The 261,884-nt window shown below is 44.3% G+C and overlaps 3 protein-coding genes across 10 annotated transcripts; 2 read left to right on the top strand and 1 right to left on the bottom strand.

Annotated features, from left to right (window-relative positions):
* Positions 1 to 31,670: 31,670 nt before the first annotated feature.
* ZXDC (ZXD family zinc finger C) lies at positions 31,671 to 77,687 on the top strand. Of its 2 annotated transcripts, XM_081078537.1 has the most exons (10): positions 31,671 to 32,634; positions 35,005 to 35,157; positions 35,252 to 35,330; positions 36,256 to 36,386; positions 41,017 to 41,187; positions 44,905 to 45,605; positions 47,465 to 47,549; positions 65,385 to 65,551; positions 67,846 to 67,947; positions 76,053 to 77,687. In XM_081078537.1, exons 1-10 carry the CDS (start codon positions 31,686 to 31,688, stop codon positions 76,137 to 76,139), a joined length of 2,625 nt encoding a protein of 874 aa, XP_080934663.1. In that variant the 5' UTR covers positions 31,671 to 31,685; the 3' UTR covers positions 76,140 to 77,687. The 2 variants fall into 2 exon arrangements, with proteins under 2 accessions (XP_080934663.1, XP_080934664.1); XM_081078538.1 differs by lacking the exon at positions 67,846 to 67,947.
* Positions 77,688 to 77,980: 293 nt separating this feature from the next.
* Positions 77,981 to 147,930, bottom strand: CFAP100 (cilia and flagella associated protein 100). Of its 5 annotated transcripts, none has more exons than XM_081078533.1 (17): positions 147,858 to 147,930; positions 146,801 to 146,904; positions 144,580 to 144,642; positions 108,836 to 108,936; positions 106,406 to 106,598; positions 104,726 to 104,793; positions 104,482 to 104,645; positions 104,184 to 104,264; positions 103,534 to 103,715; positions 103,168 to 103,200; positions 102,965 to 103,091; positions 97,783 to 97,831; positions 97,496 to 97,647; positions 81,785 to 81,920; positions 80,404 to 80,609; positions 79,212 to 79,305; positions 77,981 to 78,242 (listed from the first exon to the last, which is right to left on the bottom strand). In XM_081078533.1, exons 2-17 carry the CDS (start codon positions 146,832 to 146,834, stop codon positions 78,129 to 78,131), a joined length of 1,797 nt encoding a protein of 598 aa, XP_080934659.1. In that variant the 5' UTR covers positions 146,835 to 146,904; positions 147,858 to 147,930; the 3' UTR covers positions 77,981 to 78,128. The 5 variants fall into 5 exon arrangements, with proteins under 5 accessions (XP_080934659.1, XP_080934658.1, XP_080934660.1 ...); XM_081078532.1 differs by lacking the exon at positions 144,580 to 144,642 and adding an exon at positions 121,536 to 121,610; XM_081078534.1 differs by lacking the exon at positions 144,580 to 144,642.
* A 55,918-nt stretch (positions 147,931 to 203,848) lies between these two features.
* KLF15 (KLF transcription factor 15) lies at positions 203,849 to 261,569 on the top strand. Of its 3 annotated transcripts, XM_081078634.1 has the most exons (4): positions 203,859 to 204,069; positions 208,403 to 209,500; positions 253,257 to 253,349; positions 259,166 to 260,165. In XM_081078634.1, exons 2-4 carry the CDS (start codon positions 208,428 to 208,430, stop codon positions 259,218 to 259,220), a joined length of 1,221 nt encoding a protein of 406 aa, XP_080934760.1. In that variant the 5' UTR covers positions 203,859 to 204,069; positions 208,403 to 208,427; the 3' UTR covers positions 259,221 to 260,165. The 3 variants fall into 3 exon arrangements, with proteins under 3 accessions (XP_080934761.1, XP_080934759.1, XP_080934760.1); XM_081078635.1 differs by lacking the exon at positions 253,257 to 253,349 and having other exon boundaries at positions 203,849 to 204,069; positions 259,166 to 261,569; XM_081078633.1 differs by lacking the exons at positions 253,257 to 253,349; positions 259,166 to 260,165 and adding an exon at positions 216,870 to 218,104 and having other exon boundaries at positions 203,857 to 204,069.
* Positions 261,570 to 261,884: the final 315 nt, after the last annotated feature.

The following is a 261,884-nucleotide window of genomic DNA, read 5'->3' as shown; positions in this document are numbered from 1 at the left end:
GCTTTTTTTTTTTTTTAATCCTTGAGGTGGCATTAAGTGTTAAGGGTTGAGATAAACCAGGTTAAGGACAAGAGTTAAGATAACTCAGGGACAGGAGAAAAAAATGGGCGGCTGGTTTTAATTTCGGCTTTTCAATTGGAATTGTTTACTGAGAGTCTGAAAAAAACTTTGCTGGATTAATGAGAGTCAGAACTTGTCCAACTCTGAAGATAAGGGGCGTTTACTCCCTCCAGCTCAAATCTTGGGTATTCTTAGGTGACTAAAAATATATATGGAGGTGTTTGAGGGTTCTCCTCAAAACATGCATTGGCCCCATAGGGATTTCCAACACAATTGTAATTAAATATTTGACTCGTCTGGGGACACGCACATAAAGGCTGGTTACCTAGCGCTCCGAGTGCTCACTGTTGTACTAGATAGCTGGGGACAGAAACTGAGGCACATAGAGGGTTGCAGCAACTCTGGAGGTTACAGCCCCTTGGAGCTCAGCCCATAAGCAGCACACTTCAGCCCACTGCACAATATCACTAGATATTTGTTCAGACTCTGCAGATCTCAAAAGAAAAATAAAAATTAACATGGGAAATCGTGCCTCAAAGGCTGACAAGCTCCCGGCCCCTAGTCCCACTAATACTCCTACAGATGTACAGCTCCTACGGAGCCTTTACTTGCAAGTACTTACAGACATGGAAAGATTTAACTAGAAGTGATATCAGCTTAAGATGGCCAAAATGGAGCTCTTTTGATATCTAAATTAATTTTTTTCTGTGCATAATTAGAAAAAGTTGTCCTAAAAATCAAACTGAATGAAATGGGAGGCTTATCTCAACTGGCAAACAGAAGCCTCTGACATGGTACAGAGAGACGTTCTTCTCTCCAGGAAGTTAGTAAGAAAATCTAGAGACTGTCTCTGAACTAAAGAAGGTTTCTGTAGCTGCTCAATGCCAACACCCCACTCTTCCCTCTTCTCCAACTGCCCCATTGTATGTATGCTTTCCTTTTTTGTCTGGACTTATTCTCCTTTCCTCTGCCTCTCTCTTCTCCACCTCTATTGCAGCTCCCTTTAGAGAAAAGCTGGTTTCAGGCAGAGGGGAATCAGCAAGTGTATACAAACAGGACTAAGAAATCCCCTAAAGATTCCCCCAACCCTCTCTAGGACCCTGATAAGTTTGCAAAGGAATTTGAATTAACCATTAGAACATATAATCCTGAATTTTCTGATTTATTTCAATTAACGCACTGGTTGCTGAGAGCAAAGCAGCAGATTATTGAAGGTTTGCTAGGGAAACTCTTGTAGAGGAATCTGTTTTTATTGTAAAAGACAAGTTACCTTAAGGATTGTAGAAATATAAAACAGGATTTAGAAAAACAAATAGAAGAAAGCATAGGGCTGCTCCAAGGTCTCTGAGGGCATTTCCCCTTCTTACTAACACTGGGGCTACTTTATCTGTTAACACCACCCGGCTAAGTTGTCCTTTCTCTTGAAGTAAAGCTACTATACTTGGTAGAGACATCTAATGTTGATGACATCGACTTGTCTAAATACCAACTCTCCAACATGATTGCTATGGATGAAACTGCAGTGTTTATGGACCAATGATCTCAAACAACAATTGATCAGAGGGATGCCTCCTCAATCTACATTCCCTTCACTGGTTACTGAAGTGCACGTTGTTACGTGTATTTTGGCAATTCGTCTGGATGGAAAGAAAGCTCCACCTCTAATCATCACTAAGGGCAAGAAAGACTCATTTGACATCTAATGGTAGGGACATCTAATCAACCAATGTCTGTTTAAATCACAATCTATTCTTTTCCAGCTAAGAAATGTAAAGGGTTAATATACCGTATTTCCCCCAAAATAAGACCAGATCTTATATTAATTTTCTCTCAAAAAGACACATTAGGGCTAATTTTCAGGAGATGTCTTATTTTTTCATGTATAACAATCTACATTTATTCATGTACAAAAATCTACATTTATTCAAATACAGTCATGTCATATTCTAAAACATCGTTATCTTTCCAAACCCTGAATTCTGGCTTGAATCTCTTGCAGCTCCATTTCCAGAAGAACCATTGGCCCCAATCTCTCATGTCCAGCAATAAAGCTCTCCTTAAATGAACACTTCTTGTCCAAGTAGCCTGCTCGTAGTGCATTGGCAACACAGATGTCCAGCTTCTTCTCTTTGCAGAAAATCATAAGATTCTTCCCCTGGGAGTCCTCCATAATTCCTTTCTTGTACTCAACAGAATAGCTCTTCCTTTTTATACTTATTTTGTCTGGGGGTCAAAATATTATTACCTTTAAGTCTACCATTAAATCAAGTGTTAATTGAAGACTTATGAGACAGGAGTGGCAACAAAATGATGACAGTTAAGAATGATGGTCCACACAAAAGCAATGAAAAATTGCAGGCACCAATATTCAGAAAACGTGTGTTTATTTCGCAAGAGTGCATTAAGTACGTCCATTATGACACACGACGTATTGAATTCTGAAGATTCATATCAGACACAACCAAGTCCGTTTGTTATCAGGTGCGCACGTTATTCGTGCCTTGTGTCTGTACTCTGATTGGTCATTTGGCAATAAGTCTAGGACTCATCTGTCTGCATAGGCATTTACCTCTCGTCTGAAGGTATTTACAAATACTTAATTATAATTTATAATGTCATTTATTTTAAGTATTAATGTCAATAATATTATTAGTTTTAATTATATATTAATATTATTATTTTATAATTCAATACATCCGTCATGTGTTACAATGGATGTACTAAATGCATCCAGCTGGCTGACGATCTTATCTGGGGCTTATTTTGGGGGTAGGTCTTATTTTTGTGGAAATACAGTATATTTTTACTACTCAGATCTGCCCCAATTCACCTGATAGTGTGAGACTTTCTTTTTTTTTTAATTTACTGGGGTGACAATTGATAATGAAATTACATAATTTCAGGTGTACAATTCGGTATTACATCATCTATAAATCCCATTGTGTGTTCACCACCCAGAGTCAGTTCTCCTTCCATCACCATATATTTGATCCCCCTTACCTTCATCTCCCACCCCCTAACCCCCTTACACTCTGGTACCACTAAACTATTATCTGTGTCTATGAGTTTTTGTTTTTTATTTCTTTGTCTTGTTCTTTTGCTGTTTTTGGTTTATATACCACATATCAGAGAAATCATAGGGTTCTATGCTTTTTCGGTCTGACTTATTTCGCTTAGAATTATACTCTCAAGATCTATCCATGTTGTCACAAATGTTCCTATATCATCTTTCCTTAACACCGAATAGTATTCCATTGTGTATATATACAACAACTTCTTTATCCATTCATCTATCGAAGGACATTTTGGTTGTTTCCATGTCTTGGCCACTGTAAACAAAGCTGCAATGAACACTGGAGCACTCGTGTCTTTATGTATAAATGATTTCAAATTTTGGGGGTAGATACCCAGGAGAGCGATTGCTGGGTCATATGGTAATTCGATTCATAATTTCTTCAGGAACCTCCACACTGCCTTCCATAATGGCTGCACCAGTCTGCATTCCCACCAACAGTGTATGAGGGTTCCTTTTTCTCCACAGCCTCTCCAACACTTGTTACAGTTTGCATTGTTGATGATAGCCATTCTGGCTAGGGTGAGGTGATATCTCATTGTGGTTTTTATTTGCATTTCTCTGATGATTAGTGATGTTGAGCATTTTTTCATGTCTATTTGCCATTTGTAAGTCCTCTTTGGAGAAATGTATCTTCAGATCTTCTGCCCATTTTTCAATTGGGTTGTTTGTTTTTTTGTTGTTGAGTTTCATGAGTTCCTTGTATATTTTGGATATTAGACCCTTATCGAAGGCACTGTTTGCAAAAATCTTCTCCCATTCAGTCGGTTGCCTCTTTATTTTGTCAATGGTTTCTTTTGCTGTGCAGAAACTTTTAAGTTTCATATAGTCCCATTTGTTTATTTTAGCTTTTACTTCCATTGCCTTTGCAGTCAAAATCATAAAATGCTCTTTGAACCCAAGGTCCATAAGTTTAGTATCTATGTTTTCTTCTATGCAGTTTATTGTGTCAGGTCTTATGCTTAATTCTTTGATCCATTTTGAATTAATTTTGGTACATGGTGACAGATAGCAGTCCAGCTTCATTCTTTTGCACGTGGCTATCCAATTCTCCCAGCACCATATATTGAAGAGGCTGTCTTTCTTCCATTGTATGTTTTTAGCTTCTTTGTCAAAAGTTATCTGTCCATATTTATGTGGTTTTATTTCTGGGTTCTCAATTCTATTCCATTGGTCTATGTGTCTGTTTTTCTAACAATACAATGCTGTTTTGATTATTGTAGCCCTGTAGTACAAGCTAAAGTCAGGCAGTGTGATTCCTCCAGCATTGTTCTTTTTTCTTAAGATTGCTTTGGCTATTCGGGGTCTTTTGTGGTTCCAAACAAATCTGATGATTTTTTGTTTTATTTCTTTAAAAAATGCCATTGGGATTTTGATGGGGATTGCATTAAATCTTTATATGGCTTTGGGTAATATGGCCATTTTAACTATGTTGATTCTTCCAATCCATGAGCACGGAATATCTTTCCATTTCTTTGTGTCATCTTCAATTTCTTTCAAAAATGTCTTATAGTTTTCAGCATAGAAATCCTTCACATCCTTGGTTAAGTTTATTCCTAGGTATTTTATTCTTTTTGGTGCTATTGCAAAGAAAATTGTTTTTTGTATTTCTTTTGATGAGATTTCATTGTTAGCATATAGGAATGCAATGGACTTTTGTACGTTGATTTTGTAGCCAGCAACTTTACTGTATTCGTTGATTGTTTCTAACAGCTTTTTGGTGGAGTCTTTAGGGTTTTCTATATATAGCATCATGTCATCTGCAAAGAGTGATACTTTAACTTCTTCATTCCCAATTTGGATGCCTTTTATTTCTTTCTCTTGCCTGATGGCTCTGCCAAAGACTTCCAACACTATGTTGAAAAGCAGAGGTGATAGGGGACAGCCCTGTCGTGTTCCAAAACGTAGAGCAAAGGGCTTCAGTTTTTCACCATTAATTATGAGATTAGCTGAGGGCTTGTCATAGATGGCCTTTATTATGTTAAGGTATTTTCCTTCTATACCTATTTTATTGAGTGTTTTAATCATAAATGAATGTTGTATCTTGTCAAATGCTTTTTCTGCATCAATTGATATAATCATATGATTTTTGTCCTTTATTTTGTTTATGTGATGTATCACATTGATGGATTTGCGGATGTTGAACCGTCCTTGTGCCCCAGGATGAACCCCACTTGGTCATGATGAATAATCTTTTTAATGCATTGTTGTATTCGATTTGCTAAAATTTTGTTTAGGATGTTTGCATCAGTATTCATCAGAGATATAGGTCTGTAGTTTTCTTTTTTTGTGTTGTGCTTACCAGGTTTTGGTATCAGGGTAATGTTGGCCTCATAAAATGAGTTAGGGAGTACTGACACTTCTTCAATTTTTTTGAAAGAGTTTGAGCAGGAATGGTATTAGATCCTGTTTGAAGATTTGGTAGAATTCACTACTGAAGCCATCTGGTCCCGGACTTTTGCTTTTGGGAAGGTTTTGGATGACTGATTCGATTTCTTTACTGGTGATCGGTCTGTTTAGATTTTCCAGTCTTCATGGTTCTGCCTTGGAAGGCTATATGTTTCTAATAAGTTGTCCATTTCTTCTAGGTTATTGAATTTGGTGGCATATAGTCCTTCATAGTATTCTTGCATGATCCTTTGTATTTCTGTGGTGTCAGTGATAACTTCTTCACTGAAGAAGTTGGGATGCGAATGTGTGTCTGCGGTCCACAGTTCTCAGAACAACAAATATCCTGTCCTTTCGATCTGACACTGCTACTTTATCGCTTCTAGCACCGAGCAGTTTGGGGTGGGGCGAGCTTTGGGAGGGTAGCGAGGGGGCAGTGAGTCTCAGTGCCTAAGGCTTCCGTTCTCCGCTTGGCAGTGAGGGCTTAAACCACCGTTTTCAGCCTTCTTCCCTCAGTCTTTGCTCCGAGGTCTCTGCTGTGAGTGTTGGGTTCAGCCGTGTTATATGCTGCCCCCTCAGCCCTGTGGGCCGTAAGCGGAGCCCTAGCAGTCCAAGTTCTTCCCTCTCCCGCAACTTTGGTAGTTCCGGGATGCAGCGAGCTCGGAGCAGTGAGCTAGGTCTGTGTCCTGTGCCCGCGCGGCTCCGCCCCCTCGCTTCTCCCTTATCTCCTCCCCCGCTCGTGCAATTTACCCACCTGGAGGTGAATTCAGTAGTGGACCTCTTCGTCTTGCCTGTCTGCAGTGCAGGGAGTCCTTTGTGGAGTTATTGTTGTCCAATTAGTTGTAAATTCCAGGGGAGCTTTACAGAGGCTCACCTCACGCCGCCATTTTGATGACGTCTTGTGAGACTTTCTAACCAATGATACTCATATATCTTCCCAGAAGGGTGAAATGTATTTAGGACTAAACTAACCAGATTGGGAAAATAATGACTTTAAAAGAAACTGTATGAGAGGAAACCAGTCTTGATACTGACGGAATGTTTGTTACAGATTGTTCCAATACAATTTTAGGCTTTTTCCCGTACAGATATGGATTGGCAATATTAAGCCAGTCACTCTTCTTAAAATAACTACTGATAATACTTTGCCTCTACCTAATATTTGCCAATATCCTTTGAAGCTTGAGGCACTAGTTGGAATTAGCTCATTATACAAGATTACCTTTAAAAGGGGGCTTATAATTCCATGTGTGAGCACCTGTAATTCTCCTATCCTTCCAGTAAAGAAACGCAATGGGAAAGAATGGAGATTTTCACAGGATCTCAGAGCTATAAATAGATATCCTGTGGTTCCAAATCTACATAACGTATTACCAGCTATTCCTGTGTGTATTGCCAATATTTTTCAGTGACATTTATGGAGTGCCTTTTTCAGCATTCCTGTAAAAAAAGAAAAAAAGAAAAGGACAGGAAATAACTCTTTGCTTTTCCACCTGTGGAAATCTGAGTTTACTGGACAGTAATGCCTCAGAGGTATAAAAATCTGTATTCACCTATTTCTCTCAGATACTAAGAGCTGATTTGAATAATGTTGAATTTCCCAGAAATTCTACTCCATTCCAATGTGTGGATGATATATTCTTATGCTATATGCAATAACTTTTGTGATAAACATAAATTACAGTTTCTTATTTACTTGAATAAGATCAGCCCAACAAACTGAATTAATTGCTCTAACAGGAGCTTGTAAATGAGCCAAAGATTAAATAACCAATATTTACACTGATAGTTGCTGTACTTTTGGTGTAGCTCACAACTTGTTGTGGAAGCAGTGAGGCTTCTTAACTTCCTCAGGGCAGCCCATAAGAATGGAAAACAGGTTGTAGAATTTAAATTAGATATCATACAGCAACCGAAACAATTGGCAATTATCAACATTCCAGGACATTCTAAGGCTGTCATCATAAAAGGAAAAGAAAATAATTTAGCTGGTACTGCAGCTAGACCAGCAGCAATAACAGCCAAATTATCCACACTTGAGAATGTCTCTTCTCCCTATTAAATCAATAAAAGACATTTACAGTTCCAATGAGCAGCTGCAGAAAAGAAAAAATGGCAACAAAAGAGGGAACTTTGACCGAAAAAGTTATAGTTTAGCATGTACATGAGCTAACACATTGGGGTCTTGGAAAGATGGTTTCATGGAGTAAAGAATATTATTAGAAGCCTCTTACTGTAGCTCATAAGGTGTATAGGAGATGTTCTATCTGTCTAAATTATAACCCTGCAAAATCACTCCATGGGTCCCAAGGATATTTTTCATTTCCTTTAGGTCCATTTGAGGTATGATAATTGGATTTTATCCAAATGCCAGCATCTCAAGGATACAAATATGTATAGTCATGATTTGTATGTTGTCTCACTGGGTTGAAGACATTCCCTTGCAGGACAGCAACAGCATAAATGGTAGGGAAGAAATTTAAAATAATAATAAATAATCCTCTATTAGAGAATTCCGTGTGAGCTACATAGTAACTGTGGGACTTATTTCACTGAGCCAATGATATCATAATATTTGGCTTATTTTACATCATTTTCATTGTACCTATTACCCCAGTCCTCTGGATTGGTAGAGTGTACAAATTGTAAATTAAAACTCAAATAGGTAAATTTTCAGAAGCTTTTCATCTCCATAGTCCAAAAGCTCTCCTTATAGTGCTTCTCAACCTGAGATAACCCTGTTGGTAAACACAGGCTTTCTCCTCATTAGTCATTGTTCACCCTATGTGAAGGGGCATATGAACCAACCTTACTGAAAGGAGACATTCTACATTATTATCAAAAACTTATCAATTATCTAAAGAAATTAAGAAATTAGTGACTGATTCACTTCAGTGTACTTCCGGGAGATGAAGACTTCAAAGACTATGACTCACAACCAAAAAATTGTGTCCACTGCACAACACGTCATTTAAAGACTCTCCAACCTTGTTGGAAGAGACCTGTCAGTGTACATCAAAGATACCTCAGGGATGAGAAGCCACCAACATCAGGGTTAGGCAGTTATTCCAAGACATTGAGAAGGCATATACCTACATAATTGATGTAGAACTTAAAACAACCAATTTGTTTGATTGTCTTTACCTGTTTGCTAATAATGTTAGTAATAATGATAATTATACTTGTTCTTTAGGCTTTTCTCAAATTCTGTATTTATATAGCCCAACTGTTAATAATTGTTAAAGGTATACAAGATAACTTCTTTATTATAAATAATATTCTTTTTATGGTTTTGAAATGTAGCAGGAATATTATTACAGAAGGAAGAAAATGGGTGTGTGTATTTTTGAGAGAAGTTAAAAGGAAGTAGTTTGTCCTGGTATGTTGATTATTTCTGAATGAGGAAAAGGAGACAAACTGAGAAGGATGGGTGAACTTGTAGAAGGTTAGTGGAAAAACCATATTAAGAAAGGAATTTTATATGTATAAATATTAGAACCCAGTTATACTTACCCCCAACTCAACATAGACTACTAACTATATTAATTCAGATAGAAGCTGAAGTGGATGTGTATATATATATATATTTCAAATGGCCCTCTATAATGACTGCTGAAGCACAGAAAATTTATTTATGAAACTCTTACTGTCCTTCTGGACTCCAGAAATTTTTAGGTAGTAGTTGTAATTTACACCATTATGTTCTCACAGCCTTGTCCCCTATTAAACCTTAAAGTTACAGTCCCCAGTTATACAAATAGCAGAAATCAGATTAATGAATGACACTTGTGTGCTTCCAATGTAAACTACATGGGCCATATTAAATAAAAAATGTGAATGGTTATGTGGAGTTCTGAATTTACCCAGTCCTGGCCTATTGTATCCACCCCAACAAATAACAATATATGGTATATGAGAAGGGGACTTTTTTATTGGGAAGGGTTAGAAAATTATTCTGTCATACTGATTTCTATTGTAATGACACCAGGTTTACAGTAAATGCTATGGGAATATGGTGTGATACTGAAATCATAGGCAAATTAACTTTGTCCAAGGTTAATAAAACCCATGATAATATTGATACTGAAAATCCAATGTACTGGGAAATTGAACTTAATCCTCTCAATGAACTCATTTCTATGGAAACTAATTGGCCAAAAGAAAAATTAGAACTTCTAGATCCTGAAGTAATTGTCTTCATTCATCTAGCCAAACTTATCATAAGATACAAATAGCAGTAAATGAGGGAGGAAAACATATTAGTTTAATAAAAAATTATGATACTGCATGTAAAGGGTTCTTTGGTTGGCTAGGATGTTTGCTCCCTTCAGACTCATACTTGCCTAATATTGGACAGTTTCTGCTCCAATCGGTGTTACTGGTTTCATGCTATTGCTCTTGGCCATAGTTTGTACATGTTACACTACATACAAAACACAACATAAGACAGACAGAGGAAAAAACTTGGATCATAATAGCTCAAAGATTAGAAATGATCCAGGATATATTTACGTTAGACATATAGCATCTATCTGCCTCCCATTTGCCCACATTTTCTTTTAAATATAAATAAATAACTTGCCCTTGACTGCCATCAAAGGTTATGGTCTTGCCCCATACCCAATGGTCCAACATTCAGCAAGACAAACGCTGACACTAAGACTTCCTAGTAATGAGCCCTCCTAACACCATGGGACTACACTATCCAACCAAAATGTTGGTCATAAATGCATCCTTTGGATTGATTTATGACCAAAAGGGGCAACTGGACAGAAAAGGGGCCACATATTAACCTTACAAGTTCAGGAGACTGAAAGTAACCACATAAGATGGCATAAGCATAAAAAAAAATTCATAACTAAGTGGGCCATGGTGGGAAGTCATATCTTTAGACAAAAGCTTCCTTCATAAAGTTAATCTGTGCCTTTAAGTTGGCCTGTCTATTGTCTTTTTAACCTAAAAGGACATCCTTGGAATGTCAGTAATCCCTTTTTCTGGACCAGAGCAGGAAAGTACAGAATCCCTCATTATTGTTCTTGTCCCTTGATTAACATCTCTACGTGAACTATTAACTACCCTGTACCCACCTATGTGAAAGAAGTACGTCTCTTCAATTTATTTTTATTAAATCCTAGAGATTTCCCCAATTTGCTTTTTCCCACCCCCTTAATCTACCACCAATGAATTTCATGTAACCCTCCTCCTTTGATTCTATGTATAAAATAAACTGCAAACCTCCGTTTCGTGGAGCATTTTCTCAATCCATTGAGGTTTTGCTTTCTGGCAATTGTCAGTTTGGCTTAAATAAATTTATAAGTTTTCTCTTAGGCTGGATGTTTTTCGTCAACCAAAGGATTAACTAGAGAACTGTGGAAGGTGGCTTGGGCAGGGTGGATGTAGGGAGGTAGGATCCTACCTAAGGACAGGCAGGGCTCTGTCCTTAAAGGACAGTGATACTTTGTTGGGGGAAAAAAGGAGAGAGGAGGGGTATTACCCATGGCTGATCGCTTATAACAGAAGTCTGTTCAGGAGCCCGGTTTGGGACCAGATATCCTCCAGGAGCTATGTGGGACCTGAGACTGGATTTTTGCACACACTCCAGATCCTAGAGCCCAGCCTCGACCGAATATGACCCAGACAAAAAGGATTATGTGGCCATGCTTTTCCAGTCTTTATTTTTAAACAGGTGCTTCTTTTTTTAAGGCGTGACGGTGATGGAGAAACTGACCTAAAATGGTGGCCCAAGCAAAGAGAGAAGTCCCCAGCCTAAGCCCCAGCCCACTTCCGCATAACCCCCTCCAAGCCACATCCCGAGCCAATCATCAGATGACACCTATCCCTTCCCCAACTCAAGGAAGTCCCCAACCTATAAAAACCTGCTCAAAACCTTGCTAGGGGCTCAGTCTTTGGGAAAGATCCTGCTGAGCCTGCCGGCGTAATAAAGCTGACCTTCTTAACTCTCTGAGTTGGGTTCTTTGCGGTCCTAGTATCCGTAACATTCTTGGTTCCCTGACCGGGAAACCCAACTGTGCTGGCCCCTTGAGCCACCGGTTTGGGCAAGAGCTGGCCGTAGGGTGGCGGGAGAGCCTGGACAGGGCTAGGCTCGCCCTGCTGATTTCACCACGCCCAGGACCAGTGACCTCCCACTGGCTTTGGCCCGTGACTCCCTGCGGGACTGCCAGCAGAGAGGAAGGACGAACAGTGAACCCGGACATCGGACACAGTAAGACCCTGGGGCCCGGACCCAGTTAGGCCTGCCTAAGGGCAGAAGGGGGCCTGATAACCTCCTGCTGAGTCCCACTTCAGACTCTAGTTAGGGCCATTCCGGGGGAGGGCGTCTTTCCTCCCTGAATGAATGTGTGTGTGCTTCGTCCCTAATGGGATTCTGTGTGGATCCATGGCCTGTTGACTACGTAGCCCAAGTGAGCCCCAACCTGCGTTCCGTGGTAGCATGGCGCCGGCATAACGGTGATTCGCACTCTCGGAGTGTGACTGGGTCTGGGGCTTATATGGGCACATCTTAGCCAAGACATACCCAAGTTCCCACAAGGGACACAGCCAGGTGGGTGCCTGATTGAGACCCTTCCCTTGTCTACGCAACACCGAACATCATGGGAGGGAGTCCTGGTAAGCCCATGGTTCTAGACTACATGTTAAAGAATTTCAGGAAGGGTTTCGGAGGCGAATACAGGGTCAAAATGACCCCCGGACATCTCCGCACTTTATGTGAACTGGAGTGGCCAAGTTTTGACGTGGGAGGGCCCTCTGAAGGCACTCTTGACTTCCCCACGATTTGCCAAGTCTGTATAGTTGTCACCAGGATCCCAGTACATCCTAACCAGTTCCCTTACATTGACTCGTGGTTGGAAATAGCCTGAACTTTTCTTCCTTGGGTACGGTTCTGCTCCAATAGTAAGGGACAGTCCAGGGTCCTTGTTGCACGGAACCCACGAGGCTGCGCCCAGAAAGACATGACTAAGACCCTTTACCAGGGAGACCTCAACGAAGAGTCACCACCACTTCCCTACACACCACAGTCAATGGCTGGCGTGGCCCCGCCACTTCCAGACACTCCGCTTCCAGCCTCAGCCTCCCTGTGATCCCAACCCAACCAGCCCAGAGCCCAACTTCATAGGATTAGCGGGTATTGAGTCGGACTGAAGAGGACTGGGCTCATTCGAACTTGGCCTCCATGAGCCCACAGTTGACTTAGATGTAGGGGGCCAAACAGTGACTTTTATGGTAGATACCGGAGCAGAACACTTGGTAGTCACCACGCCGGTGGCACCGCTCGGGGACCCTCACCATAATGGGAGCCACCGGGGATCAAGCTAAGAGCCAATCGTTCTGCCAGGCTCGGACTTGTAAATTAGGAGAACACACCATGTTACATGAGTTTCTCTACTTACCAGACTGTCCAATCCCACTCCTGGGATGCAACCTCCTTACCAAGTTAGGGGCGCAAATCTCCTTCGAACCATCAGGCCAAGCCACCATGTCACTGCAGCCCCCGTCAGAGCGACTTATTCTGTCTATCACCATCGCGAGGGAAGAAGAATGGAGGCTCTACGGGACCGGCAGTGTAGAACAGAATCCAGAAGCCTACAGGGCCAATTTTCTGGAGGTTTGGGCTGAAGATAACCCGCCTGGGCTAGCAAAACTTAAGGCCCCAGTTTTGGTGGAACTGAGACCCGGAGCTCAACCTCAACGGCTACGCCCATACCCCATCTCCAGGGAAGCTTGCCACATCTCAGAACAGCAGGGATACTTGTAGAGTGCCAGTCACCATGGAATACACCCCTCCTGCCGGTAAGGAAGCCTAATGGAGAATACCGGCCAGTACAAGATTTGAAAGCGATAAACCAAATCACAGTCTTCCTACGCCCCATAGTCCCAAATCCGTATATTCTCCTCAGTCACCTTCCCCCAGAGGCCAGATGGTTCACTTGCCTGGACCTGAAAGATGCATTCTTCTGCATTCGGTTGGCGCCCCAGAACCAATCACTGTTTGCCTTCGAATGAACTGATCCCAATATCAGCTGGCAGCTCCAGCTGACATGGACTCAGCTCCCACAGGGCTTCAAAACTCCCCAACCCTCTTTGGGGAAGCGCTAGCCTCAGATTTAGCCACCTTCCCTCAAGAAGAATACCGCTGCATTCTATTGCAATATGAGGATGATCTGATCTTAGCCTGTGCCACCGAGACCGAGTGCCAAACCGCGACGCGGGTACTCCTGTCCCACTTAGCCCAGACAGGGTATAAGTCTCCTGGAAGAAAGCCCAGTTCTGCAGAGAACAAATACAATACTTGGGCTTTGTCATCTCCAAAGGACAGCGGGCCCTCAGCACCGAGCGGAAGAAAGTCATCACTTCCCTCCTCCGCCCACCAACCAGAGAGTGCTCTGTGAGCTTCTCAGGGCCGCCGGCTTCTGCCGGATCTGGATTCCTGGCTTTTCGGCAATAACCCAGCCCTTATATGAGGCTCTAGCTGGTCAAGAAAAGTCCCCCATACTATGGGCAGAAGATCAAGGACACACCTTCCAGCAGCTCAAGAGCTCACTCAGAGAGGCCCCAGCCCTCGGGTTACCTGATGCTGAGAGGCCATTCCACTTATTCGTCCATGAAAGAGACAAAATAGCCTTACGACTGTTGGCCCAAACAGTTGGCTCATCGCTCTGTCCCATCGCCTACCTCTCAAAGAATCTAGACCCGGTAGCAGCGTGTTGGCCACCATGCCTGCGGGCCCTAGCAGCCACTGTGATTCTCATCAAAGAGGCAGATAAGCTCACCTTAGGCCAGAGACTCATAGTTAAAGTACCCCACTCGGTCACCACCTTAATGAACAGTCAAGGACCCCGATGGCTGTCAAATGTACGGCTGACTTAGTGTCAAGGGCTACTCCTGGAAAATCTCAGATCTCATTAGAAACTGTGCACACCTTGACCCCAGCTACTTTCCTGCGAACCGAGGAAGGGGATCCAGAACATGACTATATAGAAGTTATCAACGAGGTCTACGCCACCAGACCCGACCTCCAGGACAGCCCATATCCATAACCCAGACCTTACTCTGTATACTGGCAGCAGCCTCCTGACGGATGGAAAACATCACATGGGGTATGCGGTAACTACCACAGAAGAGGTACTCGAGGCAGGGGCACTTCCATCGAGATGGTCGGCCCAACGGGCAGAACTATGGGCACTAATAAGAGCCCTTACTCTATTTGAGGGCCAGAAAGTCAACATCTATACCAAATCTTGGTATGCTTTTGCAACTGTCCATATCCAACCTCTTTACAAAGAAAGAGGTCTTCTGACTGCAGAGGGAAAAACTATTAAAAATAATCAAGAAATTCTTAAGCTCCTACAAGCCTTTTGCCTTCCCCAGCAGATTGTGGTTATTCGTTTTCGGGGCCACAAGAGAGGCAACGAGCCCTCAACTGTCGGGAACAGGTTCGCCGACACCACGGCCAAATCAGCGGTGATGGGAAGCCCCAGCAAACTACTCTTGGTCACTAACACTACCACCACGTCCCTCCCACAGTACACAAAAGAAGAACTCAGATGGGCAAAGACAGAAGGGGCCACCAGATTGCCACAAGGGTGGTGGCAACTGCCCGACGGAAGACTCTTCTTCCCAGCCCTGCTATGTCCTCAAGTAACGGCTGAATATCACAAGTTAACTCACTTAGGAAAAACTGCTCTTGAAGGCCTCCTAGCCAAAAACTTCTACATTAGCTGGCTGTCAGCTCTTTGCAAGTCCATCAGAGAACGCTGCCTCACTTGTGCAAAGAACAATCCAAAGTCCAGCCCTAGCCCCATCCCTGGGATTCAGAGAAGCGGTACTCCACCGTTTGAGGACCTCAAAGTCGACTTCACTGACATGACCAACTGCCGCAGTACTAAGTACTTGCTGGTCCTGGTCTGTACCTACTTCGGGTGGGTGGAAGCCTTCCCCACTCGGACTGAGAAGAGCCGCGAAGTAGCCAAGGTCCTCCTCAAGGAGATTATTCCCCGCTACGGGATTCCACTTTCTATCCACAGTGACAACGAGCCAGCTTTCATAGCAGAACTCCTCCAGAGGGTAACCAGAGCCATAGGCATCAACTGGAGACTCTATATAGCATACCAATCACAAAGCTCAGGGAAAGTTGAACGCATGAACCGTATCCTCAAGGAGACACTAGCTAAACTCCACCAGGAGACCTCCCTAGGTTTCAGGCATTGCTCCGTGGATCCATCACACTCGGGTTAAAAGAGCCTAGCTGGAGGACGACGCCTGGATCACCCAATCTGACCCAGCCTGTCCACTCCGTCTGACCCTCAAGACAGAGCCCGGCTGAGCCTCACCTTCGTCTGCCCAGCCTCCGTCTTCGCTGTCATTGGACTTCCACTATTTCTAGCCTTTGCTAGTCCTCTTGGCTCCTACCCCTAGCCGGCCCACTCCTCATGATCCTCCTCCTTGCTACCATCGGGCCATGCATAGTTAACACTGTCATACGTTTCATAGAGACCTCCATCACCCATCGGGCTATAGTCCAGATCCTTGCCCTACGGGGTTATCGTCTTTTTAGCTAATATGTTGATCTCTAAGTTGTTACCACTTACAATCATCAACAGGGGGGACATGATGGAGAAACTGACCTAAAATGGTGGCCCAAGCGAAGAGAGAAGTCCCCAACCTAAGCCCCAGCCCACTTCCGAATAACCCCCTCCAAGCCACACCCCGAGCCAATCACCAGACGACACCTACCCCTTCCCTGACTCAAGGAAGTCCCCAACCCATAAAAACCTGCTCAAAACCTTGCTAGGGGCTCAGTCTTTGGGAAAGATCCCGCTGAGCCCGCCGGCCTAATAAAGTTGACCTTCCTAACTCTCTGAGTGCCGCTTGGGTTCTTTCTGATTTTGGTATTTGTAACAACGGTGGTTCTGCTTTATTCTTCCCCCCAGTTATAAAAAGGAGACAAGTGGAGAGATGAGTTCCTTGCCTCTCTTCCGCCCTTCATGCCCTACCAACAGCTATTGGGATATGCTCCTTTTCCATGTAAATATACAGGACCATGTAAGAATCAGACAGATGCTATCCCTGGAGCAAGCCCCCTCAGCAGCCCCACCATATTTGCTAGCTTTCCACGCTAGGCGACCCCCTGCCCCCATGACCTCACCATGCAAAGCAGAGTAGTTTTGACCATGTACCTCATTCTCCTTAGCCTGGTCTTAGCACAGCCTTCAGCTGGACCCCTGACAGACTTAGAAATGGCTCATCCCAAACGAAGAATTGAGAGAGATTTGGTGATGGGTCTCCAACAAGTCACAGAAAACTTGACACCCCTCCCCCTGCGTCCAGAGAGGGGGCAGTATAGCTGAATTCGGAGTCCTCAACCATTCAACATTCTTCGTCTCGTACTCAGTTGTCATCTCCCCTTTCCCATAGTTATGAAGCCCCAATTTTGTCTGGGCAGCAATGTACCCTGTAAAAATAAGTGATTTTCCAGCTTTCCTTGCAATTAGGAGTGGCCACTGGCCTAGTTCTGGCCCATGAGATGAGGTGGAAGTCTGCTGGGTAGGACTTCTGGGAAAGTTGTTGGTTTTCTAATAAAAATGGACAGATTTGGCTGGATTGCTGTTTGCCCTCGGCCCTTCTTTCTGTTAGAATCTCAGGTGTGATGCTGGAAGTACAGCAACCATGCTGCGACTCTAAGCACCAGAAGGGCACACACATTGAGGTGTAGACAAAAACCGTCCAGGCTAGGAGAGAGCTTATAAGAGTTTATTTGAGCCAAACTGATGGCAATTGCCCGGAAACAAAATCTCAACGGATTCAGAAAATGATCCACGAAATGGGGGTTTGCAGCTTATTTTATACATAGAATCAAAGGGGTAGTGTTACATGAAATTCATTGGTGGTAGATTAAGGGGTGGGAAAAAGCAAAGTGGGGAATTCTCTGGGATTGGATAAAAGTAAATTGGAAAGAAAGGTACTCTTTTACATAGGTGGGTGTAGGGTAGTTAATAGTTCATAGAGATGTTAATCAAGGGACAAGCATAATCATGAGGGATTCTGTACTTTCCTGCTCTGGTCCAGAAAAAGGGATTACTGACATTCCAAGGATGTTATCATAGGTGCAAAAAGACAATAGACAGGCTCATGTAAGGTGAAGATTGAGTTTATGAAGGAAGTTTCAGGCTAGAGATGTGACTTTCTGCCTTGGCCCATCTTAGTTATGATTTTTTTTATGTTCATGCCATCTTATGTGGTTATTTTCAGTCTCCTGACCTTGTGTACTCAGAGGGTATACATGGAAAAGCAGAGCTGCCTGGGCTCCTGGCAGCACATGGAGCTGCCATTCCAGCTCCAGTCTTCCCCTCTGCAGAGTCCTTGGTCCTCACCTGTTTAAGGCATCCCAGCAGGGCTTTTATTTTACACAGCCAGAGTCTAAATCATATCATCTGTCAACAAGTCTCCGTGGACAGCACCCTGGTGCATATAGCTGCATGAGCATTCCCTGTTTCAAGAGCGAAACTAAGAAGATATGTTCAATTTTAAGACTAGGCCCTCCCATCATCATTTTCCCATCCAGCAACTTCCTGTACTAAGAACAGGCAGGGCTCCAGGGCCAGCTTTGGGACAGGGTCTCAAGTAGCTACTATCCATATGCAAAGGCCTCAAACCCCCCACTCCCAGCTCTATACCAAACCATGCCAGGGAGCAGGCCACTTCACCAGGCCACAGCATACCAGCCTGTTGCCAGCTGCCAGCAGGGAGAAGGGATGGCTAACATCCAGAGTGGGGCTACCTCAGGGCTCAGGGGGGAGCTGGGGCAGCTGACCACAGACTCAGTACCGTGGGGTAGATGGAACAGCATAGCTGTACAGTGTGTCCAATTCAGTCTTATTTTTAAGAAAGCAGTGACAAGAAAAATTCTGAGATGTCCTAAATTTAATTATAGCTGATATAAAATGGGAGAAAAAAACAAGGCTAACTAACCAGTTAATAGCTGTGAGCCAACTAACAAAAGACTGCTCAAATCCAGGAATGTATGTTGGAGCATTGAATCACCTTCCAGGTGGCTATCTCAAAAGAGACCGCCCACCACCAGATACCACCGCATCCTGCTTATGCGTGGGTTTTCTGGATTGTTGCCCACAATAAAAAGTAGTAAATATTTCCTCCTTACGGACTGTGCACCTATCCTAGAACTGACCCTGCTTCACCTTTTCTTGCCCTCCTTATCTATAGCCAATGTAATTATTTCAAAACAACTAACACCTTTAAAATTGACCCATCAGCTCCAGGACAGTGGACATGTTCATCTCCCTCATCTAGCCCTGCTGCTGGTGATGTAGACTGCACACCCAGGGCCTGGTCCTTCTTCCAACTAGCATGTGGCTCAATACATCCTTTTTTTTCCGAAAAGCTTTTAGCTGCAAAAGTTTTTGTTTAACAGCGGAGATATGTAGTCCACTTAGAAATGCTTTCATCAAAATGATTAAAATAGAAACCAATTGGCTGTGATGGGTGTAGGCTCCAGTCGCCTTGAAAATTCAAGGTTTTGAATGTCTCAGGGCCCCTCCCTGGGCAGCTTCTGTTCTCTGTGAACCTCGATGCTTTCCTGGAAACCGGATGCTTTCCTTGCTGGCCAGCTCAGGCTGTTCAGGAGGGTTTGGCTGAGTGATGCTCCTTCTTGCCTTTGGCTTTCCAGAGTAGGTTCCTAACCTGGGGACTGGGGGCTGGTCTGGACCTGCAGTTGCATTTTATTTGGCCTGTCCTCTTTAAACATTTTTTTGTTTTCTTTTGTCACCAATTTTTACAGATTGGGAGATTTCACCTAAAACTCCAGACTTTGAGTTTACTTAAAGAAATCAAGAAATCAGGTGATACTTCCTGAGTGACAGCAATCAGCTTGAGTGCTTTAGGGGCTGGGCTTATTTCTTCCAATTTGCCACAGTCCCTGCCAATCCATATTGTCTCCATGGGCAAGGCCAAGAGTTTGTTCATTCTTAGGCATGAGCTGCTGATTTCTCACACATAGGTGTCACCTGTAAGGTCTCTGTTGGGACTTGAATCTGTGTCTGTATTAGGGTTCTTCAGAGAAGTAGAACAAATAGGAGATATATCTATAATATCTATACATATGTAATATATAGATATCTATAGATAGATAGATAGATAGATAGATAGATAGATAGATAGATAGGTAGGTAGGTAGATAGATAGATAGATAGATAGATAGATAGATAGATAGATAGATATGATGTATGAATCATAGCAGTCCCTTGATCTGCCATCTGCAAGTTGGAGACCTAGGAAAGCTGTGTGATTCAGTCTGAATCTGAAGGCCTGAGAACCAGGGAAACTAATGGTGTAAATCCCAGTTCCAGGGCAGGAAAAGATAAGATGTAGCTCAATCAGTTAAGCAGGAAAAAATGGGGTGAATTCCTCCCTCCTCTCTGCCTTTTGATCTATGCAGGCCCTCCAAGATTGCATAATGCCCACTTAGGAACTTTGCTAAGGACCATCTACTTTAAGAATCCACACATTCAAATGCTAATTTCATCTGGAAACGCCCTCACAGACATACCCAGAAATATGCTTAAAATGGCCCACTCAAATTGACAAATAAAATTAATCATCACTGGGATCTCTGATAGAGAAGTTTTGTTTTACTCTGTGACATTGTGACTTATAATAAGAAATATATATTTGGTCTTCATCCTCATTTCTGGCACAGGGCTTCTAAAACCCTTGGAATTTCCTAGGCAATAAGAGTGATAAAGGTGTTTTGATAGACATAACAAACTTATTTGAAGCACAACTAAATTTATGTTAATGAGGTGACTTTTGTAAAGCACCTACTGGATTGGTTGCTGGGGAACCAACCTGATTCGAGGATTGGAACTTTTCATCCCACCCCTGACCATGGGAGAAGACAGGGGCTGGGGTTTGGATCAGCGGCCAATGGCCAATGATTTGATCAATCGTGCGTGTGTAATGAAGTTTCAATAAAAAAACAAAAGGAGAGGTGGCCAGTTGGCTCAGTTGGTGAGAGCACAGTGCTCTTAACACCAGAATAACTGGTTTGATTCCCACACGGGCCAGTGAGCTGCGCCTTCCACAACTAGAGTAAAAACAACTTCGCTTGTAGCTGATGGGTGCTGGAAAAACACGCTATTCCCCAATAAAAAATTTTTTTAAATAATAAAAAAAAGGACTGGATTTGGAGAGCTTCTGGGTTGGTGAACACATGGAGATTCTGGAACATTCGGGGAGAGTGGCAGGCTTGAAGAGAGCACTGAAACTCCGAGCCCTTTCCCCATACCTTATCCTATGCACCTCTTCCATCTGGCTATTCCTGAGTTATGTCTCTTTATAATTGTAAGCCTAAAAATAAAAAGCCAAAGTAAGAAGAAACAAGCATTTATTTGAAATAAAAAAGAATTGCAATCTGAGGGGATAGATTCAGGTAGAAACCCAAATTATGTCTCGATTATGGGGGACAGGGCCAGGAGTGCAGTTTCCAGGCTCTCACCCTCACGTGGAAAGGTGCTCACTCGGGTAGTAAATGGCCATCAACTGTGATTGGATGGCCATCAGCTGTGGCTAGTTGGCTATCAGCTGTAACCCGTAAGCCATTGGCCACTAATAGAACTGCTGTGGCTACGCTAGCAGCAAATGGGGGCTAGCAAGATGATGGTGGCTGGCAAGAGCGGAGTGTGGATTGCGGATCGTGTGGCTCCTGCCTCCTGTGTCTCCAACCCAGCGCCAGTGAAACTATAGTGGTATGGCTTCCCTATCTATGGCTCGTGGGTGTTCCTTTTTGGCCTTACCATGTTCTGCGTTCTTACGTGGGGAGTAGGACCAGAGACCCCGCATGACACCCTGCATGACAGAAGGGAAATAATTACATGAATGGAAGGAAGGAATTCATATTGGTGTTAACAAACCAAGTTACCTTTTAGCTATACATGGCTGGTTACTGATTCTAAGGAATGTCCATAATCATCAGTCTCTGTGGTAAGGAGGTCTGCTTTCATGTTAGCTTTACAAACAGTTGCTTGTAAGATAATGTTGGTTTGGTCAAGTCCAATCATCCATACTCTCGTATTCCTAATTACTACGTATGTGCGGATGTGAATGGAGTCTTGAGCAATGAGGAAGACTGATAGGAAGAAAACAGATTTATTTTCAATATGGTATTGGAGGAGAGCTGTAAGGATACCCTGCTCTTTCAGAAAGATGAACAAGTGGGTCCTAGAGCAAATTAAGCCTGAAACATTGTTGGAGGCAAAAATGACAAAACGGAAGCTGTCCTACTTCCAGCACATCATGAGAATGCAGGGTTCTTAGAAAAGACAGTAATGCTGGGGAAAATGGAAGGCAGTAGGAACAGAGGAAAACCAAATATGAGATGGACTGACACCATAAAGGTAGCCATAGGCACAAGTCTACAGGAGCTGAGCAGAGCTGCTGAGATCGGGACATTGTGGATATCACTCATTCATAGAGTTGCTAGGAGCAAACTCAATGGTACATAACATACAAACAAAAGTTATTTTGCCAAGTTCAAATATTCCAAAGGTTTAAGGAGCAAAATATGCAAGGCAGTTCCTCTGGAATAGCTTTCTGACTCCATTTTAAAATGGATCCGCTTATGCCAACTTTTCACATAATAAACTAATAAGCAAAATCTAGTAAGTACAATGTTTCTCTGAGTTCTGTGAGCTGCTCTAACAATTTAATCAAACCTGAGGAGGGAGTCATGGGAACCTCCAGTCTATTGCCAGTCAGTCATATACACAGGTAACAACATGGACTTGCAACTGGCATCTGAAGCGGGGGTTGGGTGGAGACTTGTAGTACTGAGTCCTTAGGGGTCTGATGTTATCTCCAGGTAGACAGTGTCAGAATTGAATTAATTGGTTGGTGGTGTTAGGAAAAAAATGTACGTTGGAACACCCAACCCCAGCCCATCCTCACTCCTGCCACAACTTGGGAAGTTCTGTACACTTAGTTGGTAATGCTTAAAGTGAAAGTACCCTTTGTCTACCCCACTTCATAAGTAGTCACAGGGACTAGCAGTGTCTTGTGTATCTTTGTAGAAACTTTCCAAGGTTATACAAGCACATGAACATAGAGTTTTCCCTCCTATACAAACGGATTCTCCTAAATAATGCTCTGCACTGATTTTTCCTAACGATATATGTCATGCGGGGCGCCCTGCGGGGTCTCTGCTCCCGCTCCCCACTTAAGAATGCAGGATATGGCTAGGCTAAAAAGGAACACACACGGAGCCATACAAAGGGGAGTCATATCACTATAGTCTCACTAGAGGCTGGATCCTCATGACCTGCAACCTGCTATCCACTTCTCTGTCTGCCAACCCACCGACACACCAACCAACGCAGCCGCAGCAGTTATATCAGTGGCTAATTGGCTAACTGGTTACAGCTGACAGCCAACTAGCCACAATTGACGGCCATCTCCTACCCGAACCAGCACCTTTCCACGTGAGGCCAAAAGCCTGGAAACTGCTCTCTGGGACTCTGTCCCCACACTCTACTCCTACAGGGTCTCGCCTCAGAATTTACGTGACAAACGTTTTCCATGAGGGTCCCTGTGGGGACAAAACCCCAAAAAACAGTTTCCAGGCTCTCGGCCTCACATAGAAAGGTGCTGGCTCGGGTAGTAAATGGCCATCAACTGTGATCAGATGGCCAGCAGCTGTGGCTAGTTGGCCGTCAGCTGTAACCCGTAGGCCATGGGCCACTAATATAACGGCTGTGGCTACGCTAGAAGGAAAGGAATGGGGGCTAGCAAGAAGATGGTGGCTGGCAAGCGCGGACTGCTGTTAGGCAGATTATGTAGATCCTGCTTCCTGTGTCTCCAGCCCAGCCGCCAGCGAGAATATATTGGTTTGACTCCCCTATCTATGGCTCCGTGGGTGTTCCTTTTTGGCCTTACCGTGTCCTGCGTTCTTGGGCGGGGAGTGGGAGCTGAGACCCTGCACGACAAATGGCGCAGCGAGCAGGGTCCCCTGTGTGACAGTCCCTGTGCCACATTAGCCTACAGTCACCTATGGACGGAAAGAAACAGTAGTCTTGGGAACCAACAATGGCAAATCCCTTCCATCTGGGAGGATACATGCTAGCTTTTTGTCCTGGGAAAGGAGGGTCGCTGCCACAGGAACCTTTCCTGGTTTGTAGTACCAGACCTTTATGGCAGTGCTTGGGGTCTCTTGTGTAGTTTCAACATGTAACAGAACAGGAGACCCCATAATAGGCCATAGTGAGAGCACATAGGTACTCCGCAAAATCATCCCAATGTTGGGACCTCCATATACTACAGTCACTTGAGGTGGCCACTCAGCCACCACCCCTGGCATCACTTGCAAATCATGAGTCAAACTATGAGTCAAACCCCCCATGAGGCTAAACGGCCCAACCATCGACAGTGGGGGCTTTTGACCTGCGAGGGCCAAGTCCATTGCTGCTGTTCCCCTGCTTTCAAGCACATGGGTGCTGGCTGCAAAATGTTTCCATTTCTGCTATAGCCTGGCTTTAACAGAGTCTCACTAGTGGTAACTTGTAATTGAATGGGAGCGGCCATTCGATGTAGCAGAGCTTCTACAGGTGCGGGTTCTCCCTTCTGTGGTCTCTCATTCAGGATTCTCAAGGCGTCCCATAGATGTGAGGCCCAGTCACGCATCATGGGAGGGTGTTTTGACACCCGGAGGCCTTGCTTCAAAAGGCCGTTGTAGCGTTCAATCATGCCAGCTGCTCGTGCGTTATACTGTGTATGAAACAACCATCGCACATCCATCCTGGCAGCCAAGCACTACACTTCTTGCCCCGTAAAATAGGTACCCCTGTCACTTTCCATGACTTGGTGGTACCCATAGAGGGCGCACAGCCCTGTAAGAGCGACCACTGTATGCCGCTGATCCTCAGCTGGACATGGCTAAGCAAACATCAGCCCCGTAGCAGTGTCCGCTGCTGTGAACGCATACATAGCATTAGGCAGATGTCCAATGTAATCCACTTGCCAGCGAGTGAGGGGCACCCTCCCTCGTGTAATCTGCTGTGTCTCCCAGGGGAGCCTCCGTCTTTGGGGGCTGTCCTGGGCACAGACGGCACAGTCATAGCAGGCATCTGCTATCTCCTGCCATTTCAAAGGCAGACCCCAGCGTCTGCTCACCTGCCACATGGTTCAGCTTCCAGTGTGCTACAATTTCCTATGCAGCCAATGGGCCACATCAGTGGCAGGAGCCCGTTCTAACCATCGGACCCATGCTAGGGCGTCTGCTTCATCATTACCTGTGGACACTAAGGGAGAGTGACCTGTGACATGCATTAGGGTCACCATCTTTCTCTGCCCTAGGTCCCAGAGGTCCTGCCACATGGCTTGACCCCACAGTAGATGGTGTCCTACCAACCAGTTTTGGTGTTTCCACGTAGGGAGCCACAATGTCAGGCCCAGGAACACCACCCAGCTGTCAGTACAAATAACTAAGGGCCCAGGCTGGTGGCTTATTACCATCCACACAGCTCATAGCTCAGCCCACTGGCTACTCTGGCCCGTCCCAGTATCAAACCAAATGGTGTCTGTTTTGGGCTGCACACCAATAGCCGTCCAAACAGCTGCAGCCCCTCGGCTAGAACTATCGGTAAACCAGGCATCCTCAGGTACTGGGGGTTGTCCTTCTCTGTAGGGCGAGGGCTCCAAGTCCTCCCCCCAGGCAGAGTAATTGGCTCAGCCTGGGCTACAAGCTCCACAGGCCCCAGGACCTGTTGTAGTTCTGTGCTCAAAGGGCTTGAGCTAAGGGTGCTACGTTGCTCTAAATAAGCACCCCACTTGGGGAGGGTGGTGGTCTGTTCTACCCCCGTTTTGGGTTCCTGGGTCTACATACGGACCCACCCTTGGAAAGGATAGGTTGTTCAAACCAACACCCATGCCGTTCCTGTGATGGCTTCTGTGGCCACTACGGGCTGCGTACACAGCAGCCAGCTGTTTCTCTATTAGAAAGTAGCAGACTTCCACTCCTTTCCACAATTGGGACCAAAATCCCACTGGCAACCAAAGATGCTCCTGCCATTGCCAGAGGCCCCAACCGTACCCCTCTTGGGTTACATGAATGTCAAGTTCAAATGGGCAGCCAGGGTCTACTACTTGCAGAGCCTGTGCCGGCTGTACTGCCCTTTTTGTGGCAACAAAGACTCACTCTATAGCCTCTGTCCAATCCCATGAGGCCCCCTTTTTTATCATGTTATACAAGGGCCTTGCCATTTGTGTTAAATGGGGTAGAAAAACCTGCCAATACCCCAGCAGACCCAAATACATCTGTAGTTGGGAGACCTTGGTTGGCCGGGGAATGGCTTGTATTTTGTTAATAATCCCTCAGGTATGACATTTGTTTTACCCGACCATACAACTCGCAAAAACTTGACGGATAAGCCAGGGACTTGGACCTTTTCCTCATTCACCTCCCAGTCACATGACTTCAGGTGGCAGAGAAGAGAGGGAGCTGCTTGCTCTAAATCAGAAAGAGAATCTGATGTTAATAGAATATCATCGACATAATGAAACAAGGCCACAGAGGATGGGTGATCCCACTGTGCCAAATCCTGGGCCATGAGCCCGTGGCAGATAGTGGGGCTGTGCAAGTATCCTTGCGGAAGGACTTGAAAAGTCCACTGCCGCCCGTCCCAAGTAAAAGCAAACTGCTCTTGACACTTGGGTGCAATGTCAATGAAGAAAAAATCATTGGCCAAGTCCACTACATAGTGATATGTCCCCAGGTGGACAGTCAGACGATCCATTAAATCATGTACTGAAGGCACTGCAGCATGCAATGGTGGTGTCACCTTATTTAACTCCCTATAGTCCACAGTCATTCGCCAGGTCCCAACTGGCTTCTTGACAGGCCATGCCGGGGAGTTAAAGGGACCGTGCTTCGGCCTCACAATATGTGCCTTCTCCAATTCCAATATTGTACGACCAATCTCCTCCTGCCCTCCTGGCAGGCGGTACTGTCGCACTGTAACCACGCGCCAGGGCTGTGGCAACACTTGAGGAGGGTGGTGAGCATGCCCGCACGTCACTGCTTTCACCACCCGGATCCGGAGACGGAACTCTCCTACCGACGTCTGTAAGCTGAGGCCATGTAGCACGTCCACCCCTAGAATATACTCCGGAACAGGGGAGACATACATGTTGTAGGTACGAGGGGGAAGCCTTCCTATACCCAGTGGTAAGGAAACAGTGTTTACAGTCACAGTCATTCCCCCGTAGCCATCAATGTAGATTGCTGGTCGGGGAACAGTTCTGGGTTCCCATTAACAAGACTGCAGTCTGCGCCAGTGTCAACTAGGGCCAAAACCCTCTGCACATTAGAAGGGGACCAATGTATGGAGAATTCCATGTGGGGCCTCCAGTCCCCGCTCATCCCCTCTGATCCAGTACCTTGGCCCCACCCCTAATCAAGCTGAAAGGAATCCGCCTCAGGCAGCTGCAGGAAGTCCTGGAGGGACACCGGTCGCGCTTTCTCAGACTTCTCCTTTAGGCTTCTCCGGAATTGCTGTTCCAGACGCAACTGTTTCCAAAGTTCCAACAAGAGTGCATTGGGTTGTTGGTCTATTTTCTTCAGATCGACCCCTGCTGCCACGAGATCACTCCACATCTGTGCGCCTGTTACTCTCTGAGGCCCACCACCTTGCCCATTTACTTTTGATTTGGGGTTCCAGGTCTCGACTGTTCGGACCTCCTGTCTTAACTTCCTTTGCCTCTGGCTTTCAACATCCCCCAGGGTGGCCATGGCAGTTGTAACTTCATGGATCCGCCGCCCCACATAGGGTGTAAGAATGGCAACCAAGGATCCAAAAGTACTTGCAGGTGCAGCATCCAAAACCAGGTCTCTTGTGCTGGCTGTAAAAAGCTCGTCATCCGGCCTCCGCATATTAGGGTTGAAAATAGCATGTCTCATACCCATTTCTCGGATGATTTGAGTAAGTTCCATATATGACTGCCATTTACTCACAGTGTCTGACAGCGCACCAACCTGTCACCATACTGTGCGTACCGCAGCAGTGAGCCACTCCATTACAGTGTGGTTGCCTTGGTCTTGGGCCAACCTATGGCAGTTCTGTAACCTTTGTCGCAGGGACGGATGCACTGTCACAAAGGCTAGCTTTTCCATCTTGCCTGGGGAGCAGTGAATGTTGTCTGCTCCCTCATCCCAAAAACGTAATAGCCAAGCCAAGACTGGCTCTCCAGGGCGCTGTCTGTACCGCTGCCCACGCTCCTGCAACTCAGTGGGAGTGTAAGGGGTGCAGGTTGTGAACTCAGTCACAGCTGGGTTGCCTGTAACAACACCTGCGTGTACCAAAGGTTGCTCACGTTTTACCCTTTGCTTCAAGATTGGCCGGGCTTGGGGGTTGGGAGCTACATTGTCTCCACTCACTTCCTCCGCCTCTGCCTCAGAGTCTCCACTGTGGGGCCCCTCTTCTAACAGGCGGTGCCTCCAACCAGGACACCTGGTCTGGCACCGGGGCTCTTTCATTAGGCGCATTTTCCGTGTTGAGACTCAAGACCATGAGGAACATCCAGCCCACGCGGCTGGCTGTAGCATTCGCCTCCTCCGGCAACTGCTCAGCTAAAACCTGCAGGGCCCTCTCCACGCTGGCCGGAGAGCCGTCCATGTCCTCCCACCCCTCCTTGGGGGTCCAACTCATGAGAACAGTGGCCACTGGACACCACACACTGTGTGGGGACCACACGTCCTCTTGCCCAGAGTCAGACTCCATTCCTACCTGGTCGGAATCCTGCTCGCTGTGCCAGGTGTCTGAGTGGGTGGAGGCCTCTGTGTAAGATGTCCACAACTCCAGGAGCCCAGGGCAGCAGCAGACTACCAAAAGGAGGATGACACTTGCTTTGGCCAACAGAGTGGCGTGCCATCCCGAGGTTTGAGTCTCTCAGGCAGACGGTGCCTCCCATTCCCAGTGTCGCTCCTCACGGGCCTCCCGAGACTGAGTTTTCACATGCACAAACTGCTCCACCATCCTTCGGTAAGTTTTGACCAGCACCACACCCTGTTCACTAGGCCATTTGTCGTGTGAGGTGGCCTGCGGGGTCTCAGCTCCCACTCCCCACATAAGAACGCAGGATATGGCTAGGCCAAAAAGGAACACCCACGGAGCCATAGGTAGGGGAGTCATACCACTATAGTCTCACTGGCAGCACTATAGTCTCACTGGAGGCTGGATCCACATGACCTGCAACCTGCTGTCCACTCTCTGTCTGCCAACCAACTGACTCTTCCAACCAACACAGCCACAGTAGTTATATCAGTGGCTAATTGGCTAACTTGTTACAGCTGATCACCAACTAGGCACAGCTGATGGCCATCTACTACCTGAGCCAGCACCTTTCCACGTGAGGCTGAGAGCCTGGAAACTGCTCTCTGGGACTCTGTCCCACACTGGGTTACATGGAAATTCTATACTTAATTTTTTTAGGAACTGCCAAGCTTTTTCCCACAGTGGCATCACCATTTTGCTTTCGCACCAGAAATGTATGAGGGTTTCAATTTACCCACATCCTCACCAATACTTGTTCTTTTAAAAAAAAAATTATAGGTGAAAAAAGAATCATCGTGTAACCTGAAACAGATATAATAGATAGTAGGGGGTTTGGGGGCAGGGTGAAAAGGTGAAAGGATTAGGTACGAATTGGTAGTTACAAAAGTCATGGAGATGTAAAGCATATGCAATCTAGTCAATAATATGATAATAGCTATGTATAGTGCCAGATGAGTGCTAGTTAGGGGATCACTTCTTAAATTATACAAATGTCTAACCACTATGCTGTACACCTTAAGTTAATATAAAATAATATTGAACGTTAACTGTAATTGAAAAATTTAAAAAGGTGGGGAAATGGTGAAGGGGGATGAAAGGTTCAAATTTCCACATATAAAACAAGTAAGTCATGGGAATGTAATGTACAGCATGGGAAATATAGTCAATAATATTGTGATAGTGTGCTACAGTCAGATGGTTTCTGGACTTATTATGATGATCACTTCTTTAGGTATCTAGATGTTGAATAATTATGGTGTAACCTGAAACAGATATAATGTTGTATATTAGCTATATTTTTTAATAAAAATCTTTTAAAAAATTAAAAATTATAGATATCTTAGTGGGTGTGAAGTGGAATCTCCTTGTGGTTTTGATTTGCGTTTCCCTGATTGTTAATGATGTTTAGGATCTTTTCATGAGCTTCTTGACCATTTGTATTTTTTTATTTGGAGAAATGTCTATTTAAATTCTTTATCTTTTTTAAAATTTTCGTTGTAGAATTGTAGGATAGATCCATGATTTTAAAAATATATTCTGGATAGTAGATCCTTAGCAGATACATGATTTGCAAATTTCTCTCCCATTCTGTGGATTGTCTTTTCACTTTCTTGTTGGTGTTCTTTGACCCAAGAGTTTTTCATTTTGATGAAACCTAATTTGTTTCTTTCATTGCTTGTACCTTTGGTTTCATATTTAAGAAACCATTCCCTAATCCAAAATCACACAGATTTACACTTATGTTCTCTTTTAATAGTTTTAGAATTTTAGCTTTTACATTTACATCTCTGATCTATTTTAATTACTTTTTGTATATGGTTTGAGGTGGGGGGGGTCTACATTTTTAATATGTAAATATACAGTTGTCCCAGTATCATCTGTTGAAAAGATTATTCTTTCCTCCATTGAATGGTCTTTAGAACAATATATTTTTGGCATAAATACAGGTATTTTCTATTCTTTTCAATATTATTCTATTCAATATTATTGATGTACCTTATTTTTAAAGTTTGTTTCATAATAAAACTTTCATCTATTGCATAAATATTTACTGAGAGTCTTTGCTGCTAGCCTCTGGGCATACAGATGTGAGTGGTACTGACACAGTGGCTGTCCTCACGGAGTCTACATTCTAGAGGGGGGCACAGACAATGGATTAACAGAGAAAGGGACAAATAAAAACAATTGCAAGTGAGAGTGATAAGAGGAAAGAAAAGGGGGAGGTGGAGAATAAGGTGTACTTTGGATCTGAAGGCCAACTAAGTCTTTCCAGAGGAATTAGAGACCAGCTGTGCAAAGATTCTGAAGCTGTAAATAATTTCGCCTTTTGGAAAAACTGGGAAAAAGATGGGGGCAGTGAGATTGTAGAGTGAGGGCTAAAGTGGTGAGAAATGAGGGCACAGAGGGATGGGAAGGGAAGATCAGCAAGGCCATGAGAGAAATGGGGAGCACGGAGTAGAGGAGCATAATTAGATTTGCATGTTTGGAAGACTTGAGAGACTGCCCTGTAGATTGGGTGTAGGGAGTGGCGGGTGGAGGCTGAGGACCAGCCTATGGAGACATTTTCTTAAGAACTATGAGTGAAATAGGGGTTTGGATCTGGGTGGCTGTGGTATGAAAAGCGGAGGGACTCCAGATTAGGGGAGGGAGGCAGGGCAATGGCTGAATTGAGTCAGCAAGGAGTAACAGGGCTCTGGTGTGAGACTGTGTGCCGTTTACTGGGAAGCGCAGCTGGAAGTGTGCTTAGAAGTCCAGTCAAGGAGGCCCTGCTTGCCGGGAAAGGATGTGGGGACGCTGCAGGAGAGGTCGGTGGCCAGACGTCAGCAGTGGGATGGTTCGCAGTTTAGTCAGCTCCCTAAGGAAGTTGTCCGGCCCGGTCGTCAGCAACTAACCGTTCCACCCCTGGCTCTCCCAGTTCCTGGCTGTGCGATCTAGGGCAAGGGACTGGCGCTCGCTGCGCCTCAGTTTCCTCACACTCCTGTGAACGGCGCCAACTGCAGTCACTAAACGCGATGAAACACGACTGTCCTAAGTCGGGCTAGCCTCGTTCCCAGGGAGGGAACCGGCCCTCGGCTCTCCAGGACTGGGATTGGCCCACGTCCCGCGGCTTCACGGAGCGGCCCTGACGTCACGCGGCCCAGTAGGCCTCGCGCACCGCCCCGCGGGTCACGCGCACGCGCGGCTCCGGGTCGCGCTCCGCGCCGAGCTTTGGCGTCGATCCGTCGGGGCGGCCGCACGGCGTCGCGCACGCCGGGGCGGGGCACCGCTTGCTTCTTCCGAGCGGCGGCTGCGACGCCCCAGCTGGGCCCAACATGGACCTCCCCGCGCTGCTCGCCGCTCGGACCCCTCGCGGAGCCCAACATGGCGGCGGCGGCCCCGGCGGACTCTGCCGAGGCCCGGGGCCGCCGCCCAATCCGAGCCCCGCGCGCCGCCGCCTGCTGCTGCTGCGGGGTCCCGAAGATGGCGGGTCGGGGCCGCGCCGAGGGGAGGCCCGGGCGGCGGCCGCGGGCCCCGGGCCGAGCCCACCGCCGCTCGAGGACGGCGGTGACTCCTTCGTGGTGCTGCTGGAAGTGCCGCGCAGCGCCGCCGCCGAGGCCCCCGAGCGGCGGGAAGCTGAGTCCGGCCCCGGCGCGAGCCCCGCCGGCCGCCCCCAACAGGGCCCCGGCGGCCCGGCCGCCGCCCCGGGCCCCGGCGCGGCCCTCGCGGGCACCGTCACCCTCGGCAGTCAAGACTTGCTGGTTCGCCTCGACCGCGGCGTCTTCACGCTGGCCGCCGCGCCGCCGCCGCCCGGGCCCCCCGCGCCGCCGGGCGAGGAGGCCGCCAGCCCGGCCGACGGCCGCCGCGGGCCCCCGGGCCCCGGCCCCGGCGCCGCCGGCTACCGCTGCCCCGAGCCGCAGTGTCCGCTGTCCTTCGCCAAGAAGCACCAGCTGAAGGTGCACCTGCTGACGCACGGCGGCAGCCAGGGCCGGCGGCCCTTCAAGTGCCCGCTGGACGGCTGCGGCTGGGCCTTCACCACCTCCTACAAGCTCAAGCGGCACCTGCAGTCGCACGACAAGCTGCGGCCCTTCGGCTGCCCGGTGGGCGGCTGCGGCAAGAAGTTCACCACCGTGTACAACCTCAAGGCGCACATGAAGGGCCACGAGCAGGAGAACCTGTTCAAGTGCGAGGTGTGCGCCGAGCGCTTCCCCACGCAGGCCAAGCTCAGCTCCCACCAGCGCAGCCACTTCGAGCCCGAGCGGCCCTACAAGTGTGACTTCCCCGGTAACCGCGGGCAGCGGGCGGCTGCGGGCGGCCCCTGGGACCTCCGAGCGGGAGCGGCGGCGCCCTGCGTCCGGCTGTTGGGTTGGGCGGGGTGTACGCTCAGTGGGCCGAGTGTGCGGGGCGGGCGCCTTCCTCCCGGGCGCCGGAACCCTGCGTCCTGCGGGCGCTTGGGCGGCGGGTAGCGCGCGGAATCAGCCCGCACTTCCCCGTGGGGGCGGCGGCGGACGGGTCTGACGGTGCTTCCGTCAACGAAGGAAGGAACTGCACCTTCCCAGAGATTTGTTAGGAGGTTCTTATTTTCCTCGGTCCCGTCGCTTAAAAATACTCAGCAGATGCTTACGGGGCACGCGCTCGGTGCTAGAGGAACACATGAATAGCCAGGTGCAAGACCTCAGAGTGCTGCAGTACACTTTTTGTGCCCATTATGCTCTCCTTCGGACTTCACAGTTTCGTGAAGTTCTAGAAAGCATCCTCATTTTACAGGTGAAGTGTCTGAGGCCGAGCAATGTGGAAAAAACCCGGTGGTGGCTCCTCCTCCAGTGATTCCCTTCCATGGAGGGGAGATAAGGCTTCAACAGGGAACTCTTCAACAGAATGGGCGGGTTTAGGTGCCCTAAGAAAGACAGTGCCTCTCGGGAGGAAGAGAAGTTCGTACATGGGAAGGAGCAGGCTTGCGGGGACTAGGGTAGGAGGCAGAGCGGGTGGGTGAAACTGCAGAGCTGAGGCAGGGGGTGTGGGTTGTGGTAAGGAGGGGGCGGGCCACGCGGAAGGTGAAGGACCTGCCATGGCCTCTTCAGGAAGACAAACAGGCAAGCGTGCGCTTAGCGTGAGCCCCTGTGCGTATTGACATGCTGTGTGCACTCAGGGCTCTCCTAACGTGTGCGTTATAAACTATACTCGAGTACAGGGACTTTGAAAGAGTGAAATGAAAACTTCTAACGGGTTCCGGTATTTTCTTCCCATGTGCTGTGAATTGTCTCGTGGGTCCTTCTTTGTGGGGAACATAGCTGTAGGCCACTAATTGGAAACCTTTTTCAGTCATGTACTCCGGGGATCTGGCAGTGGCTTAAAAACTTCCCTAGTAAAATGCATAGAGAGGATGATTCTGAGAAGATCAGGAAGCCAGCCTGCTTTAGGGCATGAAGTCTTCCTGAGGATTTGGAGTTGGGTGATCAGTGTTCAAGACGGATAGAAGCAGGAGAGGGATCAGTGAAGCCCCATGAAATGTTCCAGATAAGTTTCCTGAGGACTGATCTAGGCAGTAGCAGTGGGAATGGTAAGGTGGCTCCATGTAGGAAAGATGCAGAGGCAGAACCAAAGGGTTGGGTTGTAGATGTGGGGAGGGTAGTTTTCCAGCATGCTCAGATTTACCTGACTACACCAAAGCCTAAAACAGGGAAACGGCCGGAGGAGGGGGGTGGGGGGCACATTTATGGCAAAGAGGATGATTTTAGGCCATTTAGGGAGATTAGCATTTCCCATTTCATGTTGCTGGGAAGAACAGGGTTCCTTGGGCCAGTCAGTACTTTTATGTGGTGCTGTGCAGTGTGTATCTGCTGGATGGTTTACAGTCACTATGGTAGCATGTTAAATGCTCTTGAGAAGAGCTGCAACAAAGGCACCTGATAAGCATCTTGCAGCTTGATATTTTCCAGTGTTCTTATTTGAACACTGAATGTTTTTGCCAAAGGAGAACCTACTGGTGTGGAAAGTATAGGAATTGCTCAGGTAGGCTCCTTTGGCTGGTGGCTCAACTGGGTGCTGAAGATGTTGGTGATATGAGTGAAGATGACCCTGGTAACTTCCTTTGACAGAGCAGGGAACCCTGAGGTAATGGGCAAAAGGAAAAAGAGAAGCCAGATGACAGAGATGGGGGCTGCCAGTTGCAGAGGATGTCAGGGAGGACATTTATAAGTATAGAGGTGGTGAAAAAGTCTCAAATATTACCATGTGGCCATTTCAAGCTCAACTCTAACAAAAGTCTTTTTCCTTGGTATATAATTTCTTTCATTGTGTTTTCTTGGGTCTCACATGGGTAGCATTGACATTGAGTTCAAATGTATGCAAGATCTGTGCTGCAGAGCTGGGAGCAGATGACTGTGACTGGAGGACTTTTCCTTTGATCGGGTCCTTCATCTCTAAGTCACATCAAAACAGGTGGCCCTTCTGTGCCTGTTGGCTGCCCTTAGCTACTCCTACTTTAGCTATTACAAAACCAGACATCAGTGGTCGTAACTTTCCATAGGTACTTCTGAATCATTTTCTTCCTTGTTTGCTTCAGTGTGAACAGTGTCTTGGGTGGTGACTTGTGTAGCTGTGTTCTGTGATTTTTGCCACACTAGTGAGCAGGTTTGTGTTTTCTCTGTTCAGGCTGCGAGAAGACCTTTATCACGGTGAGTGCTCTGTTTTCCCATAACCGTGCCCACTTCAGGGAACAGGAACTCTTTTCCTGCTCCTTTCCTGGCTGCAGCAAACAATACGACAAAGCCTGTCGCCTGAAAATTCATCTGAGAAGTCATACAGGTAATGAGCTAGAGAACGCAATGTCATTTGGTCCCAAGATGTTTCTTTGTATTAGCTTGCATTTGTAATATATGGTCTAACTTTCTTTTCTAAGGTGAAAGACCTTTTATTTGTGACTCTGACAGTTGTGGCTGGACCTTTACTAGCATGTCTAAACTCCTGAGGCACAAAAGGTAATCTTTACATTTTGGTTGAATTATCACTTTTGAAAATGATTTATTTGTCAGTAGCAGAAGCCTATGGATGAAATATCTGTAGATTTTTAAGAGAAAAGCCTAGTGTAGATAACTTGCAAAATTCAGAAAGCTGTAAGAAAACCACTGAGAATCAGATTCCCTAAAGTCAGTTTTTTTTCTGTGTATACTTGTTTTTAAACTTAATGGCACCCTTTATATACAGTTCGATATTTTCAAGAAAATTAATATGTGGAATAAGCTTTCCTCATGTTGATACAGACTTTTCCATGGTGATAATGGCAACCTTGGAGCGTTTAGCCTGCATGCAGTTGATATTCAGCACTTTGCGTGTACATCTCATTTAATCTTCATGACAGCTCTGACTCTGGTATTTTTATTCTCCCTGTGTTGCATTGGGACTCGAGGTTGAGTGGTTTGTCCATGCTTGCACAGCTGGGGTTTGAGGGATTTAATATAAAAATGTTACTCAGGAAAAGACAGTGTTTGTAAGTGGGCTTGAGAAGGTCCTTTTAGCATTGCAGTGGATTTTCTGTTTATACTCTGATTGCCCTCTGTGGGTTGGAAAGCTTGTTTATTATCGGGCTTCCTATACAGTAGACATGGCTTTGTCAATACATTGGGGCTCATACATTGGGACTGTTGCTAGATTGAAGCAGCAGTGATCATTCTGTGTCTGACGGTGGGCTCAGCTAGGTCATTAAAGTAGAATTCCTAATTACAGGGTGGCTAAATTGCAAATCTGCCCATGTGAGCTAGAGACACAATTAAGGTTTTCTGAAATGTGCAGATCATTTTTTTTAAATGCAAAGAGTTTGTAGTGTATTTTGAAGAATTTTAAACAAAGAATCAACCCTCCGGGTTGTGTGAATAATCCCAGTGCCCTGTTTTTCTGTTCTGGCAGGAAACATGATGATGACCGGAGATTTACCTGCCCTGTTGAAGGCTGTGGGAAGTCATTCACAAGAGCAGAGCATCTGAAAGGCCACAGCATCACCCACCTTGGCACAAAGCCATTCGAGTGTCCTGTGGAAGGTAGATTTTAACATTACTTTGAGCTGTAAACTAGCACCACATCCACATTGATGTAATTTTTAGTTGTTTAAAGGTAAGTTTTAGTTGCTTAAAGACAAGGTGAGTGTAAGTTGTAGCATTAGATTTACTTGGCTGGTTTGTGTTAATTGCTCTGTCGGGAACTGTGTATTGGAAAGAGAAGACTTCGTTATCAGCCTGAGTTTGACTCTTGCTTGGCTCTGCAATGCACTCACTAGATCTATGGCTCTAGTTTGTTACTTGTTTAATTTGGTGCTTGTGAGCATTAGATGAAATAGCATGTGAAAAATGCCAGTTTTGGCATCTGGCACATACCATAGACGAACTAAATGGATGCTACGCGTGCTGCGATTGGACAGCAGCAAAGCTGGGCTAGCTTTCTAAAAGGGGTATTAAGGAGATTTTGTCTTTAAAACCCCAAATGCATAGTTCATTCATCAAAAGTCTGCTGTGTGGCTTGGCTATGCTGGCCCTATTCTAGTGCTGCAGAGGCACTGGAGGTTGGCGGAGGCAGGTCAGGCTACAGCTATGAATTCAAATCCTGGCTCTACCTCTCCCTAACTTGGTGACCTCAGGCAAGCTTCTCTGGGCCTCAGTTTCCTTATCTGGAAAAGAGGTTAATAAAGCTGAGGTCAGTTCCTAGAAGATAATGAATGTAACACAGATGGTATAACCAAGACACAGTGCTCTCATCAGCACTTAGTTGGGGTATGGCAGGTTGACAGCTAACATTCAGGGTGCTGTGGCGGCCCAAAAGAGGTCACCTGAACTTTTCCTAGGGCATGGGGCATGGGAATGGCCTTCCAGTCAGCTGAAGAGTGAGGGATAGCTAGCCAGGGGTGGAGGTGGCAGAAAGACCAGTGTGGGAAAGTCTCCCAGAGCTGCAAGAGCAGCAGCCTTTTGAGTATTTGGGGTAGAGGAGCGATGGGATCATATTTTTGTTTAGGCTCATTCTGGTTTCCTGGGGAGATGGTCTGGTGTCTGGACTGGGGTTTGGCAGTGGAAGGGAGAGAAGGCATAGACGGAAGAGATAGGAGTTAGAACTCACAGTGCTTGGTGAGGGTTTTGGAAGGTGGGGCTTGTGGGAAAGGCAATCGTTGGGATCAGTATCTCAGTTTAGAGGGGGCCACAGGGCAGGTAGTGGGGAGGCAGAGGAGTTGGGTTTGGACATACTACATTAGGTACCGTGGGCTTTCCAAGTTCAGATACTCAGAGGGCAGGGGGCTATGCTGCTGGGGCTTGGTGAGTAGGTGGGCTGGAGTGAGGCAGGCAGCCCACCAGTAATCATGTAAGCCATGGAAATGGATGCAATTCTCAAAGAATAGTGTACAGTTGACTCTTAAACAATATGGGTTTGAACTGCGTGGGTTCACTTACATGCACATTTTTTTCAGTTGACCGTAGCTCAATTGGCCCACACAGTTCAAATCCATGTTGTTCAAGGGTCAACTCCGTGGTTGGGAATCTGCATACTCAGAGGGATGACTGTAGTCATAGATGTGGATTTTCAATGTTAAGTCAGTGTACCTAACCCCTGCATTGTTCAGGGGTCAACTATATATCGAAGAGAGGCAGGATCATGATTAAGAGTGTGAATGCTGGAGTCAGATTGCCTGGATTCAAATCCCAGACCTGCCACTTTAGTAGCTCTGTGAACTCGGACAAGCAGATTAAGCTCTCTGTGCCTCTTTTCCTCATCTGCAAAGTGGTAATAAATCCTCATAGGGTTGTTGTGAGGTTTCAATAAGTTGTTTAATTAAGGCATATAGAAACCATCAGAAAATGTCACCTACTGCTATTATTATGATCGCTGTTAAATAGCAAAAGAAGGCCTACGACAAAACCCACAAACTCAGGTAAAAAAGTAGAAAGGGACCCTGGGAGGGGCTTAAGAAGAAAAAGGGAGAATGGTAAAGTTGGTGGCACTGAGGCCAAGAGAAGAGGTTTAGGAAAGGAGGGTCCCGAGTGCTGAGGCACGACAGAATGATGAGGAATGTGTGGGGCTCCTCTGGCAGACAGGGTCATCTGGTCTTTCTGCTTATAGAGCAAGGTTCAAGGTTCAGTGGGGTAGCTGGGGGAGAGCTCTGCTCTGGTACATGAGGGGTGGGCTAAGGCAAGACTGAAGATGCTTGTGCCATCCCTCTTCTAGAGGTGTTTGAAGGAAAACGTAGGAGGGGTGTTTTGTTTTTTTTTTGATAACTATATCCTTGAGAACTTTGAGTAAGTTGAGTGTTGAGGCACCGGTAGAGGTAGAGAGAGATGCAGATAATGAGAGAGAGGGGTGATGGGGCAGTGGTTGGTTGAGAACTCTCTTCTCGGGGAGTGGCAGTGAAGGCAGGAGCTTGATGGAGGGGTCTCAGAGCCCTCTTTCGGATAGGGCGAGAGTTGATAATTCTTGAGTTCAGGTGATTATACCATTTTCTCTGTTTTAGTGGATGTTTGAAATGTTTCGTAAGAAAAAGTTAAAAACAACCACCGCTCTCCTTTTCCATGGTAACAGGAGGAGGAGGAGGAGGAGGAGAGGATAGGACCATTAACAGAGAGCATGTATGAGGGAGGGCAGGTGGAGGGCTGAGGACAGCGTATTTGAGATGGTAGCTCCTCCAGGGCATGTGTGATGGTGTCTCTGGTATGTCGCAGAGTGTCTCACATGGAGTTGAGGTTGGTAGATATTTGTGTGGTCACCATGTAAATGATGATGTGATCTGAGCAGGTGCCTGTGGAGCTGGGGGTTTGGAAAGAAGGTTGTCATTGATGGGCTGCTTCACCCCTCTCCAGGGTCGATTGACTTGGTATAAAGGTGGGTTGCTGTTTATTAATATCTTTGATTTGTAAAGAACTGGCGCAAATTTCACTAGATGATATTAAATTTAGAAAGAGCTGTTAACACATGAGAAAATGATCACACTCCTGGTCATCAAAGGAAATACAATTAAAATGAAATGTATTTTATTCCCTGTTGAATTAGCAAATATTTAAAAAAATGGAAACTCAGCTGCTGGCGAGAGTGTAGCGGGTATCCCCGTTGTGGTGACCCCTGCCCTTGGGAAAGCAGTTTGGTTGAAAAGTGTCTTCAGCACCTCTGCTCTGTGTGCTCCTTCTAGAAGTCTGTGCTGAGGACTCGCAGCTGCAAGGGGGATTAGGGATACGACAGGTAGAGGCACTGCCATTCACTGCACGGAGCGAAGCCGGAATCGTAGACAGTGCGCTGGGGCTGAGACCTACAGTATCTGTTCTGTTGTGTTTTCCAAATGTTCTTTCATGAGCCTGACCAGGAAACAAGTTTGAAGCTTTGTTTGAAAATGAAGTAAGTTCAAAACTACTCTTAGAGGCAGCTAAAGCCTTTACTTAATCTGGAATTATCCTACCTTTGTAGCCTCGTTTCCTAAAATAGCTCTCCTCTGGGTCCTGGACTCCAGCAACTCCTCCTTGCCACCCCAGGAGGTACCACAGTGTGACGATGCTCTTTGCCACTTTGTTAGGTGCTGCGTGAGTGCTCTGTGGGATGGTGATGGTTATGTAGTCTTCATAACCTTTGTGACGGAGGTGACATCCCTACTTTACAGAAAAGGAAAAGGACACCTGCAAGGATAAATCAGGCCACATACTAGCAGGGGGCTGAGCTGGAGTTGGGAATCCAGTCATGCTGAGCTCCAGAGCAGGCTCTGTCCTCCTGGCCCTGCTATCTTCATGGCTCCACGCCTTGGCTTGGTCTCCTGCGGCTGGCGCCTCCCACTTGTGGAGGCCCAGTCACCTCACATGCTACCTGCCTCCGGAGACCTTTTCTCTATCATCTCAAGAGGTGTACTGTTTCTTCTGCTTCCATCACACTTCACAGCCCTACGGCTGGTTTTATTCTGCCCTTTGTAATGACACTTGGTTGTTCACATGTCCCTACCAGGTCACAAGCTTGTAGCTGCCAAGAACCCCGCTTCCCCCTTCTGTCCCCATGGTGCAGAGCTCCAACAGTAGCAAATCAGGGCATGGATGAAGGTGGCTGTATTTTTTAATCTGTCTTGTGTACCCTCTGAACCATGTGCAGGTTTGTGGTCTTACTGACTGGCTAAGCAGTTGAGTAGTCAGCAAAACAGTGCCAACTCCAGGCTCTGCTCGTGTCCCTGACTTAGGGCCATTTGCTTGGTCCCTCTGGGCATCAGTTTTTCATTGGTAAAATGAAAAGATTTGGCCTTGGTGATTTATTGAGATAGCTTCTAACTAAATGTCCTCGGATTATGATCGTTTTTATAGTAAACTTAATAGAGATGATTTGTATAAATTTTTGGCAATTGAATGTTTAAGGCATTGTTTAACAATTTAACTTAATCTTTCCAGCATCCCTGTGTAATGGGTGAAAAAACAGGCTTAGAGTTAACTTGTCCAAGGTTACACGTTTTATACACTACTGGTGTGGGACTTCAAGTCTCCTTTTAAAAAGTTTGCTTTCAAATTTAATTTCTTGTGATGCTGCTCCAAGGGATATTAGGTGTATGTCCCTTGCCAGTGACCAAAGCATGGACATGCGTTATCTCATGATTCTGATGTGAGGAGGAAATGTCAACACTGGTTCGTTGGTAATCTGCAGGTTTAACACTCTTCATTCTTTTGGTTCCAGGGTGCTGTGCCAGATTCTCTGCTCGCAGCAGTCTCTATATTCACTCCAAGAAACACCTGCAGGATGTGGCCGCTCCAAAAAGCCGTTGCCCAGTCTCCAGCTGTAATAGACTCTTCACCTCCAAGCACAGCATGAAGGCGCATGTGGTTAGGCAGCACAGCCGGCACCCAGGTCTGCTTGATTTACGTCCCTCTTAGGGAGCTGTAACGATGTGTAAGCTCAACATGTATCACAGAAGTAAAACTGTGTTTCAGAAGTTTTCTGAGTCCTAGGTTAAGTTAATCTAGTGCAGTGAGGTCTTGGACCATGGCTGCCAAGCGTGATGGCCTCTTTTGGACTCTTCTGCCACTTCTTGCCTCTGCCTCACTGATCCTTCCTTGTCTGAAGTGCTTCCCTTGAAGAACACTCAGTCTTTCACTTTGTTGGCTTTTCCTAGCATGTGTCTCCTAAATCTGTGTCCTCCTGTGACCTTTGTCCAAAGTTCTGAGCCTGCCCCTCCACCATTTCCATCTTCTTCAGCTTTTCTTTCTAAGTCCCGTGCTTCTTTCTGAGCATTCCTTCCTGTCTCCTCTTCTCCACTCCGCTGCTGAGGAAAGTCCTTGAAGACAAGAACAGAGTTGTGTTTCAGGACATGGATTGGATTGGGGCATGAGGGCAGAGAGGGAACCACAACAGTCATCCAGAGGGGGAGTCTGGGCACATGAGGATCTACTCATCTGGCCACATGGTGGCATGGGACTTAGAAGCCTGCCTCTCGAGGCCACATGCATAGTCCTACAGGAAGGATGTTGAGGGCTCTGAGAGAGCATGTGGCTGCCTGTCCCCTAGAGTACTCACAGCACCCTGCTCTCTGGGGCGTGGTGGGGTTGCTGCACCTGGCAGAAGGATTTCCCTGGCAGGTCCTGGGCAGTGAAATCCTAGCTAGCTATAGAGTTACCTGAGTGTGTTGCTAACCAGGCCCTGCCCATTGCCATCTGTGTGACAGACAGCACCAGCCTTGGGGCTCGGCCACTTCCCAGCTGTGTGATCCTGGGCAGGGTACTGGTCTGCTAGCCTCAGTTTCCCCATTTTTTAAACATGGAAGATAATTTAAGTGGTTCTCGAATAAAATATCCTGTTAAAATGCCTGCAGCAGAGCTTCATAAGTTCAATGAATGTTTGTGTCCTTCCTTTGGCTTCTTCTGATCCTGTTTAGTGTGGTCACTTCTTCCCTTCTTTGGCTCTAACAGTGATTGCCATTCAGCTTTGTATTTAAAGAAGCTGCCCTTCCAAACACTGTGTGTCTTGAGGACTCATGAGAGGCTGTTACCTTGGCTCACAGAGGCCAGTCAAGCACCTTACGCTGGTGTTGAGACGCCCTCGGTGATCGTTTGGGTTCCTGCCTCTATCTCTAAAATTTCCTGCTCCTGCCCAGCTCTGAGCTGCTGCTCTGTGATACCATGCGCCTGGCCTCTCTGCTCCTTCCCCTTGCCTCGCCTGGCTCATTCAGAAGTCAACAACAGCACCATTTATTCTCTGGATGTGAGAGCCTCTCAGGTGCTCCTGTAGTGCCCGTGTTTCCCAGGCTCTGCATTTATGATGTGACATTGAGTTCTGTGTCATTCTTCCATGCCGTATGTTAGGTGTAGATGTCCAGGTGTTGACCCTGTGCTCACCTCATGAGAAATAGGTACTTGGGAACTTCATTTATTTGGACCAACTTTGCCAGGGGCTATGCCAGGCCTTGGATTGGCTGTTTGAGTTTTCCCTCATAGTTGTCCTAGATTGGGGGTCGGGGGGAAGGTCCTCACCACTATGTCACTGACAAAGAACTGAGGCGGAAAGGAGAAGGATTTGCCTGAAGGCTGGAGCAAGGTCATGATTATAACCTTATGTTAGATGCTCTATTAATTAATGTTTATTTAATGATTTTTTAATACCTGGCCTTTGCATTTAGCCTGTCTCCAGTAAATATCTGTGGAATTGATAAAGTGCTAAATAGGAAATTTGTGATCAAATTGGTATCTGTTTGCACTGAGATTATTATTATTTTGTTTTTTATAGGGAGCTGAGTCCTCAAGATTGTCAAGGGAATTTTTAGAAAGTTTTGAAAAAGAGGCAGTTTTTCATTTTTAATTATTCCAAAGAGTCACTGCCATTTTCTTTCAAAATGTTTTATTAGTACTAAGAAATACTTAATGAAGAAGCAATAATATGTGGATCCTATTTTTAAACTTTGAAGTAATACAACAACTAAAGAAGATATATTCTGAATTTGGTTATTTTTTCATTTTTTTTTGGGGGGGTGGTCTAAAGATTTTCGTATGTTTGCATGAGAAATATAGGCACTCTGACGTGGTGTCCACAACTAGAAAGTGTGAGTTTGAGATCAGCTAACAGTTGGTGTGGGAGGAATAGAGCCAGGCAACTGAGAGCCTTTCCCTCTGGCTGGGGACTAGCACATTCTAGAAGCTGCAGGTAAGAATTTCTTGAGAAAGAATAACGTCAGGTTCTCGTTTGGCTCCTTTGCCCAAATCCTTTGTGCTACTGTTGCTTGGTGCTTGAAGAGTCCTCAGATTTGGGATGATTGGGTGTACTTGTGTATAAACCCCCAACTTGAATATTTATTGAAATTTTTAAAAATTATGTTAATGTTCATTCTCTTTAGGCTGTTCTGATTTTAAGTTACATAATTGGATGACAAATAATCAAATGCTTGAAGAGTATTAGGACCAATAATTAAAACTGAATGAAGAGGGGGCGGCCTGATGGCTCAGTTGGTTTGAGTGCGAGCTCTGAACAACAGTGTTGCCGGTTCGATTCCCACATGGGCCAGTGAGCTGCGCCCTCCACAACTAGATTGAAGACAACAAGCTGCCGCTGAGCTTCTGGAGGGGTGGCTGGATGGCTCGGTTGGTTAGAGCGCTAGCTTTTAACAACAAGGTTGCTGGTTCAATTCCCACATGGGATGGTGGGCTGCGCCCCCTGCAGCTAAAGATTGAAAACGGTGACTGCACAACGACGTGGATCTGATGGGCCCTGGAGAAACACACTCTTCCCCAATTTTTTTGTTTTAAAAAAAGGATGTTTAAAAAAAAAACTGAATGAAGAGGGATCTACTAAAATCGTTTCTATATAATCATTAAATCTTACTTAAGAGCCGGGCACTGCCTGGTGCTGAAGGACAAAGATGATCCAACAGACTCTGCACCCTCGAGATGATGAGTCTGAGGAGAGGGGGAAGTATTAGAGGTTGGGAACACAGTGGTCGTTGGTGGAGGGTGGCCCATCTCTAGAGCACCTGGGGGGACCTTATCTCTTAAGTTCTCTGCAGCTCCCTAGAGCTGGGGTCCACAGGCCAATTTTTTCTCACTGACTCGCCCAGATGACTCAAATCTGTTTCAGAGTGGCAGCTTGTTGTGCAGTGGGACGTAGAGTTTGATGAGACATGAGTTGACATGAGCTGATTCCAAAAATACCCCAGAATGAGAGTTTAGCTTGTGTTGGACTTCTGAAGATTTACGTTCTTTGGAAAATTTTACAGTCTTCTCAGGGGTAGTTATTACATAGCAGAAAGAGTATAGGGTTTGTGTCCAGAATCACATGGATTCAAGGCCTGTTACCAATTAATATGATGTTAGAAATAACGTTATTTAGACTCTCGAGTCATTTTCCCCTGTCTGGAGAAATCCCTGTCAGCTCGAGGATTTGAGACAACATACGTAAAATGCCTGACGGCGTCACCCTGCCTTTGTTCAGTATGTGGCTACGTTTAGTGTGCAAGGCAGCAGGAGCAGAAAGAAGTTAGTTGAAGTTGCCTTAATGTGTCTCTTGCTAACATCTGGAACACAAACGAAACTTCTTTGTCTTCTCAAGGCATAAAATAACTAGTGTTCCTTTCTTTTTCAGATATCTTCCCTCAGCTAGGAGCTGCCAGTTCTCTTCCACTCAGCAGTGACCTTGGCAGCCCAGGACAAAGCGAGCTCAACAACATAGACCTGGCGGCGCTCTTCTCTGATGCACCTGCCGGTGGGGGTGGTGTGGCGGGGGCCTCAGATGAGGCGCTGACTTCTGGGATCCTGACTATTGATGTGACTTCTGTAAGCTCCTCCCTTGGAGGGAGCCTCCCTGCTAATAATACTGCCTTAGGGCCAGTGGACCCACTGGTCTTGGTGGCCCACAGTGACATTCCTCCAAGTTTGGACAGCCCTGTTGTTCTCGGGACAGCAGCCACGGTTCTTCAGCAAAACAACTTCAATATGGATGATGTGCAGACTGTAAGTGCAGGAGCGTTAGGCTGTCTTGTAGCTCTGCCTGTGAAGAACTTGAGTCAGGACCCACATGATTTGACCTCCAGCAGCAAGTTAGCGGTGAACACCACCACCACACTGACCTCTTCAAGCACCCCCCAGGGAAACACCTGTATCCCAGAACTGTTAGAACTGCCTGCTCCAATCAAAGTGGAACCAGACTCATCTCCTGGCCCTGATGCTATCAGGCAGCAAGAACGAAGCAGAGGGGTGTCCCGGCCTGTGTTCTCCAGCCCTCCAGAAAAGCACAGTCCTCAGAAAGACACAGGGCTCAGTGCAGGGACCGGCAACTTCTATTTGGTATGAAGTGCTATATTCAGTCACCACCAGATAGCTCACCTCTCTTATACTCAATTTTGAGGATGTTCTGGATTAATCATTTATGTGCAGACATTTCTTACTGGTTTGTGAAAGAATGGAGCCCTGGACTACAAGTCTGGAAATCTGAATTCTGATCATTGAGTCTGGAACTGACTAGTTTTTACAACCTTGAACAAATCACTTAACCTGTCTGAGCCTTAAATTCTCATTTATTTCTAAAATGAGGGGGTTTAGCTAGATGATTTCTAAGGTCCTTTTGAGTTCTGTTATTGCATGATAATGTGTCTTCTTGAAGAAAATTGGGAGTATTTCATAACGCTGAGATGTTCTGCTTTTGTGCTTTTCACGTCATAATAGAATTACTGATAACCAGAGGAAGAGGAATTGTGTCATCAGCTGTCTTTAATGATTTAATGGACACTTGAAAACCAGGCAAAACAATTTTTTAAAAAAATTAAGATTAAGAAAAAAAGGAAATGGTTTGTGAATCTTTATTTCTGGAGGGTTATGAGTATTCTAGTTTTGAGGATTGACAATATACTTTAATTATATTTATGTCAGGTATACATTTAATATAATTTAATTTAAAAATAATTTAAAGATTCTTGGGAGAGAGTCTGACTTTTTCCTCAGGCTCAGATGGGAATAATCAAATAGATTTTTTGCATTGTGGCACAGGTTAAGTTTGATGGTGGTATTATTCAAAATACTAAATCTTATTTTACCACAATTTCTTTTAAAAGTTCAATCCTTTGAATTAGGATCAATTGTGATGGATGTGGTAACCCATCTACGATAGAGCCAGCTTTTATGTCTTTCAGTCTGAGAGCTCAGCCTCTTGTTGAGCCTCTTCTGATGTTGCGTTTGTTGAGGGGGCATAGCCATGTGCTAACCTTACTCTGCTTGGGCGGCTGCAACGGTTGCCAGGTATGCAGGTGCTTGGTCCAGTAGGGGAGATGGCTGAGGATCAGAGATTAGTAGGGAAGCAGTGCCTGAGTGCAGGGCTTTGGTGCCTTGGGAAACAGTAGTTGGTTGGTGCCACTGCATTGTCAGAAGCCTAACTGGGTGAAGGCAGGAGGAGCCGCCATGACCTTGATCTTGACCCCTTGTTCATTTCCTCGCTAGCTGTGTGACGTTGGGCTGCCTCGAGTCTCTGAGCACAGGTGGTGTGTGGTGAATGGGTTACATGTATGCCATAAGCTGTTGAGGGTTCTTTTTCTTCTTGTAGTGATAAGTATTAAACTTTTTCATGTAAAAAACAAATTTGCAGTGGTTGATGTCTTGTTTAACTACTGTTTGGCTCTCTCAGTAAACTTCCTGAATTCAGTATCACAATTATTGTTTGGTCTGTAAGACTTGGAATCGAGCACTTGCTGCCAGAGTGGCTCTGCAGTGGGTACGTATGTGGAATAGGACATCCCCAGATCAGCCATACAAGCATTATGTGGCATAGTCTGCAAAGTGTTGGGAAGTGCTGCAGTAAATTAATCATGAATCACTGAGGGAAGACTGGTTATTTGTTTCAGACAGCAGAGAAGTATGTAATTTTTTTTATAACAGTTTCTGTATAAAATATTTTAATGTTTTAGACTTTGGAGGAATAAACTTTGCTTCTCTGGATAATAAAATTATGTATACTGTTCCAATTCTGATTTCTTTTAGCTATCACTATAATTCGATGTAGCATTTGATTCTCTGTGAGCCTTTGCTGGAAATTCTCAAAGAGTATTGGACTCCACTCTGTTCAGGAAACAGACTTACTACATTTCAGTAGTTCCCTTGCTACTCTACCTTTGCTGTTTGGGTCAAGTGACTGACACACTTTTCTTTGATCTCAGGAAAATGGGGGCTCAGCAAGAACTGATTCCCGAGCCATTCAACTAGCCAAGAAAAAAAAGCAGAAAGGAACTGGGAGCAACGCAGGTGAGGCTGTGTGTTCTGCAGTGCTGGGGGAGTAAGGTTTCTGAGAGTCACCCTGGGCTTAATTAAGGACAGAAGAAACACACAGAATAGGTGTTTCTGTGTTCTTTGTGTTACTTTTATGTTCAGAATGCCCTTTCATCAACTCCTTAGTGTTATGTGAATTTAAGGAAAAAAAGTTACTAGCAAAATCCCCAGTGTCAGTATGGATATTTTATTTACCTTAAAAAGCAGTGTCAAAATTAGTGGTTGCAAACTCCAGTGCCTGTTACAAGGTAAAGAGCAAAACAGAACGTGTCAGAAAAGTAGCGATGGAAACCTGATGCTAAATGGCCGCTGGTCCTTGACCTTGGCATTGGGAAGACTCGGGACGGGGCTGCTGCTGTCCCCAGAGCCAGCCCCTGGGTGGCATGTGGCCTTATGAATGCCCAGTTCAGAATTGTGTTGAAATCTTCTAAATTTAAAATGTCCGCAACATTTTGAATTTTTAAAAAACACTAAGTGGACCCAACAGGTCCTGCTAGTTTGTTGTCACATGCGTCTATACGTCTGTCCATCCTAAAAATGGAATAGTGGGACTGCAGTGCTTAAAGGAAACTACTGTAAATTTTTTTGTAAATGTAACAGCCAATTCTTTAATGCTGTTTTGTGTTTTCAATTGTGTTTTCATTTATATAAAATTTATTTTCAAAATAATCACGGGACATGTACGATTAGCAATATAATTTCATATCTTTCTCTTCTTAATAATATGGACTTTTCTTTAAAATAATAATAACCCCCTATTTTCTGTTGATCTTAAAGCAACTATTGCCCTATAAGGAATGTCGTACATGTCAATGTTCATTGTTACGGAGGAAGTGTTACCTCCACAGTTCACAAAGTGCCCAAATAGAACTTGCAGAGATCATAAAAGAAAGTGTGGTGGTGGTGATAATGGTGTGGAAAGAATGATAGAATTTAGCACATACACGTATTAGGCAAAGTTAATTAGGGAACCAAATGCCTTTATTAAACTGAATAGATAATCTCAGCTTGAAGGAAAAAAAATACTACGGACATTCAGGTGTATACTACATGTTATACCCATTGCATTGCTTTAGAGTAACATCTGTAGAGGTGGTTTTACATTATTTTTATAGTTCTTGTAAATATTTCAGCATTATCTTTAAAAAAAATGAGGACACTGAAAAAACAGTCACATACTAATCGTACTATTATTGGTTCATTAAAAATTTAACAGTATTTCCTTTATTAATATCTAGCAGTTGTTTAAATTTTAGTTGTCTCAAATCCCATAAATGGTTTTTATAACTGAATCAATCCACATAAGGCTCATATATTACTATTGGTTGACATGATAAGTCTATTTTATTTTACATCTACAGGTTTCTCCTTCCATCTCTCCCTCCCATATATTTGTTGAATATTCTGGCCAGTGTGAATTTTGCTGATTGCATCACTGTGGTGTAGTTTAGCAGGTCCTTCTGTTTTCTCTGTTTCCTATAAATTAGTAATTATGAGGTATGATCAAAACTATGGTGAATGTTTAAATAAAAAAAATTTATTACAATAAAAGACACATTGCCATTAATCCCCCTCAAAATACCCCCCTTCGCTTCAAACACACCCCATTGTTCTTGCCACTTTCTGAAGCAGTTCTGGAAGTCCTCTTTCGTGAGTGTCTTTAGTTGCGCTGTCGTGGCTGCCTCCATGTCCTGAATCATTTTGACTTTGGAGAAGAGCCAGAAGTCTCATGGTGCCAGATCCAGTGACTAAGGTGGATGAGGACACAATTTTTTTATTTGACAGAAATTACCACACCAGCAGTGACATGTACCACATGTTGTGATCACAAAATATGGTGAATGCTGCTGCTGAGTGCCATTCAGCGGAAAGGCAGGGATCTTCACTATGGGAAGCGGCACGTTGAACTTTAGTGTGTGACAAGTTTCAACTTGTTTGGCCTAGTCAATCAGGTGTGAGCTACAGTTGAGAGAAGGTATGTTTTAAAGTGTTCTGTAAATCTTCCTCCATCGTGACAACGCTCCGTGTCATACGTCGCTTCTTTTTATTTCTGTCAAATAAAAACATTACAGTGTGTCCTCATCCACCTTATTCATTGGATCTGGCACTGTGCGACTTATGACTTCGCCGAAGTCAAAATGATTTAGGACATCCAGGCAGCCATGACGTCGCAACTAAAGATACTCACTAAAGAGGACTTTCAGCAAGTGGCAAGAACGATGGGATAAGTGTGTTCGAAGCAAGGGGGAGTGTATTTTGATGGGGATTAATGGCAATGTGTCTTGCTCTAATAAATTTTTTAAATTTAAATATTCACCGTATTGTTTGATCACACCTCATACATCTATAGGCTTGGTCTGCTTGAAGTTTGATTCTTGGGGTTGGGGGTTAGCAAAACTCCTTTGCAGATAGTGGGAGGCTCTTCCAGGGGGCCCTGATGTCTGGTGGTCTGTCCTGTGTTGTTAGCAGCCATCGATGACCAGTGACTGGATCTATTACTTCCTTAGGGCTGGCAGAAAGGATATTCTGTCATTTCTTTCTTATTACTAGCTAGAATATTTCTATAAAGAGCGACTTCTCATCATTCCTTTACCCTGAAGTACAGTTCATATAGGAAAGTCAGGATAAATGTCCAAATCTTTCTGTTTATCACTCTTCAAAATAATGAGCTGGTTTCTTAATATCTTCCAATAGTGGTCAAAATGTTTTTACACATGTGTTGATTTAAACATTCGGTGGACTTGTGGGAAATGGAAATCTGGAACCTGCCAAGTATTTAGCCTTCATATATGAAAGCAGTAGAAGAATTTTCATGTAAGAGTGAAGGCTCACATTTTGCTGCTTGTAACATCCTTGAAAAGCCTTCTTGAAGTAAGGTAACCAGCAGAGAGACAGAGGAATATAAAAAGGTCCACAATCCCTTTTCTAAAATCTTTGGGGCTAACAGTGCTCCTCCTTCCCACTCCCTGACATTTTATTTTGCTAGAATTTTAGAGTTGCAGAAAAATGCTTCCCTCGTTGGCAGGATTCCATACGTATTGTCACCTATTTGTGTCCTCCAGTTGTGGTAACCCTTCACCCAGCCTCCCTTCATCTTATTTTCCCCCAATTATGGCACATTTACCGAAGTTAACTCAGTGATCATGGCCACCATCCTATTATTTAGATTTGACCAGTTTCCCACTGGTGTCTTTTCTGTTTCAGTGTCCCATCTGGGATCCCATGTTGCATTTGATTGTTGCAACTCCTTAGCTTCCTCTAGTCTGTCTGTTCCTCAGCCCTTCCTTGCCTTTCGTGATGCTTTTGAAGAGTGTAGGTCCCGTAGTCTGGAATGTTACTGTTTGGGTGTCTCTGATACTTTTTCTTGATTATACTGAGGTTATAGATCTTTTGGAGCCAGAGTGAGGTACCCTACTTGTATTGTATTGAGGCACATACAATCAACATACTACTGGTGATGCTGACCTTGATCACTGGGTTAAGGGATTGTCTGCCAGGTTTCTCCATTGTGACGTTTTATTTTTCCCTTTGTAATTAATAAATGTTTATTTTGAGATAGGTACTTTGAGATCGTGTGCAAATCTCAGGGGTCTGTGAGATCACCCTCACTTCTGATACCAAGCTGCAAGTTCGAGGTTCCCCAAGATCAGTCTTAGGTTCAATAATTTTCTAGAGGCCTCAGAACTCATGGTCATGGTTTATTGCAGTGAAAGGATACAGAATAAAGTCAGCCAAGGGAATAGAGGCATACTTCAGGGTCCAGGAGAGTTCTAGTGTGAAGCTTCCAGTTGGCCTCTCCCTGCAGTTGAGACAGTGCTAACTTCTCCCACTGTGTGACAACACACACAGTGTATTGGCAGACACAGGAGTTCACCCAAGTCTTGCTATCCAGACGTCAGGGCCATAAGGCCTCCGCCATAAATCACATTGTTATTTGGGGTGGCCCAGGGCCCCCAGGTAAACAGAAATACACCTATCAGGCAGGACATTCCAGGGACCTTAAGATTCCTTCCTAGGAGCCTGATGTAAAGGCCAGACCTCAGCTTGGCAAGGTTAGTCCATTCCTACCATGTTTCCCCGGTCTTATTTTACTATAATGTAAGACCCGGTTTATATTAATTTTTGCTCCAAAAGACGCATGAGAGCTGATTGTCCGGCTAGGTCTTATTTTTGGGGAAATACGGTACACACTGCAGATACCTTGTTCTTCCTTCAACCTCTCACAGCACTCAAGGGTGAATTTGCCTATGGTATTATTACTGTGGTGTTCTAAAGGTGATTTTCTGTTTCTCTCATTTCTTTTACATTTATTAATTAGAATTCTTCTGTAAGGAAGAGCTGTCCTTTCTCCCATTTATTTATTCCTTCAGTTATATCAGTATGGACTCAAAGATACTTATTTTATACTTCAGGTTATTATACTCCAGATTATATTATAATCAGTATTAATCAGTATTTATTTTGCTGGTCAAATTGTTCCATCTTTGGCCACTGAGAGCTGTTGGGTTGGATTCTTGTGCCCTTTCGTCATGCCCCCATCCTGGTGTTTTTGGGGCACACCTCCTTACTTTTTGGCACCAACAGGCTCTTCTTGTATTATCCCTGGCTAGTCGTGGAATCTGACACTTCTCCAGGAAGCCATGTTCCTTTTGTTGAAGAGTGGTTTCAGAAACTAAGGTCTGAGTGCTGCTCATGCTTGTTGATTGATCACTGCTACCCATTGTGTACAGGCTCTTGGCAGACGATGCTAGGAAATGTATTTATGTTTTATATTATTACATTGTATATCAATAGATACATTAACCCATGCTAGCTGTATTTGGAATTCAGCATATTTCACATTTTAGAATGGTAATAAGGTACATATGTTCTATATTTCTAACATGCCTATTTACTGCATTGGCACTTCCGTGAAATATATTCACTTAAATGGGATCAACTAAAACTATAAATAGCTTCACATGAGTCCAGGTCAGGTGTTACTGCTAAATTATTTTTGGCACCAAATTTGGAGAAAATGTGGGTTTTGGAGCTTTCTGGGTTTAGGGATTGTGATTAAGGAATTGTGATATAATAAGTCCAAGAACAGTGACATTGCAGGGTAACAGGACTGTTAGTAAAATTAAATAATTTAAACACAGTCTGGACTTCATATTGTCAGTGTAGTTAAGTGCAAAGTGCACTTGCCAATTCTTAGAAAATGTATAATCTGAATGAGTTGAAAAATACAATATGGGGGTCTGAAATCCAAGAACCTTCCCATTGAGTTACCTGTTGAATATAGAAAGTAAAATTATGCCCCCCGCCCCAATAAACCAGTAATATTTTCCGAACGTAAACAGTAAAGAGAAACTTATTCTTGAATCCATAGCAAAATAAACTTTAAAAATATGTATGTATTGTAACCAATTTCAGAAATGTAAATGGATGTGTGTTTTTCTGATCTCTGAGGGCAGGGAAAGGACAGAAAATAATAGTCCTTACTAGAAGAGATAGTAAACAGCCGAACGTACATGTCTGCGTGACAGTAAAGTGCAAATGAATGGGATTCCCTGCCTTTCTTTTTTTGAGTTCAAGAGCGAAATCTCAACTACGCGTTGTCTAGAAGAGGCGCATCCTTGAACTAAGTATTTAGGAAGGTTAAAATTAAGATAGAAAACACAAGTAAAACAAGGAAAAATCACAAAGCAGGGTTACTACTACTAGTATTAGATGCATGTAATTTTTTTTTTTTTTAAGATTTTATTGGGGAAGGGAAACAGGACTTTATTGGGGAATAGTGTGTTTTTCCCAGGACCCATCAGCTCCAAGTCAAGTTGTTGTCCTTTCAGTCGTAGTTGAGGAAGGCCCTGCTCAGCTCCAAGTCCAGTTGCCATTGTTCAATCTTAGTTGCAGGAGGCACAGCCCACCATCCCTTGTGGGAGTTGAACCAAGAACGTTGTGGTTGACAGCACAAGCTCCAACCAACTGAGCCATCTGGCTGCCCAGGAGCTCAGTGGCAGCTCGTTGTCTTCATTCTAGTTGCAGAGGGTGCAGCCCGCTGGCCCATGTGGGAATCGAACTGGCAACCGTGTTGCCCAGAGCTCATGCTCTAACCAACTGAGCCCCAAGGCACATGTAATTTAAAGAACAGTTGGGACAGAGAAGATTTTTCCGTTTTTGGTTGCTGTTTACATATTCTCAACAGAAGAACTATAAGACTTGTGACTGTTTATGTGAATATTTATATGAAGAGTCACAAAGCGAACAATAGAAAGTGAAAACTGGTGGAAATCTAGAAGTAGATAAAAAACCTAGCAATATTGAAAGTGGTTAATTTAACTCTGTATTTGTAGATTGAGCAGAACAAGATGTGAACGATGTTTACAGTGGGATTAAATTAATAAAGTTGTTTCAATAGATCTTATTCTATGACCATGGAATATTTATAGAAATCAAACTGAACAAATTAGGCCATCAGGAAAAGCATTACAAAGTGGTTAGGCAAAAAATCCCAGCCTGACAGTATATGTTTTTGACCATAATGTAAGATAGAAAGTAAAAATTACTTGGAAAAGAAAACCTGCCAAACTCTTGGGTAAAAGAAGAAATAAAAGCGAATGACAAATATTTACAGAAAAAATGGGTAGTCGTGTGGTTATAAATTTGAACTCTTGAGCAAGCAGCTTCTCTGTGCCTCCGTTTTCTCCTTGTTAAAATGGTAATAAAAGCACCTACATTGGATTCTTGGGTAAAGTGAAATAATACAGGTAAAGTGCTTACAAGCACTCTGAATCTAAGCTACTACTTTTATGGATGAAAGGTAGGGGATGTGGCTGAAGCCAGATGGGTTTATACTGTGCCTACCTTCCTATTAAATGAGACGAAGCTAAGTGGAATAAGCTATTATTTCAAGATGGAAAAAGAACAAACCTAAGACGACTCAGAAATCTGGATTTTGAATGCTTAAATATGACAAACCTATGCAGATTTAAAAATAACATTCTCTGTGGGCGAAACAAAACATCCTTAAGTGGATTTAGCCCCTAGCCTGTCCTTTTCTACCTCTATCTGAGCAATTTTACCAAGAAAAAAGAGAAAAATAAGTGAATTTCACAGATTCAATGGAAAAATAAATATCATGTAAAGTACATGTTAATAAATGGGAGTGCTTGCAAACAACAAAATGCACAATTTTCCAGGAAAACAAATCATTAAAAACTGATCAGCAGCTGTGGATGAAGTTAGTGTTTCAGTCTCATGCTTGCCCGTTGGTTATACAGATTCTACTTGTCCACGCAACATGCATAGTAAGCCGCTGTTCTAGAACTTTTGTGGAAAATAAGAAACTCGCATTATCTGGATACCAAAGCCTGATAGGGATACCCCCAAAAAGGAGATCTATAGATTGACAGTTATGAAAACTGATGGAAATGTTCTCAAAACACACATAGGATCTTGCAATAAATTTAATCTATGAGTAATAATCTGACCAAATGTGCTTTAGTCCCATAGCTTGAGGATGATTTAATGTTTGGCAGTCTGTTACTCGGTTTATCACAATAGGTTGGTTAAGAACTTTTGTTGTTTTCCCAACAGATTCTGTATTTATTTAAAAAAATGATATTTATTACTGATGGATATAAGAATATAATAAAGATTCTGTAACCTAAACCAAGAGCCAACATCATACTTAATGGTGAGTTACCAAGGGCATTCTTCATGCACGCAAGAATTACTTTTGTTACCATTATTACCCTTTAACATTGTTCTGGAGGTTTTTGCCATTGAAATAAAGCAAGAAAGGGAAATAAGATAGAACTATAGGGAGGAGACCAACAATACTTAGATACAATTTGATTGTTGGAAAACGTAAAAGAATCAACTAAATAATGGTTAGAACTTAAAAAAGATATTTAAGTGGCCACTTATAAAATAAATGTATAACCATCAGAAGTGTGCTGTGTGGTAGCAGTAGCTACTTAGGAAATACAATGGAGAAAATACCTCATTCACAATAGCAACAAAAATTACAAAATATCCAGGAGGAAATTTCACAAGTGAGCAGGACCAGAACTGAGGAGACACAGAACTTGACAGAGAAGACAGGGCATCTCGTTCCTTCTGATAACACATCCCTGCTGTATGCTGGAAACAATATAGGCACCACTGCTTGCTTTCTGATTGGGGGGTGGGGTTGGAACATTCGATGAAGAAAAACAGCAAACCAAATGGTAAATGTGAACAAAACAAGGAAAGGGGTCTGTGATGGTTTCCAGTTCTAAAAAGGTACATAGAGGCCTCGTGGAGAACATAACACGTGGAAGAGGTGAGGAAGGGAGCTACAAGACAGATCTGGGCAAAGGACTCCTGGTGAGCACCTGAGGTTGGAGGGTGCTGTCAGTGGAAAGGCCTTTGTTGCCAGAGCCACAGCCCAGGGTAGAGTTTTTAGGAAACAGAGCTGGTGGGACACCAGGCTGTTTATATCCTCATGGTCATTGTCACAACTTTGGCTTTCACTCAGAGTCAGATGGGAAAACGTTAGAGGCATAACTAGAAAAGTGACATATTTTTTAAGGAATCATTCTGAAAAAGAAAGGGCGCAAAGGACAGAGGGGTTTTTTGTGGCCCTCCAGCAAGAATGAGAGTAGCTGAGCTCAGAGTGGTGGCTGAGTAGTGTGCAGAGGTAAATAAATTCTGGGCCTGTCTTCAAGGTTGAGCCAGCAAGGTTTGCTGACAGCTGTGGGGGTATGCGAGAAGAAAGTCATGATACGTGTATACTTTTTAAAGATTTTATTGGGGAAGGAGAACAGAACTTTATTGGGGAACAGTGTGTAATTCCAGGATTTTTTCCAAGTCAAGTTGTCCTTTCAGTCTTAGTTGTGGAGGGCGCAGCTCAGCTCCAGGTCCAGTTGGTGTTATTAGTTGCGGGGGGCGCAGCCCACCATCCCTTACAGGAGTTGAACCGCCAATCTTGTGGTTGAGAGGACGCGCTCTAACCAACTGAGTCATCCTGGAGCTCAGCAGCAGCTCAGGGGCTGCTCAGCTCAAGGTGCCGTGTTCAATCTTAGTTGCAGGGGGCAGAGCCCACCATCCCTTGTGGGAGTCGAGGAGGTGAACCGGCAGCCTTGTCGTTGAGAGCCCACTGGCCCATGTGGGAATCGAACCGGCAGCCTTCGGCATTAGGAGCAGGGAACTTCTACCGCCTGAGCCACTGGGCCAGCCCGAGAGTCACGGTATTTTAATCCAATTCTATTTGAAGGTCCAGGGAGATTTCAGAGCAATTGTGTAAGAACCTGTGGGCAAGGATTCCTAAAGAAACATGGAAACACTAGCATAAAGGATTTGCGCTGTGCTTATTAGGACACCTCACAAGGTACAGTTAAAACTGGTGGTGCTGGTGGTGCCCCACAGGCAGGCCCAGATACCAGTGATGCACACTGAGACACCGACCTAAGACCACACTCCTCTGTGTGTATAAAGGTGTGAAATGAGTGATGACCTTTGGGAGATAAAAATCTGAAAATTCCCTACAGGATAAAGAATGAAGATGAGATGTTTAGGTTTCTTTAAAGCATAGAGAGGTGTAATAGCCAACACTTTGTTCTCTTGTCTGCTTTACATATGTTAGCTCATATTGAATCTTCACAATAATCTTCTAAGGTGCGGCTTATTCTTGGGCCCTTCTGCAACGGAGCCATGGTATTGCACTGAGGTCACTCTCCCCAGCTTGTTCACTGCTCGGAGGGTATGAATGTCCATAGTAGGGAAGCAGAAGCATGGGCCTGAAGATCACTTAACATTGAAAGGTTTCTAAATGAGCAGAAACAGCAATAATAAGAAAGATGACCACCCCTGTTGGAAAACAGATACAGGACATAAGCCAGTGCTGTGCAACAGGGGGTTGACAAACGAAGTGTCTCTTTTATGGTCAGAGTGCTCTTGACCTTCACAGGTGAGGGAGCTCAGAGCTACACAGGTGTGCAGGTAGAGCATTCTCTTTGTTGGTGACAGCCTCACTGGGAATGCAGTGACATTTCTGGAGGGTTGATAATGTCACTTGATGATGTTTCAAGAGCCCAAAAAATATGCATATTGTTGGAATAACATTTTTGGAATTTACCTCAAGGAAATACCAAGTAAAGGTACCATACATGCACCAGCTGCTACTCTGCAGGACTGTGCATTATTACCATGTTTAAATTAATAATGAGACCCGGTCTTATATTAATATTTGTTCCAAAAGACACATTAGAGTTGATGGTCCGGCTAGGTCTTCTTTTCAGGGAAACGGTAAATACAGTTCAAATGTCCACCAATAAAGCTGCCCTCTTTGTGTATTTTCTACTGAGTCTATGTAAGAAAAGCTGGGTGTGTTGATAGACACAGTGTGTATGCGTATAGAAACAAGAATTGTAGAACATACTGATGCACGGATAGTGATTTTTTTTCTGACTGTCAAGTTCATGGATTTTAAAATCATTTTCATCATTTTTTTGCACTTGAAAATACAGTAATTATATAATTTAAAAATGAATGTTAATCCCCTCATTTAAATAGAACTAGAGTAGCTGTACCTCCTGGATGGAGCATACCAGTGGAGGTTTCTTGGGTTGTACTTGGTGCACTTAGGAGGGCTTCCCAGATGTTGCGCCTGTAAACTGAGATGTGTGACCTAGAAATCAGTTTCCCTTCCCAAAAGGGGGCAGGGGTGGGGGGATGAGAGCAGTAGGGAACACGCAAGGGGGCCTGGCAGCATGGGGCAGGCGCCCTTCTGTGGCTCCTTGACTTTAGCACAGCCACTTGTCCAACACTGGAGGGCATGCAAGCAGAGGGCGAAGTGAGACGGCTGTGGCTGGTGCCATTGGTCATTCCACACAGCTGGAATGTTGGAATGAATAATTGGATTGAATTGAGCCCTGAAATTAAGTTAGTGATCTGGTTTTTATTACACACACAGACACACACACACACACACACACACACACACACGTGCACGCGCGCACGTGAGTATTCACATTAAAAAAATCTTTAGGCATCTAACTCACAAGGTTGATCCTATTTCTTCCCATTGCTGCCATGATGAGAGCAGAAGGGCCGCACTGAGTAGGAATGCCCAGGTGTGGCTGTCAGATAACTAGGTAGTTAAAACCAGCAGCTGTTGACTTTTTTCCTAGAAGGGAATTCTAGTAACCTTCATACGGACATTGGACCTGAAAGTGGTAGTTTGTGAACTTGAGTGTCATGAAGCCCCAGGTGGGTGTAGATGGGGAGTCTTGACTGCAGCTGGAGAAACACTGCCTTGGTGGTTTGGAGGAAAATGTGTTGTAATCACTCAGGGGACTTTTTGCACCCTGTGGGCCCCATCCTGTACCAAGGCAGTGTGTGTGTCAGGGCGCGGTGCAGATGTGGCCAGTGATGGGGAAGGAAGGTGGACTGCAGACTGACATAAGGGATCTCTTGTCTGGTCTTTGCTTTAGATGAGGGATGAGTTTGCTCTAGTTGTCCATGGTAGTTCTCTGCTGACCTTCACCTGCCCAGGCTTAGAGGCCTTCAGGTTAGCGTAAGCACAGTGTCTGCCTTGGTACACTCATGGGCAAGACCATCTTCTTCCCTGACCTCGGGCCCAAGGTTTGTTTCTATCCGTGGACTCAAGCTGTGGTTTTGAGGGCTAGCATAGCTGGAGATCTGAAGCAGGGTTTGGTGGCAGCGACCTTCCTGTTAGGGAGAATTGTGACCCTCACTCTGTGAATGCGCTGTGTGTTGAAGTGTGGACTGTGAGCAGGTGACAAGGATTCTCTTGGTCCTGGTCAGACAGGCCTGTCCTCTGCTGTCAACTGTCACTTAATTTTTGTTGCTGTTAACTTTATGCCTTTCTTGTGGTTTCTTATGCTGTTTTCTGCTTGAGTGCACGTCCAGGCTCCCTTTCTGTCTCCTTGGTAGGCACCTCTATTCCCTTTTGGTTCTCCTACTTTGCTGTGAAGTGACAGCATGGAAGTCTGAACCTTGCAGCCCAGATGAAGAACCTCTATGGCAGGTTTCTAACCCTTGTGAGGAGGGGGCCTCTGTTTAACAAAAAATATGTTTGGCTTTGCCACATAAAAGAGAGCTATGCTGTTCATGCTGATCTAATGAGATGACTCGTGACAGTGTCAGGGGGCAGTGCCTGGGGATTCAGAGCACCAGTTCCTGAGTCAGGAATGGAGGCTGAGGTCTGCTTCTCTGGTTGCAGTGGCCTTAAGGGGGCAAGTGTCCAGCTTCTAGCTGCAGCATACTTCTCTGAAAGAGGGACAATACGGGGACCTGTCCTTCTAGGTGGTTGTGAGAGTCACGTGCAAGGATTCTTGTGAAACACTCAGCCCAGGGCTGATGAAAATCCCAATGATAGGTTTAATTAAATATATGTTTTGCTTATCACATGTCTTTCTGTACATAAAACATTTTTGTTAGAGCAAAACAAGGAAGACAGTGGCACGGCTTTGTGTGTATGTGGTTTCAGGTCCCCAGTCCTGGGAGCTCAGCTGACAAAATTAGGCACTGCGCCTTTGGGCAGAATCCCCACTCTGTGTAGGCCTGTCCTCACATGCCTTGGAGCCTGTCCTGCTGTACCCTGCCAGACGTGTGCTGTGGTGGTCCTGAGCTGCAGAGAGTGCCCGGGGATGCACTCTGTCCTGCAGCCTGCCCCACTTTCTCTGTCACTCTTGGAGCTCCCGTTTAGCCTTTTTGGGTAGATCGTTAGATTTGCCCTTCCCAGCTGTGCCATTTGACTTTCCTGTCCTTGGAGGCACCTTCCCAGGGTCCCAGCCAGGGTTGGCTAGTGGGAGCATTGGCAGGAGATTAGGCGGAGAGATGAGGAAGGGAAACCAGGCCTTTATTTGCGCTCTGCTCTGGTAGGAGTTTTACGACCATGGTCATCTCTCCTGTGGTCCAAGTTCTTGCCGGGTAGCCCCTGAAGTAGTTGTCATTGCTGGGTGCTGTCCCTTTTTCTGGACTCAGAGGTCATTGCACCTTCCTCTATTCCCACCCAGCTATTTGCTCCTTAGTGCACCATCACTGGTGTATCCTATTATCTGCACGATGTCCCTCTGGGTGCAGTACTTAGAGTGTTCCTGAGGTCCCGATGGGACCCTGACAGTTTGTCAATGGCAGTGACTGTTATGGTGCTACAGTATCCCCAACCCTTGCTCAGGCCTCTTGGCAGTGGCCCCCTCAGGGTTCCCAGTATACCATGTACTCCTTCATCATTGCATTTTGATTAGAGGTTTGTCTGTATGTCCCTGAAAAAAAAACATACATATTTGCACTTAAAAAACGCTAGCCATCATAAGCTCCATGGTAAGGCTCACCATTAGCACGGTACCCAACGCAGTGAACTTGCAGTTAGTATTTGTGGAAAGAACTATGAAGCATTTCTAGATTGTTGATCACTGGACACATTCAAATAAAAGCAGTTCAGGTAGCACACCCCAGTGCGAAACCTGACCACTAATTAAAGCTCATTGTATCCAGCATTGTTCTGAGCTCCTTCTATCTGTTAGTGCCTGTAGTCCTTACAGCAACCCTATGAGATGTACCAGTACCCCACTTTCTGGATGAGGAACCTGAGGCACAGAAATTAACTTGATGGGGACTACATAGCTAGTGGCTGACCGGAACAGGAGTCGAACCCCAGGCAGACAGGCTCCAGAGTCCTCACTGAGCCTGTCAGCTACACAACACACAAGGCAACTCACCTTCAACAAGTGAAGTGGACGTTGAACTTCTAAGTAAAGACACTGGCACTTGGACTCAGATGGTCAGGGCTTTTCCAGGGTTTGGGTAGGTGGGGTTAGGCAGCTGTCAACATGATCTGCCACATCAGAAGATCAGAGGAGAACCACATTCTCTTCCCCAATGCCAAAAAAAGCAGCCGATAAGTCTCAAATCACTGCTGCTTTTTAAAAATTACAAACTTTAATCAACTAGGAACCAAAAAGATTTCCCTATAATGGAAAGCAAGTTAGACTAACAGCCTCGTTTTCGGTGGGGAGATATGTTCCCATTATAGTAAGAAGAAGAGGCAACCAAAGCAACAATGCAATAATATTGGACACTTTTCTAGAAAGTTTAGAGAAAAATAGGTAATCAAATACAAAGGAAGAAGTGATTATTAGTGACAGTGATCAGGCTTAGAAAACCCAAGGGAATCAACTCAAATAATTAGAAATAAGGATACATAGGTAGCTAATTGTATAATGAATATTTGCATATATCACATTAGTAGCTTTTCTGTTAAAAAAAATAATGAAAAATAGATCTCATAATGATAATAAAAATAATAAAGCATTTTGAGGTCACCAGAGGCAAATACTGGGGGTGCTAAAGAATGTATACTAATGGACACTTTGGTCAGTGTTGTTCAAACAGTAGCTTGCCGTAATCAGAAGTGTCTGGATGCTGATCGTAACCACTTTGAGCACCTCTTGTAACTGCAGAAGTCAAATGTGACTTGTACTCATCTTTTGTTATCTGCATATATTTAGTATTACAATTTTAATACAGTTTTCCTTTCTTAAAATGTGTGTACAATTTTTTGGCACCCTCTGTATACTGGGCCTGGATGAGGTCCTGCTTAAGGCCTACCGTGTACTTTGGATGGAAACACTCAGTTCTTGTTAATTTACGTCTTTGTTCAGTTCTTTTAAAATCCCTGCAAAACACCTGTCAGTTTTAAGTTCATGAAGAAAAACTTAGTGGTGAGAATCTCCATGCAGGCTTTGATAAAGAAACAGTGCTGGGGAGACCGCTGTGCTATGACCAGGAACGATGAGGAGTGTTGGTGATGAAAGCCTGGCCAGTGCCCTGCAGAAGAGCTGGTCAGCAGGACAAATGGGGATAGCTGGATTGTGGCACGCAAGTCGTTAAGCAAAGGACCAGTGTTCTGAAAATGGTCCTGATAACAGTTTACTGTTCAGAAAAAATACAGGTGGATTTTTTTGTGCACTTTGCCCTGCATCTCCACCACCCAGAGAAAACCACTTCCAATGTTTTAATGTTAATCATTTTCCTATGTGTGTAAACACCTGTTACTTAATTTTGAAGAAATGATACACAAGTTTTTATCTGCTTTTTGCTATTAACATGAATATTTTTCATTGTGAATAAATATATTTTTATAGTACATCTGTTCAGTAGCTGTGTAGGACTAAACACATGAGGAATTGAGAGAAGTAACCCCTAGTGCCCTCCACCATCCATAATACGTAATGAGTCAAATCTCCCATCCTCAGGAGAATTGGGGAAATAGTTACTCAGATAGTTTTGTTTTGTTTTTGAGTTTTTTTATTTTTTATTACAGGTATACAAAACAATGTAATAGACATTTATACCCGTCACAAAGTGATAACCCTCCTCCCGCAATCTACTACCCCTTTGACATCGTGTATAGCTGTTACAGTGCCACTGACTATTCCCTGTGCTGTACTTCACATCCTGTGACTATGTATATATTAAATTATAGTTGACATTCATTATTATTCAGCTTCAGGTGTCCACTACAGTGGTCAGGCATCTACACCGTGCATGAAGTGGTCTTCCTTATAAGACTAGTGTCCCTTGGATACTAATCCGGTAGTTTGCTGTGTTCTGTGGTTCAATGAGGAACCCCAGTAGGAAAGCCCACATAACCCCAAAGTTATCAGGACGCCCCCCTACATGCAAGATGTGGGAAAGGGAGGCATGTGAGCCAGTGGTGTGGAGGGTGGAGGGCTTACCGAGTGCCCTTGAACCCTTGAACCATGTTCAGAGCATCTCTCTCCCTGCGGGTGATGAGTACTTGAGTTGGCACTGAATTCTTACTGTCAGCGTAGGGGTATCTTCAGGTGCTCTTCACAGTGGTAGAGGCGGTGTCTTCAGCACTTCATCTGAGCCAGGCTCTGTGCCGCCGACCTCAGTTCTCATAGTGGTTCTAGGAGGTAATGTCCTGTTGATGAGTCTGGGAGCTCAGGGTTATGTGGCTGCATAGTCCAGGTCACTTTGCTATTTAATGCCCACAGGATTATCTTTTTAGGTCTACTTACCAGAAACTTCCTCACTGGTAGGATTTATACTTCTCTCCCCACTCTTTAAAGTTATCCAGCACAAATCACCGTTTTGGGTCGATGTTAAGAATGTTAAAGCAAAATTCAGTTCAGTATGACGATTACCTTGCTCTTCAGGGGCTTGGGGATTTCCCACCGTGAGAAAGAAATTTTTGATTTTTCTTGTGATTGGCTTATTACCTGGGTCATGTTGCATTTAGTGCCATGGCTTCTTTTACTGAGAACTCATCTGCAATGTCATCGTGGAGTTCCGTGTAGAAACCCTGCATTTGCTTAACACGCCTTCAAGCATCCATAGATAGATGGGCTTGCTTAACTAACTCGTTAAGTGTATAATTAATTTTTAGCCATCTTAAACGTTGATGACACATTACCAGATGGCAAGGTGTATCATTTGGGATCATGTAATAATATCCTGCCCCAATGACTCGAATACGTAAATGTGTTTTCATTTCTTGTGCAGGGAAACTAGAGGCTGCCTGTGGGGCAGGTGGACGCTTGGCGCACCGTGGGGGTCAGGTTCCCCCTCTCATGGCCCTGCTTTATTCCCTGGGAGCCTCTCACAGGTGCTAACGGGCAGTGTTCACTCTGGGTTCCAGGACCTTGGATGTATCAGAAGACTTTCAAGGGGGAGGCAGGCATGGATAGTTTTAAATGAATCAACTTTCAGATTGTCGTCTTCCATATGTAATCATACCTAAAAGTGAATTGCCTGGAAAAGTACATTTGAGCCCAGGAGTTCTGCAGGTTCTCCTGTCCACCTTTCCCTTCACAACATAGGGTGTGTATAATAATAAACAATAATTTTTCCAGAGCACCAAACCCAAGACACTTCAGAATGCTGGTTTTAGGGAAGCGGGTGTCTTGTATAGATTAATACAGGCATCAAAACTGCCATGAAGCCCTGTTGCCACCTTGCCCTTTCTCATGCAGAGATTTTTTTTTAGAGGTGAATACTGACATGTTCTGAACTGAGATATATTGTATACGAGGGGTCAGTCACTGGGGTAAAGGGGGGGCGTGGACCAGTTTTCATTGTAAGTCCTCACTGAGCATTCCAACCCTCTTTTGCTGTTGTCATGGAATGAACTGCTTTTTAAGGAGAGAGTCCCGTGAAAGCAATAGCATTCATATATAAGCATGAGCAGAAGAACTGAATTCAGTTATTCACATTTCATCCATATGGTGAGTTATTAACCGGAAATAAAAATAACCTGGTGGTAGAGCATTTCAAGTCAGTCGCAGTGACTCTTTTCGATGTAATTATGGTGTCTGCAGGATTACGAGCTTTTCAGATACTAGGTTAAAGATACAGACTGAAAAGAGAATTTCCATGATTTCTTTCAGGTTAAGTGTGTGCTAATATAGTAGTTAAAACAGTTTATGATATGTCATAAAATATTCTAGTTATAGTCAGTCTTATTTCCTTTTATAAAATTAATGCCTCTACATCCTCTTAACAAAAACAATCATATTCTAGTTACTGACTAGTTTTTTAGCATTGTTTGCTCTTGTCTTTCATTAAGTATAAAGGAAACAATCTGTCCAAAAGACACGTATGATAAGTTTGCTAAACTTTCTCCTGTTTTTTACACCTCTTACCTCATGACTCTTCCCATTCAGTAATTTTAATTTTGCAGGGCTGTGCAGAGTGAAATGTAATGGGAAGGCTGTCTCTCCCAGAGTGTGGTCTTTGTGAAGGCAGGCCTGAGCAGTACACTGTATATTGCATTGTTGGTTTGTTTCATTTTAGGAGCCTTGGGGTCAATTCAGAGGAAAATGAAAGACAACAAAGTCAGTCCTATTCACTTGCACGCGAGCCAGAGCGGTTGCTTGTGTGGGAACCTTGTGCTCAGCGGAGGTCTGCCAGGACCAGCTTCAGCAGCCTGGTTGCAGTGTGTTCAGGTCCAGTTACTAAAGGTAAGAGTCATTGAGCCAGGAGGTCACAGGCCATAGGGGTGGCTGGGTGAGAGCTGTGGGCAAGGCCTCAGTGCTTATGTCTTCCAGTGTTCCTTCCTTTCGTGAACGTCCTTTCCCCCACCCTCCTTCTAAATCATCCCAATCCTGTTTTATATCCTTAATGATCTCTCCATAACTCCAGCTTCTCCTTTCTTCCCATGTGTTGCACTACATTTGTCCGAGCTCCAAGCTTTTATCTTCATTAGGATTGACACATCAGCGTCAGAACTCTCTGCGTCTGATTTCCCCCATATGGTCTGTCTTCCGTACCTTGCTGAGGTATAGACACATGTTCACCCCTGCCTACGGCCTCCTTACAGTTGTCCTGTTGGGCTGCCCAAGGATCACCACCGACAGGCACTGTGCCCTGCTTCTGGCCATGTGGACTCCTTGTGGTGCTTGGCTCTTAACGCTGCTTGCCCCTTCCCAGACATTCTCTTTCCACAGCAGGAGTCAGGGGGCTTCGTCAGGCAGCATTGGTCACTCCCATCTCTGGGGACTGCTTGTGGCACACCAGACAACGTACCCTTTATATGTTAAACATGCTAGCTTCTTTTTTCTTCTCTATCAAACTGAGCCCCTCAATGGCAGGGCCAGCCACGTCTTAGACTGTGCCCAGGACCCAGCAGGTGTCTGCAGCCACTCCACGAACGCTCGTTGGACACATTCACCTCCATAGTTCTTGTGTATCGCTTTATTTACAGTCTCATTTTTGAGGAGCCAGAACAGGGAAGTAAAATAATTTGGGTTTTAGGAGTGAAGAGATTTGAAAGCTGAGGATATGTTCCTCTGACCTTGCCCAATTGCATACCACCTCTTCATTGAGCATCGTCTGTGTCTTTGGCACTCTGGGGCCAAAGAGCACCATGTGGCTGTGGAGGTCCAATTAAAAACATAGGACATTTGAGTCCTGAGCTGTTCTGATTGGGGAGGAGGGTAGTCCCGTCCGTGGGGTCTGTAGTACTGGGAGAGGCTCCTGAAGGAGATAGGACAGGTAGGGTTCTGATGGGTGAAAGGTGGGAATGGCCTGGGTGGAGCTCGGGGAGGTCCTGAAAGATGGGTTTAGTGAAGCTGTTAATAGCAAACCAGAGAAGCTGATGTGAGGGTTTTGTGGGGGTAGGACTTGTCTGCAGAGATAAGCAGGAAAACATGTCCCTTCCTTCCAGGTTTGGGGCCAGGGGTTTGGAGCAGGAAAGAGATGAAAGACTCTCCCAAGACAGAGGCAGTGGAGGTAGGGGAGACCTGGCCCAAGCTTCTGAACATGGTTACAGCTGGCTGGTCAGAAGTAGAGAAGGCAGGATTGGAGGATTTGAAATGGAAACTGCGGGGAAGCTGGTACCACTGGCAGAATAGGAACTAGTTGAAAAAGGAATGGTGGCTTTTTTCTAAGAGACATGCAATTAAAGATGTGAACTTTGAGGCAGAGAAACCCGGGTTTAATCCTTTATCTTCCCTTACTGGCTAGAATAGTCTTGAGGAAGTTACTTAAGCGCTCTGGACCCCTGTTTTATCGTATATAAAATGGGAAGGATAGTGCTCAGTGCTTGACACACAAGGTTCTTGAGGCTGTGGAAGGAACGAGAGATGGTAATGGTGGCAGTGGCACCAGGAGTTGAGCGGTGGGGGCTGTGGGCGGCCATGGCTGGATGTGCACATAGAAGACGGTGAAGTGTTAAGCATTGTACCTTTTCTGAATTGGACCATTAGGGGCTGGGTCGCCTCCCCCTCTTGCTAAGACTTGTGATCTCTCTCGTCCCTTCCAGCTTGACTGAGGGCTGGGGCCAGGACAGAGGTGAGTGTACTTGTGTGGTCTGAGAAGGCTGCTGGAGAGCAGTGAGGCCATGTGGGGAGGAACACTGGAAAGCTCGACCCGAGTTCAGAAATAACCCATGGGAGAGAAATTGGCACTTGGACTGAGGGGAGGTATATGAGTGTGGGAGAATGCAGGAGAGTTCCAGAAAGTGGGCCTACGAGGGAGGAGCAGCCAGACGACAGGTGGTTCAGGCCCAGCTTAGCCCAATGGGCCTTGGACTGGGATCAAGGGGAGAGAATGAGGACCAGGAGGAGCGGCAAAGCAGTCCCTGATGCCAAATAGTTCTGAGTCCTCAGGCCTCAACTGTGTCCAGGTGGTGCCTTACCTGGAATATAGTGGGTGGGACTGGTTTTACTGCGTATCACCATGACAGGACTCCTCAGGCTGAGGTAAAGAATGCTGCCATGCGCGGTTAATAAAACATGTGCTGTTGCCTCCCCAGGACGACCCTTCAGATGAAGGAGTCTTGCCGTTGGTGCTCAGCCCACAGCCTTCCACCTCCCACCCCCTGTTCGCCATCGGTTTGCCCGTCTATGTACTCCAGGTCTGATGCTTTACAACTCTTTGGGTTTGTTAGTAAGACTATCGTGAAGCTTCTAGCTTCTGAGGCTGGTCACTAAAGTGGGCCTCAGCTGGAGACTCATTGGGTTGGTTGCCAGGATGTGTTTGCTGTTTTCTAGGAAAGGTGGGTAAATGGCCAAGAAATAAAAGTCTAAGAATAAAGCTTAGATTTGCTCATCATTGTTCCTCCTACTTGTAAATAAGGTGAAATATACTCTCAAAATATTTTATATAGAGAAATTATAGTCACTTTCTCCAATGGGGAATAAGCTGGCCAGTTTTCAACCTGTGAGAAAATAGACTCAGACAAATTAGTTTGCTTATGAGTATAGGTGGCTGTGGATAATTCAGATTTGAATATAAAATAATGAAAGGAGCTTATCAAATTTCTAAAAATTAGGCTTAAATATATATATATATATATATATATTATCTTTTTGTTTTTTTTTAGTTTCAGGTGCACAAGACAAAGTAATACTTAGATGTTTATCATTTATATCCTTCACACTGTGTGAAACCCCCTCCCCCCATCCACTATCCCTCTGACATCGCACAGAGCCATTACGTTTCTTTTGAATCTATTTCTAATGCTATACTCGGCTTTTTGTAAGTATCTATCTATCTATATAAATATATATAAACTTGTAGCTGACATTCATTATTGTTCAGCTTCAGCTTCAGGTGTACAGTGCAGTGATCAGGCATCTACATCTTCCCTGAGGTGGTGTCATGCAGGGAGTCTGGCAGGGTCTCTGGTCCCGCTCCCCAGATAAGAACGCAGGATATGATGAGGCCAAAAAGGAACACCCACGGAGCCATAGGTACTGGAGTCATACCACTATAGTCTCACTGGAGGCTGGATTCACATGACGTGGGGCCTGCTGTCCGCTTTTCTGCCAACCAACTGACGACTCTCCTCGACTCCACTCCCCAGCGCAGTCGCGGCAGTTATATTAGTGGCTAATGGCTCAAGGGTTACAGCTGACGGCCAACTAGCCACAGCTGACGGCCATCTGCAACCCGAACCAGCACCTTTTCACGTGAGGCCGAAAGCCTGGAAACTGCTCTCTGGGGCTCTGTCCTCACAGGTGGTCTCCCCAATGAGACAAGTGTCCATCGGGTACCCTACAAAATCTTTACAACATTATCGATTACGTTCCCCAAACTAATTTTCAAAACCCCGTGGCCATCTTGTGGTTACTGACTGTTTTCTAATCCCCTCACCTTCCCCCTTATCCCCATCCCCCCTCCCATCTAGTAACCCTCAGTTTTTCCTCTGTGTCTCCAAAACTGTTTCTGATTAGTTTCATTCACTTACTCTTTTCTTTAGATTCCACATATAAGTGAGATCATATGGTATTTGTCTTTCTCTGTCTTAGTTAACATAATGTTCTCTAGGTCCATCTGTGTTGCAAATGGTAAGATTTCTTTCTTCTTTATGGCTGCGCAATACTCCATTGTATAAATGCACCACAGTTTCTTAATCCAGTCATCTACCGATGGGCATGTCGGTTGTTTCCATGTCTTAGCTATTGTGTATAGTGCTGCAATAAACATAGGAGTGCATAAAGTTTTTTGAATTAGAGTTTTGGATTTCTCCGGATACTTAGGAGTGGAATTGCTGGATCATAAGGTAGTTCCATTTTCAGATTTTTGAGATACCTCCATACTGTTTTCCATAGTGGCTGCACCAATCTGCAATTCCACCAACAGTGCACAAGGGTTCCCTTTTCTCCACATCCACGCCAGCACTTGTTGTTTCTTGATTTATTGATGATAGCCATTTTGACTGGGGTGAGGTGGTATCTCATTGTGGTTTTTATTTGCATTTCTCTGATGGTTAGTGAGGTTGAGCATTTCTTCAAAGGTTTGCCATCTGTATGTCCTTTTTAGGAAAATGTCTCTTCATGTCCTCTGCCCATTTTGTAATTGGGTTGTTTTTTTTTGGAGTTGAATTGAGTGAGTTTTTTTATAAATTTGTGATGTTAACCCCTTATTAGATATATCATTGGCAAATATCTTTTCCCATTCAGTAGGATCCCTTTATATTTTATTGATGGTTTCCTTTGCTGTGAAAAAACTTTTTAGTTTGATGTAATCCCACATGTCTGTTTTTTCTCTACTTCCCTTGTGCGAGGGGATATATCAGTAAAAATCTTACTCTGGGTAATGTCTGTGAAGTTTCTTCCTACATTTTCTTCTAGGAATTTTATGGTTTCAGGTCTTACGTTTAAGTCTTTAAGCCATTTTGAATTTGTTTGTTTTTTCTTTAAATTTAGTGATTTTTTTCTTTTTTTAATTGGGGAAGGGGAACAGGACTTTATTGGGGAACAGTCTGTACTTCTAGCACTTTTTTTTTCCAAGTCAAGTTGTTGTCCTTTCAGTCTTAGCTGTGGAGGGCGCAGCTCAGCTCCAGGTCCAGTTGCCGTTGCTAGTTGCAGGTGGCGCTGTCCACCATCCCTTGCGGGAGTCTAACCGGCAACCTTGTGATTGAGAGCCCACTGGCCCATGTGGGAATAGAACCGACAGCCTTCGGAGTTAGGAGCATGGAGCTCTAACCACCTGAGCCACCGGGCCAGCCCCTTGAATTTATTTTTGTATATGGTGTAAGGAGGTGGTCCAGCTTCATTTTTTTTGCATGTTGTCTGTCCAGGTTTCACGGCACCATTTATTGAACAGACTGTCTTTACCCCACCGTACATTCTTGCTTCCATTGTCGTAGATTAAATGGGCATATAGGCATGGATTTATTTCTGGATTCTCTATCCTGTTCCATTGATCTATGTGTCTGTTTTTATGCCAGTACCATGCTGTTTTGATTACTGTAGGCTTGTAGTATAATTTGAAGTCAGGTATCGTTATACCTCCCACTTTGTTCTTATTTCTCAAGATAGCTAAGGCTATCTGGGGTCTTTTATGGCCCCATATAAATTTTAGGGTTATATGTTCTATTTCTGTGAAAAATGTCGTTGGTAGTTTGATTGCGTTGAGTATGTATATTGCCTTAGGCAGTATGGACATTTTAACTATATTAATTCTTCCTATCCATGACCATAGGATGTGTTTCCATCTATTTGTATCTTCTTTCATTTCTTTCTTCAGTGTCTTATAATTTTCTGAGTACAGATCTTTTACTTCTTTGGTTAAATTTATTCCCAGGTATTTTATAGTCTTTGAAGCAATTGTAAATGGGATTTTTTTTTTTAATTTCTCCTTCTGATGTTCTATTATTGGTATATACAAATGCAACTGATTTCTGAATATTAATTTTGTATCCTGCTACTTTACTAAATTCATCTATCAGCTCTAGTAGTTTCTTGGTGGAGTCTTTAGGGTTCTCTCTATATAGTATCATGTCATCTGCATATAATGACAATTTTACTTCCTCCTTACCTATTTGGATGCCTTTTCTTTCTTTTTCTTGTCTGATTGCTGTGGCTAGAACTTCCAGCACTATGTTGATAGAAGTGGAGAAAGTGGGAAACCTTGCCTTGTTCCTGATCTTAGGGGGAATGGCTTTTGCTTTTCTCCACTGAGTATGATGTTAGCTGTGGGTTTATCATATATGGCCTTGATTATGTTGAGATATGATTTCTCCATTCCCACTTTCTTAAGGGTTTTTATCATAAATGGCTGCTGGATTTTATCAAATGCTTTTTCTGCATTATTGATATGATCATATGATTATTATTTTTCATTTTGTTAATGAGGTGTATCACATTAATTGATTTGTGGATGTTGAACCACCCTTGTATACCAGGGATGAATCCCACTTGATCATGGTGTATGATCTTTTTAATGTATTGCTGAATTCTGTTCGTTAATATTTTGTTGAGGATTTTTGCATCTATATTCATTAGAGATATCGGCCTGTATTTTCTTTTTTTGTGGTGTCTGTGTCTGATTTTGGCATCGGTGTGATAGTGGCTTCCTGAAAAATGTTTGGGAGGCTTCCCTCCTTCTGGAGTTTTTGGAAGAGCTTGAGGAGAATAGGTGATAATTGTTGAACGTTTTGTAAAATTCACCTGTAAAGCCATCTGGTCCTGGGCTTTTGTTTTTTGGAAGATTGTTGATTACTGATTCAATTTCCCTGGTGGTAATCAGTCCAGTGAGGTTTTCTGTTTCTTCTTGAGTTAGCCTTGGAAGGTTGTATGCCTCTAGAAAATGGTCCATTTTTTCCAGATTGTCAGATTTGTTGGCATATAGTTGCTTAGAGTAATTTCTTAAATTTTTTTGTATTTCTGAGGTGTCTGTTGTCACTTCTCTTTCATTTCTGATTTTATTAATTTGGGTCCTCTCTCTCTTTTTTTTAATGAGTCTGGCTAAAGGTTTGTCAATTTTGTTTATCTTCTCTAAGAACCAACTCTTGGATTCATTGATCTTTTGTATTATTTTTCTGGTTTCTATTTCATTTATTATCTCCTTCCTTTGATCTTTATTATCTCCTGATCTTTATTATCTCCTTCCTTGTACTCCCTTTGGGCTTATTTTGCTGTTCTTTTTCCAGATCCCTAAAGTGTGAAGATAAACTGTTGATTAGTGATGTTTCTTGTTTCTTTAGGTAGGCCTGCTATGCTATGAATTTCCCTCTTAGGACTGCTTTCGCGGCATCGCATAGATTTGGGGTTGTCGTATTTTCATTTTCGTTTGTCTCGAGATATCTTTTGATTTCTTCCTTGATCTCCTGGTTGACCCATTTATTATTTAGTAACATGTTATTCAGCCTCCATGAACTGGTGTGTCTTCCAGTTTTTTTTCTGTAGTTCATTTCTAATTTCATAGCACTGTGGTCAGAGAAGACAATTGGTATGATTTCAATTTTCTTAAATTTATCAAGACTTGTTTTGTGGCCTAACATATGGTCTGTCTTGGAAAATGTTCCATGTATGCTTGAGAAGAACGTGTATTTTGCAGTTTTGGGGTGAAATGCTCTGAAATCCAAGTGGTCCAATGTGTCATTTAAGGCCGTTGTTTCCATATTGATTTTCTGTCTGGAAGACCTGCCCCTTTTTGTCAGAGGTGTGTTGAAGTCCCCTACTATGATAGTGTTACTGTTGATCTCTGTCTTTATGACAGTCAATATCTGTTTTATATATTAGGTGCTCCTATGTTGGGTGCATAGATGTTTACTAGGGTTATGTCCTCTTGTCGAATCGATCCCATTATTATTATATAGTGCCCATCTTTGTCTTTTAATGTGTTCTTCATTTTAAAGTCTATTTTGTCAGATATAAGTATTGCAATTCCAGCTTTTTTCTCATTTCCATTTGCACGAAATATCTTACTCCAACCCTTCCCTTTCAGCCTGTGTGTGTCTTTTGATCTGAGGTGAGTCTCTTGTATACAGCATATACAAGGGTCTTGCTTCCTTATCCACTCAGCCACCCTATGTCTCTTGATTGGAGCATTTAATCTGTTTACATTTAAAGTGATTATTGATAGGTAGAGAGTTATTGCCATCTTAAAATTTGTAGTTAGATTGTTTTCATCTTTCTTCTATTTACAGAAGTCCTTTTAGTATTTCTTGCAATGCTCGCTTGGTGGTAATAAATTCCTTTAGCTTATTCTTTTCTGGGAAGCTCTTTATCTCTCCATCAATTTAAATGATAGCCTTGCTGGATAAAGCAATCTTATGTTGTAGGCCTTTGTTTTCCATCACTTTGAGTATCTCCTGCCACTCCCTCCTGGCTTTCAATGTTTCTGTGGAAAAGTCATTTGATAGTCTTATGGGAGTTCCCTTGTATGTAACCTTCTGCCTTTCTCTTGCTGCTTTCAAGATTCTCTCTTTGTCTTTAAGCTTTGCCATTTTAACTATAATGTGTCTTGGTGTGGACCTGTTTGGGTTTATCCTGTTGGAACTCTCTGCACTTCCTGGGCTTGTATGCTGGTTTCCTTCATCAGGTTAGGGAAGTTTTCGGACATTATTACTTCAAATGTGCTCTCAATCCCTTGCTTCCTCTCTTCACCTTCTGGTATTCTTATGATGTGCATGTTGTTGCACTTGATGTTGTCCCAGAGGTCTCTTAAACCATCTTCATTGCTTTTCATTCTTTTTTCTTTCTGTTGTTCTGTTTGGGTGATCTCTGCTAACTTGTCTTCTAAGTCGCTGATTTGATCCTCTGCTTCCTAACCTGCTGTTCCTTCAAGTGAGGTGGGGTTAACTCCTAGGCTGACTAGTTGTGAGACTTGGCTCTGCCCACCTCACGGTGTTCTGCTGTGTGAGGGTTGACTACTTAAATATGGTTTGGCCTCTATGGGCTCTTGTGCCTGTAGAGGATTCCCTCTGGGTGTGTCACTTGTAGGTCAAACATGGTAGTACTCTGGTTTGGTCTGGAGTTGGCCTCTGGCTGTGTTGACTCTTGTGCCTCTTAAGCTGGGCCCTGGTAGGGCAATTTCAGAACAAAGTAAATCACCAAGCACAACAACAACAACAACAGCAACAAGAAAGAAAAAATCAAATACATTCACATGTAAAAGCAACCGACTACCCACACTCAACACAGGCAAAGATATAAAGAGAAAACAAAACAAACGAAAAGCAGCACCAGTCTTGGCTTAAGCCCACCAAATAATCTCCAGGTTGTCCTGTGCTGTACCAAAGAGTCCTCTGTGTATTGTGCAGATAGAGATGGTCACCTGGTGCCCAGAGTGATGTTGGGACTGCAGATTTAGATGAATGGGGTTGAGGGGTCTGGATGGTAGTTTCTACAAAGTCAGTGCAGTTTCTGCCCTTGTCTGCACATATGCGCCCTGAGAGTAGCAGCACCTGTCCTGTGCCCAGTTCTCCTGAGTCTTAGGGCACTTCGTGTGTGTGTGCGCGCGCGCGCGCTTGTGTGTGTGTGTGGCGGGGGGGAGATTTCTGAGCTGCTGAAAGCTCAGAGCTTTGTCTGCCACCTACTGCTGATCCCTGGGAGTGCCTCTGCAGTTGTAATTACCCTGCCCTTGGCAGGCCATAAAAGGTGGGGGTTAGGGGTGGAGGAGTCTTCCCTCTCCCAGCCCAGGAAAAATCACACTCTTCCCAGCGTTTTCCCCGAGTCAGAGGTGCATGCTGGTCTTCCCAGAGCCTGAGCATTACAGCTCCTCTGTAATCTGACACTACTCTTCAGTTCAGGGGCCAGTCACTGGAAGGGCAGGGGTAGGATTGGGAGAGTGGGGGAGGAGCCCTGGTATGGAGTTTGTGTCCTTTGTCTGACCTAGGGTCCAGCTGGAGGTCTCAGCTGAGGTTATTGCCTCAAATGCTGGATATGCTGCCTCCTGGGTGGGAGAGATCAGCTGTGGGACGCAGGGAAAGAGCCCACCTCCTGGCTTTTGTGTTTTCTGTTCCCTCCTGGGATCCCCTGCCTTAAATATATTTTTAAAAAATCCATACAAATAGTAATTTTAGCTTTCTTGTATTCAAGTTTAACTGTTAAACATTTGCTTTAATGTCAAAAATAAATATTGAATGATGTGCTGGTGTGAGGAGGGGGTGGGGGGCTCAGGGCTCCCAGACTGCTGGAGTGGGGGTAAATTGGAAGGTGGTTTGGTACCACATATCCAGAAAGTCTCATCAGTGTCTACTGCATTCTGTCTGGTATTCCGCTCACGAGATCACTTCTAAAGAAATCAGGTAGGATATAAATAGCCAAAAGCTGGTCATCGTGGCCCCGAATCTAATGACGTAGGAATGTTTCTCTAGTAGGAGGAGATGGAATAGATGGGTGATGGTCCAGCCGTGTGGCTAGAAGCCTGGTCAGCCACTGGTAATGCAGATGGACACCTAGTAACTGGGAAAGGGGCTTCCCACATTAAAAAGTAGGGGAAAAAAGGGTTACAAGTTAAACAAGGACAGTCTCATTTTTGAGAAAACATACAACACAGTATTGAGTTTATTTTTCCTTATTTTTGTTTATACTTAAATTTTTTTTTCAAGAAACATATGTTTAAAATAAGGGGGAAACAAGTTCTTTTTAATTGAGAAAGGTCAGAAGCACCCTACTGGCTGGCCCTTCAGTTGGTGAGTGGCTGCAAGGCTGCCTTCTGTGAAGTGGTCCTGCACCGCCTCAGCATGTCGCTCTGCCCCCCTCACTACTCTGCTTTGTTTTGCAGGAGGTGCTTCCTGCAGCTGAAGGGGCTGCTGGGCCTGAGAACATGCACCGCGCAGGCAGCACTATCAACCTGCGGAACCTGCAGTGAAAGCAGGCCTCTGCCCGGGAGACCTGAGGGCGATGCTTCTAGTCTGTGTCCCCACGAGATTCTGTTACGTGGTCTTTCAAACCACTTGATTTCTGCTCAGAAGGCCTGCCTAGTTCTTCAGAGACTTTTGGGTACATTTATTGACAGTGTTTTTCTTACATTCTATCAGGAACCAGTTTGGGGCTGTATTATTTGAAACTGCATTGTCCGAGCAAAGTGCTTCGGGTGAGGCAGGGAATGCCTTCCAAGCAAAGCACACACCTCTTCTGTACTTGCCTGTGTGCATATATCCTTTGTCCTATTAGATCTGAGCCATGAAGCACTTGTTGCATTTAAAAGATAGACTTGGGCAGGAAATAGAGTACAGATTCCCTAGTCAAATACAACTTCATCTGTAGTAAAACCAGCTTTGGTGTTTTCAGCATTTGCCCTGAGAGAGATCTAGAAATTCTGTTTTCCTTTTTTGGGAGCTGTGTAACAGGTCATTTCCAAACCCTTGGGTGGTGGTCATGGTGGGGTTGATTTTGTCACATTGTGAAGCAGAAGTGGGCCTGTTGTCACAGAAAGCCAAATTCTAATCCATGTTCTGGCAGAACAGGTGGGTAATTGCTGTGAGAGGAAAATACTGGGGGTGAAGTGGGCATATCGGGGGCCCTGTTAGCAAGCCCTCTGTGTAGACCAAATTTCAACCATATAGTTTGGGGATGGTTGATTTCAAACTTTCAGAATAATTTTTCTAATTTCTGTATTTGGGTATTAACATTTAATAGTAATTTGACAGTGTTTTATAAAGTAACGTTCTGAAACTAAACTATGCACAGGACTACAATGATGGCATGTCTATGTTTTTGTGGAGGTTGAAGATGTACATATCCTATTACTGTATATTTTTATAGAGTAAGGTCTGTCTTGCAAAAGGAGACAAGTTGATAACCTTGCACATATTTATTTGTTAGTTAACAGACTGGACACGGTCACTCAGAAATGCTGTGTTTTCCTTGTGCCTTTTGAAGTGTGTGTTTATTCAGATGCTATTTTGGTTCTTAGACTTGGAATCATCTAAATTCTGCCTATCTGTTTCGTTTCTTGAATTTTTGGACTTGGGCTTTTGGGAGTGACCCCAGCATTGCATTGTGACTCCTCTCTGTGTCCTGTTTTAAGGTGCCATCTACTTCAGAGTGCTTCTCTACCCAAAGGAATTCAGGCCCCATTTATAAGTGTTCTTACAGAACTCTGTGCTGCGTCACAGACTACAGTTCTGTGCCTACCTGGCACTTCAGCTTCCAGGTCCTCCAGAAGCCCCCTCCCTCCACAAGGAGCCAGGTCAGTCTGCCAGTGTGGCCTTGGAAGCTGGGTGGCCTGGTAGCCACACTGCACTGGCTTCTGAATGAGGATGTGTCACTGGACCTTTTTCCTGCATGTCCCCCAGTGAATGTCCACCTCCAAGTGATTGGTACTGGCTGTTAGTTTTCTGGGCACTGAGGTTCCTTCCTGGCAATAGCCCCAACTCCTAGTGCAAATAAATAAAAGTTTTTGTATAGTCACGCACTGAAGATTTTGCTTGGCTTAATTTAAGGAACTGTGAGTAGTGTTGACGTCATTTTTTCCTTCAGTTAGTAGTATTAACCATTCTATATGCTCAGCTTGCTGCTTACTTTTGTCTTTTCATTGGGGCTAAGCCCCATACCACACCCCATGGTGGAATTGGCTTTTGTCACTCCAAGCAGTCATTTAGATGGGAGTCAAGATGGGCTCCTTCCCCCAAGAATTTGCTTATGGTTAAATGATTCAGGAGGGGTGCTAGCATTTGGTAACAGGGTCTGTCTCCTTAAACAGGCATTAGACACCAAAGAGTCATGGGGTTTATTTCACGAGTAAGGAAATGCACAGCATGAGACCATGAGGGGCATGGGGATGCAGCCCTGACGCAGCCACGTGAGCTTCCTGCTGCCCTCTGTCCCGTGCCGTCAGCCAGACCAGCGGCTGCAGTTAGGTGAAGAAGAACAGCTGCTCCTGCTTGTCCTTGTCTAGGGACTTGTGCTCAGGCTCCTCCGTGGTTTTCAGGGCCGGGGGCTGGGAGCGCCATACCAGCCTTCTGCCTCTCTGCAGAGGAAGCGGACTCTGAGCCTCTGCCGGTGGCCTCGGTGCACCAAAGGTGCCACCTAGATGCCGAGGTTATGCCTCTGCCCCCAGCATACTAGGAGGAGGCAGCATTCTGGAGGAAGGGGGGGGGGGAGCTGGGGCTGTGGGGCCCCGTGGACTGTCTCAGCCTCTGGTCGCTCCTGGTCAGCCACAGGCTGAGGGCTGGAGTTGCTGAGTCCTGACTGAGTCTGTCCAGCACTAAAGCCTGTGCCCTGCGGTGCCAGCTCCTACATGTGTGAGGGGCAGTGGCAGGGGGAACACCTGGAAACACAGATGGGAAGTACTGGACTAAACAGAGGGAACCCATTTCTTGCTGTGGGAGTTCTTGGGGGACCCTTCAGTGTCTGTCATTCCCCACAGGACAGTGTGGAAAGTGCTGGTCTGTTCCTTGGGGCCATGGCAATCAGCTTCGTTTGTTGGGGGCCATGTTCAGGCACGGTCCTGCTTTAGAGACCACACCGCCTGTTGCCAGGGCCAGAAGGCACGTGGCTGCTCCTGCCTGTTTGCTGTGGGGTGGAGGTCTTGGGACACAGCAGTCAGGGGGACATCTAGTGACGAAATGAACTTGACCTGGGGTATAGGTTGTGTGGTGGGACCCTGGGGATTCTGATCTGTTCGTGCCAGCTCTCTGAGCTGAGGGCCTGTACCTGGGAGGGCTAGGAGGGCATGGCTAGGCCAGTCACTGACTAGGAGTGTGTATAGAAGGGCTTCTGGAGGAAGGGGATGGCAGCCCTTGGGTAGCAGGGGCAGTGGATCCAGGCACAGGAGACCCTGCTCCACACTCGTCTTGCTCTCCTGGCCCTAGAACCCTTGTAATAGCACTTGCAAAGGCAGCCAGGCTGGCTGGAAGCCCCCTGCTGCTCCCAGCCCCGCAGTGCTTGGTCGTGGGTCCCTTCCCAGGCAGTGACTCCCCAGGGCCACCCTACCCACCTTCTTTTTGATCTCTGCCTGGGCCCGGGCTTGGGCCCGTTGCAGACGCTCCTCCTGCAGCTGCCTCTGCCTCTTGGCCTTCTCTTCTCGGATTCTGGGTGGCAGTGGCAGCGAAAGATGGATTAAGGACTGGAGGGGCCAAGAGAGGCTGCCAGCTCCTCTTCCCAGCTCTTTCCTACACAGTCCTCAGGCCATGGCCTACCCTCTTCTGAGAAAATGCCCCACTCCTCTCCACCCTTCCCTGCTAGGGCAGGGCCTTGGTTCTGACCCTGCTCCTTGGAAGTGGGGGGGTGTCCCAGTTCTGGGCTCTTCTGGGAGATCATTTAAGGGTCATCATCTCATACACTCAGGAGGTCCAGGTTCCTGGAACCCCATCCATGGTCACTGATATCCACGTACCCATGGCTTCCCCATTGTCACCCTTGAAGGCCTAGCCCCAGCAAGGTTAGTAGTCTTGTTTCCTTCCTTTCTGTATTTCTGGTCCTCAAACCTTTGCCCAGTGTTTGCTCTAAGTAGGGTACCAGCAACACAGGAAGAACCCCTGTGCTTATGGGAGAGACACATGACTGCAGATGGTTGTGTCTCAAGGCTCTGCACAGAAGTAAATGAATGAAGCAGTCCACAGGCCAGGGGAATCATAGCCCCTGGAAGTCACCTGCACCCCACTGGGCCTGTGGGGAGTTCCCGGGCCTCCTCTTGGAGGACGGGCCAACACCACCTGTGTCCAGTCTTCTGACACTGCCAGCTTTGCCTTTATGCCCTGCCACTAAACCCTGGGCTCCCCCCAGCTGCTTCCCAAGTCTCTGCACTCCCTACCCTGGGCTCTGGCAGTGCCAGCCTCTCTCCCTCCAATCCAGCCAGGAAAATGGCCATTGCTATCCCTTGTCCTTGGGGGTGAGGCTGTGCTGGCCACACCTCCCTTTTGCTCCTGGGTTCCCTGACTCCCCAACATCCCCCTCTCCACAAGAGGGGCTTCTGTCACGGGCTGCGTTAGGTGTCCCCTCCAGATTCCCCCTGACCCCTGGCTTCTGGCTCTCCCAGCATGGGGCACAAGGGTCCTGTCTCCTGGTTCAGGAGCTCTTGGAGGGCAGGGCACCCGGGCCAGCCTGGAGTGGGAGAAGGGGTGTGGAGGGTGGCCTTGGCCTCAGGTCCCTCTCTGTGTGAGGCTGCTGGGCGGAGTCTGGGCCCTCACCTCTGGCGCCGCTCCTTCTCCTTGGCCTTCTCGGCCTGCTCAATTTTGACTTGGGGCACACGCTCCATGTTCTCAAGCAGCTCATCCAGCTGTTGCTCAATGATGGTCAGCATCTGCACAGTGCCCAGGTTGGACTCCTGCTTGGTGCCGACACAGTTCCGGTACACATCCAGCACCTTGTGGTTCAGACTCTCCAGCACCTTGTCCTGCGAGACGTCAGGCCTCCATCGGGATCTTGCGGGCCTGTGCCCGCTCACTCTCCATGGTCTACTAGGCCTCTTGCCCTAGGTGAGGCATGGTGGGCCTCGCTGGGGCCCAGCCCGGCACAGGTGGGCACTCAGGAAGCATGGGGAAAACAGAATCTGGACACCTGGACTCTCCTTGGCAGAGCTGTGACCCCCTCGCCCTCCTGTGGTCAGCCAAATCCTGGGTTCCAGCCCTACAGGCTCAGGCCCGTGCCTCGGCCCCTTCCCCAGCTACCTCAGTGTGCCCACTGACTCCCAGTTCCGTTTTCCAGGGAGCCCTTCTCTTCTGCCCCTGCACTGACCTCAGTTCCCCATAGGACCATATCGTGTGACCAACTTTCTGTGTGGCCCTGGGCAGATGAACTCCCCTTTCAGCCTGTTCTGACATTGAGAAAACAGTTAATGACCCCTGCCGCACGGAGTAGGCCTGAGGATTAAATGAGGGACACCAGGCAAAAAGGCTTAGGTGAGGCGGGGGGCACAGCCAGTGCCCTGTGTTGTCTGGCAGGAGGCTGGATGCACTGGCCTGCTCATTGTGGCATCCCTTGTACCTGACCTAGTACCTGGCACACTCAACAGGAATTTGAATGAATTAGGAAGCTGGATCCACGTGGCCCTTTGCATGCTGTCAGGAAGGGTGTGTGCCAAATCCTGGTCCCACTGCCTGGAACATCCCCGGCCTTCTGTATCCTCAGAATTCTCTCACCCACCCAGCCTGGCCTGGGGATGTGCCTGTCTTCCTCCCAGCAAGGTCACCTTCTGGATACATTGTATATGTTGAAGAAGCAGACATATTTGTTGAATGAAAGAAGGAATGGAGGAGGGGTGTTGGGCAGGTGAACAGCCATGGGGCAGAAATACAAAGTGGCTTGGGTTTGGGGACCAAAGGCCTTCTCCAGCCAGTGCCCTTAGGTCAGGTCCACAGAGCCTGGAAGGTGGCAAGGGGCCACAGCAGCCCCAGAGCACAGCCAAGCCTGCGGTTTTGCTTCCCTGCTGTCAGAGCTCCAGGCACTGGGTCTCATCCCAGAAGGTGCCTGGAATGGATACCACTTCCCCACCCCTCCGCCCACCACCAGCATGTGGCACCTGCACTCTTTCCACTCCCACAGCCCGCTAGCTGCGATCTGGTGGCCTACCTCCTGAGCACCCTTGTACTCGCCGAAATGGAAGACTCGGGCTTTGAGTTCCAGCTCAGCAGCAGTCTCCTCCTCCTTGGTGATGGACCTCATCAGTGTGGTGATCCACTGCTTCAGCTGGTTGACCTCCCTGTCCCTGGATGGGGGACCAGTAGGGCCCTGCTCAGCACGGTGCTGGGCACTTCACTACTCTGAACCTGACACCCCGCAACCTCCTACACACCCCTGCGGCCGCTGTCCTGAGGGCTAAAGGACCATGACTGCAAAGTGCATGTCCAGGGGTCAAAGGTGCTGTGAGATTCAGAGGTTAAATTTATGATCTTTAACAATTGACACTGAAAAAAAAAGTTTTTAGTATATTCACAAAGTTGTACATCATCACCATAACTTAATTTTAGAACATTTCATCACCCAGAGAGAAACACAGTATCCATTAGCAGTGACTCCCCATTTTCCCCCTCCTCTTACTTTGTCTCTTTCCTGGGCATTTTATAAACATGGAGCTATACACATGCCTTTTGTGTCTGACTCTGATTCAATGCAATTTTTCAAGGTACATTCAAGTTAAGTCATGTATCAGAACTTAATTCCTTATGACCACATAGTAGTCCATTGTGTGGACAGACCACACTGCTGACCCACTCATCCATAGAAGGACATGGTAGTTTCTACATTTTAGCTCTTGGGAATAATATTGCTATGAATGTTCACAGACAGGTTTTTGTGAGGACATGTTTTCAGTTCTCTTGGGTATATACTGGGGATGCCAAAACAATGTATACACATTTTAAGCAATGTTATCTATGTATTACTTTTTGAAGTTGAATTACAGTAGCAATAAGTAGTATGACATTTGCTCAAAAGATGACATTAAATCAAATGAATGCTAACGTCACCATGCAACAGACAGGACCATCAAAGAAAATGGTGGAAGCATGGTTGTTCGAGAAGCGCAAGACCATTTTGAAGTATTTGAAATTTGAAAACATTCTCCTGACTTAATACTTCTTGACTTCTACCTATGGGGGACCTAAAGGATGTGGTGTACTGTAGAAAACCGGCTACACTGGCAGTTCTTCGGGAAGAAATTGAAATGGTATGCGCAGCGATCCAAGTGGACACTTGGATCAATGTTGCTCAAGCAGTAGTTTGCCCTAATCAGAAGTGTCTGGACACTGATGGTAACGTAACCACTTTGAGCACCTCTTGTCATTGCAGAAGTCAAACGTGACTTGTATTCGTCTTTTGTTATTGGTGTATATTGAGTATTACAATTGTAATACAGTTTTTTCTTAAAATGTGTGTCCTTTTTTTGGCACCCTTTGTATTTAGGAATCGAATTGCAACAATCAATTTTTAAATGATATAATAAATTTTATGTTGGGGTTTCCCAAGCTGGAATCCTGGCTCAAGCGTGGGTTCACCCAGTGCAGGCAGCTGCATGCAAGCCCTGGTCACAGTGACCGCATGGACTTCTGGCCACGTCGCCAGCCATGCCTGGGAGGCCCGTAGGTGTCCCCCTACCCTCACAATGATTTTGTGGCTATCCATTTGTTGATAGAACCTACTGACATTTTCTCAATCTTAAGCAAAGTGCCATGGGCTGCTGGTGTTTTGCCCACTGGGGGTCCCATGGTCTGTTGCACACACTGCCACAGACGTGCGTGCCACAGCCCCACAGCAACCCCTTAGGCTGCACTCCAGCTGTGGGGCCAAGGACTGAAACCAGAAGCCTGTGAGTGTGAGGGGTACTGAGCTGGTCTGGCTGGTTCTTCTAGGCCGAGGCTCAGAGGGGTAGCCAGAGAGCCACATGCAACTCACACACACCCCCCACCTGCCTGTGCACTGGTGGGGCACAAGCAGATCTAGGATGATAACAGAGAGCACCTCCTGGTGTCAGGCCCAACTTCCTTCCAACTCTGAGTGCCCACTGCAGGAACATGCATTTGGAGTCAGTGGTACGTCTCACAAAGTATACATGATTGCATTTGGCTTTAACCTAATTTTTAATCCTTCACTTTCAATGGCTTCACTGGTCAGTGTGCTATGCTACAGCTGGCACTGTGCTGCTTCACCTCTACACTTCTTTGTTATATGGACGTGGTGTGATTTTTTTTGTTTTTCTATTTCTTTTCCACGTGATTGGGATAATTTCCCTCTACTACTTCTCTTTAAATGAAAAATTATTAGGTCACAATCTTTTCTCCTCGACTAAATCCCACCTGCAATTTACAGGAAGTGCAGAGGCGAGGCACTTAGAACAAGCTGCTCTGTATTGATCCCCAGCCTGGCGTGCAAATCACTGGCATGTTTGTCAGAAATGCAGAGTCCAGGCCTTGCCCAGGACCTGCCCCATCAGAGACTTTATTTTACGAGATCCCTGGGGAAGTCCAGCACGCAGAGTCTGAGGAGCACTTTCCTGCCAGAAAGGTGACCTACTTTTTTCCAAGTGGACTGCAGGGGAACAACAAAACGAAGAGGGAACCTATAGATCAAAAGGGATTTAAAGACACAACCAAATGCAGCGTGTGATCTTGTTTGGATTCTAATTCAAAGAGCTTAAAAACACCGTCACTTATGGATTATGGATATTAAATATTAAAGATTACTGTGGTTTTTTCTAGATGTGATGATAGTATTGCGGTTATGTTAAAGAGCCCTATCTTTAGAGATATCCACTGAAATCTTTACAGATGAAATGATACAGTGCCTGGAATTTGCTTCAAAATAATAAAGGGAGATGGGGAAGTGTGTAGGGTCCAGGTGAAAGGAGATTGGCTATGAGTTGAACACTGCTGACACTGGTGATGGGACTGAGGACTCATTACACTATTCTCTCCATTTTTGTATGTTTACATGTTTGAAATTTTCTTAGAGCTATTGGGATGAATTGGAGAAGTTATAAGAAGTTTTTGAAAAAGTAACAAGAAAGAAGATTCCTTCATAAATACCTAGAAACATATAACCAGAAAGTTTACTAGAGTGGCATTAAAGAAAACAACCAATGTGAAATGTGAATAATAGTCATTCAGAAGACCAGACAAAATAGTGAGTTTCTTACAGAAATAGCAGCAAAAAGAACAAAAAATATTTTTAATACAGGAAGATAGCAGAGTAGGAAGCAGCAGGAATCTGTCTCCCCAATCTAGACAGCAATCACACTGGCAGAATCTGATAAAACCATTTTGGAATGCTGGAGTCCATTGAACACTTGCAACTTCCAGGGGAAGCCTTGGACAGTAATTGCAGTTAATTTGAGTCAATTTCAGTTCTGAGCATAGTAGCAGCTACCCAGCCAACACTCCCAGCCATGTGGCAGGCAGCTGTGCAAACTTTCTGGAGCTGCTTGCACAGCCTGTGGGAGCTAGGGTGGGCAAAAAGGACCCTGCCTTTCAAGTACTGGGAATCTGCTCTGACCACTGGTTGGTGCTTCTGATTACAGAGGTGCAGACAAACAGGTAGCCATTGCTGCACTCGTGCCCCACTGTTGCAACATCCTCCTTCTTGGCTGCTGTGACTTCCAAGGAACTTAAGGGCTGGTGCTCTTCCCATCCCCTTCATTTTTTTCCCCCTTTTGAGAACCAGATACTAAAGACCAAGGACATTAAAAAACAACGGTATATATGCGGAAAAATAGAAAATGACTGTGCATGTTCAGGAAAAGTTTCAGAAAAAAACTAAAAAGACCTTAAGTTTATACCTCAGGCTCAGCACAGAGAACTTTCAAATAAAAACAATAACAAACAAAACCCTGGGGTAGGGAGAGAATCTGATTTCTAGAGTTATCACATTATTAGATTTGAGTGTTCAATGTTTAATAACAATAACAACAACAAAATCACAAGGCACACACAAGAAAGTGTGGCCTGCTCAGAGGGAAAGAAATCAACAGAAACTGTCCCTAAGAAAACCTGGTGAGAGATACACTAAATTCTGAAGCTGAAAGTACAATAACAAATGAAAAATTCACTAGAGGGATTCAAAGGTAGATTTGAGCAGGGAGAAGAAAGAGTAAGTGATACTGAAGACATGACAATGGAAACTATCAAGGCTGAGGAAGAGAAAGGAAAAAAAATTAAGAAAAGCAGATAGAGCCTAAAGAATCTGTGGTACATCATCAAAAGGACCAATATATGCATCTTGGGTGTCCCAGAAGAAGAAAAGAAAGATAGGTGCAGAGAAAATATTTGAAGAAATAATGGCTGAAATCTTCCCAAATAGGATGAAAGACATGAATGTAAACATCCAAAACAAACAAACAAACAAACAAACACACACACACACACAACCCCCCCCCAAGGAACTCAAAATAAGAGGATATCAGACACCCACACTGAAATGCATTATAATCAACTATCACAGAAAAATCAAAAACCAAAGCCAAAGAATCTTGAAAGCAGCAAGAGAGAAGATCATTACATACAAATGATCTTAAATAGGTTATCGACAGATCTCTCATTAGAAACTTTGGTGGCCAGAAGACAGCAGGTTGATAATGTTCAAAGTACAAAAACAAAAAACAAACAAAAAAGCAACACCTCAAACCAAAAACAAAAAAAACGGAAGAAAAAAAAAACCACAAAAACACTGTCAACTAAGAATCCTATGTCTGGTAAAACTGTCCTTTAAAAATGAGGAAGAAGTGAAGACATTCCCAGATAAACAAAAGCTGATGGAAATCAGAGATGAAAGAAACCTAAAGTGCAACATACCAAAGTTTACGGGACAATGCAGAAGTGGTGCTTAGAGAGAAATTTATCGCTATAAACACTTACATTTAAAAAAAGAAAGTTCTGAAAATCAACAACCTAACTTGACAACATAAAGAACTTCTAGAAAAAGAACAAATTAAACCCAAAGCTAAAAGAAGTAATGAAATAATAAATATTAGAAGAGAAAAACAAAATAGAGAATAGAAAAACAATTGGTTCTTTGAGAAAATCCACAAAATTGACAAATCTTTAGCTTAGATGGACTAAGGAAAACACCAAAATACTAAAATCAGAAGTGAAATTGGGGGCATTACTACTGATTCTACAGAAATGAAAAGGATTATAAAAGTACTATGAACAATTGTACCCCCCCAAATTGGACAACTTAGATGAAATTAAAAATTCCTGAAAACCCAAAATTTACCAAGACTAAATCATGTAGGAAATATGAATAGGCCTACAACCAGTAAGGAGATTGAATCAGTAATGAAAAAAATCTAATACCAATCCTTAAAGATTTTCAAAAAGTTGAAGAGAAGGGAACAACACTTCCTAACTCATTCTATGAGACCAGAATAACCATGATGCCAAAGCCAAAGACACCACAAGAAAAGAAAGTACAGACTAATATCCCTTATGAACACTCATGCAAAAACTTCAGCAAAATATTAGCAAACAGAACTTAGCAGCATATTAAGAGGGTTATACAACATGACCAAGTGGGACTTATTCCTGGAATGCAAGGGTGGTTCTAAAGTACAACAATCAAGGTAGTATACCACATGAACAGAATGAAGGAAAAACATCACAAAAGCATCTCAATTGATGCAGAAATAGGACCTAACAAAATCCAACAGCCTTTCATGATAAAACACTCAACAAAATAGGAATAAAAGAAAACTACCTTCACATAATGTAAGCCATATATAAGAAACCCATAGCAAACATTATACTCAATGGTGTAAGACTGAAAGTTTTTCCTATAAGATCAGGAACATAGTAAAGATGCCCACTTTCACCACTGCTATTCAACATAGTACTGGAAGTTCTAACCAGAGCAATTAGGTAAGAAAAATAAATAAAAGGCATTGAAATTGGAAAGGAAGAAGTAAAATTATCTGTTTGCAGATGATATGATCTTATACGTAGAAACCCCCAAAGATTCCAAAACAAAGCTGTTAGAATTAATAAATGAACTCAACAGAGTCAACAAAATTGCTTGTATTGAAAAAAAATCAAACAATCTGAAAAGGAAAACAAAAAACATTCCTTTACAATAACATCAAAAAGAAGAAAATACTTAGGAATAAACTTAGTCAAGAAGGTGACTTATACAATGAAAACTACAAAGCACTGTTGAAAGAAAGACATAAATAAATGGAAATACAGCCCATGTTTATGGATTAGAAGACAATATTCTTAAACTGCTAATACTACCCAAAGTGATCTACAGATTCAATGCATTCCTTATCAATTCCTTTTTTTTTTTGCCAGAAAAAGAAAAACACATCCAAAAATTCAAACAGAAACTCAAGTGACCTCAAGTAGTCAAAAACAATCCTGAAAAAGAACAAAATTGAAGGACTCACACTTCCTGATGATTTCAAAGCTTAACACAAAGCCACACTAATAAAAGAAGTGTGGTATTGGCATAAACAAGTAGACCAATGGAATAGAGAACCCAGAAATAAGCCCTCACATATATGGTCAAATAATTCTGTCAAGGGTGCCAAAACCATTCAATGGGGGAAAGATAGTCTTTTCAATAAATGGTACTGGGGAAACTGGATATTCACATGCAAAAGAATAAAGTTAGATCCTTACTGAAACTTGTATACAAAAATTGACTAAAAATGGATCAAGGACCTAAATTTAAGATCTGAAACAATAAAACTATTAGAAGAAAACATAGTGCAAAACCTTCATGGCATTGATTTGGGCAATGATTTCTTGGCTATGACACCAAAGGCATAGGCAGCAACAACAAAAATAGACAAATTTGACTTCATGAAAAATTTTTAAAATTTGCATAAAAATACACTATTCACAGGTGTAAAAGCCCACAGAATGGGAGCAAATATTTGTAAATAATATATTTGTTAAGGTATTATAATCCAGAATATATAGAGAACTATTAAAACTCAATAACTACAAAAAAAACCCCACACCTGATTCAAAATAGGAAAAGAACTTGAATAGACATTTCTGAAGAGAAGATACAAGGTGTGATCAAACAATATGGAAAATGTTTAAATTAAAAAAAATTATTACAGTAAAAGACACATTGCCATTAATCCCCCTCAAAACACTCCCTCTCGCTTCAAACACACTTATCCCATCATTCTTGCCACTTTCTGAAGCAGTTCTGGAAGTCCTCTTTCATGAGTATCTTCAGTTGCACTGTCATGGCTGCCTTGATGTCCTGAAACGATTCAAAATGTTTACCTTTCATGGTCATTTTGACTTTGGGGAAGAGCCAGAAGTTGCATGGTGCCAGATCCAGTGAATAAGGTGGACGAGGACAGACTAATGTTTTTATTTGACAGAAATTGCTGTACCAGAAGCTATGTGTGACACTCGTTGTGGTCACAAAATATGGTGACTGCTGTCGAGTGCCATCCAATGGAAAGGCGGGATCTTCAATACGGGATCTTCAATATTAAGGTATGTCGAACCTTAGTCTCAACTTGTTCGGTGCAGTTAGTTGGGTGTGAGCTACGGTTGAGAGAAGGTGTGTTTTAAAGTGTGCTGTAAATCATCCTCCATCATGACAACACTCTGTGTCACACATCGCTTCTGGTATATGGCAATTTCTGTCAAATAAAAACATTATGGTGTGTCCTCCTGATTCACCGGATCTGGCACCATGGGACTTCTGGCTCTTCCCCAAAGTCAAAATGACCATGAAAGGTAAACATTTTTGAATCAAAGCAGCCATGACAGCGCGACTAAAGACACTCACGATAGAGGATTTCTAAAACTGCTTCAGAAAGTGGCAAGAACAATGTTGGATAAGTGTGTGCAAAATGAGGGGTAATATTTTGAGGGGTATTAATGGTCTTACTGTAATATATTGTTTAAATTTAAACATTCACCATATTGTTTAATCACATCTTGTATGTGAATGACCAATAAGCACTTGAAAATGAAGGAAATGTAAATCAAATGCAAATCAAAACTATAATGAGATATCACCTCATACCTATTAGGATGGCTACTATGAAAAACAACAGAAAGCAGTAAATGTTGGCAAGGATGTGGAGGAATTGGAACCCTTATGCCCTGGAGGTGGTACAGCTGTTGTGGAAAAACAGTATGGCAGTCCCTTTAAAAGTTAAAAATAAAATTATCATATGATTCAGCAATCCCACTTCTGGGTATATATACCCAAAAGAATTGAAAGTAGTGTCTTGAAGAAGTATTTGTATACCTGTTCATAGCAGCATTATTTACAATAGCTAAAATGTGGAAGCAACCCAGATGTCCATTGTAGGATAATTGGGTAAGCAAAATGTGGTCTATGCTTACAATGGAATATGATTCAGCCTTAAAAAGTAAGGAAATTCTGCAATATGCTACAGCATGGATGAATCTTGAGGACATTATGAGGACATTATTATTATAATAAATCAGTCACAATAAGACAAATACTGTATTATTTCACTTATATAAGGTACTTGGAATAGTCAGAAGCATAAAAACAAAGTAGAATGGTGGTTATCAGCGGCTGAGGGGTGGGAGAATGGATTGTTGTTTAATAGGTATAGAGCTTCAGTTTTGCAAGATGAAGTGTTATGGGACGGATGGTGGTAATGGCTGCATAACAATGTGAATTACTGAAAACCAGTGAATTGTTCATTTAGAAATGCTTAAGATGGTAAATTTTATGTAATGTGGACTTTATCACAATAAAAGAAAAAGCAAAAATGAAATAGAGACCTTTCTCACCCCGACAAACTTTACAGTGATATTCCACTAAATCCTGGCACTTAAGATTCTAGAGGAAACGAGTGATGCACACTTAGTTCTGGTTCCTTTATAAGTACCTGTCTTTTGTTGGTTTCCCTTGTCTCCTTTGGCATCATAGCATTTTCTTCTTGCTCTCTAACCCCATATGAGGTGTTAAGTGTGAGTCCCTCTCCCTGTACTTTTGCCTGGCCTTTGTTTCAGTCCAGGTTAGTTTTCATTTGCCATTGTATTGGCTTTCTCTTCTTCCTTTTGTCTGTCCTCATCTCCTGGAATTCCTTGCACACATCACCTATATGTATTCTCTTTGGGGTCCTGACTTTTCTCCTGTTGTTTCATTTTGTTCTTCACAGAGTTCTGGGAGCTGTCCCAGCTTATTGTTTTCCCCTTTGCTGACCTGATTGCTGGCTGTGTCCAGTCCCCATTGTAATCTTAACCCACGTGGGCTTTCCTGTGCACGGATGGGTCTCTCTGGTGGCAGGGGAGCAGCCTCTTGAGAAAGAAATTAAGATGTCCTAATTCTTGCAGTATCTACATTTACTTGGATTTCTCAAACTTATCACCTTAATGAATGTACTTTCTCATGTTTCTGGTGACATTTTTCTGTTTGGTTGTCCTTAAACCCGGGAGTCAGTGCGAGTCCAGTACTGCAGACTTAAGATGAGTTGTGCCATTTTAATTGAGTGTCAAGATGGAGCTTGGGCTGTTAGCAGATGTGCAGACTGGTTTTCCCCTGAGGCATGGGGTCTAATTTCCATGTCTGAGTGGCAGCCATGGGTTGCAGGTGCCTAGCATGGCTGCTAAGACTGCCTACACAAGTTCTTGCCTCAGCCACAGGTTGGCTCTGGAAAGTACTTGCCATAGAATGTGGCACCTCACTTGTAGTTGGCCTTGTTTTGGCAGGAGATGGTTGTTGCCTTATAACCCTTTTGTGCCCAGTCAATATACAGAGGCTAGTGACAAGTCAAACCTGAAAAGTCCTAAATTTACCAAATAATGTTTTATCAAGGTTTAATTTACATACCATAAAATATACACATTTTATGTGTACTGTTTAATGAAATGTGACAAATTCATACACCTGCGTCAGGACACACATATCAAGATATAGAACCTTTTCATCACCCTTCAAGATTCTTCATGCCCCTTCATATGGATCCTCTCCCTTCCCCAGCTGCAGGCACTATAGGCCAATATCTCTCACTCTAGATTCCTTTTGACCATGTGGTACATGGACCTTTCAGAAGGCCCCCCAGTGACACCAGCCTCCTCAAAGGTATGCACACCCTTGAACGTGTGCTAAACCCAACAACTTGCTTCTAACCAATGGAATGTGGGATGGGATGTCATTTAAATGATTAGGTTACTAAAGATCAACTTCCATCTTGCTAGCAGACTCTCTGCTAGCTTTTTGTCTTGCACACTTTGAAGAAGCAAGCTGCCATATCAGAGAGCCCACATGGCAAGGAACCGAGGGTGGCCTCTAACCAATAGGCAATAAGGATTAAAATCCTACCAACAGCCACATGAATGGGCTGGGAAGTGGCTCCTTTCCTGCGTGCAGTCTTGGGATAACTGGAGGCTAGCCTACAATAGAAGACATAGCCTACTGTACCCACATTCCTGATCCACAGAAAGCAGGAAATAATAAATGTGTGCTATATTAAGTCACCAACTTTTTTGGGTAATTTGTTACACAGCAATAGATAACTAATACAGCTGTTGTAGCACTTGAAATTAATATAGTCAGTATTCTTTGGGTGTCTGGCTTGTTGCCCTCAGCATAATGCTTTTTAGGTCCATCCATGTTGTAACCTGCGTTAACAATTTGTTCCTTTTTATTGGTAAGTAGATTTCCATGGTGTGTAATGGCCTCCTTCATGTCCATGTCCTAATCCCAGAACCTATGAATATACTATGTTATTTGGCAAGGTGGAACCAAGATTAAAGATGGAATTAAGGTTGCTAGCCAGCTGATTTTGAGATGGGGAGATTATCCTGGATTATCCAGTTGTGCTCAATGTAATCACAAGGGTCCTTATAAATGGAAGAGGGAGGCAGGAAAGAGAGTCAAGTGATGCTATGTGAGAAAGACTCAACTGGCCTTACTGGTTTGAAAATGGAAGGGAGCAAAGGAATGTGGGTGGCATCTAGAAGTTGGGACAGACAAGAAAAAGCTTCTCTTTTACAACCTCTAGAAAGGAATGCAGCTCTGCCAACACCTTGATTTTAGTTTATTGAGACCCATTCCAGAATTATGGCCTCTAGAACTATAGAAGAATAAATGTCTGTTCTTTTGAGCCACTTGGTTTGTGATAATTTGTTACAACAGCAATAGAAATCTAATGCACATAGTATGGATATACCACATTTTATTTATCCACTCACCTACTGATGGACATGTGGGTTGTTTCCAGATCTTGGCTATTAGTATGAACAGTTTTGTTGTGAACATTCCTGGGATTTTTTTGGGTACACTGTCTCTGACACAGACACTCTTTCTTTCATTGTTGGAACAGGCTGATCATTTACTGCTGTATATATTATTTAAATAGAGACTTTGTGTTTTAAAGCAGTTATTAGTTCACAGCAAAATTGAGCAGAAAGTACAGAGATTTCCCAAATATCCTCTGCACCCCACCATGTCCCCCACTATCAACATCCTGCACTAGAGTGGTGTCTTTTACAATCGATGAACCTACACTGCCATCGTTATCCCCCAAAGTCCATAGTTTACATGAGGTTCACTCTTCATGTTGTACATTCTGTGGGTTTTGAAAAATGTGTAACATGTACCCACAATTACAGTATCATACAAAACAGTTTCACTGCCCTAAAAATCCTATCTTCCACCTATTCACCCTTCCTTCCCCCTAACCCTTGGCAACCACTGATCTTTTTACTGTCTCCATAGTTTTGCCTTTTCCAGGATGTCCAATAGTTGGAATCATACAGTATGTAACCTTTCAGATTGTAACTTAGTAACATGCATTTAAGGTGCCCCCGTCCCCCTTTACCCCCTGTCTTTTCCTGGCTTGATAGCTCATTTCTTTTTAGTGCTGAATAATATTCCATTGTCTGGATGTACCACAGTCTATCCAGTCATCTATAGGTAGAAGGACATCTTGGTTGCCTCCAAATTTTGGCAAGTACAAATAAAGCTGCCATAAACATCCATGTACAGGTTTTTGAGTGGACATAAGTTATCTATTCCTTTGGGTAAATACTAAGGAACATGATTGCTGGATCATATGGTAAAAGTATGTTTAATTTTGTAAGAAACCACCAAACTGTCTTCCAAAGTGGCTGCACTAGTTTGCATTCCCACCAGCAATGAATGAGAATCGCTGTTGAGATTCTCATACTTGCCAGCATTTGCTCATGTCAGTTTTGGACGTTGACCATTGTAAGAGATGTGTAGTAGTATCTGCCTCATTTTTGTTTTAAGATGCAATTCCCTGATGACACCTGATGTTGAACATGCTTATTTTCCATCTGTATATCTTCTTTGATGAGGTGTCTGTTCAGGTCTGTGGCCCATTTTATTGTGTTGTTCCTTTTCTCGTTTTTGAATTTTAAGCATTCTTTGTATATTTTGGATAACAGTCCTTTATCAGATATGTATTTTGCAAATATTTTTTCCCAGCCAGTGGCTTGTCTGCTCAGTCTCTTGACATTGCTTTTTATAGAGCCAAAGTTTTAATTTTAGTGAAGTCTGCTTATCAATTCTTTCTTTAATGAAAATTATTGCTTTGGTGTTGTATCTAAAAAGTCATCAGCATACCCACGACCATCCAGATTTTCTCCTATGTTACCTTTTAGGAGTTTTACAGTTTTGCATTTTACATTTAGGTCTATGATCCATTTTAAGTTAGTTTTTGTGAAGGATTTATGCTCTGTGTCTAGATTTCTTTTTTTGCACGTGTATGTCTATTTGTTCCAGTACCATTTGTTGAAAAGGTTTCCATTCTATAGGTTGTCCCTCGCTATCTGAAAGTGGAGAGTTCCTCTGAAGCCTTCCATAAGTTGAAATAGTATACAGCAAAAAGTATCTCCTGCTTTCTGAAAGTTCGCATTATGCTACTTCACTTTTACAAAAGACCTACATTAGTATGGTAACAGCTTTTTTTGTAAAAGAGAAAATCCTCTTTGCATTTCTCTCAGTTAGAGAAAACAGGTAATAATGTAGGTCTTTCATAAAAGCGAAGTGGTGTAACGAGAACTTTTTGAAAGTAGGGGATACCTGTATTGTTTTCGCTCCTTTGTCAAAGATCGGTTGACTATATTTGTGTGGATCTATTTCTGGGCTCTCTGTTCTGTTCCATTGATCTATTTGTCTATTCTTTTGCTAATACCACATGTCTTGATTACTGTAGGTTAATAATAAAAGTCAGGAAGTCTTCCAACTTCGTTCTCCTTCAATATTGTGTTGGCTATTCTGGGTCTCTTATCTCTTCATATAAACTTTAAAATCAGTTCGTTGATATGTACAAAATAACTTGCTGAGATTTTGATTGTGATTACATTGAATCTATAGATCAATTTAGGAAGAACTGATATCTTGACAATATTGAGTCTTCTTATCCATGAACATGAAATATCTCTTTATTTAGTTCTTTGATTTCATTCATTAGAATTTGGTAATTTTCCTCATATAGACCGTGTTTTCCCACAAATAAGACCTAGTTGGACAATCAGCTCTAATGAATCTATTGAGCAAAAATTAATATAAGACCTGGTCTTATTATAATATAAGACCAGGTAATATAATATAATATAATATAATATAATATAATATAATATGCCAGGTCTTATAATAACTTTTGCTCCAAAAGACGCATTAAAGCTGATTGTCCAGCTAGGTCTTATTTTTGGAGAAACAGGGGATCTTGTACATGTTTTGTTAGATTTATACCTAAGCATTTCATTTTCTGGGGTGCTAATGTAAATGGTATTTTGTTTTCAATTTCCACTTGTTCATTGCTGGTATATAGGAAAGTGATTGACTTTTGTATATTAACTTCATATCCTATGAACTTGCTACAGTGGTTTATTCGTTACAGGAGGTTTTTTGGTTGATTTTTTCAGATTTTCTACATAGACAATCATGTCATCTACAAACAACGACAGCTTATTTCTTCCTTCCCAATCTATGTAACTTTTATTTCATTTTCTTGTCTTACTGCATTAGCTAGGGCTTCCAGTATGATGTTGATAAGGAATAGAGAGAGAGGACAGCTTTGCCTCGTTCCTGATCTTAGCAGGAAAACTTTAAGTATGATGTTAACTGTAGAGTTTTTATAGATATACTTTATCAAGTTCAGGAAGTTCCCCTCTATTCCTAATTTATTGAGAGTTTTTATTATGAATGTTGTTTGATTTTATTGAATGCTTTTTCTGCATCTATTGACATGCTCATGTGCTTTTTCTTCTGTAGCTTGTTGATTGATTTTCAAATGGAACCAGCCTTGCATACCTGGGGAAAAATCTCACTTGGTCATAATACATAATTCTTTTTATATATTGTTGAATACAATTTGCTAATATTTTGTTGAGGATTTTTACCTCTATGGTCATGAGAGATACTGGTCTATAGTTTTCTTGTAATGCTTTTGTCTGGTTTTGGTGTTAGGGTAATAATGGTCATATAAACTGAGTTAGGAAGTATCTATTATCTAGAAGAGGTTACACAGAACTGGTAAAATTCCTTCCTTAAGTATTTGGTAGAATTCACCTGTGAACCCATCTGGGTCTGAGGCTCTTTTGGAAGGTTATTAATTATTGATTCAATTTCCTAAATAAATAGGCCTATTCAGATTGTTTATTTGTTGTTTTTTACAGTTTTTTTTTTCCTGAGAAAGGGTGGTTCAGTTCATGGAAGTTAAATGCATATGGGATATGAGTCCCCTGGAAATAAAGTGTTGGTGCTCTCAGGTGGCTCAGCTGTTGAAGTGACTCAGTGGCCTGAAGACCAGCTATTGGACAGCACCTCCAGGATTCTGTGAGGTTTACGTGTACAGGTATGTGTCCTCTCGACAGGTGCCAGGAATCTGGGAAGCTGCCTGCCTCTCCCCAGCTCATCTCTCTGTGTGTCTCTGCTACCTTTCCACTTTCTAGGATATACAATCATGCCTGAGAGCTGGTGGTTTCACACCACTCTGGAGATTCCCAGCAGGAGACTCTCCGTGGCAAGACATGGGCACTCAGGAACAGTTGTCCCATAGTTTATTAAATCATTGGGCTGGCTTCCACCTCAGGGCCCTTGCACTTGCTTTTCCTCTGCCTGTCACCCTTTTTTCCCATATCACCCTGTGGCTTCCCATCACTCAGGAGGTTCCTGGCTCAAAGGACACCTTCTCCTGGAAGCCTCCTCTGCCCCCACCCATATGCTACCACTCTCCACTTCAGCTTCCTTCTCATAGCATTCTTTTTATTTTCCTCCTAGAATGTGTCAATATCTACAAGTCAAATCTGAGAGCCTACATGTCTGTGTGCCCATATGGAATGTTAGCTCCATGAGACAGGGCCTTGCTTTATCCTTGGAGGGCCTAGACCCAGGCTTGACACAGAATAGGTGCTCAATCTGTGTTTGGGAGTGAATTCCTGTTCCCAACAGGCCTCATATAGTGGTCCAGCCTCACCCTACCTAGCCCAGCTCTCCTGGGCCTGATATCAACAGAACACTCCCAGGTGGTCCTTGGAGATGTCCTCTCTGGCTACAGAATGCTTCAGGGTAGGGATGGACCAGTCAGTCTGGTGTGCCTCCACCCACATGACCTACTCCCAGGCTGCTCCTGGGTTCCCATGACTCTCAGCTCCTCAGTCCAATAGGACACACATTCTCATCTGAGCCAGGCCTATAAGACTTCAAATGGAGCTTTCCAGAAAACAGAAGCCAGGTAAGGGTTAGGGTCATGGACAGGGAAGGTGGGAGGCCACACAGCCCAGGTCCCAGTGGCTGTGTCGGTCCCAGGATGACAGCCAGTGACAAGTCCACCCCCCACTGGCCTGGGCAGCCCCACGTGAGACCTACATGAGGAGCTGGGTGTTTTTCAGGGTGAAGCTCAGCTCTTCCAAAGTCTCCTCCATTTCCTGCATGTTCTGGATCAGTGAGAGGTTCTGCTCCTCCAACTCTGTGAAGACGTCCAGGAGCTGCTGGGGCTCCGTGAAATATAGCTCCAGCTCCTGCAAACAGAGCCATGTGTGCGAGGCACCAGCAGTGCATGTGTGTGTGTGTTTGTGTGTGTGTGTGTGTGTGTGTGTAGAGGGGGGGTGGGGGGGTTGGCTCCCACAAGCCCTGCCCAGAATAGGGCCACTGACCTCCCCATCACTGTCTGAGTCCTCCTTCACAGGGAGGGCAGAACTCGACCTGTGGAGAGATGTGGGGTCAAAGCGCCAGGGCCCAACCTGAGCACGGAAGTCCGATGGCTGTTGTGCCCCATCCCAGTGGTGTAGATGCCTGGCGTCTCCACAGCATCTCTCCATCTCTCCACCCTTATACCCCTCTTCCTCCTCATCCATCACACAAGTTGCTTTGGTGGTGGCACCAGCTTCCTCTTGGACCCCCAGCTATTGTTACACAGCATCCAGGGGGTTAGTTTCAAAATTCAATTAACTCATCTCACTCTAGCTAGAATAAAACTTGGCCTCCTCCCAGGAGCTGTGGGGCCCTGCCATCTTCCCAGCCCTCGGCTCCCCACCACCCAAGGTTACTCTGCTCCTGCCCTGCAAGCTTCCTTCCTGTCTCTCAAGGTGCTAACCCTCCTCAGGCCTTGGCAACTGTGGCTCCCACTGCTAGGGCTGATGCTCTCCATTTACCATCCTTTTTCTAAAAGCCACTTTCAGGGCCTTTTATGCCCATCTCCCCTATCTAGATTTTGCCCAGGCACTTGTCATTGATGGCCTGCATTGCTATCCTGTGACACTAACAGCCACCTTCAACTGACCCTGAACAGCCTACAGGGGCAGGGACCATTCTGAGCCAGCCCCCCGGGGTGTGGGAAAGGCGGTGTGAGCTTTGAGCATTCAGCACGGGGCCCTGGAAGGCCCGACAGATGTGGAACCAATTCTGCCTGACATTCAGACCTGCTCTCATCACCCTTCTCGCCTGCCTCAGCCTGGGCCCCCATCCTGAATGTGCAGGTTCTGCTTGCCAAAAAGTAGTCAGGGCAGGCTCACAAGCAGAGGAAACTGGGTTGAGGTCTGAGAGACTCCAGGTCCTTATCTACCTACAGTGGAAAGGTGATAAGTGCAGGGCCCTATGGGAGAGGCCACAACTATACGCAGAGGCTCTGGTCATCTGGCTAATAGGTGGAGGGGTCCAGATGCAAATCCAGACCAGTGTGCTCTCAGACCTCTATTCTCAGGGACTGTCCCAACATGGGGCCTTATAGTGGGAGCTCCAGGGCTGATGGGTGATCTAGGCAGAGGAAGCATGAGTATCTAACCTCTTGGAGCCTCCATTCAACACTGAACTGGAAATATCCCCCATTAGTTGGGTGTTGCAGAGATCAGAGTTAACCCATGGCATGTGCCTAGTCCACCAATGGTGGCTGCTCTCCACAAGGCATGACCATAATTCATAAAAATGAATGTGACCTTGCAAACTGATAGTCCTCAGGTCCCCTTCTAGCCTAAGAAGCATCAGTTTGGGACATGGGAGGTTGAGTGTGGAGAACATCTAAGGAAGGAGAGGATGTCCATATGAGCCTGGAGCTCAGGAAACAATGGGAGACAGAACCATGGGAGGGGTGACCAGCCTGTTGTAGAGAAGGAAAGACAGCACAGAGCATGTAAGGGGATGAGCAGAAAATACAGACCCCATGAAGGACAGGGAGAAGAAGGCTTCTGAGCTCCCAGGCCACCCATTGTCCCTATCCCCACTACCACCACCCTCATCCAAGCTGATAAACCATGAAGCTTTCAGAAGGAAGCATAAGAAACTATTTTAGTGCCTTTGGGGTTGGCAAATATTTCTTAAGTAGGACACAAAAGGCATCAACCATAAAAGCAAAGATTGGTAAATTGGACTCAAAAGATAACATTAAGAGAGTAATAAGCAGAGGTACGGGGGCAGGGGGTGGTAGATGAGGGCAAAGGGGATCAAATATATTTTGATGGAAAGAGAACTGACTCTGGGTGGCGAACATACAATGTGATATATAGATGATGTAATACAGAATTGTACACCTGAAATCTATGCAACTTTGCTAACAATTGTCACCCCAATAAAGTTTAACAAAAGAAAAGAAATTCCTGGGACGGCCGGTTAGCTCAGTTGGTTAGAGCGCGGTGCTCTTAACAACAAGGTTGCCTGTTCAATCCCCACATGGGCCACTGTGAGCTGCGCCCTCCACAACAAGATTGAAACAACTACTTGACTTGGAGCTGATGGGTCCTGGAAAAACACACTTAAATAAAAAGTTAAAAAAAAAAAATTCCTGTTATCGATACTCATAAAAAAAAAAAAGAGAGGGTAATAAGGCAAGAGAGACTGGGCAGCACTAATAGAAAACAAGAAGAAAAAGGCCAACTATCCAATAAAAACGTACAAAAATTGAACAGACACTTTTCACAAAGGAAGATAGCTGAATGGCCACATTTTTCATCACGAAAATGTCATTAAAATCATAATGAAACACCACTCCATCCCTGTATTAACCCTACCTTTGATTTTCTGTATTCTGATGCTTTGACATCTGGGGCTCTGCTGACCCTAGATGGACGAACACACTTGAATGTGCTTTTCAAATGCAGAACAACTAATCCAGAACCCACACCACAAGCTCTCACACTGGAGGCACTGTCTCTCTGCCTACTCACCCAGGGCAGGTCCCAGACGTCTTGGGGCAGCCACAGATCCCTGAAATTATTAAAACCAGCTAATCCTAAGCCTGCTTACCTTTCCTCATCTGTTGTTTTTTTTCAGAAATCACAATAAAGTCTCCTGTCCAAAGTTCCCCTATTCCCTCTGCTTCCTGACCACCCTGCTGCTTCCCCAGGTGGCCCCCCAGAGTGTGGCATGCCTCCTCCGCTGGGAACTTTGAGTAGCTAACCATCTTTTCAATGGCAGTCATCTCCTGATCTACTGACTTTACTGAACCTCAGATTTCCTATCAATACACTCTATTTTAAAACACCCCTACCACAATAGCTAGATTCGAAGGTACCGACAATACCATGATTTGGTGAGGCAGTAGTAGGGCAGCTGGAGCTCTCACGCGTGCTAGCGGGAGTATAACAGGGCAGCCGCTGTGGAGGGCTGTGTGGTAGAAGCTACTAAAGCTAAACATATGCTCACCCTATGAACCAATAATTCCACTCCTATTTTTAAGAGAAATAATGCTCATGCATGAAATAAATAGAGCTCAGATAGAAAAGTACAAGAATGTATGCATCAGCTTTAATTGAAATAGACAAGAATTGGAAATAACCCAAACGATCACCAGTAGGACAGTGGACCAAGACAATGGGGCTTGTTCCCACAGTGGGACACAAAATAGAAGCAAAGAACAACCTGTGGCTGCACAAAGCCAGCTGGGAGCGGAATGAAAAGATCTACACCCATAGAGCAGCGGTGTTGTTCTAAGTGCATCAAATTCAAGAACAGGAAAAGTGTTTCAGGGTGATCAAGATCAAAATAGCAGTCACCTTCTGGTGTGAGATCTGACTGGGAGAGGGCACAGGGAGTTCTGGGCACTGGGAATGTTTTCTATCTGGATCTGGGTGTGATCACTTGGGTATACACGTGTGTAAAAAGTCAGTGTTCACTTAAGATTTGTTTGGTTTGTGACATGTCAATAACACCTCAACAGGAGAGGGAAAAAAGGAAAAGACCTCCATCTGATCATGTCACTGCTTTGCAGGAACTTCCTGGCTTCTGGAGGCCCTGGACCTGAGGGTGGATTATGGAGCCAGAGGCTAGGGTTCCAACTCTACCTGGCTGCTCAGTGCCTCAGTTTCTTCACCTGTCATGTGCGTGGCCCTCCATGAGGTGCTAAGGCTTGGGATGGCTGAGCTGTAGGACTAAGGGAACAGGGTCATCTGGGGGTGAGGCAATGAGAGGATGGGGCAGCCTGAGCACGGGCGTGGGCTGGCTGGGGAGGGAGGCAGTGGAGGTGGGGCAGGAGGAGTGCTGTCCTGTGGTCACTGGTCACTGCTGGAGAACACGGGGGCTGTGTGTGGAGTGTCAGGGGAATTGCAGGAAGAAATCCAGGAGGTGTCCAAAAATTGCTCGGTGGTCCCAGAGGTAGGAGCTGGAGGAGCTATGGGGCAAGAGTCACTGGAGCTGGAACTTGCCCCCAGAAGGAGGCCTGCCCTTCAGCTGGAGCCTCCAGGATAATTGATGGAGCTGTCAGACACTGGAACAATTCTGCACAGCTGGCAGACCCAGCTCTGAGCCCCTCTGTGACAGTGATTTTAATGTGTCAACTTGGCTAGGTCAAACATTATTCTAGATGTTCCTATAAAAGTGTTTTTTAGATGAGATTAATAATTACTCAGTAGACTGAGTAACGCAGATGACCCACTATGATGTGGAACATTATATATATAATGGAGAAACAGTGAGATGTGCAGTGTCAATTCCCCCGTGAAAGGAAGGATCAGCATAAGAAAACCACCTTTGCTTGTATTTAGGTTGAATCATATGCACATGCCAGTACTTTTCTGACAGACAAACATGCAATTTCATAGGGTTTTACATCCTGTTTGCATAAAAATTGCTGGAAGGACATGCAGGAAATAATAAAACTCATTGCAGTGCTGCCCATGGCTTCCTGGGCCAACAGCCTGGAAGGAGGTGCATGAGGACTAGGGGTTACGATTTCTCAGCTTATACCTTCTACATAGTTGTGATTTTTGTGAATGCTTCAGTGAAGAAGGAAAAGTAACTGTGTGACCCAGCAGCTAAACATATGCCTACCCTATGAACCAGATAGGGTGGGTGGGGTGGGTGGGATGGGGACAGTTCTGGCCTTGCAGCCCTCCATGGAAGGACAGGTTTGCACTGGCCCATGGATCTGTTTGGGGTTTCTGTCTCTCATTGTGTTTTTTAGAAAGTTTGAAAGTAACCATCACTCTTAAATCTGGGTAATTTTCTAAAGAAGTCTATACTTCTGGCTTCCCTTGAATGGCTCTGGAGCTCTGGCCCCTGGGCTGGTGTTCTCTGGCCACAGAAGGCTAGTAGAGGGTATGTGCCATCCTGTTCCATGTGCCCACCTGGCTGCCCTCATCTCTGCACATTTGACTAGTCCATTAGCACCAAAATGGACCACCCTAGGCTTAAGTTTACTGAATCAGGAAGAAATAAACCTTTGCTGAGGAAGCCTTTTGATTTTCCAGCTTAATTCAGACTATACACCCTCCAGGTTGGGAACAGCCCTCCGCACACTCTCCCCCTCGGGGAGTCTGGACCCATCCTGGAGCCTCTGGACTGAAGCCACTGAGAAGCACTCCCCACCAGCCCCCACCCACTTCCACAGCTCCCCTCAAGCCCACTCACCCTTTGGGGTCCAGCCCGCCACTCAAATTGGGCTGGCTGCCCTGCTGGAGGCTGATGGCCCTAGATAGGACCTGCCCCGCCTTTATCACCTGTAGCACTTTCCAGGACTTCCTTGGGCTCTGACCCTCTGGAGAAAGCAAAGGAGTGGTTTCCGTGTGCCCCAGCCTGGAGCAGTGCCCCTCCAGCCCGGGGCAGCCACATACCTCTGGAGACTTTCTTGCCTTTAATCCCTGGTCCTACAGGAAGCAAGGGAGGGGTCCCAGATGGTCTCCGCTAGAACCAGGCCTGCAGCGACATTGCTTAGGGGCACAGGGCTTCCCAGGACCCCTCAATGGCAGGGGGGATATGCATAGGAGGAAAGCCCCTTGGGTTTCAATTGAGAGCCAGACCCTCTTCCTCAAGTGGGTGCTTGGACTGAGCCATGATTAGCTAAGAGGTGGCTGCTGCCTGTCCGGGGCTCTGCAGGGTTTGGCAGGGACCAAGCCCATAGCCTGGATGCCTCCAAGAACCCTGCGAGCTGGGCACAGGGACGAGGGGGGCCTGGGGACCTGTCTTCTCTTTTCTGCTACCTTTGTCCCCTTGTGTGGAGAACAGAGTATTCTCTTTGGGGGCTTCAGTGACTTCCTTGGCCTTTTTGAGAGCCAAGTGTTTCTTCTCTTGTTCTTCCAACCACTCCTTGGGTGACAACTTGTGCAGAAAATTCTTGTAGACTTTATAATGCTGCAATATGTCTTCAAATTTGGAGATTTCACTAGAACCGGGGAGGGGATAGGTGAAGTCAGGCTCTGCCCACTGAGAGGCCCCTCCAGAGGGGACCCCTTTTCCATACTGGCCAAACAGAACAGACACAGGAACTGCCATGTCAAGGAAAGAATGCCCACCCTGCAGGGACCAATGTGGGTTAGACCTCCCAGAGTTACAGCCCTCAGGGACTCTGTCTGCCCCCTCCCAGGGTGGCGCCCAGGGGTCCCAGAGCCCTGTGAGCCCTGTCTCCTGGTGATGTGGCCTTGGAAAAGTCACTGAATCTCTGGCCTTCTGGCCTCAGTCACCTCATCTGTAAGATGGGCAGCAGACTACAATGCTTCAAAACCCTGAGATATTTAGGGTTCAGTGGTAAAGTGATAAGGTTTGCATTGTGTGGGGCTCCCTTTAGCTAGGGGAGAGTGATGGAGGAAAATGTGGTCAAGCCAGCCCAGGCCCAGCTTGCCTCTGACCTCACCTTTTGATGTTCCTGATCTGGACGGTCAGATCACGAATCTCAGTGATCTTCGCCACCTTCGCTTTGGTCTCCTTCTCCGCCCTGGAGGGTATGTGGGGGCAGGGAGCCAAACTCAGATTGTTAAAGAAGAGTGTCCACACTGCCCTCAGGCCAGGGACCTGGGTCGGGGTCAAGGTAAAGGTGGGGTCAGAGGTTAGGGTCAGGGACCGGGTCCAGGCTGGGTTGGGTGGGTGTGCACTGGCCCAGGGGACAATGGGGGTGGCACATGGCCAGCCAGCCCCTGGTGCCACAGGCTTACGCTCTCAGGGCCTGCACGGAGCTGCGGTCATTCTCCCTGAGGAACTTATCGAACAGGGCCGAGTCCTTTTCCAGGGACCTCTCAGCTCGCTCCAGCTCCGCCTCCTCCTTAGTCACCAGCATCTCCAGCCGCTGGATCTCGCTTCGCTTCATATCCAGGGCATACTGGGGCCACCAGAGCAAGAGTCACACTCCTCATTGGGACAGCCCACCCAGGTCCCCGACATGGGAGCAGCAAGGCCCACCTGGATGAGGAACATTTGCCGCTTCTGGTTGAGGTACTTGTTTATGTCATCAGATTCCCCTTTCTTTTCTGCAATGAGAGGAGGGAGGCATCTAGGGTGTGAGGCGGGCAGTGGGAGAGAGACCCAGGCCCGTGGCAGAGGATGGGGACACAGCCAGTTAGTGGGGAGCCAGCCAATTGCTCCCCACGCAGTGCTCTGCTGCAAGGCCCAGGTTATTACAGAGACCATGGGAGAGTGGGCCCTGTCTCCAGCGAAAGGAGAGAAGGCTTTGCTGATATATTACATTTCCATGACTGGAGACTGGTCTAGGTGGGAAGAATCTCTCTTGCTGTAGCACTCTTCTCACCTGGAATGAGACTCTGGACACCCCTGTCCTGGAAATTTCACCAAGCTGGACTTAATAACAAAAGGCCTATTGGTCAGGACCTGAATGAGGGTGGTAAGAAAAAAGTGGGGCGGCATGATCTCTACTTGGGGTACCCTAAACCCCCAGGGCTCAATTTGGGCAGCAGCTAAGTCTACACTGCAGGAAGAAATTATGGTGGACATCTGGACAACCTCTCAGAGTGCAAGCAGAGAGGCAGTGCAGTGGGGCCAAGGGCCATGGGGGCCTCTTTCTTTGGCCTTTCTGGGGAGGAAACTCTAGACATGTCTCAACTTTGGAGAGCCCAGGTACTGTGGAAAGGACTGTAGGACCACGTGGCTCTCTGTGCTGTCTCTCACATCCTCTTCTTTCCAGACGCACGTGGTAAGGTGCAGGGGTCCTGTTTTAAGCCTAGATGCCTGGCAACGAGCCCACTAGACCCTTGCCTCCCTGTTCTACCTTGGGGAAAGCCCATCTCCTCACCGGAAGCCAAAGCTGGGAAACTGACGAGTCTTGTGCTTAAACCAGCCCGGTCCAGCCTTCCCTATTCAGGTGCCACCTGCCTCTGCTAGTTCTCAGGAATGGAATGTGGAGGCAGAAAGGAAACACGTGCTCTGTGCACCTCCATGCAGAGCTTGGCAAACAATCGTCACCGCAAGCTCAGGGCTTCCTACCGCAAACACAAGCCATGTGTGTCAGGGTTATGGTCACATCCAGTACACTTGTAGTCGCACTGGGTTCTAGGACTCTCTGATCTCAACTGTTTCTTTCTAGCTTAGTGATGTTATACTTTATCATCTGTGTTGATAGATTATTAGTGTGTTCTCAATATTTCAGATTTCCTACTGGGTCAGAAAATAACAGCTCTCACACACATAGTTCTTTCTCACTACGTGCAGTGTCTAAAGATGTTGAATCTCACAACCAGGAGGTTGGTACTGTCATCAGTGAGGAGAAGAAACTATGGTGCAAAGGAGTTAGCTGACTTGCCCAGGGTGGTGCAGCCATTAAACACTGAAGCTGAGATCTGAACCCAGGAAATCTAGTTCCACGTTGATGCTTTTCACTTCCAAGTTAAAGGCTTATTTTACACAGCCTGCATTCACTGGTCAGCATTCAGAACGCATGCAATACTGGGGTTCAGAGACTTTTAGACTTGCTCTCCATTTGGAATTGATCATTGTGACGGGGGGAGGCAGGGGTTGGGCAGAGAAGACCCCCTTCCCCCACTGCACCATAGCCCTTCCTCTCCAAGTACTTTTAAAGTACTGCTCTTTGGCGTCGCAGACCCAATGTGGGGGAGGGAGGAAGGGCACCTCTGGTCCTGCAGAGCTTCCAGGTGGTGTTGTCCTGGAAGGCCTGCAGCTGCTCGGCCTCTGCGCGTGCGTCCTGCTCCTCCATCTCATCCTCCAGCTGCAGCTCTCGTCGCAGGCTGCTGTGCTTGGCAGACACTTTGGATGAGTAGGTCATCTTCTCGTGCACCCGCAGTGTCTTCTTCTGCTCCCGCTCCTGGCGGGTGGGTCGGGGGGATTTGGCGGCGCCAGCCTCCCCCCTCCCCCCACCCTCCACCCAGCACCCATCTCCCACCCGCCCGGTCTGGGCCGGGTCTCCTCCCCTCTACGTTTTCCCACTCCAGGGTCACGTGGGCTTATGGTGGCGGGTACTTGGCTTGGTCAGGATGCGGAATGCAGACGGGGCAGGACGGGGGCCGCGCACATGCTGCCCGCGGGGAAGGCTGCGGAGCGTGTGCCTTTGGGAGCACCCTGGGTTCCTGCGCACGACTGCCACGGGTCGAGAGGAAGTGGGCAGGACAGGCCTCTGGACACTGGGGATGCAGGCCGGCCGCCAGGTTAAGTACCGGCTGCCCACCCCCGGTCAGATATGCATTCCAGATCAGTAGTGCAGGGACATATGAAAGGATGATTCCTATTTATCTGAAATCCACACTTAAATCCACTGAGTGTCTTGTATTGTGATTTGCTAAATCTGACACCTCAAGGTTCAGGGAAACCAGACCTTCTGAGTTTCCTAAAGAATCTTGAAAACCCGAATTTGAGCTGCAACCTCCTTAGTCAGCGTTGGGGGCTGTGCCGTCATTTAGAGTCTGCACCTCCCCACCTATTTTCTGCTCTGCCCTGGCAGCTGGCCCCAGCCCTTCACTTGAGAAGATCCCAGGATGAATGAAGGTTGGGGCCTCTTCTTCTCAGAGGCCTAGTGCAGGTCTCTGGCTGTGGAGATGCCCAGCCCCTCCTGCTGGTCAGGCCCTGGGAGTCTCCACATCCTTCACCAGCAGGGCAGCTCAGTCCACTCAGGTGGACTGGCATTTCCTGGGTTAGTTCTATTTCCTGCTGGGCCTGTCAGATACAACAACCAATTCAATCTCTAAAGAGTGCTGCTTAGGAAAAACCTAGCTGTGGCAGGATCCAGCGTGAGGCCACTAGTTTGCACATTCCTGTATAAAACAGTCCAGAAAATGTCACCCTGTAGAATCCCAGTGGCAGAAGGTCTGCATCTAAAAGACATTGGGCAGGTACTTGGGGTCAGTGTGAGGTTTGGGGGGCTCTGCTGGGGTGGGAGGAGGAGTGTGAGGTTGTGGGGGCTTTTGCAGGAAGGCAGAGATAGCCCTGAAGCAGGGACAGGATTGGAGAAGAAAATCAAATCCTGCACTGGTGAGGTAAGAGAAAGGTCTCTAAGTCAAGGTCAGAGAAAGTCCGTGTGTTTGCAGTGTCTTTCCACTCTGGAGGCCACAGCAAAGTGTCAGCTGTTTAGTGTGGCTTTTTTTGAGTGCCTCCTTCCAGGGAAGAAGTGGGTGCACAGCATAGCAGGATTGGGGGATATGCTGTTGGATGGTGGCCCAGAGTTACTAGGTGGGAGGCCTGGGGTAGGGCTGGAGCATGTGCATTTCCATTAAGTGTCACTGGTCACTGGTTGGGGTTGCAGTGGGAGTTGCTGCCTAAGGAATCTTAGATGCTGAGCCCTGAGTTGGGGTGGACAGAGTCAGCCCAGCAGGGAGTCTGGGACACTGGCCATGAGAGTATGACCAGAAACATGGTCCTGGCCACTTTCCAGGAAAGATGCTCATCTGGTGAGCCCTCCCCAAGCCTGGCTGCAGTGAGGCTTGCTTGCTCCAGCTGTGCTGTGGTGTGGGGGAGTAGGCTGTCTGGGCACATGGGCTCTTGGGATGGGGAAGCAAGAGAGACTATGCTGGGGTGCAGACGAGGTACAGGCTGGAGGTCAGGGCTGGCCCCGAGTCTCCCAGGCACTGCTGACAGGCACGTATACGCATATGTGCACATATGAGCATGTCTGAGTTTATATCTGACCTCTAAGAATTCCAATGAGAGGACAGTGCAAGGCTGGAGCAGTTATGGGAAGGGGGGTTCCTGGGGGAGGTGAGGGTCCTTGAGGTCTTCCTTGAGGGACAGTGAGACCCCCAGGAGGGGATGGCATCTCATGCAAGGGACAGAAAAAAGGAAGGTGTGGTGGCTGAGGCTGTGGCCACACAGCTCTAAGGATCCTACCCTGACAAAGGCCCAGGCACAGTGGCAATAAAACTGGGTAAGACAGTGGGACAGGTCAGGGACCTGAGAGACAGTCAGAGCTTCAGGTTGGTTTCGTAGGAAATGGTGAGCCATTTATTATTCTAGAATGAGAGAGTGACCTGAGGAAAGTGCTCTTCAGAAATCTGGCTGCTGCTTATGTGAGGGAGGAAAGAGCTGGGGGCAGACCTTGGTCCTGATACTTACTGAGAGAGACTTATTCCGTTCCTGATCTCTGAGCAAGAAGAAATCCATATCCCCAGACATGTGGAAAGGATTAGCTGAACGGTCAGGAACAGTCAGAGACACTGGGGAAGGAGATATCTCATTGGAGAGATGAGCCAGCTCTTCCAAGCTGTGGCCTGTGCCTCTGGGGTCCCAAAGGCCTCCCAGGCCAGCACAGGGAGCTTCTGGGAAAACACGGGTGAGTGACAAATGTTCTCTTATATCCAGCTGTGCCTGAACTCCACCTCTGGATCTTCCAGCTCCATAAACTCACCTGTCTGGTTTAACCTAGTTGTAGTTGGGCTTCTGTCCCTGGCATCTGAAAGAGACCTCGTGAATAGCTCTTCCAGTGTCTGAATCACCTGTTATGTCCCTGGCCCTATGTCCTCTCTCATTTGAAGTCTCAGGAACCCCCACTCCATAGAGGAGGGAAGCGAGAGCCTGCCACTTATAAGTGATGGTGCCAACTAATGGGGTCTGAGCTGAGGGACCTGCCTGCAGTGAGCACTGGGGAGAAGGCTCTCAAGGTGAACATGCTTTGTCTTTGTAGGAATCTCCACGATCCTCCCAGGGGAAGGCTGGGCTTGGGCAATGCACCTGAGGCCTGGGGAGGCAGAGCAAGAATTTGAAAGGTGGTTGCCACCAAGGACCCCAATTCTGATGCCCCCTCCCCCAGAGATTAGGGAGAGGTTCCCACAGCTCAATTCAGAGGCTGTCAGGGAGGCCAGAAGCCAGAGGGGACCAAACCAAGGACTTAAAAATATGGTTGCTTTCTTCTACTACCTTTGATTGAAAAGAAACAGGGTTCATTGGAAAACAAAACAAAACAAAAAATTCTTGAAAGAGAATATGGTAAAAACAAATAAACAAGTCCTCTACTTTGAATGAGCTGCTGATAACATTTTGGGGGGTATTTTCTTCTAGTACTTTTCAATACACATTTTTAATAATTTCATATGTTCCCTTTTTTTTTCTTAAAAAAAAAATTAAAACCTCTTTACTGTCAATAGCTCCCTGTGAAATTACCAATTCTTAGTGGACCCTGTAAGCAAACATTAAGGGCTGCAGCGACACACTGTGTCATCAGGGTGCAATTGCCATGATATGCGTAGCAACCATAAGTGCTGCCCTGGGCATGCTGAGGACATCATCGACCACCACTGACTGGTTCTTAGGAACTGATTTTCTGAAGGGAGACTAGAGACCAGGGGCTGTGAGCAGTTTCCAGGCTTCAGAGACTTATGCACACCTGCCTTTCTGGAGCTCTGTCTCATTTTACACCCTCATTAAAAGAAAGAGGGCTGTTAAAGGAATTCAAAGTTATGACAGTCTCAAAATATCTCTGAACAAGACACTTATTAATTACCAAGAGGAAAGGAGCTTTACTGTGGAAAAGCCTGGCAGACTCCACCTCACTTAACAGTTCAAAGTAAACACTGGCAAGAGAGAGAGAGAGAGGAGTTTGCACTCTCTCCAACGGGACCCCAGCATATCACTCAGACATTCCTGCCTAAGACACTTCATCTGTATTCTGTCCTGAGGAGGGGTCGGAAAAGCCCAAAGTCATGGGCATTCTATAACATCTTCATACTATTCTTTTAACTTTTTTGTAAGAATTAAATATTGTCAAAATAGAGAGCTTAAAAAATTGAGTTATGTTCAGAATGAGAAGAATAAAGGTTATCTGCTCCTTGGCCCAGCTGACAGGAGGAAGTCAGAGGGGCCTCCAGTCAATTCTTAGCCTGGCTTTTGAGGGTGCAGGGCCTGTGCTGTGAGAGGAGACGGCCCATGGGTGGTGCTGGCCCCAGGTCCATCAGGGACCTCTGGACAGGAGGGACAGAGATGGGACAGAGGCTCCTGCACTATGAGGGACAGAAGACCGTTACCGGGGCTTGTGCAGGTTTGGATTTGAGAGTGGGTTCTTGTCCCATGCTCAGTCACGTTTGTTTTTTGTTTGTTTGTTTGTGTTCTTTTTTTACACACTGACTACTTCTGACAGACTCCAGGAGAGACTGCCAAAGGGCCCGTCAGCCTCAGGAGGCCAGAGAGGTAGATGGAGATGGTGAACTAGGCACACGGCTTTTGTACCCCATCAAGGGCCCCCTCAACTCCCAGAAATGACATAACAAATTTAGAAATGGTAGACTGCTCTGGACAATAATAAGCGGGGAACAGAATTTGATAGGGAGCTCATGGGGTGGGAGGCAGACAGGGTAGGGTTAAGTGGGGAAGTATAGTCTGACACAGCTCCAGAACGAGGGCGTGGGAGTGGGGCCAGCTCTGGGTGGCAGAAAGGGGCAGGGCTGCCCTGGACAGAGTTGCCACAGCCAGCCCCTCCTCAGTCCTTGCCACACTCTCTCTTGCTCCCTGCTCCTAGTCAGTAACCCAGGTAGAGGAATTTGCCCTAAATTCAGAATAGTGAAGACTGAGCTTGAGTCAGAATGGAGGGCAAGTAAGAGCTTTATGTCCCCAAACTGCCTGGTAGCACACATGGGCCTTATGTCCCAGTCTCCATCAGAGAGATTAATTATGATAGTTAGCAAGCACTGAGCATTACCCTGGGCCAGAATGAGGAACTTATATTACTTAACTTTCATTAAAACCTATGAGGTGGGAATTATTGTTATCCCTATGAGGAAACTGAGGCACAGAGAGGTAAGAAACTCACCCAAGGCTATGTAGCTATATGTGGCTGTGTGGAGACTGGCTCTGAACACAATTTGCATTTCCAGTCAAATGACTAGGGGATATTTGGTATTAATGTGAAGATAACCCGTGTGTTAATGTGAAGATGAGCCCACAACCAAGAATGGCAATTATTTGAAGCAAACATCCCAGAAATGCAAAGTTAGTTTAACATTTATAAACCAATTAATGTAATATACCCATAACAAAATGAGAGAGAAAAAAATTATATGATCATTTCAATAATTGCAGCAAAAATATTTGATAAAATTCAAAACTTATTTTGAATAAAAGTTTTAGCAACCTGGGAATAAAGGGGACTTCCCCAGTCTGATAAAGGGAAGTGGGGTGGACTGAGGAATGGCCTCCAGAGATGGCTGTGCCATAATCTCCAAACCTGTGACTATGTTCCCTTATATGGTAAAGGGGACTTTGCAGGTGTTATCAAGGTAAGGACCTGGAGATGGGGAGATGATCCAGGGTTATCCAGATGGGGTGCTCCATATAATCACAAGGGTGCTTATAAGAGGGAGGCAGGAGGGTCAGAAGCAAGAGGAGGTGTGACAGCAGAAAAAGAGGTTGGAGTGATGTCATGGAGATTGGAAGATGCTACCTACACTGCTAGGTTTGGAGATGGAAGAAGGGGCCACAAGCCAAAGAATGCAGGTGGCCTCTAGAAGTTGGAAAAGGCAAGAAAAGGATTCTCCCTCAGAGCCTCCAGAAGGAAGTCAGTCCTGGACACCTTGATGCTTGTCCTGTAAAATTCATTTCAGACTTCTGACTTCCAAAGCTGTAAGATAATATATTGTATTGTTTTAAGCCACAGAGTTTGTGGTAGTTTGTTACAGCAGCAATAGGAAATGAATACAGATATGTACAAGAAAGCTTTAGGTGAAATATTGAATGCCTCCCCCCACCAAGATCAGGAATAAGGCATGGATGTCTATCTTTGCACTTCAATTCAATGTTGTAGCAAGGTTAGTAAAATAAATAAAAGGTATAGGATTGGAAAGGAAGGGCAAATAATGTCATTCAAGGTGACATGATTGTATACCAGAAAATCCAAAGAATCTACAAACAAAATGGTTACAATTAGATCAATTAGAATGGTTTATAGATGTTACTGTGAAATTAAAATAAAACTTATAGAACATACACTAAACAGAAATCTTTATGACTTTGGGGGTCAGCAAAGAATTTTAAAACAGGACATGAAAAGTACTAACCAGAAGGAAATGATTGTTAAATTTGAACTACATTAAAATTAGGAACTCTTGTTCATTAAAAGGCCACCAAGACAGTGAGAAGGCAGTCCAGAGTAGGGGAAGCTGTTTGCAATACTTAGAACTAGTGAATGACTTATACCCAAAATATGTAATGAGCTCCTAGAAATCATTAAAATAAGAAGACAGAAAACCGCCCTTAGAAAAGTGGGCAATAGACAGGAACAGGCACTTCATAACACAGAATCATCAATGGCCCATAAACAGGAAGTCACCCTAGTTGGTCACTAGTGAAAATGAGATACTAATACATATCCAAATTGCCAGGTAATATTAAAAAGATCAACAATGTGCCGTGTGTTGGAGAGGACGTGGAGCAACTGAAACTCACACCTGCTGGTGGGACTGTGAATTGGTACAATTGCCCTGGAAAACTGCCCTGTTGTATCTACTAAATTAAACATAAGGCCAGCAATTCCACTGCTTTTATACACACAGGAGAAATGGTTGCTTATGTTCCCAAAATAGCATATGCAAGAATATTCATAGCAGTATTATTTGTAATGACTAAAAACCAGTAACAACCAAAATGTTAATCAACTCTAGAAAGAATAATATATTGTTTGGAGCCGCGTGGGTGCAGGACGCAGACCTAGCTCAGTGCTCTGAGCTCGCTGCATCCCGGAACTACTGCAGCTGCGGGAGAGGGAAGATCTCGGACTGCTAGGGCTCCACTTACGGCCCACAGGGCTAAGGGGGCAGCATATAACACGGCTGAAACCAATGCTCACGGCAGAGACTCGGAGCAAAGACTGAGGGAAGAAGGCTGAAAACAGTGATTTAAGCCCTTACTGCTGAGCAGAGAACAGAAGCCTTAGGCACTGAGACCTACCCTCCCAGAGCTCGCCCCGCTCCTACCTGCCCGGTGCAAGAAGCGATAAAGTAGCAGTGTCAGATCTAAAGGACAGGATATTTGCTGTTCTGAGAACTGTGGACTGCAGACACAAATTCGCAGCCCAACTAGTTCCAGCAAAGGGGAGGGAGCTGTGGAAGCAGGACCAGTTGGGGTGGTGGTTGCCGCCATTGCTCTGGGCCACCTCTCACAACTCACCGCGCCCCAGGCCCCACCTATCTGGGCGGATCCCTGCAGGAGTAAACAGAACTGCTGAAACATATGGGCTCTGAATCTGATACAGAAAGAGCTTTGGAACTTCAAAAGCTCTCCGCACCCCCACAGGGACGTGGCACCCTATGACCCAGGTGAACTGTTAACAGAGGAGAGGCCTGTCTCCCAGGGAATCCCCCCATTGTGTGAGAAGCTGGAATAGTGCAGAGAAAACATAGCACAACTGTGTGAGAGAGAAAAGAAAAGGCTGCAGTCGGACAGAAAATAAAACATTCTACCAACAAGTATTGGAAAACAAAAGGAAGACCTCTTCCAATCAACCTGTTGCAGAAGCCACTCCTGTAGATGTCTAGGAAGAGAAATAATAAATCAGTAATTGCCATGAATAACCAAGGCAACAAGACAGCTCAGAAAGAAAGTAAAAAGTCTCCAGAAAAGGAACTTAGAGATATGGAAATGTGTGACTTAAATTACACAGAATTCAAGATTGCAGTTCTGAAAAAACTCAACAAGATGCAAGAAAACACAGAAAGGCAGTTTAATGAACTCAGAAACGCAATCAAAGAACAACATGAGCATTTTACGAAAGAGATTGAAATTTTTAAAAAGAACCAAATGGAATTTCTGGAGATTAAGAACTCAATAGAAGAAATTAAGAATGAAATAACCAGTTTAGGTAGTAGAGTTGACCAGATGGAGAAAAGAATCAGTGACATCGAAGATAGAAACCTATAAATTACACAGATGGAAGAAGAAAGAGATTTGAGACTTAAAAGAAATGAAAGAACTCTACAAGAACTTTCTGACTATCAGAAAGAGCAATATAAGAATAATGGGAGTACCAGAAGGAGAAGAAAGAGAGAAAGGAATAGAGAATATACTCAAACAAATTGTTGATGACAACTTCCCAAACTTGTGGACAGAACTGGATCCTCGAATCCAAGAAGCAAATAGAACACCTAATTACCTCAATCCCAACAGGCCTTCTCCAAGGCACATTGAATTGAAGCTGTCTAAAATTAACACCAAAGAAAGAATCCTCAAGGCAGCCAGGGAAAAGAATTCAGCAGAATCTCTACAAGCCAGGAGGGAGTGGAACCAAATATTCAAATTATTGAAAGAGAGAAATTATGAGCCAAGAATAATATATCCAGCAAAGATATCCTTTAGATATGAAGGAGGAATAAAGACCTCTCCAGACATACAGAAGCTGAGGGAATTTTCTACTACACAACCTGCACTACAAGAAATACTAAAGGAGGCTATTCGACCACCATCAACAGGGACAATTTGTGGCAACCGAAACATAAAAAGGGGGAGAGTAAAGGCCTGAACTGGAATATGGGAATGGAGAAAGTAAGCGTGCTGAAGAAAATGGAATACTCTAAATATCAAACTTTCTTTTACATAATCTTAAGGGTAACCACTCAAAAAAAAAAATCCAGAACTGAAATATATACTGTAATAAAAGAAGAAACAGAGGGAAACATCATAGAATATTACCACACAGAAATAATAGACAACAACAAAAAGGTAAAGAAACAATGGAGACACAGCCTTACCAGAAAACTAAAGATAGAATGACAGGAAATCCTCACGTATAAATAGTCACCCTAAATGTAAATGGACTGAACTCACCAATAAAAAGGCACAGAGTAGCAGATTGGACCGAAAAACTAAACCCAACCACATGCTGTCTCCAAGAGACACATCTCAGCTACAAGGACAAGCATAGACTCAAAGTGAAAGGGTGGAAATTGATGCTCCAAGCAAATGGTACCCAGAGAAATCAGGTGTAGCCATAATGATATCAGATGAAACAGACTTCAGGGTGAAAAAGATAACAAGAGACAAAAATGGACATTGCATAATGGTAAAGGGGACTATACAACAAGAAGACATAACAGTCATCAATATTTATGCCCCCAATCAGGGAGCACCAAAATATACCAAGCAACTACTAACAGAACTAAAGGGAGAAATTGACCCAAACACAATTATACTAGGGGACTTAACTACATCATTGACAGCTATGGATAGACCATCCAAACAGAAAATAAATAACGAAATAGCAGCCCAAGTGACACATTAGATGAAATGGACAGCATTGACATGTATAGAACACTTCATCCTAAAACATCAGACTATACATTCTTTTCGAGTGTACATGGAACATTCTCAAGGATAGACCATATATTGGGACATAAAAGCAGCCTCAGCAAATTTAAGAAGATTGAAATCATACCACGCATATTCTCTGATCACAAGGCTTTGAAATTGGATATCACTGCGAAAAGAAAGCAGGAAAAAACACAAATACATGGAGATTAAACAACATACTTTTAAAGAACGACTGGGTCAAAGAAAAAATCAGAGGAGAGATCAAAAGATACATAGAAACAAATGACAATGAAAATACATCATTCCAAAATTTTTGGGATGCAGGGAAAGCAGTTTTAAGAGGGAAATTTATATCATTACAGGCCTATCTCAAGAAACAAGAAAAATCCCAAATAAATAACCTCATGCTACACCTTAAAGAACTAGAAAAAGAAGAACAAGTGAAACCCAAGGTCAGCAGAAGAAAGGAAATAATAAAAATCAGAGCAGAGCTCAATGAAATAGAGAACAAAAAGACAATAGAAAAAATTAATGGGACAAAGAGCTGGTTCTTTGAAAAAATTAATAAAATCGACAAACCCTTGGCTAGACTCACTAAGATAAAAAGAGAGAAGACACTAGTTAACAAAATCAGAAATGAAAAAAGGGGAAGTTATCACGGACACCACAGAAATAAAAAGGATCATGCAAAAATACTATGAAGGACTATATGCCACCAAATTCAATAACCTAGAAGAAATGGACAAGTTCTTAGAAACATATAGCCTTCCAAGGCTGAACCATGAAGAACTGGAAAATCTAAAAAGACCGATCACCAGTAAGGAAATTGAATCAGTCATCCAAAACATTCCCAAAAGCAAAAGTCCGGGACCAGATGGCTTCACTAGTGAATTCTACCAAACCGTCAAACAGGATCTAATACCAATCCTGCTCAAACTCTTCCAAAAAATTGAAGAAGAGTCAGTACTCCCTAACTCATTTTATGAGGCCAACATTACCCTGATACCAAAACCTCGTAAGGACAACACACAAAAAAAGATGACTACAGACCTATATCTCTGATGAATACTGATGCAAAAACCCTAAACAAAATTTTAGCAAATCGAATACAACAATGCATTAAAAAGACTATTCATTATGACCAAGTGGGGTTCATCGCTAAGGCACAAGGATGGTTCAACATCCGCAAATCCATCAATGTGATACATCACATATACAAAATAGAGGACAAAAATCATACGATTATATCAATTGATGCAGAAAAGGCATTTGACAAGATACAGCATCCATTTATGATTAAAACACTTAATAAAATAGGTATAGAAGGAAAATACCTTAACATAATAAAGGCCATCTATGACAAGCCCTCAGCTAATCTCATAATTAATGGTGAAAAACTGAAGCCCTTTGCTCTATGTTCAGGAACACGACAGGGCTGTCCTCTATTACCTCTGCTTTTCAACATCGTGTTGGAAGTCCTTGCCAGAGCCACCACGCAAGAGAAAGAAATAAAAGGCATCCAAATTGGGAATGAAGAAGTTAAATTGTCACTCTTTGCAGATGACATGATGCTATATATAGAAAACCCTAAAGACTCCACCAAAAAGCTGTTAGAAACAATCAACGAATACAGTAAAGTTGCCGGCTACAAAATCAATGTACTAATGTCCATTGCATTCCTATATACTAACAATAAAATTTCAGAAAAAGAAAAACAAAAAACAATTCCCTTTGCAATTGCAGCAAAAAGAATAAAATACCTAGGAATAAACTTAACCAAGGATGTGAAGGATTTATATGCTGAAAACTATAAGACATTTTTGAAAGAAATTGAAGAAGACACAAAGAAATGGAAAGACATTCCGTGCTCATGGATTGGAAGACTCAACATAGTTAAAATGGCCATATTACCCAAAGCCATATACAGATTTAATGCAATCCCCATCAAAATCCCAATGGCATTTTTTAAAGAAATAGGACAAAAAATCATCAGATTTGTTTGGAACCACAAAAGACTCCTAATAACCAAAGCAATCTTAAGAAAAAAGAACAATGCTGGAGTTATTGCACTCCCTGACTTTAGCTTGTACTACAGGGCTACAATAATCAAAACAGCATGGTATTGGCAGAAAAACAGACACATAGACCAATGGAATAGAATTGAGAACCCAGAAATGAAACCACATAAATACGGACAGATAATTTTTGACAAAGAAGCTAAAAACATACAATGGAGGAAAGACAGCCTCTTCAATAAATGGTGCTGGGAGAATTGCATAGCCACGTGCAAAAGAGTGCAACTGGACTGCTATCTGTCACCATGTACCAAAATTAATTCAAAATGGATCAAAGACTTAGGCATAAGACCTGACACAATAAACTGCATAGAAGAATACATAGGTACTAAACTTATGGACCTTGGGTTCAAAGAGCACTTTATGAATTTGACTCCAAAGGCAATGGAAGTAAAAGCTAAAATAAATGAATGGGACTATATGAAACTTAAAAGTTTCTGCACAGCAAAAGAAACCATCGACAAAATAAAGAGGCAGCCGACTGAATGGGAGAAGATTTTTGCAAACAGTTCCTCGGATAAGGGTCTAATATCCAAAATATACAAGGAACTCATGAAACTCAACAACAAAAGAACAAACAACCCAATTGAAAAATGTGCAGAGGACCTGAAGAGACATTTCTCCAAAGAGGACTTACAAATGGTCAATAGACATATGAAAAAATGTTCAACATCTCTAATCATCAGAGAAATGCAAATAAAAACCCCAATGAGATATCACCTCACCCCAGTCAGAATGGCTATCATCAACAAGACAAATAGTAACAAGTGTTGGAGTGGCTGTTGAGAAAAAGGAACCCTCATACACTGTTGGTGGGAATGCAGACGGGTGCAGCTGCTACGGAAGGCAGTGTGGCGATTCCTCAAAAAATTACAAATAGAATTACCATATGACCCAGCAATCACTCTCCTGGGTATCTACCCAAAAAATTTGAAAACATTTATACATAAAGACACGTGTGCTCCAATGTTCATTGCAGCTTTGTTTACGGTGGCCAAGACTTGGAAACAACCAAAATGTCCTTCGATAGATGAATGGATAAAGAAGTTGTGGTATATATTCACACTGGAATACTATTTGGCATTAGGGAAAGATGATATAGGAACATTTGTGGCAACATGGATGGATCTTGAGAGTATAATGCTAAGCGAAATAAGTCAGACAGAAAAAGCAGAGAACCCTATGATTTCACTGATATGTGGTATATAAACCAAAAACAACAAAAGAACAAGACAAACTAATGAGAAACAAAAACTCATAGACACAGACAATAGTTTAGTGGTTACCAGAGGGTAAGGGGGGTGGGGGGTGAGAGATGAGGGTAAAGGGGATCAAATATATGGTGATGGAAGGAAAACTGACTCTGGGTGGTGAACACACAATGGGATTTATACATGATGTAATACAGAATTGTACACCTGAAATTATGTAATTTCATTAACAATTGTCACTTCAATAAATTTTAAAGGTAAATAAATAAATAAATAAGGATTAAAAATAAATAAATAAAAAAAGAATAATATATTATTGACATATGTGCACAGTGGAATACACAAAGCAATAGTAAGGAAGGAACTCCTGCTACTTGCATCTCACAGAGGTGATGCTGAATGAAGGAAGCCAGAAAGAACCAAAAGAGCACAGAATGATTCCATTTATGTGAGGTTTGAGAATGGATAAAATGACTCTGTGACTGCAGAACACCGGCTATCTTTGAAAGAAAGAGAATTTCGGGCAGATGAAAATGTTCTAGATGGTGAATGGGTGGAAGATACGAAGTTGTATACATTTGTCAAAATTTATCAAACTGTATACTTGAGATTTCTGCATTTTGCTGTGTATGAATTATGTCTCAGTGAAGAAACAAAACAAATCCAAAGCCCAGACCCCTCACCCTTAGTGGAAGAATCAGTTTAGCACAAGCCCCCACCTGTAGAAGAAATTATCAGGTGAATGGCTGATGGGGGTCTGTGACGGAGGGTCAGGTGGCCACCACCTGAACCCATGGATAGTAGCACGGCCAACAGCGAGGCAGCTAGATGTGCGGGCTTCTTAGGAAAGATGGTAGGAAGCACACAGCCCACCTAGGAAGGAGTCTGTGGACAAAGTGGAACACAGATCCTGTCACGCATCTAGTGTCCAATTAAAGGAATTACAGGGGAGAGAGAAACAGTTTCCATGACAGCATCAGGAAGCAGATATATCACAGAGGACATTCTACAGGATAATTACACCATTTCTCAACTCAAGGCACAGAAAATGAAAGGACATGGGGAAGTGGTTGTGCTTGATTCAAAGAGACTGAAAATGTTCAGATCTCATCTGAATTTTGATGAGAACGAATCTTCTATAGGAAGACATTTCTGAGATAATTGGGTAAATGAAGGTCTGGTTAACTTCATTGTGGGCTTGTAAGACAAATGACCTATTTTTTTAAAAAAACACACATTGAGGGATATAAAGATAAAATGACATGTTTGGATTTTACTTTAAAATATTTTGGCAAAGACCAAAAAGAAAAAGAGAAAAGGATGGATGAAGAAAATGTGGCAAAATCTTATTCACTGTCCAATATGGTGATAGGAATGTGAGTTCATGTGAGTTAACTGGACTTTAGTCTCTTCTTCTGGGAAGGTTTGGATTTTCATAATTAAAAGAAAGAGGAAACAAGGTGGGGTGGGCTGAGGGGTGGAAGCTTAAACTGTGAAGGACAGGCTCAGGGAACATGCTCACATCTACACTCCTGTGCAGAAGGATCAGACTTGCCTGTAAGCCTAGGAGTCCCAGGGGTGGGGGTGGGGTAGTGCAGGAACTAGGAGGGAGTCTGGGAGCCATAGAGTGGGGACTCGGAAGATGAGGCAAACACAGCTAGTTGCCTACTCTTCCTCCTCCTAACAGGTGGCAGCCATGTGTCTAGCTGAAAAGCTACCTTTCTCAGACTCCCTTGCAGACGCTGATGGCTCCATGACAAATAGAATGCAGTCAGAAATAGTTGGGTGGGGCTTCTGGGAAGAATCTTTCCCCAGGGAGGGCTGAGTTGGCAGGTGGGCAGTTTTGCCCTTCTTGCTCTTTCTCCCTGTCTGAAATGAGATATAATGGCTGGAGCTGCAGCAACCATTTTGTGACCACGTGGCAACTTTGCAGTTGAAAGACCTACGGATAAAGATGGTGGCGGAGAAAAACTTGGGATCTAGTCACTTGGATGATTTTGTTTGTAGAACTGCTATTGGTGGAGCCTCATGGAGCCCTGGACTGCCTCCCACATTTCCCATTACTAGAAGAAAAAAATCACACTTTGTTTATGTTCCTGTTATTTCAGGTCTCAGTAACCCATTTCCTAATGGAAACAGAAGCATTTCCTTCTGCCCTTCACACTGGTGAAAGAATCTGGGCCTAAAGGAGAGAGTGAGCCTCCCACCATCTAGGATTTCAGCTTCCAGCTCCAGAGGTACCTTTGCCTTTTTTCCCATGTTTCTTTTTTTCTTCAGTGATAGAAGAACTGTTGTCTGTGGATTCCCAGCTGTTCTCTGGGGAGACATAAAAGTGAGGGCCACAGCAAGTAACTTATTTTGTGATAACTGTGAATATAGTGTGAGGTTGGAGAGAGACTCAGACACACTAGGGCTCCCACACACTCACCTGCCTGCTGAGCAGGCTTGGTGAGCCGGCTTGGAAAGTTGCTCAGCTTCTCTGAGCCTCAGTTTCCACATCTGAGATGATCATGCTGACTTTGCTGGGAAATTGTGTGAACTGTTCAAGAATGTGGTCATAAGAGTTCCTAGCACATATGCCTGGCACACATAAGATTTATGTGCCTTCCCTTTCACACCGTTCAATTTGCTCCTGAAGAGTAGTGCAGGACCATTATACAGGGAGGTCATGGGCCTCTGCCTCCTGCCCTGCGAAGCCCTTTGGCTTGCGCTGCCCAGGGCTTCCCGCAGGGTTAGACCGGAAGACACAGAGACTCACATTTCCTTGTTGTTCTCTCTTCAACTGATACCCTCAAGGAAGTAAGCATTTGACTCCGTACTTCCTTCCATCCCAACTCAGGAATCTTTTGTAACTTGGAGATTTCAGTCTATGCCAGCCTGGGAGAGCAGCCAGCCCAGAGGGCAGATGGGGTGGGGGCTGCAGTAGAGTATGGAGGGATGTTTTGGTGGACCAGCATGAGGGAGAGTGACCTGGGGTGATGAAGGACAAAGGAGGGCCTGGGAGTTCGGGGGTATGATACCAAGGGCCAGGCCCTGAGTAGATGGGTGATGGGGTGTGAGAAGATTGAAGGAAACAGGAGTCCTGTGGGACTGGCAGGAGGTCAGGGTTTGGGGCTAAAAACTCAAATGCCTTCAGAACCAAGCAGCATATATAATGGTAAAGAAAAAGGAAGTAGGGGGTGGTGAGGCCTTAGCGCAGGTTGCTGAATCTTTATTATTTTCTTACTATCTTCTTTAGTGACTATATAGTTAAATTTCTAGATAGTAAATTTTAATTAACCATATCATAAAAATCAGAAGATACCACTGTGATTTAAACAGACCAAAACGAAAAACAAATAAATAAAATCCTAATGAAATTTAAATTTTTTCTTAATTGAAAAAGCAATGCACATACATAGCAAATTTTTCTAACAGTGCAGGTTTGATATGTTGATATGTTGAATGTTGACATGGATACAGCTCCTAACTAGTACTGCTGCTGTCCGGGCTGCGAAAGGTTTGAGTAGGGCAGGTGGTTGTCTCTGTGAGACTGGGACAGGATAGAGGTCTCTGGAGCTAGGAGTGATAAGTCCTTACCCAAACCTGTCATTACCAGACAGAATTTTGTGTATCTACTCAGAGGTAATTTATGCATGCACACATTTAGATGCCCCTTGCTTTTTCACTATAAATGCATCTGTTTACATGCTAAAACAGGGGTATCCAAACTGCGGCCCACGGGCCAACTGTGGCCCATGATCCATTGTTAATTGGCTTGCAGCAAATTCCAAAAATATATTTAGTTTACTTAAATAAACCAGGTGAGGCAATACATACTTCACCTCGAGTGACTGGCCCGGCTGTTTGTGTATTTCACCTCATATGGCTCTTGGTGAAAAACGTTGAAAAAAGTTTGGACATCCCTGCGGTAAAACATAGATAAACCTTGAGGGCGTCATACTAAGTGAAAAAAGTCAACCACAAAAGTGTGACTACTGTATGATTCCACTTATATGAGGTCCCTAAGGGAATCAAATTCATAGAAACAGAAAGCAGGATGGTGGTTATTGGGTACTGGTGGGGAGGGAATGGGGAGTTAGTATTTAATGAGTACAGAGTTTGAGTTTTGCAAGGTGAAGATAGTTCTGGAGATAGATGGTGGTGATGGTTACATAACAATGTGAGTGTACTTAACGACATTGAACTGGACACATGAAAATGCTTTAAATGCTTAAAGATAAAGACGACATCAAAATAGAGGTGTGAGGTGAACCTCTGGAAATCTCCCCTGGAATTTACAACAAACTGAACTACTATAACTCCACAAAGGACTCCCTGCACAGCAATCAGGCAAGACAAAGAGGCTCACTACTGAATTCACCTAAAGGTGGGCAAATTTCGCGAGCAGGGGTGGAGGGAAGGGAGAAGTGCAGAGACGGGGCCCTGTGGCAGCAGGACCCACACCTAGCTCAGCGCTCCTTGCTCGCTGCATACCGAAACTACCATAGCTGCAGGAGAGGGAAGAACTCGGACTGCCAGGGGTCCACTTATGGCCCACAGGGCTGAGGGGACAGCATATAACACGGCTGAACCCAACGCTCACGTCAGAGACCTTGGAGCAAAGCAAGAGGGAAGAAGGCTGAAAATGGTGGTTTAAGCCCTCACTGTCACAGAGAACCCACCCTCCCTACCCTCCTAGAGCTCACCGCGCCCCCACCTGCCCAGTGCTAGAAGCAGAACAGTAGCACTGTCAGATCAAAAGAATATTTGCAGTTCTGAGAACTGTGGTACACAGACACAGTGTTGCAGCCCAACTACATCTGGAAAAGGAGAGGGAACTGTGGAAGCAGGACTGGCTGTGGGGGTGGTCGCCGACATTGCTCTGGGCCACCTCTCACAACCCACCCACCCCTGTCCCCATCTATCTGGGCGGATCCCTATAGGAGTAAACAGAACGGCTGAAACACAGGGCACTGAATCTGGTGCAGGAAATGCTTTGGAACTTCAAAAGCTCTCCGCATCCCCACATGGATGCAGCACCCTATGACTCAGATGTACTGTTAAAGAGGAGAAGCCCACCTTCCAGGGAGTCCCCCCATTGTGTGAGAAGCTGGAATAGTGCAGAGAGAATATAACACTACAATGTGAGACAGAAAAAAAGGCTGCAGTCGGAGAGAAAATAAAACATTCTACCATACATACTGGAAAACAAAATAAAGACCTCTTTCTATCAACCAATTGCAGAACCCACTCCTGTAGATGTCTAGGAAGAGAAATATAAATCATTGAGTGCCATGAATAACCAAGGACACAAGACAACTCAGAAAGAAAGTGAAAAGATTCCAGAAAATTAACTTAAAGATATGGAAATATATGACTAAAATGACAGAGAATTCAAGATTGCAGTTCTGAAAAAACTCAACGAGATGGAAGAAAACATAGAAAGGCAGTTTAACGAACTCAGAAACACAATCAAAGAACAACATGAACATTTTACCAAAGAGATTGAAATTTTAAAAAAGAACCAAATAGAATTTCCAGAGATTAAGAACTCAGTAAAAGAAATGAAGAATGAAATAGCCAGCTTAGGTATTAGAGTTGACCAGATGGAGGAAAGAATCAGTGACATCGAAGATAGAAACCTGGAAATTACACAGATGGAAGAAGAAAGAGACTTGAGACTTAAAAGAAATGAAAGAAATCTACAAGAACTTTCTGACTCCATCAGAAAGAGCAATATAAGAATAATGGGCATACCAGACGGAGAAGAAAGACAGAAGGGAATAGAGAATATATTTAAACAAATAGTCGATGAGAACTTCCCAAACTTGTGGACAGAACTGGATCCTCAAATCCAAGAAATAAATAGACCACCTAATTACCTCAATCCCAACAGGCCTTCTCCAAGGCACATTGTATTGAAGATGTAAAAAAACAAAGAAAAAGAAAGAATCCTCAAGGCAGCCAGGGAAAAGAAGATGGTAACCTACAAAGGAAAGCCCATTAGATTATCATCAGATTTTTCAGCAGAAACTCTATAAGCCAGGAGGGAGTGGAACCAAATATTCAAACTATTGAAAGAGAGAAATTATGAGCCAAGAATAATATATCCAGCAAAGATATCCTTTAGATATGAAAAGGAATAAAGACCTTTCCAGACATCCGGAGCTGAGGGAATTTTCTAATACACGACCTGCACTACAAGAAATACTAAAGGAGGCTATTCGACCACCATCAACAAGGACAATTTGTGGCAACCAAAACATAAAAGGGAGGAGAGTAAAGGCCTGAACCGGAATATCGGAATGGAGAAAGGACGCATGCTGAAGAAAACAGGATACTCTAAATATCAAACTTTCTGTAACGTAAACTTAATGGTAAATACTCAAAACAAAAACAAAACACACACACACACACAAATACAAACCCAGAACTGAAATACATACTGTAATAAAAGAAGAAACAGTGGGAAAGTCATAGAATACCACTACACGGAAATAATAGACAACAACAAAAAGGCAAAGAAACAATGGAGACACAGTCTTACCAGAAAACTGAAGACAGAATAATAGGAAATCCTCATGTATCAACAATCACCCTATATGTTATAACCTGAACTCACCAATAAAAAGGCACAGAGTACCAGATTGGATCAAAAAACTAAACCCAACCATATGCTGCCTCAAAGAGACACATCTCAGCTACAAGGACAAGCATAGACTCAAAGTGAAAGGGTGAAAATGGACACTCCAAGCAAATGGTATCCGGAGAATATCAGGTGTAGCCATAATGATATCAGATGAAACAGATTTCAGGATAAAAAAGGTAACAAGAGACAAAGATGGACATTTCATAATGGTAAAGGGGACTACACAACAAGAAACCATAACAGTCATGAATATTTATGACCCTAATTAGGGAGCACCAAAATATACCAAGCAACTACTAACAGAACTAAAGGGAGAAATTGACCCAAACACAATTATACTAGGGGACCCAAATACATCATTGACAGCTATGGATAGATCATCCAAACAGCAAATAAATAACAAAATAGCAGCCCTAAATGACACATTAGATGAAATGGACATAATTGACATTTATAGAGAACTTCATCCTAAAACATCAGACTATACATTTTTTTTCTAGTGTACATGGAACATTCTCAAAGATGAACCATATATTGGGACATACAACTAGCATCAGCAAATTACAAGACTGAAATCATACCACGCATATTCTCTGATCACAAGGCTTTGAAATTGGATATCAGCTGCAAAAAGAAAGCAGGAAAAAACACAAATACATGGAGATTAAACAACCTACTTTTAAAGAACGACTGGGTCAAAGAAGAAATCAGAGGAGAGATCAAAAGATACATAGAAACAAATGACAATGAAAACATATCCTACCAAAATTTTGGGGCTGCAATGAAAGCAGTTTTAAGAGGGAAATTTATATCATTACAGGCCTATCTCAAGAAACAAGACAATCCCACATAAATAACCTCACGTTCCACCTTAAAGAACTAGAAAAAGAAGAACAAATGAAACCCAAGGTCAGCAAAAGAAAGGAAATAATAAAATCAGAGCAGAAATAAATGAAATAGAGAACAAAAAGACAATAGAAAAAAATCAACGTGAAAAAGAGCTGTTTGTTTGAAAAGATTAACAAAATTGACAAACCCTTGGCTAGACTCATTAAGATAAAGAGAGAAGACACTAATAAACAAAATCAGAAATGAAAAAGGTGAAGTTATAAAAAATGTCACAGAAATACAAAGAATCATCCAAGAATACTGTGAAGGACTATATGCCACCAAATTCAATAATCTAGATGAAATGGAAAAGTTCTTAGAAACATATAGCCTCCCCATTCTGAACCATGAAGAATTTCAAAATCTAAATAGACTGATCACCAGTAATGAAATTGAATCAGTCATCCAAAACATTCCCAAAAGCAAAAGTCTGGGACCAGATGGCTTCACTAGTGAATTCTACCAAGCCTTCCAAGATTATATAATACTAATCCTGCTCAAACTCTTCCAAAAAATTGAAGAAGAGACAGTATTCCCTAACTCATTTTATGAGGCCAACATTACCCTGATACCAAAACTTGGTAGGGACAACACAAAAAAAGAAAACTACAGACCAATATCTCTGATGAATACAGATGCTAAAATCCTAAACAAAATTCTAGCAACTCCAATACAACAATGCATTTAAAAGATTATTCATCACGACCAAGTGTGATTAATCCCAGGAGCACAAGGATGATTCAAAATCCGCAAATCCATCAATGTGCTACATCACATGTACAAAATAGAGGACAAAAATCACATGATTATATCAATTGATGCACATCACATGTACAAAATAGAGGACAAAAATCATATGATTATATCAATTGATGCAGAAAAATCATTTGACAAGATACAACATCCATTTATGATTAAAACACTTAATATAATAGGTATAGGAGGAAAATACCTTAACATAATAAAGGCCATATATGACAAGCCCTCAGTTAACCTCATAATTAATGGTGAAAAACTGAAGCCCTTTGCTCTACGTTCAGGAACACGACAGGGCAGTCCCCTATCACCTCTGCTTTTCAACATCGTGTTGGAAGTCCTTGCCAGAGCCATCAGGCAAGAGAAAGAAATAAAAGACATCCAAATTGGGAATGAAGAAGTTAAATTATCACTCTTTGCAGATGACATGATGCTACATAGAGAAAACCCTAAAGACTCCACCAAAAAGCTATTAGAAACAATCAATGAATACAGCAAAGTTGCTGGCTACAAAATCAATGTACAAATTTCCATTGCTTTCCTATATACTAACAATGAAATCTCAGAAAAAGAAAAACAAAAAACAATTCCTTTTGCAATTGCAGCAAAAAGAATAAAATACCTAGGAATAAACTTAACCAAGGATGTGAAGGAGAATGTGAAAACTATAAGACATTCTTGAAAGAAATTGATGAAGACAGGAAGAAATGGAAAGGCATTCCGTACTCAAGGATTGGAAGAACCAACATAGTTAAAATGGCCATATTACCCAAAGCCATATACAGATTTAATGCTAACCCCCATCAATATCCCAAAGGCATTTTTTAAGGAAATAGAACAAAAAAATGATCAGATTTGTTTGGAACCACAATAGACCCCGAATAGCCAAAGCAATCTTAAAAAAAAAAAAAAAAACAATGCTGGAGGTATTGCACTTCCTGACTTTAGCTTGTACTATAGGGCTACAATAATCAAAACAGCATGGTATTGGCAGAAAAACAGACACATAGACCAATGGAATAGAATTGAGAACCCAGAAATGAAACCACGTAAATATGGACAGATAATTTTTGACAAAGAAGCTAAAAACATACAATGGAGAAAAGACAGCCTCTTCGATAAATGGTGCTGGGGGAATTGGATAGCCACGTGCAAAAGAATGAAACTGGACTGCTATCTGTCACCATGTACCAAAGTTAATTCAAGATGGATAAAAGACTTAAGCATAAGACCTGACACAATAAACTGCATAGAAGAAAACATATGTACTAAACTTATGAACCTTGGGTTCAAAGAGATTTTTAAGAATTTGACTCTAAATGTAAAGGATATAAAGCTAAAACTAACGAATGGGACTATATGAAACTGAAAAGCTTCTGCACAGCAAAAGAAACCACCGACAAAATAAAGAGGCAACCAACTGAATGGGAGAAGATTTTTTCAAACAGTGCCTCCGATAAGGGGCTAATATCCAAAATATACAAGGAACTCATGAAACTCAACAACAAAAAAGCAACAACCCAATTGAAAAATGGGCAGAGGACCTGAAGAGATATTCCTCCAAAGAGGACATACAAATGGCAATGTACAAATTAGACATATGAAAAAATGCTCAACATCACTGATCATCAGAGAAATGCAAATAAAAACCACAATGAGATATCACCTCACCCCAGTTAGAATGGCTATCATCAAGACAAATAGTAACAAGTGTTGGAGAGGCTGTAGACAAAAAGGAACACTCATACACTGTTGGTGGGAATGCAGACTGGTGCAGCCGTTATGGAAGGCAGTGTGGAGATTCCTCACAAAATTATGAATAGAATTATCATATGACCCAGCAATCCCTCTCCTGGGCATCCACCAAGAAAATCTGAAAACATTTATCCATAAAGACATATGTGCTCCAATGTTCATTGAAGCTTTATTTACGGTGGCCAAGACATGGAAACAATTAAGATGTCCTTCGATAGATGAATGGATAAAGAAGTTGTGGTATATGTACACAATGGAATACTAATCGGCGGTAAGGAAAGATGAAATAGGACCAGTTGTGACAACGTGGATGGATCTTGAGAGTATAATGCTAAGCGAAATAAGTCAGACAGAAAAAGCAGAGAACCCTATGATTTCTCTGATATGTGGTATATAATCCAAAAACAACAAAAGAACAACACAAATACATGAGAAACAAAAAATCATAGACACAGACAATACTTTAGTGGTTACCAGAGAATAAGGGGGAGGGAGGTTGTAGATGGGAGGAAAGGGGTACAAATATATGGTGATGGAAGAAAAACTGACTCTGGGTGGTGCACACACAATGGGATTTATAGATGATGTAATACAGAATTGTACACCTGAAATCTATATAACTTTACTACCAATTGTTACCCCAATAAACTTTAATTAAAAAAAATACCATCAAACCTATTTATAACTAAATCCATTAAAGATTAAAAAACAAAAACAAAAAATGCTTAAAGATAAAAATGTATAAATTTTGTTAGGTATATTTTACCACAATTTTTAAAAAGTTAAACAAAATACATCTGCTCACGCACAAGCCTCATTGTTACTTAGCCAGGACTCCTGGTGGACCTTGAGGGTACTTCTAAACTCCTGCAATCCTTGTCCACCACCAAACTGAGCTGGACTGTGTCCCACACACCTAGAACTTTGTCAATCTGATAAACGGCATCTCCGTTTTAGTTTGCATTTCTCAATTATGAATGAGATTGTGTTGTTTTTTTCAAATGTTAATTATCCATTTGCTTCTCTCTATTAGTATCCTTTGCCCTTTTTTCTTTTGGGATTTTGTAGTTTTTAAGTGATTCTTGAGAACCTTTATCTATTAAAGGACACTGGCTCACTATCAGAGCTGCTGAAAATGTTCTTCCTTCAGATGATTAGTCAATTACCTTCAGACAGTTTATGGTATCTTTTCTTACAGGACATTTTAATGTTTGCTCAGTAAAATGCTTTGGGGTTTTGGGTCTTGCTTAGAAAGGAATTCCAAATCTGAAGGTTAAATACGTTAAAAAAATTCCTGTTTTCTTCTAGTACCTTAACAAAGTTAAATTTTTTTAAATTAAAGTGTTTTAAAAACATAAGCCTACTTTTGGAATAATTCTCCAGGAGAAACAGGGAAAGGTGAGCTGGATGCAAAACATTCTCATAAAAAGTGATAAAATACACAGAAACCCTAGGCAATGGGAGATCTGGTGTGAGCTCCAGGCATTAGAATGTACTCACATCCCCAGTACAGCACAGCATGGGTTCTGCTGCTTGGAGAAGAGCTGCCAGCTCTCTGAGCAAGCAGCCTTCAGGCCTCCTGCTGACCTGCTTCTCCCCCCATCAAGCCATCGCTCCCCACTCTACTCCCCAGAGCCACCTTCTCTGCACTCCCGGGGCTGCAGCATCCCACTGCAAGAGGGGCAGGCCAATGCAGTGGGACCCCACTCTCAGCTATCCTTCTCTTTCATTCTGGGACTTAACGCCTCCCCATTGACAGTGCCCACCTGTCTCCCACTTCTCCAGCCCACCTGTCCTCTCCTCAGCTCTGGGATCATCCTCCATCTGGTCTCCTTGACCCCCTGTCACTATCTCAGCAGAGAAGTGGGTTTCAACCTTTGCACCAGAGTACTTCATAATCTTTCTCCTCTGGGGTCTCAAGCTCTTCAGAGCTGCTCTCTCTTTCCAAGCTAGAAATGTGCCCAAGTAGGGCCTCCGGATCCAAAAAGGTTCTTCATGCAGCAGCAGCATCTCCAAGAATTGGTTAGAAATTCAGAGATCCAGGCCACTCCAGACCTACCGAGTGAAGTCTGCATCCCCACCAGCTTCTCAAGTAATTTGAATGCACAGTGAAGTTTGAGAACCAGTTATGTGCCCCATCCTAAGCTTGGTGCTAGAGTACACAAAAACAATATTAATTTACTGGGCTTTAACTTTGTTGAACGGACTCTAAGTAGTTGTAACTGGAGAGAGAGAGAGAGAGAAAGAGAGAGAGAACGCAAATCTAATGTTTTTTTTGGAGACTTTCATTAAAATTTGCATTTGAGTCAAAGTCCTAATTTTGGTTACTGACTCTCATCCCTAACGTGAAATTCTGTGATCTGTTTCCATAGATGTTTGCTCACTGTAAGTATCATATAATCCCGTCCCCCTCCCCTGCCCTCCCCTGGGCTCACTGTAGGCAGTGGGCTGCTGGGGTCCTTACCCTCTCTCTGCCAGGCAGCAGCAGGAGGGAGATGTGTGAAAAGGAGAAATGGGTCAGGGTATTTGAGCCCAGTTCCCTTCTGTCAGGTGCTGTGGTGGCTGCCTCCCTCCCCTGAATGAAGTCATCTTCATTCAGCCTTGCCTTTTGGGTTCAGGTAAAGGTCTTGCTTTTGCCCATTCAGACCAGGGGTGGGCAAGTCTCCTGCAGTTACCAGCATCAGTGACCAGCACCTACTGGCCCTTCAGTGCTTCGGAAGCCCTAAATAGCCCCTTTCTTACCCTGACAGATTTTTCTTTCCTGTAATGCAAGTGACTGACAAGATTTGATTGCAGAGGCATCCATTTCAAAGAGGCGTCCCCTTCAAAGATGACTATATCTTGAATAAACACATTGCCAGCCACATTACTAGATAAAGAGCCAGGCCACCTCCCCCACTGAAGCTCCGTTTTAGAGGTATTGGTTGATTTAATAACTGACCACTTGGGCCACTTGTTTGTTTTCTCTTTCTTTGCTTTAAATTTCCTCTTATGTTTCAAATTCATCGATAAAGAGTAAGCCCTCAAAACCCTAGGTCCCCATCCTTGACCCCAATAAAAGTAGAACCCCAGGCCCTACTGTACACGAGCTTTCTTTCTCTAACCATGACCTTGCTGTGTGGCCCCAGGTGTGCTGAGTAATTTCCAGGTCCTATAATAAATCTTTTTTTCTCTCAAAGTTTCCTAATGGTTATTGTTGAAGGGCGTCTTGCAATCAGAAGAATCCAAGGGCTGATCCAGTCACAACATTGGTTATTGTCAAAAAATAAATAAATAAATAAACCGAGCCACTTTAAATGGAGCCGGAGCTGCCAGGCCGGACGAACTGCCTTGCAGGTCTCTCATACCTCAAATCTTTGGAATGTTAAAAACAGGGCAAAATAACCTTTCGACTGGGCCTGAATAACACTGTGCCCTAAAAACTGTTTGCAAAGATAACAAGAAAGCAGATATTATGACTACCAGACTGATGACTACTGGACTGAAAATTAAAAACATTCTTTAAAATGCACATTACTATGTTATATTACCTGTACCAATAGAAATGTCTTCCTTCTATTGGTATACTGTGTTTCCCCGAAAATAAGACCTAACCGGTAAATAAGCCCTAGCATGATTTTTCAGAATGACATCCCTTGAACATAAGCCCCAATGTGTCTTTTGGAGCAAAAATTAATACAAGATCCGGTCTTATTTTCCGGGAAACATGGTAATTGTTCCCCTTCCCTTTCTCATAAATACCCATTGCCTTTGTCTCCTAATCAGAACACTGGGCTTCTGCCTGAATCAGTGCCACCCGGAATAGCTATTCCTACTGTTCTCAATAAGTGCTTTGAAAGGCTCTTTTACTATTAGGTTAACATTATCAATACACAAGTCCCACACACAACAGTTCCTCAAATTACTCCACTTTTGTGTACCTCCTGTGTCCTGCTGGGATTCTGGTGATGAACCTTCCCCAGCTACAAGGGCCCTTTCTGACCACTGTGTCCCTCCTTCTTCTTCACAGCCACCTCCTGAGAATGGGCCCAACACCATCTCCACTTGCCTCCCTTCCTCCCCCACTCCCATTCTGGCTTCTGCCCAGTCTGTCACTCCATCCAGCTGCTCGCACTCACTCTGGTGGAGGTTACTGAAGAGTTGCCAAAGGGCACTTTTCCCTCAGACATGTTCCTTCTCCTCCCCTGGGCTCTGGCTTCCCTCTGGCCTGTTCAGCTGCTCCCTCCTTCTCCTTTCCAAGCGCCTCCACATGCCAGGCCTCTCTCTCTCTCTCTCTCTCTCTCTCTCTCTCTCTCTCTCTCTCTCTCTCTCCCTCCCACAGCTTCAGTTTCCATATGTTTTCTGACAACACTGACACTACCATCTAGTCTCCTAACCTCCATCAACACCAGCCTCTCCCGTCTTCACTGGGTGGTTCCCACAGGCACCTGAACTGAGCATATCTACTTCAGCTATCCCTGGGCCACTCCCCCACCGCTGTTTGCCCCCTGAGCATACAGCACATGATGCACACGTGTTATTACCTAAGAGACAGAATCACCCTGATACTCCCTTCTCTCCCATGCCCAGGTCCAATCAGGCACAGAGTTCCAGGACTCTTTCCTGAAAAGCATGCAATCCATCCACCTCCCTCCCACCTCACCTACCCCTCCCTCACCTAAGCCGTTGTCTGCCTTCTGTTATTTCCTTTCCATAGGCCAATCCCACATCACATCTTGACCATTCCACAACCCCAGGAGGCTTGGCAGATCATTTTAAAATACAATTCACAAAACTGATCATGTGTTTACATTCGTTGTGGTAGCCAACAGCTAAAATGGCCCCCTACCAGGCAGCCCTATGCCCCAGAGAAACACAATTAAGCCTCCTGTGCAGAAGTCCCCTGCTCCCTCTGCCACCTGAGTGTGCTGGTGCTTCCTGGTGTGGCCCAGTGTGGTGTGCCCCACACTGTTTCTAGAGGTCTGTGCGTAAAACGATAGCAGTCATCTCCTGATCAGTTGGCCTCCCCACGCCGAAATAATAATGAAACCTACATGTTAAAACCACAGAAAGCACATCCATCTTGTCTATTACCATCTCCCAGCACCTGACCGGTGATGATACCAAGAGGGCAGCCAGGCCTCTGTGTACCTGCCCGGGGTGTGGGGGCGGTAGTGTTGAGGACCCTGGCTGTCTTTGATCAAGGGCACAGGTGTGATGATAGACTGCTCAGCTCCACCTGGTCAACGTTTATTGTTACTTTCTCAGTGTCCTTGCTGCTGCAGATGCTGGGATGCCTTCTGAGAGTTGACATTCTAGACAGATAACGAACAAGGATAAGATAGTGTTGGGTAGCGATTTGCATTAAACAGAAAAATAAAGCAGAGTGAAAGGCAAGTGAGAGATGTTCCAGTAAATAGGCAGTATGGGCACCTCAGTGAGCTGGGCATTTGAGCAGAGACCTGGGGGAAGTTGGCATGGGGGTCACTGAGGCAAGAAAGAGCATGGGAGTGGTGTGTGGGGGGATGAGGCTGGAGAGGTAGCTGGGGCCCCGTGAGGCATGGAAGGACCTTTGATTTCATTGAAATAGCAATGGAAAGCCACATAAAAGGTTTAAGCAGGGGAATGACATGATTCGAGTGTGATTTCAGGAGTTCGGAGTCTGTCATAACTGGATTAGGCTGGGGGCAGCTGGTGGGGTGGTGGATGTGCCGGGCCTTGGATGTCAGTGGGGACAGAGAGGAGGTAGGGTGGCTTCTAGGTGATTGGCTTGGGCACCTGGATGAAAACTTGTGATGGGATGTCTGCTAAGGGGCAGGGAGGGGTTGAAGTCCGTGTTAAATTTGCACTGCCGGGAGACACCATGATCACGAAGGTGGTTTTCCCAGGGCGAGGCTCACCCATTGCACTCCGGATGTGCTGACCCCTGCGATTTCCCCAAATGTGGGAAACTCGACTGCATAATTTGTGGTAGTGGGGGACTGCGTTCGCGCTCTCCCCTAAATTTTCTGTCTGCTGGTATGCAAACAATCTTGTAACTTTGATAATGAACAGTGAGAGATTTTTAAATAAAGCTTCAGAATATGTTTTGTCATTTAAAAAAAAAAAAAAATTTGCACTGCCACTGGACGCTGAAAGGGTTGCATAGCAGGCAGCCAAGTGCGAGCGTGGTGTTCAAGGGAGGGTTCAGGCGGAGATCGGAACTGGGATGTTGACATTTTTCACATCACTGAGATTGGAAAGTGTCCTAAATTCACGGTGAGTCAGGTGAAGCTGGTATGTACTCGGCTCTGCTGCTCACATGCATGAAATGTGCACAGCAGGTGTCAGGGCTAAACCCCTCCACCCAAAGACCTTTGACAATATTCCATGGCCCAGAGGGCACTTAGACGTGAAACCTCACACCTGGGGTCACAGGTAACTCCTGAGGGTTTGAATTAAGCAGGCAAAGAGGCTTCAAGAATATTTTAACCAATTCATTTCACATTTTTAAAAATATATGCACACGTGATACATGCTAAAAACCCATGTCTAAAGTCTAAAATTCTAAGGCAGTACTGAGTCATTGTTTGGCTATATTTTTCTTTCCTAGTGATGTACAAAATAATGCTGGTCTTACATTCAATGAAGTGCAGTGTTGAAGCTGTGGGACTGCATGAGGTCTCTTAGAGTCTGAAGACCCAGCACAGGGGGATTTGTGGGTTAGGGTCATTTAGTTGAGCAGGAACCTCCAGGGGAGGTTGAGAAGGGGCAGAGAGCAGAGGCAGCAGGAAGTTCGGCAACCTGGAAGCCAAGGGGAAGCAGCACCTTGAATAGGTGGAGGTGGCATGGCGTCACCGGTTTGTTCTTTTGGTCTATATTTAGATGACTCCCAAATTGGTATTGCAGAATTCCCCTGAAGCTCCAACAATCCAACCAGGTATTTCCCTAGAGGTCCCACAGGCACCTGAAGCTTTGCATAATGGTACTGCAAGCTCCCCCCAGACTTGTTCCACCTTCCCCTGGGGAACTCCCTCCTGTCCCCCACCTCCAGTCCCTCACCCACTCTCAGTTGCGGCTGCTGCTGGACTCCGGGTCCTCATCTGCTTGCCCTCCTCTCACTGATCAGGGCAACTCCTTGCTCACAAGCATTCAGTGACTGCCCACTGTCCACCAAGGCCCAGCTATATGGGGCCTCTGTGATTGCCCTCAACTTACCTTTCTAGTTTACAGTGTGACTCTCCCCCACATGGCCGTCCATTCCCACTTTGCCCCATTCATTGCCTGTAGTTCTTCTCAAAATGTCCCTTTCCCTCTCTACCTGCCCAAGTCCAACGGGCCTGCCTGGCTCTGCACACACACCAGCTCCTCAAGGTAACCCTCCTGCAGGATCACAGGAGCTCAGGACATCATGTGCCTGGCCCTGGGATAAGCTCTGTACATGATGCACCACTTTCCTTTCTCAGGAACAGAGAAAAATGAGGAAACTGAAACTTGAAGGGGTTCAGTTTCACGCAAGTGGAGTTGGGATCCAGCGCCCTTCCTGGCCTTAATCACTGGGCAGTGCTACCTTCTGGAAACCAGGTGGTCCAGGTATCAGAAGAGAAAGGTTTGGGTTTAGCCCTCCCTGTCCTCAGGATGGGGCTCTACAGGGAGCAGACACCAGAGTGTGGTCCCCGAGAGTCATCTCCATTCTCTCCCCTCTCACATCAAGAGCATAAAGACTGCATTCCTGGTGTCCTCCCACTCAGGTTGGCCATGTGACTAAGTCTGAAGACCTAGGCAGAGGCTGTTAAGGAGAGCACCATGAGGTCAGCAGTGCAGCAAGATGAGAGAAACCAGCTCTGTGCAAAGCTCTGGGTGCTGTTATGAGCAGCCGGCCTTGGTCATGATGCACAGTCTCACTAGATGGTAGCTGTACAAAGAAAAGAGTTCTAGGTTTTTTGATCCAGTGATCCCTCTTGTATTTTATCCCAAAGATGGGAGTGTGGGGGTATGGTTGTAGAGGGTGTCTGCTGCAGCACTGTCGGGAAAGCAAACACTGGAACCAGAATTATCGCGCAGTAGAGAGAGATATAGTGAAAGCCGGTATGTCACACAATGGGCATCTCTGCAATCTTTAGAAAGTACAGAGCATTGATGTGTACAGACAGTGAAAGATCTCCAACACCTAGCGTTAAATGAAGCAACTTGGCACTGCAGCTCATGAGGGCGATCTTACAGATTAAGCCCCACTCCTCACTGGGGCCTGGAGGCCCAGCAAGATGTGCTCAGTGAGGCCTCTCTGCTCTCCTCCCCTACCCTCTCCCTATCCCTCCCTCTGCTCCAGCCACTCGTCCTCTTTGGGTGCCTCACACAGGCCCCACAGTTCCTGCCACAGGACCTTTGCACTGCCTGCTCCTTTGCCTGGAATGCACCTTCTTTGCCCTTTGTATAGAGCTCTGTCTCTCTATACTGCTGTCCACACGGAAGGGTCTTCCCTGACTCCCCAATCAAAGACACCTCTACATCAGTGCAACACCACTTGAATTTACTTCTTTCTCAGCTCACATCTCCTGTCTAAAGACATGTTTCATTTGAGCATTGCTCATTTTCTGTGACTGGTACACTGTCAAAATACTTGATTAACTGGTATAAACAAAAATGTACATAGAGGGGTGTGAACATTCCTTCACAGCCCTCGGGTGCAGGAAAGGTCACAAGCCTTTACTTTTCTGCTTGGATGCCTATCTTATACGTGTAGGCAACTGAACCCCAGTCACTTAGCCCTCTCATCCCCCACAAACCTGGAGGGTAGCAGGAGGACAAGAGTGGGCCCTGAGTCATGCTGTTTGTCCCTGAATTTATGGCAACGCTAACTTGCACAAGTGGAAGGAAGACGGGCTGGATATCCCCTGCTGTCTCCCCCTCCTGCTCAGGGAACCTGGTCTCCTCAATGCCAAGCACTGACCTCTCTCCCCCTATTCTGAGCCCCTCTGTGAATCCCCCTCAGATCTTCAGAAGCACAATGCTGTCTTCTTTCCGAGTAAGTATGGGGAGAAGAGATACCACCCCACACATACCATAAGCCACACCATAACATACTAAGGTCTGACAATTAAGTTCGTGAACTTGTTGCAACAATGTTGCTAACCTTTTTTCATACCAGAGGGATTATTCATTATGAATTTGTACAGATTGGACAAACAATTAACCAAGTTTACTACTTGGAAGTGCTGAAAAGGCTACATGAAAAAGTTGGATGACCTGAAGTTTTCACCAACGATTCATGGCTCTTGCATCACGACCATGCACCAGCTCACACGGCACTGTCTGTGAGCGAGTTTTTAGCCAGTAAAAGATGACGGCATTGGAACACCCTCTCCTACCTTGTACACATCACACGGACATCTGTATACATACATATGAAGGTAAGGCAATTAAGTTTGCGAACTCATCCTAGAAAAAGTGCTACATACCTCATTGCTGACTATCACTGTAGTCACCTTCAAAGTACTCCCCTTGGAAAGATATGCACTGACACCAGTGCCTAGTCCACCCTTCAAAGCAATTTTGGAACTCCTTTTCTGGACTGGCCATCAGAGCTGTTATCATATTAACTTGATGTCCTGAATGTCATCCAAATGTCTTCCTTTCAATATTTCCTTTATCTTCAGTAAAGAAAGCAGTCATTGGGGGCCAGATCAGGTGAGTAGGGAGGGTGTTCCAATACAGTTATTTGTTTACTGGCTAAAAACTCCCTCACAGACAGTGCTGTGTGAGCTGGTGCATTGTCGTGATGCAAGAGCCATGAATCGTTGGCGAAAAGTTCAGGTCATTTAACTTTTTCATGCAGCCTTTTCAGCACTTCCAAGTAGTAAACTTGGTTAACTGTTTGTCCAGTTTGTACAAATTCATAATGAATAATCCCTCTGATATATATAAAAAAAGGTTAGCAACATTGTTGCAACAGGTTCACGAACTTAATTGTCAGACCTTTGTATAAACACATGGGTTTTCCCACCCACCCCACCCACACCTTTTTGTGTTTGTGTGACCTCAGCTAAACACAGCTGGTTACATAGCTTACCTGCCTGCCAGATACTCTGTAGCTTGTGATGGAGGAGGGCACCCACCCCACACCTCTCAGAGCCCTGTGCAGGGGGAAGGCCCACAGAGCCTGGCTTCCAATCCAGGTCTGTGCAGCGATGTTTGTACCGACCCTGCATAAACATGGGTGTGAACTGAGGAGGGAACTCCTAATAGTGCTCGAGGTGGGAGTGGGGCCTGAAGGAAATGGGAAATCCTCGCATTTTTCAGTTTTCACTCTTCTAAATAAAAAAATAAAACTAAGGGCACATCTTATGTATATGTGGATAAAATCAACAAACTGCTTGGTAAAGCAGCAGGCCCTGGAGCTCAGTTGGAGCCTATCCCTACCTTGTACCAGCATCTATATGTCCTTGGTGGCACCTTCTGCCCACCCCTTTTCAGCTTTTTTGGTGGCCCACTGCCCCATGGACAGCCCTATCTCATCTATATGCAAGATTCACCTGGCCCTCTCCTGGACAGTCCTGCTGAGAGCTGCAGACTGAAATCAGGGCCTGCTGAGGACCACCCCCACCTCCCCCATTCCATTGGCTCCTCTGGATACATCTAGGCTGTCCTGTCACTGCAGGCTACTCTCCTCCCATCATCTAGAACATTCCAAATGAAATCTGTTATGTTACCGTGTTTCCCCAAAAATAAGACCTAGCCAGACCATCAGTTCTGATGCGTCATTTGGAGCAAAAATTAATATAAGACCTGGTATTATTATATTATATTATATTATATTATATTAATATATTATATTATATTAATATATTATATTATATTATATTATATTATATTATATTATATTATTTATATTATACTATACAAGACCCAGTTTTATAGTAAAATAAGTAAAATAAGACCGGGTCTTATACTAATTTTTGCTCCAAAAGATGCATTAGAGCTGATGGTCCGGCTATGTTTTATTTTCGGGGAAACACGGTATGTCCTCACTCACATGCCAATGGCCTTCACTGCAGATTTGGTGTACCCATACCTCCCTTCCTCTCCCCGCACTACCCCCTTTCCACTCTTCAATCTTGCCAAGAAGCTCCTTGTTACTCTCTCTCCCTGGGATATGCTGTCTTCAGATAGCCTCATCCACATCATTCCCTCATCTCGGCTCAAATTTCCTCTCCTCCAGGAAAGCTTCCTGGCTATGCCCCTTTTTAAATGTGCTCCAACCCCCCAAAATTTCTGAGTCAGCTTCCTACTTCATTTTCTATGTTTCCTCAGCATTACTGAAACCCATCCTGTCGGTTTAGGTGTTTACTTCACTTATTCAATACATTGTTAAAACATTTTTTGATTGTGGTAACATGTGTAACATGAAATTGGCCATTTTAACTTAAAATTTTTTTATTGCGGTAAAATATACATATTGTGGTAATATATACGTATATAATATAAAATTTGCTGCTTTAACCATTTTTAAGTGTATAACTCAGTGGCATTAATTACATTCACAATGTTGCATAACCAACATCAATATCTATTTCTAAAATTTTACATCTTTCCCAACTGAACTCTGTGCCCATTAAACACTAACTCCCATTCCCCTCATTCTAGCCCTAGGTCTCTACTGTCTGTCTATGAATCTGACTACCTTAGGTCTCTCATAGAAGTGGAATCATATAGTATTTGTTCTTTTGTGACTAGCTTATTTCACTCTTCATGTCCTTAAGGTCCATCCATGTTGTAGCATGTGTCCGAATTTCCTTCTATTTTAAAGGCTGAATAATATTCCATTGTATGTATATGCCACGTTTGTCTATCTGTTCATCTGTCAGTGGACATCTAAGTTGTTTCCACCTTTCATCCATTGTGATATAATGCTATTGTAAGCATGGGTGTGCAAATATCTGTTTGAGTTTCTGCTTTTAGTACAGAGGTGGAATTGCTGGATTAAATGGTAATTCCATGTATAATTTTTGAAAAACTGCCATACTGGTTTTCCATAGCACCTGTACCATTTTACAACTCCCCAGCAGAACAGCAGAGTTCCAGTTTCTCTACATCCTCACTAATACTTGTTTCTCTCTTTTCTCTTTTTTATTATAGCCACTCTAGTACGTATGGAGTGATATTTCATTATGGTTTTGATTTACATATCTCTAATGCTTTATTCTTATTGGCTGTTTGTATATTTTGTTTTTGGAAAAAATGTCTATTTAAATCCTTTGACCATTTTTGAGTTGAGTTGTTTGATTTTGGTTGTTGTTGCTGAGTTTTAGGAGTTCTCTATATATTCTGAATATTAGTGTCTTGTCAAAGATTTCCTTAAATGTCTGGCTCCCAAAAGGGCAGGAAGGGAAGGTCCTATCTCTTTAAATCCCCGTTGACAAACAGGCGGGAAGTCACTCCAGCTTGTGGGGATTGAAATAATGACCAGCTTGGTGCAGTCCCTCAGCAATGAAAACACACAGACCTACTTTGGGGAGAACACGGTCCTTATTGTCCATCCTGGCACCAGTAAGCCACGCCAGGAACGTGGCCACTCTCCCTACTGGCCAGACTGGATGGAGACTGGTAGCCTCTCACAAAATATCAAAATTTCCCAGTCTCTCCATCAATTCTCCTCTGAAAATTGCATGTTCAATTAGACTCCAGAGTTCCTATTTTGGATTCTGACAGTTCCTGCCAGCTCAATAGTTGTTTTGGTAGAAAGACTGAGTCCTGAATCTTCCTACTTCGCCATCTCCCATGATGTCACCCCACTCCTCCATATTGTATTCTTTTAGATGCCATTGTAAATGGAATTGCTTTCTAAATTTCCATTTTGGACTGTTCATTCCTGGCGTATACAAAGACAACTAAACTTTGTGTGTTGATCTTGTACTTTACAATTTTGCTGAATTCATTTATTAGCACAAGTAGCTTTCTTGTGGCTTCTTTGGGATTATCTATATACAGGATCATGTCATCTGTGGATAGAGATAGTTTTACTTCTTTATTTTCAATTTGGATACGTTTTATTTCTTTTCCTCATCTAAATGCTCTGGCTACAACTCCTAACACAGTGTTGAATTTCATTGGTAAAAGCAGACATCTGTCTCTTATTCCTGATCTTGGGGGAAGGCTTTCAGGCAAACAGAATTCTACTAAGGCTCATTATGTGCCAAAGTCTGGGGAGACAGCTGCACATAAGACGGACAAATACCCCTGCCACAGGGAGCTTACATTGTACCAGATTGAGAGAGAAACAAGATAAGTAAGGAAAGGTGAGGTAGGTGGACAGTGGAAAGTGCTAACCAGAAAAATAAAGCAGGGAGAGCAATGAGGGAAGTTCAGAAAGGGTTGGGGGGTACTCCAGATTTTAAATTGGATGTTCAGGGGAGACCTCGCTGAGAAGGTGACATTTGAATAAACTGAAGGAAGTGAAGGAGGGAGGCAGCCACAGGGAAATCTAAGGGGAGAACATTCCTGGCAGAGGGGACAGCAGTGCCAAGATGCCAAGGGGAATGTGCTTGGCCTGTCCAAGGAACACCAGTGGCCAGACTGGCAGAGCTGGAGGAAGCACAGATGGGAGAGCTGTTTATTTCTCATCTCTGCAAACTCTGTGAGAGCAGGCACTGCCTCTGTCTGATTGACCTCTGCACCCCCAGTGTAAGAGTGCCTGACACATAGTAGGCACTCCATAAACATCAACCAAATGACTGAGCAACAATGACTTAGCACAGTGCCTGACACGTAGTCCATGTGGTCACCACATGGACTGTGGTCACCACATGGACCACCATGGATGGCCCGACTTTGCAGCTCCCCAGATGAAGTTTGGGTCACCTAAAACCATAATTCTTTTATTTTTATTTTTTTTTTTTTATTTTTCTTTTTTTTTTTTTAATTAATTAATTTATTTATTAGTTTCAGGTGTACAAAACAAGGTAATACTTAGACGTTCATCATTTATATCCCTCATACTGTGAACCCCCCTCCCCCCATCCACTATCCCTCCGACCTCACACTGAACCATCACATTATATATATAAAATTATAGTTGGCATTCATTAATGTTTAGCTTCTGATGTACAATGCCATGATCAGGTATCCACAGTATCCCTGAGGTGGTCTCCCAAATAGGACGCATGTCCATCGGATACCCAACAAAATCTTTACAACATTATAGAATACCTTCTCCAAATTAATTTTCAAAAGAAAAACCCTGAGGCCATCTTGTGGTTACCAGCTGCTTCCAAATCCCTTCACCTTTCCCCTTATCCCCAACCCCCTCCCACACACCCATCTAACCACTCTCGGTTTTTTCTCTGCGTCCCCAAAACTGACTCTGATTAGTTCATTCACATAGTCTTTTCTTTAGATTCCATATATAAGTGAGATCATATGGTACTTGTCTTTCTCTTTCTGACTTATTTCACTTAACATAATGTTCTCTAGATCCATCCATGTTGCTGCAAATGATAAGATTTCTTTCTTCTTTATAGCTGCGTAATACTCCATTGTATCAATGTACCACTGCTTCTTAATCCAGTCATCTACCAATGGGCATTTTGGTTGTTTCCATATCTTGGCTATTGTGTAAAGTGCTGCAATAAACATAGGAGTGCATACAGATTTTTGAATTGGAGTTTTGGATTTCTCCGGGTAGATGCCTAGGAGTGGAATTACTGGATCATAGGGTAGTTCCATTTTCAGATTCCTGAGATACCTCCATACTGTAAAACCATAATTCTTAAAGTCACCAAATTCAACTTCTTCATCCAGCCCTCCCTCACCCCCAGAGTCACACAGAGTAAAGGCCTGGCCATCTGTATGGCTGAGAAGTCTCTCAGGATCCCATACCCTTTTTGTAAGCACACATGCTTGTTCAGCATTTATTTGCACGTGGTGAGTGAAGTTCTTTCAGCACAGAACAGGCTCCTACCAACCCCAGCCCTGTTCCCATAGTCTGGCCTTGTGGGAAATAAATTCAGCCACTCAGTGAACATACCCCACCCCCATAAGGCTCAGGCTGGGTTCAGGCCTGGATGTTAGGAGCCCCAGAGATGGAGGGACCAGCTTTAGGCCAGGTATCCCTCAACTGGCTCTGAATTGGAGTGGGGAGCAGAAGGTATGGGTACCAGAGTTGGGGAGGTCCTGCAGCCCCCACCCCCACCAGTCCTAATCGGGAAACCTGGGGTCTGCTCTGTGCTTTCTCTGGCTCTTCTGCCTGGCCAAGGTCTCTATCAAGTGTCCTCTGTCCTCTGTATCAGGGGCAGGACTTACCCAGGTGTCTTGAGGACTGCAGACAAACCAGCCCCTCTGCCCATGTCATAGGGAACGACGCCCCTAGTCATAAAAGTCATAAAACCCAGAAATTGCACATTCTCCCTACTCAAACCCTTCCAATCATCTCAACAGAGATGCTTTTCTCCCTCTTTCATCCTTTAAGATTATTAGTGACAGGTATCAAATGTCATCTCCTTCAAGAGGCCTTCCCTGACTACCTCTCCCATTTAAATTACTCCTCTACTACTTGCTCAAACCTTCCAGTTGTTTTACTTTCTACCTCTTCTTGGCTGTGGTAAATATAAACTGGTTGTTTTCCAATGCCTGCCTCCCTCGCTGCAATCCAAGTCACATGAGGGGGGAACTCCATCAGTTTTACTCACCTCTGAATCCCCAGTGCCTAGAATGCATGCTCGCATATGCCTGGTACTTAATAAGTGTTTGTGAATAAAAAATAAACCCAGAGCTTACTTCTCTGAGTCAAATTCCAGCTGAATCTTTGTCCAGATCCACCCCTCTGTCCTCAGCTCTCTGGCTGGGGCTGGGGTCTGTTTGCCCTGTCTGTACCTGGTCTAGATTTGGAGCTCAGTGCCCCTGAGTCCCTTACCCCTGGGGGGCTAGGAGTCTTCCCGGTCCCCACTTTTGTCCCTAGCTCCTACAGCTGAACCCAGAGTGTCAGGGTCAGCAATCCTCTTGGTTTGAGCCCCTGGCTTGTGCACCCTCACCCAGGAGGTCTTCATTTGGCTGCCTGGCTTGGCGCTCCTTCTCAGCCAGGACTGCCAATGCCCTAGGTCTATCCTGGTTTCCTCCCAAACGCACAGGCCTTAACCCTGATCAGGCCACTCAGCTCAGGAGGCCTCCTGTTTCCATTACCCCTTGTTACCACAGGATGAACCAATAATGTTACACAACCTGCAACTATCTTGTGATAGTGCAATTATGTTGCATTATGTTGTTTTGTGTGTGTGTATGTTTAGAGTTAATTTGTTATTTGTAAACATTTCAAAGCTATCTTTTTTTCAAAGCTATCTCAGCTTTTTTTCCATTTCCTCTGAAACAGTGTGAGAGTGAAACAAATGTGATAGTGGGGACAATTGTTGACAGCGGCACATGTTTTGAAATTAGCTCAATGTGCCCATTAACAGAGGACTGGTTAAATAAATGAGGATACATCTACCCTGTGGATTACTATTCTGCTCAAAACACTAAAAGTATAAGGGAACTCTTTATTGTATATTCATGGAGAATGTGTATGGAACACACTTGGAACGATATGAAAGACAGTGGTGACGTTGGTCACCTCCGAGGAAAGCAACTGTGAGTACCTGACACAGTAGACAGTATTGCCCGGGCTGCCTTCCTCAGCTCCAAGAGACCCAGATGTGTCTCAGCAGCCTCCCTATGTGACCCCCAGTGGGAGCCTCAGGGAGCCTGTGTGTGACTCTGGGGAGGCAGGGAGGTGGATGTTTCACAAAAGAGCCTGGGGCCAGCTGGCACCTCCTCTGGTCTCAGTCAGGTGGCCATGGCTACAGGAAAGCTGAGAGAGGCCCACCTCCACTATGCCACCTTTCTCAAGGCCTGTTATAGGGTGAATAGAGTCCCTGAAAATCAACGTTTTTTAATATTTGAAATCCTAACCCCTAGCACCTCAGAATGTGACCTTTTCTTGGAAATAGTGTCATTGTAGCTGTAACTAAGATGAAGTGATGCTGGAGTTGTGTGGGTGCCTAATTCAATATGACTCCCGTCTGTAATAACAAGGGGAAATTTAGAACACACACACATACAGGAAGAACACCATATGAAGATGAAGGCAGAGACTGAGGTGGTAAGTCTACGTATAAGTCAAGGAACACCAAAGATTGCCAACAAACCACCAGGAGCTAGGACAGAAGCATGGAACAGATTCTCTTTTACGGCCCTCAGAAGGAACCAACCCTTGATCTTGAACCCAATACATTGACCTTGGACTTCCAGCCCCCAAACTGTGAGACAATAAATCTCTATTGTTTAAGCCTCCAGTCTGTGGTGGCACTTTGTTCTAGCAGCCCTAGGACACAAATACATCGGGTTTCTGGGGAACACGGCAAACTGTGATTTCTGCCTCACTGCCTGATTTAGAATCACCTGAACCTGCTAGAGTAAGTCTAGGTCTCTGTCCCAGGCGTCCAAGGCTGTCTTTAACCTCTGAGAGAGCCCACACCAACCTGGTACTTACTGTTGTAAGTCATGTCCTTGGCGACAGTAGGCATCCCAGCAGAGGAACAAGGAACAAGGAAGGGCTTGTTGCAAAACTTGACCTCACCTAAAGGAGCTTCCAACCTGGGGAGTGACACAGTGTTTGAGCCAGATGGTCTCCAGACCCACAGCCCCCAGGTACCTGGATGACTGAGAATAGCTGGCATTTACCAAGTAGCCAACACTTGTAATACCGCCACCCTCCTCCCATCCTCTCACCCCTCCCTGACACAGTACTAGCTGCCCTGCCTAATCTTTCAGTAGCTAGAACACACCAACCATGTTGTGCCTCAGGGCCTCCGCATTTGCTGCCTCCTGGGCCAAAACCAGTTCTTCCATACCCAGCTGTGGGTGGGAGGGTTCTCTGTTCAGATCTGAGTTCAAAGGTCACCCCTTCAGAGACGCCTTCCCTCACCATCCCATTTCAAGTGCGTTCTTTCGCCCTACCCCATAGGACCTCACTTTGTTTTCTTCTCTGCAATTACGCACTATCTGATTTATCGCTTTAAAAACCGAATTTATGGCCTATTTCCCCTTAGAATGTAAGCTCCGTAAGAGCTTCCAGGGAGGGGTCTTATCTAATATGCAGAGCATGCACTCATCAAAGCGCCTAGGAGTCCTTAACATTGAATGATTTTTAATTTTGCAGAGGAGGAAGCAAAGTAGATTCAGCGAGGTGTCCAAAGTCAGATAGCCAGGAAGGGCCGTAGCTGGGATTTCAGCCTAAGATTCCTTGACTCCAAAGCTTGAGCGCTTCCAGCCGCATTCTTGCTCCACTCTGCATGGACAGGAATCCGCGTATCACCGAGGCACCGGTTAGCAGGTACCGGCCTCCTCACCCGCAGCCCGGCGGGGATGCGTGGTCGGGCCATAAAACAAGGGTGCGCAAACCCGAGGGACAGAGGGATGGCTAGGTGAGTGATAAAGCAAGTATAGGGACAGGAAGGAAGGGCTGGGAGCCTTGCAAGGGGCCTGCTTCCGATCCTGCGCTCATTTCGACCCCACGTACCCCAGACCAGGGCACCGCGCGCACCCACCTGCCCGGCACTCCCGGGTTCGCTCCGAAGCTTCGGGGCGGCGGTTCCCGGCTCAACGCGCTAGGGCCTTCGGTTTACGTCACCATGGCAACTATTCTCCTGAAGGCTGTGGCTCTGACGTCACAAAGGCCGCGGAGGCCGCGCCGCGTGGGGGTGGGGCCTGTCGGCTGCAGGGTGGGTTGAGGGGACGCCCAGATTCCAGCTGCTTCAGCTCCCCGGGCGCCGCCAGGACAGCGCCGGCCCCAGGATGGGCTCTGGTGAGCAGGAGTTTCCTCGGTAATTCATTATTCCGTTCTCCTGCTCTTTCTCTGTCAGTCCCTGATTCACTGATTTAACGTGCTCCTCCAGATGCATGTGATTTTTTTCTGCGGAGAGGACTTCACTTTTTCGAGGGGGAGGTTCTTAAAGTGCACTCCAGGGACCTGCAGCTTCAGAAATGCTGGGAACTCGTTAGCCAGTGTTTGGGCCGGCCGGTGGCTCAGGTGGTTGGAGCTCCGTGCTCCTAACTCTGAAGGCTACAGGTTGGATTCCCACATGGAGCACAGGCTCTCAACCACAAGGTTGCTGGTTCAACTCCTCGAGTCCTGCAAGGGATGGTGGACATCACCCCCTGCAACTAAGATTGAACACGGTACTTTGAACTGAGCTGCCAGTGAGCTCCTGGATGGCTCAGTTGGTTGGAGCTAGTTTTCTCAACCACAAGGTTGTGAGTTGGACTCCTGCCAGGGATGGTGGGCTGTGCCTCCTGCAACTAGCAAGGACAACTGGACCTGGAGCTGAGCTGCGCCCTCCACAACTAAGATTGAAAGGACAACAACTTGATTTGGAAAAAAGTCCTGGAAGTACACACTGTTCCGCTTCCCCAATAAAAAAAAAATCTTGAAAAGAAAAGAAAAGCTCATGTTTGACCCTCTCCTGAAGTTCTGGGGGGTGCCAGCATGCAATCTGCCTTGAAGCAAGCCCTCTTGGTGATTCCCAAGGTGGCTAAGTTTGGAGAACCACTGCTCCAGAGTGTGCATGAGACAAAGAATCAAGACACAGTGACAAGTTCTATCAATAAACAGGGTAGGGGGCTGAAGAGCTAGGATCCAGTTTAGATTGCGCGGTTTCCCCAGATGTTGTGGCTACAGGACCAGGGTCTTCCCTCTTCCTCAAAACTCAGGGTCCATGTTCTCACAAAACTGCAGATCTCTCTGAGTTGGGACCATAGTCACCAGATTTTGCCATTGTAGGGACAGAGTCCAGAGAGCAGTTTCCAGGCTCTCGGCTTCATGTGGAAAGGTGCCAGCTTGGTTATTAGATGACCATCAGCTGTAACTGGTTAGCCATTAGCCACTAATATAATTGCCATGGCTACACTGGCAAGTTGGTTGGTTAGCAGAGAAGTGGACAGTGGGTTGCAGATCGTGTGAATCCTGCTTCCTGTGTCTCCAACCCAACCGCCAGATGAGAATATAGTGGTGTGACTCCCCTATCCATGGCTCCGTTGGTGTTTCTTCTTGGCCTCACCAAAAAAGGGAGCAAGATCAGAGACCTTGCATGAATTCCATGCATCTAGAAGATCTATAGACTGACGAAGGCTGTTTGGAGCTGGGGACACAGTCAGGGCTCTGTCTTTTCAAGGACATTTAGGAATCTCTGGAGCAGTCTGCTGGCCAATAATGTGCCAGTGAGAATGCCAGCAACTCCTAGCTCTGCCTGTGGACAGAGAAGGGGCCACATGTTAAACCTGACAAGCTCAGGAGACTGAAAATAACCACATACATAAAAATTCCTAACTAAGGTGGGCCATGGCGGGAAGTCACATCCTTGGCCTGTAGCTTCCTTGACCAAAGTCGATCTTTGCCTTAAGTGAGCCTGTCTGTTGTTTTTTGCATCTAAGATAACATACCCTTGGAATGTCAGAGTAATCCCTTTTTCTGGACCCCGCAGGGGGCACAACCCACCACACCAGAGCAGGAAACTACAAAATCCCTCACTGTTATCTTGTTCCTCAAATACCATCGCTATGTGCTGTAAAATGCTATTAACTATCCTGTACCCACCAATGTAAAAGAAGTGTATGTCTCTCCATTTTACTTTTTATCCAATCCCAGAGATGTCCCTGCTTTGCTTTCTCCCATCCCCTTAATCTACAACCAATGGATTTCATGTAACCATCCTCGTTTGATTCTAATATATAAAATAAGTTTCAAAAGGACCATTTTCTCATTCCGTTGAGACTTTGCTTCCTGGCAATTGTCGTCAGTTTGGTTCAAATAAACTCTTATAAGCTTTCTCTTAGGCTGGATGTTTTTTCGTTGACATGCCCAAGGCAGGTATAATGAGTGGGGAACCAGTCCCAATGCAGGAACTCTGGTAGAGCCAGGGTTGGGAGTGTGGAGAGGCTCCTGAAGGTGGAAGGAGCAGGGAAGCCTGAATCACCGCTGGAGGACAGAGTCCCACTGGCAGTATTCACAGAAGGCTTTGTACAGGGAGGAAGGAAGTTTTATTGTCTTAAGCCATATATGTGATTTGTGCGCCTGTGAGCATGTGCGTGTGTGTGCATATGTGTGTGTGGGAGTCATCCAGCATTAAATGCCCTGAACAGACAAGTGGCTCCTCTAACCCCCCAGGGTAGAGGCTCCTTATATTGTCATTCAAAGTCCTAAGTGATCTAGCCCCTGCCTGTCTCAGCTTTGCTTCCATACTAATTGTCACAGACTAGAAAAACAGAAAGCTGTGCACTGGAGTTATGTTTCCACAAACACTGTTAACTAGTGACTGAGATAGGAAAACAAACAGTTTTTAAATGGCTTATCTCAAGCACCAGGAGTTCTAATGAGACTTTTAGGAATCTAGAAAAGAGGTGACCCAAAGAGAGAAAAGCTCGTGAGCATATTTCCAATTCACTGTTATCAACAAGAAGTTTATGGACCATTGTGAATTTTTCATGAACCTATACAGAGTGTTTCTACATACCAGATGCTGCATGAGGGAGTCACCGTGAGGTTAAGAAATGTGCACAGCAGAGCCAGTGGTGCCAGAGACAGGATTCACAGGCAAGGGAATTTGTCTTTGCTCTTAACTAGACACACACTATCGGAATTGTTCTATAGTTTTATGCAATTATCCAGAATAATTATGCACATACTTTGAAAAAAGCCCAAGAAGTCCAAAGGCATACTTCATAATAAGACAAGTTCTCTGGTCATTGTATGTTTTTGTTTTGGCTGTCAGTTATTTAGAAAGTTACCAAGAAAACCATCTAGAAAATGTGGCCTGCTTTGGAACTTTTAATCTCTTAGCCTAACAACACTAACTAGCAATACAATTTGCGCATTAAAAAGCTCACTTTTAAACATAAGATGGCTTGATGGAGGCATGGATAGATGAGTAGCTTTGTGACGTGCTAATTGTAGAATCCAGGTGGTGAGGATGTAGGTGTACAAAATTCTTTCAATATTTCAGTACAAAATTCTTTCCGTATGTTTGAAGTTTGAAGATTTTCATAATAAAATGTTTTGAGGAAAAGCTTAGGATCTTCTTAAAGAGGAAATTTATATTTATGATTTTGTATTTTCCTCTTTGAAGAAAGTGCATCAGTCGGGTTCCTGGGAACAGATAATAAAAATCAGCTACAGCCAGTTAAAGGGGAAATGGATATGGGGGCTTCTGGAATCTGCAGGGGGGTGAGAAGCCAGGCTGAGGGATGGTGTGGCCAGGAGCGGAGCTCAAAGTCCGCTGCACGTGGGTCCTGGTGGTGACACTGAGGCTGTGTGATTCTGATTGGTAGAACCTGGGTCACCTCCCTGCACCTTATGTCTCAGCAGGAGTCTATGAGTCCCTGCCTCCACCCTGGCTGCAAGGGAGGTGGGAAACAGAGCTACTACTGTGGCGGTGGGGAGTCCTCTAAACCCAAGAAGGGTGTTGAGGTATAGATGGTCAACCAGCAGGACAAGCAGCTTGTGTCTGTCCTTCAAGACACTGGCACCAGGTCTCAGGTCACTCCTGCAGCACTGACTCTATGCCTTTGTTTTCACTCCCCATCTATTTTTGAAATGTCCTTTATTCTGAAGCAATTTTTTCTCAAAATTCAGTTCAAGGGTCACCTCCTTGGGAAGCATCTTGGAACAGACCCATGCGGTCACAGCCTACCTCCTCCAGGTCTGTCACCCACATTTCCCAGGGCCCCTATCTCTGGTGGCTGGGCAGGTGCAGAGGATGGAAGATTAGAGGGTGGGAGATATCTGCAAGTCAGGGCATCTGTGCCCTCCGTCTGCTTCCCTGGCTGTGGCTCCTCCAGCTGTGGCTGCAATGGATGGGCCAGTCGTGGTTCCAGCCCCAGTCAGAAGCCCTGGCTTCTGGGCTCCGAAACACCACCTCCTCCCTCAGCCTGCAGCCCTCTTGCTAATTTCTGATGGCCTCACCATTCCCGTTTTAGCATTTAGTTACTTTTATTAAGTGTGTAACCAATTCGCTGTATTCAATTCCCTCTCTTTGTAAATCCTCCAGGGCTTCTGTTTTCCAAACTGAAGACCGACTGATACCCATAAGAAAAGCAGGAGAGATGGTGGCCAAGAGGACGAGTTTTGGTATCAGTCCAGGCTGGGTTCAAATCCTAGCTCTGTCTCTCACTGGTTATGTGACTCTGAGTAAGTTACTTAAGTGCTCTGGGTCTCAGTTTCCTCATTTATAAAGTGGGAATACTAATAATGACCTGAGAGGAATGTTGTGTGGTTAACACAGAGCCTGGCACCTAGTTGGGCTTCAATGCTTGTCTGCTAATATTGTATTACGGTCTGAGGAGTGTGTCTGACTGAGGAGGTCCATCTGCAGGCCTGGTATGGTGTAGACCTGCCCACAGGGCATCTAGACTAGCTGCAGTGATCTCTGTGAGGAAGCTGATGATCAGACACCTTAAGCCATTTGCCCAAGGCCACTTAGCCCATAAACTGCAGAACTGGGATTCAAATCCACAAAGTCTGACTCGACAGCCCAGACTGTTAACCACCCCATACCCTCACCCGCTCCCCCACGTACTCTCTGCCCATCCCACTGGCCTGGGGAAAGGCAGTACTCTATTGGTCTGTGAAGTCTGGGACTGGAGATGGACTCTGTCAATTGTTCAGCCAGGTAGTGTCCCTCCAAAACCCATCTGTGCCTTTTGATCTTGGGTAGTCTGACATCTGCACCCACATAACTCAAGCTTACTTTAGAAGCTCTCTCCCAGCTGTGATCTTGGAGCCCAGAGTAAGATTCAGTTGGCTTGAATCATCAGGGAAGATATGCTGGGGAGGCATTGTCTGGGTTAATGGCTGCATAGGATCTAAATAGGCAGATAGGACCATGGGTAAGGGAATTGGAGGAGCACAGAAGACTGTGAACCTGAGTCCAGGAAGTGGGAGTAACCCTCTGAGGTTGGGACATAGGGTGTGTAGTGACAAAAGCATTGGTGGGAGATGATATCATAGAAATGGCTGCGTGAGGTGAGCCTCTTGAAATCTCTCCTGGAATTTGCAACAGATTGAACAACTATAATTCCACAAAGGACTTCCTGAGCAGCAGACAAGCAAGACTAAGAGACATGCAACTGAAATCATCTAAAGGTGGGCAAATAGGGTGAGCGGAAGAGGAGGGAAGAGGGAAGAGGGAAGTGCAAGGACGTGGGCACAGCCAGCATAGGATGCAGACCGGAGCTCAGAGTTCCAAGCTCCCTGCAGTCCAGAGCTATCACAGCCATGGGAAAGGGAAGAACTCAGACTGCTAGTGCTCCATTTATGGCCCACAGTTCCGCCTGAGGGATCAGTACATAATACAGCTAAACCCAACGCTCACAACAGAGATCTCAGAGCAAACACTGAGAGAAGGGTGAAAAGGACAGTTTAAGCCCTCACTACCGAGCAGAGAATGGAAGGCTTAGGCACTGAGTCTACCCTTCCCCCTCCCCACCCTCCCAGAGCTCGCCCCACCCCGATCCTCCTAGTGCTAGAAGGAGAACGATAGCAGTGTCAGATCTAAAGAACAGAATATTTGCAGTTCTGAGAACTGCTGCAGCAGCCACAACTCACAGCCTAACTAGTTCTGTCCAAAGGCAGGGAGCCCTGGGTGCACGATGGGCTGTGCTGGTGGTCACCACCATTGCTCACAGTCACCTCTCACAGTCCACCCCACCCCTGCATCCCTATGGGGGCGGATCCCTGCAGGGGTAAACAGAGCTGCTGAAACACATAGGCACTGTGTCTGGTGTGGGAACAACATAGGAGGCAGTGCCCTGAGACTCAGGTAACTTGCTCACAGAAGAGAAGCCCACCTTCCAGGGAATCTCCCCCACTAGTGTGAGAGGCTGGAACAGTGCAGAGAAAATATAACACTACAGCATGAGAGAGAATTAAAGGCTGCTGTCAGAGAGAAAATAAAGCATTCTACCAACACCTACTGAAAAGCAAAAGAAAGACCTCTTCCCACCAACCAGTTGCAGAACCCACTCCTGTAGATGTCTAGACAGAGAAATAATAAATCAGTAATTGCCATGCAAAACCAAGATAACAAGGCAGCTCAGAAAGAAAATGAAAAGTCTCCAGAAAATGCACTTAAAGACATGGAGATATGTGACTTAAATGACAGAGAACTCAAGATTGCATTTCTGAAAAAAACTCTACGAGATGCAAGAAAACACAGAAAGGCAGTTTAATGAACTCAGAAACACAATCAAAGAAAAAAATGAACGTTTTACCAAAGAGACTGAAATTTTGAAAAAGAATCAAATAGAATGTCCGGAGATTAAGAACTCAATAAAAGAAATGAAGAATGAAATAATCAACTTAGGTAATAGAGCTGACCAGATGGAAGAAAACATCAGTGACATCAAAGATAGAAAACTGGAAATGACACAGATGGAAGAACAGAGAAACTTGAGAGTTAAAAGAAATGAAAGAACTCTACAATAACTTTCTGCCGTCATCAGAAAGAGCAATATAGGAATAATGGGCATACAGAAGGAGAAGAAAGGGAGAAGGGAGCAGAGAGTATATTCAAACTAGTAGTCGATGAGAACTTTCCAAACTTGTGGAAAGAACTGGATTCTTGAATCCAAGAAGCAAATAGAACACCTAATTACCTCAACCCCAACGGGCCTTCTCTAAGGCACATTGTATTGAAGCTGTCAAAAATTAATGATAAAGGTAGAATCCTCAAGGCAGCCAGGGAAAAGAAGACGGTAACCTACAAAGGAAAGCCCATTAAGTTATCATCAAATTTTTCAGCAGAAACTCTATAAGCCAGGAGGGAGTGGTTTCACATATTCAAACTATTGAAAGAGAGAAATTATGAGCCAAGAATAACATATCCAGCAAAGATATCCTTCAGATATGAAGGAGGAATAAAGACCTTTCCAGACATACAGAAGGTGAGGGAATTTTCTAACACATGACCTGCACTACAAGAAATAGTGAAGGAGGCTATTCGACCAGCATAAATAGGGATAATTTGTAACAACAAAAACATAAAAGGGGGGAGAGTAAAGGTCTGATCTGGCATATGGGAATGGAGAAAGTAAGCGTGCTGAAGAAAATGGAGTACTCTAAATATGAAACTTTCTTTAAATAAACTTAATGGTAACCACTCAAAAAAAACAAACAAACAACAACAAGAACTGAAATATATAACATAATAAGCGAAGAAACAGAGGAAAAATTCATGGAATACCACCACATTGAAATAATAGATAGCAACAAAAAGGCAAAGAAACAATGGAGACACAGCCCTATCAGAAAACCAAAGATAGAATGATAAGACATCCTCATATATCAATAGTCACCCTAAATATAGATGGACTGAACTCACCAATAAAAAAGCACAGAGTAGTAGATCGGATCAAAAACCCAACCACGGCTGCCTCCAAGAGACTCATCTCAGCTATAAGGACAAGCATAGACTCAAAGTGAAAGGGTGGAAATTGACACTCCAAACAAATGGTATCCAGAGAAAATCAGGTGTTGCCATAATGATATCATATCAAACAGACTTCAGGATAAAAAAGGTAACAAGAGACAAAGATGGACATTTTGTAATGGTAAAGGAGACTATACAACAAGAAGACATAAAAGTCATGAATATTTATGCCCCCAATCAGGGAGCACCGAAATATAACAAGCAACTACTAACAGAACTAAAGGGAGAAACTGACCAAAAAACAATTACAGTAGGGGACCAAAATACATCATTGACAGCTATGGAAAGATCATCCAAACAGAAAATAAAGAAATATCAGTCCTAAATGACATGTTAGATGAAACGGACATAATTGATATGTATAGAGCACTTTATCCTAAAACGTCAGACTATACATTTTGTTTCTAGTGTACATGGAACATTCTTAAGTATAGACCATATATTGAGACATAAAACTACCCTTAGCAAATTTAAGAAGAATGAAATCATACCAAGCATATTCTCTGTTCACAAAGCTTTGAAATTAGATATCAACTGCAAAAAGAAAGCAGGAAACCCACAAATATGTGGAGATTAAACAATGTACTTTTAAAGAACGACCTGATCAAAGAAGAAATTAGAGGAGAGATCAAAAGATACATAGAAACACATGAGAATGAAAATATATCCTACCAAAATTTTGGGGAGGCAGCAAAAGCAGTTGTAATAGGGAAATGTGTATCTTTACATGCCTATCTCAAGAAAGAAGAAAGATACCAGATAAATAATATCACATTACACCTTAAAGAATGAGAAAAAGAAGAACAAATGAAACCCAAAGTCAGCAGAAGGAAGGAAATAATAAAAATTAGAGCAGAACTAAATGAAACAGAGAACAAAAAGACAATAAAAAAAATTAATGCAACAAAGAGCTGGTTCTTTGAAAAGTTTAATTAAATTGGCAAACCCTTGATTAGACTCACTAAGATTAAAAAGATAAAAGATACAAACAAACAATATCAGAAATGAAAGAGGGCAACTTATCACGGAAGCCACAGAAATACAAAGGATCATCCAAGAATACTATGAAGCAGTATATGCAACCAAATCCAATAACCTAGAAGAAATGGAAAAATTCTTAGAAACAAATACACTTCCTAGACCAAATCACGAAGAATTGGAAATTTAATAGACTAATCACCAATAAGAAATTGAATCAGCCACCTGAAACCTTCCCCAAAGCTAAAGTCCGGGCCCAGATGGCTTCACTAGTGAATTCTACCAAACATTGAAAGAGGATCTTCTACCTGTCCTACTCAAACTCTTCCAAAAAATTGAAAAAGAGACAATAGTCCCTAACTTATTTTATGAGTCTAACATTACCATGATAGCAGAATCTAGTAAGGATAACACACACAAAAAGAAAACTACAGACCAATATCTCTGATGAATACAGATGCAAAAATCCTAAACAAAATTCTAGCAAATCAAATGCAACAAAGCATTGAATGATTATTAATCATGACCTAGTAGGTTCATACCAGAGGCACAAGGATGGTTCAACATATGTAATTCGATCAATGTGATACACCACATAAACAAATTAAAGGACAAAAATCATACGATTATATCAATAGACAAAGAAAAAGCATTTGGCAAGATACAGCGTGCATTTATGATGAAAACACTTAATGAAACAGGTATAGAAGGAAAATACCTTAACATAATAAAGGTGATATATGACAAACCCACAGCTAATATCATAATTAATGATGAAAAACTGAAGCCTTTTGCTCTATGTTCAGGAACACGACAGGTTTGTCCACTGTCATTTCTGCTTTTCAACATAGTATTGGAAGTCCTTGCCAGAGCAATCAGGCAAGAGAAAGAAATTAAAAGCATCCAAATTGGGAATGAAGAAGTTAAACTGTCACTTTTTGCAGATGACATGATGCTACATATAGAAAACACTAAAGACTCCACCTCAAAGCTATTAGAAACAATCAATGAATACAGCAAAGTTGCTGGCTACAAAATCAAAGTACAAAAGTCCATTGCATTCCTATATACTAACAATGAAATCTCAGAGAAAGAAAATTAAAAAACCCCAGTAATTCCGTTTGATATTGCAGCAAAAGAATAAAATACCTAGGAATAAACTTAACCAAGGATGTGAAAGACCTATATGCTGTAAACTATAAGACATTTTTAAAAGAAATTGAAGAAGACACAAAGAAATGGAAAGACATTCCGTACTCATGGATTGGAAGAATCAATGTAGTTAAAATGGCCATATTACCCAAAGCAATTTATAGATTTAATGCAATGTCCATCAAAATCCCAATGGCATTTTTTAAAGAAATAGAACAAAGAAATCATCACATTTGTTTGGAACCAAAAAAGACCCCGAATAGCCAAAGCAATCTTAAGAAAAAAGAACAATGCTGGAGGTGTCACACTCCCTGACTTCAGCTTGTACTACAGGGCTACAATAATCAAAACAGCATGGTATTGACAGAAAAACAGACACATAGACCAATGGAATAGAATTGAAAACCCAGCAATAAAACCACATAAATATGGACAGATAATTTTTATCAAAGAAGCAAAAAACATACAATGGAAGAAAGACAGCCTCTTCAATAAATGGTGCTGGGAGAATTGCAAAGCCACGTGCAAAGGAATGTCACCATGTACCAGAATTAACTCAGAATGGATCAAAGACCTAAACATAAGACCTGAAACAGTAAACTGCATAGGTGAAAAGATAGGTACTAAACTTAAGGACCTTGGGTTCAAAGAGGATTTTAGACTTTGACCCCAAAGGCAAGGGAAGGAAAAGGTAAAATAAATGAATGGGACTATATCAAACTAAAAAACTTCTGCTCAGCAAAAGAAACCATTGACGAAATAAAGAGGCAATTAACCGAATGGGAGAAGATTTTTGAAAACAACGGCTGATGTCCAAAATGTATAAGGAATTCATATAACTCAACAACAACAAAAAAACAATCGGTCCAATTTAAAAATGGGCAGAAGACCTGGAGAGACATTTCTCCAAAGAAGACATACAAATGGCCAATGGACATATGAAAAAATGCTCAACATCACTAATCATCAGAGAAATGCAAATAAACACCACAATGAGATATCACCTCACCCCAGTTTGAATTGCTATCTTCAACAAGAGAAATAATAACAACTGTTGGAGAGGTTGTGGAGAAAAAGGAACCCTCATACACTCTTGGTTGGAATGCAGATTGGTGCAGCCGTTACGGAAGGCAGTGTGGTGGTTTCTCAAAAAATTACGAATAGAATTACCATATGACCCAGCAATTCTTCTCCTGGGTATCTACCCAAAATATTTGAAAAGATTTATCCATAAAGACATATGTGCTCCAATGTTCATTGCAGGTTTATTTATGGTGCCAAGACATGGAAACAAACAAAGTGTCCTTTGATAGATGAATGGATAAAGAAGCTGTGTATACACAATGGAATAGTATTTTGCCATAAGAAAAGGTGAAATAGTACCATTTGCAACAACAAGGATAGATCTTGAGAATATAATGCTAAGCGAAATAAGTCAGAGAGAAAAAGTCGAGAATCGTATGATTTCTTTGATATGTGGTGTATAAAACTGAAAACAACAAAAGAACAAGGCAAACAAATGAAGAAACAAAAACTCATAGACACAGTCAATACTTTAGTGGTTACCAGAGGGTAAGGGGAAAAGGAGTGGTAGATGAGGGTAAAGGTGATCAGATGTATGGTGATGGAAAGAGAACTGACTCTGGGTGGTGAACACACAATGTGATGTATAGATGATGTATTACAGAATTGTCCACCTGAAATCTATGTAACTTTACTAACAATTGTCACCACAATAAACTTTAATTGAAAATTTTTTTTTAAATGTTTATTAATTTATTTAAATGTAACCAATAATAAATTCAATATACATTAACATGTAAGATATTTTTATGAAAAATAACTTTTCTAAAACAAAAATATTAGAAGGGTGGCATTATTTTGCATATTTTACAGATCTCTTTAAGACAGAAGAGCTGGATTCTTTTTTTATTTTGTTTTTTATTGAGGTAACATTGGTTAATAGCATTGTATAAGTTTCAGGTATACAGCATGACAATTCAACATCTGTACACACTATAGCGTGCTCACCACCAGAAGTCTAGTATCCCTCTGTCACTAGACATTTGACCCTCTTTACTCACTTTGCCCTCCTCCCTGACTCCCTTCCTCTGATAACTACCAATCTGTTGTCTGTATCTATAAGTTTTTTCATTTGTTTTTTTTTGTTTTGTATTCCACATATGAGTGAAATCATACAGTCTTTTGTCCTTTTCCATCTGACTTATTTCACTTAGCGTAATACCCTCAAGGTCCATCCATGTTGTCACAAATGGCAGGATTTCATTCTTTTTATGACTGAGTAGTATTCCACTTTTAGGTATTTATCCAAAGAAAATGAAAACACTAATTCAAAAAGATATATGCACCTCTATGTTCACTGTAGCATTATTTGCAATAACCAAGATATGGAAAATTTTTTTAAATGCTTAAAAAAAAAGCAGGGGTGGTAGGGGGCTGGCATCTAGGGGCACCAGGACAAGGTAGGCAGGTGCCCCCATGTCATAGAGGGCTAGACTGTTGTTCCAGAGACATGGGGGGGGGAGTGGTGGTGGTGGTCTTTCATCACTCCCCATGGAGTAGAAACAAGGCAAAGCCACAGCCAGATTTGCTGTTTAAGTTCTATCTTTAGATTTGTGGAGAGGATGGGTTGGGGAGAGACACTAGAAAGCCATTTCCAAGCAAGAGATAATGTTGACTTAATTAGGTGGAGGAAGTTAGGATGGAGACAGGCTGCTACAAGTGACGTTTGGCGGACAGGCTGTGGGGTAAGGGGAAGTGACTGAGTGCATGCCATGAGATGGAGAATGGGGAGAAGTGTGTTCTCAGGCCTGCTTTCCAGAGAGAAGCTGCTAGGAGAGTGGCTTCACTGAGGCCTTGCTTCTTCAGGCCACATCCAGCCAACAGGAACTCCTTCCATGGTTGAGCTGTGCAGCAGAGCTCCAAGTCGCCCAACTTCCTCAGTGCGACATCACAGCACAGGGGTCTGCCTACCCAACTTCCCTTCCTTTCCTCTCCCCCTTCACAGAGGTCACACCCGCCGTAGGCACAGCCTCTCCTCATCTACTCTTGCTCCCCCTGCCCTTTATCTGAACAGGCATTTCTCCCAATAAATCTCTTGTATATCTGTCTCTGTCTTGGCATCTGCTTCCTGGAGGATCTGCATTAGCAAGGAGAGTGAGAGTGGGGAAGGAAGGAGGTGGGTTGTACATGGGCTGCATGTGAGGTGCCTGAGGGACATTTTTGGAGCAGGTGTAAATATGCAGAGAGAAGGAGAGCTCGTCATGGCGAATGTCTGGAACGGGAATAGAGGACAGCTAAGGGAAAGAGGAGTCTCTAGGAAGAAAGGGAAAGAAGGGGCAAAGGTGGGGGAAAAAACAGAAGGTCACAGAAACAGAGAGTTCAATGAAGAAAGTAGGTGCCAGGACAATTCAATGGGGGAAAGAATGGTCTTTTCAACAAATGGTGCTAGAACAATTGCAAAAAAATGAAGTTGAGCTCCATCTCATATCATGCACAAAAATGAACTTAAAGTGAACCTAAATGGAAGAGCTAAAACTCTTAGAAGAAAACACGGGAGTAAATCTTTGTGACCTTGAGTTAAATGATGCTCTGACATCAAAAGCACATATGACAGAAGGAAAAAAAACATAGGTAGATTAGGCTTCCAACAAAATTGAAAAATTTTGTGCTATAAACAGTACCATCAAGAAAATAAAAAGAATGGGAGAAAATATTTGCAAGGCATATATCTGATAAGGGACTTTTATCTAGAACATATAATGAACTCCTACAACTCATTAATTAAAAGGCAACTAATCTAATTTTTGGTGAAGAAGTTGAATAGACATTTTTCCAAAGAAGATATGTAAGTGACCAATAAGCACATGAAAGATGCTCAACATCACTAATCTTTAGGGAAATGCAAATCAAAACCACAATGAGGTATCACTTCATATCCACCAGGATGGCTATAATAAAAAAGACAGATAACTAGTGTTGGTGAAGATGTGGAGAAATTGGAACCGTCATATACTGCTCGTGAGAATGTAAAATGGTGCAGTCACTTTGGAAAACAGTTTGGTAGTCCCTCAATAAGTTATACAGAGAGTTACCGTATGTCCCAGCAATCCCACTCCTAAGTATGTATCCAAGAAAGATGAAAATATATGTCCACACAAAAACTTGCACACAGATATTCATAGCAGCATTCTTTACAGTAGCCAAGAAGTGTAAACAATTGACATTTCCATCAACTGATAAACGGATAAACAAAGTATGGTATGCTCATTCAGTGGAATATTATTTGGCAATAAAAATAAATGAAGTACTGATAAATACTACTATAACATAGATGAACCTTGAAAACCTCATGCTAAGTGAAATAAAAAAACAGACATAAAAGATCATATATTCTTTGATTCTCATTTGCAATGTTCAGAGTAGGCAAATCCACAGAGACAGAAAGTAGATTAGTGGTTGCCAGGGGTTGGGGATGAGGTGGTATTTGGAAAAACTGGTAATAACAGCTAATAGATATGTAGGTTTTTCTTTTGGTGGTGAAAATTTCTAAAATAGATGATGGTTATGATCACACAAATCTATGAGTATACTAAATACACTTTAAATGGGTGAATTTTTTGGTATATGAATTATATCTTAATAAATATGCTAAAAAGAAGAAAGAAATGCTCTCCAAGAGCTAAGAGATTGAAAAATATTAATTGGATTTGACAAATAGGAGACTGTTTGCAGTTGGGTGAGAGAAGTTTCAAAAAGTACTGGGGGTGGGGGGAGTGTGGGTGGGTGATGAGAAAGAGGACACACAGAGTCTTGGCCAAAGCCCTATCTTGCCCCCTTAAGGGCAAGACTGGCACAGACCCACAGTGGGACTGGGAGATATGACCAAGTTCTTCCCTGTAGCTCTAGTGGAGACTAGGTCTTCAAAGCTAGACCCAATGCCACAGCTCAAGAGTCAGATGGCAAACCTTGGAGGGTGCTGCATTAGCCTTTTTCTGGATCAGAAACAGTGTTCTAATGCCTGGGCTCCATGGGCTTGGGGTGAAGTGTGTGTGGGGGGTTGGTCCTAGGTGGTTACAGGCAATGTGGTCAGCCAGAAGAGGGGCTGAGACTAGACCATACTGAGGGCATAGAAGTAATGAAATAGAGGAGAGAGAGAGAGAGAGAGAGAGAGAGAGAGAGAGAGAGAGAGAGAGAGAGAGAGAGACAGAGACAGAGAGAGACAGAGAGACAGAGACAGAGAGAGAGAGACACAGAGAGAGAGAGACACAGAGAGAGAGAGAGAGACAGAGAGAGAGAGAAAGCAGAAGGAGGAGGGAGAGGGCAAGATGGATGGACCATAATGCTGAGGAGGCCAGGGGATGGGGTCCAGATATGGGAGGACATTCCTTCCATTGTGACAGAAGATTTGAGGCAGGACGGTGTCACCTCCTGGAATGTGCCCCATAAGAGTGTGTTATTTAGCTTTAGGAGCCCAGGATAAGGAAGTTCTCAACAATAGTTCCTAACATCATTTAAGTTGCATTTTGATGCAAGAAACAGAAAGTTCCACAAGAAATGCCTTAAATAATAAGGCAATATCTTCTCACATAATGAAAAGCCCCTCAGAGCACTTCTTGTCACATCTGCTTAGTCAAAAATATTTTTCATGCATGCCTAAACCAATGCAGGCATGGAGATTGGAACTCTGTGGGAGAGCCTGCCTTGGGGCATATGGTTCCAGGGAAAAGAGCTGGTGCCTGGACACCATCAGTTGTGTTAACAAAGAGATGGGGGGATTCGAATAGATGATGGGCGGTCTGCAATGGCATCTGTTATATCCATAGCACCCCACTTCAAGACATCCCCACAGTGGGGCATCTGTGAGACCTCGAGGCTATGGCTTTGCTCACTGCCACCCTGCCATCTAGAACCTAGGAGCACAGCATAGGCTCCCCAATGGATGCACAGGAGATTTCCATATATGCACATACACGAAATATTAGCTCTGCATGGTATTATGGGTTATCACGTTTTCCCTATTAATCTCCATTTGATACAATGAAGTTGTAGAAATGTTTAATTTCTGTAATAAAGAAAATAGTTTAAAATTAAAATAAACACTTCTGTGATACAGCTATCAGGGGTGATGTCCAGCTACCTGGGGTGATGAGGGTCTGGCCTCTCTTCCCTTGGCTCCTCCATACCCTCTGCTCAGAGTCCACTGGCTTCTAGGCCTTTGCCTTTGTAGAGCCTCTGTGAGGGGACTGGCCTTTGGCCTCTTCCCTTCTCTTTTCCTGGCTCATCCCAGCTATTCTTTAAATCTCAGCTTAGAAATGGTTTGCTCACTTGGCCATGCTTGGCCCCCAAGACTGGGCTGATACGTCCTCACAGTGCTCTGTGAGCACTATGGCCATTTCACAAGGGCCACTGCTGCCCTACAGGTCCCATGAAGACAGGAACTGTGTCCTGTGATCCCTTGACCCCAGTGTTTTGCCTGGGGCCTAGCACATACATGTTTCCCCCAAAATAAGACTGGGTCTTACATTAATTTTCACTCCAAAAGCTGTATTAGGGCTTATTTTCAGGGGATGTCTTATTTTTTCATGTACAACAATCTACATTTTTTTCATGTAGAAAAATCTACATTTATTCAAATACCGTCATGTCATGTTCTTCTGGCACATACTTATAACTCCCCAAACCCCAAATTCCATCTTGAATTTCTTGCGACTCCATTTCCTGTAGAACCACTGGCCCCAGTCTCTCATGTCCAGCAATAGAGCTCTCCTTAAAGGAGCACTTCCTGTCCATGTAGCCTGCTCGTAGTGCATTGGCAACACAGCTGTCAGTGATTTTATCCCATGAATTCTTCACCCAAGTCACGACCTCTTGCAGGCCAGGCTTCACAAAGTTTCCACACTTATTTCTCTCCATTTTATTTTCAATGTAGTCATTGATTTCCATGCGCAATGGTCCTTGAATGGCTTGTTTATTGCAATATCAAGTGTCTGGAGGTAGGCAGTCATTCCTGCAGGAATGATTATTTGATCTATTCTTCTCTCTGCAAGGAAGTTCTTCATGTCTTTAGCGTGGTGCGTGCTGTCTGAATCCCAGACTAGCAGACCTTTTTGACCACCTCACAAAACAAGTGACAGCATTAAATTGACCCACTTCCTTATAACTGCTTGTGTGCACCAGACTTTTTTGGTTTCAAGAACATAAATGCCTAAAACACGTTCAACCTTATCTTTCTTGCCTTTAGTGATGATTAGAGGTGGGGATTTCTTTCCATCCAGATGAATTGCCAAAATACAGGTAACACGTGCACTTTTGTAACCAGTTGAGGGAATGTAGATTGACGAGGCACCCCTCTGATCAATTGTCGTTTGAGATCTTTGGCCCATAAACACTACAGTTTCAGCCACAGCAATCATGTTGGAGAGTTGGTATTTAGAAAAGTCGATGCCATCAACCAAGGACTTGAATGCAAGTGCACGTTTAATAACTTCAGTATCTTCCAGCTTGAACAGTGTTGTCGATCTTAGAGACAGTTCATATCGCTGAAGGAAGCCATCCAGCCAGTGTTGTGATGCTTTGAATTCTTCTGGGATATTTCTAACTGTGGTGCCATTGCGAGTGCAAATGCTTGGATATCAGCCCTGTGCACAACCAAAGTCTTTGCTCTCCTGTCAGCAATCCATTCACAGACGATGCCTGCCAGCTCAGGAAATAAGGGTTGCCGACCTGATTCACACTTGTGCTTCTGAGCATTTACTTCGTCCACCTGTTGACTGAGGTTATTGTACTCTGCTTGCCATTTTCAGACCATTTGGAGATCCAGCTTCTTCCCTTTGCAGAAAATTGTAAGATTCTTCCCCCTGGAGTCCTCCATAATTCCTTTCATGTACTCGACAGAATAGCTCTAACTTTTTATACTTATCTTGCCTGGGGGTCAAAATATTATTACCTTTAAGCCTACCATTAAATCAAGTGTTAATTGAACACTTGTGAGACAGGAGTGGCAACAAAAATGATGACAGTTAAGAATGATGGTTCACACAAAAGCGATGAAAAATTGCAGGCACCAAAATTCAGAAAACGTGTGTTTATTTTGCATGAGTGCATTAAGTACGTCCGTTACAACACATGACATATTGAATTATGAAGATTCATATTAGACACAACCATGTCCGTTTGTTATCAGGTGCGCACATTGTTTGTGCCTTGTGTCTGTACTCTGATTGGTCATTTGGCAATAAGTCTCGAGTTCATCTGTTTACATAGGTGTTTATCTCTTGTCCGAAGGCGCCCGCGTGGGTATTTACAAATACTGAATTATAATTTATAATATAATTTATTTTAAGTATTAATGTCAATCATATTATTTATTTATTTTGATTGTATCTTAATATTATTATTTTATAATTCAATACATCCGTCATGTGTTACAACGGGTGAACTAAATGCGTCCGTCTGGCTGATGATCTTAACTGGGGCTTATTTTTGGCGTAGGGCTTATATTACGACCATCTTGAAAAATCATGCTAGGGCTTATTTTCCAGTTAGGTCTTATTTTTTAGGGAAATACGGTAGAAGGTGTTCCATAGATATTTTGTCAAATGGGTCAATAGAAAGTGGATGGTGAATGGATACTGAATGGAAAGATAAATATTCACATGAAAGGATGAAAATTCCAGTGGAGGGATGAGTAGATGAGTGGGTGGGTAGAGAGAAAGTGTAGGGGTGTGATAAAAAAATACAGCAAATATTGCTGCCAAGTGCCATGCATCTGGAAAGTCAGGGATCTTCAATACAGGAAGCAGCACATCGTACCTTAGTAACAGTGAGTGACAAGTTTCAACTTGTTTGGTGCAGTCAGATGTGAGCTATGGTTGAGAGGTGTGTTTCAAAGTTTGCTGTAAATCATGGGTCATGAACAGCACATTAACATGAAATGGGCAAATGGTTTCATCCTCCGTCCTGACAACGCTCCGTGTCACACATCACTTCTGGTATGGCAATTTCTGTCAAATAAAAACATTATGGTGTGTCCTCCTGATTCACTGGATCTGGCACCATGGAACTTTTGGCTCTTCCCCAAGGTCAAAATGACCATGAAAAGTAAACGTTTTTGAATCAAAGCAGCCATGACAGTGCAACTAAAGACACTCAGGAAAGAGGACTTCCAGCACTGCTTCAGAAAGTGGCAAGAATGATGTGATAAGTGTGTTTGAAGCCAAGGGGAGTATTTTGAGGGGCATTAATGGCTATGTGTCTTTTATTGTAATAATTTTTAAAAATTTAAACATTCACCGTAGTTTTGATCACGGGCTGTATGTATGGCTGAATTATATGTGGGGGATGGATGTGTGGGCGTGCAATGGTGGGTGGACAGATGTTATGAATAGATGATGAATGTGTGGTGGGTAGATTGTAGGTGTGGGTAGAGTATAGATGGGTGAATGGGTGGGTGAGCGCCGTCTGAATCCACCACAGGATGTCGCCCTGTACCAGTTTGAGTACCGGTCCCCACCCACTGAAAGCCCTTTTTGCTCAAAGGGGACTTACAAAATAGGAACCTTTTGTCCCAGGCAGAGGTGAAAGGTTCCCCGGTGACGAAGGCTTGTAAACAAGTTGGAAAGACGCTGCGCAGCGAGCCCACGTCAAAGCGAGACCACACAAACGGCGTCGCCACGACCTTGGCTCCTGTTCACCTGGAGCGGGTGCCCAGCTGTTCCCAGCTCACCGGTCCCGGGTTGGACTCGCTGAGCGCGGGGTCAGGAGTCCGACTCACTGCTCGGCTACAGATAGGAACGCAACCACCCTTCCCCGCCCACAGCGTCCTGGCTGCGGACTCCGAAGGCGCCTTCCTTGGGGAGGACTCCAAAGGCCCCTGCCTTGGATTGCAGCAGAAAGCCGCAGGGAGATGGTGGGGGCGGGGGAGGGTCATGGTGCTGTCTCAAAGCCTATGCAGTCCCTTTGCCCAAAGGCGAACACCGTCACTTTCTAAAGTGACTGATTTCAAACTTAATTGGGGAATATACATACATCCTGTCTCAAACCCCAACCCCACCCTAACCTGTCTGCTGTCTCCACATGAGTGCCTCTCAGACCTCAATTATTGGTCCCCCCACCCCAGCAGGCTCACCCTAATACTGTGGAAGCCAGGGTACCTCCTCTCTCCCCATCCAGGCTCTGTCCAGAGCTTCAGGATATCGTTCATACGTAAATGACACCCAGGGCTGGACTGTGTCCAAGCTCTGTCCACACCCACATTAGCTTTTTTAGTTTTGTCATCCACATATGCATTTTTAGACAGCAACTTGTGTAGTCTTGCTTGGTGCATAGTGGGTGACCTTCATAGAAATGGAAGCATTTGCTTTCGTTCTTTGGGGACTTGCTATTTTGCTCAGCATTGGGAAGATTTCATCCCCATCAGTGCAAATGGCTGTGACATTCTCATCGCTCCATGTCATCGTATGAATACCATGAAATTGATGATCAGTTTCACTGTTGATGACATTTGGGTTGTGTCCAGTTTTCCTGTTTTATAAACAATTCTGCTAAAACCAGTTTTGTGTGTGTTTCTTGATGCACAAGCACGAGAGTTTATCTGGGGTGCACACTGGCAAGTGGAATCGCTCAGTTAGAAGACGTGCATTTGCTGTTTTACTGGGTGATACCAAACCATTTTTCAAAGTGGTTGTCCAAATTTCCACTCCCCTAGCAGGGATTCTAAGTTGCCTTACCAACACTCTGTATATCAGGCTTTTTAACTTTTGATAGTTTGATGAGAGGGTCCTAGCTCATTGTGGTTTTTGTTTAAGTGTCCTTGTTGGATGAGTGAAGCATATCTTGAAGTGTTTTGTTCATTTCCCTATGGAGTTGTGAGTCTTTTGCCTATTAATTTGCAGGAGTTCGTTATGTACTGTGAACAATCATCCTTTGTCAGGTATATATGAGTATGTGACGAATATCTTCATTTTCCAAAAACTTCACAGAATGGCCTTTCACATGTTTGTCCTTAATCCACCCAGAAAGGATTTATGTGTATAGTGTGAAGTAGAGGTTCAATTTCATTTTTTCCTCATTTGGCTAACCAGTTGGCACAGTACCATATATGGTATTAAAAAGTCTATCCTTGCCTCTCTGATCTACACTGCTATTACAGCCATATATTAAGTGTCTATCTTTACATAAGCCTGTGCCCTATTTTATTCAATTGATCTCTTTATCTGTTTCATTCCACATGTCATGAACACTAGTTCTTGCAAACGCTATAAATATCATTTCCTAATGGACAAAGGCACAGGATAGTCCATCAGTGCCATGGAAATGTACTTGTTCTTGCAGTCTTCCTTCCTAGAACTGCCCACTCTCTTGCTCTTATCTTGAATGACTGATTTCTAGGACTCCTGGACAGGTGTCATGTTAGGACTTCCCTGTCCTTCCTTCTTCCACCCAAGAAACTGTCTTCTGCTTCCTGGATCTACTTTCTTCTTTTGGTGGAGTATTCTTCTACTGACTTTCTGAGATAGTCAAAGGATGTAAACTTTTGAGAACTTGTATTTCCAGATGGTCAACTAACTGCTGATAGTTTGGCTGGATACAAAATTCTAGGTAGGAATGATTTTTTTCCTGAGATGCTGAGGACACTTTTTAGCCTCTTGTGACAGATAATATTTTCTAAAAAAAGCCAGAGCAATACGTCCAGTCCCACATGCTCTACCAGAACCTCTCTATCTGGACACAGACTATTTCTCATCCTCTTGAACCTCAGCGGTTCAAGAACATAATGTGGCAGCAGGTGGTTGCGTGATTTTCTAAGCTAGGTCATAAAGGATGACAGGGCTTCTTCCTGACTGTGGGAACTCTCAGCTTTGGTAACCAGCCTCCATAATTACATGGAAGCCTTGGCCACATAGAAAGGCCGTGTGGGGGTGTCCTGGCCGGCAACATCAGCTAAGGCTGTAGCTCAGAATCAACATCAATTCCCAGACATGTGAGCAATTTCTCAGTTCATTTCAAGTCCCAGACTTAGAAGCACTCCAGCTAATGCCAAGTGGAGCAGAAGTGTACTATCCTCGAGCTCCACTCAGATTAAAGATCTGTGAGCAAAATAAAGGTTATCATTGTTTTAAGCCACTAAGTTGTGGAGATATATGTAGCCAGTGCACATGAAATCACTCTCCATGCCAGCTACTGACTCAGTAGAACCCTGAGGATATGATAGTAGCAGGCCATTTCCTATTCCTAAGGAGTTCATAATCTATTCAATCCAATTTAAATAAATTTAAAAATAACGAGAAAGAGAGTGCACTTGTTCTCCAGTATCCTAACGTTTGTTCTTGTTATATTAGTACACTTGGACTTGGCAGTGCACTGCCCTCCCAAAGGGTGGAGAACACAGTGGTAGGTTTGCTTCTCTTGGTGTTTGGCCAGTGATGTTGAGGTGATGAGAAGTTGGCTGCCCTGTTGGGAAGAGTCAGAGGGGCAAGACAGAAGAGGGAACCCAGTCGGGATGCTATAGCAATGGTTCAGGAGACAGAGGACTCTGATGGTGACGTAGGGCGATAGCAGTGTGCATGGTGAAAAGTGCTAGAGGCTTATATATTTGCATATTGTGAGTGACTTGCTGGGTGAGATCATGAGGCAGAGGAGCCAATGAGGGCCTTGGAGATAATTTTGGCCTGTGCACCTAGAATGGACCAGATCACATGGTGAGAGAGCTCTCATTTCCAGGCCACCAGGTCCTGCTTGCCATTCAGCAGCACTCCAGCTTGTCCATGCATTCCTACACTGAGGACTCAGATCGAGATCATTTGTTCAGTCATTTATTCACTCAGCAAATGTTTTTTTCAGCTCCTACTATGTGCCAGGCATGTGGTAGAATCTGGGGATGAGATTGTCTTTGTCCCCATGGAGCTGCAGCCTGACAGGGAAAAGAGAGGTTAATCCGACACCGTGAATGAGAAAGGACAGGACAGGAGTTCCTTCCTGGGCTTCTGCCCTTGCCCTGATTGTGGAGGAAATGGAGGGCACCAGTGGGAAGTCCCTCCACCTGAAGTCTAGTACGGGCCTGAAATGGGCAAGGATGAGAAGAGGAAGGTAGACGTGTGTGTAGTGGCAGGGAAGATGGGGCTACAAAGAAACTTAAGGGGTGAGGAGAGGGACAACAGAGAGCTTACACAGAGGGTGATCAGAGAGGCATTTTTACACAGTTGTTTAAAGGGAAGTGTAAATGCTCAGACAGAGCTGGGCTGGCATGACCAGAGTGAAACAGAGTCTGTATTAAAGCCCAGACATTGGGAAGGTCTTAACTAGTTTGAGGAACTACACCAAGGTATCAGATAGCTTTTGCTCTCTAGTAGACCACCCCAAAATAGAATGCTTAAGACAATGACCAGTGGTTTTTCTTCAATTCTTTGGATCAGCATTTTGGGCTTTGCTCTGCCAAGTAGTTCTCTGACTGGGCCTGGCTGGGTGTGTTATTGGTGTTAGGGTTCTTGGGTTCCCTAAAATAGAAGTTCAGAGGAAATCCCAGAAAAGTTTCTAGACAAATTTTATTAAGTTTATGCTCAAGCACAAAGGAGAAAGGGGAGAGGAAAGGAAGGTCCTCTGAACTGGCTTGGGGGCTGGCTCTGTCTGGATGCTTTTATAAGTTGGGAACAAAACAGTCTTGTGTGAAAAGGCAGCCTTTTTGAAAAAGATGTGCTTCCTTTACTGGCTACGTCACCTGGTAACCATGTTCCCACATGCAGTGTGGGACAAGATGGCAGACTGCTCATCGCCATCCCAGAAAGGTTGTATAGCCATCAAACCTTGATCACCTGCACATACAGAACAGTGGTTTCCACATTTGTACGGAAGTAAGTGATTAGGAGGGAGATAATAATCAGCTACTTTTGCGTTTTTGTGTAGGGAGCGATGGGATGGTGGCATTCTTGTGGTCAGCTTATCCAGTGTTCCTCCTGGCCGTCGGCATTCCTTTGGCTAGAGGCCCAAGTCCCTATGCTTCCTCAGGTGCACTCATGTATCTGAGGTCAACTGACAGGTGGGCTGGAGCCAGGGCCTCCCAGGGGCCTTGGGTGAGAGGACTTGTTTCTACTACCTCAGGACTAGCCTAGGCCTGTCCCAAGGTAGCTGAGCAGGGGTGTGAGAGGAAGCTGCAAGGCCTGGTGAAGCCCAGGCTCACAGTGGCACAATGTCTCTGCTGCTACTTTCTGTGGACCGAGTTGAGTCACAGGTCGACCCAGACTCAAGAGAAGAAGGAGCAACTTCCACGTCTGGAAAGGAAGAGCTGTGAGGATGATGGATGTGCTGCACCCACTGTGGCCAGTGGGCTGGAGCTGAGAGCTAGGAGGGGTGTGGTGTGGCCTCAGGGGTTAGACTCTTCATGTGGTTCCAAGCGCATCGCAAAGAGTGCTTAGTTGGAAAGATATAATCTAATTAAAACTTCCCCAAACTGGGATGGACTACAGAGGACAGTAGTAGGTGTAGGAGTAGCTGTTGCTCTATCCTAGGGTAAGAGGGTAGTGACTTGGACCAAGCCCTAGAGACTGGGAAGGGCAGAGGCAGAGTATGCAGGACTAGGTGACAAGCTGTTATGCCGCCATCAGAGCCAAGAAGAACGAGTATTAGGGATGACTTCTCAAGTTTCTGGACCTCATCGTTCCCTGCCCAGACAACCTGGAGCCTGCCCACAGGCCTGACACTTCCAAGGGGGCCTGTGCCATTGGTGTGCACCCTCTTAGGCCTGGGAAAAGAAAAGAGTGCTGTTTGCAGAGGCAGGTGTGGGTGTGCACAGAGCTTGGATTCAGCCCAGCCCTGGGTGTCATGCACTTGTGAACTATATCCTAAAGCTCCAGATGGAGCCAGGGTAGGGAGAGAGGGGGTACCCTGGGTTCCACAGTTCTAGGGGCGAGCCTACTGGGGTGGGGACCAATAATTGAGGTCTGAGAGGCACTCATGTGGAGACAGCAGACAGGTGGCTGAATGCAAAAGATTGAGATTCAGAGACAGATCCCAGTAGGAGATAGAAATTTGGAAGTCAGTGGCAAAACAATGAAATAAAAGCCACAAACACTGACAAAGTCACTTGGAAAAGGCCTGTCCCAGGACATAACGTAGTGCCAGAACACAAATGTTTGCTGAATAAATGATTCAGTGGCAGCGAGGAAAAGAAATTCTCCCCTCAGCATATATGTGCTACTTGAAACAGAAGTAAATATCTGAAGAGGGGTGATTTCATTACCTAATGAGATAAGAGAAGGCCTCAAATCCATTATACATAGGCAGGGAAGATGACAGTTGAGCCATAATATTGGAATAATGGGACCTGTGAAAGTGGGAGATTGGAAGTTGACAAGCATTCAGAACACAGGAGAGAATGCACCACAGAGTGAAAGCTGGGTCATCCAGCCATGTCTGTCATAGATTCCTCTTCAGGGCAAAACAAATGGTTGCAATTTACAAGCCAAGGTCCCAGAGAGGAGAAAAAAAATTAGGAACCAAAAACCTGGCATGGATTAGAATACACCCACCAATGACTTAAGTACAATGAACATGGAAACACTCCAGATGTACAGCCAGGGCATTTTTCTATACTTCAAAATAAGTCACCGAACCCCCAAAAGCTTCCTGGCAGAAATAGAAATTACTTTCAAAGACTTGAGCTTCAGATTTATCCTCAATAAATAGCCTCAGAGTGACAGAAACTCTTGGGGGTCGGAGAAAAATAAGACAAAAGGATTTCACAACCAGCTGAGCAAACTGCTCAGATTTATAACTATTGGCTGCATGCCAGCCAAAAGGGTTTCTAGTGGAGCTGGCATTTTTCTTCTCTGTTTTTCATATGAGGAAACTGAGGCTCAGAGGGGTCAAACATATCAAGGTCACACTGCTGGTGAGCCTCTGAGCCATGTCTGTGTGTCTTAAGCATTATCCCTGGCATCTCTCTGACATCCCCCAAATCAATATCCTTTAGAGACCCTTAAAGCTGGCCCACCTCCTTCATCAAGCATCCCCCCCACCAGTACTCTGTGCTCCTGCCTGCCAAAGACTGATCTCAGGCCCTGTGGCCCAAGCTACCTTTGTGTGTAGTTCCATCTCCAGCCCCACCTGTCTGCTCAGGTTGGCAACCTTTGCCATCCCTGCATGTAAACGCAACACCCCTTAATGCCCAGAGGGCTTGAACTCCTGCAGCACCCTGCCGGGTAACTAGTACTGTCCGGCCTCCATTTCCCACAACATGAAATGGAGATTTGGGGAGCTTGAGGGGCTTGCCTGAGGAGGTGCAGACGGGACTGACTGGTAGTTAAACCTAAGCCTGACCTTTTGCCCCTCTGCTGGCCCACCACTCTATTTTCTTTACAAACGTCTTACCTTAGGGTGGGGATTGTGACTTTTCTGTCTAAAAGTGTGCTCTTAAAAAGCTTGGGCTCTGGCTTTAGATGACCAGGGTTCAAATCTGGTCTCTGTCACCTTTGAGTTGTATGGCCTGGAGTGAGTTCCTTCACCTCTCTGTGCCTCAGTACCCTTCTCTAGAAAACAGAACCATAGAGTACCTGCTCTATAGGGCTGAGTGAGCATTAAATGAGTTAATACTGGCTAAGTACTTGGAAAAAAGCCTGGCCTGGGATAAGCTCTTGGTTGTGGATCCTGTTAAGGATTCACCTGGCAGCTGCTCTTCTGCCTCAGCCACCCTCACCCAGATTACTGACAGTCTTCAACTGGTCTCCTGGCTTCTACCTTAGCCATCCCTAACCCTGTCCTTAGACTCTCCCTATACTGCTGCAGCCACCCTGGCCTCCTTGATTACTCAAATCCACCAGGCTAGCTGCCTCAGGACCCTTGCATTGCCCCTTTCCTCTTCCCTTCACCTTCAAAAGGCTGTCACCTTCTTGATGAGACCTGCTCCATGTCTCTAGCTTGGCACTCCTGAGCACCATCACCCTGCTCCATTTCCTATTTCTCCACAGCGCACATCCCTTCTGACCTTTCCTATCATTTACTGTCTGATGTTTTCTATCTTCCCTTGATAGACTACAAGCCCTTGAGGGCATATATCTTTGCCTGTATATTCTCTGTGGGGACCCAAATGCCCAAATGCTATTTAACATGTAGCAGGGACTCTGAATAATGCTGACTGAACTGTGGACTTCATAATCAGCTAGGTGCGTCCTGAAAATGCAGATTCCTGGGCCTCCAAATCAGCCTCTCTGGAGGTGGGGCTCCAGACTGTGCTGGTCACCTCCCCTACCCCCAGGTTGGATCTGATGCAGGCACATATTAGAGAGTCACTGCATGGAAGTGGGAGGCCTGCACCCCAGACCCTGTGCTGGCTGACTGCTACATGCGCCAGTGCCCAGACTACAGACCGCACTTCACTCCCGGGGCCCTAGCTGCTCAAGCCCCTGAATTGTCCTGACCTCTCAGAAGTGGCAACAGGCCCAATGCTATATGAGAAACATTTGCTTTTGCAAGAAGTGGCCAGAGGCATGAAAAAAAGTCCCAGCTAAGACCCAGACCAGATAAAGGCACATTTCCAGGCCATTGAAGAGGTCTTGGCCTTGAGGAAGGAGAATGGCCTGAGGCTGGGTGGGGGAAGCCTGAAGAAGAAGATGCAGGAAGATTCACAGAATTGGGCAGGCCCACAGAATGGGTGGGGGGAGTCTGGCTCCTGGGGAGGCCTCCAGTTACCCCAAGCAGAGAGGGAGCCTGCAGGGGTGAAACAGTAACCCCCTCCCCACCCTCTGCAAGAAGAAAGTGGGGGAGGGCGGTGATGGGGCAGGGCTGTGGGTGTGTGTCCAGCACTAGGGGGCAAAGAGGCTAGGGGTTGGTTACCCAACTTTGCCTCTGTGATTGTCACATTCAATCCAACTTTGAAAATGTAAATACCCTTGACTTAAGTCCCCCTGCTCACTCCCCACCTCCCAAGCCTGGCCCCTTATTCTAGAGACACTCTACCCCTGTGAGCAAAGGCAGTCACAGGGATCCTCGGCACAGTTGTGGCAGCAGAAGGAACACTCTTCCAGAGGGCTGGCATGTGATTAGTATTCTGCACAATGGAACTACCAGGGTCAGGAAATGTCCCCAGTGCCCATATGGCTTTCTCAGAAAGATTAAGTGTGTGTATGCATTAGAATCCATTTTGTGTTGTAAGAACAACATGGTTTGTTTTGCTTAGCATATCCATGGAAATGGCCACAGCGAAGTAGCACTGCTGGAGGCAGAGGCCAGTGGGAGGGACACTGGCTCTTCATTGAACGCCCTTTTGTACTGTTTGGCTTATTTGCTATGTGCACAAATTATACTGAAAAATCTGCTACACTGAAAACAAACCCATGTGACCATTACGGGCCTCTGCACGTGCCCAACTCTTGGCCAGGAATGCTCTCCTATGACTCTTGGCCTGGCTAGACCCTCTCATCCTTCGGGCCTCCACTCAAATGCTCTCCTGAAAGATGCCTGTCTTGACATTCCAATCTAACTATCCCTCCTGCTTCTCCTTCTTATTCTCTGACTGATTTTCTTTATCTCCATTACAGGTAAGCTCCTTCCCTGACAGGCATTTATATAAATAAATGTTGGAAGCAGGCACTGTGTTGGTCTTGCTCATTGTCCTCTCATCAACACCCAGAACAGAGCCTGCCCTTGGTAGCTCTTGGTGTCTCCTTGATGCCCTTCCTCTCCCTTTCACCCTGATTCTCACAGTTCCAGAGCCCAAGGGGTTGGATAGGTCCTCTCAAGGCTCTGGTTCACTCTCACTTCCTCAAGAGTACACCTTCCAAAAAATAAAAAAAATAAAAAATAAAATATAAAAGAGTACACCTTCCCTGGAAGCCCTCCCTCCCCAGTGCTTCCCCCTTCCTCCAACTCTGTCTCAGTGAGGCATCCCTGGGGATGGTGCTTGTGTGCACAGGTAGTGAAGAGGGCTTTGGGGCCCTGCTAGGTGGCCCTGGAATCCCTCGACTTCAGTGTCCTTATCAGTAAAATGGGGACAAAAACAGGCAAGGATGGTGCATTGATCCAGGGGAGGGGAAAAGCCAGTGAGAGAGGGTAAGTTTGTACAGGTCCCCAGGGAACTGGACATCTGGGGTGTGATGTGCAGGTAGAGAAGAAAAGCGAGGACCATTGCCTGCAAATGCAGTGACGTCCCAATTCTCCTGTCTGTAACCCAAGTTAAGGAATCCATTGTCTAGTTCAAGCCTAAAAGGAAGGTTTCACAAAACAGTACTTACCTTATCATCTGTGGTGAACTCTGATAGTTTCTTTCCCTTCCTTTTTGGTTTTATCCTTTCTTTGATTTTTGTTCTTAACAATGCTGATTGGGGCGTCCAGATGACTCAGTTGGTTAGAGTGTGAGCTCTCAACAACTAAAGATTGAAAACGGCGACTGGACTTGGAGCTGAACTGCGCCCTCCACAACCAGATTGAAGGACAACTACTTGGAGCTGATGGGCCCTGGAGAAACATACTGTCCCCCAATACTCTCCAATAAAAATTAATAAAAAAAACCCACAAACAAAACCATGCTGATTGCACTTTACTAAATGGATTCTAGGACCCACTACTGGATTATAACTTGCAGTTGGCAATATTGATGAAGAGACTTGGCAAGTGACTGGCAGGAAAGCTCATTGTCCAGGCCTGGCCATGCCCCTGCCCCACACCCCTTCCCTGAGCATGTTGGGATGGTAGAGGTAACAAATGTCACATCTTCCTCCATCCTACTGGGTTGGGGTGGGGAACCCTAAGCTGAGCTCTGCCTCTGTTTTTTGCTTCTGTTTCCAGAATATTTCAGCATAATTCCCCTTAACCCAAATGACACACCTGGGTGGTGACACACCCAAGATGCCCTGGCAAGGATGGATGAGCTAGGAAAATATTCAACTCTGGGTAAAGAGCACTACCCCAGTCCCCCCAAATTTCCCTAGTCCCAGCCACTCCACTCTCCTAAGCCAGCTCTGAAACCCAGTAACAGAAGGGGGCACCTTACACTGCCAGCGTTGTTTCATGTTCTGATGAGTGGGGGCCTGCATCCTCGCAGCCAGTAGGTATTTTGAATGTCATCCCTGCCCACATGTCTATGCTGGAGCAGGGCTTGGCTCCAGGCCTGGTTGCCTTGGAACCTCATATTTCCACTCCTCTTTACCCTGTCTCTTTCTCCACCAGTTTTGCGTCTCGTTTTTTTCAAAGAGCCATCACAGAAGAAACAAAACATTTTCCTTACCCATGTCCAAACCACTTGTTAGTTCTGAGATTCTGCTGTCCATATTCTCAAGGCCACTTTCATCTCTACTCGCCACCTCCTCCTCTGCTCTCTGCTGTGTCCAGGAGGCTGACCTTCAGGTCTGTACCCTTTGTGCCTCACCCTGGGTGTCTTGTGGTTTGACCAATAGGAGGCCTTAGGAGGTAGGCAATGGGGGGCAGGCGTGGAGAGAGTTCGGGCACTTCCCCACTTCCTCGGGTGGGAGTAACTGGGAGCTACACTGACCCTCACCTGCCGCATCTCTGTCTTTAATTCATCATTCAGCCCACTTGATGCATCGTCTTGTCCTTCTGGGAAGCTGGCTTACTGATATGCCCTCTCACAGCCCTTTTTGCATACAACAGCAGAACAGTCATCTTAAAAACCTTAATCAGTTTCTCTGTTGCCAGAAAACTTCAGTGGACTCCCATTGCTCTGAGAATACAAACAAAAATATTTATTGCCATCTACAATAGTGTTCTTTAAATTACCAGTTGCATTCCCTTAGTGGATCAGGAGGTTAATTGAATGGATTGCATTTCTTCCCTTCGTTTTTTTCTCCCTTCTTCCAAGGACACTAGAGCAGAGTAGACGAGGATGGAATAGAGAACATCAGCGCTTTCTGCCAAAGCCCAGTTTAGGGGGCTATGTGGTTCAGGCACAAGTGTTGTCTTTCTGTGGGCTGTGGTGCCAAGTGCTGGGAATCCATGGCTTCCCCTTGGTCATCTCCACAGCTCCTACCTCACCCCCCACGTCCACCTGGCTTAGCCTCCTGTCAGTGCCTCAAACATGCTGGCTCTTTCCTGCCCCAGGGCTTTTGCATCTTCTGTTCCCTTGGCCTGGATGGCCTTTCCCTCTGCTCTTCCCAAGACTTCTTCTCACTCCAACATCACCTCCTTAGAGAGGCCCTCATTGGTTAGCCCACTTGATGTGGCTTCCCTCCATCTTTCCTGTTCTCTCTCATGGGACATTGTTTTATTAGAATCTCCAGTAACACATAAAGAATGGCTAGACGAGGAGTATTAACTATTCCTAGCACTTATTATCATCAGGGGTTATCATGTCTACTCATTTCCTTGCTAATCCCACTGGATTAAAAGCTCCCAGAAGGTAGGCCCTCACTTTTCTTGTTAGTGGCTATATCCCTAGACCAGTATTTGTTACACAGTGAGTGCTCAATAAACACCTGCCAAGTGAATAAGTGGGTGAACTCTGTCTGTTTCTGGGAAAGGATTGAGTTCAGGGAAGAACGGTCCCAGGATACTTCGCATACTTGGTGACTCTGGGTGGGGGCTGGGACTGAGGAGTGGGTGCAGATGGGGACGGCTGAGGGCCCTTGCCTGCCCTGGGCCCTGTTTGTCCCCTCCCCACCTTCCCTGTCCCTGTCAGCCCTGACAGTTTGCAGGGTCCAACTCCGCCTGACCTGACAGCTGGAGCTCCCTGCTCCAGGCGACAGGTCTGTTCACTAGCAGAAAGCTGGCAGATGTGCACCAGGAGAGCCTCCTCCAACCTCTGCCAACTGTGGGTGTGTTGGCAGAGATCATCAGATGCATCCCTCCTTGCAGCTCAGCCCCTCAGCTGAGAAAGCAAGATTATAATACCTATTGTGAGGACAGAAGGAGGCCATGTGCCGTGCAGTTGACCTGTTGAAAGATTGACATGCAGTTGACAATGATAATCAACCATTCCAAATCATGGGCAGAGTGGGTGCACACTGGTTGGCCAGTTGGAGAAGAAGCTCGTTGACCCATGATGGCTTGTCTATATGTGGGATGGTGGCAGTGCCCAAAATGCCATCATCTGGACTCCTTCACATGGTAGCCTCTCCTGAATCATCTTCGGAACAGCAAATCTTTTAGGGAAAGGCTGTGCAATAGGGTTCAGCCTTCACAACAGGAGAGTTTTTCTCTTCTTGCAGGTTGGGAGCATGTAAGGGTCAACATAATATAGAGAAAGTGATGAAGGAGGAAGGGCATGAAGGGAAAAACAGACAGCCAGGGCAGGCCGGGCCTGGAATTTAGACATAGATGAGGTCCTCATCTCAGCACATACCCATCAGAATAAATTCCAACTGGAGTAAAGAAACTAATGATAACACTGAACCATGACAGTACAGAGGATGAGTCGTGACTATGCAACAGGATGGAAACCTGACTAATCCATAGATAAGCCCTAAAGAGGGGAATTTTCTAAACATGACATCACAGGTATAACCCATAACTGCATTTGGCTATATAAATATAGATGAATCTTGCAACTCGAAAAACATGGTTGGCCACATATATGATGCCCAGAGTTCAATTCTCCTTCCTCTGCAGGAGTTCATACACCTCAGTAAGGAGAAGATTAGCACCCTAATGCCAGGCAGATGACATAAACAGGCACTCTGCAAAAGAAATACCTGCCAGTAAAATATAAACAAGCATATAAAAAAACATTCAACTTCACTAATAATCCAAAAAATACAAATTAAAATGATGGCACTTGGTTTTTTTTGACCTGTCACACTGGCAAAAACTGACCCCAAAAGGGTCACTTTTATAAAGTCACAGTCCTCAGTGCTGATGAGGACATGTGAAATGGGGATACGGATATGTCGATGGCAGGAATCTAGGTTAATATAATTTCTAAAGGATGAGTTGGTTACAAACAACAAATCTAAAAAAAAAAAAACCACTTGAATTAGAAATCTCACTTTTCAAATGTAGGATAGGTATATAAAGATGTATGCACTGGGGAGGTGTATTGTAGTTTTTATATGATAGTGAAAAATTGGGAAAACATAAATGTCCTTCAAGAATGGATTTGCTAAAATGATGCACCTCCCTCTGTGGAATACTAGGCAACTTTTAAAAATGACTGCTATCAATCTATCACCATTGGCACAAGAAGAAATCCACAATATATTGTTCTGTTTAAAAAAGACTCCAGAAGCACCCCATGTCTATCAATGGATGAATGGATAAACAAAATATGGTCTATCAATGCAATGGAATACAATTTGGCCTTTAAAAGGAAGGAAATTCTGACTCCTGTTACAACATGGATGAACCTTGAGGACATGATGTAAGTGAAATAAGCCAGTCACAAGAGGACATGTATTGTATGGTTTCACTTATAAGACGCCCCGAGGGGAGTCAAAGTCATAGAGACAATAGAATGGTCGTTTCCAGAGAATGGGGAATTAGTGTTGAAGGGGTACAGAGTTTCCCCTACACCCCTTGAAAAATTTTGGAAATAAATAGTGGTGATGGTTGTGCAACAATGTGAATGTCCTTTACACTACCAAACTTAAAATGGTTAAGATGGTAAATTTTATGTTTTTAACCACATTTTTGTTTAAAAAAGGCACCAAAACAATACGTATAATGTGTTTCCATTTTTATAATATAGCAAGAAAATGTTAACTACAATGTAATTTTGAATGAGTTTTTTAAATTCTTTTTTTATACTTATCTGTATTTTCTGATTTTTGTGCAGTGAGAACATTTACTTTTATACTGATAAAGACTATTTCAAAGTAACATACTAAGTTGCACAATCGAAACAGACATACAACAAAACCATATTAAGTGTACCAATTTAACGACCTTTGAACAATGTCAATTGGATGAAAAGTGTATCTTGTTTAAATGTGTGTTTCTTTGATCAGTGGTGAGGTTAGGAATTTCTCTGTGCATGCATTGGCCATTTGTACGTTCTGTTCATGTTTTTTCCACTTGGGTCAGTGTTTCCCTTACTGTGTTTTGAAGTGACAAAAAATTCCTTCCTGAATCTGGCAAGTGACTAGTGTCCAGCTGGGGTGGTGGTGGCAGTTTAGTGATCTTGGTGACTTCATGTAAGTCCAAGACTCCTGCACAGATGCCTGCTTCCGTGTGAGGCCTGCCCTGCGTGTGTAATCAGCAGTGACTTCCCACCACCCTGGTGTCTTGTGGTTTGCTCAGAGCCCAGGCATAGCCAGCAACCCCTAACTCCCAGGACAGGCAGCCGGGGGAAAGGGAACGGGAAATTCAGGCTCGAGGTGGGCCTGAGAAACATGTGTTAAACTCTGAGCACTTTAACCAGGCAGGAGTGACTCATTAACTCACCCATCAACACCTGTCCACCCGAGCTAAGGAGGGGTCAGATTTCATTGGGAGGTGATTTTGATAAGTCTTCATTTCTGAATGTGAATTCAATTCCTTCCAACATACGTTGTTGAGTTTTTCGCATCTGTTCTTTTGATTTGGTGCTTTTGATTTGGTTCTCAGGCGTGTCCATCCTGCTATTCAATCTTGGTTGAATTTTCATGAATACTATTAAATATTAATTTTTCAAGAATTCTTCTTCTCTGAGTGCTCCTTTTCATAGTGGTTAGTTCTTGTTTTATGGATTCACTATCCCCGTGGTGATCACAATAGTGCCTATATCACAGAGAAGTTGTGTGGTTTGGGGAAGTGAAAGTTATAAAGCACCTAAAACAGTGCCTTGCATATAGTAAACACTCATAAATGTTAGCCTTTACTTAGCTCCATGCTTGGTATATAATAAGCACTTAATATAGTTACCTACTGTATTAGCTAGCAGTTCACAGAAGCTTTTCTGGGGCTGTGTCAGTGGCCTGGGTGCATTGCTTGCCCTAGCCTCAAGGCACAGTTGAGGGAGCCGCACATGGCCTGATTTCACCTTTCCTTCCCTAAGGCCGTGCCTCAACTGCCTCAGAAGACCTGTGGTTCAGAATCCTCTACTCAGGTCCCCTTGGAGGCTGTTTCAGCCAAACTTTTGGTGCAGAGGAGAAAACAGACTCATGGAGCTTGGGGACTTGCTCTGATCTCTGCAGCCGATTAGAGATGGGACTGGACTCCAGGTGCCTGGGATGCCCAGCTCCACTGTCAGAGAGTCACAAACCCGGCCACGCACCGCACGCCCTAACTCTTGTTTTCTCACGGGAATAGTGGCTCCTGCATGGTGGCCTTGAAGGGTGGGGGCACATCCTCCCCCCCCCCTTTCCCACTGCCATGGGCTGGAGCTCAGATGTGGCTGTGAGTCATCAAGTGGAAGAGGGTAGTGGCCAGTAGTGCAGGAGCCTGGGTCCCTGACATTGGGACACACCATCGCAGCCTGACAGCAGCTTAGACTGGTGGGCGGGCACTGGACAGACTCCTCTCTTATTTACGACACTGCTCTTCTGGGTCTCTGAGCCAGCATAGGCATCTCTGTCCTGACTCCCCACAGTGGGCTGACATGCTTGGCTGAAACCCCAGGCCTGTGCCCACTAGGCTGTTGGTCACTGCTTGGACCACTAGAACCATGACAGTTGTTCCTTGATCCCCCAGGCTTGGGTGAAGCAGCCTTTTCCAGAAGTGCAGGTGTAAGGACAGTAAAGACCAAGTGACAGAAGACACTGGACAAGTGAATTCCAGGAGTCACTGCCTGAGCTGTTGTGGGGACAGAGCCAGGAGAGCAGTTTCCAGGCTCTTGGCTTCACAAGAAAAGGTACTGGCTCGGTTATTGGATGGCCATCAGCTGTAATCAGATGGCCATCTGCTGTGGCTGGGTGGCCATCAGTGTTACCGGTTAGCCATTAGCCACTAATGTAACTGCCGTGGCTATGCCAGCAGGTTGGTTGGTTGAGAAGCGGATAGTGGATTGCAGCCAGCAAGTGTGGTTAGCAAGCAGATTACATTGCGGATCATGTTGATCCTACTTCCTGTGTCTCGCCTGGCCTCCAGCGAGACTGGGGTGCAGGAAGACCCCTCGTTGGGGTATTGGCAGATGTTTGCTTCTTGTGTCTCCAACCCAGCCACCATCGAGAATATAGTGGTATGACTCCCCTTATCTATGGCTCCGTTGGTGTTCCTTTTTGGCCTCACCATATCCTGCGTTCTTGTGTGGGGAGCGGGAGCTGAGACCCTGCATAAAGCTGTGCTTCAGCCATTTCTTGCCCAGGGAATTGCTTGGTGTCCCTCTGCCCCAACCATTTCCTTACAAGCTCCCATCTCTACCTTGTTGGGGGTCTCTTCTAGATCCTTCCTCTAACCTCTTCCAGGTTCCCAGAGACTTCTCCAGGAAGCAGCAGACACCACCCAAATTTTCACTACCTTGTTATTTTCTGAGTTGGAACCAGGGCACCGCCTTCTGCCAGCTGCATTATCCTTCCTGAGTAAGTGACCTTTCTATGTCTCTGTTCCCTCATCTATAAAATGGACCCAGTAGGAGCGGTGTTATGAAGATTAAATAGAATCATCTGTTTAAAGAGCTTAACAGAGGTCTGGGCACACTTTCCTGCCCTCCTCTTGTCCACTTAACTTTTGCCCAGGGGGCTCCTGCTCTTTCCAACCATTAAGTTCTTTCTGACATAAAGTTGCAGAGTGTTCCCATCTTCTTCTATCAACTTTTGGGGCCAGCAGCCTGTTTTGACAAGGATACCCCCTGCCCCGAACTTTCTGTGACAACAGTTGTGGAAATACTGCACTGATCACCTTGTTGGTTTGATCAGAACTGCAGGTGGAATGAGCTCCGCCTTTGTTTCATCCAGCTGTCCTGGCTCCATCCTAACTCTTTAGGGGGAGGTCATTTGTGGGTAACAGGGGGGCAGGTTGATTGGGAAGAACCGTGGGGTGGAGCAGGAATGTGTGCTATGTCTGGAGCTGAGCTCAGCAGCCTGGTGATAAGAAGAAAAGAATGATCTCTGGAGTGAGGAGATCTGAGTTCTGGTTCTGCCTTTGCTACCGCATTTGCTGTGTGACCTCAGGTGAGTTGTTTCAATTCTCTGGCCTCAGTTTTCTTTTCTGTAAAATGGGAAGAGTTGAGGAGTACATGGCTATCTTGTGTGTCACTGTGCTGGGCCCGACACACAATGGGTCCTGCCCTCTCCTTCTGTCTCACGTGGCTGTGAGATGCCCAGCACAGGCCTGGAACACGGTGACTCTAACCTTTCTCTGCCCATCTCTTCAGCAACTGGGGACTGGGCAAGCTGCTTGAGACGCCTCCAATGAGGCAGATAGGGTCTTCCTCCCTCACTTGTGGTGGTGGGCATCAGAAGGAAGTGATGTTTAGGAAGAGCTGGCCAATGTGATTAGCACTGCTGCTCTGTGACATCATTCCCCAATGTGACCCTCACTGAGGGGGCTTGAAGCCCTCTTCTATGTGGTGGACTGGCTTACATGTCAGGGATGGGGCAAATGTCCACCTGATCTCAGCAGACCACCAATTCCTCCATTAGAGGACAGGGTTCCATTGCACTACATTCTTCTTAAACTTCCTACTAGCTCTGACATGCACAATCCAATATGGGGGCCACTAGCCTCCTGTGTTACCTTATTGGACAACAACGATATGGAACATTTCTTTCATCACAGGAATTTCTACTGGACAGTTCTTCTTTAGAACAACTGGGGATTAGCCAATCCCTCACTCCAAAGGCTGAGTGCTGCAGGAATTACTGAGATGACTAAGAAATGACCCAGCCCTCGAAGAACTCAATCATTCATTCATCATACATTAATCAAAGACCTCCTAGGTGCCAGTAGGATATTGTGATAACCAAGATGGACATGTTCCCTGGCTTCGAAGAACTTCCTGTCCTTCAGGTGGACAGTTGTCTGCTGTAACAGAGATTTGGTAATATTGGCTTAAACATGCTAGACTTTTGTTTTTCTGTCCTGGAAAGCCCACACTGGTGAGACAGTTTTGCTCTGGGATGCTGTATGGGCCTGTATTCCTTCTACCTTGTTGTGTCCACCTCCTCCCCACCATCCCAATAGCACTGTTCAGTCCAGCCAGTAGAAGAAGGAATGTGGGAGGAGACATGCCCCTTTCCTTCACTGGGAACTCAGCACAGACAGCCAGCATTTCTGCACACATTCTACTGGCCAGCTGTAGGGAAACATAAGCTTCTTTGGAGCAACTCTGTGCTCTGCTAAAACTGGGAATTCTGGGGAGGGGAGAAAATGTATCTGAGGACTGGCCATCTTTGACACAGAGAGACAAGTATGAAGGAAATGAACACACAACACACACACACATGTATGCATAACCTTGAGAAATGCTTTGAAGCAGAGGTACATGGTGTTGGGAGAGCATAAAAAGGAGGCGGGGAAGGCTTCCCTGAGGAAGTGACATTTGCTATGTGATGTAGAGAACAAGTAGGAGCTGATGGGGAAGAATGGGTGAGGGTGTTCTTTTTTCCTTTTTTTCCTTTCTTCTGCCTCCCCCCGCCACTCTGGTTCAAGCCATTGTTTCTCAGTCTAGTTGTGTAGGACACAGCTCCCTCACCCATGCTGGTATTTATGAGCCTTGTGCTCCCCTTGGGCTGAGGCAGTTGGTCGCCAGTCGTGAGTTGACCGCTTACGGCAGCTCATGGCAGCTCTCGGCAACTCTCGCTGGCTGCTGGCCGCTCAAGCTGGCCACCAGCCACTCGTGGCAGCCCAGCTCCAGGGAGAACTGTTGTTCACAATCTTAGCTGTAGAGGGCGCAGCTCACTGGCCCATGTGGGAATCGAACCAGTGTCCTCGTCATTAGGAACACTGAGCTCCAACCACCTGAGCCACTGGGCCGGCCTGGGTGTTCTCAACAAGAACAGCAGGGGTGCAGAGCTCTGTGGTCAGGCCGAGCATCGAACACTCAGGAAACCCCTGGTCTCTGAGAGGACACACAGAAGTCTCCCTGAGATCAATGGCTGATGTCTCTGAGGATAGCCCCAAAGAAGGGGAGCTCCATGGGGCTTAGAGTCAGAGATGTCAGCTCTTTTCCAGTAACTTGTCCAAAGTTCTGTGTGTATTAATTTGTTTAATCCTTGAACAATCTGTGAGGTAGCTGCCTGTGCCAGTTATTGTCTTCAGAGAAGTAGATGGAATGATACATGCAAAAACCTAATGGGGGAACACCCATGGAGGATGAGAGGAGGAAGTGGGATCAGGAACAGGGCTGACACCTGGGAAAGAAGAAGGTGGAAGGAGGGGGGCCTAAGAAGAAGAGCCTCAGACTGCAGTGCAGCCTGGAGACATCTTGTCCACGCTTGAGGGGTGTCCCAGAGCCCAGACTGCATGACGGGGCCCTGGGTCAACCAGGAGTGGTGGCTCCAGCACCTGCTGTACCGTCCTTGGCTTGGATTTAGAAGTGAGGTTGCAGGAGGCTGTCAGCCAGCACCGCTCCCCATAACAGCACCTTAAGAGGGATTGAGTGGAACACCTCTGTGGCTGAGGCATTACAGCTGTTGTCCCATTTTATAGATGGGAAATGGTGGTAAAAAAGGGAAGACATTTCATCTAGTGTTGATTGGCTGAGATGGTAGGACCAGGCTGCCATACACACAGCCCCATGAAATTGAGAACCAGGATGCTTCCCAGTCTGGAAATTTTGGCAGGTACCACAGAGACCACCATTCATGACAGAGATGAAGAAAAGGGAAGCCAAGGGGGCCTCTGTCCCCCAGAGCTGCACCTGTGTGCATAGCCCTGAAACAGAGAATGTGGGAGCTCTTGCCCCAAATTGAGCCCCACCTCTATCCCTGCGCCTTTGCCACTAGTCAGGGCTCAGGGGACAGGCTCCTGGAACTCAGGCCCTGTTCTGGTTTCTCCTTGACAGCCATGTTCCTGGGGCCCTGGGCTAATGTCCCTCAGAGCTATGTGTACCCAGGGCCAGAGGCCTGGGGCCTGGGCATTAGCTATTCTCCCTGGAGTAGGGACAAAACTGGCCTCTTGCCTACACATGAACTCCAGGGACTGGCTTGATGGGGAAAGGGTCCAGGACCCCACCTGTGGACCCCACTGCAATATATTTTTTACCCAGCCTATAACCATCTTCATGACCTTCTCCTTGTGCCTGTCCATTCCTAGCTCCTCAAGACCATTTCCTGAGCCTATAACAGATGGGATCTCCTTAGCACCCTAGCCCTTTGCTGATCAGAAGAGATGGACATTGGCCAGAGACCCCTGAGGCTTAGCTGGGGGACATAGGAGCTCAGAGTGGGAGGATTTGTTGCTTCCCATTTGAGAAGGGGAAGGAAAAATCAATTACTGCAGGGGGTCACAGGGCTTGATGGCCTCAGGTGGTCCCTTTGTGCCCAGACCACTGGGCCACTGAATGGGGTCCTTTAACTGCTCCCTGGCTGAGGACAGGCTGACCTCATATCCTGCGGCAGGTGTGAGTTGAAGGAAAGGCTGGAGGTCATGGTGGGGGGCAGCAGGGAGGGTGTAGGCATGGGTATATGAGAAACGATGAGGCCAAGATCACTGACTATAGTGCTGTGGGACAATGCCAGCCCTCCAGGAACTTTTTCAAACACTCACTATCAATGTATTAGGAGCTTTAGAAGGAGAGAGCAGAAATGATCTCTTTGTTCAGTTGACAGATATTTGTGGAGTGTCCTAGGTTCTGGGGATACAGCAGTGAAGAAAAAAATGCAAGTCCAAGTTCTTAAGGAGCTTGTCTGCTAGTGGGAGGCATAGGCAATAAACAAATAAGTGAAGAATAATAAACAAAGACCACAAAGTAAAATAAACCAAGACCAGAGAACAGAGAGCAGTGGAAGTGCTCTTTTAGATGGGGTGATCCAGGACGGCATTTATGATAAGCTGGCATTTGAGCAGAGGCCATAAGAAGTGAGTGAGCAATCCATGCAGATATCTAGGAGCAAAGAAGAAATGATAGACAAAAATTTGCCTGAACTGAAGAAAGACTTGAGTTTTCAGGTTAAAAGGATACATCAAGCATACAACAGGAATAAGAAAGAGACAAGAGTCCAGAGTTAGAAGCATTTTTGGTAAAATGTGGGAAATCTAAGAACAGAGAAAAGATCAACACCCTTCAAAAACGCCAGACCCAAATGGTCTTATAGGCAAGGGCATAAAATATTTAAACAACATAGCTTATATCCTTTTAAGGCCCCTTTCTATGCATGATGAGGTGGAAGTAGGGAAGGAATTATTAGGTTGGTGCAAAAGTAATTGAGGTTTTTGCAATTATTTTTAACCTTTTAAACTGCAATTACTTTTGCACCAACCTAATAATTTGGAGGGAAAGTATATTAGAGGTTTTCACCACTGAAGAGAAATTATTTTTTTCTTTACCATCTCTGTTTTGAAGAGCACCACCTGGCTTCTTTCTCTTCTTCTTGGCAAGGAATTTCAGTAACAGATTCTCCCCACTATATTGGAGAGTTTTTTCTTCCTTAATATGGCCTGAATAAAAGCTGTTTCTAGCTGCTCAGGTGGACCTTCAGCTACTTAGGCTGCCAGTGTCCCTATTCACTTATTCATTTATTCATTTATTTACTCAACACAAGTTTATGGAGCCACTACTATATTCCAGGCACTGTGCATGAAGGACGGGCCTGATGTGAGACCTGACCTGTTTAGCCTGGAGGTGGGAGATGAGGTTGGTATGGGACTATGCCCCCAAGAAAGTTAAATGTGAGACATTTTCTGAAGGATGTATGGAGTTAACCAGGCCACGGTGGGTGCTGGAGGGAGGGGGAGAATGAATGAGGTAGGAGGCACCCTGTACAAAGGCAATCCCTGGAAACTAGCTTGTGGGTATTCTGGTCTCTTTTGGGAAAATTGCTCTTCTAATTTCTCCAGTGACCAACTTCTTTACCTGTTTGGGGTAGGTTCCTCAGTCCTACTTAATTTTACTCAAGCAGATCCTGTTTGTTTTAAGTCTTTCAGAAATTAATTCAACAATTGAGCACTAACTGTAGGCGTGGTGCTGGAAACAGAAGGGACAAATGGACAGAAATCACTGCTTTGGTGGAGTTTACATTCTATTGGAGGAGAAAAAAGGAAATAAAATAAAGCGTAAAATATATAATACACTAGCACGGAATAAGCACTAAGAAGGAAAGTTAAACAGAATATGGAAATAGGAAATATAGAGAGGGTGTTAACATTTTAGATTGGGTGGCTAAGGCAGGAGTCCCTAGAAGGTAATGTCCTCTGTGAAACAAAAGTCAACTAGGTATTTTGTCACCAAATGGATTTATTCAGGAAAAAGATGGGATTGAAATTAAGTACATGCAGACATGCTGAGCCACAGGTACAAAGATGGAGGATGTACTTCATAGAGGGGAAGGGGCTTACAAGCATAGAGCTCTGTTTTAAACATAGACTTCTTCCTGGAGGGCTCTCACAATGACATAGGCGTGATAGCTCCTCCCACAGGCTCTCCTGATTTGTGTCCAAGTTAAGGTCTCTGTCATGATTTTATCATTTTCCCCTTTTTGATCAAGATCTTTTTCTGAAATCATCACTGATCAACAGTCAGGTCTTCCAATTTCAGCAGCCTTTTGTCCCTCGATGTCCAGAGGACCTCTTCTGGGTGTCATGTCTCACATCAGAGGGGAGGTACATGAATCAAAAACAGCTCATATCCAGGTTTAAGGAGCAATAGGTACAGAAATTAATAACAAGAAGAATACAACACAAAATTTAAAGCAACACAATAAACAGTCTAAATGGTGATTCTAAATCAAGAGCTCAAATTTGTAGGTAGTGAAATAAAGGTCATTATTATCAATAAAGGTCAGATCAAAGTTCTTGATGTCAGATCCAATAACTGGAAAAGTCTCCCCTTTCATATTAGATCGAGAACTGTAAACAATGATATTTTCCTTCTAGAAGAGAGAGAAATAAAATAAGAAGCAATACTGTGTTTCCCCGAAAACAAGACCTTGCCGGACAATCAGCTCTAAAGCGTCTTTTGGAGCAAAAATTAATATGAGACCTGGTATTACATTACATTACATTATATTATAAGACTGGGTATTATATTATAATAAAATAAGACTGGGTCTGATATTAATTTTTGCTCCAAAAGACACATGAGAGCTGATTGTCCAGCTAGGTCTTATTTACGGGGAAACATGGTAGTAAGGAAAAGAGTTGTATAGGCCTAATCTTGTCTTTGGGGGAAAGCTGTCTACTTCAGAGGCCACCTGCTTCAATTTTTTTTTTAAATTAAAGTTTATTGGGATGAAATTGTTAGTAAAGTTATATAAGCTTTAGGTGTGCAATTCTGTGATACATCATCTATATGTCACATTGTGTGTTCACCACCCAGAGTCAGTTCTCCTTCCATCACCATATATTTGATCCCCTTTACCCTCACCTCCCTTCCCCCATCCCCTTTACCCTCTGGTAACCACTAAACTGTTGTCTGTGTCTATGAGTTTTTGTTTCTCATTTTTGATGTTTCGTCAAAACATCGTCATGTTTTTGTCTCATCTTTTGATGTCATATCAGTGAAATCGTATGGTTCTCTACTTTTTCTATCTGACTCATTTGGCTTAGCATTATAATTTCAAGATCCATCCATGTTGTCACAAATGGTACTATTTCATCTTTTCTTACTGCTGAATAGTATTCCATTGTGTAACGAAGGACATTTTGGTTGTTTCCATGTCTTGACCATTGTAAATAAAGCTGCATTAAACATTGAAGCACATATGTCTTTATGGATAAATGTTTTCAGATTTTTTGGGTAGATAGCCAGAAGAAGGATTGCTGGGTCATATGGTAATTCTATTCTTAATTTTTTGAGGAACCTCCACACTGCCTTCCATAGTGGCTGCACCAATCTGCATTCCCACCAACAGTGTATGAGGGTTTCTTTTTCTCCACAGGCTCTCCAACACTTGTTACTATTTGTCTTTTTGGTGATAGCCATTCTAACTGGGGTGAGGTGATATCTCATTGTGGCTTTCATTTGCATTTCTCTGATGATTAGTGATGGTGAGCATTTTTTCATATGTCTAATTGCAATTTGTATGTCCTCTTTGGAGAAATGTCTCTTCAGGTCTTCTGACAGTTTTTCAATTGGATTGTTTCTTTTTTTGTTGTTGAGTTCCTTGCATATTTTGGATATTAGCCCCTTATCAGAGGCACTGTTTGAAAATATCTTCTCCCACTCAGTTGATTGTCTCTTTATTTTGTCAATGGTTTCTTTTGCTGTGCAGAAGCTTTTAAGTTTGATATAGTCCCATTCATTTACTTTAGCTTTTACTTCCCTTGGCTTTGGAGATAAATTCATAAATAATCTTTGAACCCAAGGTCCATAAGTTTAGTACCTATCTTTTCATCTATGCAGTTTATTGTTTCAGGTCTTATGCTTAAGTCTTTGATCCATTTTGAGTTAATTTTGGTACATGGTGACAGATAGCAGTCCAATTTCATTCTTTTGCATGTGGCTTTCGAATTCTCCCAGCACCATTTATGGAAAGGCTGTCTTTTCTCCGTTGTATGTTTTTAGCTTCTTTGTCAAAAATTATCTGTCCACATTTATGTGGTTTTATTTCTGGGTTCTCAATTCTATTCCATTGGTCTATGTGTCTGTTTTTCTGCCAATACCATGCTGTTTTGATTATTGTTGCCCTGTAGTACAAGCTGAAGTCGGGGAGTGTGATACCTCCAGTATTGTTCTTTTTTCTTAAGATTGCTTTGGCTATTCGGGGTCTTTTGTGGTTCCATACATTTCTGATGATTTTTTGTTCTATTTCTTTAAAAAATGACATTGAGATTTTGACGGGGATTGCATTAAACCTGTATATTGCTTTGGGTAATATGGCCATTTTAACTATGTTGATTCTTCCAATCCATGAACATGGAATGTCTTTCCATTTCTTTGAGTCTTTTTCAAATTCTTTAAAAAATGTCTTATAGTTTTTAGCATATAGGTCCTTCACATCCTTGGTTAAGTTTATTCCTAATATTTTATTCTTTTTGCTGCAATTGCAAAAGGAATTGCTTTTTTTAAATTTCTTTTTTGAGATTTCATTGTTAGTGTATAGAAATGCAATGGACTTTTGTACGTTGATTTTGTAGCTGGCAACTTGACTGTATTTGTTGATTGTTTCTAATAGCTTTTTGGTGGAGTCTTCAGGGTTTTCTCTATATAGCATCATGTCATCTGCAAAGAGTGACAATTTAACTTCTTCATTCCCAATTTGGATACATTTGATTTCTTCCTCTTGCCTGATTGCTCTGGCGAGGACTTCCAACACTATGTTGAAAAGCAGAGGTGATGGGGGACAGCCCTGTCGTGTTCCTGAACATAGAGCAAAGGCTTCAGTTTTTCATCATTAATTAGATTAGCTAAGGGTTTGTCATATATTACCTTTGTTGTGTTAAGGTATTTTCCTTCTATACCTATTTTATTAAGTGTTTTAGTCATAAATGGATGTTGTATCTTGTCAAATGCTTTTTCTGCATCAATTGATATAATTATATGATTTTTGTCTTTTTTTTTTTTATGTGACGTATCACATTGATGGATTTGCGTATGTTGAACCATCCTTGTCCCCTTGGATGAACCCCACTTGGTCATGATGAATAATCTTTTTATTGTATTGTTGCATTTGATTTGCTAGAATTTTGTTTAGAATTTTTGCATCGTATTCATCAGACATATTGGTCTGTAGTTTTCTTTTTTGTGTGTTATCCTTACCAAGTTTTGGTATCAGGGTAATGTTGGCCTCATAAAATAAGTTAGGGAGTATTGTCTCATTTCCAATTTTTTGGAAGAATTTGAGTAGGAAAAGTATTCTATCCTCTTTGAATGTTTGGTAGAATTCACTAGTGAAGCCATCTCATCCCAGGCTTTTGCTTTTGGGAAGGTTTTGGATGACTGATTCAATTTCCTTACTGGATATCGATCTAGTTAGATTTTGTAGTTCTTTGTGATTCAGCCCAGGAAGGCTATATGTTTCTAAGAACTTTTCCATTTCTTCCTGGTTATTGAATTTGGTGGCATATAGTCCTTCCTAGTATTCTTGGATGATCTTTTATATTTCTGTGGCATCTGTGATAAACTCCCCACTTTCATTTCTGATTTTATTAGTGTCTTTTCTCTTTTTATCTTAGTGAGTTTATCTAGCTGAGGGTTTGTCAATTTTATTAATTTTATCAAAGAACCAGCTCTTTGTCACATTAATTTTTTTCTATCGTCTTTTGTTCTCTATTTCATTTAGTTCTGCTCTGATTTTTATTATTTCCTTTTTCTGCTAATGTTAGGTTTCATTGGTTCTTCTTTTTCTAGTTCTTCATGGTGTAATGTGAGGTTATTTATTTGGGATTTTTCTTGTTTCTTGAGATAGGCCTTTAATAATATACATTTCCTTCTTAAAACTGCTTTCACTGCCTCCCACAAATTTTGGTAGGATGTATTTTCATTCTCATTTGTTTCTATGTATCTTTTCACCTCTTCTCTTATTTCTTCTTTGACCCTGTCATTCTTTAAAAGTATGTTGTTTCTTCTCCACACATTTGTGGTTTTTCCTGCTTGCTTTTTGCAGTTGATATCGAATTTCAAAGCCTTATGATCAGAGAACACGCTTGGTATGATTTCAGTCTTCTTAATTTCCGGAGGGTAGTTTTATATCCCAATAGATGGTCTATCTTTGAGAATGTTCCATGTACACTAGAAAAAAAATGTATAGTCTGATGTTCTAGGATGAAGTGCTCTGTGAATATCAATTATGTCCATTTCATCTAATGTGTCATTTAGAGCTGATATTACTTTATTTTTTGTTTGGATGATCTATCCATAGCTATCAATGATGTGTCTAGGTCTCCTACTATAATTGTGTTTTGGTCAATTTCTCCCTTAGTTCTGTTAGTAGTTGCTTGGTTTATTTTGGTGCTCTCTAATTGGGGACATAAATATCGATGACTGTTATGTCTTCTTATTGCATAGTCCCCTTTATCATTATGAAATGTCCATGTTTGTCTCTTATTACCCTTTTTATCCTGAAGTCTGTTTCATCTGATTTTCTCTGGATACAATTTGCTTGGAGTGTCAATTGCAACCCTTTCACTTTGAGTCTATGTTTGTCCTTGTAGCTGAGATGTGTCTCTTGGAGGCAGCATATGGTTGGGTTTAGATTTTTGGTCCAATCTGCTACTCTGTGCCTTTTTATTGGTGAGTTCTGTCCATTTACATTTAGGGTGATTAATGATATGTTCGGATTTCCTATCATTCTACCTTTGGTTTTCTGGTAAGACTGTGTCTCCGTTGTTTCTTTGCCTTTTTATTGCTGTCTATTATTTCAGTGTGGTAGTATTCTATGATTTTTCCTCTGTTTTTTCTTTTATTATGTTATATATTTCAGTTCTGGATTTTTTTTTTTTTTTGCGTGGTTACCATGAAGTTTATGTAAAAGAAAGTTTCATATTTAGAGTATTCCATTTTCTTCAACATGCTTACTTTCTCCATTCCCATATTCCGGTTCAGGCCTTTACTCTCCCCCCTTTTGTGAGTGTGTTTTTTTGTGTCCAAATTATCCCTATTTATGCTGGTCGAATAGTTTCCTTCATTATTTCTTGTAGTGCAGGTTGTGTATGTCTGGAAAGATCTTTTTTCCTCCTTCATATCTAAAGGATATCTTTGCTGGATATGTTATTCTTGGCTCACAATTTCTCTCTTTCAGTAGTTTGAATATTTGATTCCATTCTCTTCTGGCTTGCAGAATTTCTGCTGAAAACACTGATGATAATCTAATGGACTTTCCTTTGTATGTTTCTATCTTCTTTTCCCTGGCTGCCTTGAGGATTCTTTCTTTGTCATTAACTTTTGATAGCTTCAATACAATGTGCCTTGGAGAAGGCCTGTTGGGGTTGAGGTAATTAGGTGTTCTATTTGCTTCTTCGATTTGAGGATGCGGTTCTTTCCACAAGTTTGGGAAGTTCTCGTTGACTATTTGTTTGAATATACTCTCTGTTCCCTTCTCCCTTTCATCCCCTTCTGGTATGCCCATTATTCTTATATTGCTCTTTCTGATGGAGTTAGAAATTTCTTGTAGAGTTCTTTCATTTCTTTTAACTCTCAAGTCTCTCTTGTCTTCCATCTGTGTCATTGCCAGATTTCTATCTTTGATGTCACTGGTTCTTTCCTTTAGCTGGTCAAGTCTACTACCTAAGCTGGCTATTTCATTCTTAATTTCTTTTATTGAGTTCTTAATCTCCATAAATTCTATTTGGTTCTTTTTTAAAACTTCATTCTCTTTGGTAAAATGTTCATTTTGTTCTTTGATTGTGTTTCTGAGTTCATTAAACTGCCTTTCTGTGTTTTTCTTGCATCTCGTTGAGTTTTTTCAGAACTGCAATCTTGAATTCTCTGTCATTTAAGTCACATATTTCCATGTCTTTAAGTTCATTTTCTGGAGATTTTTCACTTTCTTTCTGAGGTGTCTTGTTGCCTTGATTATTCATGGCAATTACTGATTTATTATTTCTCTTCCTAGACATCTACAGGAGTGGGTTCTGTGACAGTTTGATAGAGGTCTTTTTGTGTTTTCCAGTAGGTGTTTGTAGAATGTTTTATTTCCTCTCCAACTGCAGCCTTTTATTCTCTCTCACATTGTAGAGTTATATTTTCTCTGTACTCTTCTGGCTTCTCACACAATGGGGGGATTCCCTGGAAGGCAGGCTTCTCCTCTGTGAACAGTTTGCCTGGGTTGTAGGGCGCCTCCACAGTTGGGGTTGTGGAGAGCTTCTGAAGTTCCAAAGCTCCTTGTGCCCTAGATTCAGTGCTTGTGTGTTTCAGCAGCTCTGTTTACTCCTGCAGGGATCTGCCCAGATAGTTGGGGACAGGGTTTGGGTGAGTTGTGAGAGGTGGCCCATAGCAATGGCGGAGACCACCACCACAGCAGGTCCTGATTCCACAGCTCCCTCCCCTTTGCCAGAACTAGTTGGGCTGCGAGTCCATGTGTGCAGACCACAGTTCTCAGAACTGCAAATATTCTGTTCTTTTGATCTGACGTTGCTACTGTTCTTCTTTTAGCACTGGGCAGGTGGGGGCAGGTAGAGCTCTGGGAGGGTTTGGATGGGACGGCTAGGCTTAATGCCTAAGGCTTCCATTCTCTGCTTGGCAGTGAGGGCTGAAACCACTCTTTTCAGCCTTCTTCCCTCAGTCTTTGCTCCGAAGTCTCTGCTGTGAGCATTGGGTTCAGCTGTGTTATATGCTGTCTCCTCAGCCCTGTGGGCTATAAGTGGAGCCCTAGCAGTCTAAGTTCTTCCCTCTCCCACAGCTGCGGTAGTTCTGGAATGCAGCGAGCTCGGAGCACTAGCTAGGTCTGCACCCTACACCCGCAGGGCCCTGTTTCCACACTTCTCACTTCCCTTCCCTCCACCCCCACTCGCACAATATGCCCACCTTTAGTTGATTTCAGTAGTGCACCTCTTAGTCTTGCCTGTCTGCTGTGCAGGGAGTCCTTCCTGGAGTTACAATTGTTCAATTTGTTGTAAATTCCAGAGGAGATTTCAAGAGGCTCACCTCATGCCGCCATTTTAATGACGTCCTTCCCTGCTTCAATTTTTGCCAGGTTTGATTTCATGTCACTAGACTGTGTTCAGTTCCAATGACGGTTTGGTGCCTTCTTTAAATGTGATACATATATCCAAGAGTCTACTCCCAGAGTTTAGCAGCACAGGAATTAGTCAACAGTACCTGATAGGGGCCCTTCCAGAAAGGCTTTGTTTATTTGTTTGTTTTTTGGTGTTTCTTTCATCCAAAAGGGGTGGATCTGAGATTTAAAAGGATCAACAGCTATACTTTTGCAAAGTATTTGGAGGGTCTCTATAAATTTTGCTAATTGAATCTTAGTAATGCAGTTAGTGCATTCAACTAAACCTGAAAATTGAGGGTCATAAGTGCAATAAAAATGTAAAACTGGCCAAACAACACAGACTTGTTAAAGCACCTGACCAGTAATATGGGTTCTTCCCTCACTATGGAGTTTGAGAGGGGTTCCCCAGGGAGGGATGATCTTCTCTAACAGGACTTTAGCCACAGAAGAGGCAGTACCCTGTCTACAAGGGAAAGCTTCAGTCTAGTGGGAAAACATATGGATCACAACTAAATCATATTTATATCCATGAGATGGGGGAAACTGTGTGAACTCTATTTGTCAAACCTCAGATGGTACATTAGACAATTTAAAATGTCTATGAACAGTGTGAACAGGCTTCCCTGGGTTGTACTTTGGATAAGAGGGACAAGTGAGATAGGCACTTTTCATGGCCTTATTAATATTCCCCCAGCAATTTTGATTCATGAATGTGATCATTTTGTCAGTGGGCCAATGGTTTAATGCATGCACAGTAGATAGAACAGACACTTTAGAATCTCAGGTAGGACTAGGTTATTACTGGATCTGAACCAGAGCTTTCTCTTTTTAACAAACCAACAATTGTTGGATTTCCAGTCTTGTTTTTCTTTTCCTGAAGACAAAAAACTGGCTTCTCTGGGCAGTTTTTCTAAGTTATCTGTTAGGGAAATATCCCTTTGGACCATGACAGAGGTTTGACCTGCTGCTGGTTCCTTTAAGGGCAGCATTCCTTGCAGAAGTGTCAGCAAGATGATTTCCCTTAGCTTCCAGAGAGTCAAGTTTAGAATACCCTGGGGTCTAAATAATAGCTAAAGCAGCAGGTAAAAGTATGGCATCCAATAATTCTTGTACATATTGGCCATTTTAAATTTTATTTCCATTGGAAGTAAGGAAGCCATGTTGTTTCCATAACATTTGAAAGTCATGAACCACTTCAAAGTCATATCTACTGTCATTATAACTGTTGGCAGTTTTACCCTTGGCTAAAATACAAGCCTGGGTAAGAGCATATTTCAGCCTGCTGGGCTAGATTAGCCAAAGGTAAAGATGCTGCCTCTATGACTTCAAAAGGGGTTACAACAGCACAACCAGCACAGTGTTTTCCATTTTTATTTTGAAAATATGAACCACTTGTAAACCATGAGAAATCAACTTAACCCAAAGGCGTCTCCTCTAGTTCACTACAAGGGGTCAGGAGGTGATCTGTCAGTGTCAATCAGTCATGAGAGTCTTTGTTGGTATCAGAGAGAAGAGAAGCTAGATTAAGGTTATCACAACATGAAAGAGTGATGTGCAGAGCAGTTAACAAAAGGACTTCATGGAAAGTCAGGCTGAAATCCTGGGTGTAATGAGATGGGAGAATTTCTATGGGTGTAATGAGATGGGAGAATTTCTACTGCATAGGGTACAAAGATGGTTAAAGGGGATCCCACGAAAATTTTCTCTGTGGCCTTAACCAAAGGACAATGGCAGTAATGGCTCTAAGACAAGGAAGGTATCTCTGTGCCACATGCTCCAGTTGCTGACTGTAATACCCCAAGGACCTATGGTGGTCCCCAAGTTTTTGAGTGAGTACCCCATGGCATTCCCTTACTTTTCATATATATATATATATATATATATATATATATATATATATATATATATATATATATACACATATATAGAGAGAGAGATACACAGAGAGAGAGAGAGAGAGAGAGAGAGAGGTGGAATGAATCTGATAATTGAGATACCCCCAAACAGGTGGATTTTTAAACTCTCCTTTAAGACTTTAAAAGCTATACCATCCTGTTCTTCCCATAAAATTAGGTCAAGACTGTCATTCTTTAGTAAAACATACATATATAATATATATTATATATAATATGTATTTTATACATATTATATATTATATATAATATATAAGACCTGTCTTATAATATAACATTTGTCAGACTTTTATGAACAAGTCTGAATTCTGCAATCAACAGGCTTTGGTAAAGCTACTGTATTTGCTTGGTGAAGTTCTCGAGACAATCCTCTAGCTTCTTTCCAAAAATTAGAGGTTCGTTTTTCTAAATCCTTCCTGGGATGTTCCCATTGGGTAATTCCCGCTGTACATCAGAAAGCCCAGACTGATGGGTCTGAATAACTACAACAAACTCCTCAGCAAATGTGTGAGGATTCTCAGTTACCTTAGGAAATTCTTTAACTGTGGCTTGTAATTCAACTTTAGTCAAGGGAACATATGAAACCTAAAGTCTATTGGGATCCTCAGAGGGCTTAACTTCAAAGGATAGGTACTGATATATTCAGAGGAGAAGGGAATGAGAGAAAGTTCAGAGGAAGATGGCACCAGAGGTAAGGCAAGGAAGCCAGATAGTGAAAAGCCAGATGGCTTTGGAGGTAGAGCTTGAGACAAAGGAGTTGAAGGGGAAAGGCAAGACAGCACTAGAGGTGGAGATCATGAGGCTTCAGAGGCCATCTTTTCTTGCTTTAAAAGTTCAGTAGCCTCAGTCAATTCTAAAGCTTTATTTTGAAAGGGGCAAATTCAGATTCTTGGTACCATTTGGAAGCCTCAAAATACCACTTGATATAGGCATTCCTTCCATCTTTGGCAGTTTTAGTGCTAATATTGTCTAATTGTATTTTAAGAAAAGTAAGTTTGGGAATCTCAAAGATTCCCCATGGTATTCCATTGATACTCTGAATTACTTTTTCTCAGATCTGCCCGTTTAGTTCAACATGTCCATGAAGAGTAACCATGCCTTTTAAACATGATTTCAACTGCAGTCCCTGGAGGATGGACAGTCCTGAAATACTCAGATAACTGAGATCCCATTTTTTAGAAACTTTTCTCTAGAGTAAGCGCTCAGAACAGCCTAAATATCTCAAGCAACCTGCAGGTTAGATACCAGCCAGTCTCACTCTATAACAGCCTGATCACAGAGGGATCAGGCCAAAGTTAAAAAGCCAGTTCTAGTAGAACAGCCTTATCTCAAGAGAGAGAAGTCAAAAGCTGATGAGACACAGCCTCCAATGGAGCAGTCTGGTTCCAGACAGAATCACACCAAAGCCTAGCCTCAATTTCTGTGGAAAAAACCCAGTTCCAAATGGAATCTATCAGAAAGCTAGTGCAGCTCAGCGAAGTAGCCTGGTGTCTCCGGGTAGTCAGGCCAAAGTGTCAACCGAGCTCACAAATGAACAAACAAACAAGCAAGGCCCTTTATCAACAACAACAACAACAACAACAACAACAACAACAACAACAACGAATCCTCTAAACAGTTCCTGAATAAAGCCCGGGAAGCTTCAGAATGCAAAATCAGAATCTGGGTTCCAGAAAACCCAGCCTAAGCCCCCAAGCTAGAGAGCAGTGAGCCCAAGTGACTCTGTGGGGTACAAGCTCCTGGTTGTTCACCTGCCTTAAAGCTGTTGGGGTTACTTCTTTGGAATCCCAAATGGGACCTCAAAATGTCAACCATGAAACAAAAGTCGACTAGGTATTCTGTCACCAAAGGATTTATTTAGGAAAAAGAAAGAATTGCAATCAGGTACATGCAGACGTCATGAGCCAAATTCACAAACTGCTTTTAAAAAGATGGAGGTAGTACTTTATAGAGGGGAAGAGGAAGTTAAGGGGAGACATTTACAATCATAGAGCTGTTGTAAACATAAGAGTTCTTCCCATGGGGCTCTCAGGATGACATATGTGTGATAGCTTCTTCCACAGCCCCTCCTGATTTCTGTCCAGGTTAAGGTCTCTGTCATAAATTTTAACAGTAACATTTAAATAAAACTCTGAAGGAGATTATAGAGCCATGTAATTTGTGGGGGGAAGAGATTATACAGGGAGCAGGGATGAGTCCAACGGCCTTGAAGAGGGATTTTGCTTGGTGTGTTGAGGAACCACAACATGGCCAGTGTGGCTGGAATGATGTGAGCAAGGGGGAGAGGAGTAGAGGGTAAGGTCAGAGAAGTAATGGGGTGTCAGATCCTGTAGGGCATTGCAGGCTGTGGTCAGGTGGGAGCCACTGGAATATACTGAGTCAAGAAAGGACATGATCTGACTTAGGCTGTAACAGAAGTGTCTTGGCTGTTCTTCAGGTTTTTCACCCAGTTTTATTGAAATATAATTGACATACATCATTGTATAACTTTAAGGTATACAATATAATGGTTTGACTTACGTACATTGTGAAATGATTACCGCAGTAAGTTTAGTTAGCATCCATCATCTCATGTAGATACAATAAAAAGCAAAAAAAGCAAAAAAAATTTCCTTGTGATAAAAACTCTTAGGATTTAACAACTTTTCCATCTACCATACAGCAGTGTTAGCTGTAGTCATCTGTTGTATGTTACTTCCCTGATACTTACATATCTTATAACTGCAAGTTTGTACCTTTTGACCATCTTCTTCCAATCCCCCCTCCCCTCCCCTCCAGCTTCTGGTAGTCACAAATCTGATCTCTTTTTCTATGAGTTTGTTTGTTGATTCTTTTTTTTTTAATTCTACATTTAAGTGAAATCATTCAATATTTACCTTTCTCTGTTCCTCAGTTTCTGACCAGCCATATGCTGAAGATTCCTTGTGTGCCAAAGCTGCTATGAATGTATCTTTGTTTCCAAGCTTCTTCTGACATTTTGGTGTGGTTTTCACTCAGGGGATGGGTACCATTGGGCTGGAGTGTGTGAGGAGTGAAGGACTGATGGTAGGCAGGGCAGATGGGGAAGTGCTATGGACGTGCTGGGCTCCCATCTGCACAGAGACAAGACAGTGAGTCACTGAACCCTTCAGACCTCTGTCTCTTCTATAAAAATGGGTGAATTCCACCTGTTCTGCCAGTGCTGGCCAGGGCTGCCATAAGGGTTCAGACAATGCAGAGTGCCTCATCACCACCCTCATCCTCAACATGAGTCTCCTCTAAACCCTTCTGCCAAGGCTAGGTTTGGCTCCTAGTGCTACCCGGGGCTGTATCCCTGTAACTGACTGAGTGCACAAGGAGGGCCCCAGGATCCAGGGGGCAAGAGCTGGCATGGGCTTAAGAGCCCAGATCCCCAGCATTCCAGACAGTTCTAGCTATGAGTTTCCATTCTAGCAGTCTCCTCAGAGAAGAGCAGCAGAAAGGCCTCCACTTTCCAGGTGCGGGGGGTGGGAGGGGGGGCAGGATGTAAGTTCCATAGAAGGAGCTCTCTGCCCTCATATCTCCGGGTTGTCAGGAAGTTGTCCACCCTTCCTTACCCTTTCTTTTCTCCTTACCAGCTGTGTGACCTGGGGAGGACACTGTTGTCCCTCAGAATCTGTTTCTTCATCTATAAAATGCCTGGCTGAGGATCCAACAGCAGTATGGGTTAAAGGGCATGAGCAGGGTGACTAGCACCCTAGGCTCATATGTTTCTCTTGGGCAAGTCACTCTGAGCCTCGCTCTTCCTATTTCTGAGTGAAATGCGAAGGCGTCCAGAGGTTGCTGCAGACTACAGCAGCCTGTGACAGCCTTTGTGGACTGTAAAGTACTGCTTAATCTTCAGAGAAATGCCCCAGGGTCGGGGTGTCATTGATTTGAGGCAGGGTTCAGCAAACCTCCTCGAACCTCCTTGACAGCCCAGGTGGCAAAGCCCCAAGAGCCCACTTTCCCATGGGTAACTGCTCAGCGAAAAGACTGTACCGTATTTCTCCAGCAATACATTCCCCAAGGCAAATCTCCTACTTTATCTGGCCCCCAACGGGGAGACACAGCGGCCAGAACGGACTGCAGGTGGAGAGGGGTTGGTGGGCAGACCTGGCCAGCGCTGCCCTAGGCCCCCGTGTGTGTACCGCACTTCGGGGCGATCTCAGGGCTTTTCTCATGTCTCGAGGCCTGTCTCACCGAGCTTTAGACACGGACCCATGCAGATGCTGCGAGTCCACAGCTATGGGTGGGGAGCTGAGGGGGCTGTGGGCCCGGATCCGGAAGACGACCGGCGAGCGCGCGGAGCCGGTGGCTCAGGAACCCGGAGCGCCCGGGCAGCGCAGCGCCCCTCGCAGCTGGGGGCGGGGCGCGTGACGCGCGGCGAGGGCCAATGGGGCGCGCGCCCGGGGCCGAGCCTCCTGCGAGCCTTCGCAGCGCTCGTGGCGTCACGTGAGCCGCCCGGAGAGAGCGCAGAGCGAGCCGCGGCCGGCTGTAGCTCCGCCGCAGTGACCGCCGGCCAGCGGGCGAGTGAGCGAGCGCAGGACCCGCGGCTCGGCCCGCGGCCACCGCCGGACCGGGAGCCAGGCCGCTGCCCCCAGCCCAGACCGCTGGGCCTCAGGATCACCGGTGCCTGGCCGCGGGCCGGGCGTGCGCCAAGTCCAGGTGGGAGAGGCGCGGCGAGGCCGCACGACCGCGTTGACGCGGCCACCGGCGCCCAGTGGGCTGGCTGGGACTCGGGGTGGGGGGCACTGGCCGGCTTCTGGGCATGTGGCCTGGCGCCCGCGCCGCTGTTCTTGCCTCCGCGCGCGTGTCCAGGGAAATGTCGGAAGAGCGGGGCAGGGGTTCGGCCAAGCCCTTGGGAGAGTAACCCCCAGTTGCCCACCCGCACTTTCTCGGCGCAGGTCCGGGCCGCCTCCTCGGCTCCTGGCCCCCGTGTCCCTGTGCGCTTTGCAGGCCTGCCCTTCCATATGGCGGGCACTCGGCGGGGCCTGGCCAGACGAGCGGGTAGGCGGACGCACCCGCCTGCCCAGGCCGGGGAGGCGGGGGACAGAGGGACCTGTGGCGAAGGGGTTACTGTCGGTCAGCAGCCTCGGGCTCCGGGGGAGGGGGCACAGGCCGAGGACATGGTGACCAGCGGGCAGCAATCCAGTGCTCTGCCGAAGGGTCTGAGCGGGCTCCCCACGCCTTCCTTTCCTAGTCAAGGTCCACATGCGCGCGGGCACCCACGCTGGCTCCACGCGCGAGTACGTCGCGGACACACTCCCGCACAGCCACTCCGGCTGCCGCGCACCACGCCCCGCACACGCACAGTCACAGGACATGAACTCACACCCCTTTGCGCACACCCGTACCGTTCACGTCTCGTACTCCGACTCCTCACTCGGAGTCTCCCGGCCCGTGCCACTGAACATTGGCAGAATGATAACGGAGGGGTGGCGGCGGCGGGAACAGTGGAGAGGCCACTCTACCCTCCCTGGCTGTCGGATACCTTCATTCCTCCCCAGTGTGGTGTTCTCTATGGAGCCCTTCCCCACTCTGGGGGGGAGGGGGCACAGATAGAGGAGCTGTTTTCTCGCCCAATCCCTGGAGCGTGACAAAATCACCAAACGCCTGAACCCCTCAAATCACCCCCCCCCCAAGGACCGGGTGGTTCCTGAGGCTCCTCAACCTCCCTATAGGTGCGAGGACGCCGGGCTCGGCGACTTTGGGGCTTGCTGGCGGCAGGGGTAGCAGAGACTCTTATTTTGAAGGGCGGCCCCCACCCGCCACCCCCGTGATTTGCACGCTGACCCAATGGCAAGCCCTTGGCCGGCGCTGGGCTTGTTATCAATTACATGTTGTTCCTGCAGCCGCTGTGTCCCCGGGAGAATAAACAGCAGGCTGGGCCGGGCCGGGGGAGGGGGCGGAGTCCAGTCGCCTGCCGGGGCTGGTGCCCAGAACAGTGCGTCCCCTCCCCCTGCACGCAGCCTGGGCCCCTGGCCGTGCCACGTGCTGCTGTGTTTTAGGGGCTGGAGCCGGCTCCCGCCCTGGTGTGCCCTCTCTCTAACGCCAGCGTCCCTTCTAGGCTTTCAGTGCTGTGTCCAGCCCCAGCCGCTCAGCCCTGCATTAAGACCCTGCTGCCTCATCCTGGCAGTTCTACTCCAAGTCTTATTTTGCCCCCTCCTCCTCCTGACTCTCCACAGCAGTACCTTTCACTCATTCAATCAGCAAATTCTGCCAGGTCTTGTTTTAGACTCTGGGATATAGCAGCGGACTGCACAGTCAGAACAGCTTATATTGTGGTGAGGAGGTAAACAGAAAATAAAGTACAGAAACACATAACTAAGATAGTCATCGCGCCCCTCCCCCCCCAACTGCCCGGAAGAATGCAATGTGGGATGATGTAATAGAGGGTGGTCAGGGAGGCCCCCACAAGGAGTGACTTCTGAGCTAAGATCTAAATAAGGTACTCCCAGGTGGAGAGCTGGGGGAAGAGGGATCCACAGAGAGGGAACATCCAGGGTAGTGGCCTGAGGCCCATGAAGCTGGGAGCTTGGTGCACAGTTAGTGTGGAGTGGAGCAGATGGAGGTGATGTCGGGGAGAGATGAGCAGGGCACAGGTGCTGGATGCTGGGAGAAGGCTGGGTTACCTTTCCTTGGGGAAGTATTGGAGGTTTCCTTCCACCCCATCCTATTGTACTTATTTCCCCCACTCTTTATATCGTTACTTCTGTGTGTAATTCAGTTTATATCTCAAAAAGTCCTTTAAAAAGAATGTACCACCACAATACCATCGTCACACTTAAAAATATTAACAGTAATTCCTTGATATCATGGAATAGTCAGTTGGTGATCACATTTCAAGGGAATTTTAACTGGGCAGGAACATGGCCTGATTTGCCCCCTTACCACCAGTCATGGCCTCTTCCCAGGTTCCTTAGCATTGCAGCAGAGGGGCAGAAAGACGATGTGTTCCTCCATTTGCAGGCTAATCCTAACGACTAGTATTGACCAGTGCCTGTGCGCTCAGCATGTGTTAGCTCACTGGACTCAAAACAACCTGGGAATTGGGCACTGTTAGCAGCATCCCCACCCAACAGACCAAGACAGACACAGAGACATTGTGTCACCTGCTCAAGGTCACTCAGCTGATAAGTTATAGAGGCAGGAGCAGAGCCTCCTGCTCAGAGGGTGGGCAACAAGGGTGGGGGAGCTATAGGACTTGGCCCAGCTTCATTGCCCTTTACATTATCTGGCACTTTCATTCCTTCTCAGCACCTGATTTGAATAGTGTGTATTTTAAAACTCCCAGTTTTAAGTCCTTAGCTGATTATTTAAACTAAAAGCCAAATGTCCTGGCAAAACTGCCCCTGGGGGTGCAGACTTGCCAAGGGCATTCACCTTGCCTTGTTTCCTGGAGCTCTGTGAAGCTTCCCAGATGAGTGGAGAACTGAGATCAAAGGTCCTGGGCCATTGGGGGCATAGAACAGTTGAGAAAACAGATTTGGGGAGATCCAGGACTTGCTCAAGGTCACAGCTGATGATGACCCTGGCCCTGGGAGTTCTCTGCCTGTCGCTGAGCCTCTTGAACATTGGGCAGTGCTGGGTGCCAGGCCCAGGAGTGGTCCTAAGGACAGAGCATAGGGATGGGTGCAGGGGTGCTGCCAGGTAGCAGAGAATCTCAGCCTTCAGGTGCAGAACACTCCCCTCCCCAACCTTAGTAAACACTCAGCCGTGGTCACTGAGCCGGGACAAAGGTCTTCAGAAGTGGCCCTGTCACAGCCTGATACTGTTGACTCTCCTTGGACACCGGACCTAGCATGGCCTTCAGAGGACGCAGATTTCCCCTTTCTGTTGAGATTCTCTAAGGCTCTCCTGGGCAACAGCTGCCACACTGGGAACTGGGGACACATCAGATACCCTACAGCCCAGTCTGTCCTCATGGAGAGCATGGTCTAGTGGAGAGACGGTAGTTAGCTGGGCCTTCCCAATGTGTTAAATGCTCTATGGGTGCAGGCCAAGGGGGAATTCTCTACTGCCCCAGTAGGATAGGCAGTTGTGAAGTCACGTGAGGTAAGAGCTATGCCAGTTCTCTGGGTTCTGGGTCTACCTCTGCTCCCATAAATTCTCCCCATGGGCAGGGTCTTGTCCACCCAGTAGTAGAGCCTCAGTAAAGTGTCCGTTTATTCAGGCCTGTCCTGCCTCTTCCGTTTCACAGAGGAAGCAGCTGAGCCCAGAGGGGTCTGAGAGCTGGAGGATGGGTGAGCTGCCCTCTTCAGATGGGGAAATAAGGCCCTTGAGGGCAGGTGCGATGGGTCTTTAATTTTCTGCTACAAAGTAGACTTACCTGATTAAAATACAGATTATCCAGTTAAATTTGAATCTCAGATAAAACAATTTTTAATATAAACGTGTCCCATACAGTATTTAGGACATATTTACATTAAAAGTTGTTCATTTTTAAAATATGAAATTCAACTTTAACTGACCAGCCTGTATGATTATTTGCTCAATCTGGCAACCCTGCCCAAGGCCCAATACCACAGGGGTCAGAAGGCCAACGGCCATTCACCTTCCCCCCTCCAGTGACTCAACAGGAATGAAGCTGAGGTCAGGTGTCCTCAGAAATCTAGCAACACCAATGAATTGCATGGGTTCCCCGACCTTGGCTGTTCTGAGGTGCAGAGAATTTACGTACAACTTTCTCATACACATTCACACTCAATCATTCACAGACACATGTGTGTTCTTTACCAGAATTGTCCTGGAAAATGATTGAAAGCAAAAGTGCCCTGGGTTGTGCAATGGCCTTGGAGAGCACTCTTGCAAACAGGTGGTGCAATTTTGGAAAACACTCTTGCAGACAGAGTTCTCCCAAGGGACAGATGGAGGCAGGATCCAGGCATTTGGCAATGGGGTGCTATTGGCAGGTGGTGGAGGGGGGTGCCACAGACCCATGATGTGGCAGGTGAGTGCGCTGTCCTCCTGACTGGCCCTCCCTTGTTTCTCTCTGCAGCTGCCACTGGCACGGCCAGGCCAGCATGGTGGATCACTTGCTTCCAGTGGACGAGAACTTCTCGTCACCTAAGTGCCCAGTTGGTTATCTGGGCAATAGGCTGGTAGGGCGGGCATACCACATGCTGCCCTCGCCCCTCTCGGAAGACGACAGTGACGCCTCCAGCCTCTGCTCCTGTGCCAGCCCTGACTCGCAAGCTCTCTGCTCCTGCTACAGCGGTGGCCTGGGAACTGAGGGCCAGGACAACATCTTGGACTTCCTGCTGTCCCAGGCTACACTGGGCAGTAGTGGCAGTGCCAGCATCGGGGCCAGTAGTGGCCCTGTGACCTGGGAGGCCTGGCGAAGGGCACCGGTCCCTGTGAAAGGAGAGCATTTCTGCTTCCCTGAGTTTGCTGTGAATGACCCGGATGATGTACCAAGGCCCTTCCAGCCCACCCTGGAGGAGATCGAAGAGTTTCTGGAGGAGAACATGGAGCTGGGGGTCAACGAGGCCCCAGAGAACAACAGCAAGGACTTGGAGGCCTGTGGCCAGCTCTCAGCCGCACCACATAGGAGCCATGTCCATCCTGGGTCTGGTGGGAGAGAGCGCTGTGCTCCCCCACCTGATGGTGCCAGTGCAGGTGACACCCAGGGCCCAAGTGGGGGGTCTGCACCTGATGGCCCTGTCCCCTTGCTGCTGCAGATCCAGCCTGTGCAGGTGAAGCAAGAATCAGGCACAGAGCCCGCCTCCCCTGGGCAGGCCCCAGAGAGTGTCAAGGTAGCTCAGCTCCTGGTCAACATCCAGGGGCAGACCTTCGCACTCTTGCCCCAGGTGGTGCCCTCCTCGAACTTGAACCTGCCCTCCAAGTTCGTGCGCATTGCCCCTGTGCCTATTGCCGCCAAGCCCATTGGGTCAGGACCCCTGGGGCCCGGCCCTGCTGGCCTACTTATGGGCCAGAAGTTTCCCAAGAACCCAGCAGCTGAACTCATCAAAATGCACAAATGTACTTTCCCTGGCTGCAGCAAGATGTACACCAAAAGCAGCCATCTCAAGGCCCACCTGCGACGGCACACAGGCGAGAAGCCCTTTGCCTGCACCTGGCCAGGCTGTGGCTGGAGGTCAGTATGGCGGGTGACAGGCTGGGTGGTGAGTGTGGCCCTCTCATCTCTGCTCCCCTAGGTATGCAGCCAAGGCTGAGGTCTCCACCATTAGATAAGGCTGATAGGGAAGGGGAGAGGATGGCCAGATATCTGGTCCCTCCTGCTTACTAAAGCCAAACCAACTGGTCTCCAGATAAGGCTTGCTTGGTCTTGTGCTGAGGGTGAGGGGCTAAAACAGGGAAGAAGGGCTCTCAAAGTCATAACAAAGCCAGTTGAGAACTACTGGGCTTGGGCTATATGTGCCAGACCAGGCTGTGACAGTGTGCATTGCTCCCTCTGTGCCTTGTACACCCTAAATGGTAAATACCACCCTTACTCCCATCTTACTGTTGAGGAAGCTGAAGCTCAGACTGGCTAAGTAACTTGCCCAAGGTCACAGCACTTTGCAAATTAGATTTGAACCCAGGGGGTCATATCAGAACAGAAAATGCTGTTCCCCAACCAGAGGGTCCAGTTTTGCTTGTAGACTTCCCTGGGCCTATGGGCTGGGCCTGGCCCTTGTTCCCCCAGGGGACTTGGAGGTGTGTTGGAGAAGCCGCAAAGGCTTTAACCACAAGGGAGGACCTGGCTGGGGGCGGTGACCCAAAGGTAGAAGACTCCTTCCAGGCTCTACTCTGAGTGGCACAATGGGAGAAACCGACTCTCAAAGGGCAGGGCTCTTGCCAGGGTTACCCAGCCTGAGCATGGCACAGCTGGATGGGGCCCTTGTGGATTGCTGTCTACTCGAGGCCCACCTTCTTTGGTCAGGGTGTGCCCACCTTTTCCTGAAAAGCAGACAGCTGGCCAGGAGCGCTAATGCTCAGAGATGACACAGCTGGGCTCTTCCTAGTTTGGGATGCCTACCCCACTGGACTCTCTGGACTGCCTGGGAGGGTGACTTGTCCTTCCAGCACGTTCCCTGGCTTTGCTGCTGTGGCTGCTGGTACATGTGTGAGACATCAACATGGCACGCTTGTCTGTGTGTAGAACCGGCTCTTGCAAGTAGCTGTGTGTGTGCACATGTGTATGCATACTGCTTTCTTCATGTGTGTCTCCGTGTGCTGCATGACCATAAGTGTTTGTGCACCTTATCCATGCGTGTGCTTCCGTGTCGGTGTGGTACATGGGGTAGTTTGCAGCTTTTGTTGTTTTGACCAGAGTCTCATCTGAAAGCTCATGAGAGCTGTTCCCAAGGTGGAAGGTGCCACTCCTGGAGTACTGGCTGGCCCAGGACTGGAGCTGCGACTAGAACTGTTTGATGCGATGCTGCCAGCCCCTTTCCATGGTGTGCAGAGCTGGCCATAGAAGGGACTTGTTCCAAATAGTGTCTTGGATTATGGAGGCCCTTCCTGAGTGAAGGCATCCCCCACCCCTAACACCCAGAAGGCGGCCATCAGCAGACCCGCAGGGCTTCTGTGAAAGCCCACACTGCAGCCGCACTGCTCTGAGTGTCAGTACTGTTGTTGCATGCCTCTCTGAGCCTGGTGCTGCAGTCTGCCAAGTGGGCCCTGAGGTGACAGGTACACTTGCAGGACAGCTTGTGAGGCCTGAGGTGGTGGCAGCTGTGCAGTGTGGAGTGGTCAGCGCTCGGGACAGGGAGGAGCCCAGAGACGTGGGGCCTTAGAGGCAGGTGCTCAACGGCAGACAGGAGGGGCACTGAGATGCCTCAGGTGGGGGCAGCTGGCAGCAGTACTTGGAAAGCCCAATCTTGGCCAGCCTCCAGCTTGTTGGTGCCCTAGGGGTATTTCCCCTGCCCAAGGCTCAGTTTCCTCATCTGTAGAGTGGAGGGCCAGCTCACTACCTCTCTCTACCAGGGCTGTCCCCTTCTCAGTGGTAGTATTGTCACTTTCATACCAGATCATCGTCTGAGAATGGAAAGTGTTCTGCCCAGCTTTCACACTGGTGGTACCCCTTCTCAGAGGCACCCCCATACTCACAGGGACTCCTCTTGGATGCATTCTCCTCTTTGTGGGGGGCAGGGCTGGGGAGAAGTTGGGTAGCTGGCTTGGCAGAGCGCTGGTCCGACTCTCATGATGAGCTCATCTTCCTGGACACTGTCTCCTGGATGCTGCTGACTGTTGGCAAATGTCCCCTCCAGTTGGGATAGGGCTGGGTGGGGCTACAGAGAGGAAGGGTGTGGTCCTTGGTGAAGGCTACCTACTTGGCTCACTCCACCAGTAGGAGGAACCTGCCTTCTTCCAGGCTGTACCAGAGAGCAGACGGGACCCTCAGCCCAGAGTACATCTTAGATAGGCAGATCTCATACCCGACATGGTAGCCTCAGGAGATAGTGAGTTCCCCATAGAAGGAGGTATGTAAAGAAGAGTGTGATTTGTGGAGGGGATTAAGCTCTGTCATTGTCTAAGCTCTGGCCGGCGCTGGTCGTCTTACTCAGGACCCACTTGGCAGGGAAAAGCATGGTGAGTGCCTGGCATGGTCCCTGTGGAGTCAATCCTAGAGCCATCCCTACGTCTAGGCACTCCCAGGGCTTCAAAGGGCACCCCCAGCTTCTCCCAAGGTCCCTCCAGATTTTGGCCTTGGTGGGGTCACACGTGGCAGAGGCACTGGGTGCTGAAGGTGCCTAACTCTCAGGAGGGCTGTTTTTCTGAAGATTTGAGAGTCCTCAGTTGGCCTTCAGGGATCCTGAACATGAACACAAGATGTGCATGTCCCATAAATGTGGCCATAGCCTTCAACTGAGGGTCAAGGGTTGAGGGAGACATGGTAGCAGCCGGGCAGGAGAAGTAATGATGATGTTTATTGACTACTTGCTGTATGCTAGGCACTATTCTAAGGTTCTCAGAGCTGGAATCCCCTTCACAAATCCCCATACTTGCTTGTTGTATACTTCCTGCCATGGGGAGCTCATTACCTCCTGAGACTACTCTGGCCTTTATGTGTACTTTGGTACACTTTTCCTATTCAGACCTCTCATTCTGGCCCACAGGCCTGCACAATCTGTGCTTGTTGACATCCCCTCCACAGGACAGGCTCCCACTCAGGCCTTGGCCCTCTCTGTACTCTCTGTGTCCAGTGCTTTCCCCTCAGTGGCAGCTGTAGTTGGTCTTATGACGGTCCCTGCTTTGTTCTGCACATGTCACAAGCATTAGCTCACTGAGTCCTCACAATAGCCTTGGAACATGTAGGCCCCAATCTGCATTTGACAGAGGGGGAAACTGAGGCCCAGAAAGCCTGCATGAACAGAGCTAGTGAGTGAGGCTCTGGGTGCACACCCAGGCAGTGCCTCAGTCCCACTCTTACCTGCCTGGAGATGCCAGCAGCCACAAGCTGGCTTTCCCCTCATCTTCTCTCCATGTGCCTGGTATTATAATGGCCGGGTGTCCTCTCTGCCCCACAAGGCCATCAACTCTTTCAGGTGTTATGTCATGGGCTAGGGGAAAAGAGCTAACAGCAGCGTAACAGTAGCTCCTGATGTGTGCTAGGCCAAATACAGTAATTCATGTAAAACTCCGAACAAATCCATGAGGTAGGCATCAGTTCCAATTTTACAGAAGAGGAAATGAGGCACAGAGCATCTAAGCATGTTCTCCATGGTCACACAACTAGTAAGAGGCAGAGCCGGGAGTTCACCTTGGGCTGTCTGCCTACCCCTCCTCCCAGACTCAGGACCTCTCTCCAGCCCCCTCTGCAAGCCTCCCACGCGGGGTGTCCTGCTAAAGTGTTTAGAGGACCTTCAGGTGCGTCTCGTTTTCAGGGTGGCAACCCTGCACAGTTGCTTGCTTCCCCACGTTGGGAACTCTTCACTCCAAGGCCGCCTCTCTTCTTCCTGCTGTCCCTGGTGAGCAGTTTCCTCTTCCTCCTATCAGGCCAGCTCTGGCACTGTGTCCTGTGTCGCCCCCCTTCCCCCATGAATCTTTGTGTGATGAATGCTGTCCCTCCCCGCATCTCCCCCACCCCCGTTGTCACTTGTACAGATAACCAGCCTCTACTTCCTTCTGCTCTTGATTCTGAACCCAGTGTTCCTTCTTGTGACGTGGTTCTGGCACCCTTGATGGGGCTGAAACCAGACTTTCCCTATGCCAAGCTAATTGTCTGGGAAGTGGCTATATGCCTTCCTTCCTAGAAGTTTCCTTGCTTCACTCTCAGATATAGGCCTCCTTTGTTCCCTGCAGCAGAACATCCTGTTCCAGAATAGTCAAGCCATTCTGTCTAGAAAGAATCCCCTCCTGCTACAATTAATATCAATGTTAACTTTCAGCAGCCCTCTGTGGCAGGTACTCTTGTCATCCCCAGTGGACAAAGGAAGCCTAGAAAAGGGGAGGTGCAGGCCTGAGGCCACGGAGACAGGAGGTGGCAGGGACAGGATTCAAGTCCAGTGGTCCCGCTGCTGACCTGCTCTCTTGGCCCTTGTCACTGCTGCCTCTACTCAATACGGCATTCTCTGACCCCATCTCCACAGTCAGCGGTCCCCAAGTGTGGCTGGGCAGTCTGTGCACTGTACAACTCTAGGGGGTGCCATTCCCATTGCAGTCCTTGAGACTTGACTATTTACAATCATGGCTTTTTGGCTGATGGAAGGGATGCCTTCGCACAAAGGTACTGTGTGTGCCAGTGGTGGTGCTGATGTTACAGGCTGCTCAGGAGAGTCACCTGGATCCCTGTGCTTTCCTGTCCTGCACTTCAGCAGCATGAATCAGAGTAATGACCCCCACACTCCAGGACCTCACCAGGGGCCAGGCCCTATGCTAAGCTCCTTGCAGGTAAAAAGAGCTCACAATTGTTGGATGAGTGCCATGTACCAAGCACTGCTGTAAACATTTGCTGCCTTGGGTGGCCGGTTGACTCAGTTGATTAGAGTGCCGTGCTCATAAGGTCTCTGGTTCGATTCCCACATGGGCCAGTGAGCTGTGCCCTCCACAACTAGATAGAAAACAATGACTGACTTGGAGTTGATGGGTCCTGGAAAAACACACTGTTCCCCCAAATTCCCCAAAAACATTTAAAAAAAAGAAAAAAAGATAACAGTATATTAAAAAAAAAAAAAACTTAAATAATAAAACAAAAAATCATTTGTTGCCTTTACAGTCCTCTGAGGCAAATCTGCCAATTCCCTGTCTCCAGGTGGGGAAACTGAGCCTCAGAGAACATGGAGACTTGCCCAAGTCGCTAGTTAGTACATGGCAGAGCTCACTACCTACAGAGGTGGCATCTCAGCCACTTGGCCCCTCCCCCCTGTGTTCCCCAGGCCTCTCCAATGGCTACTCTTTGAAACAATGTGGATTAGCGTGTGAGGCAAGAATCTACTGAGGGTTCTGTTCCCTGGGATGGACCCCTTGGGCCATAGGGCCCTGAGGCAGCAGGAAGGGGTCTTGCAGGTGGGGACAATATCTTCTCAGGCCTGGCTCTCCTTTGGTGTCCCCACGATGGGAGGGCTGCTGTGGCCCTTGTGTTACCGCCTTTGGCCTCTGAAAAAAGTTCTGGTAAGTAGATAAAAATCCCAAGGTTTTCATTGGATGAGTGAGAAAACCGAGGCCTAGGATGGTTTTCAAGTTTGCTCAGGACAACACAGGGCTCCTGGTGGGGCAGGGAGCTGAGTATATCCTACTGTCCCTTGGCTGTGTGACCCTGGCAAGCCCTTTGTCCTTTTTGAGCCCTTGCTGTGGTATTGTCAGTCTGACAGGGCTGACCTTGGCTCTCCAGAAGGTACAGGTGCCCCCAGTGCCTGGTGTCTGGAAGGCTCTGGCACTGCTGGTGGCATTTTCTATAGTTTTCTACTGGCCCCTTCTTTGGGCAGGCCCAAATGCTTAGAAGATATATGTCCAACTCCAGCTGGGGGCAGGTGGCCCTGGCCAGGAAACACAGATCCAGGCTCTGACTGCCAGGGCATGTGTATGTTCACGTAGGGACATGTGCATACCTGTGTGTGATGTGTGCATGTGCATGCATGTGTGCATGAGTGGAGTGGGTACACATGTACACGTGCAACTGTGTACATGTATGTGCACTAACCCATGTTCATGACCTGTACATATAAGTGGCATGTGTATACGTGTGTGTGTGCATGTGTGCCTATGTGTGTGAGTGTGTGGATACATGTGGGTGCATGCATGCACTGGGACTTGAGAGGATTGTTTCTGTGATGGCTCTCTATCCCCTTGTGGGTACTGGCTATGTCTGTTCTTTCATGTGAAGGCACTTACTGGGCACCTACCATGCACCAGGCAGACATGTCTTTCCTCATGGAGTTGATGGTCTAGTGGCACAGATTGACACTCATCAAAAAGTTGAAAACGAATTTAAAATTGCAACACCAATAGAGGGGCCAGGAAAGAGAGGTGCATTGTGCTGTGGGAGCCTAGAATGGGATGCAGTCTTGGAGGGCTTTCCTGAGGAAGTGACATTTGAGCTGGGCTCTAAGGGTTGGGTGGGAGGAAGCAAGGAGAGGAGGTGAGGGAAGAACATTCTGGATAGTGGGAACTGTATATGCAAATGTCCTGTGGCAAGAGGGACCAAGGACAGGTCAGTGTAGGTGGAGCACAGAGAGGAGAGTACGCGTATGGAGGCAGTGGGGTCTCATTGCCAGGACCATGGTCATGGGGTGGAGAGAGCCTTAAATCCCTGAAATCAGTGAGAGCTGTCTGAGCCCTGTGGTCCAGCTGAGTCCTTACCTCTCTTATTAGCATCTGCTCCTTTCCAGTGGCCTCTGGGCTGTGGGAGCCCTTTCTCTTGGGCAGGCTCAGGCCAAGAGAGGGAGGTGGCAGGGGAACCATTTAAACTCTCAGAAGTACCTCCCAGGGGTGTGGTTTTATTTGGGGAAATCTTAGGGGGCCTAGCTTTCAGGAATGTAGAGTCCAGGAGTGGGATGGGGCTCAAGTCTGAGACACCTCTCCTGGGCCTCAGTTTCCTCCTCTTGTTGGGCTTCCATAGAAGCCCCTGCAGATTTCCATAGAAGCCCCAAGTTCTGATCTAAGGGGGGAAGCATGAGGCACAACTTCAATCAGGGCCAGGGTGATCCCACTGCACCTGGGGGTGGGTAGGAGGCAAGGGGGGGACAGTAAGTCAGGACTCTAGTAGACTTGCGAAACTGTCCCAATACTTACCAGCTGCTGCTCTCAGCTCTCAGGCTCAGATGCATGAGATTTGCCCCCGCTGTGCTAGCAAAGCCTTTTATTTGCAATTCTTGCCATCCCAGAGGGGCGGCCGGGACACGGGGGAGGGGGACTTGGGGCAGTGGGTTTTGGGCAGTGGATTCAGAAGTACTTTGATAGTTGAAGCACCGCAGGCCGCCCTGCCAGGCCAGTGGAGTCCGGGGGATCTGCGGCAGGCCTGGCGTGGGGGTGCGGGGCGGGTGGGGTAGGCCGGTCTCACTGATCGCGGTGTTCTGTAGGTTCTCGCGCTCCGACGAGCTGTCTCGGCACCGGCGCTCACACTCGGGCGTGAAGCCCTACCAGTGCCCTGTGTGCGAGAAGAAGTTCGCACGGAGCGACCACCTGTCCAAGCACATCAAGGTGCACCGTTTCCCCCGCAGCAGCCGCTCAGTACGCGCCGCCAACTGAGCCCCGCCCCCGTCCCGCCCCCCAGCCGGATCGCCCTGATATTTTGTAGCAATAATTTATTTGCCTCCTTCAGAGGGACGTGACAATGTTATCAACCAACCTTCTGAAGCCCAGGACATGTGGGAAGAGGGGATCTGGCCTGGGAGGCAAGAACCCAGAGCCTCCCACCTGCTGCCTTTCCTGGGGAGACCCAACCCCCGACCTGGAGGCGGGCTGTCGTGCCTTAACGCCTTGGTGCCTTCCAGCATGCCCGTCTCTGCTGCAGCCGCTGGGGGGGCGGGGGGGCTGGCCCTTCTCCCACTGGGCTCCCAGCCTGGGCCAGGGCCAGGGCCAGCAGTAGTTCTTCATTGCCCAGGAAGACGAAATGTGCAGTTTTGAAATGCCAGTTCCCAGAGGAAGCCGCACAGGAAAAAAGGAAGTAGGCCGAAAGTCCTGGGCTGCACTGTGGCGTGAGGGTAGCTTTGTCCGCGGTGCGTCGCCAAGCCTGACTACCAGAAGGTATGGGCCCGGGGTGCTAAGGGGTACAGGACCTGGCCTCCGTGTAGCTGTGGGATTGGGGTGAAAAGACCCCTTTCTGGGGGGCCGGCAGTGCATGTGCTTGAGTTAAGTGTACAGGACGGGCAGACAGATGCAGGCTAACTCTGGATCATCTGTGCCCAGGGTGGCTCATCCTTTCATCCTGTTTCCAGACAAATCCAGACACTAGCCTCCAGGGTCACCTTTGGGAGGAGAGGGGCGCAGGCTGCAATGCATGTAGAAGAACCAGATAGAGCCCCCAGTCCTGATTTAGAAATGCATTCCTCATTTGTCTAGAAATTAATATCAAATGAACTAGCTTGTTTTGACAGGTTTATTTCACATCCTATGAATGTATGTAAATAAACTGTACATAAGTACATCTACATAAAATATCTTTTAATAACATATCAGCATTTGTGTAAATTTGAAATTTTAAAAATCTATAAAGTGGTGTATATATGTTACAATTATGTATATTTTCTTTGGTTCTTCATAAGAATATATTTACTTTGCCAATAAAAAGAAAAAATAACTCTAACTTTATGACATTCATGTGCTGTTTTCCTCTGCTCTGCCAGGAAATAGGGGCTATTTGGGGGGCCGAGTCTCAGGGGACCTTGATTTGTACCTGGAAGTATACAAAGGTGCCTTTGGGATCAAACCTCTGGCCAAGCGGTGCAGGGTTCCCAAACAGCCTCACTTCTAGGCCACCTGCTGTTTTTCTGCTTATTCCAATTTCCTGGAGGGCCAGGAGCTTCCTCTCGTCTTCTCTGCACAACCCCAAATCCAACCCCTATCTCGGTGTCGCCTAAGGGAAGCCACCGTGGGCCAAGCCAGGCCCACAGGGATCACTACTCTTATGATTTACTGTTGGAGACCCTTACTTGGCAGTTTGTACTTTCTACCCTCTGTGCAATCCATCAGGCATTTATTGTGCATCCACTGTATACACTGTGTTTGGGTGGGAGGGCAAATCATTTCTCCTCCTTCTCTTCCCTATGGCATATTACTTCCCACTTGCACAGCTGATGGTGAATGGATTAGAGTCTTTACCAGGCTGAGGCAAGATTCAGGGGGCTGGTGTATGGAGTTCAGCCACTGCCTTCACCCTCCCCAGCTGCTCAGAGCTCCGGGGAGACAAAGCCTCCCAAACTACCCCAGAAGCTTGAGGTCTCTTTGAGCACTTGCACAATTAGGGTTTGGACCCATCCACATGTTCTGGGCAGTCTGGGATCTGGGGACAGTGGGGACCAGAGAGCAAGGAGAGGCCATGAGCTATCAAGATGGGCAGGAAGGCCAGACTCAGTGGCTGTAGTTCTCCTGTCACGTGAAGTAGGAGTGGGGACCTTTCAGAGGTAGTTCTCTTCCCAGGAGCCTGATATAAGTCAAGACAAGTATTTCTCAGTGACTCCCCTCAGAGACTGGCCCTGGTCCTGGGGAAAGGACTTGGCCTTGTGACCTCTGCCCTTTGCCCCTGATGGGATGTACCTTCTTTGGCCAAACATGCTCTAGGGAAGTGAGGCATTGATTTCCAGGTGCATCAATATAACCTTTCTTCATCCATAAACAAGCAATACATCTCAGATAAGAGGGACACTAGAGGTCAGGACAGTCATTTTGGAGAGGCCTGTGAGCACATGTGTCCATGATGCAGGGCACTGACCGGGTTGCCACTCCCCTCATCTCAGTGGATGTCCACACCAGCCCACTTTCTCTGAGCCTGCTGCCCCAGCTGACCCTATGTCCAGGCCAAGGCTAAGCTGGCCTGTGTGTGGTGGGGTGGTCTAAGTCATCACCCTCAGTCTGGCTCCAGACTCCTCACCTTGTCATGTACTGGGTGGGTAGCACAGCACAGTGATCAGGGCGTGGAAGGATGGGCCCTGAGTGAAGGGGACTGCCTTTTGATCCTTGCTTCCCCCTCTTTGGGGGGTTTATTAAACCTCTCTGGATTTGAGCTTCTTCACCCTGCAGAATGGGGTTGAAAGTCCCCAGGTTGCAGCTTGGTGATGAAGGGTAAGTGAGAGTGCATGTGTGACTTTGAACAGCAGAAAGGACCCTTTCCAGGGTGTGAGCCTGCCTCCAGGCCAGATGGAGAGCCTGGAAAGGCAGCGCTTCTGGTCTTCTGCTGTAGCCAGTGCTACCACAGCAGGACCCATGGGAGCATTGGGAGTTCTGTTAAGGTGCTTGGCTTGTCTCTTGCCTCTGGGAGCCCCCCATGCCACCACCTTTGCCACCCTTTGTCACTGCTGTGGCTGGAAGAAGAGTGTTTGTCTTGGCTTGCCAGCCAAGAAAGCAGGTGATGTTAGCCAATGTGTCCACAATTATTTGTAATAGGGGAGGAGTCTAGAAAGTTGCTGAACAGAAATCTGGCCTTAATCCCCTAATGCCTTGCCTTGCACGATACCCCTTCCCAAAAGCCCACAGAGGAGAGGGAAGTACCATTTATTGAGCACTATATCAGGCAGAGTATCAGTTAGGCTGCCATAACAAAGAAACCCCCAAACACTGGCTTACACGAGGTACAAGTTGTTTTTTGGTGTGTGCGTGTGTGTGTGTGTTTTTTTTTCTATTTAAACAGTCTAAAAGTAAGCAGTCAAGGCTGATATGGTGGCTCCAGCGTGGGGCACCTGGGTATTGGTCCGAGATGGCTCACCAGGATACTGGGCCAGCTTGTGGAAAGCTGGTGAGGGGCCATGTATTCCTACCCTCCCTGCAAGGGCATGGGCTGGGATTTGCACAGTTCTGTGTACTCATGTCCCATTGGCCAGAACTTAGTCACATGGCCTCATCTAGTGCAAGGAAAGCTGGAAAATGCAGTCTTAATCTGGAAGGTTATGGGCACAGCTAAAATTTGGGAGTTGTATTATAGGAGTAAAGGGGGAGAGTAGGAGTTGAGTTCACTGCAAGAATACCTGGTGCCATGCACGCAGCATGCCGTTCACTTCCCAGAGCCTGGCAGATCAGCACCTGCGCAGCATACATAAGTCATGGTGGAGCCAGGTGGGTTTAGCTGATATGGCTTTGTCCCCATTCTCAGAATGGGTGTCACTGGAGGCTTCTAGGATCCACTGCAGGGTATCATGAAGGGAAACACTGGGAACAGAGGTGCTACAACACTTTGGCTGACAAGCCAAGGCTGCAAATGACAGAATCCCAACTCACACAGACAAAAGTAGACAAAATCCCTTATAATCACCAGTGTCTACTCTTGAATAAGGTCCGGAATCTCTACAAAGTACCATGGGAGTTAGTGGTACAAGTGCAGAAAGACCTGGGGTCAGGCCTTTTAGGGAACTGTAAATTTTCTTATGCTCTTTCAGTTCTGAGTATCAAAGGACTGGGCAGTGGGTATAGGGAGAAACTGCTGGGAATGGGCTTGTTAACCTGCACAACTGTCGATGTGATGAGGGACTTGGAACATCACATAAGGGGACGAAACATGGGGACAAGGTCAGTCCTCTCTGTGACAAACACCATGTCTGAATAGGCCTTGCTTTATTTGAAGTTAGGCAAAGATGACCAACACCATGGGGGCTCTTAAAAGACTGCAGATGGAGGCAAAGGGAGCAGCACTCAGAAGACTCAAAGAAACTGCACACCTGAGTGATCCACTGCAAGACCCAGAAAGGCATCTTCAGAAATTTCCTGTTACCTTCGACAGGTCAAAAAATTCCTTGTACTTCTGGAAGTCCACAAAGGGGGCCCCGGCTGAAATAGAGCGACAGGACAGGGCACAGAGAAAGAGACAGAAGGGATGAAGCAATATCACAAGAGAACAAAATCTGCAACAGCAGAATTAAAATCTGTCTTGGAGACAGCAAGGAGGAGAAAGTGGGGCAAGCTTCCGAGTGCTGCTGTGGAGGACAAGCTCATGAATCTTCCAGAATCTAGCTGGGAAGGAAGGATGAAAATGGGATAGATAGGTATGCAGGGCAGAAAATATAAAACCAGTAGCTGAATACTGGAGTTTCTGGATCAGACTCTAGAACAAATAACATATACTAATACTGTACATAACATATATACTAATATGTAACACATACACTATACTAATACATAACATATATAACATACTTATATGTAACATATAACACTAATGTGTGGCATATATAACATACTAATACATAACATATACAAATATAATTAATACAATGATATATAACTAAATAATATATATAACTATATACACACATACGTAAGTGGAGGACTGGGCAAATACACTACCTGTGGAGGGCAGGAGAGCATAGCGGGTGGGTCTTGGAGGCAGAAAATTGGAATCGAGCCCATATGAGCATGTTATACTCTCTGAACTTCAGGGTCCTTATATAGAACCTCAGGGTCTTTATGTGACTACGTTGATCCCCCAGGCTGTGCGAAGATAGAGTAAGTTCACATATTTAAAATAGCAGATCCACTGAATTATGGACAAGAGCAACAAGTGATGAGGCAGAAAGGAGATAAATGCAAAAAAAAACAAATAAATGCAATTCCTCCCAGTAGGAATGTATTTGAGATAAAGACTTGGAAGCTCAGACACAGCTCATACCTCATGAGGTCAGGCCTACACAGGAAGGGGCACCTGTGGGGCCTTGCAAGAAGGAGCCCCTCATGGGGTGAGGTCTGAACCCTCAGACCAAGTAACCTTCCAACCACCATTGGTCCTTCTGCATCTTGGCTCATCTGCTCTAACTCGGAGCCCTGCAGGCACAAGGACACACTGGCATCACCGTCCCTGCCTGTTCCCAACATCTGGTTCTGTGAACTGGGCCTCGACTCTGAGTTGAGCTAATATTGAAAAATACAAAAAGAGATTTCCGGTCAAGAGGGAAGAGTAGGTAAACATTGTGCTTGCCTCCTCTCCTGACCACATCAAAATTACAACTGAACTACAGAGCAACCATCATTGAGAATGGCCTGAAGTGTAGTTGAACAGAAGTCCTATAACTGAGGACATACAGAAGAAGCCACATCGAGAATAGTAGGAGGGACAGAGATGGGGGTTGGTCTGGTCCCACACTTGCATGTGTTGGTTGAAAATAGGGAGAGATGTCTCGGCTGCAGGGGTCCCCCGTGAGCAGCAAGGGGTCCCAGCCCCACACTAGGCTCCCTATCCCAGGGTTTCAGTGCTGGGGAGGGAAGTCCCCATAACTTCTGGCTGTGAAAACCAGCAGAGAATGTGGCTGAGTGAGACAGCAGACTGCTGGAGTCCCAGGCATTTCTCTTAAAGGGCCCGCACACAAACTTACTCACCGATGTACTCACTCACTCTGAGCTCCAGTGCTGGGGCAGCAGCTTGAAGGGAGCTGGGCACATATGGGAAGGAACTGAATTGTCTGATCACAAGGCAAGGGCTGGAGGGGCAGCTTTCTCTCAGATAGAAGTTCTGGCAGAAGTCATTGTTCCTTTGTTGGGCCCTCCCCCCATCCAGTCTGCATATGCACGAGGCTGCCGTATCTGAGACTCCAGTGGCCTGGTTAACACGATTCACCCCACCCTACCCAACTCATGGGCCCACCCCAGCTGCTTCCAGTGGATTTCCCATACAAATGGCCTGTATTGGCTCATGCTACAAACTTTCCTAAAATCTCTCAAAGGTTCACAAACCCCAAACAAGTGGCATCTGGCTTCAGCATGCCCTGTACCTCTTGCTAAGCGGCTCCAAGCCTGGCACTGGCAACAGCCAGCCTCAGTTCACAACTTAGCCTCTGGCAGGCACCTCCAAGCCCAGCACAGGTGGCGGCCATCTGCGGATTGATCTGAGGCTCATTTCAGGTGGCCCTGGGCAGGGCATAGACTATAGCTAAATTTGGCCTGTGGTGGGGCCCCTCCCAGGAGGCCCAAAGGCTGGCACACCAGAGCACCACCCAGCTGTCTTCACAGATGACACACCCAAGAGGCAGATTGGGCAAGCCCCAGAGTCCTGCTAGAGTGAATTCTGTTCTGTAGGGTCAGCCCCTGCACAACAGCTCTTTTACTATAGTCACAGCCAGTCCTCACAATCAATCAGCCTGAGGGTTGATATCTCCCATTGACATGCCTACAGCAGCCAAGGCTCTACTACAACAGTAAGGCACACACAATCATACAAGGGACACTTCTGTAGCACCCAGCTCAGGTGACCAGGGAAACTGCACCACTGGGCCCCACACACCTACTACATAAGACCACTATACTAAGACCGGGAGACATAGCAGCTCTACCTAATGCATAGAGAGGAACACAGTGAGGCAGCCAAATGAGGAGACAAAGCAACATGTTTCAAGTGAAAGAAGAGAACAAGTTCTAGAAAAAAAATGAAACAAAATTGAGACAAGCAATCTACCAGATATAGAATTCAAAACATAGGTTATAAGGGTGTTCAGTGATCTCAGTGAGAACTTCAACATAACAGTAAGAAACATAAGAATGGAGATAGAAAACATAAAAAAGAACCAGTCAGAAATGAAGGATACAATAACTGAAATAAACAATACATCAGAGGGTATCAACAACAGATTAAATGAAGCAGAGGATCAAATCAAGATTTAGAAAATAAGGTAACAGAAAATACCCAATCAGAGAGGAAAAAGGAAAAAGAATCCAAAAAAATGAGGATAGTTTAAGGGGCCTCTGGTATAACATCAAGTGTAACAACATTCACATCATAGGATTACCAGAAGGAGAAGAGAGAGAGCAAGGAATTAAAAACGTGTTTGAAGAAATAATGATGGAAAACTTCCCTGACCTGGTGAAGGAAATAGACATATAAGAACAGGAAGTGCAGAGAGTCCCATATAAGATGAACCCAAAGAGGCCCACACCAGGACACATCATAATCAGAATACTAAAAGTTAAAGACAAAGAGAAACTCTTAAAAGCAGTAAGAGAAAAGCAGTTTGTTACCTACAAGGGAGCTCCCAGAAGACTGTCAGCTGATTTCTCAATAGAAACTTTGCAGGCCAGAGAGATTGGCACAAAATATTCAAAGTGATGAAAAGCAAAGGCCTACAACCAAGAATACTCCACACAACAAAGCTATCATTTAGAATTGAAGGACAGATAAAGAGCTTCCAAGATAAGAAAAAGCGAAAGGAGTTCATTACCATCAAATCAGTATTACAAGGAATGTTGGAGGGGCTGCTTTAAGATGAAAAGAAAAGGATAAAAATATAAGTAATAAAATGGCAATCACTACATATCTAAAAATAATTACTTTAAATGTAAATAGGTTAAATACTCCAATCAAAAGACAGGGTGTACCAATACGACCCTGAAACAAAGCATCAAACTGCACAGTAGAAGTCTGTCAAGCAAGCAAGACTCTTAAATATGAGGTCTGCCAATTAAGTTCGCGAAATTGCCACTGTGCCCTTACATTGGCAGCACTGTACAAACAGCTTGGTAAGGTTTCATAACCTTGGTATCAGTGACTCACAGCTGTGTTCGTGTCAACATGTGTTGGTGTCTTGCTGAGTGGCATTCATTATTGTTGTTGCGTGTTTTTGTGTGCTATGGTGAGAATGTCTGAGCTTGAATTAGAGCAATGAACAAACATTACATTTCTTGCTAAACTTCTCAAGAGTGGATGTGCAATCAGGGACATGTTAGTCCAAGTTTATGGGGATAATGCCATGAAGAAAACAGCAGTGTGGACATTTTAATTATATTAATTCTTCCTATCCATGAACATGGAATGTGTTTCCATCTATTTATGTCTTCTTTCATTTCTTTCTTCAGTGTTGTATAATTTTCTGAGTACAGATCCTTTACATCTTTGGTTAGATTTATTCCCAGATATTTTATAGTCTTTGGAGCAATTGTAAATGGAATTGTTTTTTTAATTTCTCCTTCTGCTATTTTATCATTGGTATATACAAATGCAACTGATTTCCGAATATTAATTTTATATCCTGCTACTTTACTAAATTCATCTATCAGTTCTAATAGTTTCTTGGTGGAGTCTTTAGGGTTCTCTATAGGCATCTACCCGGAGAAATCCAAAACTCCAATTCAAAAATCTGTATGCACTCCTATGTTTATTGCAGCACTTTACACAATAGCCAAGATATGGAAACAACCAAAATGCCTATCGGTAGATGACTGGATTAAGAAGCTGTGGTACATTTATACAATGGAGTATTACGCAGCCATAAAGAAGAAAGAAATCTTATCATTTGCAGCAACATGGATGGATCTAGAGAACATTATGTTAAGTGAAATAAGTCAGAAAGAGAAAGACAAGTACCATATGATCTCACTTATATATGGAATCTAAAGAAAAGACTATGTGAATGAACTAATCAGAGTCAGTTTTGGGGACGCAGAGAAAAAACCGAGAGTGGTTAGATGGGTGTGTGGGAGGGGGTTGGGGATAAGGGGAAAGGTGAAGGGATTTGGAAGCAGCTGGTAACCACAAGATGGCCTCAGGGTTTTCTTTTGAAAATTAATTTGGGGAAGGTATTCTATAATGTTGTAAAGATTTTGTTGGGTATCCGATGGACATGCGTCCTATTTGGGAGACCACCTCAGGGATACTGTGGATACCTGATCATGGCATTGTACATCAGAAGCTAAACATTAATGAATGCCAACTATAATTTTATATATATAATGTGATGGTTCAGTGTGAGGTCGGAGGGATAGTGGATGGGGGGAGGGGGGTTCACAGTATGAGGGATATAAATGATGAACGTCTAAGTATTACCTTGTTTTGTACACCTGAAACTAATAAATAAATTAATTAATAAAAAAAAAAAAGAAAGAAAACAGCAGTGTACAAATGGATTAAACCTTTTTCTAAGGGGAGAGAATGTGTCACTGATGAAGAGAGGTCAGCGCAGCCAGTAACGAGCAGAACTGACGAAAACATTGCAAAAATTCATCAAATTGTGCGTCAAAATCTTCGGCTGACTGTGAGAAGCATAGCAGACTAAGTAAATGTCAATAGAGAAACATTAGGAAAATCTTAACAGAAAAATCTTGGCATGAGAAAGGTGTGTGCAAAAATGGTCCCAAAAGAACTCACCGATGAACAAAAGCAAAGGAGAGTCGAAGTTCACCAAGACCTTTTGGAGAGGCAAGACGATGTTTTGGGCTGTGTTATCACTGGTGATGAAACATGGGTGTACCAATACGACCCTGAAACAAAGCATCAAAGTGCATAATGGAAGTCAGTCAATTCACGACCAAAAAATTTCCATCAGTCCAAATCAAGAATCAAAACGATGTTGCTAATCTGTTTTGATATCAAGGGGATTAATATTCATTATGAATTTGTACCAACTGAGCAAGCAGTTTACCAAGTTTACTATTTGGAAGTGCTGAAAAGGCTATGTCAAAAAGTTAGATGAAAATGACCTGAACTTTTTGCCAACAATTCATGGCTCTTGCATTACGACAATGCACCAGCTCACACGTCACTGTCTGTGACAGAGTTTTTAGTCAGTAAACAAATAACTGTATTGGAACACCCTCCCTACTTATCTGATCTGACCCCAATGACTTCTTTCTTTACCTAAAGATAAAGAAATATTGAAAGGAAGACATTTTGATGACACTCAGGACATCAAGTATAATACAACACCAGATCTGATGGCCATTCCAGAAAAAGAGTTCCCAAATTGCCTTGAAGGGTGGACTAGGCACTGGCGTCAGTCCTTTGCTTCCCAAGGGGAGTACTTCGAAAATGACCATAGTGATATTCAGCAATGAGGTATGTGGCACTTTTCTAGGATAAGTTCGCGAACCTAATTGTTAGACCTCGTATGTTGCCTACCAGAGGCTCACTTCAAATTGAAAGACACACATAGCCTGAAAGTAAAGGGATGGATACAAATATTTCATGAAAATGGAAGCAAAAGATAAAAACTGGGGTAATAACACTTAGACAAAATAGAGTTTAAATCAAAGTCTCTTGAGCTGGCCCTTCATTCTTCTTATCTCTCATTCAGGTGACTCATGTCTCTGCTGTAATCTTTTTATGATTACCTCAAAACAAATAATAAATAAAAGTAAATAAAATAAAAGTAAACAACAGAAAACAAGAGACAAAGAAGGACCCAATAATCCCAATTTTGGTTATTTATCTGAAGAAACCCAAAATCCTACTTTGAGGGGATGTGTGCATCCATTTGTTCATTACAGCATTGTTTATAATGGCCAAGATGTGGAGGCAGTCTGGGTGTCCATTAATGGATGAATGGATAAAGAGTAGGTGGTACATATATACAATGGAATATTGCTTGGCCATGGAAGGGAATGGGTTCTTGCCATCTGTGGTGGCATCGATGGATGTGGAGGATATTGTGCTGAGTGGAGTATATCCGATAGAGGAAGATGGATGCAATGTGATTTCACTTATATGTGGAATCTAAAGAACAAAACACATGAACAAACAAAAACAGGAACAAACTCATAGAGAACATTTTGAGGGTTGCCTGATGGGGTGGGGTTGTGGAGATGGGTGAAGAAGGGGGAGGGATTAAGAAGTACAAATTGGTAATTAAGAAATAGTCATGGGGATGTAAAGTATAGCATAGGGAATATAGTCAATAATATTATAATATCTATGTATGGCGTCAGATGGGCACTAGATTTATCAGGGTGATCATCTTGTAAGTAATATAAATGCCTAATCACTATGTTGTACACCTAAAACTAATATAATATTATATGCTAACTGTAATTGAAAAAAATTTTTAAATATTTTAAAAAAGAAAAAGAAAAAAAACAAGTGCAGTCTCAGGACGAGATGGTGCTGGTACTGGCGAGGAGAGGCATGGCCAAAGCTCTCCTCAAAAGATTACAGCAGAGACTCGAGCCACCTGAATGAGAGATGAGAAGAATGAAGGGCCAACTCAGGAGCAGGGCAGTCAGAGCTGGAAATATATCACTATAAGAGTGAAAATACATTTATGTAGGCATGAGTTTAAAGAATGGCAAATGGGTTTAAAAATGTAAATGCAAATGCCAAATATTGTAACCCAAAGAGAAGAAAGGTTTGCCATGTGCAAGTAATAACATAATACCAGTCAGGCTCTAAAACCTCAGGTTGTGCAAATAGACAAGAAGTTGTGCAAAAGCTTGAAACTCCTCTCCTAGGACCTGCCTTTTCCCAGAGAAGACTTTGACCTTTAAAAGAACAATTTTGACCAGTCACATTTTTTGATATCTGATTTTATATTTCCCTCTTCCATGAGAAGTCTCTGTCTTGTGCACAAAATGAAGAAATGAGGCTGGATACCTCATTTCTATGGGGTAAATTGGCAACTGATTGTACAGCTGTCCCCAGAAGGCTCAGCTGGAAAGAGTCATGAGGCCAAATGTTTGGTCCTACCACAAAGTGGTGGAGGGTACTCCTCATCCCGCTGCAACCCTGGACAAAAAGTGGACACTCACACTGGCTTGGGGCTACTGGCAGGGCAAGTAAGTAGATAACTTCCCCCTCATAGGACGCCCAGGACCCACGAATGCACCATACGGAGGAGTTCTGGGCCCCTCTATATGTGTCAAGCTTGAGGGAGGACTTGTGGGTGGTGACATGGTGAGTGGTGGGATTCCTTTTCTCCCCAACTCCCAACCATCCTGAGCTGGTGGATCTTACTAGAAATCTGGGTACACAGCTAGAAATTCATGGCCCTCCCTGGGCTGAGGGCTACTGGCATCCTAGTATCATATCATTGGACATGTTTTCCAGGTAGCAAGGATGCCTTTCAGCACCTCAGCAGGCTCTGCTTTCTCCCACAGCACCTAGTTCTCACACTTGACCTCTCTACTTGTCCTGTGAGCGCAGCCCTCTGGCAAGAACCACCGTGTTTCCCCAAAAATAAGACCTAGCCGGACCATCAGCTCTAATGTGTCTTTTGAAGCAAAAATTAATATAAGACCCGGTCTTATTTTACCATAATATAAGACTAGGTATTATATAATATAAGACCCGGTCTTATATAATACAATATAGGAGGCATGGTACAGAGAGACGTTCTTCTCTCCAGGAAGTTAGTAAGAAAATTTAGAGACTGTCTCTGAGCTAAAGAAGGTTTCTGAAGCTGCTCAATGCCAACACCCCACTCTTCCCTCTTCTCCAACTGCCCTACTGTACGCTTTACTTTTTTGTCTGGACTTATGTAATACAATATAAAACCAGGTCTTATATTAATTTTTGCTCCAAAAGATGCATTAGAGCTGATGGTCCGGCTAGGTCTTATTTTCAGGGAAATAGGGCATCTGTGCCACTTTTATTGAAGGTTTTCAGGGTCCCAGGGCCCCAATGGTTTTTGTGGAAATAATAAAATAATATAATTGTAATATTTACTAAGTATGGATGGAAAAGGGGCCACAAGTTATACCTGATAAGCTCAGGAGACTGAAAATAACCACATAGGATGACATGAACAAAAGTATTCCTAACTAAGGTAGGCCATGGTGGGAAGTCACATCTTTAGCCTGTAGCTTTTTTGATAAAGGTCAATCTTTACCTTAAGTGAGCCTGTCTGTTGTCTTTTTGCATCTAGGATAACATGCCCTTAGAATGGCAGTAATCCCTTTTTCTAGACCGGAGCAGGAAATTACAGAATCCCACATTGTTATTCTTGTCCTCTGATCACCATCTTTAGGTGCTGTAAAAAGTGAACTATTAACTATCCTGTACCCGCTTATGTAGAAGCACCTGTCTTTTCCATTTACTTTTATCCAATCCCAGAGATTTCCTTGCTTTGTTTTCTCCCACCCCCTTAATCTACCATTAATAAATTTCATGTAACCCTCCTCCTTTGATTCTATGTATAAAATAAGCTGCAAACCACCATTTTCTGGAGCATTTTCTCAACCCACTGAGATTTTGCTTCCTGGCAATTGTCATCAGTTTGGCTCAAATAAACTCATAAGCTTTCTCTTAGGCTGGATGTTTTTCATCGACATTACTTGCCATAGTCAGCAGGATTCCAAAGAAGCCCACCCAGGGACACTCCGCAGACCTGGATTTGGTGCTAGGTACCAGGAAAGGCTCATTGTGCTCCACCTGCTCCCTGCTTCGCATCAGGTGAACTTGGGTGAGTTTTTCTTAGAATTCCGGACCTCCCCGTTTTAAGACAGAAGATCCTGACTTTATTTGAGCTGTTTTTTTAAAAAAACATTAAGTATTAAGGGTTGAAATAAACCAGGTTAAGGACAAGAGTTAAGATAACTCAGGGACAGGAGAAAAAAATCGATGGCTGGTTTTAATTTTGGCTTTTCAATTGGAATTATTTACTGTGAGTCTGAAAAAAACTTTGCTGGATTAATGAGAGTCGGAACTTGTCCAACTCTGAAGATAAGGGGCATTTACTCCCTCCAGCTCAAATCTTGGGTATTCTTAGGTGACTAAAAATATATATGGAGGTATTTGAGGGTACTTCTCAAAATGTGCATTGGCCCCATAGGGATTTCCAACACAACTGTAATTAAATATTTTACTCGTCTGGGGACGCGCACATAAAGGCTGGTTACCTTGCGCTCTGAGTGCTCATGGTTGTACTAGATAGCTGGGGACAGAAACTGAGGCACGTAAGAGGGTTGCAGCAACTCTGGAGGTTACAGCCCCTTGGAGCTCAGCCCATAAGCAGCACACTTCAGGCCACTGCACAATATCACTAGGTATTTGTTCAGACTGCTGATCTCAAAAGAAAACTAAAAATTAACATGGGAAATCGTGCCTCAAATGCTGACAAGCTCTCGGCCCCCAGCCCCATTAATAGTCCTGCAGATATACAGCTCCTACGGAGCCTTTACTTGCAAGTACTTACAGACATGGAAAGATTTAACTAGAAGTGATATCAGCTTAAGATGGCCAAAATGGAGCTCTTTCGACATCTAAATGTTTTGTGTGCACCATTAGAAAAAGTCGGCCTCAATAGTTTAGTGGTTACAAGAGGGTAAGGGGGGTGGGGAGAGGGAGATTAGGGTAAGGGGGATCAAATATATGGTGATGGAAGAAGAACTGACTCTGGGTGGTAAACACACAATGGGATTTATACGTGATGTAATACAGAATTGTACACCTGAAATTATGTAATTTCATTAACAATTGTCACCCCAATAAATAAATTAAAAAAGAAAAAAAAAAGAAAAAGTCGGCCTAAAAATCAAACTGAATGAAATGGGAGGCTTACCTCAACTGGCAAATAGAAGCCTCTGACATGGTACAGAGAGACGTTCTTCTCTCCAGGAAGTTAGTAAGAAAATCTAGACTGTCTCTGAACTAAAGAAGGTTTCTGAAGCTGCTCAATGCCAACACCCTACTCTTCCCTCTTCTCCAACTGCCCCATTGTACACTTTACTTTTTTGTCTGGACTTATTCTCCTTTCCTCTACCTCTCTCTTCTCCACCTCTATTGCAGCTCCCTTTAGAAAAAAGCTGGTTTCAGGCAGAGGGGTATCAGCAAGTGTATACAAACAGGACTAAGGAATCTCCTAAAGATTCCCCCAACCCTCTCTAGGACCCTGATGAGTTTACAAAGGAATTTGAATTAACTATTAGAACATATAATCCTGAATTTTCTGATTTATTCCAATTAATGCACTGGTTTCTGAGAGCAAAGCAACAGAATTATTAAAGGTTTGCTAGGGAAACTCCTGTAGAGGAATCTGCTTTTATTGTAAAAAGTGTGTCACCTTAAGGATTGTAGAAAACTAAAATTGAATTTAGAAAAAGAAAAGAAACAGAAGCAAGCATAGGACTGCTTCAAGGACTATGAGGGCATTTCCCCTTCTCACTAACACTGGGGCACCTTCATCTGTTAACACCACCCGAGTAAGATGCCCTCTCCTTTGGAGTAAAGCTTCTGTACGAATGGTAGGGATATACAATGTCTGTTTAAGTCAGAACCTATTTCTCTTCAGCTAGGAAATGTTAAGGGGCAACATCTATTTTTACCACTCTGATCTGCCCCAAGTCACCTGATAGTGTGAGACTTTTTAACCAATAATGCTCATACTGGGTGAAATGTATTTAGAATAAATGAATCAGATTGAGAAAATAATTATTTTAAGATAAACCACATGAGAGGAAACTCGTCTTGAGACCGACTGAATGTTGCAGGATGTTCCAGTACAACTTTAGGCTTTACCCAGTACAGAGATTGGCCAGATTAAGTCAGCCCCTTTTATTAAAATAACTATTGATAATACTTTGCCTCTACATAATATTTGCCAATATCTTTTGAGGCCTGATGCACTAGCTGGAATTGGCTCGTTATATAAGATTACCTTTAAAAGGGGGCTTATAGTTCCATGTTTGAGCACCTGTAATTCTCCTATCCTTCCAGTAAGGAAACCCAGTGGGAAAGGATGGAGATTTGTACAGGATCTCAGAGCTATAAATAGATATCATGTGGTCCCAAATCCACATACCGTATTATCAGCTATTCCTGTGTGTATTGCCAATATTTTTCAGTGATAGATTTATGGAGTGCTTTTTCAGCATTCCTGTGGAAAAAACAAACAAACAAATAAAACAAACAAACATAAAAAAGGAAATACTTCTTTGCTTTTCCACCTGGGAAGATCAGAGTTTACTTGGACAGTAATGCATGTCCCAGGGGTGTACAGAGTCCCACCTATTTCTCTGAGATGCTAAAAGCTGACGTGAATGATGTTGAACTTCCCAGAAATTCTACTCTAATCCAATATGTGGGTGATTTACTCTTGTGCTCTAGGACATAATACTGTGTTTCCCCGAAAATAAGACCTAGCTGGACAATCAGCTCTAATGTGTCTTTTGGAGCAAAAATTAATATAAGCCCTGTCTTATATAAGACTCGGTCTTATATTATAGTAAAATAAGACCTGCTATTATATTATGTTATTATACTATATTAAAGACCGGGTCTTATATTAGAGTGAAATAAGACTGGGTCTTATATTAATATTTGTTCCAAAAGACGCATTAGAGCTGATTGGCTAGATCTTATTTTTGGGAAAACACGGTAGATTCCTAAGAGGACACAACTTACCTATTACAATAGCTAGTCATAAAAGACATAGGATCTCAAAGGACAAGCTTTGATTCTGTTTACACCACATAAAATGCCTTGGTTATCTCATATCTAAAGATAGGCTACTAATTAACCGTGAAAGACTGAGAGGAATAATATCCTTTCCTCTTCCAAGAACACAAACAAAAACAGCTTAAAGGATTCCTGGGTCTGGCTAGATGCTGTCTCAATTAGGTTCCAAATTTTTCATTAAGGCCCAGCCTCTATATATCTTATTAAAATCAGATCTATCTGATCCAATTCAATGGAACCCTGAAGGGAAACAACCTGAAGCAGCTCTAGACAATTAAGCTCAGTAGTTAAGGGGCACTCTCCCTGCAGGACAGCCATCTCTGCTACAGTCATGTTATGCAAACAAACAGAAGAGATAGTTATAGGCACTCCTCTATTTACTCATTCTGTTGAATCTCTGCTGAGAACTCTCATCACACTCAACACTTCTGTCAGTGGACTGGCTTCTTATAAAGCACTCTTGCTTTCTGCACCTAATGTTACTTTAAGTCAGTAACAGTCTTAACCCAGCAACTTTATTACCCTCTTTACAGGATGAAGACATCCACAGTTATGTTTTGCTTACTGATCACTCTCTTGTTTCTAGGAATGATTTATAGAAAACCCTTATTGATAATGCGGACTCTTACCTGAAAGATGAACTGGGACATTACCAAGTTGGATATGGAATAACTTCCATGGTAAACATAAATTAAAGTTTCTTATTTACTTGAATAAGATCGGCCCAACAAGCTGAATTAATTGATCTAACAGAAGCTTGTAAATGAGCCAAAGATCAAATAGGCAATATTTATACTGATACTTGCTATATCTTTGGTGTAGCTCACAACTTCAAAATGTTATAGAAGTGAGGCTTCTTAACTTCCTCATGGCAGCCCAGAAGAAAGGAAAACAGTTTGCAGAATTTAAAATATATGTCATACAGCAACTGAAACAATTGGCAATTATCAAAATTCCAGGACATTCTAAGGCTGACACCATGGAAGCAAAATAAAATAATTTAGCTGATACTGCAGCTAGACCAGCAACAATAAACCGCCAAATTATGCAGACTTGAGAATGTTTTTTCTCCCTTTTAAATCAATAAAAGATTCTCTTTTATAGTTCCAATGGACAGCTGCAGTAGAAGAAAAGAAAATATAGCAACAAAAGGGGGAAACTTTATTTAAACCCAAACAGATATAGCTTAGCATATACATGAGCTAATTGCACTGGGGTATTGAAAAGATGATTTCATGGAGTAAAGAATATTGGATACCTTTTCCTACTGTAGCTCATAAAGTGTATAGCAGATGTTCTATCTGTCCAAAATGTAATCCTGAAAAAACACTCCATGGGTCCCAAGGATATTTCCCACTTCATTTAGGTCCGTTTGAGGTATGGTACTTGGATTTTATCCCAATGCCAACCATTTCAGGATAGAAATATGTGTTCATTATGATTTGTATGTTGTTTCACTGGGTTGAGACATTCCCTTGCAGGAGAGCAACAGCTTTAATGGTAAATAAGTTATTTAAAATATAATAATCCCCAACTGGAGAATTCCCTGTGAGTTGCATAGTGACAGAGGGAGTCATTTCACTGGGCCAATAATTCAATCTATTTGTAATATTTCGCCTATTTTACAGCATTTTCATTATGTTTATCACCCCAGTCCTCTGGATTGGTAGAATGTACAAATGGTACAATTAAAACTCAACTATGTAAATTTTCAGAAGATTTTAATCTCCCTTGGCCAAAAGCTCTCTGTATGAGTGCTTCTCAACCTGAAATATACTCCTTTTGTTAAACACAGGCTTTTTCCTCATTAGTCATTGTTCACCCTATGCAAAGTGACATATGAACCAACCTTACTAAAAGGAGACATTCTACTTTATTATCAAGGACTTATCTTAAAGAAATTAATAAATTAGTAACTGATTCACTTCAGTGTGCTTTTGGGAGACAAGGACTTCAAAGACCACGACTCACAACCAGGAAATTTTGTCCATTGAACAAGACATCAATTAAAGACTTTCTAATCTTGTCAGAAGAGACCTATCAGCGGATACCAGAGACTCCTTGAGGATGAGAAGCCACCGACATCAGGATTAGACAGCTATTCCAAGACATCGAGAATGCCTACATAATTGATATTGAACTTAAAATAACCATTTGTTTGATTGTCTTTACCTGTCTGCTAATAATGTTAGTAATAATGATAGTTATACTTGTTCTTTAGGCTTTTCTCAAACCCTATACTTATATAGCGCAACTGTTAATAATTGCTAAAGTTATATAAGATAACTTTTATATTATCAAGAATACTATCTTCATGGTTTTGAAATTTAGAAGGAATGTTATTGTAGAAGGAAGAAAAGAGATGTGTTGTGTTTTTGAGAGAAGTTAAAAGGAAATAGTTTGTCCTATAAGCTGATTATTTCTGAATGAGGAAAAGGAGACAAACTGAGAAGGACAAGTGAAGTTGTAGAAGTTAGTGGAAAAGAAATATTAAGAAAGAAATTTTATACATAAATATTAGAACTCAATTATGCTTACCCCCTAACTCAACAAAGACTACTAACTATATTAATTCAGATAGAAGCTGAAGTGGATATATATATATCCCTCTATAATGGCTGCTGAAGTACACAAAATTTATTTATGAAACCCTTACTGTCCTCCTGGTAGAAATTTTTAGGTAGTAATTGTAATTTACACCATTGTGTTCTTACAGCCTTGGCCCCTATTAAAACTTAAAGTTACAGTTCCCAGTAATACAACTAGCAGAAATAAGATTAATGAATGACACTTGATTGCTGGTGAGTTGACAAGCCGTATTAAATCAAAAAGGTGAATGGTTATGTCTCCAATCTATATGGAATTCTCAGTTCACCCAATCCTGGTCTATCATATCCACCCCAACAAACAACAGTAAATGGTATATGTGAAGGGGACGTTTTTGTTGGGAGGGGTTAGAAAATGTTTCTGTCATACTAACTGATTTCTATCGTAATAACACTAGGTTTACAGTAAATGCTATAAGAATATGGTGTAATATTGAAATCATAGGCAAATTAACTTTTCCTAAGGTTAATGAAACCTATATTAACACTGATACTGAAAATCCAATGTATTGGAAAGTTGAACTTAATCCTCCCCATGAAGTTATTTCTATGGAAACTAATTGGCCAGAAGAAAAATTAGAACTTCTATGTCATGAAATAATAGAGAGTCTTAATTCATCTGGCCAAACTTATCATAAAGTAGAAATAGCAGTAGACGAGGGAAGAAAACATAGTATTAGCTTACTAAAAAAAATTATGATAATGCATATAAAGGGTTCTTTGGTTGGTTAGGATTTTTGCTTTCCTTAAACTCATACTTGGCTAATAGTGGATCTTTTCTGCTCTTAATCGGTGTTACTAGTTTAATACTATTGCTCTTGGTATTAGTTTGTAAATGTTATACTCGATACAAAAAGCAACATAAGACAGAGGAAAAAACTTGGATCATAATAGCTCAAAGATTAAAAATAATCCAGAATTAAGATCACAAAGTTTTTGCAACACTGGTGCTAACCTTTTTTAATATCACAGGTATTATTCATTACGAATTTGTACCAACCGAACAGTTAACCAAGTTTACTATTCGGAAGTGCTGAAAAGGCTGTGTGAAAAAGCTAGACGACCTGAACTTTTCACCAACAATTCATGGCTTTTATATCAAGACAATGCACCAGCTCATATAGCACTGCCTGTGAGGGAGTTTTTAGCTAGTAAACAAATAACTTATTGAAACACCCTCTCAACTCACCTGATCTGGCCCCCAATGACTTTTTTTAATTAAATTTATTGGGGTGACAATTCTTAGTGAAATTACATAGATTTCAGGTGTACAATTCTGTATTACATCATCTATAAATCCCATTGTGTGTCCACCACCCAGACTCAGTTCTCCTTCCATCACCATATATTGGATCCCCTTAACCCTCATCTCCCTCCCCCACCCCCTTAACCTCTAGTAACCACTAAACTATTGTCTGTGTCTATGAGTTCTTGATTCTCATTTGTTTGTCTTGTTCTTTTGTTGTTCTTGGTTTATATATCACATATCAGAGAAATCATAGGGTTCTCTGGTATTTCTGTCTGACTTTTTTCGCTTAGCATTATACTCTCAAGATCCATCCATGTTGTCACAAATGTTCCTATATCATTTTTTCTTACAGCCGAATAGTATTCCATTGTGCATATATACCACAACTTCTTTATCCATTCATCTATCGAAGGACATTTTGGTTGTTTCCATGTCTTGGCCACCGTAAACAAAGCTGCAATGAACATTGGAGCACACGTGTCTTTATGTATAAATGTTTTCAAATTTTTGGGGTAGATACCCAGGAGAGGGATTGCTGGGTCATATGGTAATTCTATTCGTAATTTTTTGAGGAACCTCCACACTGCCTTCCATAGCGGCTGCACCAGTCTTCATTCCCACCAACAGTGTATGAGGGTTCCTTTTTCTCCACAGCCTCTCCAACACTTGTTACTATTTGTCTTGTTGATGACAGCCATTCTGACTGGGGTGAGGTGACATCTCATTGTAGTTTTTATTTGCATTTCTCTGATGATTAGTGATGTTGAACATTTTTTCATATGTCTATTTGCCATTTGTATGTCCTCTTTGGAGAAATGTCTCTTCAGGTCCTCTGCCCATTTTTCAATTGGGTTGTTTGTTTTTTTGTTGTTGAGCTTCATGAGTTCTTTGTATATTTTGGATATTAGCCCCTTATCGGAGGCACTGTTTGAAAAAATCTTCTCCCATTCAGTTGGTTGCCTCTTTATTTTACAATGGTTTCTTTTGCTGTGCAGAAGCTTTTAAGTTTCATTTAGTCCCATTTGTTTATTTTAGCTTTTACTTCCATTTTCTTTGGAGTCAAATTCATAAAATGCTCTTTGAAGCGAAGGTCCATAAGTTTAGTACCTATGTTTTTATCTATGCAGTTAATTGTTTCAGGTCTTATGCTTAACTCTTCGATCCATTTTGAATTAATTTTGGTACTTGGTGACAGATAGCAGTCCAGTTTCGTTCTTTTGCACGTGACTATCCAATTCTCCCAGCACCGTGTATTGGAGAGGCTGTCTTTCCTCCATTGTATGTTTTTAGCTTTTTGTCAAAAATTATCTGTCCATATTTATGTGGTTTTATTTCTGGGTTTTCAATTCTATTCCATTGGTCTATGTGTCTGTTTTTCTGCCAATACCATGCTGTTTGATTATTGTAGCCTTGCAGTACAAGCTAAAATCAGGGAGTGTGATACCTCCAGCATTGTTCTTTATTCTTAAGATTGCTTTGGCTATTCGGGATCTTTTGTGGTTCCAAACAAATCTGATGATTTTTTGTTCTATTTCTTTTAAAAATGTTATTGGGATTTTGATGGGGATTGCATTAAATTTGTATATTGCTTTGGGTATTATGGCCATTTTGACAATGTTGATTCTTCCAATCCATGAGCATGGAATGTCTTTCCATTTCTTTTTGTCTTCTTCAATTTCTTTCAAAAATGTCTTATAGTTTTCACCATATAAATCCTTTACATCCTTGGTTAAGTTTATTCCTAGGTATTTTATTCTTTTTGGTGCAATTGCAAAGGAAATTTTTTTTTCTGTTTTTTTTTTTTTCTGAGATTTCAGCACTTATTTTTTTAAATAAAAATGTATTGGGGTGACAATGGTCAAGAAAAGTACATAGGTTTCAAGTGTACAATTCTATAATACATCATCTACATGTTGCATTATGTGTTCATCACCCAGTCAGTTCTCCTTTCATCACCATATATTTCACCCCGTTTACCCTCTTGTACCATCCCCCCCACCCCCTTACCCTCTGGTAACCACTAAACTGTTGTCTGTGTCTAAGAGTTTGTTTCTTTCTTTGTTTGTTTTGTTACTTTGTTGCTTTTAGTTTTATACACCACATGTGAGTGAAGTCATATGGTTTTCTACTTTTTCTGTCTTACTTTTTTCACTTTGCATAATAATCTCAAGATCCATCCATGTTGTTGCAAATGGCCGTATTTCATCTCTTCTTATGGCAGAGTAGTATTTTTTTATGTGTATATATACCACATCTTCTTTATCTAGTCATCTTTCGAAGGACAGCAAGTCTTGTGCACTGTAAATAATGCTGTCATGAACATCGTAGTGCATATACCTTTACAGATAGGTGTTTTCAGATTTTTTGGGTAGATACCCAGGAGAGCGATTGCTGGGTCACATGGTAATTCTATTCATAATTTTTTGAGGAACCTCCACACTGCCTTCCATAGCGGCTGCACCAGTCTGCATTCCCACCAATAGTGTATGAGGGTTCCATTTTCTCCACAGCTTCTCCAACACATGTTATTTGTCTTGTTGATGACAGCCATTCTAACAGATGTGAGGTGATATCTCATAGAAGTTTTGATTTTCTTTCCCTAATAGCTAGTAAAGTTGAGCATTTTTTCATATATCTATTGGTCATTTGTATGTCTTCTTGGGAGAAGTGTCTGTTCATGTCCTCTGCCCATTTTTTAATTGGATTTTTTGTGTTTTTGTTGTTGCGTTGTATGAGTTCCTTATATATTTTGCATATTAGCCCCTTATCAGAGACGTTGTGGCATTTGGTTAGTTGCCTCTTTGTTTTGTCGATGGTTTTTGCTGATCAGAAGCTTTTTGGTTTGCTTTTTAGTTCCATTGTTTATTTTATGTCATGTCCCGCACAACAAGGGCAGTGAGGATGCAAGAAGGGGCGGTTTGGGTTAAGTTTTTAAGCAAGAAACAAACAAAGACTTAATGCAGTTAAATCTCTCCGAAGGCCAGGGGTCTCTCAGTCTCAGAGGACTGGAGCCCAGAATAAAACTGGCTGGAGGTTTTATTGATAGGTCTACAACTACAAGAAAGCAACTACAAGAAAGCAACATTGTTTCTTACACAGTCTGTGAGGCTCAGACTTCATAACAGAAAATGTTTATTCCAATTACCCTTTGTCTGTAAACAGCTGAAGCACAAGGTCCCAGGATGTTTTGTACCTAAAGCATGTACCTTTTCAGGATCGTGTCTTTCACATTGTAACAACTCTGTTGAGAGAAGTGGAAACAGGTGCAAGGGGAAAGCCAGAGCCGGCAATAGACTTTCCCAAGCAGGGGAAGGGGAGGCAAGGTCCCTTCCCATACCTGTCCAAGGCAGCTCGTTTGGGGTCCCCACTGGGTTCTGCCTGGCTTAGGTTGTATCTCCCGTGAGATATCTTACCCGTCTTTGGCTGCAAACCATCTTTTGGGGACCAGAGAGACATAAGGTGTAAACACAGGATGGAACAGAGTCCCAGGAAGGCACAATCTCACAAACTCTTCTTTCCTTAAGGAAAGACATGAAGGGACATTTGGCTAGGCTGTTGTGAGACTATAATTTTAGTTTTTACTTCTTTTGCCTTTGGAGTCAAATTAATAAAATCCTCTTTGAACTCAAGATCCATAAGTTTAGTACGTATGGTTTCTACTATGCAGTTTATTGTTTCAGGTCTTATGTTTAGGTGTTTGATTCATTTTGAGTTAATTTTGGTATATGGTGACAGATAGCAGTCTAGTTTCATTCTTTTGCATGTGGCTTTCCAATTCTCACAGCACCATGTATTGAAGAGGATGTCTTTTCTCCATTGTATGCTTTTGGCTCTTTGTCAAAACTTATCTATCCATATTTATGTGGATTTATTTCTGGGCTTTTAGTTCTGTTCCATTGATCTGTATTTCTGTTTTCTTGCAAATACCGTGCTGTTTTGGTTATTATCACTCTGTAGTACATGCTTAAGTCAGGGGGTGTGACACCTCCAGCCTTATTCATTTTTCTTAGGATTTCTTTGGCTATTTGAGATCTTTTTCTTTTCTTTTCTTTACTTTTTAATTTATTGGAGTGACAATTGTTAGTGAAATTACATAGATTTCAGGTGTACAATTCTGTATTACATCATCTATAAATCCCATTGTGTGTTCAATCTGATGATTTTTTTGTTCTATTTCTTTAAAAAAAATGCCATGGGGATTTCATTAAATCTGTATATTGCTTGGGTAATACGGCCATTTTAACAATGTTGATTCTTCCAATCCATGAACACGGAATGACATGGAATGTTTTTCCATTCCTTTGTGTCTTCCTCAATTTCTTTTAAAAATGTCTTATAGTTTTCAATGTATAGGCCCTTCACATCCTTTGTTAAATTTAGTCCTAGGTATTTTATTCTTTTGGTTGCAATTGCAAAAGGAATTGTTGTTGTTTTTTTAATTTCTTCTTCTGAAATTTCATTGTTAGTATATAGGAATGCAATGGATTTTGTACATTAATTTTGCAGCCAGCAAATTTACTGTATTTGTTTATTGTATCCAATAACTTTTTGGTGGAGTCTTCAGGATTTTCTGTATAAAGAATCAAGTCATCTGCAAAATAAAGTGACAATTTAACTTGTTCATTTCCCTCTTATTACTGCTTTCACTGCATCCCAATAATTTTGCTAAGATGTATTTTACTCTCATTTGTTTCTGTGTATCTTTTGATCTCTCCATTTGTTTCTTCTTTGACCCAGCCATTCTTTAATAGCGTGTTGTTTAATCTCCACATATTTGTGGTTTTTCCTGCTTTCTTTTTGCAGTTGATATCTAATTTCAAAGCCTTGTGATCATAGAATATACTTGGCATGCTTTCAGTCTTCTTAAACTTGCTGAGGCTAGTTTTTATGTCCCAACATGTGGTCTATCCTTGAGAATGTTCCATGCACAGTAGAAAAGAATGTATAGTCTGATGTTCTAGGATGAAGTGCTCTATAAATGTCAATTATATCCATTTGGTCTAATGTGTCATTTAGGGCTGATATTTCCTTACTTATTTTTCTGTTTGGATGATCTACCCATAGCTGTCAATGATATATTTAGGTCCCCTAGTATAATTGTGTTTTGGTCAATTTCTCCCTTTAGTTCTGTTAGTAGTTGCTTTGTATATTTTGGTGCTCCCTGATTGGAAGCATACATATTAATGTGTGTTATGTCTTCTTGATGTATTGCCCCCTTATCTTTATGAAATGTCCATCTTTGTGTCATGTTATCTTTTTTATCCTGAAGTTTGTTTCATTTGATTTAAGTATGACTGCAGCTGATTTTCTCTGGGTACCATTTGCTTGGAGTGTCAATTTCCACCCTTTCAATTTGAGTCTATATTTGTCCTTGTAGATGCATCTCTTTGAGGCAGCACATGTTTGGGTTTTGTTTTTTGATCCAATCTGCTACTCTGTGCCTTTTTATTGGTGAGTTCAGTCCATTTATATTTAGAGTTATTATGGATATCTGAGGATTTCCCATTATTCTATTTTTGTTTTCTGGTGGCTCAGTGTCTCCACTGTTTCTTTGTCATTTTGTTGCTGTCTCTTATTTTAGTGTGATTTTTCCCGTTTCTTCTTTTTGTGTGTTATATATCTCCGTTCTCCGGATTTTTTTTTTTTGAGTAAATACCATTAAGTTTATGTAAAAGAAAATTTCGTACATACCATAGTCCTTTTTTTTTCGGCATGCTTCTTATCTCCACTCCTTTTTGCAGATTCAGGACTTTATTTTCTCCTCTTTTATGTTTTCGTTGTCACAAGTTATTCCCACTTATGCTGTGAATTGATTTCTGAGTTGCATAGCAAGTTGTCTTTTTCTTCTCTTTTTCCTTTTTTTAAGTTTTTTTTCTTCTTTACCCTTTATGTTATGTTTAAGTGTATAGTGCTCTATTTTGCATAGGGGTTGGCATTTTCTGCATCTGTCTGTCTGTTTATAATGCTGCTCATTGTTTTGTATTCTTTTGATTTTTTTGTTTCAGGTTGAATAGTTTCCTTCAGTATTTCCTGTAATGCAGGTCATGTGCTAGAAAATTCCCTCAGCTTCTGTATGTCTGGAAAGGTCTTTATTCCTCCTTCATATCTAGAGGGTATCTTTGCTGGATAGATTATTCTTGGCTCATAATTTCTCTCTTCAATAGTTTGAATATTTGATTCCATTCTCTCCTGGCTCATAGAGCTTCTGCTGAAAACTCTGATGATAATCTAATGGACTTTCCTTTGTAGGTTACCGTCTTCTTTTCCTTGTCTGCCTTGAGGATTCTTTCTGTTTCTTTTTTTTTTTTAATTTATTGGGGTGACATTTGTTAGTAAAATTACACAGATTTCAGGTGTACAATTCTGTATTACATCATCTATATATCCCATTCTGTGTTCACCACCCCGAGTCAGTTCTCCTTACATCACCATATATTTGATCCCCCTTACCCTCATCTTCCACCCCCCACCACCAACCCTTATCCTCTGGTAACCACTAAACTATTGTCTGTGTCTATGAGTTTTTGTTGAGGATTCTTTCTTTGTCATTAATTTTTGATAGTTTCAATACAATGTGCCTTGGAGAAGGATTAATCCTGTTAGGATTAAGGTAATTAAGTGTTCTATTTGCTTCTTCAATTTGAAGATCCAGTTCTTTCCACAAGTTTGGGAAGTTCTCGTTGACTATTAGTTTGAATATAGTCTGTTTCATTCTCCCTTTCTTCTCCGTTTTGTATGTCCGTTACTCTTATATTGCTCTTTGTGATGGAGTCATAAAGTTCTTGTAGAGTTCTTTCATTTCTTTTAACTCTCAAGTCTCTCTCTTCCATCTGTGTCATTTCCAGATTTCTGTCTTCGATGTCACTGATTTTTTTCCTCCATCTGGTCAACTCTACTACCTAAGCTGGCTGTTTCATTCTTCATTTCTTTTCTTGCGTTCTTAATCTCCAGAAATTCTATTTGGTTCTTTTTAAAAATTTCAATCTCTTTGGTAAGATGTTCATGTTGTTCTTTGATTGTGTTTCTGAGTTCATTAAACTGCCTGTTTTCTTCCATCTCGTTGAGATTTGTCAGAGCTACAATCTTGAATTCACTGTCATTTAAGGCACATATTTCCATGTCTTCAAGTTCATTTTCTGGAAAGTTTTTATTTTTTTTTCTGAGCTGCCTTGTTACCTTGGTTATTCATGGCAATTAATGAATTATTATTTCTCTTCCTGGGCATCTACAGGAGTAGGTTCTGCAGCAGGTTTATATGAGGTGGTCTTTCTTTTACTTTCCAATAAGTGTTGCTGGAGTGGTTTATTATCTCTCCTGCTGCAGCCTTTTATTTTCTCCTATGCTATAGCATTTTATTTTCTTTTGCACTGTTCTGGCTTCTGAAATGACAGGGGGTTTCCCTGGAAGGTGGGCTTCTCCTCTGTAAACAGGTACCTGGGTCTCAGAGCACCACCTCCATGGGAGGATATGGAGAGCAATGGAATTCTGAGCTTCTGAAATCCCAATGCTGCTCCTGCAGTCTGGTGCACAGCCTTTGTATTTCAGTGGCTCTGGTTGCCCTAGCAGGGATCCATCTAGAAAGGTGGGTGTGGGGTGAGATGTTTGAGGTGGCTGGTGCATTTGTGACTTTGAGCAATTGTGACTACCAGCCCACAACTGTCTTGCCTCTACAGTTCCTTCCCTTTTACTGGAATTAGTTGCACTGTGAGTCTGTGGCTGCGGGACCATCACTCCAGTTCTCAGGTCTGTAGATATTCTGTTCTTTAATCTGATACTGCTATCGATTCTTCTGGAGCTTGCTGGAGTGGTGGTGGTTGGGTGAGCTCTGGGAGGGTGGGGGATTGGGGAGGAAGGCAGCCAGGCTCCATGTTTTTGTTTTCTGTTTTCTGCATGACAGTGATGGCTTAAACCACAGTTCTCACCCTCTGTATTTGGTCTTTCCCCTGAGGTCTCTGCCGTGAGCACTGGGTTCAGCTCTATTACTTTCTGATCCCTCAGGCAGGACTGTGGGCCACAGGGGGTGCACCTGCAGCCTGAATTCTTTCCTTTCCCTGCAATAGGCTCTGGATTGCAGTGAGCTCTGGAGTGCATCATGGGGCCCGCATCTCTGCACTTACCCCTTCCCACCTCCCCTGCTCATCTGATTTGTCCACCTTCAGGTGATTTGATGCATGGATCTCTCAGATGTGCTTGTGTGTTGTGCAGGGAATCCTTTGTTGAATTGTAGCTGTTCAATTTCTTGTAACTTCCAGGGAAGATTTAAGGAAGCACTCCTCATGTCGTCATTTCTGTGATGTCACTCCCATCCTGTGGCACTTCTGCCTGCCCTGCCTGCCAGACCACATGTGCTGCTGTGGCCTCTGAATGCCCACAGGCAGGGAGACTCAGGGAGCCACTGGCAGGGAGGGGCTGTCTGAAGATGGCCTCTGGGTCATGCACAATAGTGCCTGCTTCACCATCCAAGGGTTAACTTGAAGAAAGGAGTAAAATGAGGATTCTTGTTAAATTCTTGTTGAATATCTATGATGTCTACATGCTTTATTAACTCCCTTAGTCTTCACAACAGTCTTATAAGGTAGGGATGACTATATTATCCCATTTTATAGATGAGGAAATTGAGGCATAGGGAGGTTAAATGACTTGTCCAGTGTCACCATTTCAGTCATTTATTATTGCATAAGAAATGACTCTAAAACTTGGTGGCTTGAAACAACCACCCTTTAATTACCTCAAATGACTGTGCATTGACAGGGCTGGGTGGGTGGACGTCCTGCTGTCTCTCTTTGACTTATGGACATCCTGGGCTGCATCCCAAGAGTGAAAATGGCAGCTGCTGGGCCCTCTTCAGGCTTTGGTTGTAATTGGTGCTGTACCATTTCCATCCTTCTATTGGTGAAAACCAGTGTGCAGCCCAGAGTCAAGGGTGTAACTACTGGAAGGTGGGGCTCATTGAGGGTCACTTCTGGAGATAAATCACCACCGTCATACAGCTAGGGAGAGATAGCCTCAAAATTCTAACCATGCATCCGGGCTGTGGAGCCCATGCTCAGGGCATTTTGCTTATGGCTTCTCTGCCCCCAGAGTCACCGTGAAAACATTGTAGACTGTGGAGGGCAACCTGTGTGATGTGTGGGAAAGGTGTGATTGTTGTCACACATGCCTCCAGGGAAAACTCCTGGAGTGGGTCAGATGATGCCCGCCCCCCAAAGATATGTCCATGACCTAACCCCCAGAACCTGGGAATGTAACCTTACTTGGAAGATGCAATTAACAAGGGTCTTGAGATGAGATCAGCCTGGATTATTCAGGTGGACCCTAAATCCAATGACAGGTGAACTTTCAAAAACAGAAGAGGAGGAGACACAAAAAAGAGAAGATAGCTACACATTGGGGTGCTATGGCCCCGAAGAACACCTGGAGCCACGAAAGGCTGGAGGAAGCAGGAAGGACCCTCCCACCTCAATCTCAAACTTTTGCTTCTAGAACTGTGAGAGGATAACTTTCTGTTATAAGCCGCCCAGTTTTGGGTACAATCCTAGGAAGTGGCTACACCCCCATACCCTATCCAGGTCAAAGTGAATTGATTTGCTTAGCTTGTGAATGTCTTAGCCCTCCCAAGTCTTTCCAGGGCCTTTGGTGGAGGCTCCCCTAGTCCTGCTGAGGTGAAACTCAGCCTCTTCTTGACCCCAGGCATTCCTGACTTCATATCTGTAAGTAGGGTGCTGAGGCAAGGGAATGGTATGGGCAGCCTCCTGCCTTCACCCCACTTTGTTCCCCTTCTTCCACTTTTTGTATTCTGCTGGAGTCTGACTTTTCCTATAAAGGGCCAGACAGCAAATACATTAAAGCTTTATGGGCTTCATCTACATATGGTCTCTGCTACAATTCTCCTTCTCTTCTTCCTTCCACCCCTCCTCCTCCTTTCACATCCTTTAAAAATATGAAATCATTCTTATTCTGCACACAAATAAGGTGCTGGCTGGGTTTGGTCCTTGAGTGGAGTTTGCCAATCCCTATTTTAGAATTTAAAAAACATTTTCCTCTCTTAGGTAGTGTTCCTTCCCACTTACCAGAGATCTGGAATCAATTGATGGCCTGTCTTCAGGGCTGTCCCATGTTTCCACTCCTATTTTCCAGATAAGAGTGTTTCCCTTTCTGAGATGATGACATCTTCTCCACCTCATAAAATTATGGCTTTTTATTCAGAATTGACACAGCCCAGGGAGGTATGGGCAAAAGAATGTCAAAGGATATCTCACAGAACCCTCTTTCATGAAATGATTTAGAGTCAGACAGGGTTTGACTGTCTCTCAGGGTTTATGGGGAGGCATGGTGGGTGGGGGTATGAGGACATGGTGTGTGTGGGCTACAGGGAGGCCATGAAGAGGGCAAGAAGGGGGTACCTAACTCATCTCCAGGCCCCTTCCTAGAGCTTTCCCCCTGGCTCTGGCCCAGATGAAAATCAGTATTTATTGCTGAGCTGGGCCGTGATACAACCAGCTATGAAATAAATGGATCTGGGCCCCTCTGGGTGACTTTAGGAAATATAAACCTCAGCTCTCAGGTGGCTAGGAGTAGGCAATTGGAGCTCAGAGTTGGAAGGAGGCAGGAAGTCTCTGTTGAATGGGAAGAATGCATGTGGTAGCTCTGAGCCTAAGGACACCACAATGCCACAGTGAATGTCACTCTGGATGATATTCTAGTCTCCCCATGTGGTCAGTGAAGCTTTGTCAAGTACCTGGGGCTGGACTTAGATGTGTTGGGGAGTTGAGAAGAAGACACTTGTGTGATATTTGTAATGATGGTGGCAGCTCTTTCCACCCTTTGTGCATGGACCTTAATGATGTGGCTGCCATGCCTCCAATCAAAGGGGGCCATTTTCCCCACCCTTTGCATCAGGCTGTGGTGGGACTGATGTACGATTTCTGAGCCTGGGCCTCAAGAAGCCTTGCAGCTTGTTTCCACCCTCTTGGGAGCCCAAGACCACCTTGAGAGGAAGCCTGGGTAGGCCTCCCTGAGGATGAGAGTCCCTAAGGGTTAGCATCACACATGGGAGTGATGACGCCTGACACCAGGGGTCAGCAAGCATATCTATACAGAGTAAGATGGTGAGTATTTTAGGCTTTGAGGGCCATATGCAGTTTCTGTCCAACTGCGTGAAAGCAGCCATGAACAATATGTAAAGAAATGTGCCTGCTGAGAGCCTTAATTGAGATCATAAATACAGAAAGAGAGGGACCCTGACAATGAAATCAATCTATGAAAGTGCTAGACTCAGGTTCTTAGACCAGCAGGCACAGGCATCTATAACATGCGTGTCTGACAGTAGATGCTACAACAAGAAACAGTGGGGAGGGATTGCAGAACTGGGGACTGCCTGGGGGGCCCAAACTAGCCAGTGGCTGGAGAGCCGCCATCCATTCCTCAGGAAGGGCTGGAACATAGCATATGTATAAATCACGGATCCAACGGGGTAGGGGGTGGGGTGGGGGTGGTTGACCCAACTATTTACTGCTGATAGGGAACTGGTTAGACCAGCTGAGGCCCCACATTTAAGCAAGCTGATAAGAAATGGAAATGGGGCTTTGCCATTTTCCTGGCTCTCAAGACTCCTTAGTAAACAGGAAGGGGGCTCAACAAACACTGAGCTGAGCAGGTAACAGTTCAGGCTGGGGTGCGGGGGTTCTATATTTATCTCCACATTCCTATCTTGTCCACTGCCCTTGGACCTGGCTGACCTTCAAAGAGGTTAGTGAAAGTCAGGAGAAATAAAGTTCTGAGCCCTGGGAGAGAAAAACATCAACGTATAGAAGGTTCTTTCCCTTTGAAGGAAGCTTGGGAGTATGGTTCCAGAGAAGGGGTGGGAATACATGCTGTGACCTGGAGCATGACCGAGGGCAAGAGAAGGCTGAGCTGTTCCAGCTCAGGCCTAGGGTTCTTTCCCCTGTTCTGAGTTGGGTTGATGGGAATGGATAGAGAGTTCAGGAAGGGATGGCCGTGATATTACAAGGTGGGAGATATGCGTGGGAACCGTGGGCTGGCAGATCTCAGGAGCCCAGATGAAGTGCCTTCAGTGACTTTCCCAGGGTCTAACTTACATCTGCTTATACATGGGGGAGATTATACATCCCTCCAGCGGGAAGACCCTTGGCTTGGGAAGAGGATGAGGAGGAGAGAGCATGCCAAAGGCCCTTTGGGCTGGTCTCAAACTTCTGAAATCTGGGGAGGGGCCCATCTCTGCTGTGGGTGAGATTCTGGAGAAGCTACAATGGCTGGAAGCAGCAGACATGCATAGCAGGGACCTTGAAGAAGTGGGCCAGGTGAGCTGTTGTTAGGCTCATGACACAGTGTGGCACAGGGCCGGGAGAAGACCATCATCCTCTGCCTTAACCCAGGACTCAGCGCTGTCCTGGCACCATGAGGAGGGTGGCCATTAGAGAATGTGGACACACCTAGCAGAAACTGGCCTCCTATTGTGGGTGGAGGTGGCAGTAGACAGGGGGAGCCTGAGCAAGTGCAGGAGAGCAGGGTGAAAACTGCACGATGACTTGTCCACAGAAGGCGAGTGACTGTGTGGGAGGCTCCTGGCATGGGCTAATTGTGCCCCCACCCCATTCATGTGTTGAAGTCCTAATCCCAGTACCTCAGATATGATTGTATTTGGAGATAGGGTCTTTAGAGAGACAATTAAGTTAAAGTGAAGTCACTAGCGTGGGCCCTAACCCAATAGGACTGGTGTCCTTATAAGAAGAGATTAGGACACAGATAGGTACAGAGGGAGGATATGTGAGGACACAGAGAGTAGAGGGCTGTCTGCAAACCAAGGAGATAGGTTTCAGAAGGAACCAGCAATGATGGCACCTTGATCTCAGACTTCCAGCCTCCAGAACTATGAGAAATAAATGTCTGTTATTTAACCCAGTCTGTGGTATTTGTTGTAGAGCCTACAACGACTGATACAATCCTCGTAAGAACTCCTTGAGCTTGGTAGAGCACTAGCTGTGGTAGCACCTCCCAAGCTCTCAGACGCTGGGGTTACTCTCGTTCAGTAGCCGGTGTGAAACAACCCCTAAGTTTGTAGTTAAGGGCAGAGCCTGCAGGCCTGGGGCAGGAAACTTGTCTGGAACATGACTCCCGGGACTCACATGTGTATATTTTATACTCTGGTTGTAATCCAATATTACATTATTTATTTTGTTGCTCAAATTTTTCAATTTTTTGCCATTGGGAGCTCCTTCAGTTGGCTCCTGGGTCCCTTTAGTATGCCCTCATCATTGTGGCTTTGTTTTTGAGCACTTCCTTACTTTCTGGCACCATAAGAGGCCCCATGGTCGTTCCCATACATTCCCCACCCCAACTCTGGAATAAGCCATTTTCCCAGGGAGCCCTGTTCCTTCTGTTGGAGAAACCAAGGTAGGGTGTTGGCTGTATTAGGAGAGTGTTGTTGCTTCTGGACCCTTCCAACTAGCAGAGCAAAGAAATATATATGTGTCTATTAACCTGGGCATATAGATATATCTGTAAGTATTTCTGCAGATGTGGCCATCTGTATATTAAGCTAAACATGACCTCATCCTGATGTTTCCAACTCTAATCCATTAGACATGGATCATTCTAGCCTTCTCTCCTGGCTTGTCTGTAAACTCTTATGTCAACAGTTAGAAACCTGGCTCTCACTGCCTGCTATGTATTTACTTAGTTAACTGTATAGTTCTAGGTACATGTACTTGGGCATTAGACTTGTTCACCCATAGCAAATAATGTCACCAACTGACTACTGTGCTAATGTGCTCTCTTGCCATTATTCTGAGTCTCCACTCATTTCCAAAGTTATTTAGGCCAGAACCATTTCCCTCATTCCCTTCATTGAGGTTCTTATATATTTTTGTTGTAGATTATTTAATGAATCCATTAATTTCTGATAGCACTTTCCTCCCAAGTTTATTCCTTTTTAAAAAATGTTCAATTACAGTTGACATTCAATATTATTTTATATTCGTTTCAGGTGTACAGCATAATGGTCAGACATTTATTTAACTTACTAAGTGATTCCCACGGTAAGTCTAGTACCCACCTGGCATCATACATAGTTATTACAATATTATTGACTATATTCTCTGTGCTGTACTTTACATCCCTGTAGTCACTACTAATTTTGTAACTGCCAATTTGTACTTCTTTATCCCTTTGCCTTTTTCACCTAACCCCCAACACCCATCCCATCTGGCAACTATCAGTTTATTCTCTGTATCTATAAGTCTGTTTCTGTTTTGTTTATTTTGTTCGTTAGAATCCACATATAAGTGAAATTATATGGTATTTGTCTTTCTCTGTCTGACTTATTTCACTTAGCATAATACCCTCTAGGTCCATCCATGTTGTTGCAGATGGCAAGATTTCATTCTCTCTAAGGCTGAGTAACATTCCATTGTATATGTGTGCCACCTCTTCTTTATCTAATCGGCTATTGATAGGCACTTAGCTCTTCCATATCCTGGCTATTGTAAATAAATGCTGCAATGAACATAGGAGTGTATATATCTTTTAGAATTGGTGTTTTGTACTTCTTTGGACAAGTACCCATGGTAGAGTTCTTGGGTCATAAGGTAGTTCTAGTTCTATTTTTAATTTTTTGATGAACCTCCAAACTGTTTTCCATAGTGGTTGCACCAATTTGCAATCTCACCAACAGTGTATGAGGGTTCCTTCTTCTCCACATCCTCACCAACAATTGTTATTTATTGATTTATTGATGATAGCCATTCTGACAGGTGTGAGGTGATATCTCACTGTGGCTTTAATTTGCGTTTTTCTGATGATTAGTGATGTTGAGCATCTTTTCATTTGTTTATTGGCCATCTGTATGTCCTCTTTGGAGAAATGTCTCTTCAGGTCCTCTGCCCATTTTTCAATTGGATTATTTGGTTTTTGGTGTTGAGTTGTGTTAGTTCTTCATAAATTTTGGATGTTAACCCCTTATTGGATGTATCATTGGTAGATATCTTCTCCCATTCAGTAGGATGCCTTATTGTTTTGTTGATGGTTTCCTTTGCTGTGCGAAACCTTTTTAGTTTGATGTAGTACCGTTTGCTTATTTTTTCTTTTCTTTCCCTTGCCTGAGGTAATATATCAGAAAAAATATTACTAAGAACAATGTCTGAGAGTTTACTGCCTATATCTTCTTCTAGGAGTTTTATGGTTTCAGGTCTTACAGTTAAGTCTTTAATCCATTTTGAGTTTATTTTTGTATGTGGTGTAAGAAGGTGGTCTAGTTTCATTTTTCTTTTGTCAGTATCTGACCAGTTTTCCTAATGCCATTTATTGAACAGACTGTCTTTACCCCATTGTATATTCTTGTCTTCTTTGTCAGAGATTAACTGACCATATAAATGTGGGTTTATTTCTGGGCTCTCTGTTCTGTGCCATTGATCTATGTGTCTGTTTTTATGCAAATACCATGTTGTTTTGATTACTGTAGCCTTGTAATACAGTTTGATATCAAGTAGTGTGATATCTCTAACTTTGTTCTTCTTCTCCCAAGTCTATTCTTCATGCAATATTTCTTACATGAGTCAGTGGCACCCACCCATCCCAATACCTGGACTGGTGATCTCCTCTTTGATTTTTGCTCCCACACACCTAAACAGGCTGTGAGTCCCACACCACTTTCATGTCCTCATCTCCCTCCCCCTCCTGTCACCTCTTCCTAGTTTTCAACACCAGCTTCCTGGCCAGCCTTATTTGAATCCAGCCCCTGCCTCCTTACCGCCTAGCCATCTTGAAGTGAAGTTAGTACTCTGATTCGATCTCTGTTTCACCACAGATCTCAGAGGCCTGGCCCTGTCTCCCCACTTGGAACAACTCTGCAAGTCACCAGCTCCAGAGGCCCCTACAAGCTGACTGAGGTCTGTGCCAGGTGCGCATTCCTGCTCAACTTGTCCCTCCACCAATGTTTGTGCAAACAGCTGCATGAGCAGCTTAGAAACCCTAAGTTAGCTTAGAAACCCTAAGCTCTAGTGTGATGGCATTAGAAGATGGGCTTTTGGGAGGAGAGAGGCCATAAAGAGGAAGCCTCCACAAAAGGGATTAATTAGTGCCGTTATAAGAAGATACATGAGAGAGCTGATCTGCTACATGAGTACACAGCAAGAAAGTATCTATTTGCAAACCAAGAACCAAATCAACTGGCACCTTGATCTTGGATCTTGGATCTTCAGACTCCAGAACTGTGAGAAATAAATGTTGCTTAAGCTGTGCAGTCTGTGGCATTTTGTTACAGCAGCCTGAGTTCACTAAGACAGTTGCCTCCTTTCTGCCTCCAATGGGTATTGATCTCCAGGGCAGCACGCGTGCTGCACATCAACATCCATTTCAGAGCTCACTTCTGGGGAGATCACGTTATGTTAGTGCACAAAGCCAACCAGCAATTGGCCCAGTTCAGCCAGGCTCTTCCTCTGCTCATGTTGCGGACCTCAACTTGAGGCTGGTACGCTGTTTTCCCCCCCATTTTTAGTTGGCCAGACTGTCCTCAGACCAGGGCCACAGAGCAGAGACAGAACTGCTGAGGCCTGGGAGACATGGCGTGTCAGGGTGAGAGGCAGACTGGGAAAATCTGTCAAGTCTACTGTTGGGAATGTCACTGGCATCTGATGTTCAGGTGGCCCCTGCTGGGAAGTGAGTAAAGCTGATGATGGATAAGAGATACTCATAGTGGGGGTGCTGGCCAGTAGGAGATGGAGTCCAGTCTATGGGAACAGGTCTTTCTCAGCTCCAGTTGATAGCTGCCCCATTGTGAGAGCTTCTGATTGTTAAAGACATGTTAAAGATCCTGACTTTTATGCAAAACATTCTAGTTTTTAAATGTTGGTTCTATTTCTCAAAAACAAATAAAACTATATGTAGCTGTGTCTTCTGGTTGTGCTGCTGTAGGTGACCCTGCTCAGCAATGAGGTGATGGGGAGGATGTGCAGTGACTCAGTTGGGTCCTGGGATGGCTCTTTAAAACATGTATTCTAGAAGCTTGCCTATAACCATCACCATGATTATTTCTCTCACTTCTCCAAAATGTCAGCCACATGTTTGTTTTGACAGACTGCATCACCTCCTGATTCTCAGCTTCTTCACAGGTCCCTGGTCAGCCTCCTAAAGGGAATCTCTGGGGGCCCTTTTTGGATGTTGGTCTATGTCCAGGTTCCAAGGCTGGAGACTGGGAAAGGCTGAGGTAGAGACTGGGGAGAAGAAGCCTGTGCTTTTGGAAGTAGGGTGGGGTGAAGTTCCTTGGGAGAAGGGGAGTATGTGGAACAAACCCTCAGTTGAGTGTCTGGCCAGGGCTGGAAGGCTGGATGGGCACCAGTCTGGGATCTGGATTTGGCATTGCTCAGGGGAGCTTGTCTTCCAGGCTTTTGTAATGAAAGTGGAAAAATCACCAGAATTACACTTAGGGAGCATTTATTGGGAAAATATCTTGTTAAGAGTACATTGGTGCATGAGGAAAGATTGTGCTGGAATAATTCAACTAAATCTAAATAGGTAGCAGAGAAATTGATGTGCATGAAGCAAGCCAGTGAGACAGCTTTAATCCATGAGGAATGGGTGAGAGAAGAGAGGAAGAAAGGAGGAGCCCATGAGCCAGGGAAATGGTATAAGACTGGACCAAAGTGAGAGAATGGTGTAGGATGGGGCTACAGGAGTGAAGGTCTGTGGAGAAATTGTGGAGGGAGGGAACCCAAAGGGCTCTTCATAATCAACCATGCCCACTGATGGTGGTAGCTGTTGTTCCTCAGTGAAAATGTCCTCTCAGTTTTCTCTCACTCCCTGTCTGAGTCAGCCCAGATGCTTTAACAAATACTGTAAACATTGTGGATTATGAACAATGGAAATTTATTTCTCACAGTTCCAGAGGCTGGGAATCCAAAGGTGTCAGCATAGTTGTGTTTTGGAGATGGCCTGTTTCCTGACTTGTGGGCTGCTGTCTTCCCACTGTGCCCTCACATGGCTAACTCTCTGGTCTCTTCTTATAAAAGCATTAATCCCATTCATGGGGGCTCCTCCCTCATGATCTATTACTTCCCAAAGGTCCAACCTGGAAATACCATCATATGAGAGATTAGATTTCAACATAGAATTTTTATTTATTTATTTTTGTATTCATGGATCAGAAAATATTGTTTTTTTGTTTGTTTTGTGTATTTAAATTAAAGTTTATTGGGGTGACAATTGTTAGTCAAGTTACATAAATTTCAGGTATACAATTCTGTATTACATCCTCTATAAATCACATTGTGTGTTCCCCACCCAGAGTCAGTTCTCCTTCCATCACCACATATTTGATCCCCCTTACCCTCATCTCTTACCTCCCACCCCCCTTACGCTCTGGTAACCACTAAACTATTGTCTATGTCTATGAGTTTTTGGTTCTCATTTGTTTGTCTTATTCTTTTGTTGTTTTTGGTTTATATACCACATATCAGTGAAATCATAGGGTTCTCTACTTTTCCTGTCTGACTTATTTCGCTTAGCATTATACTCTCAAGATCCATCCATGTTGTCACAAATGATCCTATTTCATCTTTTCTTACCACCGAATAGTATTCCGTTGTGTATATATACCACAACTTCTTTATTCATTCATCTATCAGAGGACATTTTTGGTTGTTTCCATGTCTTGGCCACCATAAATAAAGCTGCAATGAACATTGGAGCACACTTGTCTTTATGGATAAATGTTTTTAGATTTTTTGGGTAGATAGCCAGAAGAAGGATTGCTGGGTCATATGGTAATTCTATTCGTAATTTTTTGAGGAACCTCCACATTGCCTTCCATAGCGGCTGCACCAGTCTTCATTCCCACCAACAGTGTATGAGGGTTCCTTTTTCTCCACAGCCTCTCCAACACTTGTTACTATTTGTCTTGTTGATGACAGCCATTCTGACTGGGGTGAGGTGACATCTCATTGTGGTTTTTATTTGCATTTCTCTGATGATTAGTGATGTTGAGCATTTTTTCATATGTCTATTTGCCATTTGTATGTCCTCTTTGGAGAAACATCTCTTCAGGTCCTCTGTCCATTTTTCAATTGGGTTGTTTGTTTTTTTGTTGTTGAGTTTCATAAGTTCCTTGTGTATTTTGGATATTAGCCCCTTATCAGAGGCACTGTTTGCAAAAACCTTCTCCCATTCAGATGGTTGCCTCTTTATTTTGTCGATGGTTTCTTTTGCTATGCAGATATAGTCTCATTCATTTATTTTAGCTTTTACTGCCCTTGCCTTTGGAGTCAAATTCATAAAATGCTCTTTGAACCGAAGGTCCATAAGTTTAGTACCTATATTTTCTTCTGTGTAGCTTATTGTTTCAGGTCTTATGCTTAGGTCTTTAATCCATTCTGAGTTAAATTTGGTACATGTTGACAGATAGCAGCCCAGTTTCATTCTTTTGCACATGACTTTCCAATTCTCTCAGCACCATTTATTGAAGAGGCTGTTTTTTCTTCATTACATGTTTTTGGCTTCTTTGTCAAAAATTATGTCCATATTTATGTGCATTTATTTCTGGGTTCTCAATTCTATTCCATTGGTCTATGTGTCTGTTTTTCTGCCAATACCATGCTGTTTTGATTATTGTTGCCCTGTAGTACAAGCTAAAGTCAGGGAGTGCAATACCTCCAGTATTGTTCTTTTTTCTTAAGATTGCTTTGGCTATTCGGGGTCCTTTGTGGTTCCAAACAAATCTGATGATTTTTTTGTTCTTTTTCTTTAAAAAAATGCCATTAGGATTTTGATAGGGATTACATTAAATCTGTATATTGCTTTGGGTATTGCGGCCATTTTTACCATGTTGATTCTTTCAATCCATGAGCATGGAATGTCTTTCCATTTCTTTGTGTCTTCTTCAATTTCTTTTAAAAATGTCTTATAGTTTTCAGCATACAGGTTTTCACATCCTTGGTTAAGTTTATTCCGAAGTATTTTATTCTTTTTGTTGCAATTGCAAAAGGAATTGCTTTTTTTTTTAATTTCTTTTTCTGAATTTTCATTGTTAGTATATAGGAATGCAATGGACTTTTGTACATTGATTTTGTAGACGGCAACTTGACTGTGTTCGTTTATTGTTTCTAATAGCTTTTTGGTACAGTTTAGAGATTTCTATATATAGCATCATGTCATCTGCAAAGAGTGACAATTTAACTTCTTCATTCCCAATTTGGATGCCTTTTATTTCTTTCTCTTGCCTGATTGCTCTGGCGAGGACTTCCAACCCTATTAACAGAATTTTGTAGGGAACACAAACATCCAGTTTACAACACTATCAGAGCTTCAGAACACTGGACTTCACGTATGTTGTGTGTGTCTATGTGTGTGTGCACAGGTATACATGTGTTTTTTAACATATGCATGTGTATGTTTGCAAATGTGCATGTGTATTTGTGTGTGCATGTGTATATGTATATGTGTGTGTGTATGTGTGTGTACCTGCACTGTGTGCTTGGTGTTTATGTACGTATGCATGTGTATTTGTGTGAACATGCATGCATGTGTATATGTATGCCTCTGTGTTGTGTGTGTGTGTGTGTGTGTGTGTGTGTAAAAAAATTACTATTTAATGCCAAAATGAGAGGCCAGGTTGCTGTGAGACTTTAGACACAGGGGAGCTTTCTGGGGACTTTGGACTTCAGCAGGATATGGAGTGAGGTTCAACCAGTCAACATCTGAGTTATACATTTGTTTTCGTGGAGTAAATATTTTGGGGGTTGGCGAAAGCTGCCACAATGTGACTTTTCTAAGTATGACTCCTAAGCAACATTCATTAGGATTTCTATTCATATGCTTTCAAGGGGAGTAAGGATTAAAAAATTGTGGTTAGTTTTTTGAAAGAAAGTGCAGCAGTGAGAGGTTGGAAAACACCTCTGCGTCTCTTTGATGCCCAAAATAATCAGCCTCCCAAGGCATTTGACTCACAAAGTACAAAACATTAGAAAAAAATTTCTTCTGAAACTGGATGAATACCTGAGACCTCGTGTGCATGAGAGTTTAATGAAAAAGTAGGGTTAGGACTATATCTTACACAGCAGTTAGCATCTAAGTCAGTCAACAGAGAAATAAAAAAATTATATATAGTCAAAGTTATCCACAAAATTCTCTTCAGCCACTCATAAAGTACAAATAGCTTTGTTTCTCCACGCAGATCTCATCAAGAACTCCTTTGCACATTCAAGTTTGAGAATCACAAAGATAGTCTTAGAGACACATTTCCCCCCACTCTTTTTTCTTTTCTTCCTAACCTCCCAGGAAGAAAGTGTCAACATTTGGATATCTGGGTTTTCAAATCGTTGTCTTTTTAGATGACTGTAACCCCTGTCATGTGGGGCAGACAGTGTTGAGTTGCCCAATCCAATAGCCATACCTAAACACTGTCTCTCTTGCTTGCTTCCAATGAAAGAGACTAGTAAAACAGACAGTCACTTTCCCCGCCTTCCTTGCAGTAAGTGTAGCCATGTAGTGTGGTCCTGAGTCATGAAGTGTGAAACGGGCTCTGGGAAGTCCTTTTCTTTCTTGATAAAATACACAGATGCCATATGAGAATAGTGGGAACAGCTCTTTTCTTTTTTTAATTAAAGTTTATTGGGGTGACATTGGTTAGTAAAGTTACATAGGTTTCATGTGTACAATTCTGTAATACATCATCTATATTTCCCATCATGTACTCTTTTCCTCCTTTTCTTGTCTTGAATACAGATGTAATGCCTGGATCTGTGACAGCCAACTTGCAACCCTGAGGAGCCAAGTATGAGAACGAAAAGTCAACATGCTAAGGAGGGTAAAGCATAATTATGAAAAGAGTTGGGTTCTTGATAGTATTTCTGCATCATGGACCAACTCTGAAATGCATCTGCCCTTATAATTCTTGTGGGTTTTTTTGTATTTGTTAGAAGGTTCAGATGTGAATAACAAAGAACCCAAATTAAGCATGTTGAACAAAAATAAAATTTTAGTTTTATTAAAATTTAAAAATACATAAAAAAATGCACTCTCCCTCCCCCCCAAAAAATTCCAGAAAATAATAAGTGTTGGTGAGGATGTGGAAGAATTGGAACTCTTGTGCATTGCCAGTGGGAATGTAAAATAGTGCAGCTCCTATGGAAAACAGTGTGATGAATTCTCAAAAAATTAAAATAGAATTACCATATGATCCAGCAATTCTACTTCATACTATATACCCAAAAGAAGTGAAACAGAGACTAGCACAGATATTTGTATATCCATGTTCATAACAGTTTTATTCACAATAGCCAAAAGGTGGAAGAAACCCAAGTGTCCATCAATGGATGAACAGATAAACAAAATGTGGTATATACATTTAATGAATATTATTCAGTCTTAAAAAGAGGAAAATTTTGACACAAGCTACAGCACAAATGAACCTTGAAGATGTATCCTAAGTGAAATAAACCAGTCACAAAAGGACAAGTATTATATGATTCCAGTTATATGAAGGTCCTATAGCAGTCAAATCCATAAAGACAGAAAGTAGAATGATGTTTGCCTGGGGTTAGGAGAATGGAAAGTTGTTAAATGGCTACAAAGTTTCAGTTTGGGAAGATAAAAAAGTTCTGGAGATGGACGTTGATGATGGTTGCACAATGATATGAATGTATTTAATGCCACAGAATTGTTCAAATAAATATAGTTAAAATGGTTAAATTTTTTTTGATACATTTATTAAAATAAAATTATGTGTCTGGAAACGTAGCTCCACAGATTTCTGGGATCAGGTTCAACATGTGACTTTCTTGTGGTCTAAGATGGTTGTTTCAGCTCTAGCAATCACTCTTGGTTCCAGCCAGTAGGATAGAGAAAAAGAGAAGAGATGAGCAGGTCTTCTCCCTGTAGCAAAACTTCCTGGAAGTTGCAAACACTATTTCTATTTACAGTAACTTTGACAGAACTTAGTCACATGACCACACCTAGTACCTGGTGGACTGAGAAATGTAATATGTCCAACTTACATTTATGAGTTCCCTATTGAGAAGAGAAAGGAGAAAGGAGATACTACTGGTGAATGACTAACAGAGTCTACCTCATGGGTAAACAGTAAATGATTTAGGCATAATCACATTTTCTGCTATTTGCAGCCACTAGTATTCTTAGCTCATACTCAATGAATGGAAAAGCAGAAATTTCAAAATCATTTCTCAGACTTTCTTTCCAACCAAAATGGAGTAATAGGCACTTAATTTGCCCTCCTGCATGAATAATTACAAACATACATAAAATATGAGAAACAATTGTATTCAAGACACGGGATATGAAGTCGTAAAGCACAGTGATCCCTAAAAAGTGGGTAACAAATGAAGTAAGACCAGCTTATTGCCTTGAGAGAGTTTCTAGGCAGAGAAGCTGGGAAGAGGAACTCAGATAGAAGGCTACACAGAAGAGAACCCTGAAGATTGGTAGAGAGTCTCTCCGGTACTCAGCAGTAAAGTGGTCAGTGCCAGCATGTGAGGAAACTAAGGCTGGGGGGAGAACCAAAAGAAAGGATTAAAGGGAACAGTGCCTGGTACTCATAAATGTCTGGGATTAGTGCCTATTCCCACAAGCCAGATTGGAAAACCTAATAATTCATGAAGCATTAGATACTGTAGTCAGAATGGTCTTGCTTCAATAAATTAAATGATGCTCTGGCTTCACTTAACGAATCTGAAAGACAATACGTGAGATGATCAAACTGTTTCCAGGTACATTAATTCAGTAACAGAACAAAGTTTACAAATATTTTTAGAATACAATGATATCCAGCATTAACATGGAAAAATTCACGATGTCTGGTAACCCCCCAAAAAAGATCATCAGGCATGCAAAGAAAAAAAATACCCAAACAAAAAAACCTCTACCCATAACCCTTAATAAAGAAAAATCAGCCAATCAAACCAATCCAGAGCTGACATATTTGTAACATTCAGCTTACAAATGTTAGAATGATCAGACCAGAGCATTAAAACAATTATACAGTTGACCCTGAACAACACAGGTTTGAACTGTGTGGATCCACTTACATTCAAATTTTGAAAATACGTATGTTGGAAATTTTTTTGGAAATTTGTGACAACTTGAAAAAACTTGCAGATAAACTACGCAGTGTAAAAATATCAAAGAGAGAGAGAGAGAGAGAGAGAGAGAGAGAGAGATAAAGAGGAAGAAAAAGTTAGGTAGGTCATGAATGCATAAAATATACGTAGATACTAATCTATTTTATCATTTGCTACCCTAAATATACAGAATTGTCTCTAATTTAGCTTTTCGATCAAGGGCTCATAAGGACATCTAAGGCTCATTACACATGGTACTCTATGGAAAGGGTTGCAACACTATGGAAGATACCTCGATAAAGAGAACATAATGAAATTCTGGAAGGATTACACCACTGAAGATACCATTGTTATAGAAAAAGCTGTGA

This window comes from Rhinolophus hipposideros (genome assembly GCF_964194185.1).
Source record: "Rhinolophus hipposideros genome assembly, chromosome: 17".
In the NCBI taxonomy this organism is placed as follows: Eukaryota; Metazoa; Chordata; class Mammalia; order Chiroptera; family Rhinolophidae; genus Rhinolophus; species Rhinolophus hipposideros.
Note: the sequence above shows the minus strand (reverse complement) of the source record. Positions and strands in the feature narration are given on the sequence as shown.

Excerpts from the sequence above, each read along its gene's own strand:
- CFAP100 (XM_081078532.1), bottom strand. The coding sequence starts at position 146,834 with ATGCCTACTGTCGCCAAGGACATGACTTACAACA. Across the intron at positions 80,610-81,784 it reads AGTACAAGGGTGCTCAGGAG|GACAAGGTGCTGGAGAGTCT; the intron begins GTAGGCCACCAG and ends GACGTCTCGCAG. Across the intron at positions 78,243-79,211 it reads AGGCAGAGATCAAAAAGAAG|AGAGGCAGAAGGCTGGTATG; the intron begins GTGGGTAGGGTG and ends CTTCCTCTGCAG.
- KLF15 (XM_081078633.1), top strand. The coding sequence starts at position 208,428 with ATGGTGGATCACTTGCTTCCAGTGGACGAGAACTTCTCGTCACCTAAG. Across the intron at positions 209,501-216,869 it reads TGGCCAGGCTGTGGCTGGAG|GTTCTCGCGCTCCGACGAGC; the intron begins GTCAGTATGGCG and ends GGTGTTCTGTAG.
- ZXDC (XM_081078537.1), top strand. The coding sequence starts at position 31,686 with ATGGACCTCCCCGCGCTGCTCGCCGCTCGGACCCCTCGCGGAGCCCAA. Across the intron at positions 32,635-35,004 it reads CTACAAGTGTGACTTCCCCG|GCTGCGAGAAGACCTTTATC; the intron begins GTAACCGCGGGC and ends TTCTCTGTTCAG. Across the intron at positions 45,606-47,464 it reads GGACCGGCAACTTCTATTTG|GAAAATGGGGGCTCAGCAAG; the intron begins GTATGAAGTGCT and ends CTTTGATCTCAG.